Here is a 288,358-nt window from a genome sequence, read left to right on the forward strand (position 1 = left end):
GTTCTATTCTTGTTAAGGTAAAACTTGAAAGAATTCAACGATGGAGAAGAACGAACATCTTCTGCTAGAGCGTTCCAAGAATAAATCGTAGATTGCAAGAAAGAGGTAGATAAGAACTGATATTTACATGCAATATTCCGAACGTTAATATAGCTTTTAAGATTGAACGAGTTTATATTTCCAACTCGGGATGGAATAAATGTTGAAAGTTGTAAGAGGTTTAAGAGAGTCGCAAATCTTGTAGAACATTGTTAGTTTATGTTCCGCCTTCTTTCTTTTAAAGATTCAAGTCCCGTTTCAGTGTACAAGTTTAATAAGGAGACAAGTCGTGTTGCTCCGGAGATAATTCGAGCCGCTATTTGTTGTACCTTCTCTGGGTCGTCTTCGTCAGCTTAAGTAAGATTATTCTAGACATTGTCTGCATATTCTAACAAAGGTCTTATTAATGTCGTGTAAAGCATCCCGATCTAGGACGCATTTTAAGGATCGCATTTAGTAGATACGCTGCCAGGCATTCTTTTTGGCGGTTCTGGATATGGTCATGTCATGCGCATTAGTTGGAAAGTGTGAGTCTCCAAATGCTTGTGAGTTGTAACGTCAGCTATTTGAATGTTGCTCATAAAAATAGATGGATGCAACGGTATTTTCGTTTTACAAGAGAAAGGCGTGTCTCTGATTGTGCTTAGTTAAACAAAACAAGTCCCAGTCAGTAAGATGACCTGAAGTAATACTTTTCTGACTGAAAATCAGCTCGTTCGCTACGCTCACTCTGTCCATCATAATCATTAAGATTTTGCTTCATGTCATTTATCTTATACGTACAATGAAGGTAAATATGTTTCATAGTCACATAGTGTGACCGGAAGATCGCAATATCCTGTTCGTTAACTGTATTTAGACTTTCAATCATTTAACCTGGTCAAAAAGATGTAGCCTGATATAACTAAAAACCAAACTTTGACCCTGATTCAATTTAGATATTCTTTAATTAAATTGAATACCAGTTGGGTATAAAATATGCGCTTTCAGTTATTTGACCTAGTTGCCTTTTGACCGCTATTTTGACTCTACATTACCCATTATTAAAGTCGACTCACATTTGGCAAAGTTATCTACTTTTTGACTCGATTAAACTCGATATTACACCTGACGATGATTTCTGACAGACACATTCCGACATAACTAATTCATAGAAACTGTGTGTAGTCAAGTGAAATTACAGTCTAAGAGAGATAAACCTGTAATGAGATAATGCAGTGAGTAAATCAGATTTCTCTCCCTTGCCTTTGTAAAAAAGAAGCGGGAAATCTCAAGCTTGTTTGATTGCCGTGCACAGTTGAAGTCTACATACATGTTGGTTTTACTTTGTTTAAGAAAACTTGTTTTTAATTGGAATCTGGTGTTCTGATGGTTAGTATTGATTTGCAGTTGTTGTCTATTGTGTCTGTCTGGGCTTAGCATTGTATTGGAATGATTATTATCTTATTCAGCTGCATGTATTTAGTTGTGTCATGTAATTTCACGACATCACCAGATTTTGCATTTAAATCGGAATGGCAGTTCCATATCATTTTCTTAGCCTCTTTCCATATACTAATATATGTGGGTTTGGTTACAGTTGGTAACACGCATGGATAACAGAAGTCACCATGGGAGTACGAGGGAGTAGTCCTGTGTGTTTGATTCCAACCAGTTAGTTCAATGTCAATGTTTTGTATACTTAAGCCATTTAATTATATCTGCCACTGCAAACGATTAAATCATATCAGATATTAGACTGTTTTCGATGTTAAAACAGCTAAACTTATAAACATGTCATTATTCATTATCTTATGATTGTTAATATTTATATTTTCAGGACGCTCCGATATTATATTTACATTTGCTATTGTTGAATATAGAGATATTGAAGAACCCTGTGTTTGTTGTTTGAATTTTTAAACTACTAACATGGACATATAGACCCACCCTTGCTTCGGACGTATTCTCATCTTAAACCAAGAATATCCTAGAAAGCAATATGTATCATATTGATTATTGATATCACTTATTCCTTATGAACTTTGTTTAGATGCTTCCAAAATTGCAATTTTTATTAAATATAATACGCAAAACTATCCTGATATTCACAAATGAAATTTAAAGTTACTTGCTCATATTTTTGGACCAGGATTTTTATTGGGAACGCACCCTAAAGCGCTTATTTTATCATTATTGTACTCTATTGGGTTTCAACCCACGCAGGTAAGGGTTAAGAACAAACAAAGAAAACCAGAGCTTAAACCATTAGGTCCCCAGTCGATGGATATTTTGAACTTTAAATATACATTGATGACATCACGTATCAATTAACCAATAAAGCTCACCAAAATCGTTAATAACGTTATTAACACTAATAAAAAATGTGGTCTTCAAAAAGATATTTACCAAATATCAACATTTGCTGAAGGGTTCCAGCTTTTGGAATCTTAGTTTTTAACACTCCTTATGATTTGCCTCGCTTTATTTCGTCACACAAAATGTGCATTTTATAACATAAACGAGTCCCTTTAAATTAAATCAGTATATGATGTTTTACACGATAGCTATATTCCGATATATAACACTTCACTTGAACCTATTTTTTATGTACATTTAAACATCGTTTATCCGAAGTCGTCGGGACCCAGATTAAACTTCGGATACACGATATAACGGATTAAAAATTATTAATAAATTATCAGAAAATGAAAGCGTTCTTGTACTTTTGGTGTAATAGATTGAAAGTAGCTCAGTACTAAAATGTTTTGGGACAACAAAAGGAACTGCAACACTGTCAAAGATCCCAAGCACCGGCTGAGCAGTATTCTGTTTAAAATACAACAACAACCATGACATAAATAATGATCCCGAAGGACCAGCAAATAATTATGTTAATATACAATGCTGTTGTTTTTTAATTTTAATGCAACATGTGCATCTCAAGTGTGTTTTGGACTTGAAGATTTTGGGAAATGTTCAAAATAGACAACCGCAAAACATCAGACAAATATGCGTAAAAAATGTTATTTAAACGAATGTCATGAAAGTAGGTAGAAGAAGTCCTGCACCATATGCACTTAGCTACATATCAAATATTGTAGAGTATTATTTTAGGTTCTCCATCATTGATGGACTTTCCTTATGCTATGGTACCTTTAGTCCTAGTACATGACTCATTCAGCAAGCAGCACAAGTTTCATTCAACTGGATATATTATTATTCTGTAAATTTAGACAAAACGAAGTTATTCTATGTTTTAGCGCCAGATTTATATTTGTAGGATATGTGTAGGAAACGTTCCTAAATGACATTATTCAAACAACGACTCAATGAAATTTTCATATTTTGTATAACACGAAGTTTATGAGATACATACGGCCAAACGATTTGGATCTCGGCAACCAAAAGGTTAAAATCAAAGTATAAGCATGCAGGTTTGGAAAGGAAAATATTTGTACGATACCGTTTGGGTATAACGAGTCTTGGATTCAATCCCCGACGGCGTCAGACCAAAATCCGATATTATTGGGAATAATGTTCACGTTATAAAATGTCAGTCAAAATGAAATAACTGTCTGGCCTCGCGTGAGGAACAGGGGCGGTTCCCGGTATAAAGTGCTGTATCCGGACAGCTGGGATATCCTTTAAATAGAGTATAAAGCGAATAGCGGATGTTCAAACAATTGTTGAGATGCGCATACAGCGTGTACATCAAAACAACCCGCAAGATTGTGTACCTATAATCGTATTTCCGTCGTAAAATTCCTTGTTTAAGAACCATAACATACATACAAAACGTTGATAGATATCGGAAGTTTTTCATTCTTATATTAAAGGTAAAAGTCAATTAACGGACGCAGTAGTCAAAAGTTTAACGATAAAACTATCTTATCCTTCATATATTCCGCCTGAAGGTTAACGTTGATTTGTTTGTGACATATCACCCCTTTACCCTGCTGGATTCCTCCGTCACGCGACACTGCATTACGGAGCAATCTATGCCCTTATTATCCATTGGGATTTCTTGCTTCGTTCCACAAGTCGTTGCGATACTGTAATCCACTGTTACGCTGTATCCTGTAGGTGACAAAACGTAATTGAGATGTTCATTTTTGTAACAGTCATTGGTACCATGGTTCCTTAAACTATGTGGTTTGTCATAGTGTGGTTTTTCAAATTATTTCAGACAGGTCTATGATAATATTTTAGTCAAGTAAGTCTGTTGCAAACCCATCAATACTGATGCTTACCCCATAGCGGAAGGCTTACTTGTTTCGTAGTAGTCGTAGACCTGAACACGGGCGGGGAGAGGGTTCATCCGAATTTCCTGCTCAACCTCGAAGTCCACACTTTGTACTTGTAAACTAGTTAACAGAAAAGGTTTCGGGTATTTTTAATGCAATACCAAATATTCAATGTTCATCTAGACCTATATGGTGACATAGATTCATAAAATAAACTGAGTTTTTCCCTTATGATATTTTGGCAGATAGTGTCAAGATTGGTAATATTTCATTTATTCAATGTGTAGATATTTTTTTAAATACTTTTTAATCGAGGGATAACCTCATTGATCTTGGGATTTCGAAAAGTAAGTTTCTTGTTGTTGTTTTCTATTATTTTTTTATTATTTTTCATTAATTAATTTAACGAGTTTTGTTTAAAGTTTCACATGTTCTAGACAATTTCTGAAATCTTGGAGTTGATAAAACTATCAAGTGGGGAAACATTGCAACCATTTCAGGGAACATTTCTGAAAGTGTATCGTATTTAACTTATGATCATAGTGTGTGCTCATTATTCATGTGGATTAAATTCTGTAAACATTAAAAATAGGATCGGTTACAATACTTTATGAACGTTCGGACATTTTTCTTTATTCCATGTATTCCAAATTCTGCATTACATATTCCGGTGCTAGGGACAGCTTTGATAATAAACATGCATTCTTACTTCAGAGTAAGATGTATCACAATTGATACATTAAACGGAAAAGGATAAATACATATTGAAACAATGGTTTTCATGAAGGGTATCGTGTTTAATTTGAAAGAAAGGTGCAGAAAACAGAGTATTTCTACCTTATGAGACGACAGTTGATCACAGTTAATGTTTTAGGACACACCAATCATTATATATTTGTGCATTTTAAATTTAAGCTATTAAATTAACGGATACAATCTTGTTACCAGTAATAAATATTAAGCATAAATGAACTTTTAAGTAACTATTTGAGGGGTTACCACTAAACATTTATGTTATACATTTTATGTTTTGATTTTGAATAAGAGTATCACTTTATCTCAGACCTATACTATGCATTTCCATACTCTGAAAATGTTTGAGCATAAGAATAATTTCCAGAATATTGATAACATTAAAAGGAAATGAATAAGACTTTGGCCAGGCATTGTTTTAATACTATATTACACCCATATAACCTGCCATAAATGTCATTGAGAAATTATTGTACTGACTATTCATGTATGATAACAAAGAGAAGAAACAGAACTAGTTGAAGTGAAAGTCTGAAACAAATTTAAAAATGAATATCGAGTAGGCAGAAACATAACATAGCAAAAAATAAAATGAATGCCAGTTCAACACCAAGCCCTTACCTCGTCAAAGTAGAGCTCGACAAAGTTTGCATCAAGCTCGTAGTTCTGGACTCGGCCTATCCCAACGAGCTGTGAAAAGGGTGGTTAATTATGTTAACGCATTCATACTCTTAACTTTGCTGATATTTCAACAAGAACTGAGTCTTACTACAATTACGTATTAATTATCTGATCCTTTGTCAGCATTGAATTAACATAAGTGCTTATTGTAAGGAAATATTCCAGAAGCCAGTACTTTGGGACGTTGGAAGTGTTCAATTACCATTACGGTCAATGAATTATCTAATTAAATCGAGTATTCTGCATTTACAGTAAATACAATTTAAGCGTCCGAATGGCCATACTTACCAAAAGTAGTCTTTACACTGGACATTTTTTATCTTCTTTAACATAAATACTAATATTCTATATGACCTGATCTAGGGTGCTTGTAACGGGAACCCAACCAGTAGACATTTTGATCTCCGCAATAGCCAGATTTGAAACGCCACTCTTCAAGTAACTGAAGCAAAGTAAACATGACAATAGTTACCAAATGCTCCCATTTGATGGGAATCATAAAACACATATGTGGCTTTCTTGTTGTTGTTTTCTTTCTATGATTTAGACAAAAGAACGTTAAACTTTTTTGAATAATAAAATAATATCGTCAAACCAGCAATTTATATTGCATACCTTGCACATACTTCCAACGTCCGCATTGCACAGTTGTTCTTTTGCGTCCTTGATTTGTAGACAAGTGTGTCAACGCTAAACGCCGGACTTGTGTCCTTCATTCGATATACATTATATTTTAAGTTCGACTGGGCGAGAACGCAGCCCGAACCAGACATTGATATTTCGACAGGTTTTGTATTAAGAAGGTCGATGGACTGGGACACGAGATTATTGTCGGCTGTCACTCTGAAATTATATGCCTGGCGATCTTGTCTTACATCAACTTGCAAATCCTGTTCTCCCGAGAAGGATACGGCGCCGAATTTAGCCAACGCTTGCAACGCCACCACTGTGTCCTGAAGAAAATAGCCAACAGTTTACAGTTGTTGGATCGTCGTAGTTACGTATGGTGAATTTGATAAAACATTCGTACGGCACAATACATTTAAAGAATGTGAAAGTATATTCAATATTTGATGTATACAATGGTCATCTACTCAGTCTTTGTATTATAAATCACAACTATAAGCGTTATCTTTGCAGAGGAGAAACCTCCGTAATCATTTCTCTGTCTAGAAATCCACTGCACGATAGGTGCCACCTTGTCCACGCTGGCTTTAGTCTCCAGTAATGCCAGAAGAACGTAGGCAGTCATCTCTACTTCGGCGGACGGCGCGGTATAATGCCATCACGCGGCATCATCTTCATTCTCAATATCTGCCTCCGGTGTCCGTTCCCAGTGAGTCTGGCCGGATCCTAGAGATATAAATACTTTTGACCGTGCTATACTGATAAGCTTGTAATCGTATCTGTGTACGTATGTGTGTGTTTGCTTTAAATACGTATGCTACAGAGCGAAAAAGTATGTTTTGCTGTATAAGACCTTATATAGTGTATAAAATAGTACATTTTAATTTTCTATTTATAGTTCGATTTTAAAAATAGTTCGATTTAAAATGCTTTAAGAAACTCTTTTTTTTCCAGAAAATATACAAAATATTCACAAACAATTAAAAACAACATTCCAACTCTAGTTTCGATTCAAAGAAACCAAATAGTATTTATTAACAATAACATGACGTCGACATATTCATTCGTAGATTTTCCTGCAACATCTTCACTAAATTTAAGGTCTGTCTAAACTTGAATCCAATTGGTCTGGTTGTATAATAGTCCACCTCTAAACCATTTGCTCGGTTTTAGCTAAAATTCGAGTATACTGTACACATTCAGATTTAGTAAAATCGAACCTTAATAAATATGATCTATGTTATTATACTCACGTGTCAGTTTGCGTTTGTCCAACTCTGCGAGAACGGCGGTGTTGCGATCGTCGCTCGGGGGTTGTATAGGCTGTGTGCGTACGCAATGACGGACAGGGTGTACGTATCCACTGCCTGCAGATCCACGGCACCAATGCACGAGAAACCTTTGTCAATGGCACTCTTGGGGTATGCAAATGAAAATGTGTACATGAGCATCGTCCATCGGAAGGTATCAGTTTGACTGAGAATTTGTTCATAATCATTCGATATGTTTAACATCTTTACTTCTTTGAAGGCAATTTACGTACAGTTTGAAATATTATATTATTTTACGATTCCTGATAAACATTCATTTTAAAGTGACACTCTTATTCAAAATTATTACATATACATGTATAACAAACTTAATTTTTGAGTGAAAAACCTTTAACTCCTTACTAAATAATGCATTTATGAAAATAATTAATTACTGACATCAAGATTGTAAGCGTGTGTTTAATAGCTGAACATGTAAAATTATTAAAAGATTGGTGAGTGCTTCATGATTTACTGTGATCTACTATCGTCTTATAGTGAAGAAATACAGTGTTTTATGCTGATTTCCTTCAAATTAAACTCGGTATCCTTCATAAGAACCATTGCTTTCGACATTTATTCATCCTTTTTTAAAACAATTAATTTTATTAATTCTGGTAAATCGTTTTTGGGAGTAAGAATCTTTGAAGAAGGATTCATAAAACTGAACATGACTATCAGCATTTATTAATGTAGTATGTGTCACTCTTTATATCAACACTTGGAAATAATAGTTTAATTAAGCATATTGATAAGTTTTATAATATACACTAAAGTAACACTCAGTAAACAGCTTAAACCCCTTGGAATGTCCATCAATTTACTGTCCCTTATGGCATACCTGGTTGTTCCTGCTGAAGCCTCCCTCTAGCAGGGCCACTAATATAAAGGCGGTCAGGTCTGTTACCTCGTCCTCATCCAGACCACCTTTCAGGTAAGAGCTGAACGTTCTTCCAACCTTTAAAACGCGCATATCATTTTAAATACTTAGTAGCTTCTTAGAATCGAACAATCGAACGCGAATTAAACTGATGAAGTTTTCAGATTGTTTCACGTAATTAAAATAGATTTTATTTCCAAAACGTGTACATGTTTTAACAATACAATTAACTTTAAATGTGTTACCTTTGGAAAACATCCATCCTCCTGTTGGTGGGATAGGATCCACAAACCACTATTATTGACATCATCTTCGTCAATCGTTAAGAATTTTGCAAAGAATGCCATTGACTTGACCACAAAGGCGGTGAGCCATAAACTTCCGGTTTCGTTCCCATACTGGTTCTCTTCCCATATACTATACCCGTTGTCGTTGTGGCGGTACTTCAGTTGCCGCTGGTAACCTTAGTGTACATTTACGAATCATAACGTCGATTCAAAATGCAGTGGTTGGATTGAGCAGGGAAATTACAGAACCTGAGTAGTCAAAGGAAATGTTTGTAGAGACAGTCACTAATCAAATAAAACATTGCAGACTTATGCAATAGTAGAATATCAAATTGGGAAGTTTAAGCTTAAGGATTTTAAGGAACATCCGTGTCTTTCAATAAAAATGGCGTGGAGTAAATTCAATATATAGAACAACAACCAGTATATTAGACGGAAAATGCCGTACAGTATACACGGCAAGATATTGGACAAATACGAGCATATTGGCGGAACATGCCGTACACGACAAAACATAGGAAAACAACCGGTATATCTGACAGAAATTGAGGAAAGCATGGAAAGGTCAGCAACTAGCCAAAAGCTGTATGGAGCATCCGTACCATTCAATAAAAATGCCGAAGAAAACACGACAAAATATAGGATAGCAACCGTTACATCAGGCCGAGAATGCATGAACGCATGGGTAGGTCAGCAACACGCGAAAAGCTGTATGGAGCAGTAGTGATTAGTCAGGATGAACATTATTAAATTATTATTATTAGTGCAATGAACATTTGTCTTTAATATTAAGTTGAACTATCAAAATATAGGGCAGAAGTTGTCACAAGAACATCTCGTGGAACAATAAAAGGAAAAAAGTTGTCACTAAAACATATTGTGGCTGCAATATTTAAACTTACATTGGAAGAGAGTATAATGCAATGAGAGAACGTTTCAAAACTGGACAGTTGTGAAGAAGTTGTAAGAAATCTTTAAAGAATGGAATGTTACCTTGCCTTCTTAGCATGAATGTCATGCCATTTTTTCTCCTTCAATGAATGTCATGTTATTTTGCCCACTTTAATGAATGTCATATTATAATGTCTACATAAATGAATTGGATGTTATTTTGCATAATGAAATGAACGGCGTGTGATAATTTTGTCTACTTTAAAAAAATAACATGGTATTTTTCCTATTCAAACTTTAATGATTTGCATGTTATTTTTCCTCTATTCTTCCAAACATATTTTAAAGTAACGCTTTCTTATTTTTCTATGGTTCAAGGAATATTAATCTCAGGCATTTATTAACTAATCAATGAAAATCCGTAAAAAAAATAAGTTAAGTTACATTTTTGTAGAAAATGTTAACGTAAGGAAGTGCTTCTCTTTAACAAATTTTAAGTCAGTGTTAAACGATGTCCAAAATCCTAACCTATCCGCATATACCTATAGGCTTTGTCCGTGATTTCGTGAGATGAGCGTCCAGTGGCATTGAGATACTGAAGCACGAAAATGTTTGGCACCCATCTTGCCAGGTTCGGCTCACCACATCCGTATGGCATTTTCAAAATGTTCTGCAGGTTGGAAAGGGTTGGCCCCATGATGTCGCCTGAACGAATAAAAAGAAGTAAGTATCTTCCTATCGGAATTGTGATTTGAACTCACATTTCTATGACCAAATAACACCTTGATTACATGTGACTGATTTGTGATTGCCTGATCTCATGCTCATTTAGAAAGATTGAAAACTCGAGATTTGCTAGATGCCTTTTTTCATAATAAGCACTTTCACTATTCAACGTACAATGTGTTGTTTGTTTTCTATCAACAATACCACGCAGCGTTTCGCATATTTGATTCGTCATACACGCAACGGAAGCATCCCAATGCTGTAGTTATTTGGTCATAAAGAGAAGATCATTTCGCCGAATATTGCTTTAAGCAACGGAGCGGTAACACCAATGAAGGCATACAAGTATTGGTTCCGTGTGTACAAACCTACAATGGCGACAGTAGCCCTTGTGGAATCGGGAACCAATAGTTCTGGAAACTTATGTTCGAACAGTTCTACGTCACCCGCGCCATCTGATGTTTAGATAAGACAATATTTTGTTAAGTAATAAATCAAAGGAACAGTTGATATCAATTTTTGCTTAAGATGCACTCTAACTCCCGGATCAGATTTACCACATTTAATAATATTGGTTAAATATTCCAAAAAGGATGAATAAATGTCAAAAACAATGGTTCATATGAAGAATACCGAGTTTAATTTGAAAGAAACGCGCATAAAACACATTATTTTACCTTATAAGACTATATTAGACCACAGTAAATCTTTTTGCTTTTATCAATCATTTAATAGTTTTGCGCTTTCTGCTATTAAACACACGGTTACAATCTTGTTATCAGTAATTCATTGTTTGCATAAATGCATTATTTAGTAAGTAGTTAAAGTTTATCAGTCAGAATTGTTGTTTTTTATACATGGGTCTGTATTGATTCTGAATAAGAGTGTCACTCTAAAACACCGTACACTGACATCGTATATTTGAAATATTTCAAATAGAAGATTGAACTTACCAATGTGTATGTTTTTTACACTTTTGGTACAGAACCACAAAATAAAGGAATTTAGTGTGATAATAAAAAATAAATAGCACATGCCTTTAGCACACAAGTAAGCGCTGCTAGTTTCCTCTTTTGGTTGACCCCCTGCCTGCAATATAACATGTATGTTTCGCATGTTGAAGGCTCGCAATTTGAGTGCGGTTACCAAAACATGAACTGGAAAATTGAAGCTGATTGTACTGTAAACTGTGTTTCTTGTCTTATATTGTTATAGCTTTTGGTTGATATTAAATGTTTGCTTTTGGTGTTCGAGCTATTCAACAAGATCCCGTTAGCGTTTGTCTTCAGGCTGATGCATGAGATATTATTTTGTGAAAAACTAAAACAAAAAACTAGCCTGTTATTTTGAAATGCTTGTTGCTAAGACACTAGTCGCAGTGAACACCTTTGCAGCTGTTTTTCATTAACACCTAATGTACACTTAAATTAAACTTAATTGACACTTATAATATAATTTATCAGAAGTTTATGCACACTTGCTAGATACATTATTGCCCCAAATTTCACAAAATGTAAATAGTTTCGTTTAGGTACCACTCATCCAACGTTTCATGTGTGTTAAGTCTACTAATTCAGGTCAGTCCTGCGGCTGAGTCTGCGCATGCACATACCTCAATAAGGAGCTGCTTCTGGACGCCGTCAGACACACCGACGTGGTCTGTGTTCAGGTTCACGTTGGTACACAACATCTGATCAGCAACCGATACCGCCTGTGTGGGCATGTTGTTTAAAACGTATCAAAAATCAGCATCTATGATGAGTACGAAAACGAGTGATCTGGACACCTTGGATGATTTTTTTGTCTTTTTTAAAAATGCAAGCGTCCATGTAGGAGTGTAGCTAGCATTAACGCAGTTCTCAATAATCGCGCGTTGATCCGTACGAATTAACTGCGCAATCCGTAACGCTTAAGCGTTCAAAATACAATGCTACGTGTGTGCTACACAACACTATCAATATATACGTATATACGTTGAAATTTGGCAATAAACGTCATGAAAGTTTATCATGGACGTCATGTGAATTTTAAGGACAATGCTGTTGTTTTAAAAAAAAAGCGGGTTTAAGGCGATGAATGTAACAAAACTTTGTAAATTATTGAAAGTGTTCCGTAACGCATAACATCAGTTGCCTATGTAACGTGTATGTATGTACATGTCAATAATATGAATATTTTTTATTGAAATATATTAATATCATTAAATTCTGCTGATTTGTAGACTTTTACTTCAATATCATCTGTTTATCAATATAATTGATGGCAGTCCAGGAACCTTACGGATGAACCTCGTACATAAATATGAGACTACAGCTTTAACACTGAACATAAATTATTCAAATGTAATGCCAAACAAAACGTTCTTCATAAAAAGTTACAAGGTCCGAGACATACCATGGCCGTGAGGTCAATCTCGCCGATGATGGTTGGAATCATGTAGAACTTGGTCGACTCGCTATCACCCCCGCATAGACAGAAATGCCGGGAACTGCCGCTCACTCCGGTAAACTCGAAACCGTCCGCCTCCCTTAGCGATACCTCCATCTAGAATACGATGTTAGTAGAGATATAGAATGTGGGCAAAATTTGCTCAAGACGTTACTTAAACCTTCCTTGAACGTTGTCGCTTATTGTCGCTTATTGTCGTTCAACATTGACCGTTCTCATCTTAGGAATAATGACGACAATTTACGATGCACGGCGACTTTTTCCGACCTAGTATGCCGAGAAATGAAGGCTTCAATACAACATTATGATTGTATATCGCGAGCTTTTGTACGTGCATCCTTCGTTACTATTGCCTTACATCAAAGGAATACGAGTAGAAACATCGTTAAGCTTTCATTTTATGCACATGTTGTATCGAAAATATTTACCAGCCTTACAAATCAGTTTTTATCATGTCAACCACTATCGCAACATATCATATGTTTTACAATAGAATGTCACAATGACATGAAAATTGCTTTTTGGTGACGAAAACAAGCAACAACTTATGACAATAGGCGACCGTGTGTAAATATGCGTCACGAGACAGGGTTTTTTTCGGATCGTACGGCATGTACGCTATAATGCCACATCCATACGGTTTTAGTGTTAACATGAGCGATATACTATCTGTAAAATGTTATTGTCGAGTGACTTTCGTTTCATGAAACAGTGGTGACAAAATAAAAACAGTGTAGTTGGCAAGTATTTCCAGCCACATTTTTCAGTACATGCTTCAAAAACGTAAAAAATCGTACCAGAAAACCATGCCGCTTCACCAAAATAGCCGCATGTGACCATGCTCGACCACGCACTACAGTGGTAAAAAGGCCGTGTATGATTAAAGGCCGTGTATGATTTCAGACCGTGTATGATTTAAACCCGTTTATGAATGAAGACCAAGTATGGTTAAAGGCCGTTTATGATTAAAGGCGGTTTATGACTAAAGACCGTGTATGAATAAAGACCGTGTATGAATAAAGACCGTGTATAGTTAAAGGCCGTTTGTGATTTAAGGCCGTTTATGATTTAAGGCCGTTTATGATTTAAGGCCGTTTATGATTTAAGGCCGTTTATGATTAAAGGCCTTGTATGATTAAAGACCGTGTATGGTTAAAGGCCGTTTATGATTTAAGGCCGTTTATGATTAAAGGCTGTGTATGATTAAAGACCGTGTATGAATAAAGATCGTGTCTGATTAAAGGCCGTGTAGGATTAAATGCCTAGTATGATTAAAGACCGTGCATGATAAAAAAAACAACCGTGTATGATTAAGGATCGATTTCAATTTGTTGAGAAACCATCATTTCCCAGTACGGAGTGTAATGATGAATCAGAAGCTACCTTAAACGTCATTAAGCGAGAACAATATCAGGATACAAGGAAACCATTAAAGACATGTCAGATGTCATTTACAGTTTATAGGTACGAGATTCGTGCGGTAGGCCATGGACAGAGACCATTTGAACTGTCTTGAAATTATGAGGCTATTTGCCAGAAATGGCAACGTAATTGTTGTACGAAAAACAAGCACAGGATGGATCTTAGAATGTCTTTTAAACGCATAAAAACCCGATGTTATATTGTCATTTGTGAATTGTCAGGACGTTGTTTATTGCTATCGTTATCATTTTTGTGCCTGGGTGCTGGCGATGACATTATTTCACGAAATACCTTCATATTGTAAACAAATGAAACGTACCGCAACACACTCCTCGAGGTAGTTAAACACGGTGACGGTCACCGGAAGTGTTTCTCCGCGGACCGCCGAATACGGAAGCGTCATAGAAGCGAAGAACGGTTGAAATCCTGTTATTGACGTCAGCGGAGATACGCCCAAACCGGAAGACGGATGACTGCATAAAGCGTTACCCTGCCACTCGGTGATTGTATCAGGCATTACCGTTTGCTTGACCATCGTACCAGTATCTCTGATAAACAAAAATAAGGAAATAAACGCATTCAATAAACGATTATTCACAAAAGCTCTATATATTCCAGATACTCATATCTAGGACACATATTCTAAATATTTACAATTATCTTTATTTAAAACTGCAAACATGAATTTAACTTACGGCAAATTAATGGCACTAAACGAGTGGAAACCTTCTTGAGTTTTGGTAGTAAATAACAGTAATACTTTAGTAAACTAACTCAACAGAGAATAATTCCCACAGCCATGTTTCGAGAAACACACTCCTAATTCTCTCATTTTGAGTAGTACTAGATTGGTCACTGTTGACTAGACTTTTAATCCGATAATTAGGAGAGTCGTCAATGATTATAAGTATCTTCCATGGCCGTTCGTGTAAGATCCCGAACCGAAGAGTGTTTTGAGGAAACGAGGTTTACCAAGTTCATGCAGAACATCCTGCGCGAGGGTCGGGATGAACCGAGCAGCCATGGTGGATTTTTTTTCTCCCACCCCAGTTAAATAAAATAAAGTTAAAATGTGCTTTTTTCGCTGTAACTATTTTGTGCGTAGTAAAAGTTAATTTACGTAAAGATATGTGATATGCTCGCAGTGGTTCAAAATATGTCAATTGTCAACTCGTTCTTAAAATAGTTCTATGGAGAGTGCACCATTATTTCTAGAATGGTGCCATTTAGAAAGAAAAGTAGGACAGAAGAAGAAAATGACGAGCAATTCTCTTCACATGAAAGCCAATGTCGTTGTGTTCAAACCCTCGTTTAGAACCTACATTTGTATTATTATATGATTTAGGCACATTTAAAACATTCGAAAAAAATGCTCGTCATTTCTTGTTCTCGCATTTCCTTGAACCAACCCAATCTGAATCAAGTCCCATAACCAAGTTTCCGGGAAGACGCTTCGGATTCGCTCTACCTCCCCTGACCTAGAATTGTCGATATCATCACTTCCTGTTGGCAGATTTTCTGTATCGATATCTTCAGCAATACTGTCTGGGCCCGAAACGGGGACCAAACTTGGAAAACCGCTCCGCATGAAATTCCCTTAAAGACCAAAAAGGACACGCAGTAATGTTTTGTTTATATATGAGTATTATTTGATAGGTGAAAACATTCATCCTTTGAAGTCCTACTCGATTGAAATGTGACGTTTGGGATGAAAAGTGATTGATGTTCGGTGCAGTAGTACACAAACAATGACATGTTAGACAACAGTCTAACCGGCTTATGTCGTATTTAATGATTTACGATAATACATATGGCTTTCCATTTTTTAATCAAAATTCTTTAATCATGACCAGCATTCATCAATGTCCTTCACGTAGTAATGTATACGAACTATTATTATATGACTCTCTCTGACGTCGTGCACCATATCAATTTCAATTGTAAACAGAGTTTTCTCAATTAACATAATTGTATGTCACTACGATATATAGCAGTGGCATATTAAAGGCAAGGTTGCTTTTCCCTGTGCGAAACAATTTACATATTGCCGTTATCTAGAAAAATACCAATGCCTACATACAAACAACATCGTGATAATACAGCTGATTAGTTGAATAGTTGTACATATAAGCGATCACAATTGTTTTATAATAAATAACGCATGAGTCAAGCAAATAAATGTGTTTCTAACACATGTTACAGCATAATCCGAGGACAAAAGAATAAAACTAACGGTAAGTAAATTTCAAGCATTATATTGTCCTGTTATATAATTCAGTAACTGAAAATAAATGCTCACCTGCTATCCAGTCTAGGAAATGAGAGTATTAAATGCAATGACACGGACATTAGAACAGTCGTCTATAGGAAACTTAAGTGATCTCTACCAGTCCCGCGTATTTCAAAATGGTATATTTATAAAGTTGTAAGCAAGAACTAAGTAGGAAGTTACCAGCAAATAGAAACTAGGGAACGGCCACTCTATAGTTAATCATCGTAGTTTGTTCGAAAACTTTGACCTGATCTCTAATTAAATGCATACACCAGTTAAAGATAACGGTTATTGGTTAACAATGCTTTTGAAATATTTTTCTTACGCCATCTGTGCGTACGGTACCATTTGCATGGCCTCGACTTCAACACACCGTTGGTAGAAACCCACACACTGGCACCCTGTGTTGGATGGAAAATACAAAAAGTGTACATTGGCTGCGGCGTGTAAGCTTATTTATACTCTGTGAGCGCCCCGGTAAGATTGTTAATCATGTAAGGCTTCTGGAGCAAAGTGCGCACAATTGAATGTAACACTGGTTAGAGCTTCCCCTGGTTCTTTATCGTGCACCCCTACCCCCCCCCCCCCCCCCGGGGGGGGAAGACGATTAGTATTTTAGTGGTGCGGGATATTGAACCCTGGATGGACTGTCAAGTGTGTTACCACTGAAGCAAGGATCCGTGAATTAAAAGTACAACAAGAAATAATGTTTCATAGTAGCTTTACTGAACTATTACGTCGATATCAGCCTGAGTACTTAAGTAAAACAAAAGGACAACTACACCTATGAATCCTTTTAGGATTGGCGAATTGCTTTTACAAGCCAGCGGGCATTCGCAAATCGCAAAATAACCCACTTCTGTGGGAAAGTTGCTGAAACTTTGATGATCACGAAAACAGTTTTCCAATAACATATGGAAACAATCTAGGATATTTTTCAATAATTTGAAATGTCCTTTTCATTTTCAAAACATAAAAACTGAATGTCCTCTGTATACTGACTTAAAGCTGCTCTCTTACAGAATGACTGTCTTGACAACTTTGAATCGGGCCCGAGGTAAGCAAAGTGTGGTCCAGCATAACAAATATTTAATCTCTGAGATAATCATGACGTGTTGTTTTCTGATTGATATTTTGGACTGAATTCAAAATATAACAACTGTAAATAATGTGCATTACTCAGATGCGTCTTTTCCAATGGGCAATGGGGTAAACTGGCTTTCATCTGAAAATAGGTCATTTTGTTAATGCCACAAAAATAACATGATTAGCAGCGCGTCCAAAAAGTCATTCAATTGCTTTTATACCATTTTGTTTTCGTTTCATTCACTCGTGAACGGAATCGCTGAAAAGAGTACAATGAATCAGGAACTAAATCAGAACAAAACTAGAAGCGCCGCAATGCGACGAAACCAGGTTTTTGTTATGGGCAATCAGAAATTATAGCCAATTAATTTGTTGTATGAGCAAGTTCAATCTGCAGCTTCATATAAGCTATATTCAAAACATTTTTCTATTTTTAGGAACAGTGACCTTAACCCCACCTCCCAAGCTAGCTCTTCACATAAGCTACCTTCGCTCTAATTTTCATCAATATCTATCAATGCTAACTAAAGTTATTGGGCAGAAACCATTTTTCTATTTTAGTAACAATAGTGACCTTGACCCCACCCCCCTCAAAAGAAATTCCAAGCTTGCTCTTCACATAAGCTACTAGTACCTACACAAAAAGTTTCGTCAATATCTATCAATCCTAACTAAAGTTATTGGGCAGAAACCATTTTTCTATTTTTAATAACAGTGACCTTGACCATAGCTCCACCCCCCTCAAAAGCAATTCCAAGGTAGCTCTGTACATAAGCTACCTACACACCAAGTTTTATCAATATCTATCAATGCTAACTAAAGTTATTTGGCGGACACCATTTTTAAATTTTTAGTAACAATGACCTTGACCTTAGCCCCAACCCCCTCAAAAGCAATCCCAAGCTAGCTCTTTACATAAGCTACCCACACACCAAGTTTAATCAATATCTATCAATGCTATCAAAAGTTATTTGGCAAAAACATTTTTCTATTTCAAGTAACAGTGACATTGACCGTAGCCCCTCCCCACTCAAAAGCAATCCCAAGCTAGCTCTTCACATGCTACCTACACAACAAGTTTCATCAATATCTGTCAATCCTAACTTAAGTTATTGGGCGGCAACCATTTTTCTATTTTTAGTAATAGTGACCTTGACCTTAGCCCCTCCCCAATTAAAAGCAATACCAAGCTTGCTCTTCACATAAGCTACCTACACACTAAGTTTCATCAATATCTATCAATGCTAACGTATGTTATTGGGCAGAAACTAATGTTTGACGCCCGCCCGTCCGTCCGAAAACGACAACCTCATTCTAATAACCCGGTTTTCGTTGAAAACCTGGTTAAAAAAAGGAATCAGTGGGGCTGGTAGGTTCTCTTGAGGGACTTTATCATCCAGAATATAACTACACTGGTGATAGTGATTTTCATTTCAAAGCAGTAATCGTCACCGCTTTGCTACAGAAAATGTACTTTACATTGTACTGTTCCTGCGTACCTGGGCGGGATGTTGATGGTGCCTGATTCTGGAAGTATTTATCACAGTATGCTCTATTTTCATCATTGTAAAAAGTGTACGTGCTGACGCGCTTGGCCTTGTTCACTCTTTTCAATACCTGCAGAGAAAAACAAAAACATCAATGGAACTAAAATTTAATAAAGGTATGTCCTTATTTCAATGGACGATGTTCAAAGTATATTAAGGACGAACCAATAGTTGTATATTGAAGGCACTGATGATGCAGTCAGTGCTTTTTCCTATTCTCACTCCTTCTAAAATAGCGTCGAAAACATGTTCAAAACCCGTAAGTTGTAAAATAAATATATCAGATATTTTTTCATCTTTCAAACCTTTTAAACATTCCAAAAGCAACTATTTTCTTTAAAGTTCAAAAATGAAACCGGTATGTTCTTATCTTATATAAATATATGTATTTGTTCTATATACCTCGTCAGGACTGAGATGGTTGTCGCCAGCCAACAACGTGACACTCTTGTCCACCATTCCCACGGAACACAGGGATCCCGGGGCCGCCTGCAGGAGGTACTCCACCTCATCTCCAGGACGCGCTTCTGCTTTGTTGAAACCCATCTGCACCTGATGTGGCATGGGTAAAGAGTTTGTGTGTGTTTGACTCTTGTGATCTCTAAGGCGGCTTCCAAAACATTAGATTCTGTCAAGCATTTTTGTTATGTTTTATACGAACATACAGGGGAGTTTATAAACAAGTTATCAGTCCTCTTTCTCACGTATAAAGCATCCAGAGGACATCACTAGATAGTCATTTATAATAAATATAGAATGCAACAAAGGCAATAATTTTATGTTTTCGCCAGTCAGATATTAAGGTTTACTCAATTGGCCGCATATTTTGTAAATCAACCCTTTAAACCGCAGCATTGCCAACAGTTTCAGTAACATTCTATCATTTTATTTACCCATGTTTACTCCCCTAGTGTTGGGGGCGTACCGTTCAAGCACATCCATACCTTAGGCTTTACCACTAACCCGACCGACCCTTGTTTTTTCTTCCGCATCCTATACTCTTTTTTAGCTGTAGTGTGGAATTATTTTTCGATGTTAAAATTTGACCATTTTATAATTAATTTTTTCCACAAAAGTGATATACCCTATATTGGTGGAGTTAGTACAGAATCCCGGTTTTCCAAAAAAAAACACTAAAAAATAGAACAAATATAATTAAGCCTACCTTCCTTCCCCATTTTTTTACTTTTTGGTGGGGTGAATGTACGTCAAGACTGTTTTGGCATAAGATATATAAAATAAAATCCATTCACTAAAGGACTAGAAATCTACCTTATTCTTGAAGCATTTCTCGACCTTGAAAGAGGTCGTGGCGGCAACGACCTCAGAATCCGACCTCATGCAGTACAAAAGCACAGTTGCTTCCGACGTCATTTCATCCGAAACCGGAAGTCGCAGTTTGAAATGTCCTATAGCTTTCTTTTCTGTAATAATAATCAATTGGCGCATTAAAGTGTTTTTCTTTGTTTTATTGAAAAAATCCAAACATAATTACTGTGGTATACTTCTGATATAACATTATTTATTTTAAATATCGTACTATCTGCATGTACCAGGCATCGGTTGCTCTGATTCTTCGAGAGTTTGAGCAACTTACGGAACAATGGTTTCCTCGACTTCCGGAACTTCATGAACCAAGGTTATGCTTTCTATGGGAATGTTTTCGGCCCCGTCATCATCTAATGTATCTTCCGGTCCATAATGGTCTATATCCGGTAGAGGAGCCATAATGGAATAATCAGGTTGTGCTTAAACAAATGTGTGTATCTCGTTTTGAATTTATGTTTGATAGATAGATTTGGATTTAACGACAACATAACCTGTCTGCTATTTTTAAATATTGATGCATCTACGCGTTTATAACAAGAATGAGGCGTCGTGAAACAAAACCCAATACGTACTACGGCGTAATTAATCGTCGATGAACTGGGATAGCGCTCACAAGGCTCACATGTTTCTCAAACATAATTGAAAACCACACACAACCCATCCGCATCCAACCCATACACACAACCCACCATCACACAACCCACACAACCAATCCACACACAACCCACCTACACACAACCAACACACCCACAACCCATACGAACACCACCCGTCCCCACACAACCCACCCACACACAACCCATCCGCACACAACCAACCCACACACAACCCATCCGCTTACAACTCATCCGCACACAACCAACCCACACACAACCCATCCGCTTACAACTCATCCGCACACAACCAACCCACACACAACCCATCCGCTCACAACCCACCCACACACAACCCATCCGCACACAACCCACCCACACACAACCCATCCGCACACAACCCACCCACACACAACCCATCCGCACACAACCAACCCACACACTACCCATACGCACACAACAAACCCACACACAACCCATCCGCACACAATCCATCCGCACACAACCCACCCAATCACAACCCTTCCACACTTAACCCATTCACACACAACCAACCCACACTCAACCCACCCCATCACAACCCATCCACACTAAACCCATCCACACACAACCCAACCACACTAAACCCAACTACATACAACCCACCCAAACACAACCCAACTACACACAACCCATCCACACACAACCCAACCACACACAACCCATCCACACACAACCCAACCACACACAACCCATCCACACACAACCCAACCACACACAACCCATCCACACACAACCCAACCACACTAAACCCATCGACATACAACCCACCCAAACACAACCCAACTACACACAACCCACCCACACACAGCCCATCCACACACAACCAACACACCCACAACCCATACGAACACTTCCCATCCGCACACAATCCATCCGCACACAACCCACCCAATCACAACCCATCCACACTAAACCAATCCACACACAAACCACCCAAACACAACCCACCCACACACAGCCCAGCCACATGCATGTTCCTTACCATTCGTGTACCTCTTGAGGATCTCTAAAGGTTTGAGGCCCGCGATGATGGCGGAGGTCCCATCAAACGTCTGTGTGATTTCCTCTGTGCGGAGCAACATTTTGTTGGAGAGAACCTAAGGGAAGCATATGGCTAGAAGAACTGCTAACACTCAACGGCAATGTTGAAAAATATGGCTAGAAAATTACTGTTCTTCGAAAAAATATAAATTTTTCAAATTGACAATTCCTATAGATTTTGATAAAAATTGATCATTTCATGTCAGGCGTCAGACGAAGTGTAATACAGCACATTTTCTTTCATAATAAATGTACATTTGTTTTTTTTTATGTCTGTATACAAATGAATGTCCTCAGACGACGCTATATACACTGCAATTTTGACGGTATACACATTATTTCCGTCGTAAATTATAAGGCATGAGTTAATCAGATTGCAAAGTGATATAATATGAAAATCTGATCTGTCTGTTCTAGTGGCCTTTGCCATAACACGAGAACGACGTGTTAACGTGAAAGAATTTTACAACGCAACATTTAATCTTAATATCCATACTGTCACTGTAAAGCGGTAATCTTCTCCCTCCATCGCGGTATAATATACGTCAATATCTGAAGTGCCATCGCAAGGCGTTTCCGTCACTTCCGGAATGAATATAAAACTGTTGGAGGGTGAGTACCATTGAGAAAGCATCTTGGATTTGGTAGGCGTCCATGTCCGGGAGAAATACGAGCCATTCGCGTATCGCAAGTCGTTCTCATACACTACCGCTTTCGCCTAGGAATAATTGACATCGACGTTATATTTAGTCCATTAAATGTACTTATCTATATGAAGGGACACCGCAAACACGCTAAGCGAGTAAAAAATCAACAAAAGTCCACGCCGAGACAACATCTAGATGAATTGCATAAAATAAATAGTACTACAATATGTTTGACTGATATAAAAAAAACTTTAAGATATGTAGACGAAACGACAGCCGAAAAAGGCTTTGTATGAATCCGCACCTTTTTATGGTAATCTCCCGTTGAAGCGCTCAGCTCAGCTCGCAAAATGGACAATTCCGTTGACATCCGAGGTTAAGTTGGCTCGCCAGTAGTAGTCCCCTTTCCAGCCCAGGTTCTGAAGAGTGACCTCAATCAGCTCGCCAGTGGCAGGAGTACCATCAGGGTTAGTTACTACAACCTTTAACAAATGCATTAACTTACGTTTATAGATGTTAGTGTTTTCCCCTACATTATATTAATTGCTATAACTGTTCATGCGTATAATGTCACGCCTACTGTTTGCATATGCAGGGCGCCATTTCAGTGCCAACGCTGATTTAAATGACGTCCCTATAGCATGCAGTTGCTAACGGGTCGCTGCAATGCGACGACACCAGGTTTTCAATGATTGACTTAAGAATTTCAGCATTCGTTGTGAGGTTCAGTTTCTTCTTTTTTCTTATCTTTAACAGTGACCTTCAGTCTTGGGAAACCGTCAAAAGTATATATAAACTCCATAACAATATGTCAACCCTTACTAAAAGTATTTAATTTCAACCGTTTTTAGAATTTTAGTAACAGTGGCATTGACCTTGTCCCTTGGGGCCATAAATTATCTCCTTAATTTATTCCTATACATAGTGTTTGGTCGCAATATGTTAAGCCTTACTTAATGTATTCAGTTCCTTCCAATTTTCTGTTTTAGTAACAGTGACCTTGACCTTATGAGCCCAAAACGCCAACCCATGAAAGTTCTTTATAAATCTTTTCTATATACCAAGATTGGTCACAATATGTCAACCTTAACTGAAGCCATTCAGTACCAACCGTTTTGTTTTCTTTTAAGTTGTCTGGTAAGCGCAATTTTAGCGCACGCGCTTCTATCCAAGGCCACCCGGATTCGATTCTCAGCTCAGGCGAATGTGAGTTTCATTAGGGGTCCCCAAATCGGACAAGTGTGTTTTCTGCGGGTACTCCGATTTCCCCCACACCACAGGACAACTCTCTCGAGTAACATCGTACCAACGAAAGGGACTTAGTATAAGTTATCACAGCTGTCTACACAATCGTTGTAAAATATATCATGTTTAAACAAACCATTTTGTTTTTTTTTATTTATAAGTAACAGTGACCTTGACCATGATCTTAAACACAAGCCCATGACAGGTGTCCATAAACTCTTCATATATACCAAGTTTGGTCATAATGCGTCAACCCTAACCTACGCTATTCAGTTCCAGTCGGGGTTTTTTATTGTTAGTAGTAGTGACCATAGGGACCCCAAACGCAATCCCATTAAAGATCACAATAAATTCTTCCTTTATATGAAGTTTGGTCACCATATTTAAGCCCTAAATATGGTATTCCGTACCATGTAAGTTTGCGTAGAGACCCCCACCCGCCCGAAAATCGGTCGCCCTTCCGCCCGCACAACGACGTTCGTCATTCTTATGACCATGTTTCACTTTGTAAACACCTGGCCCCAATTTCTCGAAACTTCTTAAGCTTAACAGGCTTAAGTCCCTAATTTCAATTGGCCTGAATACATACTAAAAATTAATTTTGATAAATGAGAAATGCTTAAGTGTCATTATCATTTAGAATATTCCTACATAATTTGTAAAAACTCTTTAAGAAGTAAATAATACGTTTTTATAGAAACAACAAAAATAGTGAGATTAGCTTAGTCCTGTTATAAGAGACTTAAGAAGTTTCGAGAAATATGGGCCTGGTTATTAAGTAAGACCGGAGTATGTTCAAGACTCAATAATCTAGTTTACCCTGCCCCTGTAGGGGAAGCCAGGCTTGAAGAACCCATCTGAGTCGTCCTCAATAGCCAGAGTGAGAACATGTACGGACAAAGAAGGTTCGTTACTCTCACCATACAGTTCCACACCTGAAGTAACGAAAAATTAACAAATGAACGTCAGGAATACCTGATGACAAATCGCTTATCAATGAAAATAGAAAGCTAGTATAAAAGAAACTACAATGCCTATAAAACTAAGACACAGATGAAACAAACTCTTAACCGGTAAATATAAACACCTTTAACAAACTTCAACTTTTAATAAAGAGTCGATTTACACCTAAACACTATCTCCTGTTGAAGTCGGTAAAGGCCAAAACAGCCGTGTGAAGTTAGCAAAAGATACGACATCGGACATTGGACAAAATGAAAAAAATGAAAGTCGTGCTGGCTGGACATTGGACATTGGATATTGGACATTCAAAAAAGATTGCCGTGCTGGCACAACATTGGATATTGGACATTCAAAAATGAAAGTCGTGCTTGCACGACATTGGACATTGAGCTTTCAAAATGAAAGTCGTGTCAGCCTGTTTGCATGTTCAATGTCGAGTGTCTTACCAGCACTACATTCATTTTAATTGTCCAATGTCCAATGTCGTGCCAACATTTTTTATTGTTTCAATGTCCAATGTCGTGCCAGCACAACTTTCATTTTTGAATATTTACACCTCAACTTCCATTCCTTAAATGAACTGCCTTTCGGCAATTGCGTTCATCAATCGATAAACGCAACATCTTCGGATATGTTCGGATCGTAGTTCATTGCATAACAATATACATGAAAGCTATTGATCTTGTTATTGGTTGAATTGTGTCTGCAGGTCCCGTAAAATATAGATCAACATTTTTAAAAGTGTTAGTTTATCATATTTTAGATATATTGGTACCAGAAGTGTTTCAATTTTACGTTTTAAAGTGATTTCAAGTGGTTGATCATTTCCCGCGTTATTGTGACGTCATTTGAAAAAAAATGTTTCCGGTTATAGTCGGGTCGTTCTATTTACCGAATGGGTAAGAACGGGTTACTGAAAGGTTTTCTTAAATGAAATGAAGTGTTTTTTTAACAATTCTTGAATGAAATAATGAACTATTGGTGTAAATATAAGGAATGAATTGCGGGGTTGATGTCATTATCGGGGATATGAACGCAATTAGGTTGGTCAAAGTACGCGTGGAGTCCTTCGGACTCCACACACATTGACCAACCCAATTGCGTTCATACCCCGATAATGACATCAACCCCGCAATTCATTCCTTAAATGTCCAATGTCGTATATTTAGCTAACACAGGTGGTCAAATCATAACACCTATTAGTAATGAGTCGTTTAACAATTAAACAAATAACCTGTTCATAAAATGTCGGTACACGTCAAAAAACATATCACCAGTGATTGTGAACAGTACCTAGTCAGTATTAATAATCATGTGATAATTTAGATAAAACTTAATAGTGATCAATATAGAACTGCTGTTAACTTTTACTGATGTAAATACCATTCAGGCAGTAATTGTTCAGTCATCCGAATAAAACTATTGTTTAATATAGCACTGGTGGTAAGATTCAACTCTGTTCGTTTAAATTATATTTTTTTTAATAAGTAACTTATTAACTAATGTTTCATTTCCAACCAAAAAATAAAACAATATTTGGAAATTTTATTTTATTTCCTCCACCTCCTTCGAACATATTCAATCATGGTGGTTTGTTAAACAAACTATAAAAAATAAAAGTCCGTATAAAGAGTCGGTAAACGGCAAAGCATATCATCTGTTAATAAAGCGTCGGTTAAGGTTAAAACATATCACCTACTTATAAAGAATCAAAACACTTTACCTGTAAATAAAGATTCTATATATTCATAACATTACAGAACTAAGATAAGCTTGTTATGGGGAAGTCATAATTGGTAAACGCTTTTTAACCATATTGTTAGATATGACAGTCAAAGACAGTAACATTTATATGAAGATTTATTTAAAAGAAAAAAAAATATTTTCTGCGTTTGAGTGAAACGAATTAGAAGAGAATTATTTTCCCATGTAATGGAATAACCACCAGGTGGCGTTTTATGTGCACGAGTGGTTTATAGGCACGAGTATTTCGTGCGTATATGAATTTAAAAGCATTCATCGCTGGGAAGCCGATACGCTCACATCGATACAATTGATAGTAAAATTGTACAGGCAAATGTTTAAGGTGAAAGTTTTCGGTTAATATGCAATTTCATCATATGAATGATCTTTTTGTTCTCACTTGTATACATAGCGTTGTAATTGAAAATTGTATATTTTGATATAGTACATGACATGAATCATATAAATTATATGCAGTTTATACCTAATTGTTAAGGAGCTTATGGGTGATGAGGCCCGACATCTAGTGGTACGAGACAAATCCTGTAAATCTGGATGAAAAACCGGCAGAGGTTTCTGAGTTTTCCCCAGAAGGATGGTTTTATCTCAGTTTTTCCTCGGTCAGTCGACCACTACTGTAAGCTCCATTTTTGTCAGGCATGATGTTAATAAGACATACTTTACTCATGTTGCAAGTTTATGCTGTATGTGTTAATCGGTTTCCCAAATCGCTTCAGTGAGACTTCCAAAATAATACCATTGATTTGTGTTGTCTTCTATAGGATAGGAGGTTATAGAACGGTATTAAGGGAAATGACCGCTTAACGCTACGGAGTTTACTTGTTATTGAGCCATTACCTGTGTCATGCTCTGTTACTTTAGCCTGAACCCTCAGTTTGCCATAGATGAAAAAACGTGGTTCTCCAAATCGAAGCTCATCCGCATTAATGTGGATTTCATAACAGCCGTCAATCTACGTGTGAAAATTAATATAATATAGATAATCAGTCTTAAGATGAAAGTTACGACGCGGAAGCAGAAATGACAAGAAGAGCAATGATGACAGCAGAAGGGTAATAATATAAGCTCTCATGCTCACATGTCAACATAGTTATGTCCATTATCAGATCATTAGTCGTGTTTAAAGTGCATTCGTGTCATGTTTGTCGAATGTTTTTATTCAGTAAGTATTTTAGTTACACATTGAAACAAACTATTTACAGGTTTTCATCCGTTTATAGACCTAAACATGATGAAGGCATGCTGTAAACTAAGACAAAACTGATGGTACATATTGTTTGTCTTGTCTCGGACCTACCTCGGCAATGATGACTGCGCAGGGTAGTACCTCTACTATGAGGCATAGTCGAAGTCCATGACCTGAAGCACGCCTCCAGACGCAATGTGCCCTGTACGTTCTTCCCATATGTGTATCTAGAAATAATGTTAAAGTAATTGTGAGTTATATTAATTTTTACAGAGGCTAGGTCAGTAAACGAAAAATATAATGCCTACTTATAACCTTGAACCATTACTTAATATCTGGCCAGCATATATATATATATATCCAAGTTCACGTTCATTGGTTGGCAAGTGTTATCACATAACTATTAAATACCCTCGACGAGGTTAAACAGTATTCTAATTTTTAAACACACTGTACTGGAAAATATCAAAAACAACCATCTGCAATTTATGAAATTGGGCCTAAGTTAAAGCTACATTTTGGACAATACCAAATATATTCTGCGCCATCCTAGAAGGATGCCGACTTATTAAAAAGGCTGCATTACACAATTCAGTACAAATAAGAAACCTACTTGGCGCATCCTGTTCCGGAAACCATTTTGCTGGTCGGTAACAAGTAGGAGGGTGGGGTAACAGTCACCTCAAACTTTGGTAAAACTGAAATACAAGTAATTTGAGTAAGAATTGGGGCTCGAAATGGGGGAGGGGGTGAATATAGTTTTAACGATGGGTTACACCAAAAGAAAACAAACAAATGGTCTATATCATAAATACATAAGCAAATGTAACATTTATTTAAAAGCAGAGTATTCTTTTTAGATCATCTACTTTTTAAGACGTACGACTATTTCACTATAAGAGAACTGTTTCACAAAGATGCTTTATGAAACGCCCACCTATGTTTTACCCACATATGTAAATGTTAAAAAGGCGAGTTCAAAACGTTGTAAACATACCAAATCAATCGTACATGCAAATGACGTTAGAGCAAGTAGCAACGGAAATATATCACTGCACTAAACCAGTGTGTGTAAACCATGTGATAAATTACGTCATACATACTACGTCGAAAGGGAACATTTAGCTTAAAAAAAGACTTAAATCAAAGATAACTTTTCTTTTACTACCCCATTTTAAATAAAACAAAGGGCGGTCTATGCCAGTTAAAGAGCCATGCCTTTGTTTCATTACCGAAGTTTGATAAGGTGATTACACTTCGACAAACCTGTTTCCAAAATAAGACTTTGACAGTGCTCCGTCAGACGACCGTATTGTGAAAAGGTTCGCGAAGTGATGTAAGAAACTAATTTCATTATCAAACTATGGTTAAAGACCGAAAGCGAGGCTCCGTAAGCGGCGTAGACTGCACTATGTTTATTTTAAAATGGTGAATAAATCGTGAAGTTATCTTTGTTTAAAGTCTACATTCCAAGCAGAATATTGCCTTCCGACGTAGCATTAATGACGCAATTTATCACGTGGTATACACACACTGTAAACTGGTCCATAATGTATTTTGCCCAAAGAGAAAATGACCAACCACATTCGTCGACCTTGAACGTCCGTTGCGCAATGGCTTCGACCTTGATATTCCAATTCCCTAGAACGGGGTCTGTGCTCAGTGGCATCTCTAGAGTCACCAAGCCTTAAATCAAACACAAGTATGTAAGAAAGTGAAGGTCATGGTACCCAACCCTCAGCATTACAAGCATACCTCTCAGGTTCAATATTATGTAGATGAATGAAGGTCATGGTACCCAACGCCCAGGCATTACAAACATATTTTTCAGACTCAATAGTATGTAGATGAGTGAAGGTATCATGTTATCAAATCCCCAGGCGTTACAAACAAATCTCTCAGACTCAATAATATGCGTGTAAGGGAAGGTCATGCTACATAACCCCACGCATTACACGCATATCTTTCAGGCTCCATAGTACGTAGCTGATTGATGGTCATGATACCAAACACCCAGTCTAACAAACAGTTCTCTCTGGCCCTGGTAGATAAATGAAAGTTGTGTTACCCAATACCCAGCATTTAGGCATAAGACATCTATAGCTTAGAACAAATATATTTTTAGAAAATGAAAATGTTTAGAAATTTTCTCCCAGTTTTGGAACAAGCATCAGTTCTGAACATCAAAAATAAAATCAACTTGGTAATGGAACGCAATCATTTATAAAAAAAAAGACTACGAGGTTACGGCTAACTGACAAATAATAAACACATTTTACAAACTGTATGAAGGATCCCAATATATCTCAGTTATATAATTTATTGAAATGAATACCTTTTAATAAAAAGTAGAAAAATGTTGTCCAAACACTTAAATGTACCTGACTCTGTCTGGATATCGTTCCATTGCATTACCCGATAACCGTTGGGTGTTTTAATGGTGATTTTCGGGTACTGAAATCGGGAAAATATTTTAGATATGATTTTTATATTCACCCATGTGTTCGTCAAAGTAGTCGTTAATCTTTATTTTACAATCAGCTTGTCAATAATCACACAGGCAGCCTTACTTAAGTATGGTGGCCGATTCCTGACATTTCATGCTTTTGCAATTTCGCGACAAAATTAAGGAAAATACGTAAAAGCAAATCGCACATAGATTTTACATATAAACATACATAAAGATGGGCGAAAATACAAAACTGCGCCTGCTGGTCGTCCGATAGTCGCATTTTTAAAACGCATCTGTCGCCTTTTCACACCGTGTTGAGAAAATGCATCAAGTGGAGGGGCGAAAATGCATGTGATACTGAATATCAATTTACTACAGCGAACATAGAAAAACTCACGAAAAATCGGTTGGGCACAAGTTCAGTGTCCATGGTAACGACACGGACTCTGACTGTTTCGCCCGGCTTGTAGATAGGTTTGTCCGTCTGTATTAGTGTGATGGACGGGGATGGGGCGACCACTACAACGGTTTGGGACATTCCAAATAGCTTCTGTGAGTTTCCGTTGTTAAGGGTTATGTTGACAGTTGCTATGTAAGATCGCCCATCCTTGGGGGCATCAAACTTCTGACAGAGAAACATTCGATCTAGAAAAAATATAATACTAGTAAATATGTAGCAACAGACTTAGAATAAAAAAATAAGAAAACATAGGTTTGCTTTGTTATTCATGTTATACAATAAGCCCGTGCACTAACCCTGAATCTCCACCGAGTCGTCAATTGGCATTACCACCGCGATATCCGGAAAATCATCCTCCTCGCCATTCATGCCCATGTTGATGGCGACGTTCCTGACAAGACCTTCATAGGAGGAGGTAAGGTTCTCCAAACGCAGGCAAATCTGGTCAGTCCCCCTTGCCGCATCACGGCACCCATCGAGAAAACAAATTTCCTGTAGCAATACAAAGACAGAACATATTATTATGTAAAAATCGCCATAAAAACAACAAACTCTATTACCTGGACAAACATATTTACTATCCTTCCGTCCAAGAACAAATACTTCCTGCAGTGCAACAAAGCCCAGACAGTACTTGCGGTGCAAAGAGGACGGACAGGGGTTAAGTCTAGAAGCAACATATCATTCTGAATCACATGAGGCAATATTAATTACCTCAGTAGCAACTCATAGACCTACGACTGATGTTTAGTGCATTCAAGTCTTAACGTTCATGTTTTCGACAATGGGATTGCCGGATGGAGTCTGATATACGCATTTAGAAAGCTTCCAACGTAAACATTCGCCAAAGTTCCATTTTGTCATGCATACGTTCGCACTTGAGCGCTTGCTATCATCGGGACATTCACATCAATAATCGGACAGTTATTACTTATTGTTCTTTTTCTCTTTACCAAACAATTGAATCGGTAACCGTGCAACGCCATCCTTATCTTTGGTCATAACACGGCGACCACACTGCGGTCGACCTTATACAAGTGCGTTCTTGAAGCCACTTTAACCACTAAACAGTTAAAGAGACACTTAGAACTAAAAAAAATGCGGTAGCGTTTTTATAGCTTCGTTGGGTCAAACATTACTTGGGACATGTTAGTTAAGTATTAATTTATAAATAATATTTATATAAATACTACATATCAATTGATCTTTGGCCAGAGTTAAAATCGTATAAAGTTTTCTTCTATGTGTTCAAATCGTATAAAGTTATATTCTACGTGTTCAAATCGTATAAAGCTATCAACTACGTAATATCCTGCTAATCAAAATGAACTATTTTAAAACAGGCCAGTGTTTTTTATTCAATCCTTGTTCCACGGTTTCTTTGTTTAAATTTTATTATGTTGTGATGTGCAACACAATATATATACAGAAATGAAATGTTATGTTGTAATTTTAACACATATTTGTTTTGGCTAACCACCACTTATATTTCTTAATCTGTTTCATCTGTTTTCCCATCTTTTCTTCAGTTTCTTCATCTGTTTCTTGTTGATGTTCTTCCAGATATTGTTTCATGTCATCGGTGCGGTTTAGTTTTTTTTTCATGCTCTTTCAATACTTTTACTAAGATCAGTAATAGGCGAACGAGTGAGTAAACCCTCAATATAATATATTTATCCTTTCACACTAAACTTCGAATTTTCCGGTAACACATCTAATGTTTCTGTAACAGGTTTTAGTAATTTGTCATAAATACCACGACTAGCTTCTTGTTTAAATTTATAGTTATAAATTTTATCATCCAATTCTTTAATTATTGCTGCAGATTTTTGTTTCTTTTTAAGTAATTCATTTCAATTCAGTAATATCATATATTTTTTAATGTAATTTCAACATTATCTTTAGTTCCATAATTACATTACCTTTAGAGAACTACATTATCTTTAGTGTTAACTTTACTTTATCAATTACTTTTTTGTCCATATATGTTAGTTGAATATCTAAAATATTTGTAAATCTTACGCTTATGCTGCCATTCTTTTTAAACGAGTTAGAATATGTTATTCTCAACCATTTAATTTACTATTTTTACTATAATTTCGAAGTTTTTTTATTGCTTTTCATTAGTGTTGGTTCCGCTAATCCCTTGTTTTGATTTAATACCATCTACAATAATATGCAAAACTTTGCACAGTGATATTCCCATTATTCAATCCAAATCCTCGTAGTTTACCATTATCATTGATCCACTTTATGAAACCAGAGTCAGTTGATTGCCGTCTGTATGTAAGGTACACAGGTATGATTTTACTCTAGAAACCGCATCAAGTAATAAATTTTCAAACATCCCCATGTTCTATCAAATAATTCTTTATAATGTGTTCACTTTTTGATGGGTAAAACGGTTCTAGCTCTTTATAGAGTATGGCATAGTAAAAATAACACTCCTGTAATTTCCTAATAAAATATAAACAATAGAAACCACAACGTACACTCTTCTTCTTCTTGTCTTTTCTTGATAGTGAATATTGTTGTATTTTAACGGTAGCAAATACACTTCATAAGGTTGGGGTAATCCAAACGGATCCAAATAAAGCGAAGAAATTATGCATCACCAGTGTGTTCCATTGCCAGTATTTAAGATCAGACATTTATTTTTGTGTAATACTAGCAATGTTACCTTTACTTTAGACACCCTTAAAATTCTTAATTCCTAATTGCTTTACCAATAAATAAATGCCATAGTTAGAGATGGTAATACATTTAAATAAAATTTGTTTTTTATTCCCGGAAATTCGTCTAAATGGCTTTATTTGCGAATCAACTTAAAGACCTCGACCACGATCAACTTGTAATTCTTCAACAAATATACTTCCAAATAATGGTGCCGCTAATGCACCAAAAGCAGAAGGAGATCCCGCCACCTAATCTAAGTGGAATGTAACTGTTACCGCCCCCTTTCCCGCTTTCTTTTTAAAAAATGTATGTTTTTATTTGTTGTTATCAATAGAAACCATTTCTTATTTACCCATTCCGGTACTTGCCAAAGACACCCGTAGCTAATGGAGCCAATAATTTTGAAACAAACTTTGTTGCCATTGGGAGTACTGTTTTCTGCTAAAAGTCCATCTAAAGCTCCCCCCCCCCCCCCCCAAAAAAAAAAGGAAGAAAAAAACATAAGTTGAAAGCTTCCGGCCAACTGTAATTAAACTTTTTTGGTTATACGCTATTGCTCAATATTATTTTGCCCATCCGTTTAATGAATTGAATATAGTTTGTACGTCTTTATATTAATATATTATTTTAAATCTATGACATTTCGTTTCCAACTGTATTAATACTGACTTTTTCTGCACATAAAATATTGAAAATACTTTGTATTTGCTCCTGGTACACGATTTTGTCTATTTCATATCATTAATTGAAAAATTTGTTCATATAAATATATATATATATGAGTATATACGTCTCTTGTGCCAGATGTCATTAAAGCCTTATTGGTGGGAATTTTACGGTTAAAAAATATATACCAGGTTCATAGTATTAGTGTGTATGTTTGTGTCGGAAAAGCTACAGATATAAATTGTTTGGCTATGTTCAAAAGCTTGTGTATTAAAATACAGCTCCATTTGGGTAGGTTAAAAGCGTAACGTTTTAACGTTAGGGTTGTTGGCTCTTCTAATTCAAATCGACATTTCGGTGAAACAATTTCGGGAATTATGTAATTTGTGCATGTAAATACATCCAATAACGTTCGATGAAGTTAAACTTGGGGTTTCCAAGCTCATTTGACTACAATGAATTACCACGATCACGTAACTTAATAATTGTTTTGTCATATAGTTTTTATAAATTAATGCAAGGTTTCCAAACTTCCTTAATATCATAATCGTCTAGGGATTTTTGAATTTATCAAAACACATAGCGTTTGTTCACAGTTATTGTTCCTCAGGATCCCCAATAAGAACTGTTTTATCATTATGCAAATCTTTGCCAATAACGAACACTATTCTCTGAGATCAGCTTCAAAACTATTTCATGGATTCTTTTTCGTATTACAGTATGAAGGTTTGGAATACTATTCCCGATGAAATACGAAAAGGTTAAACACATTTTTAATCATAAATACAAAGTGCACCTCTTGAGATGTGCATATCATTAGTTGCAAAAAGGTATATTATCCTTTAATTACAATATATGTTAAAAATTGAAATAACTGTTGTTTTATAAATAGTTGTGTTGTATTGAGTGTCTGTCGGCGTGTACATGGTGTATATTGAAATGACTAATATTGTTATGTTAATGAAAATGATTTATATAGAATAATAATATCCAGAATATTAACAGTTTTAGTATACGAATGTATAAGTGCGATACAGTTGATTAATGATTTACCAATTGCATTTTGTTTTGGTTCTTGTGTGTTTTTTCTTCTTAGAAGGCCACATTGTTAATATAATGTTGTTATGGTTGAACCTGTAATTATGTCATAATGTGTAAATACCTTCTCTAAATAAAGATATTATTATTATTATTATTATTATTATTATAATTATTATTATTATTATTATTATTATTATTCATGTCAATATCATTATATAAAATATTTACCTGTCTGTTCCCGTGGGGAGGTAGTTCACTCTGTTTTAGTTTTTAACATTTTAATATTTTTAACATAGTTTGTGTGCATGTAATTGTCTGGTTACCTTGAGATTCGCCAACAATGCTATTAAATAAACCTATTATATTATATTGTTCCATAAAAGCTTCTTTTAACCAACTTCCTTGGTTTGTCCAAATAAGTAAAATCAAACGGTATCTTAAATGCAAAATTGTTAAGAGATTTATCAATATATTTCTCAGTTCAAACACTATGTGTCTCTGTTTGCGATGGGGATTCAAACATATGCAATGGGAACAATTAATGTCAATTAAATATTATGTGTCTTTGAGTCTTTTAATATGATTGAGAAAGATAAAAAAAAACGATACAAATGCTATGCCTACCCTGAATAAAGTAATCAATTATGCCGTTTTGATTTTTCTCGCAAACATAATCATCGAATTTAAATACATTCTGCTGATCACAATTCAGTTTTGTACCAGGTAATATTTCATCGCTTGTTGTGTGTAATATGTCTTCTAACATTATTTTATTTTTTCTTGCAATTCAGTCCATTTTATAAATTAAATGCTGATATTTTTAAATTACTCCAAATCATTTGCATACAAGAAAATATCATCATATAAATCAATGGTTTTAATAGCATATGAAGAAGCGTTTTAGTCTTCCCAGAACCACTATTTCCAAATATTAATAATCTAAAAACAGAACTGTTACATGTAGTCGTGAAGTACCATAAAGCGGTCATGTATTTGTTAAACGTCATAATTCGAAATTTCTATAAAATTAATTCTTAATTGAAAATTCGGACTTAAAACTTAGTTATGTGTTTTTATTCGATAAATATAAGGCAGCCAAACCCGCCTTTAAGTGGGTCCCAAAGGGTGAGCACAGTCAATAAACCGTAGTAGTATGTAATATGTTCGTCGTTGGGGAGGGGGTGACTCACTTGGAGTTTACCTGTGTTGAGTATTGCAAGATAGAAGATCTACAAATGCATTATATGGTTAAGAACAAAATATTTGAAAAATCAATGTACAGTGCACATTTAAAATCTACTATCTCGCAACGCCCAATTTGCCGGCAATACATAATGCAAAATGCAGTCCCAAGATGTTTCCAAATACCAAGTTTTATCATTTGGCATCATCAGCTTTTATGTTATCGATTAAAACTATATTTCTATTTTCAGTAATAACCACATTGACCTTGACCTCACCAACCCCAATATATGTTTTTAAATACAGAATTTCAACACTTAGCATCATCAACTCATTGTTTTATTGAAACCTTGTTTTCGTGTCTTCAGTTATAGACACCCTGGCCTTGACGCCACCAACCGCAAATGTAAAGCAAAGGTATGTTCATATGCGCTTGCTATGCATCAAGTCCCTTCGCCATACATCATTTATATATATAAACTCAATAACTGAAGTAATTAAACAGAATTTTTTTCTGCTATATCTTGGCCTCATCAATCCTACAGAAAATCTTAAGGTACATTTTTACTAGGGATGCAAACGAATATTCGAATATTCGAATATTCGATCGAACGTTTGGTATTCGAATGTCAAAATAGGTATTCGAATATTCGATGTTTTTGTTGAAATAATAAATTAATACACTTTTTGCCTACAACTGTCATCTTCGTCTGTCTTGTTTTTACAACGACCCCTAATGCCATAGGTGTGAACTTGATGACACTATACACGCGTCATATCGGATATATCGCCGGGAACTATAAACAGTCCCCGTAATTTTGCATAAACCGTGATGTAACGTTGAATGTAGCAAGCGCGTGTAAAAATTTTTTACACGCGCTTGCTACATTCAACGTTACATCACGGTTTTTTATTATTTTTCTGGGAGCTTGACCTTTATCGCACTAATCCAAAAGCAATCTCAATGTATGTCTTTATATAAGCTAGCTCCATGCCAAGTTTCATTACAGCACATCAATCCTAGAAAGTTATTGAGCAGAAACCAGCTGTCCTTTTTAACAGCGCTTTTGATTTTACTGATTCCTAATGCAATCCCAACATATATCCCCATAAAAGCTTGCTAAATACTAAGTGCTATCACTAAACATTACTATTAGCTTAAGTTATTGAGCGAAAACATGTTTTTATTTATATTTACAGTTACCTTGAACCCACCCACCTACGCATACGTTGACGATGACATGGTAACAGTTTACTGGTTAAATTGATTTCCAAGCCATACGAGTTATAATACACAGTACGCCATGCAATTTTGACAAATTATACAAAAAAAAGTTAACTTACACGTCACTCTCGCAGAACGTCCATCCTACCGCTAACAGCAACAGCAGAAGCCGACACGGTCCTAAATGCCGCATCTTCCCGCCTATTAAGCCTCGCTCTTCTTCTGAGACAATAAAATCTTTCCTTCCTCGACACCAAACCAAAAAGAGAGAGTGCGACTCATAAAATGCTTATGTTCTAATATTCGGGATTTGGGATTTTTTGCTATCTCAGTGGCTTTGTTTTTTGTTTTTTTTTACTAAGTGGTTTCCGAAATGCCGGTGTTCTCGTGTTTCGCAACAAATACGTGCACAAAAACATTGTAGCGTATAAACGAGTTCATTAAAAGTAACAAGTCTCATGCTGAATGTTTGATTGAGCTGAACGAAATTCATATAAATGTCTCTTAAGTTTTCGGGGATTTTGGCGCACTTGTCAAATCAAAACTGTGTGATATAAATGATGTAAAAATTGTTCACAAGTCGGTTGATGGTATTATATGTATAAATTTTTCTCACAAATCAACAGGTGCAGATTTTGTTGTATTTGCTATTATAATGCTATTTGTCGCTAGAAAATTCCACTAGAGGTCGAGATTCTCAATCGTTTAATGCTCACCTTGCTCACTTGCAAAATTATATTGTTTTAGTAATTGTAAAGGTACGTTTATTGCCGCTGACGTTAATGCTAGAATATGATTGTCTGATATTTTGTATGACTGTGATTCAATACCTGCACGTTACACTATAAATCGACATGGTCATGAATTTGTGTACCAAAATGATGCTAAATTTTGTTGTTAAAATAGATTAATCGGTGACGCATCACGGCTCCCGGACCACTCGGCTTTAATAGCGGAATTCGAAAATGACTATAGTGATCACTGACCTACGAACGAGACCCACAGCAGAGGCCGTAAAAATTTAGGAAAATTTCGGCTGAATTTATTACCAGTGACTCTTGTCGGGGAAGAGCGAAATATGAAAAATCGACTGAGAATTGCCTATATTTGTGCAAGAAAAATGCGTTAAAACGAAGTGAACGTGCGTATCGACGCGCATTTGCGTACGAAATTGAACAAAAAATCCAAAGGATTTTATTATTTTTTTTTGGGGGGGGATACAAAAATGAGGTCCACGACATGCAAGGAATATTCCGATTGAAATCATTTATAGGAGGTTATTTAAGGTTTCTGATGTAAAAATAATTTTCGAAAAGTTGAAATAGGACTATTACAACTGCGTAAAAACATCTGGATTTGATACGATAGAGCGAATCTGCATAAAGTGTTTCTTGAAAATAACATGGAAGATCCATTGTATTATCGAACCCCGAACTAAATTCAAACATATCAATAGACGAAATTACAATTGTTGTGCAGAAAGCGAAAAATGAATCCGCTGTAGGTTATGATGAAGTACCGTATGATGTGTTGAAAAATCCAGCGATCATTGGGACCCTGCAACATCTATTTCAACTTATTTTAAACACAAGCAATATATTTAGTATGTGGCGAAAAGCAAGTTTATGCCCTTACCTGAAACATCATACGGCCCTCGTATTACAATGAACTATCGCGGGATAAGCTTATTATCGTGTATAAGTAAGCTGTATACGTCGCTCGTGAACAGAAGGCTTACAACATACCTAGAAAGCAATGACATCCTTGCTGATGAACAAAATGGCTTCCGTCGTGATCGGTCCTGTGAAGATCATGTATTCACACAGAATAGCATCATTAAGTACAATACACAGGTGTTTACATGTGTTTATAATAGATATTGACCTCCGCCGTTGTTTATGTAACTTAATTAAGAATATATAATTATTCGCAATTTTAATGTCAACCATATGTATCAACGATCAATTAACAGACCGTTCGATTGTGTCACTGGCGGGAAACAGGGGTGTATTTTGTCGCCAACACTGTTCGCCGTGTTCACAAAGACCTTGTTCAGGAGGTGATGACCTTGACCTCGGAATACAAGTGGCTGATAACAAACTCTCTATGTAAATGTATGCGGACGATATAGCGCTCGTGAGTAACACGTCAGAAAAAACACTACAAACTACGATGCTGCACACTGTACATAGCTGGTATAAGCGCTGGAGGGTTTTAATAAATTACAAAAGTCAAAGTTCATGCATTTCCGTCAGAACACAAACAAGCGATTTCGTATTCAAAATTGGTGATAATAAGGGCGTTTTCTTTACGTCCATTCATTAGTTAAGTTCTAATGTTAGAACGGTAGCCAGTAGGCTCTTACAGTGCAGTAGCGTTAGGATATATTACAACAATATTCATTCATCGAGTGTTTATGACTGAACGGATTATATCCATATTCATTTTACCGTTGGCTATTGTAGTATAAACCTAGATCGGATAAGAAACAGATGAAAAACTGGCAGTAATTGTTAAAAATACTCAAAGTGGATGGTAAGGCCACTTTGCTCAATATTCGATTTTCATCGAAATTTCATAAACATGTTTGAAAAATAAGAATGCCGAACTACTAGTATATCTGTGTTCTACGTTGCAGTATTTCATCTATGTTCTAGGTCGCAGTATTGCCGAGTATATAACTATATCTATGTTCTATGTAACAGTGTTTACGAGTATATAACTAAAGCTATGTTCGAGATCAAAGTGTTGCCAAGTATATAACTATATCTATGTTCGAGGTCACAATGTTGCCGAGTATATAATAAAAGCTATGTTCGAGGTCACAGTAATTCCGAGTATATAACTACGTATATCTATGTTCTAGGTCGCAGTGTTGCCGAGAATACAACTATATGTTCTAGGTTGCAGTATTGCCGAGTATACACCTATTTGTTCTAGGTTGCAGTATTGCCGAGTATACACCTATATGTTCTAGATTGCAGTATTGCCGAGTATACACCTATATGTTCTAGATTGCAGTGTTGCCGAGAATACAACTATATGTTCTAGGTTGCAGTATTGCCGAGTATACACCTATTTGTTCTAGGTTGCAGTATTGCCGAGTATACACCTATATGTTCTAGATTGCAATATTGCCGAGTATACACCTATATGTTCTAGATTGCAGTGTTGCCGAGTATACACCTATATGTTATAGATTGCAGTATTGCCGAGTATACAACTATATGTTATAGATTGCAGTATTGCCGAGTATACACCTATATGTTATAGATTGCAGTATTGCCGAGTATACACCTATATGTTATAGACTGCAGTATTGCCGAGTATACACCTATATGTTCTAGGTTGTAGTATTGCCGAGTATACACCTATATGTTATAGATTGCAGTATTGCCGAGTATACACCTATATGTTCTAGGTTGCAGTATTGCCGAGTATACACCTATATGTTATAGATTGCAGTATTGCCGAGTATACACCTATATGTTATAGATTGCAGTATTGCCGAGTATATAACTATTATATTCTAGGTCGCAGTATTGCCGAGTATATAATAATAGCTATGTTCGAGACCACAGTGTTGCCGAGTATACACCTATATGTTCTAGGTTGCAGTATTGCCGAGTATTTAACTATATGTTCGAGGTCGCAGTGTTGCCGAGTATACACCTATATGTTCTAGGTTGCAGTATTGCCGAGTATTTAACTATATTTATGTTCGAGGTCGCAGTGTTGTCGAGTATATAACTATTATGTTCTAGGTCGCAGTATTGCCGAGTATATAACTATTATGTTTTAGGTCGCAGTATTGCCGAGTATACACCTATATGTTCTAGGTTGCAGTATTGCCGAGTATTTAACTATATCTATGTTCGAGGTCGCAGTATTGTCGAGTATATAACTATTATGTTCTAGGTCGCAGTATTGCCGAGTATACAACTATTATGTTCTAGCTCGCAGTATTGCCGAGTATAAAACTACATCTATGTTCTCAGTCACAGTATTGCCGAGATAAAAAACTATATCTATGTTCTAGGTTGCAGTATTGCGGAATATATAACTATGTGTAGGTTTTAGGTCGCAGTATTGCCAAGTATATAACTATATCTCCTTTTATTTCTCTACGCTAGTAAAATGCATATAATACACTTCGAACACCAAACAAATATGCTGAGTGTTAACAATTAATATTTAGAAAAAAACACACTTTCAATGACGTCTAAATGGCGATGTGTTATGGCTGTATGATGCTGATGAACTTGGGACCAATACATAACATCTACATTTAGTAATTACTTTCCTCAAAGCCACTTGTAATTCAGACTAGTGTACTTAGAGCGAGTTCTTGTTGGTGTGCTTGTTATTTAACACTTCTGACACTTGGCTCGAAACGGAAAAGAAAAACACCGGATTTGAGTTGTTTCCTTTATCAATTCACAAAACAAAAACAACAATACTTATTCATGGATACATTTAAACCAGTGATATATCATTATACCTCCTTATTTTTATGAAATGATGAATAAATCCTTACTAAATTAACTGAACAAAAAAGGAATACATATAAATCCATCTACTTCATTACATTACCAAATATTATGCAGTAATTTATCATATTACATTGTACATGTATGTATTTGTTTATGAATCATATAAATGTATCAGCTTGACGTGGAATATGTACATCTTTGACCTCATATATAATGTCTGAATAAAATATTCTTTGGTAAGGATAAAATAAACAAGAGTACATTGAATTGAATTACAATTCCCATCTGTTTTTTAATAAAAAATGGGCATAAATGTACAATTTATTATTATAAAGTCAGAAATATTGGGTGTATTACACATGTGCATGGTGTCAGTATAATGCATATCAGTTTCATGTGAGTAACTTCAACAATTATTTATTTTAGTTTATATAGCAAAGATTAAGTATATGCATGACTTTTTCAAACTAATAGCGAGCGTAACTAGGCAAAAACATTAACAAAGACCACGTTATAGACCTTCCTACACAAGCATAGTATCACTAGTTATCTGTGTTAAAAGTCTCACTGAATATCTTGGACAATCATTATGTTATAAGTTTTTCATGACCATAACTCTTTCAGAATTATTAAATATCTATTGTTATGAACATTGCAACGTTCACATGTACCCGGTTTAATTTGAATATCTTGATCTTATTTTGAGTTATGGCCACACTGAGTTCAAAGAATTGACAACAACTCCAAGGCTATGACAACAGCCAAATGTTTTTTTCTTGGCAGAATGTGTGATCACACATGCATAACAACATGTAAAACCATGCTTATATCACAGATGATTGTCTAAACTAGCGCTATCATACAGACATCTGACTCAAACTTGTAATATGTACCTAATATAGATGATTGCACTTCATACAAAATATTTCCTAATAACACATTCACAAATATCTCAATATAATACATGTATCTCCACCTCACCCCCCCCCCCACCCCCACCCCACTTAAACCTGTAACAAAACAGAAACATAAAAAATTGGCAGACCCCATGGGTCTAAAAGTTTAAGATGGGGTTGGTCAATTTCTCATTATTACAAATACACACTTTATAAAATTCCACAAAGATGGTCTGTTTTATCAAAAAAAGCATATAAAACAATATCACTATTGGTACTGAAGGTTGTCAAAATGGTCTGTTCAATTATAATTTTAATGAAAATTATTAATTTTATTTAAACTTTTTAATAATTGAGTGAAAAATAGGTCTTAAACTTGAAGCATATTTCAGATAAAAACTTGTAAAATCTCGAATGATCATTTTAACACATGTGTTCTATATATAGCACAAGGAACCCAGAAAAGAATAGGCAAATTCCATAACCGCTAAAATGGAGCTTCTACATCATTCATTTCAACATAGACATACTTGACTTGGGTGTAATATTCAATCGCCTCTGGTCCGTTTTCTCGCCCTATGCCTGATTTCTTGTATCCCCCAAATGGTACCCCGACTGGGTAGATATTGTAGTTGTTTAAGTACAACGACCCTGCCTTCAACTTGCTGATCACTCTGTGAGCTCTTTTTAAGTCACTGAAAAAACAATCATAATATATATGTACCTGGCTTTCTGTAATACGACATAAACCACTTATCATACAAATTGTAATAGCAATAATAATAGATACATTCGAACCATGATGGCTCGGACTTCAAGGGACCAGCTTAAATACCTCGAGCCTTGGAAAATTCGAGCTAAGCGGGTAGGTTTACGTTCAGTTCAAAGAAATCGGTCCTTAACATTCAGTTTAAGCCAACGAGGAATTCGAGCCAAGCGAGTTCCAGTCAACAGGGTTCTACTGTACATTGTATTGCTATTAGATGAAAATGAAGCTATATTTAGTATTCCAAATAAAATGTTTTATGTATATAAACAAGTATTTTTTCCCATTTATTTCTCTATAAAAGGAAATACAGCTAGAAATGGACTACGAAAATATGTCAGAAGTCTAATACTATAGATAGGATGCAGGATTTTTTTTACATTGAATGCCAGTGTAAAAAGTGCGTCCTATACACAGCAAACATTTTTATTATTTTTTTAAAGAATTTGCTCACATTTTTACACTTTAAATAAGTTTTGCCGGTTTTGCATCTATAAACACTTAGGTTATCACATATCACACTATGATATTGCTGATGAACAAAATGGCTTCCGTCGTGATCGGTCCTGTGAAGATCATGTATTCACACAGAATAGCATCATTAAGTACAATACACAGGTGTTTACATGTGTTTATAATAGATATTGACCTCCGCCGTTGTTTATGTAACTTAATTAAGAATATATAATTATTCGCAATTTTAATGTCAACCATATGTATCAACGATCAATTAACAGACCGTTCGATTGTGTCACTGGCGGGAAACAGGGGTGTATTTTGTCGCCAACACTGTTCGCCGTGTTCACAAAGACCTTGTTCAGGAGGTGATGACCTTGACCTCGGAATACAAGTGGCTGATAACAAACTCTCTATGTAAATGTATGCGGACGATATAGCGCTCGTGAGTAACACGTCAGAAAAAACACTACAAACTACGATGCTGCACACTGTACATAGCTGGTATAAGCGCTGGAGGGTTTTAATAAATTACAAAAAGTCAAAGTTCATGCATTTCCGTCAGAACACAAACAAGCGATTTCGTATTCAAAATTGGTGATAATAAGGGCGTTTTCTTTACGTCCATTCATTAGTTAAGTTCTAATGTTAGAACGGTAGCCAGTAGGCTCTTACAGTGCAGTAGCGTTAGGATATATTACAACAATATTCATTCATCGAGTGTTTATGACTGAACGGATTATATCCATATTCATTTTACCGTTGGCTATTGTAGTATAAACCTAGATCGGATAAGAAACAGATGAAAAACTGGCAGTAATTGTTAAAAATACTCAAAGTGGATGGTAAGGCCACTTTGCTCAATATTCGATTTTCATCGAAATTTCATAAACATGTTTGAAAAATAAGAATGCCGAACTACTAGTATATCTGTGTTCTACGTTGCAGTATTTCATCTATGTTCTAGGTCGCAGTATTGCCGAGTATATAACTATATCTATGTTCTATGTAACAGTGTTTACGAGTATATAACTAAAGCTATGTTCGAGATCACAGTGTTGCCAAGTATATAACTATATCTATGTTCGAGGTCACAATGTTGCCGAGTATATAATAATAGCTATGTTCGAGGTCACAGTAATTCCGAGTATATAACTACGTATATCTATGTTCTAGGTCGCAGTGTTGCCGAGAATACAACTATATGTTCTAGGTTGCAGTATTGCCGAGTATACACCTATTTGTTCTAGGTTGCAGTATTGCCGAGTATACACCTATATGTTCTAGATTGCAGTATTGCCGAGTATACACCTATATGTTCTAGATTGCAGTGTTGCCGAGAATACAACTATATGTTCTAGGTTGCAGTATTGCCGAGTATACACCTATTTGTTCTAGGTTGCAGTATTGCCGAGTATACACCTATATGTTCTAGATTGCAATATTGCCGAGTATACACCTATATGTTCTAGATTGCAGTGTTGCCGAGTATACACCTATATGTTATAGATTGCAGTATTGCCGAGTATACAACTATATGTTATAGATTGCAGTATTGCCGAGTATACACCTATATGTTATAGATTGCAGTATTGCCGAGTATACACCTATATGTTATAGACTGCAGTATTGCCGAGTATACACCTATATGTTCTAGGTTGTAGTATTGCCGAGTATACACCTATATGTTATAGATTGCAGTATTGCCGAGTATACACCTATATGTTCTAGGTTGCAGTATTGCCGAGTATACACCTATATGTTATAGATTGCAGTATTGCCGAGTATACACCTATATGTTATAGATTGCAGTATTGCCGAGTATATAACTATTATATTCTAGGTCGCAGTATTGCCGAGTATATAATAATAGCTATGTTCGAGACCACAGTGTTGCCGAGTATACACCTATATGTTCTAGGTTGCAGTATTGCCGAGTATTTAACTATATGTTCGAGGTCGCAGTGTTGCCGAGTATACACCTATATGTTCTAGGTTGCAGTATTGCCGAGTATTTAACTATATTTATGTTCTAGGTCGCAGTATTGCCGAGTATATAACTATTATGTTTTAGGTCGCAGTATTGCCGAGTATACACCTATATGTTCTAGGTTGCAGTATTGCCGAGTATTTAACTATATCTATGTTCGAGGTCGCAGTATTGTCGAGTATATAACTATTATGTTCTAGGTCGCAGTATTGCCGAGTATACAACTATTATGTTCTAGCTCGCAGTATTGCCGAGTATAAAACTACATCTATGTTCTCAGTCACAGTATTGCCGAGATAAAAAACTATATCTATGTTCTAGGTTGCAGTATTGCGGAATATATAACTATGTGTAGGTTTTAGGTCGCAGTATTGCCAAGTATATAACTATATCTCCTTTTATTTCTCTACGCTAGTAAAATGCATATAATACACTTCGAACACCAAACAAATATGCTGAGTGTTAACAATTAATATTTAGAAAAAAACACACTTTCAATGACGTCTAAATGGCGATGTGTTATGGCTGTATGATGCTGATGAACTTGGGACCAATACATAACATCTACATTTAGTAATTACTTTCCTCAAAGCCACTTGTAATTCAGACTAGTGTACTTAGAGCGAGTTCTTGTTGGTGTGCTTGTTATTTAACACTTCTGACACTTGGCTCGAAACGGAAAAGAAAAACACCGGATTTGAGTTGTTTCCTTTATCAATTCACAAAACAAAAACAACAATACTTATTCATGGATACATTTAAACCAGTGATATATCATTATACCTCCTTATTTTTATGAAATGATGAATAAATCCTTACTAAATTAACTGAACAAAAAAGGAATACATATAAATCCATCTACTTCATTACATTACCAAATATTATGCAGTAATTTATCATATTACATTGTACATGTATGTATTTGTTTATGAATCATATAAATGTATCAGCTTGACGTGGAATATGTACATCTTTGACCTCATATATAATGTCTGAATAAAATATTCTTTGGTAAGGATAAAATAAACAAGAGTACATTGAATTGAATTACAATTCCCATCTGTTTTTTAATAAAAAATGGGCATAAATGTACAATTTATTATTATAAAGTCAGAAATATTGGGTGTATTACACATGTGCATGGTGTCAGTATAATGCATATCAGTTTCATGTGAGTAACTTCAACAATTATTTATTTTAGTTTATATAGCAAAGATTAAGTATATGCATGACTTTTTCAAACTAATAGCGAGCGTAACTAGGCAAAAACATTAACAAAGACCACGTTATAGACCTTCCTACACAAGCATAGTATCACTAGTTATCTGTGTTAAAAGTCTCACTGAATATCTTGGACAATCATTATGTTATAAGTTTTTCATGACCATAACTCTTTCAGAATTATTAAATATCTATTGTTATGAACATTGCAACGTTCACATGTACCCGGTTTAATTTGAATATCTTGATCTTATTTTGAGTTATGGCCACACTGAGTTCAAAGAATTGACAACAACTCCAAGGCTATGACAACAGCCAAATGTTTTTTTCTTGGCAGAATGTGTGATCACACATGCATAACAACATGTAAAACCATGCTTATATCACAGATGATTGTCTAAACTAGCGCTATCATACAGACATCTGACTCAAACTTGTAATATGTACCTAATATAGATGATTGCACTTCATACAAAATATTTCCTAATAACACATTCACAAATATCTCAATATAATACATGTATCTCCACCTCACCCCCCCCCCCCACCCCCACCCCACTTAAACCTGTAACAAAACAGAAACATAAAAAATTGGCAGACCCCATGGGTCTAAAAGTTTAAGATGGGGTTGGTCAATTTCTCATTATTACAAATACACACTTTATAAAATTCCACAAAGATGGTCTGTTTTATCAAAAAAAGCATATAAAACAATATCACTATTGGTACTGAAGGTTGTCAAAATGGTCTGTTCAATTATAATTTTAATGAAAATTATTAATTTTATTTAAACTTTTTAATAATTTAGTGAAAAATAGGTCTTAAACTTGAAGCATATTTCAGATAAAAACTTGTAAAATCTCGAATGATCATTTTAACACATGTGTTCTATATATAGCACAAGGAACCCAGAAAAGAATAGGCAAATTCCATAACCGCTAAAATGGAGCTTCTACATCATTCATTTCAACATAGACAGACTTGACTTGGGTGTAATATTCAATCGCCTCTGGTCCGTTTTCTCGCCCTATGCCTGATTTCTTGTATCCCCCAAATGGTACCCCGACTGGGTAGATATTGTAGTTGTTTAAGTACAACGACCCTGCCTTCAACTTGCTGATCACTCTGTGAGCTCTTTTTAAGTCACTGAAAAAACAATCATAATATATATGTACCTGGCTTTCTGTAATACGACATAAACCACTTATCATACAAATTGTAATAGCAATAATAATAGATACATTCGAACCATGATGGCTCGGACTTCAAGGGACCAGCTTAAATACCTCGAGCCTTGGAAAATTCGAGCTAAGCGGGTAGGTTTACGTTCAGTTCAAAGAAATCGGTCCTTAACATTCAGTTTAAGCCAACGAGGAATTCGAGCCAAGCGAGTTCCAGTCAACAGGGTTCGACTGTACATTGTATTGCTATTAGATGAAAATGAAGCTATATTTAGTATTCCAAATAAAATGTTTTATGTATATAAACAAGTATTTTTTCCCATTTATTTCTCTATAAAAGGAAATACAGCTAGAAATGGACTACGAAAATATGTCAGAAGTCTAATACTATAGATAGGATGCAGGATTTTTTTTACATTGAATGCCAGTGTAAAAAGTGCGTCCTATACACAGCAAACATTTTTATTATTTTTTTAAAGAATTTGCTCACATTTTTACACTTTAAATAAGTTTTGCCGGTTTTGCATCTATAAACACTTAGGTTATCACATATCACACTATGATATTGCTGATGAACAAAATGGCTTCCGTCGTGATCGGTCCTGTGAAGATCATGTATTCACACAGAATAGCATCATTAAGTACAATACACAGGTGTTTACATGTGTTTATAATAGATATTGACCTCCGCCGTTGTTTATGTAACTTAATTAAGAATATATAATTATTCGCAATTTTAATGTCAACCATATGTATCAACGATCAATTAACAGACCGTTCGATTGTGTCACTGGCGGGAAACAGGGGTGTATTTTGTCGCCAACACTGTTCGCCGTGTTCACAAAGACCTTGTTCAGGAGGTGATGACCTTGACCTCGGAATACAAGTGGCTGATAACAAACTCTCTATGTAAATGTATGCGGACGATATAGCGCTCGTGAGTAACACGTCAGAAAAAACACTACAAACTACGATGCTGCACACTGTACATAGCTGGTATAAGCGCTGGAGGGTTTTAATAAATTACAAAAAGTCAAAGTTCATGCATTTCCGTCAGAACACAAACAAGCGATTTCGTATTCAAAATTGGTGATAATAAGGGCGTTTTCTTTACGTCCATTCATTAGTTAAGTTCTAATGTTAGAACGGTAGCCAGTAGGCTCTTACAGTGCAGTAGCGTTAGGATATATTACAACAATATTCATTCATCGAGTGTTTATGACTGAACGGATTATATCCATATTCATTTTACCGTTGGCTATTGTAGTATAAACCTAGATCGGATAAGAAACAGATGAAAAACTGGCAGTAATTGTTAAAAATACTCAAAGTGGATGGTAAGGCCACTTTGCTCAATATTCGATTTTCATCGAAATTTCATAAACATGTTTGAAAAATAAGAATGCCGAACTACTAGTATATCTGTGTTCTACGTTGCAGTATTTCATCTATGTTCTAGGTCGCAGTATTGCCGAGTATATAACTATATCTATGTTCTATGTAACAGTGTTTACGAGTATATAACTAAAGCTATGTTCGAGATCAAAGTGTTGCCAAGTATATAACTATATCTATGTTCGAGGTCACAATGTTGCCGAGTATATAATAATAGCTATGTTCGAGGTCACAGTAATTCCGAGTATATAACTACGTATATCTATGTTCTAGGTCGCAGTGTTGCCGAGAATACAACTATATGTTCTAGGTTGCAGTATTGCCGAGTATACACCTATTTGTTCTAGGTTGCAGTATTGCCGAGTATACACCTATATGTTCTAGATTGCAGTATTGCCGAGTATACACCTATATGTTCTAGATTGCAGTGTTGCCGAGAATACAACTATATGTTCTAGGTTGCAGTATTGCCGAGTATACACCTATTTGTTCTAGGTTGCAGTATTGCCGAGTATACACCTATATGTTCTAGATTGCAATATTGCCGAGTATACACCTATATGTTCTAGATTGCAGTGTTGCCGAGTATACACCTATATGTTATAGATTGCAGTATTGCCGAGTATACAACTATATGTTATAGATTGCAGTATTGCCGAGTATACACCTATATGTTATAGATTGCAGTATTGCCGAGTATACACCTATATGTTATAGACTGCAGTATTGCCGAGTATACACCTATATGTTCTAGGTTGTAGTATTGCCGAGTATACACCTATATGTTATAGATTGCAGTATTGCCGAGTATACACCTATATGTTCTAGGTTGCAGTATTGCCGAGTATACACCTATATGTTATAGATTGCAGTATTGCCGAGTATACACCTATATGTTATAGATTGCAGTATTGCCGAGTATATAACTATTATATTCTAGGTCGCAGTATTGCCGAGTATATAATAATAGCTATGTTCGAGACCACAGTGTTGCCGAGTATACACCTATATGTTCTAGGTTGCAGTATTGCCGAGTATTTAACTATATGTTCGAGGTCGCAGTGTTGCCGAGTATACACCTATATGTTCTAGGTTGCAGTATTGCCGAGTATTTAACTATATTTATGTTCGAGGTCGCAGTGTTGTCGAGTATATAACTATTATGTTCTAGGTCGCAGTATTGCCGAGTATATAACTATTATGTTTTAGGTCGCAGTATTGCCGAGTATACACCTATATGTTCTAGGTTGCAGTATTGCCGAGTATTTAACTATATCTATGTTCGAGGTCGCAGTATTGTCGAGTATATAACTATTATGTTCTAGGTCGCAGTATTGCCGAGTATACAACTATTATGTTCTAGCTCGCAGTATTGCCGAGTATAAAACTACATCTATGTTCTCAGTCACAGTATTGCCGAGATAAAAAACTATATCTATGTTCTAGGTTGCAGTATTGCGGAATATATAACTATGTGTAGGTTTTAGGTCGCAGTATTGCCAAGTATATAACTATATCTCCTTTTATTTCTCTACGCTAGTAAAATGCATATAATACACTTCGTACACCAAACAAATATGCTGAGTGTTAACAATTAATATTTAGAAAAAAACACACTTTCAATGACGTCTAAATGGCGATGTGTTATGGCTGTATGATGCTGATGAACTTGGGACCAATACATAACATCTACATTTAGTAATTACTTTCCTCAAAGCCACTTGTAATTCAGACTAGTGTACTTAGAGCGAGTTCTTGTTGGTGTGCTTGTTATTTAACACTTCTGACACTTGGCTCGAAACGGAAAAGAAAAACACCGGATTTGAGTTGTTTCCTTTATCAATTCACAAAACAAAAACAACAATACTTATTCATGGATACATTTAAACCAGTGATATATCATTATACCTCCTTATTTTTATGAAATGATGAATAAATCCTTACTAAATTAACTGAACAAAAAAGGAATACATATAAATCCATCTACTTCATTACATTACCAAATATTATGCAGTAATTTATCATATTACATTGTACATGTATGTATTTGTTTATGAATCATATAAATGTATCAGCTTGACGTGGAATATGTACATCTTTGACCTCATATATAATGTCTGAATAAAATATTCTTTGGTAAGGATAAAATAAACAAGAGTACATTGAATTGAATTACAATTCCCATCTGTTTTTTAATAAAAAATGGGCATAAATGTACAATTTATTATTATAAAGTCAGAAATATTGGGTGTATTACACATGTGCATGGTGTCAGTATAATGCATATCAGTTTCATGTGAGTAACTTCAACAATTATTTATTTTAGTTTATATAGCAAAGATTAAGTATATGCATGACTTTTTCAAACTAATAGCGAGCGTAACTAGGCAAAAACATTAACAAAGACCACGTTATAGACCTTCCTACACAAGCATAGTATCACTAGTTATCTGTGTTAAAAGTCTCACTGAATATCTTGGACAATCATTATGTTATAAGTTTTTCATGACCATAACTCTTTCAGAATTATTAAATATCTATTGTTATGAACATTGCAACGTTCACATGTACCCGGTTTAATTTGAATATCTTGATCTTATTTTGAGTTATGGCCACACTGAGTTCAAAGAATTGACAACAACTCCAAGGCTATGACAACAGCCAAATGTTTTTTTCTTGGCAGAATGTGTGATCACACATGCATAACAACATGTAAAACCATGCTTATATCACAGATGATTGTCTAAACTAGCGCTATCATACAGACATCTGACTCAAACTTGTAATATGTACCTAATATAGATGATTGCACTTCATACAAAATATTTCCTAATAACACATTCACAAATATCTCAATATAATACATGTATCTCCACCTCACCCCCCCCCCCCCCACCCCCACCCCACTTAAACCTGTAACAAAACAGAAACATAAAAAATTGGCAGACCCCATGGGTCTAAAAGTTTAAGATGGGGTTGGTCAATTTCTCATTATTACAAATACACACTTTATAAAATTCCACAAAGATGGTCTGTTTTATCAAAAAAAGCATATAAAACAATATCACTATTGGTACTGAAGGTTGTCAAAATGGTCTGTTCAATTATAATTTTAATGAAAATTATTAATTTTATTTAAACTTTTTAATAATTGAGTGAAAAATAGGTCTTAAACTTGAAGCATATTTCAGATAAAAACTTGTAAAATCTCGAATGATCATTTTAACACATGTGTTCTATATATAGCACAAGGAACCCAGAAAAGAATAGGCAAATTCCATAACCGCTAAAATGGAGCTTCTACATCATTCATTTCAACATAGACAGACTTGACTTGGGTGTAATATTCAATCGCCTCTGGTCCGTTTTCTCGCCCTATGCCTGATTTCTTGTATCCCCCAAACGGTACCCCGACTGGGTAGATATTGTAGTTGTTTAAGTACAACGACCCTGCCTTCAACTTGCTGATCACTCTGTGAGCTCTTTTTAAGTCACTGAAAAAACAATCATAATATATATGTACCTGGCTTTCTGTAATACGACATAAACCACTTATCATACAAATTGTAATAGCAATAATAATAGATACATTCGAACCATGATGGCTCGGACTTCAAGGGACCAGCTTAAATACCTCGAGCCTTGGAAAATTCGAGCTAAGCGGGTAGGTTTACGTTCAGTTCAAAGAAATCGGTCCTTAACATTCAGTTTAAGCCAACGAGGAATTCGAGCCAAGCGAGTTCCAGTCAACAGGGTTCGACTGTACATTGTATTGCTATTAGATGAAAATGAAGCTATATTTAGTATTCCAAATAAAATGTTTTATGTATATAAACAAGTATTTTTTCCCATTTATTTCTCTATAAAAGGAAATACAGCTAGAAATGGACTACGAAAATATGTCAGAAGTCTAATACTATAGATAGGATGCAGGATTTTTTTTACATTGAATGCCAGTGTAAAAAGTGCGTCCTATACACAGCAAACATTTTTATTATTTTTTTAAAGAATTTGCTCACATTTTTACTCTTTAAATAAGTTTTGCCGGTTTTGCATCTATAAACACTTAGGTTATCACATATCACACTATGATATTGCAGAAAAAATACAATTATAGCATAAAAATGTATTTTTATTTTAGAGGGGTGCGAACTGCCGCCAGTCAAGTCAAGAAAATAAATGCTTAAACCACTATCCCTACAGGAAATAAAAAAGAGTTTTGGATATTTTAATGATTTAATAATACATTGATAACATCAAGTGATAGTGTCAATCAACCAATCACACAACAATGAAATCGCTGAAATCCGTTAGTAAAGGTAATGAAAATTGTGGTCTTCAAAGACAATATTTGAGCAAATACCAACATTTGCTGAAGGGTTCCAGCTTTTCGTATGTTAGTTTTAATGCTCCTCATGATTTGTCACACTTTATTTTGTAATTAAAAAACAGTGCATTTTACAAACCATGAGTGAGTCCCTTTAAGAGCTGCCTTATAAAGACAAATAAAAGTGAGTTAACAATCTTACTTTGTGAACAAGCCTCCCGCCAGCCCAAACTCTGTGTCATTTGCACGAGCCAGAACCTCTTCTTCCTCATCGAACACGAGCAGAGACAATATGGAGCCAAATACTTCATCTCGTACCACTTGCATGTTGTCTTGGCAACCAGACAACACACATGGCGACAGAAACTGACCACCTATTAATCATAAGGTAATATTTTCTATATTGATGAAACATTACATGTACGAAATTGGATTTGATCAAGAAAGGTTGATTTATCCCTGACAGTGATTCTATGATCTTAAGCAAATCTGTCTACATGTTTTTGTTTCATAATATATGTAAGAAGTTGGAATCAATATAATCATCTAATTATCTTAAATAACATTACAATAACTCACATAATTTTAAACTGATTTTGCCATTGGAATGGAAAAATGTTATAAAAAATATTTGCACGTACCAGCAAACCTGGGTTCAGGGGTCACTTCCTCACCCCCACACTCCACCTTCGCCCCCTGGAATAAAGAACACATCAAAATGAGCCATTAACACTCAGAACGGTTTGATTTACATGTTTTCTAGGCATTCTCATCACTCCTAATGATCTACTACAACTTATGGCCAATAAGGTTCTTCCTTAGTCCTTGTACACATATTATAGCTTTCAATGAGCAGCCTCAATCAAACATAGACTGCTGTCATCATATAAAATCATTTTGGATATGTTTTAAAGCGTCTTTCCATTGGAATGAATTTAATACAAACATTGTTATCATATATAAATAAATAAATTACTTTCAAATGTTCCAGTCTGTTCTGGGGCCCATTTCAGTAAGAGATTTAGTCCTAACTTCACAAACCGTAATTCTGTAGCGATGTCACAGATGGCAACAAATCAATTTTGTTTCCTCAAATGTGTTTGTAACTTGGGGTAAGGCATTACAAATGTAAATCAAAATACAACAATATTGCACTAAGATCATTTCACAAGACTAAAATCCAATGAACCACTGCTCTACCCACAAATAACAACTGCTCTACCCACAAATAACCACTGCTCTACCCACAAATAACCACTGCTGTACCCACAAATAACCACTGCTGTACCCACAAATAACAACTGCTCTACCCACAAATAACCACTGCTCTACCCACAAATAAACACTGCTGTACCCACAAATAACCACTGCTGTACCCACAAATGACAACTGCTGTACCCACAAATAACCACTGCTGTACCCACAAACAACAACTGCTGTACCCACAAATAACCAACATTCTACCCACCTCGTGTCTTGCTGCCTGGACATAATGCAACACCTTGTCTGCTTGTTGACGCGAGATGGTAGCACCAACAGTCGTGTCCTCAGCAAATGGATCGCCGATCTTCATTTTCTTGGTCCGGGATACAAGTTTCTCTAGGAACTCATCATGTATGGATCTCTGAACAAACACCCTTGTACCATTGGAACAAACCTGTAGAAAAAGACACACATTTTTTTGAACTGTTTACTATCTGAAGTTGTTAAAACATAACTGATCTGCACAATTCAATGTAACAAACTGGTTTAAAACAAATATGGTAGAATTTTATACACATTGCTAAAAAATCATAGAATACTGTGTTTCTGAAATAAATTTTACTTTAAGTTTCTTACAATCTATCTCATTTGAACAATCACATTAGAACAAGTTGGCTTTAAACAAGGTTCATTTAAATACTCAGTGTCCTAATAAATTTACCAATAACCACTCTGTAGCTGTCAGTAGACACAGGTAGCGAACACCTATTATCTTATGCTTTACAATTTTAACTAGTTTCTAGCTGTCTGAAAACACAAGGAGCGATTATCTGTCAAATAATGCTCAACAATTTTAACCACTTTTTAAATGTAAGTGAACACAAGTAGGTTAGACCTATCATCTATTAATTGCTCAACGATTCAACCATTTTCTAGCTGTCTGTGAAGTAGGAAAGACCAATCATCTTACAGTGCAGCTTGCTCCTCCCCTACCCCCTCACCTTCAATGACAGTTTGCAAGCATTGGCTCTGTTATTCATACATCTCTCACATTTGACTGACTTGATTGATTACAAATCAGACACATACCCGTCCTTGAGTCATAGCTTTGGAAACAGTATTGCCCATATGGCTGTCTGCCTACACCAGGGGATTTGCCATGAAGCCCAAGCATAATATGTTCCACCCTGACTCACGAAAACAAGCACTGACATGTCTCTAAGTAAGCCACAATCCTCCCTATCCCCTTCCTCATTCCAAACCACCCCATCACCCCTTTCCCTCTACCACTAACTCACTCCAGATACTGACCTGTCCTTGGGTAAGAAAGTTGGCTAGCATGGCTCCTCCAACTGCATTGTCCATATGGCTGTCTGCGAACACGATCAGGGGAGATTTTCCACCAAGCTCCAGTGTCACATGTTTGATATCCTGGATAATATGATATTATAACAGTGACGCAGACAATAACACAAAATTCCAGTGAATTGAATTTCATGTAAAACAGTTAGTTCAATGAATGTTGCAGTTGAGGTAACATTATAATGTAGAAACATGTACCAATAAATGTAAGTTGAACAAACTGCCATATAATTTTTAATGCTCTAGGTAAAGAAACCAAAATGAAAACTCAATGAGAAACTCCAGTTTGAAAATAATTTGTTTAAGCATCTATAAGAGTATATTCTAAACAATTCATGCACATTAAGCAGTATATTTAAGTTTCTACATGTATTTCAATAACATACTCTGCTAAAATACAGGGGATATGCATGAAAAAGAGGAATTAAAACTTTATTTTAGTAAGTTTTACTGATACATATGAACTAAAAACTTGCGAACTTTCCATCAAACCTTCACAATGGTTTAATGCTATCAACTAAAAAATCCAATTCATTCGAATGAACTCAATAAAAACCAACCTTTGCACAAGCCTCCATGATTTTTGACCCCACAGGAACACTGCCAGTAAAGCTCATCTTGTCCACATCTGGATGGTTACAAAGCAACTGACCAGTTTCAGCCTCTCCCTTGAGAACATATGAGTAAAACCTATATGTAGCACTGTGTTGTTTATTTTTTATAAAAACTAAAAATTTCAAGAACTTCTCTAGAGATCATTTTATAAATTTAGCGTTGTGTTAATAAGTAAATTAATAGTTAATTGTGAATGAAAGCCACAGAAACATAGACAAATCGTTGTCGAGTCAAACCTGTATAAAACCGTAGCATCATGCAGTCCAGCTACTTGGTAATTCTCCCTAAGCACAATGGCAGGAGAACATTTCAGCAGAGAAAAGTCAGTTTTAACACAAAACTATTATTGCTTGGCTTGGACATGCTTGGAGGGAAGAATTACCTGTATAATGTTATAGCATCCATCAGGCAGTCCTGCCTCTTTATAAATCTCCCCAAGCACTACTGCCGTGAGTGGGGTAAACTGAGATGGTTTGAACACAAATGTATTGCCGCACGCCAGGGCGGGGGAAGACTTCCAAGAGGCCATCTGGAACGGGTAATTCCATGCCCCTATACCTCCTACCACACCCAGTGGTTCTCGTATCGTGTAGGAGAAGTTCCCATCTGATAGGGGTAGGAAGTCTCCTGAAATGTTAAGTCAAATGATAAATGATATGAATTCTGATAACGGAACATAAATCGAAATGGTAGAGATTGACAAATGATCAAGTATGAAGTTTGTATACATGTTACTCAAAGAAAGTTCAAAATATTTAAGACATATTCCCTTATGAAAACAGTTTGTGAGTGTTACGCTTGTTACTTGAATAATATAATATAACGTTGATGTACTTCTGTATTTTGTTAATTTAAATATTCAAATTGGAATTAACTGATTCGATGAAAATGTTTATGTTCATTGTTTGCATATTTATTTGTATATGCTGTAGGTATGTAAGTACCTGAACACATTATTAAAATAAATGGTAATTTATGTAAAATTCCACGTTCAATTGTTTGAAAAATTTCCATTGAACCACTGGTTGACTTACAAAGATACTTTTAATAAGATGACCATGGTATTTTGTTACTACATATAGTTTTATTTAAAAATTGTGTGAAGAGTAATGGCTTGAATTTGACACATATCTAAGTAAACACTAGACATAACTAGTATGAGCAACTATTTGATGCAAATTTACACTGAATAAATCTGAATTTTCAACCTCAGCATTCACCTATTAGGGAAACAAGCACACTCTTTTTTCTACATTTACACTGTACCAGTCACAGTAGAAGCGAGACCCCCATAGTATTCAATGGTGTCGGCACAGCCCTGTATGTCAAACCTCGCCTCCCAGATGGGTTTTCCGGTGTCCAGAGTTTCCAGCTGAGCTAGCTCTTCCATACGACTCTAGAAGTAAACAAGACATGTTCCCTGTTAAAGCAGGTCTCAATTCTGGCCAATATATTTGTTTATATTTACGAGTAAAGAATTAAATTGCAGCTTTAATAAGGTCTCTTGGAAGCTTCTTGTTGCCCAACTAACTGAAAGCTAAAACTGTCAACAAAAATGAAAGCTTTGTATTAAAGTTTGCTCAAACTTCCTGAAAAAAACAACAACAAACTTTCAAATATTGGCAACTTTTGAAACAATGTTTACAAATAATGCCAAGTTTTAAATTGCATTTATATGTGATATATAAAACACTTCAGAATTTATCTGTCTCTAGTAGTGATCCCTGGCTGCAGACCTAGAGCACCTGGGATTCAATCCTGTTGCTGGCAGAGATTCATGTTTATTTTCTAATAGCTGTTTTTTTTTATCATTTAACCCGTCTGATGTGTTTTTTAAAGTTTTCAGACAATGTTATAAATGACTAGATCAAACAGGGGATAATGGAACAATAAACACTGAAAAACACATATTGAATGGAGTTCTAAACTAAAAAATAGTTTAAAGCATTTGATTTGTTTTTTACTTATCTTATTCGAATTTGATGGTGAAACAAGTTAGTACATTATTAAATTTATCATTCCAATATGCACTTTGTTAACACTCAATTAAAAGTGTTGATATCAAGGATTTTTTTGTGTATCGTAATGATCTTTCAGCCAGATTTTTTTCTAGTTCAGAAGTCATTTGGTTTATTCTCACCCTGACAATATCCGCTGCTCGTTTCAAGACTTGACCTCTCTGGAATCCGGACATTCTTGCCCAGCCCGTCTGTGCCTGTCGAGCCTTGGACACTGCACGATGAACATCATCAGATCCACTGCATCCCACAGTCTTTAGGACCTCACCTGTATGAATAAAAACATATCAAATAAAATTCAAAATATTTGGTACTAACATTATTCTAGAGCACTACAATGACATAAACACGGGAAATGAAGCCATCAAGAAAAAATTATTATTCACACATACAGTCAAAACTAGTTTGCTTGATATGAATGACTCCTAATATGAGTTTCAACTGCACAAACTTGGTATAATTGTTCATGCATAGAAGTACAGGATTAATTCAAACACGGAATTAAATTCAAGAGAAATATTTGTAATGATAACTTATTTAACCAACCGGTAGCGGGATACTGCAGATTAAACTGAGCAGAAGAGTCAGAGGGTTCAACACGGGCACCAGCCAGATAGTTGAGAGGCTGTGAAATGGCCGGGAACCCAGCTACCCTGCTGCTTATAGTGCTGCAACTTCGTGCCAGCCTCCACATTACATTCATCCTTCCTTGTGGCAACATAATTTCTGTAAAATAATCTAAGATTTATAATTCAATTAAGCAGAATTCCAAACATTTTCAATGAAACTTATAATGTTCAAGTTCTTCACAGCCTGATACAATGTGCCCTTTTCTCCCTTAGCACCCTGTCTCTTTTCCGATGCACCCTGCCCTTCTGAATCTGAATGAAACATGGTAGAATACTGGCTTTAACACCACTGGGAAGGAGTGTTCTTAATCACTTTTTGTTAATGACAATTAAAAGAATTCACTGAAACTTTATTGTCCCTAAGTTTGTTCCAGTCAATAGCTCTCCACAAAGAATGAGCTTTTATAAATTTCACTTTTAGCATGAATAGCCACAAAGCACCTGATGTTGTTGTTCACAAAGTTCTTAACAATGTTTGTAATAACGTACATTTTTTAGCCCTTGTAGTTCTTTTAGGTCTTTTGAGTTTTACGAAATTGGTCAATGTCAATGGCTGGTACGTGCCCTTCCGCCACCTTGTACAGGAAGATCAACCTCAGGTGTCTGCGTCTCCCCTTATTAAAACCTGGCTAAAAGTCTAATCCCATGCATAGCACTACTTGGTGCTGTATAGTAAACTTTGTTGATGTATGAGCTAGTCTAAAACAAAAGACGTGTTATACAGGATTCTTCCAACCCCTAACGTCTAAACGGGTTTGTGCAAAAACCGGGGGGTTGAAAGAATATTGAAATTGTATTAAGTGAAGTAATTTATGTTTGAAATGGATAATAAAGGTTTATATTCATATTTTACCATGATTTTACCAAGCTATTTTGAACAAATCAAGCATTAAATGCAAAAGACAAACAGGCCACCTCTGACAAGCTTCGAGATAGACCAAGCTTCGAGATAGACCTTGTAAATACAATCATAACAACTCGGCCATGGCCAAAGTGTTCCGATTGATGTAAAACTGTGAGTTGCAGCCTTGCAGGTGCCCTTCATGTATATATTGTTATGTTTTGACAGAATGAAATGAAGAAAAACCCATCAAACTCATAATTATTCGTTGGATATTTATTTTTTGTGTACGGAATTAATATAAAATAACATTTTCTGGTAATATGTCTTGTTTTTATGAAATTGTGTAGATGCAATATGCTTTAACCCAGAATCCCGATCGGAATAACTACCTACTTTTCGTACATAACATTAACAATTTGTACGTGATGGATTTGCCATATAAAAAATCTTAAAACAAAATCTGTCACCTGTGAGCTAAATTAATTTGGGAGATATAGTAATAGCTATAAGTAATTTAGAACCATAACACTGAGACCAAGATAGTAGGTAAGATAAAATACCTTGCCTTAGCCGGTTAAATGGGAAGTTTTAAAATAAGGGCGTTAACTGCTTCCAGTATAAGGTTACATTAAACTCATACTTCTAATTCTTTAACCTCATACGCTGTGGTCTCCCCTGATACGTTCGTAGTATTCACTGTACATAATACTACAAAGAAACTTACTTAATGCGTTGTGTTGGCTCCGTTCCCAATTCTTTTATATTCAGGGATATAATCTTGAGATATCTGAGATACAATTCTGTCTATTAAAGATGTCTGGTGCCCATACGATGTGGTTTAAGTTGAAAGAGTTGTGCGTGAAGAAAGAGAATATATCACAATTATTTTACAGCAAAAAACACGTTTTACTGTGAAAAGATTGCAAAATTGGCTTATCCATGCCCTATTTTAGTTGAAATAAAGGGAAAAAATATACTAGACAACGTATACCTTACCTTAACTGCATTACCTTAATCAATAATGTTGTGTGTGTTTTAAGTCGTATATTTATGATATTACTCATATTAGTAATCAGCGAGTGATACCCTTTCAAGTTATACCAATCATGAATGTATTGAAACAAAGAATGGTTTGTTCCGATACCTTATTTTCAAAATAATCATGATACCATGTACACATTTTCAAGTCACAAACAATCATTGTTGACCTCTATTCCATAAATATAACTTACAGTTTGGGATGATTTTAAACACAATCAAATGACATGGTTTGATTATGAGATTGGAAACTAGTAATGATAAAAAAAAAACAATATGTAATATTTAAGGCAAATCCCAAAAGCACACCTATCACTCATATTTCCTAAAATATTATGAAGTTTTACTTACCAGGATGGAACTGTTTTGTCATTATGACCCTGACCTTTGGATCTTATGACCCCAAACTCAGCAGAGATCATCAAGTGGCCACACCATATATACACGGCAAGGTTGAGGACCGCCGGTGCAGGCATTGCCAAGTTACAAATTAGACAAGATCTTCGAGACAAAGCTCTAGTTATCTCTCGGACAAGCTTTTCGTGTCCAATGCCACTCTGACCTTGACCTGATGACCTCAAAATCCATATTGGTATTACTTGACACACGAATTAATAACTTTCAAGTTTGAGGATCATGTGTGCAAGCATTGTCAAGTTAGCACGCGTAAAAGAGTTTTGCATTCAATGTCACTGTGTCTTTGACCTTTGACCTGATTACATAAAATCAGTTTGGTGTTATCTAATGATCACGCCCATCATTGATATCTAAATTGAGGCCCTTGGGTGCAGGCCTTGTCAAACCAAAATAATCATAATTAGTTCCGTTTTGGTCAGGCCATGTCTCCATGTCAAGTTTGAGTACCATATGTCTAGGCATTGGCGACTGATCACTCGGACAAGCTTTTCGCGTTCAATGTCACAGTGACCTTGTCATTTGACCCAAATAAATCAAACCAATGGGGGTCATCTACTGGTCATGCACAACCTCCAAGTCAAGTTTGAGAACCATCTGTCGATGCATTGTCGAGTAAATACTCAGACAACCTTTTGCATTCATAGTGACCTTGACCTTTGAGCCGAAGACCTCAAAATTAAAAGGGGTCATCTTTTGTTCACGCCCAACACCCAAATAATGTTTAAGAATAATAGGTCTGTTGAGTTAACACTCGGACAAGCTTTGGTCTACCGACTGATCGACCGATATGTGCAAAGCAATACTCCTTATTCGTCTTCTTTGACGGGGGTGGGGGTGGGTAAAATGATGTGAATATATAGATGTACTGGACGCTCTCTCTGCAGCCCTCCAAAGAGCATGGGCAGCGTTCGTTCTAACTTGTCGGTTATTCCCAGTCGGCGCCCGGCATTTTCCACACTGAATGTCATGGAAAGTCTCTATACCCAACATCCACTGGGAAGATCCACGTCTTCTAACCGCTCTGTCCATATGTATTTTCCACGTCTTGGTATTTCCACCATCTTCAGCTCGGATTGCCTCCTCACTTCTCTCTTCCAAGGGTAGCTCCACCAATACAACCAGCCTTGGCGACATCAACCAAATAATTGTCTGGCCGAAGAGTGGTATGGGCCAATTCCTCGGAAAACTTCAACTGTTCCCCTAGGTCTCCCTCTTCATAGACGGGATGGAGGAGGGGGGGGGGGGGGGGGGGGATGAATACAAAGTGGTACCTGTAAGCATGAACATGATAAATCTCAGATTTTCATTATTCAAGCTTTCTTCTTGAAGCGTTCATTCATTTACTTCCATCAGATACTGTGGAGATTCAAATTTTTGTTCAAATGCTATGTAAAGAAACCTCCAGAACCGCTTAACTGGCTTTCAATTATTGATGTATTTATTTGTTTTAGTGGATGAATCATGTCTGTTATTAATGCTAGAAATAGACCGCACACTTTTAGGAAGAAATGAATCCAAGTGAAATGAATGTCAAAGTCTGTACCCATTTTTTCTTATATTGCACATTATACTTTTCTGTCTAAGTCATTTGTACCATCGACTTGAAATCATACAAACAATGCACGATAGGGGCAACAATCCAAGAAGAACAGCTCGGAAATAAATTATAGTTTCTGCACCCATAACACGAGTTCTTGTTATTCCTCCGCAGAATCGAAAGTCGCTAAGTCAAATCTTACGAAAATCTTTTCAACACTCTAGATACGTTATATTCGGTCCAACTTTCGCAGAAAGTATATCAACGCTTTGATTTATTTGGATTTATTTGATGCTAGGTCATGTTTGTCAAAAACTAGGTCACTAGGTCAAATTTTAGAAAAACTATCAAGATGTTATATTCATGTTTGAAACACAATAGAGACATTATATTTGGTCCTGTAGTCATGACGCGTGATCAAACTGTTTCACTTGATCAATTCTAGAATTAATTTGAAACTAGGTCATCTGTTGTCAAAACTAGGTCACTTGATCAAATCTCAATGCATTAAGAACATATAACTAATCAGAATTTTTTCTTTGCTAAAATCAACGACTAGTTAGAAACTAGGTCATTAGGTCAAATCTTTCAAAAATCGTGTCCGAAACCAACTATTAGTATTAACTGGTCAAACACTTTTCAAACTGTGGTCAGATTGATACCCTTAATGTTATCTTTGTGGACTTGAAAAGAGGGTCACATAGAGTTAAAACAAGGTCATTAGGTCAACCCTTAAAGAAAACATGTAAAAAACAGAGGCAAAATATCAACTCGATTCTTCATGAAACTTAATCAGAATTTGCCTCGATGATATCTTGACTTAGTTTGAAACTATGTCACATGAGGTCAAAAACTAGGTTCTTGGAAAAACCTTGGAACACTCTATAGGTTATATTTTTGCAATATTTCTGGTCCAATCTGGCATTAATGATTTTTTTTATTAGTTTGAGGCTTTGTAATGTTGGGTCAACACCTGGGTTACTAGGTCAAATCTAAATGCTACTATACATATGATATTCTTTTATTTCAAACAGTTGCAACCAATACTCTAGAGGCCGCTTGCAATATTACTTGTCCAATCAGGCCTGGATGAAATCTTTTATTAGTTTGAAACTGGTTAAAATCTTGATAACTTAGTCAAATCTAAATTACATACGATATTCTTTTATTTCAAACAGTTGTAAACAAATTCATGTCTCATATCCAATGTTCATAAGAGTCCAACACTGTGCAGCCATATTGCATGTTTGATTGGAATATTTCACCAACACATAATTGTCATGCCATCTGCTTTGCATAATATGTCGGGGGATACTACTTCAACAAATTTGCTTGTTATATACATGTTTTGCATCATGTTGTCAAGGATAACATTCATTATCTAGCGTGCGGTATAGATGAGTAGCATTGTTATTTATCCAAATGCTAGGTATTGAAAATATGTGAAGACTCTACTTTATGGAAAAAAATGGAATAAAAGAAGCAGGTAGTGCTGACTAGTATCGGTTATCATGATCGACTTATGATGATAAAACATCCTTTTTTGGTCAATGTGCATCTCAATACTTCAATGTCACCGATATCCCTGGTCAAGATTCTACACAATGTGCATCACAATACTTCAATGACACCGATATCCCTGGTCAAGATTCTACACAATGTGCATCTCAATACTTCAATGTCTCCGATATCCCTGGTCAAGATTCTACACAATGTGCATCTCAATACTTCAATGACACCGATATCCCTGGTCAAGATTCTACACAATGTCCATCACAATACTTCAATGACACCGATATCCCTGGTCAAGATTCTACACAATGTGCATCTCAATACTTCAATGACACCGATATCCCTGGTCAAGATTCTACACAATGTGCATCACAATACTTCAACAACACCGATATCCCTGGTCAAGATTCTACACAATGTGCATCTCAATACTTCAATGACACCGATATCCCTGGTCAAGATTCTACACAATGTCCATCACAATACTTCAATGACACCGATATCCCTGGTCAAGATTCTACACAATGTGCATCACAATACTTCAATGTCACCGATATCCCTGGTCAAGATTCTACACAATGTGCATCTAAATACTTCAATGTCACCAATATCCCTGGTCAAGATTCTACACAATGTGCATCACAATACTTCAATATCTCCAATACCCCTGGTCAAGATTCTACATAATGTGCATCACAATACTTCAATGACACCGATATCCCTGGTCAAGATTCTACACAATGTGCATCACAATACTTCAATGACACCGATATCCCTGGTCAAGATTCTACACAATGTGCATCACAATACTTCAATGACACCGATATCCCTGGTCAAGATTCTACACTATGTCCATCTCAATACTTCAATGTCCCGATATCCCTGGTCAAGATTCTACACAATGTGCATCACAATAGTTCAATGACACCGATATCCCTGGTCAAGATTCTACACAATGTGCATCACAATACTTCAATGACACCGATATCCCTGGTCAAGATTCTACACAATGTGCATCTCAATACTTCAATGACACCGATATCCCTGGTCAAGATTCTACACAATGTCCATCTAAATACTTCTATGTCACTCGGTCAAGATTCTTCACAATTATAATGTGCATCTCAATACTCAATGTCTCCAATATCCCCGGTCAAGATTCTACACTATGTCCATCACAATACCTCAATGTCTCCGATATCCCTGGTCACGATTCTACACAATGTCCATCACAATACCTCAATGTCTCCGATATCCCTGGTCAAGATTCTACACAATGTCCATCACAATACCTCAATGTCTCCGATATCCCCGGTCAAGATTCTACACTATGTGCATCACAATACTTCAATGACACCGATATCCCTGGTCAAGATTCTACACAATGTCCATCTAAATACTTCTATGTCACTCGGTCAAGATTCTTCACAATGAGCATCTCATTTTTTTTCCAGTCAAGATCCTACACAATGTGCATCACAATACTTCAATGAACAAACTGTTTTATTTACCTAACACAAAAATTGACAAATCCATTTAATGATTAAAAGACCCATTTCTTGGTGCTTTGGTTTAAATGCTGTCTATTCATGTCACGTATAGGACCAATGTGGGTTACAATGTTACCTCCTTCAATTTTGATGATTTTTTGCATTTTTGAAAACTGATACCAGAACTTCTATCAAGAATTTGTAAATGGAAGTATGAACTTCATTGTCATCTTTCCTGGCATTTTTTGGTAAATTTGGAGGATTTCCATTGTCAGCTTTATGTAAAGAAAGATATTTCAAATACTGGATGAAAGTAATTAGGAAACCTTTATTCACTAGTACACCAGACTTTTGTGGACAGGTGTCACGGTGACAGCGCATTCGATTATCTTACCACTTTAACCAGAATTTCTAAGTCAAAGATATCTGTCTTAATTAATAGTATGGTTGGGAGCCATTTTCTAAAGTTTCAATGAGATATGTCAAGTAGTTGCTGAAATATTGACTTATCGAGGCTAACATGCAAAACCTTAACCATAATTTCTAAGCCAAAAAAGGCCCATAACTTGTATTATATGCAAAATCGAGTTATCTAACTCTATTAATAAAGTGTGTTGGATGGTTGAGAACCATTGTATCAAGTCTCATTGCTATATTTCAAGTTGTTGCTGAGATATTAGCTGAGATATTATCTTAAGTGGGCTTACATACAAAACTTTCATCTGAATTTCTAAGGTGAATAAAAAGGGTCATAATTTCCTTTATATGCAAGATAGAGTTTTTCTTTTGAATAATTACGCAAGTTGGATGGTTAAGAACACTTGCCTAAAGTTCCATTGAAATACATTCTGTATTTGCCAAGATATTGACTTAAATGTATTAATATGCAATACCTTAACTAACGTGTGACTCGGACACCGAACCCAGAGTGAGTAGTACAGCCCTCATAATATTTGAATGGTCAACCTTTAATCAACTTTATCTAGAAAAACTATATCAGTTTTGCGTAAAATGAAATATACAGGAAAGAAATTACAAGAATTAGACTCAAGAAACATGTTTACAATCTTACAATATATTTATACATGGCAGTAAATCTAAGAATTGAAAAAATAACAGAATTAGCTGCTTAGCTGCCATATAAGGAGTAAACAATTCATTATTTATTTAAGTTTATTCTAACTATTATTGTTCTATTATCAATTGATAATTTATATGTGTTTGATTATATGTTAAATGTTTGTCATGAAACCTGTACATCTTGGCTGTGATATTTCACTACTGGTATGTACCAGTATTTGTTAATGACCAATGGCAAATACGTTTTTTTCCCCAAGCATGGCAGTTCAAATCTCTCAAACACCAAGAAATTCTCCATTATTCTACATCAATGTGATAGAAACAATGAACTTCAAACCTTTTTCAAGTTTTATCTAAACCATTGGAAATTCCCGTACAAGCAATCAAGTTTTAGCCCATATATTTCCAAACTTCCTCAAAGCTGTCTGATATTCAACTAAAATTGTGGGAACATTGTTTAATTCAAAAATAGTTTTAATACATGCAAAGAGCCAATAATATATTCAGGTTTTTTTTTCTTTCATGTACGTCGTGAGAAACTCTCAGCAATTACTTGCATATACAGCCTTTTGTGACCAACAGGAACTGGTGTCACTGATTGACATTTTTACATTGTTCCTGCAAAATATACTGGCATCATAAACCAATTTCCATAGAGTGTAAACTACTGGAAACAACGTCAGCTGCAAACACAAAAGGCAATGGTTTCTCAATATCAGTCTTTGCTACAACTGCAATACTTTCTTCATCCACAGTCTATTTATCAGAAAAACAAAACCTTCTTTGCTAGTCTCTACATTACCAACAAACTTTTATGCAGCAACAGTCTTCAACATACAGCAATTCTTTTTAAAAAAGGCTTCCCTCCAGACACATCATTAAAAGATGATTAAGCATAAACAGTTTAACTATCTTATGGCCTTAAGTTGTCAGCTTTTCCACTTATCCAGATATGTAGAAGCTGTAAGAGCAAACAGTTATGATACATAGTCTTTGCATCATAAATAAACAAAATTCAGTTGCCAACACAAAATGGCGTGTACCGCTAAGGGTCCGTCTGTACTCTTTACACAGCCCCAACATGCAGTTGAACAACATTAATTGCGTGCAACAGCAACAGATGTTGCATCAACAGTTCAACGTCAGTTATTGAGATTCACTGCCGACAGACATCATGATATGGATCGGACGTTCGCAGGTCCCTCCATGTTGGGGGTAGTCCGTTCAGGTAATGTTTGCCACACTTGAGGCAAGGAGCGGAGAACAAAGTACGGTAACGCCCAAACCATGTCTGTAAAGAGATGACAACTTTATAAATGATTCAAAAAATACATTTTATACAATCGCCAATATCATAAATGGCATCCCCTGAACGAAATATCATGAAAATTATATAACTAGAGTTAAATCATTTGTCTCAACCTCATAAATCAATAGTGCTAAAAATATGCATGTAATTTAGAAATGTTTTACCGGTATGTATTAAGGGCAATAAAATCATAAAAATAGCATTTATGATATTATTCGAGGATCCCATTCATAACAAATTTAATCAAAAACTTGTCATTTATGGCTCATTTTCATCAATTTTAGAAAACTTGTTTTTAATAATTATTGCTGTATAATATCCCCTTTTAAGATTACCACTAGATGAGTTCTTGTTTGATAATGTTTGTTTCTCCTGCATAAATACATGGATTTCAAATAAAACTGGCTGCAATTTATACATACATCAATTGATATATCAACAAGACGCAAATGCGGCGTAACGCCACATTACAGCCGGATTTTTTATTTGATGACGCAATTTTGCAAACCTAGGATTTGAGCTAGTGACCTAGTATTTTTAACCAAAAAGACCCATATTTATACTTATCGGAGATATCTTTCATACAAATAAACTGATCAACAGAAACTATTCCATTTGTGTGAGGAAAAATGAACATTTTATAATAACATCAGCTTTTCCAAAAAGATCTGTCCCAGAGACCTAGTTTTTGACCCTAGATGACACACTTTATCATCTAAGATTTCATTTTTTTTATGACATCGGGAAAATATTTCCTAAGATTTGACCTAGTGACCTAGTTTTTTTATCTGAGGTGACCCATATTCACAAATGTTTAAGTCAACATGTAGACAAATATTCTGACCAAGTTTCATAAAGATTTGACAATAATTAATGAATTTTTATGACAGTGGAATTCTTTCTCCTAAGATTTGACCTCTTGACCTAGATTTTGACCCAGGATGACCCATAATAAAGAACTAACAAGATATTATGCAGACAAATATTCTGACTAAGTTTCATAAAGGTTTGACAAAAATTGTTGAATTTATGACATGGAAAGATTTTCCTAAGATTTGACCTAGTGACCTAGAATTCGACACGGGATGACCAATATAAAAAATAATCAAGAAATTATGCAGACAATTATTCTGACCATGTGTCATCAAGATATGGATAAAAAAATGTTGCATTTATGACAAGGAAATATTTTTCCTAAGATTTGACCTAGTGACCTAGATTTTGACCCGGGTTGACCCATATTAAAAAATATACAAGATAAAATGCAGACAAGCATTCTGAGATTTCATCAAGATTTGATAAAAATTGTTGAATTTATTACCATGAAATATTTCTTCTAAAGATTTGACCTAGTGACCTAGTTTTTGACCCGAGATGACCCATATCCATATATATTCAAGATAACATGCCGACAAATAGCCGGATTAAGTTTAATTACTATTGGATATAAACTCTTGATTTATTACATAAAATGAAAATTTTAACGCAGAATTGTAAACGCCCGAGCCCGCCCGCCCGCCTGCCCGCTTTTCGCCATTCTATTACACGTAATTTTTCGTTGAAAACTAAAAACTAAAATAATAATCATAATTCCATTGAAACTATTGCAAAGAAATCTTAAATAACTTCAAATATATTTAACTCGGGCTACTCTATATAATACTACTGAAACATCAGAGTAACATATAATCATCCTCGGCACCACAGCATATCTATAACCTTTATGATACCCTTGGCAAATCAGCTGTAAAAATCGAGCACTCATGAATAATTAATAAGGTGAAATCCAGCCGCTTGATGGGTCGCATGCTGTGCGGAAATGGCCGAGAAGTTACGGATGTAATCTCGGTTCGAAATAATCCAATGAGATCACGGCTATAAAATTGTTTTAGGCAGGATATTCTTGAGTATGCCCGTGGCTCTCCACAAAGGAGATTCTTTCGTCTTTGTAATCGGCTATTTCATTAGTGGGAAAATGCTTATGAATATTCAAGATTCGAGTTTCCCTAGTCAATTTGCCCAGGGTATCATATAGGTTATGATAAGCTAGGGTGCTGAGGATGCATATAATATGAACAGTATGTAACACAAAAGTTACTTATTCAGGGATCACAACAGATAGAGAATGCCCATCCTGTTTTCAAGTTTGAGTATGAGGGAGTTCAGCCCCACAGCAGAGTAAACATCACAGTTGGAATTATTTTCAAAGATATTTATATTCATCTCAAATAATTTTCATTATACTTCTTACTATCTATTATGTAAATATCCAGCAAAAAACACACACTATTTCTTACAATGAATGAGTTGAGAGCCAGCTCAGCGTTATGCGGGGAGTAGAAATGTAGTGTAGCAGCAGTTGCACTTTCTGTTACCTGGGAACAAAAATAACATTTAAATGTTTAGTCATTGAGACTTTTGATAGAGATTTTAAAGCTGCACAACATCGTCATGATAAGTATCACTGCTTTGGTCAAGTTTGAAATGCAGGTTGATGTTGAGCTTTGATACATACTCTTTGAAAAATCTAAAATGTTGCCAGCAAGGATATCAAGTCTTAAATGTAATGCATTGCTGTAAACACAGTTAGTAGGGCCCAGCATATTGCTTTATACAAACTTCAATATGTGCATGTTAAAAACAATACAATGCAAAGGCAATAGCCATGGAAACAAATGATTTCCCCCACCTCAGATAAGTAGATCCAATAATTTAACCATGCTAGGTATTCTTATCTTGCCAACGGGTGAAGATAAAATGCCCGTATGGAACTCCTTTTAATGGTCACCACATTGTAATTACCTCCCTTGTTAAAGACTGTAGCATCAAGGAAATCTTGTCTTATGGTAGTATTTAGAACGCTTATTAATTATTTCTCGCTTCAAATGTCACCATAAAACAGTTTTCACGCACCATTCAAGAAATAATGCTTTATTCTCCTTAGAACTATTTAAAACAACCAATTTGACTATTAACATTAACTGGATCACTGCGCGCATATCCATGACAACCACGTGCTATCGCATATCCATACACAATTATTTTCACTAAGCACAAAAGAGTTCCAGCAAAAAATACATTTTTACTTAATTTTGTTTAACTGAAGTGGGAGAAAAAGCATCTACCATAGCCGCTTGTGTAAGATAGGTTCATCCCGACCCTCGCGCAGGGTGTTTTGCGGAAAAACCTACACTCGGGTCGGAATGAACCTATCTTACACTCTCGGCCATGGAAGATACTTATAGTCTACAAAACATTTTACCAATCTGACATTGTTGCACGCAAAATTTACCTTTTGAAACACCTCATACCGTGATTTAGCCCATAGTTCCAGCTGAAATTACGATTGACATCACTATTATATTCGATATTTATTATTATAAGCAGAAAAAGTAAGACAATGTTAACGCTAAAAAAAAATAAACTAGAGCTATCATGGAAAGAAATATGCTATGGTGGTCACTTCTGCCAAATAATTTCAAAATTGGCTGAGAAAAACTGGAGCAAGTGAGAAAAATAAAATACAATTTTTCTAATTTGTTTAAACACAGAAGCAGACATAGGCCAAACAACTTTTACTAAATGCTGAATAAAAAGAATGTTAATCCCAAAACATTTTTTTTTCTTGTATTGTGATTTGGGAGAAAAGAGATTATCCCACAAAGTATTTTATAATTTATTCAACGGAGGAATAATGATGATGGCTTGAAAAAGTTTTGTTGGCATTTCTAAATCTGACAAACAAAGTATCAATTTGGTATGGCCTCATAAAAATTGCAACAAATGTATAATCTACAATAAATAAACTTGCATGCGTATATATTTGACACACATGTAAAATAAAAAACATTATTTCTAAAACTCAGGTGAACGTACAATTGCACTGCAATATGACAGATGCTTAGTACATGTTCAGCAAACCTTTGATTCATCAGGGTTGTCTTCTGTAAATCCTCGCACATTGACCCACTCAATCATCAGCCCCCTCAGAGCCACTTGTGCCCGCAAAACTCGACCCAGCGATATCTGTTACCGGTAATAAAGAGTATGAAAAAGACAGATCATTAACTCTAACAGTAACTTGAAAGAACAATAAAGACTTTTTACATTTATTGGGCTAGCATAATTTAAACATTATAACAAAACATGTTATACCGGTACATCTTTACTCAGTCACAGATTGGTACAAAGCCAAAAGGGTTCCTGAATTTCACCCATTTCAGACAATGTGGTGGATCTTTTTTAAAACAGGTGTGTGACTAGGACACACTAAACAAAACGAATCAATCAGATGAATAGAACATAACCAAGTAAAATGAATCCAAATCAGGGCCTGCCACAAACCTGCAGCACTGCATGGCTCCCTAAAGGATGTGTCGGTGTGATGGTCATCTCGGGAATCTTCACAGTTCTTCTACTCAACAGGGTCTCAACAGCACTGAAAGAGGATGTATGTTATAAAGGTTCAACGGCACTGAAAGAGATGTTCAGGTAAGTTTTCCTGAATCGACAGCATTAACAGCATTGAATGAGATGTATGTTATTGGCCATTGACTAAGAAGTGATTAATGTTTCTGAAATAATAACCTTCTTCATAGAGTATTCCAAAAGTGTGCATGCCATTTCCCAGTGATGACAATAATGTTCTTACATAAAGCAAAATAAAACATCTTTAAATACGCCTATCTATAGCAATTTTTGAAAAGGATGTAACCCTCACCAAACCATTTTTTTCCTAACAATGATGTGATGGCAATACTCAAAATGTTTTCTTTTAAAAAAACAATTGGATTATAAAAAGGCCATGCCAAAATGAAATAAGAGCTATCACAGAGACAGCAAGCTCAACTATTTCGCCACTTTTGGGTTAAAGGATTGCAAAGTTTAAGTGAAACTGTAAAATTAAGGTTCAATGCAATACATTAAACTAGTAGTTGAGTTGTTGAGTAATTGACTGATATATGCGCTTATGTGCAAAACCTAAACCAAAATTTGTAAGTCGAATAATAAAGGGCCATAATTTGCATTACATTGAAGTAAGTGTTATCTTACTTCTTTGATTAAATAGGTTGGAAAGTTGGGAAAACTGAAAAAGTTTCAATGCAATAAATGATGTACCGGTATTTGCTATGGTACTGACCTGCAGGGGCTTACATGATAAACCTTAACCAAGGTGTGACGCAAGAGCTGATGCTTGGATGAGTAGAATAGCTCTTCTTATTCTTCTACTAGTCGAGCTAAAAATGGGAATAAGTGCTGGATGTGCAGTTATAAAAATATTTATCATACTTAAAGTCAGCTAGAAAAACCTACTTAGGTGAGTATGCATGTCCAGTTGGTGGAGTTCTCTTCAATCGTTTGGCTGGTTGCAGTGAGGTCTGGGTTCGTTTGAACTTGTTATGAGTATCCAAGATGTTTGCTGCATATCCAGCCAGCTCAGATACCTGAAACATTAAGACAGATTACATGTGAATGGGCAACATTTATATAAAATGATTTTATCATCAGATATTTCACAGTCTCTTACAAGAGTTTTCATGTGATAGATTTCGTATTTTACTGACAAACAGAATGAGTCAAATACAAAGCAGATAGCTGTCCTTTTACAATCATTGAAGTCCCCACAATATCTGAATATATTTTATAACATCAATTTATAAATATATTGACTAGATGAAATAGGCATATTTTTTTCTTATTTATGATTATTATCAGAACAGACACCTTGTTTGACCATTTGTAAGCCTGCAGCACTTGTTGGTAGACAGGCATCTTGTCAATGGCAGGGTCGATACTCAGGTAGATGCTGTTGGGAGTCACAGGAGACAGACTGGTCAACGCACTGCCTGTCTTCTCAAGCTCACTGCAAAAAAGAAAAAAAAGAAATAGCAACAAGGAAATAAATTTAAAGCAAATGAAATATTTTGGTTGTTTGGGGGCAAAACCCCTAGAAGCTCATAAACATTCTGTACTTTAAGGTCTAAGACAGAATAATCCATGTACATAGAGGATGAGTTTTTAATCAATCATACATGCCAGATTACTCTTTTCAAGTGTGTGATGAAACACAAATTACAGTTAAAAGTATACCAGTACTGTGTGTGTTGACCAGAAATCGAGAATGAGAAAGTTCCAGAACTGCTGTGATACAGTTAATAAACTTTAACCCATGAGTCTTTCAATATGCAATATGGGCCATACCAACAGCCATAGTGGTAACCTAGGTGGAAAATTGGCATAATGCAGGCCTCAAACTCATTGTAGCCAGAATACTAACATGGTACTGTAATAGTCCAAATAATTGTACGTTTACGGATTTTTTTACTTTTTTTGAAATGGCAAATCCTTCACGTACAAATTGTTTAGTATCAAAAGTGGGTAGTTATTCCGATCAGGATTCCGGTTTAAAGCATTTAACATCTAAAAAATATCATAAAAACAAGAAATATTATCAGCTTATGTTATTTTATATCAGTTCCATTCATAAAAATGTCATATCCTATGAATAATTATGAGTTTGACGTGTTTTTTTTGGCTACCAGACAAATCGGCCCCTTACCAAATCGGCCCCTAGTTGAAAAGGCTACCTTTTCGGCCCATTACCAAATCGGCCCCATCCTGTAGATGTTTCGGCCCCTTATTACGGAGACATTTCGGCCCTTATTTTCATTTTGTTTTTTTTATTTCTAAATATAAGTAAAAAACATAGAATTTCATTTTTTATCTGAAAAGAAGTTTTAATGAGATATGTTTATTCACATAAAGCTATATATGCATACAAAAGTATTGATAACAAGAGATGTTAGTGAAACATTTATGCCCCCTTGGGAGCCAAATTGTTAGTAGGATTTGGACACTTAAATAAAATATGGACAATCAGAAAACCTTTTTTCAGCTTACAGTCACACTGACCTTGACCTTTGACCCACTGACCTCAAAATCAATAGGGTTCATCTGCTGGTCATGACCAATAAGCCTATCTAGTATGAGGTCCCTGGGTCAAAGCGTTCTCAAGTTATTGATCGGAAACCGTTTTTCATGTTAAGGTCACACTGACCTTGACCTTTGACCCACTGACCTCAAAATCAATAGGGTTCATCTGCTGGTCATGACCAATACACCTACCAAGTATGAGGTTCCTGGGTCAAAGCGTTCTCAAGTTATTGATCGGAAACCGTTTTTCATGTAAAGGTCACACTGACCTTGACCTTTGACCCACTGACCTCAAAATCAATAGGGTTCATCTGCTGGTGATGACCAATACACATACCAAGTATGAGGTCCCTCGGTCAAAGCGTTCTCAAGTTATTGATCGGAAACCATTTGGTATTCCGACCGACCGACAGACAGACAGACCGACCGACCGACCGACCGACCGACCGACATGTGCAAAACAATATACCCCACTTTTTTCAAAAGGGGGCATAATAAAAATAGATTTAAACGGAAATATTTTTATACTGGAACACAAATATACATGTGAACATAGACATTTATTCATGAGATTCTTTGTTTTATAAAACTAAATCGAGTTAAAACATAAATCTATAGACTTAAAAAAAAAAAAATGAAATAATCTTTAAAATAATATACATAAGCATGTTGCTAATATTTACAAGAGGAATAATGATATGTGTTTTATATCAAGTCCACTATCTAAAACTGTTTCAAGGTCGCATGCTGTAGATGGCATCAACATTTCTCAAAAACTCCTCACACATAACCTCATGCGAGTATTATGAGTCCAACTCACCCATAATCCTCGCGTCAATGTCTACATACCGCGCTCTACGCTAACGGCCACAGGCTATCTCCGACACGAGTATTAGCTGTTATTTTTTTTCAAGACAGTCTAATGGCGAATTGTCACATTCCACACAGGTGTCAGGCGTTGGAATTTGTGACACTTTACAAGTTAATTCGTCTACACTCAAGGTCACCAAAAAATGTCAAAAAGTACACAGCAATAAAACGTTATCATTATTATGTATGCATTGAATATTGAAATAAGGGTATATTTTTATGACAATATTGAGAGCAATAGTATACCTCAAATATGTACATAATAAATTGATGGTTGAAACGTAAAGGAATATGGAAAAGCAGTTTACCATGTCTAATCATTTAAATAAACAAAATATGAATTTGTGACCATGTAGCTTTTAATTAAATCATGTATTATCTTTGATTTATTGATACTTTAATAACCTGAAAAAATAAACTTCAACTAAGCTGTACACCAGATTTTATCATTTACTGTAAGTTAAAAAAACATGCTAATATAAATCTTTCAATTTTGATAATACCATGTCACACATGTGTGTAATTTATAATGTACCGATGCAACTATGACACTAGCCAATGTGAGTCTTATACAACAGCTTCGATATAATTTTGGCATCATATGCATTTTATTCCAACATTAGTTATGGGAAATCTTGATGTCACATACAAAGCCATATTTGGAAAGTGTTATACTTTGTTATACAGTTTTGAGACGTTGTTTTGAGACGTTGTTTATATTACTCAAATCTTCTTTAATCAGCTGTAAAAACATTAACAAATTAAAGACACGTATTCATTCACATGTCTTTTCACACTCACAACACACACAAAGAACGCATTGTTCAAAGACAATTTTTCTATGAAATCTTTATTGATCAATTGATATTTATTTTAGTTATAACAAAATACGTTCTTACATATTTTTTTAACATTTTATATTAAAAATAAGGGTTTAAATTTAAATTTAGATTTGAATGATTTTTTATCAATCTTATCAATGTTTTTCATGAACATTGTCTATTTGTGAATATCCAGATCTCATTTACAATCTTTTGAAATAAAAGTTGACAAATTATTCTTTTCTTTACGTATTAAAAATAAAATTAAATTAAGGGGCCGAAATGTCTCTGTTGAAAATCAGTAAGGGGCCAGTGATTTTTATTTTAATTTTCAAAACCACCTGTGGCTTTACAATTGGGAAAATAAGCGTGTTATTTCCCAAAATTGGGAAAATACAATGAACATTAAAATGGTCATTTAAAATAACCAGTAACAAAGAAACCTATTAAAACTGTTTCAACTCTCTTTAATGACAGTTAGTATCATCAAAACATGATTTTTGTGCCAAATGATCCCTATCAATGTTGGGAAATTCTTCATAAATAATAACAAAGTATATAATTTTTATAATGAATAACATTGATATTTTCATCATAATATGCACTGACTCTGTTAACACCTTACATTGTTTAATCCCTTGTTTTAACTCTTTGAAATAATGAATTTTTTAATTAACAATTTCTTAATTCCTCTTAAATTGGATACAAAATCTGCTGTCTAATAGAAATGATGACTTTCACACTCATAAAGAGAATGGAATTAATATATCAATATTTTTATTTTTTTCCAATTTCCAAATAGTCAGACTTGTTTGCAATTGATCAAAAAACAAATGAATGCATTTTGTAAAATTTCATCAACATGTTTCCTTTGGCATTCATCAAAAAGTAAATACACCATCATTATAATAAATAAATACTTTGTCATTTCACCCAGTTGTCTTACTTTCAGTTTCACTTCTCAGTTCTGTCATTTTCCGATATTGGCAATGAAGGTCAATGTCATGTATGTAAACATGTAGGTGAGGCATGACAAAGAACAGCATTGTATATTATTTTAATCCCCTCCTGCACCGATTTTTGGCGAGGGGAAACAGCCGTTATTTGGCGGTAAATTTCAGAAAAAAAAATCACTGGGGGCCGAAACGTCTCCAGTCAATTTAATTAAGGGGACGAAATGGCAGGGCCGAAACGTCTTAGGGGCCGATTTGGTAAGAGGCCGATTTAGTAAGGTGCCGATTTGTCTCGCTCCCATTTTTTTCATTTCTTGCTGTCAAAACATAGCGATATGTCTACTGAATAAACCTAGGCTGTGTCCTAACAACACACACACATTCCTGCCATTCTTGTGGTTTGGTTTTCCAATCTGGATCATATCGTTTGATTAGAATTGTAAATGGGTCGTACTGTCCACTATTCATACCTTATGTCATTATTGACCGAAAGAAGTGATTCGTGGAACTTGTTCAACACTTCTTTTTCAGCCTTTTTCTTCTCTGTGCCCTTTTCAATAGCGCAGCCATCAGCTAAGTTTTGAAAAACTTTAGCAACACTTGAACGTAACCTTTGTGTCAATTTTATAGCTTGGAGAATTGTTTCTGTTTGGTTGTCTGACATTTTCAAACCGTCCTTTTTCGCTGAGCTGTGTCGCGAAAACAAATTATTATTTAGAGCCGCTTAAATCAATATAACTCTACTATTGGTCCATGTGTTTAGAAATGATATTTTAAACTAGTCTAATTTAATTCAATAGACAAACAAACTATATCATTACAATCATAAAACATATAAAAATATTTGACAAATATTGATTTTGAATATAATTTTTTCAATGATACAAAATTGAGTATTATACCTATACCGTATAGCAATGTATAGGCTACACACTACTAAGTTTTAGGTCGTTTTTCATAAAAGTTACATTTCATGGTAAAAAACGGAAAATATTTCGACTTTCGATGGGTTTTTTTCGATCCACCGGGATCAATAAATTGGTCCTAGTTATAAGCAAAAATAAACAAATTATAATGATATGTGACATGAGAGGAACACACAAACTGAATGTATAACAGTAAAATCAGTATACACAATGTATGATCGAATGACTCTCCATTATGTATAGGGTAGTTGGAGCAAAATATGTGCGAGATATAAGAACATTAGCTATCAAATCTTGACGTTATATGAATATATGAATGAAAAATAGTATTCATTGTATACACAGACAGGCCATTATCAAAATAGTTTGGCTGTGATACAGCCAGTCATGTACACACTCACAAATTCCAAAAATAGACGGAAGAAAAGCAATAAAACACTAAAACTGCTTTAATCTGAATTGTCAATAGAGTCGTTTCACGTGGTCAATTAGAGTCGCAAACATTTTGACACACTGTTTACCATTCAGCAAACAGATAGTTTGTTCAAATATTGACACAACAAGCCTCAATCAATATAATGAAGAAAGTAAACATTTGAGATTACTAGGCATTTCTATATACACCCTTATTTGCCTTGTATCAACAAAGATATAAATTATTTGAACGTTATCAAATATTTCCCCGGGATATAAAAGTAACGATATTGTTAAACAAACTGTGTTATACTTAAAATATTAGTTCATACCCCCAGAAGGCAACACCGCATGTTGTCATGTCTCTCTAGTTTGGGCGAACAACACATTCTTTTTACAGAATACATTTAAAACTCGAATACGCTATTTTTTGTTTGTTTTGTCACAGAAAAGTCAAAATTAGTCTTCAATGCATTGTAATGACAATGTTTGATTCATTTGAAGCGGTGCTATTAATTAATAAAACTAGTAATTTTATTATATGTTTCTGACCAAGTGTAATCGTATTCCAAAACGGAAATAAATCAAGAAAGTATGAGGTGTAATATTACTTTGTAAATACTAAATAGACAACTGACACGCAAATCTGAAGTTCCGGTAGTGCACTTAACATTAATCAATAAAATTGCATAATAGAATTTTGAAAACAAAATGTTAAAATTAAATGTAAAGTTTTATCTCAAATGGGTAAAGCGCTTTTGAAGTTAATATGTTGAGACGTCTTTTATCAGTAACATAGCTCTGTCGACAACAGCGCACAATATTTTTGACCCGAACAGTAAATATTTACTTTGACAAATATTTCAAACGTAAGTGTTTACATAAAGATATAATATGGTTAGCATTGTACGGCTAAACTGTTCAAACCCTTCTTCTAGCGGTTAAGTCGATAGGCTTCTTTATCATATAAAGAAAAGAATAAAGATAACACACGTGGGAATTTTCGTGTTAATTAATAACTGAATCCGTGCAATAAAATGCCATTTTAATATGTACCGAATCTGCATGCACAAACAGGATTACGCTTGCAAATATATGGGTCACATAACTTAACCATGTATTGAAACCGTTCATGTATAAACCATGTATAGTACACGTTTATGTCCTAACCATGTACGGCGCACGTCCATGTAGTAACCATGTATAGTGCACGTTCATGTCCTAACCATGTATGGCGCACGTCCATGTACTAACCATGTATAGTGTACGTTCATGTCCTAACCATGTATGGCGCACGTTCATGTACTATACATGTATGGCACACGTCCATGTACTAACCATGTATAGTACACGTCCATGTACTTACCATGTGTGGCGCACGTCCATGTTCTAAACATGTATATTGCACGTTCATGTCCTAACCATGTGTGGCGCACGTCCATGTACTAACCATGTATAGTGCACGTTCATGTCCTAACCATGTGTGGCGCACGTCCATGTACTAACCATGTATAGTGCACGTTCATGTCCTAACCATATGTGGCGCACGTCCATGTACTGACCATGTATACTGCACGTTCATGTCCTAACCATGTATGGCGCCCATCCATGTCCTAACCATGTATGGCGCACGTCCATGAACTAACCATGTGTGGCGCACGTCCATGTACTAACCATGTATAGTGCACGTTCATGTCCTAACCATGTATGGCGCACGTCCATGTACTAACCATGTATAGTGCACGTTCATGTACTAACCATGTATGGCGCACGTTCATGTACTAGCCATGTATGGCGCACGTTCATGTACTAACCATGTTTGGCGCACGTTCATGTACTAACCATGTATGGCGCACGTTCATGTACTAACCATGTATGGCGCACGTTCATGGACTAACCATGTATGGCGCACGTCCATGTACATGTACTAATCATGCATGGTACACGTTCATGTACTAACCATGTATGGCGCACGTCCATGTACTAACCATGTATAGTGCACGTTCATGTCCTAACCGTGAATGGCGTACGTCCATGTACTAACCATGTATAGTGCACGTTCATGTCCTAACCATGTATAGTGCACGTTCATGTACTAACCATGTATGGCGCACGTTCATGTACTAACCATGTATGGCGCACGTCCATGTACTACCCATGTTTGGCGCACGTTCATGGACTAACCATGTATGGCGCACGTCCATGTACTAACCATGTATGGCGCACGTTCATGGACTAACCATGTATGGCGCACGTCCATGTACTAACCATGTATGGCGCACGTTCATGTACTAACCATGTATGGCGCACGTCCATGTACTACCCAAGTTTGGCGCACGTTCATGTATTAACCATGTATGGCGCACGTCCATGTACTAACCATGTATGGCGCACGTTCATGGACTAACCATGTATGGCGCACGTCCATGTACATGTACTAATCATGTATGGCACACGTTCATGTACTAACCATGTATGGCGCACGTCCATGTACTAATCATGTATAGTGCACGTTCATGTCCTAACCGTGAATGGCGCACGTCCATGTACTAACCATGTATAGTGCACGTTCATGTCCTAACCGTGTATGTTCATGTACTAACCATGTATAGTGCACGTTCATGTAAAAACCATGTATCGTGCACGTTCATGTACTAATCATGTATAGTGCACGTTCACGTACTAACCATGTATGGCGCACGTTCATGTACTAACCATGTATGACGCACGTCCATGTACTTACCGTGTATAGTGCACGTCCATGTACTAACCATGTTTGGCGCACGTTCATGTACTAACCATGTATAGTGCACGTTCATGTACTAACCATGTTTGGCGCACGTCCATGTACTAACCATGTATAGTGCACGTTCATGTACTAACCATGTATGGCGCACGTCCATGTACTAACCATGTTTGGCGCACGTTCATGTACTAACCATGTATGGCGCACGTCCATGTACTAACCATGTATAGTGCACGTTCATGTACCAACCACGAATGGTACACGTTCATGTCCTAACCATGTATGGCGCACGTTCATGTACTAACCACGAATGGTACACGTTCATGTCCTAACCATGTATGGTACACGTTAACGTACTAACCACGTTTGGCGAACGTTCATGTACTAACCACGTATAGTGCACGTTTATGTACTAACCATGTATGGCGCACGTTCATGTTCTAACCATGTATGGCGCACGTCCATGTACTAACCTTGTATAGTGCACGTTCATGTACTAACCATGTATGGTACACGTCCATGTACTAACCATGTATGGTGCACTTTCATGTACGTACCATGCATGGTGCACGTTCATGTACTAACCATGTATGGTGCACGTTCATGTACTAACCATGTATGGTGCACGTCCATGTACTAACCATGTATGGCGCACGTTCATGTACTAACCATGTATGGCGCACGTTCATGTACTAACCATGTATGGCGCACGTCCATGTACTAACCATGTATAGTGCACGTTCATGTACTAACCACGTATGACGCACGTCCATGTACTAACCATGTATAGTGCACGTTTATGTACTAACCATGTATGGCGCACGTTCATGTACTAACCATGTATGGCGCACGTCCATGTACTAACCATGTATAGCGCACGTTCATGTACTAACCACGTATGGCGCACGTCCATGTACTAACCATGTATTGTGCACGTTTATGTACTAACCATGTATGGCGCACGTCCATGTACTAACCATGTATAGTGCACGCTCATGTACTAACCACGTATGGCGCACGTCCATGTACTAACCATGTATAGTGCACGCTCATGTACTAACCACGTATGGCGCACGTCCATGTACTAACCATGTATAGTGCACGTTTATGTACTAACCACGTATGGCGCACGTCCATGTACTAACCATGTATAGTGCACGTTTATGTACTAACCACGTATGGCGCACGTACATGTACTAACCATGTATAGTGCACGTTTATGTACTAACCACGTATGGCGCACTTCCATGTACTAACCATGTATAGTGCACGTTCATGTACTAACCATGTATGGGACACGTCCATGTACTGACCATGTATAGTGCACGTTTATGTACTAACCATGTATGGTACACGTCCATGTACTAACCACGTATGGTGCACGATCTGTACTAACCATGTATGGTACACTTCCATGTACTAACCATGTATGGTACACGTCCATGTACTAACCATGTATGGTACACTTCCATGTACTAACCATGTATGGTACACTTCCATGTACTAACCATGTATGGTACACGTCCATGTACTAACCATGTATGGTACACGTTCATGTACTAACCATGTATGGTACACGTCCATGTACTAACCATGTATGGTTCACGTCCATGTACTAACCATGTATGGTACACTTCCATGTACTAACCATGTATGGTACACGTCCATGTACTAACCATGTATGGTACACTTCCATGTACTAACCATGTATGGTACACGTCCATGTACTAACCATGTATGGTACACTTCCATGTACTAACCATGTATGGTACACGTCCATGTACTAACCATGTATGGTACACGTTCATGTACTAACCATGTATGGTACACGTCCATGTACTAACCATGTATGGTACACTTCCATGTACTAACCATGTATGGTACACGTCCATGTACTAACCATGTATGGTACACGTCCATGTACTAACCATGTATGGTACACGTCCATGTACTAACCATGTATGGTACACGTCCATGTACTAACCATGTATGGTACACGTTCATGTACTAACCATGTATGGTACACTTCCATGTACTAACCATGTATGGTACACTTCCATGTACTAACCATGTATGGTACACGTCCATGTACTAACCATGTATGGTACACGTCCATGTACTAACCATGTATGGTACACGTTCATGTACTAACCATGTATGGTACACGTCCATGTACTAACCATGTATGGTTCACGTCCATGTACTAACCATGTATGGTACACTTCCATGTACTAACCATGTATGGTACACGTCCATGTACTAACCATGTATGGTACACGTCCATGTACTAACCATGTATGGTACACGTCCATGTACTAACCATGTATGGTACACGTTCATGTACTAACCATGTATGGTGCACGTTCATGTACTAACCATGTATGGTACACGTCCATGTACTAACCATGTATGGTACACTTCAATGTACTAACCATGTATGGTACACGTCCATGTACTAACCATGTATGGTACACGTCAATGTACTAACCATGTATGGTACACTTCCATGTACTAACCATGTATGGTACACGTCCATGTACTAACCATGTATGGTACACGTCCATGTACTAACCATGTATGGTACACTTTCATGTACTAACCATGTATGGTACACGTCCATGTACTAACCATGTATGGTACACTTCCATGTACTAACCATGTATGGTACACGTCCATGTACTAACCATGTATGGTACACGTTCATGTACTAACCATGTATGGTACACTTCCATGTACTAACCATGTATGGTACACGTTCATGTACTAACCATGTATGGTACACGTTCATGTACTAACCATGTATGGTACACGTCCATGTACTAACCATGTATGGTACACGTCCATGTACTAACCATGTATGGTACACGTCCATGTACTAACCATGTATGGTACACTTCCATGTACTAACCATGTATGGTACACGTCCATGTACTAACCATGTATGGTGCACGTTCATGTACTAACCATGTATGGTGCACGTTCATGTACGTACCATGTATGGCGCACGTTCATGTACTAACCATGTATGGTACACGTCCATGTACTAACCATGTATGGTACACTTCCATGTACTAACCATGTATGGTACACGTCCATGTACTAACCATGTATGGTACACGTCCATGTACTAACCATGTATGGTACACGTCCATGTACTAACCATGTATGGTACACGTCCATGTACTAACCATGTATGGTACACGTCCATGTACTAACCATGTATGGTACACGTTCCTGTACTAACCATGTATGGTACCATGTATGGTACACATCCATGTACTAACCATGTATGGTACACATTCATGTACTAACCATGTATGGTACACGTTCCTGTACTAACCATGTATGGTACACGTTCCTGTACTAACCATGTATGGTACACATTCATGTACTAACCATGTATGGTACACGTTCCTGTACTAACCATGTATGGTACACGTTCCTGTACTAACCATGTATGGTACACATTCATGTACTAACCATGTATGGTACACGTTCCTGTACTAACCATGTATGGTACACTTCCATGTACTAACCATGTATGGTACACGTCCATGTACTAACCATGTATGGTACACGTCCATGTACTAACCATGTATGGTACACGTCCATGTACTAACCATGTATGGTACACGTTCCTGTACTAACCATGTATGGTACCATGTATGGAACACTTCCATGTACTAACCATGTATGGTACACTTCCATGTACTAACCATGTACGATACACGTCCATGTACTAACCATGTACGATACACGTCCATGTACTAACCAGGGTTGTAACGCGTCCATTTTCTGACCATTTATGATACACGTTCATTTGCTAACCATGTCTAGTACACGTCCATGTACTAAACGTATATGGTTCACGTCCATGTACTAACCATGTGAGGTGCACGTTCATGTACTAACCATGTATGGTGCACGTTCATGTACTAACCATGTATGGCACACTTCCATGTACTAAACAAACACACTTTAGTTTCAGGGCAAAACGAATTACCTTAAATTAATAACTGCAGTCAGGAGTTCGTATTTATTTGAATGATAATCATAAACGACCATTTACCGCATGTTCTGGGTCTTTGTGCCCTTATACATTATCTCGATCCAGATAATAGTCACACCCGTCTAAAAAATGCCCTTGTCTGCTTGGATACTCGAAAGGCTATTAAGGTTTACGGTTGATACTATTTAAAGTAAAATCTGAAAATTGATTTTTCCAGAGGTACATATTTTTTAGCGGACGAAAAAACAGTCTTCATTCGTTGACGTCAATTTTATTTAATTAATATGTGCGCCTCTGTATTTATAAATAAATGTGCATGTTTCTCTACTTTGCGGTTTAAACATAGAGGTATATATGTGCGCATCGAAATTTGATAGAAGTGCATCACTTAATTCAAAGGTTCACTGGCCTCTATTTTTTTTACAAAACAAAAAGTAGAATGCGATTTTTGATCAAAACGGTACGTGATACAAATTAGTGTTCACCTATGTTCCCAAAGCTCATAAAACATTCCCGAATATCCACAAATTGCACCGAGGTTTGGCAAATATCGATTCTAATAACAACGAGCTACTAATTAAGTGTCACTTTAACTCATTTGGCCCCAACAGTTCTTCAGATTTTGAGTCTGTCTTGGACACTTAAAAAGCGCATACTGCTTATTCACGCCAAAATGGAACTACAATGTATATTAACCATTCCATACACCAAGTCGTATCGGCTATCGCGATCCCTTCCGTATTAGAGTTCAATGCCGACCCTCTCCCTATGGGTTAGAGTTCAATGCAGTCCCCTTCCCCCTCCGCCTTCCCCCCCCCCCCCCCAGTAATGTATACTATCACACTCACCGACAATCAACTACACTTTGCCAGTCTATGTCAACTCGTTTCAGATGTACTACATACTTCGACCAGCCTACAAAATGCACCAATCGTGGCTCCGCTCCGTCACCTTTAGTTCCTCAAACTTGAGCCATTCTATGACAGTTCTGCTACTCATTGCCATGATTACTGCTCGTACATACCAGCAGAAGTCGACTGATAACCAGGTGCCAGTGATTACCGAACACAAACAAACACAGATTGGGAGCGACGTGCAATGAGTTCCTGAAACCTGGCAGCGCTCGAGAAATCGGTGTAGGAGAATGCACGAGAATGCCAATTATTGGCAATTAGCTTTTGTGATGTCGTGGAAGTATAACGAGCTACCTGGAGGTCGAAGTTGTTTTTCAAGAGTTTGCTCTGCATTCTTATCAACGCGTATTTTTTTTTTTGAATATTGAGAGTAGGCCAGATCCCCTGTTCATCGAGCATGGTCAGATCCTGTGTCCATCAAGAGTAGGACAGGTCCTGTGTTCATTGAGAGTAGGTCAGGTCCCGTGTTCATTGAGAGTAGGTCATGTCCCGTGTTCATTGAGAGTAGGGCAGGTCCTGTGTTCATTGAGAGTAGGACAGGCCCTGTGTTCATTGAGAGTAGGGCAGGTCCTGTGTTCATTGAGAGTAGGACAGGCCCTGTGTTCATTGAGAGTAGGGCAGGTCCTGTGTGCATTGAAAGAAGGTCAGGTCCATTGAAAAAAGGTCAAGTCCATTGAGAGTAGGTCAGGTCCTGTGTTCATTGAGAGTAGATCAGGTCCTGTGTTCATTGAGAGTAGGTCAGGTCCTGCGTTCATTGAGAGTAGGTCAGATCCTATGTTCATTGAGAGTAGGACAGGTCCTGTGTTCATTGAGAGTAGGTCAGGTCCCGTGTTCATTGAGAGAAGGTCAGATCCTGTGTTCGTTGAGAGTAGGTCAGATCCTGTGTTCATTGAGAGTAGGTCAGATCCTGTGTTCGTTGAGAGTAGGTCATGTCATGTGTTCATTGAGATTAGGACAGGTCCTGTGTTCATTGAGAGTAGGTCAGATCCTGTGTTCATTGAGAGTAGGTCAGATCCTGTGTTCGTTGAGAGTAGGTCAGATCCTGTGTCCATTGAGAGTAGGTCAGATCCTGTGTTCGTTGAGAGCAGGTCAGATCCTGTGTTCGTTTAAAGTAGGTCCTGTGTTCATTGAGAGAAGGTCAGGTCCTGTGTTCGTTGAGAGTAGGTCAGGTCCTGTGTTCATTGAGAGCAGGTCGGGTCCTGTGTTCATCGAAAGTAGGACAGGTCCTGTGTTCATTGAGAGAAGGTCAGGTCCCGTGTTCATTGAGAGTAGGTCATGTCATGTGTTCATTGAGAGTAGGTCAGGTCCCGTGTTCATTGAGAGTAGGTCATGTCCCGTGTTCATTGAGAGTAGGGCAGGTCCTGTGTTCATTGAGAGTAGGACAGGCCCTGTGTTCATTGAGAGTAGGGCAGGTCCTGTGTTTATTGAGAGTAGGACAGGCCCTGTGTTCATTGAGAGTAGGGCAGGTCCTGTGTGCATTGAAAGAAGGTCAGGTCCATTGAAAAAAGGTCAAGTCCATTGAGAGTAGGTCAGGTCCTGTGTTCATTGAGAGTAGATCAGGTCTTGTGTTCATTGAGAGTAGGTCAGGTCCTGCGTTCATTGAGAGTAGGTCAGATCCTATGTTCATTGAGAGTAGGACAGGTCCTGTGTTCATTGAGAGTAGGTCAGGTCCCGTGTTCATTGAGAGAAGGTCAGATCCTGTGTTCGTTGAGAGTAGGTCAGATCCTGTGTTCATTGAGAGTAGGTCAGATCCTGTGTTCGTTGAGAGTAGGTCATGTCATGTGTTCATTGAGATTAGGACAGGTCCTGTGTTCATTGAGAGTAGGTCAGATCCTGTGTTCATTGAGAGTAGGTCAGATCCTGTGTTCGTTGAGAGTAGGTCAGATCCTGTGTCCATTGAGAGTAGGTCAGATCCTGTGTTCGTTGAGAGCAGGTCAGATCCTGTGTTCGTTTAAAGTAGGTCCTGTGTTCATTGAGAGAAGGTCAGGTCCTGTGTTCGTTGAGAGTAGGTCAGGTCCTGTGTTCATTGAGAGCAGGTCGGGTCCTGTGTTCATCGAAAGTAGGACAGGTCCTGTGTTCATTGAGAGAAGGTCAGGTCCCGTGTTCATTGAGAGTAGGTCATGTCATGTGTTCATTGAGAGTAGGTCAGGTCCTGTGTTCATTGAGAGAAGGTCAGGTCCCGTGTTCATTGAGAGCAGGTCGCGTCCTGTTTTCATCGAAAGTAGGACAGGTCCTGTGTTCATTGAGAGAAGGTCAGGTCCCGTGTTCATTGAGAGTAGGTCATGTCATGTGTTCATTGAGATTAGGACAGGCCCTGTGTTCATTGAGAGTAGGCCAGATCTTGTGTTCATTGAGAGTAGGTCAGATCCTGTGTTCGTTGAGAGTATGTCAGATCCTGTGTTCATTGAGAGTAGGTCAGATCCTGTGTTCGTTGAGAGTAGGTCATGTCATGTGTTCATTGAGATTAGGACAGGTCCTGTGTTCATTGAGAGTAGGTCAGATCCTGTGTTCATTGAGAGTAGGTCAGATCCTGTGTTCGTTGAGAGTAGGTCAGATCCTGTGTCCATTGAGAGTAGGTCAGATCCTGTGTTCGTTGAGAGCAGGTCAGATCCTGTGTTCGTTTAAAGTAGGTCCTGTGTTCATTGAGAGAAGGTCAGGTCCTGTGTTCGTTGAGAGTAGGTCAGGTCCTGTGTTCATTGAGAGCAGGTCAGGTCCTGTGTTCGTTGAGAGCAGGTCAGGTCCAGTGTTCATTGAGAGAGAAGGTCAGGTCCCGTGTTCATTGAGAGTAGGACAGGTCCTGTGTTCTTTAAGAGAAGGTCGGGTCCCGTGTTCATTGAGAGTAGGTCAGGTCCTGTGTTCATTGAGAGTAGGAGAGCAGGTCAGGTCCTGTGTCCATTGAAAGCAGGTTATGTCCTATGTTCATTCAGAGCAGGTCAGATCCTGATTTCAATGAGGGAAGGACAGGTCCTGTGTTCAATGAGAGCAGGTCAGATCATGTGTTCGTTGAGAGTAGGTCAGGTCCTGTGTTCATTGAGAGCAGGTCAGATCCTGTGTTCGTTGAGAGTAGGTCAGGTCCTGTGTTCAATGAGAGAAGGACAGGTCCTGTGTTCAATGAGAGCAGGTCAGATCATGTGTTCGTTGAGAGTTAGTCAGATCCTGTGTTCGTTGAGAGTAGGTCAGGTCCTGTGTTCGTTGAGAGTAGGTCATATCCTGTGTTCAATGAGAGCAGGTCAGATCCTGTGTTCGTTGAGAGTAGGTCAGATCCTGTGTTCGTTGTGAGTAGGTCAGATCCTGTGTTCGTTGAGAGTAGGTCAGATCCTGTGTTCGTTGTGAGTAGGTCAGATCCTGTGTTCGTTGAGAGTAGGTCAGATCCTGTGTTCGTTGAGAGTAGGTCAGATCCTGTGTTCAATGAGAGTAGGTCAGGTCCTGTGTTCAATGAGAGAGAGACAGGTCCTGTGTTCAAGGAGAGCAGGTCAGATCATGTGTTCACTGAGAGCAGGTCAGATCCTGTGTTCGTTGAGAGTAGGTCAGGTCCTGTGTTCGTTGAGAGTAGGTCAGGTCTTGTGTTCGCTAGGAGTAGGTAAGATCCTGAGTTCATTGAGAGTAGGTCAGATCCTGTGTTTGTTGAGAGTAGGTCAGGTCCTGTGTTCGTTGAGAATAGGTCAGGTCTTGTGTTCGTTAGGAGTAGGTAAGATCCTGAGTTCATTGAGAGTAGGTCAGATCCTGTGTTCGTTGAGAGTAGGTCAGGTCTTGTGTTCGTTAGGAGTAGGTAAGATCCTGAGTTCATTGAGAGTAGGTCAGATCCTGTGTTCGTTGAGAGTAGGTCAGGTCCTGTGTTCATTGAGAGCAGGTCAGGTCCCGTGTTCATTGAGAGCAGGTCAGATCCTGTGTTCATTGAGAATAGGTCAGATCCTGTGTTCGTTGAGAGCAGGTCAGGTCCTGCGCTCATTGAGAGTAGGTCAGGTCCTGTGTTCATTGAAAGTAGGTCAAGTCCTGCGTTCATTGAAAGTTGGTCAGATCCTGTGTTCAATGAGAGTAGGGCAGGTCCTGTGATAATTGAAAGAAGGTCAGATCCTGTGTTCCTTGAGAATAGGGCAGGTCCTGTGTTCATTGAGATCAGGTCAGATCCTGTGTTCGGTGAGGTCATGTCAGGTCCTGTGTTCGTTGAGAGCATGTCAGATCCTGTGTTCGGTGAGGTCATGTCCCGTGTTCGTTGAAAGCAGGTCAGGTCCTGGGTTCATTAAGAGCAGGTCAGGTCCTATGTTCATTGAGAGTAGGTCAGGTCCTATATTCGTTGAGAGAAGGCCAGGTTATGTGTTCTTTGAAAGAATGTCAGATCCTGTGTTCATTGAGAGAATGTCAGATCCTGTGTTCACTGAGAGTAGGTCAGATCCTGCGTTCATTGATAGCAGGTCAGGTCCTGTGTTCGTTGAGAGCAGGTCAGATCCTGTGTTCGGTGAGGTCATGTCCCGTGTTCGTTGAAAGCAGGTCAGGTCCTGGGTTCATTAAGAGCAGGTCAGGTCCTATGTTCATTGAGTGTAGGTCAGGTCCTATGTTCGTTGAGAGTAGGCCAGGTTATGTGTTCTTTGAGAGAATGTCAGATCCTGTGTTCATTGAGAGAATGTCAGATCCTGTGTTCACTGAGAGTAGGTCAGATCCTGTGTTCATTGAGAGTATTTCACTTCCTGCGTTCATTGAAAGTTGGTCTGATCCTGTGTTCATTGAGAGCAGGTCAGATCCTGTGTTCGTTGAGAGTAGGCCAGGTCCTGTGTTCATCGAGAGTAAATCAGATCCTGTGTTCATTGAGAGTAGGCCAGGTCCTGTGTTCATTGAGATTAGGACAGGTCCTGTGTTCATTGAGAGTAGGTCAGATCCTGTGTTCATCGAGAGTAGGACAGGTCCTGTGTTCATCGAGAGTAGGTCAGATCCTGTGTTCATTGAGAGTAGGACAGGTCCTGTGTTCATTGAGAGTAGGCCAGATCCTGTGTTCATCGAGAGTAGGTCAGATCTTGTATTCATTGAGAGTAGGCCAGATCCTGTGTTCATCGAGAGTAGGACAGGTCCTGTGTCCATTGAGAGTAGGTCAGATCCTGTGTTCATTGAGAGTAGGCCAGGTCCTGTGTTCATCGAGAGTAGGACAGGTCCTGCGTTCATTGAAAGTAGGTCAAGTCATGTGTCAGTCATTTAGAGAAGGTCAGGTCCTGTGTCAGGGAGACCTGACCAGTGTTAATTTGCGTTTTCTGTCGTGCAGACATCAAAATTTTACTGAGGTAATTCTACGAAAAACATTCAAGTTTTCAGTGTCGGAACGCCCGTTCAAGCTTTATTCAAATGTATATAATGAGCCCCACATGTACATCGCGACAGGTAGTATACAGTGAAGGGTACAGGATTTGTCGTAAGAGGGGGCTCGTGTGGGCGGGGTCGTAGAGGCTGGGGTGATTTATAACTAATGGTGAGTTACAAAAATGCTAAGCTTGTTCAGTATTTCTACATGCATATTACATTACCAAAATAAATCTGATTCCGCTGGGGATTGTACCCGGGACCTGCTGCTTGTTCAGCAGATGTGATAACCACAACACGGAATCACTACATTTTATGATGGCACAATTACTTTTGTTGGAATATAGAAATAAAATAGTTATGCTATTTTTTAAATGGTTTATGCATGCTAGTTTTCGTTGAAATAGAATATATTGTTAATATATACATCTGCAATGAACAAAAATATGGTGAAAAAAAACATAAGAAAAAAACTGATTCCGCTGGGGATTGAACCCAGGACCTTCCGCGTGTTAAGCGGATGTGATAACCACTACACCACGGAATCACATGCTTAACATGTTGATAATTTGTATTATAAAGCTATCTAGCGAAAAGCGAGACAACCGAGATCTAAAAATAGCCGGTATATTTTTATAAATAACTCGACACAGGCGATAAAAAGAGGCGTATATTCACGTGCTCAATCGTCATTGGTTTATATTGACAACCAATAGAGGCAGTTTATGTGCCACGGACTTTGATTTGTCAACAGTAAAGAGCTTTTGCTGTCAATATTTCGAATTGTACAGCCCACAATCAGGGAAAATAAATCTAAATACACTCTCACTGTCGAAGAGTATAATGTTTACTTGTAATTATGCTGCTACCAGGTAACAAGAAAAACTGTTATTTAAGCGATGGTTCCGATAACATTAATTAAACCTAGATAACTTGCCATGTACAAGAAATAATTGTTGTACTGATACGCACACAAATTATTGATAACATCTGCTTGAATACATAAGTGAAGTTAGATATTATGTTTGGTCATGCATATACTACATTTACTGAATAAACAAACAAAAAAATGTTCGAACAAAAATATCGGCTAAAGATGCCAGATTTTGATACCAAAAGAATCTCTGGAGCAATCGAATTACTAATAAATTTTATTTTCAGGGAATATTTAGAACCAGGCACGTGCATTTAGAATACATTCATGTGTGAAACTCATCCACTGCACGTGTATATTTATAACGAATGTTTCTACATTTGCTCCAAGATTCTCATTTACAATGTAACCACCATTTTTATCGAGTATTGGTCACGTGACAGATTAAGAAGCCACGTGTCATTGAATTACAGAAGGCGGTTGACACGTGGCAGGGGGCTCAATAGTTCCAGAAGCCAGCGTTAAGGCGATTCCAAATAAAGCCTGTGTTTAGTACAAGGTTCCATTTCAACCATACTAAACTTTAAGCACTTTAAAGAATGAAACATTGTTTATGTTTAATCATAATTATATATAGGTACTAGTATAAACTTGCAAGTGTGCGAAGGGATTAAACACATTTATTTGGGGGTGGGGGGGATCTGATCGTCATCGGCAATAACATGGAGCCCTTTTCAGTTTTCACTGAAAAAAAATGGATGAAAAAATCGCTTATGTTTTTAAAGTTCGACAATCTGATCATCAAATAGGTGACGTTAAACAATTTTATGTTCACAACATCGAAATGGCCTGAGCGTCTTGAAAAGCGGAAGTGGTCGCGGACAGATGGGCACGCGGGCGGGAAACTTGGAAGGGAAATACCATGAAACAAAGACGGTCGGGCCAGGCTTGCAAATCACGTGGGGGTTTATACGCGTGTGTGCTTGTGTGAAGCCCCTCGTTGCCTTTTACGCCTTTGTCTGGATTGCTGGAATTACCACTGAAGATGATTAGAATCCTTAAAAATAAGCGAGGAAATATTCAGAGTAAAGATTCTCTATTGTATTACACTTCATTATGATTTGTTGATCAAGTAACATTTAAAAAGTATGATAATAAAGGTGAAAAATAAAGAATATCCGTGCCTCTGTACACCAGACTTCCAGTAGATCATTTTTCATAACCAGAAATATAAGATAGAAATATAAGATAAAAGTTATCTTATATAAGAGATATGTTATAAAATGCTATCTGTTGTGTTTCAACGATATGAGAACATGTACATTTGTATTTGACATTAAACTGGTTCCTGCTTGTCTTCATTTCCCTCATGAAATGTATGGAAGCTGTTAGAATTGCATAAATGGTGGTTTTAGTATTCTAAAATATGTAATAAATTACGAAATATTCCTTCATTGATGTAATAATTTTGATCGACATTCCTGGCTAATACGAAAATCATAAGATTCGCCAAATTCATTGTGAATGCAAACTGTATTTGCTCTTACAAATCTGTCAAGCATTTCTCATCCCTTTGCCTTGATCATGGCAACCGTTCTGGAACATGCGTCTAGTGATAGGGATCAGACCTGATAGAAAACCAGTCATTCGATCAATGATGGCGGCCGTCCCAGAATCCACTGGGCTGTTGCAAATTGCCCATAAAACGATACTAAATTCTGGCTTACTGAAAATAACAGTAGCTGTCACTGACTGACTGCTTGCCGACTCATTTGCATGTCTGCCACTGGGCTAAACTCGTTCCACCTGCATGATTTTCAATCGAACTAATTGCACAAGGGCGGTTACTCCGTTGCGTGAAATAAAGAGTTACCACGTATCTGTTACAATTGGGTATCGTTAGAGAATAATAAATTGTTCTTTAAGATGAAACTTGGGTTGGGGTGAAATCATTATTTTAGTTGGCAACGGGCTTTGTTGGAATTTACAGGTCAGTTGAGGGCGGCGGAGCAGTAGTCACTAATAATGTAGTATGTTATGTGTGTAGACGAATACAATCGACTTAAACATAATTATGTATTCAATTTAACGAATTGCATAAATAAATGCATTGTGTACAGAACAAATGATAAAGAATATTTCGAATGTTTCAGAAAACTAACACTGTAAATGCTTATATGTTCCGCTCTTTGTTCTGGCTTGCAAGAAACAGATTTGGTAAGATATGGACTAGGTTTCTTTTAGTTTTTACCAGAAAATAACTCAAAATGTGTGTAAGAAAGCTAAAACAGTATTACTTTGATGCTTTTGAATACGTGAAGAGTTGATTTAAAAAAATATAATGAACTGAATGGTCAACTATGAAGTAGTGACGTCATGACTAAAGTACACGGTCATATTTATTACGGCACTATAGTATACCATAATATATATGTAAATCATTTGTGATATAGGGTGAAAGGTACAGGTACATAAGTAAGATTTATTTTATGTCCACACAATCTTTTTATTGCCACGAATGTATTACCATTAGTACTAACAACAGCGCCATCCTGGTAGGTATTCGAACATGGACGTTCACATAAACATTGCTTGTAACCATACGTAACTTTAAACATTGATGTTTTCATAAAGACAGTGATACGGTATTAACATGACCACACTCCTCCCTCCTCGGACAGTAAGTACATGACCGATGGCGTACACGGGTCAAGGTTATAATGGACCATGTTGACATAAAACTATTGCTCCTAGCTTCCTAACTAGTTATTATGATGTTGATTGATAAATTCAGCGACATTTACCACCGCGCAGAAGATAATTGTGGTTTGTGTGAAATTAATAGCCTGTGAAGACAGAATGATGATTAATAACGATGACTTGGTTTATTAATGTCATTAATTCCTCCCGACTCCTCATGTCTTATAAAACCGCAACAACTTATCTCGTCTTCTGTAGACGGACAATAATTTCTGTCACACTGTTCAGCGTTCTCATAATTCGCCACCACCATCATCATCGTCATCATTATCATCATCGTCGTCGTCGTTGTCGTCATCATAATCATCATCAGCAGCAGCAGCAGCAGCATCGTCGTCGTCGTTGTCGTCGTCACCATCAAAACCACTACCACCACCATCATCATCATCATCATCATCATCACCACCACCACCACCACCACCACCACCACAACCACAACCATCATCATCACCACCATCACCACCACCGTTGCAGTTAGATAGAATAATGAAGGAAGGTACAATAACAGAAAACCTACGACTATATATAATGACATAATCTGAATCATAAATACTTGTTTTATTGTTCGTCTTCACGACCTCTTTCTTTTTTTTTCTTCAGGGGAATATTTAAAACAGTAATTAACGCCTGTTATACAAAGAGTAAATGGTCTTGAATATATAAGTGTTTAATACGCCCCATACACTTCTAAGAAAATATGTTCCAAATATTCATTATCAATTACTTAGACATGCGTTTTTAATTGAATACACCAATTAAGCCAAACGTGAATAATTCTTCGTTATTATATTAAGCTTGAATTGTACCCATAGTGCATGCTTAGGCAGATGGTTTTGATAGTAGCACCAGGTTTTTGGTGAAATTGCTAGTTATACGGTTTTCATAAAGACGAGTTATCTAGGAACCGTCGTCTGGCTCAGGCTGAGGGAAAATGGTTAGCCGTCGTCGATTATCGACCGGCAAGCGTCTCGGGTGACGGCCGTTGGCAGACGGCGTCGGCGGCAGAGTTTCCGGATGTTGGCACGCTACCAAACATGTGCAGCGCACGTCAAGGCGGGTGTGATGGGATATTGTAGAGTATCTGAAAATAGACGGGGAAAATTAGTTCAAATGATATTAGTTTTTACAAATGTTGAACACAATCAATGTTTTCTACTTCGCCAAAAGCCAAGAAATTGAGATATGTTGTTTTATTGCAGAGGTAAACAAATTCACATCGCACAAAATTATAAGGATTCCATTCATTCTTAAACTTAATGAATATTAACCCCGCCCCGAGCACGTGCTTATCTGTGAGTGGAAGAGAAAGGTGTGAAATGTTGACCAATCAAAAACGCCGTACTGTAGCGGTAAAGAAAATTCATTATCAATAGCGGGAGAAATCTAACACTACCACGTGAACACCATTATAAAATTAGACCCGTAATTGCCTCTTAAAAACCTCTCATGCAAAGCCAAAGATGATTGGATGATGTTGGCATTGTGAAAATGTGTTTTCTTTGATTTTCGGAAAGGTGATACGAAAATGAACGGAACGGCTCTCAACGGTTTGATAAATACTCATTTCAAATTTAGTCTGCTAAATATTTTGCATTGAAAAAAAAGTTAAATGTCTATCGCGATATGACTTATTTTCAAGTGCCTCAAGATCATAAGGAAATTTGAAGCCAGAGAAGTGATCGAATAGGCATCGATCAATAATTCATGACGGCGCTAATACCGCGTGTACACTTGCCGCGTGTGTGTTGTTGACGACGTGTACCGCCCAATATTCTCTTTAGGCTAGAAAAGAACAAATACACTTACAGTTATAACTAAATCAAAATATTTTTTTAGAAACCGCGTGTTGTCAGGATTTTGATAATGCAGTTCATTTTACACCTTACAGCTGCCCATTGCGTATTTAAATAGTTGCCTCAGCTGGGTATAGTCGACCTTGACTTTGAATAAAAAAAACACCTTTTATGGGCTGTCTATAACCACTAGTGGATTAAAAGGGGGCGCACCGGCGCGCCCCTCCCCCCTCTAAAAACTTCTTAGTTCACTTTTTAATTCAATATGGAATGAGAAAAAGTGACTGAATACACTCATAATTCAACATTTCTGACTACAAAATTGTTAAAAGTTTCTTGAGAGGGTAATCAAAAATCCCCATGCAAACAGTTTATGCCATATACTTTCGGTTCTGAGGGAGGGGCGCATTTCAAAAGGTTGCACCACTAAAACACGCCCCCTCTAACGTCAATTCCTGGGACCGCCCCTGATAACGTAATGTGACATAATACGACATCCTTCCATGATTCCACAACCATATTTCCACATAATAATAAAGCTAAATATCCTCTTGGTTATAAGATTTAGCTTTGATAGTATGTGATTGTGGTCAAAATAACCCTCATTCAGCAAGCAAGAATCTAAACTTAATTGTAAATGACCAATGTTAGTCCGCGCCAGTTATACAACAGTTGATATAACACATGACTTGCAAGCAGGGGGTCCCTGGTATAATCCCCAGACTTGCACACTTTTTCTGAGCTTGTTTCAGATAGTTTAGTACTTGACGTCCAATATATACGTTTGTTGAACCACAAAATTCACAAAATGAAATCATTATTCCCAGAAAATAATGTACGGGGGCGTAATAATTTTAGACCTCGTTATCAATTTAAGTAAACGCTTATTAAACACACCACCCATCAGATGCGTTTGGGCAACGTGGAAAATATTAACAGCGTCTAATCCTTCTGCAATTTATACACTTGTCTGGTATTCATAAAGCATCTTCAGTCATTTCCTGACTGACGTCACTTTCCTGACTGACGTCACTTTCATAAATGGTCATATGTTATAGAAGCTTAATTTTTCAAATACATTGTTTTCAGTGACTATTGAACAATCATACTTTAATGTTGAAAACACTTGAAGGGACTTTTAATTCAACTTTTAAAACGTTAACAATTGGAAACTACTTAATATTCTTTATGAACACGGACGCTAATCGATCCATAGGAAGTCTTTTGTAGCCCTGATGAATCAGTTAGGGCCACCGTTCAAACCTGTCGTAGTGCTGCTTCGATTGACTACGATTATATATCTTCAAAATGCAGAGCAATTTTAGGATTGTCTCAACTCCTCTCCGAATTGATACGCCGGATACCGGGCCATTTTTAGCGGTATTCTGGATGCCGAAGTTAGGTAAGCCGGTATATAACGGCTATGACTCCATCCAGATCGATTTAAGCTGTGTAAAAGAGAATCGTGGTAAATCGTAATTAGACGTGGGCCATGGGCCCCGATTTCACCTTCAGACAAATAGCGATGGCTGCGGGGATACGAATCCTACCGCATGTATCGTGGTAGAATCCGATTGTATCACGATACGTTCTGTAAGGTTGCACGGCTTGCCACGATTGTTTTTAAGCTGCACTCTCATAGATTGATTGTTTTGACATTTATTTCCTGAAATGAGCCAATGTTTGCGTAAATGTCTGGACACCAGTGATATAAGGCTGCTGACAAAAAAGCAGATCGCATTTTTCATATATACGTTCGGAAATTGATGTATGTGGCTAAAAGCGTTACTAACGCTTTTGAAAAATGAAATTTTCTTAAACATCTTCAATAATTGACGTACCAAACAATTGAGATATGTTAAATAGTGAGTGATCTTATATGACTGAATTGAGGGCTCTGATGCCAAATTTAGCTGATTCAGAGACAAAAAAAGTCAAAACTGTCAAATTGTGAGAGTAGAGCTTAAAGACACTGCCATGATAAAAGACGATTATGTACAGGCACTGCAAGACTGTCTACGTTTCAAGACGATTATGTACAGGCACTGCAAGACTGTCTACGTTGCAAGACGATTATGTACAGGCACTGCAAGCCTGTCTACGTTTCAAGACGATTATGTACAGGCACTGCAAGACTGTCTACGTTTCAAGACGATTATGTACAGGCACTGCAAGACTGTCTACGTTTCAAGACGATTGGATATTCCCTTAACCATATTTAAGTGCGTCTTACAACTTATCTACATCAGTCTGTTTACGGCTTTGAGCATTTATAATCTGATACATATTATTCTCCTGGCACCTGTTCAAAGGCTACAATTAGCCTACAACCTGGCAGAACTGCTACGATAAATGCCTGAAAATGGTACTCCAGTTGCCTAGCTGCTAGCACTTCGAAGAAATAGAAGACGAATTCAGGATGCTTTCTGTTATATCTAAACGATTAGCACGTGCTCGATGAATTGTTCCAAGCATCGTAGGCAATTGTGGTGCATTCGAAGTACGTGTACTATCGTCAAAATTCCGTACTGGCTTCGCCTTCAATCGTCGTATAGTCGTGACCAATCGTAGATGACCCCTATGTTTCGTACAGAAGTCGTTTCGTAGGGAGTGCGTAGACAAACGGACCATATCCAAGTTTATATATAAATATATACGTGGCATGTCGTACTAGAACGTAGGTCACTATTGAGAAATCGTACTGAATCTTCATAGAAATCCGCGAATTGCCACGACCGCCTACACGATGCCCATTGAGTGACGCAGTACTAGGAATACTCTACGGCCAAGATACATGATGCTGCTACATAATTTCAAATGTTTTACAATTTTTTCGTGAAACCACGACTGAGATTTTCTAAATCGTGGACAGTCGTAGCTAACCTCGCGACATTGAAAGCAGGCTTTAACATAGCGCCTTGGAAGTCAACAGCCAATCTCTTAAATTTTTGTAAGTAATTACATCCAAGGTTTTATCTATTTTAGTGCAATGGTTTTAATGCTGACCTTTCCCTTTATTTATTGTGACCTTACCAAATGCAAAGTGTCCATAGCTCGAATATTTTATGAGGTTGCCTTAGATTTCTACTAAATTGTATTAAATTCGCTTATGGCAGGTACCTTTACCTCGACATACTTACAAGATTTAACTATAGTTTCACTTGAGCCTTCATAAGTCAACGTAGTGCATAAACTTTATACTTTACGTTGACCTCGACCTTGATATTGATCGTGACCATCGCCGAGACAAGGTGCCAATACCTCGACCTACTTTAGTTTGAACGAGACCTTCACTGTGACCTTCACCTATATTCCTAGACCTCGGCCCTATTAATGTTGAACTCGATATGTAGCTACTTTCACAACCGTCAATGTCATCTGCCTATATCCCGACCTATTTAAGGTTTATCTAGATCTTTACAGTGACCATAGCCAATTCCAAATTGCCTATAAATCAACCCACTGAATGTTGAAATAGATATTTACTGAGACCTTCACGTACTTCCAAGTGCCTTTACCTCGACATACATACGGTTAACCTATATAATTGCGGTGACCTTCGCCATTACCAGGAGCAAGTGTGACCTCTGCCAACACAAAATTGCCTTTACCTCGACCAACTTAATATTTGACTAGATCTTTACTGAGAATTTAGCCAATACAAAATTGTATTGTCCTCGACTGACTTAATGTTTGTGCAGACCTTTACTGTGACCTAAGCCAGTACAGGATTAGCTTGTATGTAACCTCGACCCACTTACTACGATCTTGGCCATACAAAATTGCCTATACCTCGACCGACTTACTGTTGGTCGAAATGTTCACTGTGACTCAAGCCAGTACAAAATTACCTATTGTGACCTCGACCCACTTAATGTTGGTCAAGGTATTTTAAGGTGATATTACCCAGTAGAAAATTGCATTTGCCTCAGCCAGCTTAATGTTGATCTAGATTTTTACAATGACCTTGGCCAATAATGACCTTTACCTCGACCCAATAATGTTGATCTATATATCTACTGTGACCTTAGCCAGTACAAAATTGCCTATAGTTCGACCCACTTAATGTTGGTTTAGACCTTTACTGTGACCTTATACTGTAGCCTTTATACCTTTACATTGATTTAATATGATAAACTATTTCTTTACGGTGACCTTATACTGTAGCCTTTATACCTTTACATTGATTTAATATGATAAACTATTTCTTTACTGTGACCTTATACTGTAGCCTTTATACCTTTACATTGATTTAATATGATAAACTATTTCTTTACTGTGTCATCCGCCATTACCAAGTGTCTATTCCTGGACACACAGGTTGAACTAGATAGTTTCTGTGACCTTTATCAATCCCAAGTGCCTAGATACGTATACCTCGACCTGGGAGTAGGATTTGTTAGTGGGCCCAGCCTCGACCTACTGAACGTTAAGGTATTTGTAACGCTAGTTCATGCATTACAAATTACGATATTACATTACGAGGACAATCTTATAACTAAGTTCGTTTTTAGCTCACAGCTTCAGAAGCAACCAACCAGAATCTATCATTTTGGGCACGGTTTTCGTTTTTAGTTATGCGCAACTGAATCGATTTCATGCATTGTGCCGTGACGTCACACTTCATGCTCCACTTACCTGAGCCGCTCCCTTAATTTAAAGATGCACTATTTCTACCAAATAAGATTTTACACATTTTATACAACTGTTTTATTACCAAAAATGATGAACGAATGTCGAAAAACATGAAGATCATGAAGGATACCGAGTATAATTTGAAAGAAATGTGCAGAAAATACAGCATTGCTATGAGACGATAGTAGATCGCAGTAAATCTTTTAGCATGCACAAATCATTTAATATTTTTGGCGTGTTCAGCTATTAAATATACGGTTACAATATTGTTTTCAGTAATGATGCACCAGTCAATTGTAACCACGACCCCCCCCACCCCGCAGGTAAGAGGAATAGAGGGGACTTTGACTTTCGGTTCAGCCAACCCCGGCTAACTAGTAAAATCCCCGCCAAATGCCCCCGCACCCAAGGGATCCTAGGTAAGGCCCATTCCCCGCTATATTTAAAGCGAAAACAAAACCACCGCATTCACCCGGCACTGCGGGGCCACCTGAAAGGTAAAAACACGACCCATTTTCCCGGAATACCCCCGGACCTGGTGTGTGTGTGTGTGGGGGGGGGGGGGGGGTGCGTGGTTACAATTAACTGTTGCATTAATATTTCCATCAATGCATTATTTAGTAAGGTGTTTAAGGTATATCATTCAAAATTTATGTTTGTTATACATGTGTATGTATTGATTTTGAAAAAGAGTGTCACTTTAAATTCGTTTAATTTGTAATACATGATTTATAAACTATACTTGATGTGTAATACATTATTAACCAATTTATAGTTTACCGGTGAAACTCAGGTAAGTAGATAATTAAGTATGACGTCGCGGCCCAATATATGAAATAATTGTATTGACGAAATGAAGTAAAATATAAATGATTAAGAATTGGATGAGTAGCTTTCCTTACTCGTTTGAGTGTATATATCGGTTTAGAGGCCGATATACCTTACAACACCGGCGAAAGTTGAAATTATTAATGATTAAGTCTAGAACTTAGGCTGAAAATGTAGGTTGTATTCTAAGGCTTGTTTTATTGAGTGACTTAGCCTTATAAACGAAATACAGTGCACGAACAACGTACCTGTGCTAAGCTCGTTATAAGCGATGCGCTACTATGGCAGTTTACGGGCACGTAAGGACCAAGCCTCGGAGCACTGGCATGTCGTGCGAAACCACATACTTGGACCCGTTTGGCTGTAGTCCATGGTTGACAGTTGCGGATGCACAACTTCCATCTATATACATTATATGGATTCGTCTCGAGACATCCATTCGGGACCGGTGAGGATGCAATATGCGTGTATTATTCGGCAATTCCATAAAGTGTGTCATTTTTTTTTTAATAAATACGACAGCCGACAGTTCAGAAATTTGTTAACGACATCCTTGACAACCTTCAAATTTGCATTGTTCTGGATTTTTCAGGGTCACATTTGTGATCTACAATATTTCTATATTTCAATAGTTCGACTGCACATGTTTTATTTAAATACGATCATATCATATCATTATTTTAACAAAGTTCTGAACAATCGGCCCGAGAAGTTTTGTTTTTGTTCGCTGTTCAAATAATCAGTTATGATTAAAATATTTATAAATCAAACAAATACCACTCATTTATCGTGAACTATAATTTTATTGACACAGCTACAAGAACTTCCCACACCACTGCCCGCCAAATTGCCCGCCACCGTTAAAAACATGGTTGTTAGTAAAGCGTTATTTTTTGCGTTTTGATGACAATTTTCCATTTATCGAGTATTTATTTAATTAATCGTTCTATAATATGATAAGTTTTTACTTACGTTTGCTTACACGTCGTTTATTGACAGAAAAAAGCACATATAAAGTAATTTGTATTAAAACTCCCAAAACCACTACGGCCAATGTTTGCAAAATAAATATACAAACTTGAGCTTTGGTATATATTTTGAAATATGATACTATACACATTTTTTTTATTCTTAGAAACTAAAAAAGGCTCTCACACATACAATACACATGTATTCGGTAAGATACTCTTGGGTACCGAGAGGGTTTCCGTGTTATTTAATTAATAATATTATTTTAGTATTTATAAATGTTCAAAAGAACGCTTACTGACACATGACAGATCCTCGTGACAGATCATATCTTTCTCTCCCCTCCTCTCTTTCTCTCTACATATACATAATTATATGTGTATGTGATCTCTATATTTATGCGTGTATGTTCATCATTTTTCCGTCTTCTTTGATATTTCAAAGCGGCTTGCACGTGGAAATGATTGACAGTCAATTGAAACCGTTAATTATTCATGTTTTTACGCCTGAGAAAAATGTACACTTTCCTATTCGACGGAGAATCAATTAGTAGGCGTGGTCTGAAACCGCATAACATACTAATTGAACAGGTGCGTTGCTGATTGGAGAACGTCGTTCGACCAATGGAAACGTTCGTTACAAACGAGGATTATGTCGTTTCGGCGTGTATCTGGAAGCGGTGTGTGGCATATCGAGGTGCTGTTTTCACACAGAATATACACGATAAAACAGTGAAATTTACCAATAATTGCGTTAACAAGTGATTTTGGATGTATATGTATGAGTCACAACAATGTATTTTGGATTACCTATCGGATAGAATGGATATCCTGTGTTAAATTCACGAAAGTGTACCGGTTACCGCTCAATATTTAGTTCGAAGGTCATAACTCGCCGGTTTATGGGTAGCAGCATATAAAATACACACATTTACCCTGTTTAGTTACTCGGATTATGAATTTATAGTGATTTTTTTTTGTCAGTGTTTATGAACGACAGGATGTATCCTAACAGACACCCGGTAAGTTTGTCTGTGATTAAAGAAGCGATCAATTAACCATGATTCTTTGTTCTCGCCGCCTACTACCACTATGTTTAATCGTGTACTGCGGCATTCTACGCTGGTCGTGTCAGATTACACGATTCAAGGCGCGTACCGCATTCAAGTAACAACTGTTCATCTTTTGATATTTACCAGCTGTATGAAACGTTCTCTCTCACTGGCCAAACGTTGTTTAATCATGTTTATTTACATTGGGTAATATTGAATGCTATGTATATATACATGTATATGACCCAGATTTTTTGAGCTGTATCTTTTTCAGTCGCAACACCAGCCAGGTCAGCCTTTTAAGTTTACAGTGGCCGAGTCATGTGACAGGATCAAAGAAGAATTCAGCTTTCTACAAGCTCAGTACCACAGGTAATGGGTGTATGGCTGTCAGTGCTAATACCACTCTGTACACTGATGTGTAAATGACTTCCATGTGTACATTCAGTATTTAATATGATAGAAATGCTACTAGATCAATATATATAACTCATTTTATATTTATTGCATGGTTGAATCAACGAGAGATGATGTATGAGAAGGTGACATGTCCTAGCTCAGAGCACAGCAAAGGTATCCATGATAGACCGATGTTGACACATTTCAGCCACTAATGATTGGTTCTATGTTATGCATTAACTGGGTACATAATGAAAAAAATGGGAATATTTTATAATATTACATACATAGTTCTCACTGAATGGGTCTTACCTGATTTATAGAATAGACAAGCTTGTCACCCATATCTGCCTGAGCCTCCCAATATTACATACTCATGTATTAATTATCTTAGATGTGTTGTGTATAAGTTTGCTTTGTCATGTTTTCCACTCTGTAAAGTTGTACCCCACTGAGTTGATTTGCATTGTCAAACAATGCAAGGAAGATAATGATTCATCATCTTCTAATATTGCCATATCCTTGTTCTCAATTGCTACTGATTTGACCAGAGTGCAGTTTGAACCAATAGAGGGTGTTAGCCAGGTTTTAAACAGGACAGTGTGCTGGAGATAAAAAAGAGTACAATGTGAATTTCACAGAAAACGTTAGAAATTGTTCTAAATTAAAGTTATATTAGGAATCAACTGGTAAATATGAAAAGCTTGTATTGACATTTACAATCATATTTTTTAAAGGTTTAACCAAATCCATTTTTTTTATCTTGAGCATTTAAATCTATGAAGGCAGGAGAGTGCATAATTATGCTTGTCTCCATGAGGGAAGAAGGGTGCTCCCAAGAAAGGAAAGTGTGCAGCACCCTCCAAGAACTTACTCTACCTGGTAAAACCCTACAACTTTTTCAAGTTGGCCATTTTTCCATTTTAACCTATACAATGACCATAGCTATTAGCAATATTTTTCAGTGTAGGCCTGTCCAGAGGCATGTCAGGTTTCCTTAATGATTTACATGCTAGCTCCCCACCTAAGCCATTGGGGTTCGATTCCCATGTGGGCGTTTGTGAATGGTCAAACTGATTATCTTGACTGGTAAAGTGTTTTCTTTTTCATCACCACTGACAGCAAGATTATTTCATACTATGCACTGGAATGCCTTTGATCAATTGAGCTTTAATATTTGGTTCACAGGTTCATACATTATGATTAAACAAACCTATTTTGAAGTTATTCCGAGTTACACTGTCTATAGCCTTGGGATGAGACTGTGCAAGACAATGAATATGGATGATGTTAATTTTGCATACAGTAACCACACAATGGATAAACATTCTCATTGTTTACATTCAAATCTTTCCTACTCTGGATTTTTCATGGACATACTTCTTACAAATTAAGACTGTTTTAAGTGGGCTTGTTTTATTTAAATATATGAGCACATCATAAAATATTTCAAAGTATGCTGTTAACAGAGTTGTTAACAATATTCTGATGATTCAGCCCAATGGGTTTATCAAGGAATCATTTAGAAGAATAAATGCAGGTGTCACTTGTAGCATTCACCTGTCAATATTTGCTCAATATTTTATTCTCATCTTGTTATCATTCAGTAACTTGATATAATCTTTCCTCTTGGCCTTTGAGAGATTGTCCATTTAGTTATATCACAGTTGGGACTTGAAAGTGGTCTTTGAACATAAATATTTATCATCTAAGTGTGAGCCCTCCATATTTTTGAGAGGAGTGCCGCATGATAAAGGGCAAGGATACTAGATTTGTTGTACAATGTAATTGTAATTTATATGTTAATGCAGTGGTTGAAACTAAAACACAATCCCTGCACTGGTAGAACTGTCCGGGCTTGCACAAACTCAGACTTCTATACAGCAGGGCTGGTTGACCGGTAGCAATAAGTTTGAATTCAGGCTTGTTCATCCAAAAGTCTTATTTCGATTACTGAAAATGTACCATTCCCTAATTTTTCTGCATAGTTTTACATCCCAATGATAAGATAATTTGACTGTGTTGATGGTTTAGTTGTATAGGTGGCTGCCTCTCAACTAATGTTTCGGGTTCGAGTCTCACCATGAGAAGAGAATATTCTCTTGCCTTAAAGCTATTTTCAGCCTGAAGCTGATTGAAATTGAATTGATATAAATACTTTTGCAAGTTATATAGTTTATAGTCCATAAACAGACTGTCATAAAAAATAATTAATATAATGCCGTTCAATGAGAAAGGTTAACATTTTACTTTTACCATTCTCATGCATTTGAAAGTGAATTCGTTTGGTACTTATTCAAGCTTTTGTTTGTGGTTAGCCAGTGTAAAGAGGAAAGAGACGCCGCCAAAAACAAGAGAGTAAAACACTCTCAGAAGTGCACCAGTGGTTTGTGGTTTGGACATATGACAAAGTACTGGTAACTGCAGGCATAACAATGTCTGAAACGAACAATGTTTTGTATTCTGAGTTTACCAAGCAAACAGAAATAATATTCTTCTGAGCAGGATATACCTGATCTGGCCAACATCTGTGGATGTGGGCATCCCTTGATGTTCAACCTATTGAATATTTATATAAAATCATGTACAAGTAAATTTACTATTTGAAAAACGTGGCACCCAATACCAAAATTCTGACATAAAAACACAAGAATTTGTACACCAATGATGTAAAAGGCACGAATGGATCATTCAGAAAGGTATCACATCTTCTGGAGCAGTCTTCATTCCTTCTTCATCAAGACCAAACGACTTAATCGGTGATGATGTCTGATTGGTTAGCGACGGCTGATTAGTAAGCGTATCAGACTCTGGATCAGAGGGTCCTATGTTTGATCTCCACTTGGGAGTTTTGTGGATTTTATATGTGCTGGTAATCACCCTGGAATGGTAAATGGTTCTTAAAACATATCACTGAGGTTTATTTTTTTTTACATTAATTGAGTAATCGTTAAGGTGACCACAACCAGAGTTATTGAGGTAGTACACAGGTGCTTTAGGGATTGCTGGTGACATAACTTATATTACTTAAAATTGTCAACATTCAAGAATTATGGTCAGTGTTAGTGAATATTGTTGTAACTTATATGCACAGTACTGTAGTTATAGAATGGTAAGCTAATTCTACTATTCTACTTGATACTTTGATGTGGGAGTTGAAGCGTCGAGGAAAATATAGACACGCTCTCAAACATTGTACATTCGCAAACAAAGCACTTCAGAGTCAGTGTTGCTTGTTCATCATTGCACTGTGAGAATAATCTTACTGTTAATACATAAATGTTTTCTCTGCACCTATCTGGGCAGTTAAGATCACACATCAATAGCATTTCTGAGCATATAATTTCAAATATTAATTATGATTTATACATACATGCATACATGAACAACTTTTTTGTAAAACATATCTTGGAAGGAACATACTCTCTAATTCCTAATGTCCAATGTCACATTTTTATAGTGAAGTAATTACCATTTCTCATGTGGTATTTATTGATTGTAATTGGCGGTTTTTGCTATTGACTGCCAGCTACTTGCCAGGCCTATTAGGTAGCAGAGTCTTGAGCTGTTTTGAATTCTTTCCATTATAATAATTGTAGATAAAGATCAGACATTATTTGGTATTTTTCTCAGTTTTTTGACAGGTTCTTTTTTTGTAAATGTTATTGGCAATTAAACAATTTTTAGTGTATATTTCGGTCATTTTCAAAACTCTTGGTGTGTTTATACTGGTTAAGCTTTGATTCTGTTTGGTTATGTTATACAGTCTTATATGGTGTGTGAATTTTAGAAGGAGTTTATCTGTAATGAGTACCAAGTAATGTCAACATCATTTTGTACTGGAATGAATGATGCAATGTGACAGTCCAACAGTAACAATTGTTGCGTATCACAGCGAGTATTGCAGCATTCAGTCGTGTGTTGACCGAGTTTGATTTTAGAGCATGGAAAACATGTGCTTGATGTCAACTACTGAGTTACGCATCACGTTTTATTTACAAGTCTCAAAATACCAGACAGTAGGTTAGATTTCCATTTTGGGCACGGCTGATTGTGGTTTGTAAATAGATAGGTATTGTAACAATAGCTAATTAGAAACCTTCGTCACCCAGTTATGGGTGATTAATACATGGATTGATAGTTCATTATGTGGTTAATTAATGCATGTTTACACACTGTTCTTGGTTGCATTTGAATCACTTAAGACATTGACAATTTTTGAGGGTGTTGACAATGATATATATATATATTGGCGCTAATGTCTTGTGTTTTATTTTTTTGGGCAAGTTTTTCTGTACATTGATGGGGAGGTTATACATGGGTGGCGACGGAAAATCATATTAAGGCTGATCTTTTAAATTGGTGTGCAACTGTCATCTTTGCAGGACCAACTTGTGACCTATATTCAAGAAAAAAAATGATATTCAGATATGGACAAATGATATGGTACAGAAGTACAAAATTATGTTTGACTTAAAATTCCTGCAGAGAAATTTGTCATCTGAGATGCTTTGTTGTTCTCTGAGCAGAATTTAAAATCATTACAACATTGAATCATTGCCTCAGCCTGCATGGACCTTTTGAAGAATTCTCTAAAAATCTGCATATTAGATGCAGAACAGAATAATAAGTATGTGATTAGGCCACACTAAAAAATAACTTTGCTTGGCCTTAATCCCACCTCACATTTTAAGGAGTAGGAAGGTATTTATATATATATATGTACATGTTTCATAGCCCCTTAATTCTGTAATAAAAAAATAGTCTGCTGGGGATGGGGGCTGTTTAGTGAGATGGTTGAGTCAGGCCAAACAAACTGTTTAGTGGTTGTGGCCTTGTGTATCTTTGTTACAAAGCCCTCTGTCTCTTTCAGTCTCAAGATGGAGTGTGAGAAACTTGCTCAGGAGAAAACAGAAATGCAGAGACACTATGTCATGGTAAGTGCTAATAAGCCACACTATTTTTTTTACCTTTTTTCCACCCGCAGCAAAAGAGTTCTTTTCAATGTTCTATAAAAATTATATTTGTTGTATATATATGAGAACTGCTTAACTCGGTGAAATCCTTCATTGGCTCCCTGTGAGTGTATTTTAGTACAGTTGTCAATGTAATATGCCCTTTTTCTAGAATTTTTACTTTTATGTAATAATCGTTCTTTTATATATGATTTACAATCTAGTGTATCAAGTTGATATCTTTGCAAATTAAAGGGCCCTGGCCCCATTCACAAAATAAGTATTGTATTTTAAAGTGTATCATCCATTACGTTTTCTCCGTCTCATATAGTTTTAAACAAGTCCTGGAGTTGAGCTAAGGCAGTCTGTCTGCGATCAATTCCCAATATTCGGAGATCTGAGTATGGGCCATATCGGCCTGGAAACATTACAGCATGTGAACTGTCTGAGATTTAATGACACTTTTGGAGACAGCCACTCTCGTCATTCATTGGCTGAAAATGAAGGTCATAGAGGTCACATGACTTGTATTGGAAAGACGGGAACTGGATCTATTTGGAAAGAATCGTGACACTTCATTTGATTATTTGAGATGAGCGGTGCTTGTATAATGCTGCTGTAGCTTTTTTGAGTGAATTCTACTGCTTCCCTGGAAACTAATTGTATTCAACAATCTGTTTAATCATTCAGTCTTTGTTTGAAAAAGCATGCAACATTATTTTCATAAATAGTTTTATTTTTGGTCAGTTCAATGGAAGAAGATGAAATTTGCTTTAAAATGGGGACAGACATATTTTTCACCTAGAATTAAAAAAAATGCTACTATGAGAAAAATCTGGTGGTTTTTGGCATGTAATAGAATTAAAGGGGGAAAGTTACGAAAAGACAGGAAGCCTTGTTAAAGTTTATTGCTCGAGTTCACTGCATTGAAAAGACATTCAATGGTTCCTTTACATCAAATAAGGTAACTACTCAACTGTTAACACATGAGTCAGCCGACTTGCTAAATATTTATTTAAATGTTTTAACCTATTTGAGACTTGCCAGATCGGGTATCAGAACGCTATCTTTGTTACTTGTATGTATTTTTTGGGGGCATGGTGAATGACAGGTATTCTTTTCTAATCTGATAGTGTCATTATCAGCTACATCAAAATTGAGGTCTAGTGACTCCAGGAGTATACCTGAGTAAAACTAATGTGAAATAGTTGTTTGTGCAGTAATTTGTTAAACCATCAGTGAGAGAATGTTTACGTGGAGCAATTGACTGCATACGGTCTGCATTACTGTCAATACTTAGAGGCTTAGGTTTGGTTTATTAATTGTATGGTAAAAAACAAAACAGACATTTGATCGAACGGATCGTGTTTTCACTGATATTCAAAATGTACTTATTGAGGGTCAAACTGCATCAGTCAAGGATCGAACTGCATCAAAGTGCTTTAACCTAAAACATTATATATATCATATGTAGAAACGGCGCAATTTTGCATTGTCCCTTATTGGTATTCACAAAATGTCCCCTTCAAGTAGAAGTCCTTAGAAGCAATCTATGCTTTTTTGCCTATGAAATATGGATCAACCAGCCTATGGTGTTTTATGCCATAGATAATGGTACATCAATCAACAATGAAAACATCTGATCTGGGAATAATAATAATGCAAGCGTTGGCAGCGAAAATGGCCCAATTGCATGATAACAGCATATCCCATAACACAGATATCTGCCACGATTCTTATTTCCTTAAAAATCCTGTCAATTTTCCAAGTCTTTAGACAACACACACGAATGTTTTTCAATGAAGAATTAGTCATCAACATTTTATAACAAATAAATTCAACACTTGTTTATACGTGTGAACTAGGGGCTTTGTAGTAAACATTTGATTTATTTTATCTTGTATTTCTCTTTTGCAGTATTACGAGATGTCATATGGACTCAATGTGGAAATGCATAAACAGGTATGTCTTAATTTCTTGTAACAAACAATGTCAGACCATCTCTTATTAGACTAGAGAAAAAGATCTAGATTCAGAAGAATTCTTGGTTAATTAAATAACTGTTTATTGTTCATTATTTGTATTTAAAACTGTGACCGCTGTCTGGGGTTTAAAAGGGTAAAAGTCTGACTGTTCGACAAGTTCATGTACAAGGACACTACTTTCCTTGTGAAGTGGAGTGAAGCATGTTTAGTACGATGTAACCGCTGCTGTTTTAGTTGTTAAACAGGATGATGTATGGGAGTGTAGGTTACCTGACAAGAAGCCATGTTTCGCTGTTGTTTGCATGCTGTCTACATGTTGATTGTTGTTAGAGACAATGTCAACATGCAGCCCATCTTGTTCTTGAGAGCAAGCAATAAAAGCATTCCTAAAATAATACTTTCATACTCTTGTAACGAGACAAAACATGAATCGCACCTTCAATGAGCTTTACAACAGTTGTATGAAATCAGATTCTTTATTGTCTGTGAGTTTAAATGCTCAATCCTACATTTGCATAATGGTGTTTGAATTGGCTGGTATTTATAAAACATCATCTTTTTTAAATCATCCTAACTCGATTTCTTACGACTTCTTAGGTCTATTTCCTTAAAGTTAAATTTTCATAGTCAATTTAATAGATAAGGAAATGTGACTTTTTACAGAAACGGATGGATTTTACTTTTAGTCAATAAAGTTAAAGTATGACTTGATGTTTTATGGATACTGGCCCAGGGCTTTATTGAGTTTTGGTTGTTCCAGTTAACAACACCTTTATAAAATCTCACAAAAAAACCGCAGATGTGCCAGTGTGTACATACCATTGAAGTGTAGAGGTTATTAGATATTGTGGTCAGTTTTTGACCACAGTAAAATAGCCAATGATCAGCGGAGCGAACATTCTTTAATGGTCAAGTTGGCCAAGATGTACCTTCCTTGGTGAGAATGCCTGAGGTGTACTTGCTGATAATTGACATTATTTATCTGATGGTAACAAAGCTATTGTGAGGTTGTACATGATAATTTTGAAGCAATTAGGCAGTACTTTCTGCAGGCGATTTTAAATCAAGTGTCTTTTTTCAATGTTGCTTGTTGACAATCTGCCTTAAGGTTATTACCATGAAAGTTGTGAAAGTCACCCTACCTTGACGTTTGTTTGGCGAAGGATTTAATTGTATATCAGAGAGATATTCGGAAGATAACACCATTACATTACACAACATAAATAGTTTTAAAATGTTACAAGTGGATTAATTTTCATGTTTATTTTTACAGAGTCAATATTTGAAACGGTCCAATGTTGATTTTACATATCCAGATAGACATTAACTTTTGAAACTGTTGAATTATTAGTACCAAGGAAAGCAGTATTTATTAAATAATTTATTGTAAATTATTGTGTCACTTTTTATAATGTTGTTTAAAACATATTAACAATAGGGTTTTGGTCTTGATGTTAAATGTGGTTTGTGGTAAGGTCCAAAGTTGAACTGCAAAGATTTGTGGTGGGTGAGTCATAAAATACATTTTTGTTGGATTGCTTGTGGTATTTTGCATCAATCAAACACAGTTTTCCTTCGCAATTATGCAAAAAGCATGTCTTAGCATAACTAACTCTTTGTTGAATCAAGTACAAGTCAAGTTTATCATGTATACATTAGGTAAAATGTAAGGGTGATGCATTTTGTGGAAGAAAAAATACAGCAATTAATTTCAGTGTCATTCGGCATATCGGAAATCAAAGCCCACAATTTTCCAGTGTTTTGTGCATTTAATGTCGTCATTAATTGATAAATGAAGTAACTGATGTTTTAACATATAAAATGATACAACAATAACAAACATACACAGATTTCAAGTAATTCAACTCCTTGTAAACAATTTAAACTCTAGCAATTTTTGTAAGTATGTAGTTCCTACCACATCGGTACGCTACAACATAATTTGTTTTATAGGAAACACTTAGATATCAATTAGAATTTATCATGTTTTCTCTTCTGTTTGTATTGTTGTAAACATTATCCCCAAGTTGTATAAGAGTCGTAAAACAACATTTTTAACATAACTTTGAAATTGATAGAACATTTTAAAACCCTTCTTAATTTTTGGCAGTAACTTGGAAATCCTGCTGAGATATCTCGGAAACCTTTGAACGCCTGGAATTATAATGGTGCCTGGAACAGATGTGGGGATAATCATCTGAATATACATTACAAGCCTAGGAAAACCACAAAGTTGTAATATTTTCTTCTGTGGTTAAAATGACTTTCATAATTATGTTACCATGGCAATTAGGTTTAAAAAGTAAGGATAACATTTACGGTTTTAAATTGAAACTTAAATGATTTCTATTTCTAGATTTTTATCACCAGTAGCAGCTGAATGGACTATGAACTATTTATGTTTCCCCCATTCATGGGGAGATGTATTGTTTTTGCTCTGTCTGTCAGTCCATCAGTCAGTACGCCACATTTCATTTGCACTCAATAACTATAGACGCTTGGACCTGGGAACTTCATACTTGGTATGCAGGTTGATCATGACTATTAGATGACCCATAGTGATTTTGAGATTAGTAGGTCAAAGGTCAAGGTCGCAGTAACCTTGAGGTGAAAAAACTGTTTCCCCTCAAAAACTAATGAACAGTGGGGCCCTTCTTCATACTTGATATGCAAGTTGGTCATGTTTAGTAGATGACTCCTTGTGATTTTGAGGTCACTAGGTCAAGGTCACAGTGACTTTCAAGTGTAAAACTTATTTTGGATCACTGATCCTATGCAGTAGATTGTTCACTACTGAATACAGCTGAATAGGCCAAACATCAAGGTCACTGTTGTCTCCAGTCGAAAAGTACAAATTTCATGTTCATTGTTGATTATTTTTCACTATGACCACACAATGGTGGAGACAAGCGCCTTTTAAAAAAACCCATCTCTAGTTTGACTCTACTTTTATTTGAAACTTGGATATTCTTTTAAATACAATAAACCAAAAACCCATGAATTATGGAAACAAGTTTTCTGTAAGAGGGAAGGATTTTCATACTGTTGTTCATCCTTGTTGTATTCTCCATTCAATGTACTTTGCTGCTTAAAAACAATTATGAAAATTGTCAAGCCCTTTGTTTTAAGACGTTCGTTGCATTGTCATTGTTAGCGAAATTATAAGGATGTATGCTAAATGTTATTAGAATATAAAAGTGTGTAGGCTTTTAGATATAAATAAGCCTGCGGTAAAACAATTTAGATGTACTTAATAGCCAAGTGCTTTTCAAGTGTTCAAATATGTTTTGAGAAGTTTATAAGAGAAATATCCGCATTAATGGATTGAGGTGTTTTGTTCAATATCGCTGCGTAACAGTTTCCTGATAACTTTATCTATCCTGATTGTCTTTTTTACAAGGGCATTTGTTTTAATTTGACTGTTTCCATTGTTTATAAAAAAACTAAAAGGGTTGTTTGTTTTCTATTACATTATTAAAAAGATCTTGAACAGTTTAAAAATCTATCACACAGAGTCCATAATAATAGTAATACACTAAAACCACTTTTTTTAAACTGCTGAGCAGGTTGCTCCACAGCATTTACAATAGACTGCCCATCCAAACGCCAGACCGACCAACTGACCAACGGCTGTGGATCCGACTCCAATACACCCCCATTTGCTGGTTGAAATAAGTAACTTTTTCAAGACATTCTTCCCATTGAAATGAACCAATGGGTTGTAGTTGCCATAAATATCCAAACAAATTCTGTCTTGTACAAGGCATGTACTCATAAACACTGTTGGTAGCTCTGGAGCCAGTAAATTTGATTCTACATTGAATGAATGGTTACAGCTGAGAAAAAAGTCTTGGAAAAGGCAAGCATTCTATTTTTAGCAGCCAATAACACTTGTGTGACTTCTTCTGTTGGAACTGTTGGAATCAAAGATGAGAGCTGCTTCTGAAATGTTATCTTTATCATTTGATCACAGCTCTGGAAATGTATCTTGGTAGAAATGATAACGGCCCTCTTTTCAAGAAAATTAATCAGCAACAAAATAAAACTTCTTGATGAATAGATCGTTAGACATGCCTTCTGTATTTTGTATTTCAAATGTATTAGAAGTTGTGCGTTTTCGTTGAGCACATGATACAAGGAATATGTAGGCTGCTCTGTGGCATAGCACTGTTATTTTTTAAGATATCGAAATGTTTCAGTAATTCAAATATTTCACTCACTGAACTTGTGTTTATCAAATAACCTTAAAAACATGGCAATTGATATTACTACAAAATCGTATACAATTAAGTGTACTCTCTATAACCTGTATAAGCTGTAACCAGCCTGTTTAATGGCATCAAGTAGGTTTCTTGATAATTAGGTATAAACAGTGGTGAACCTGTGATAAATTAGCTCCAGATAAATCAATAAAATGCGTGTACAGTGGAGCAATTACTTGCTGAATGTCCAATTAATCAACAGATGCATACACCCCCTTTGACTGCAAACTAGTTCCCTCCAAAAACCTGCAAATCCAATGTCAAGCGAGTGTGAAATTTCATTGAATTATTGATATCTGGCAGGCGCCCCCTATCGGCTCCCAAATCACAGGAAATCCCTATTTAATGTGATCGGAAGGTAATCCAATCATCTAAGGCCCTACCAGGAGGGCCCTAGGGGCCTCTCATCATGTTGAAGGGCTGCCTCTCAATGTTTTCTCTCAATAGTCACATTCTTGCTGAACCTGTTTGTTGTAATGAAAAGGGACATTTAGTGGCCAGAGCTGAAATGTGTGAATAGGTTACAAGTTTACAACAGGCTAGGACTACTGGATATTGTTTGGTACAACTGAGATGCAGACAAGTGTATCTAGATGCGTTGTAGTGAATAGGTACACTGTTATTGCGTCTGCTTGTGAGAGAGTACAGGAAGATGGTTATGAAATGCTAAACTAAATTCCAAGGTTACTATAATCATTGAAAGGCCTATAATTTATTGCTAAATTTATTTTTTAGACATGTTGCAATTGATATTAGTTCAAGATATTTAGTAACTGCTTTTATACTTCAAGAAACATGTCTATACAGTTTAGATTTGAACTGTGTTTCTCTCTTTTTTTAGAGCCATTTTTTTTAGATGAAGATGGTTCTACTTTGATAAAAATATTCAAGGTTTGACATGTTTAACAAGACTGAAGGTTCGAGATCCACAACATTAGATTTCAATACTTTGTCTTCTGATGGTTCTTTTCTGCATATCTAAGCTTTAAGGTTTAAAAGATGAAGTAATATTACTGGAAGTTTTCTACTGGAGGGAGGTAAAAAGCCATCCTGGGAAGATGAGCTTCAATTACCTGATTACTTTCCTCAGTCTTCAGGCTATCAAAGGCAGTTCTGCATTTTTGTCATGTTTTCCCCTCAACATGCAATGGAAATAAATGGATTATGATGGAAAATGTTTCGCTATCTCCAACTTGGCATCCACTATGGTTAATTACGCTTATGAAATCAATTTGTCGGTGATGAATTCTCAAGGGTTGTGCATTTTCAAGTATGTGCACATGGTGAGATGTCTTGCCTTTGATCATAGAGTGTATGTGACCTATGATTGTATAGATTGTAATTGAATAAGGGAAAAGTATTATTTTATGAAGCAACATTAATGGCAGATTAAATAGCAAACAAAAGATGTTACGCGGATAACTTTTGTTGTTCATTTGAGAAATTATTAATATAAATCATAAGTTATTAAAGTATTTAATGTCACAGTCTTTTTTGCTACAGCATCAATAATAATTGTTACATGTTCCTGGCTGTAAAATCTGCATTATAATTATTATGATCAGTTTCCAATAATTTGTCTGCCCCAAGCCTACAAAATGGCCACGTGACTTTTACAAGTTGCTGGTGGAATACTTAATGGTGGCGAGTGCTGGCGGCTTGCTATTTTGACATGTTTCGGGGGAATCATACTGACATTATTGATCGAACTTGTCCAAGATCACAGCTCCGTGGTGATAAACTGCTCAAGTGTTTTATTTCTATGTTTAGTGCGCATACTTGTGCAAATAAGCTTTGGAACACAATGAGAGATTTCAAGATCAATTGGCTAAAGAAAATATTGCCTCCTAGAAGCAGGCAAATGAAAAACAATTTGATCTTTATTTGTTCAGTAAATATTTACTCTGGAATAAGAATACCAACCCTGTTTGAATAAGGTGTTTAATCAACATAGCAGGAAAATAGGGTCAGCCATAGATTATTTTAGAAATTTAATGCCTTTGGAAATATTAAATTTCAAGCCATTGTTTGCAAAGACGAATTCTTATCAATGAAAGAATGTACCGAAGATTTTTCTTGCAAATGTCATGAACAGTTCATTGGTTTTAGAGGCAGTTATTAATTTTGGCAAAAAGATAGAATTGCAGACAAACAAGGTTAAGTCCCAATTAAGTCTCAACAAATTTAACTACTCCTGTTTCAGCAATGTTGGCCTGAAAATGAAAATTTAGTGGGGAAAATATAACCCTCTGCACCTTGGTGTCAAATAATCAAATAATATGTCAGAGTTGACAGTTTTAACCAATCAGAAATCAGTATTTTATAACCTCTGAACTGTCATAAATCTCATTAATATTCATTAGGTTCAAAACATGTTTTCTAATTTCCCTATGGGCCCATTGACATTTTCATTTGTAGGCAATCAGATCATCAGGGAATAGAGAGCGAATTGCATCTTATCTATTTTCTGCTAAGATTTCTCTTAACATTCACATTATCTTATCCCCTTTTCTCCAAAAATGGAAGTTCTTCAATGGACAGATGTTATATAGAATTTTTTTGTGGTATTTCAGTGACAATCAATGTTTTGATGGTTACCACACAGGCAAGATTTTTTCAGCCTATTTGGACGTAATCTTGTCTAATTAATTTCGTATAAACTTTGGCAGTGTTTCCAGTTAATTACACTTATAGCAAATAAGTGAAATATTGTAATCATGTTCTTGTTATGCATAACATTAAAAATGTTTATAAAAAATTGTTTGGCTCAGGTGCAATCTTTTCCATTACGAAAAAGTGCAGAAACTGTTGCCATGTCAAGCATATAACTAGTTCATCAGATATTGCAATTTCCAATATTCCCGATTGATTTTGCACTGAAATTCAACCAGAAATTGTGCAGACGGTCTGTCTGATTAACCCAAAGCTCATGGCTATAAGGACACAAGATGGCAAGAATTAATTGTGTCAATTTAAGATGACGACTATGACAAAGACTAAGGTCCGCGCGTGCTCTGCCATGGAGAACAAAGGGTTGACGCATGTCCCTGACTTCGCCTGCTAATGTTTATTGCAACAATAGACGTCTTGAGTCTTGAGATATTGAAATTTGATGCGAGTGTCCAAATGAGGGGAAGTAATTATTTTGGGTAAAAAGCTTGGACAGTGGTCACAATGATAAAATGTGTGTTATTTTAGAGGTGGTTTTGTATAGTATTGTTAATGAGGATGAAGAAACTGACTTTATTCTTTCATACAATTAATTTGTGAATCTTAAATGGTTGAATGCCTTAACTTCTTTCATCAACTGTTTTATGCATTTCAAAGTAAATCAATGGAAGAATTTATTGCAGCTTCAATCTTGGATCAGTGTAAATTTATTATGTTTGTTATATTTATCATATGGCAATATCAGTTCCAATTAGTGATGTAATACCTTTATTTTTGCAGACAGAGATTGCCAAGCGGTTGAATGCAATATGTGCTCAAGTGATTCCGTTCCTCTCACAAGAAGTATGTATAGAGTCTAGCTGTGATTATTAGTTTGTATAGAGTCTAGCTGCGATAATTAGTTTATATAATAGTCTTGCTGTGATTATAAGTTTGTATAGAGTCTAGCTTTGAAAATTTGTTTGCAATAATTTTCTAATCAACTAATGTTCTTTCATAAAAGCTCTTTAGAAAAATTTATAAAATTGATATTTATAATCGAGGAAGATTGAGAAAATGACACATTAAATCTTAATGTCTCTAATTTTTTAGCCGTTTTTAAGATTCAGCATTTTGAGCTTTGATATATGCCTTAGTATGAACATGGCATCTTGATCTCAGATTAAATGTTTAATGAATGAATTCTATTATCGAAAAAAATATGTTTTGAATACGGTATGAAAAGAGCTATTTAGGAAAACAGTTTAACATTTTTCAATGAATAACATGAGAAAATGGCAAAAGTTATGAACAGTATGCTATTTAGGTTGACCATTATTAGTGAATGCGCTGCCTAAATTTACAAGATAGTCTGATTGGCTTTTAATATTGTTAGAAGTAGAAAAAAATAGCCATGAGTTTAGTAGATAAGATTTGTGGTACAAAATGTATAGGTGTTCGCCTCTCACACAAGAGATCTTGGGTTCGAACCCCACCAGTAGAAAGTATTTTGGACTCTAGTATTGGTTTCTACCCAGTAAAGAGACCTGAGAGTGATTCATGGCAGGTTACAGCTGTCTTTCAAATGAATTTAAAATAAATTAGTATAAACTTGAATGCATAAGAGCCTTCTATTTTTGCCACTGCAGTCTGATATATTCTTGTGTTATAATTTCAGCACCAACAGCAGGTAGCTGCGGCGGTGGAACGAGCGAAACAGGTGACCATGACAGAACTCAATGCCATAATAGGGGTATGGCCCTCGTTCTCTTTTTAGCTTGTTTGAAAATAGCAGTCAAGCAGGAATAAATCAATGATCCAGTATGGTCAATTAGTCATTTACGATTGTGGTACATGCAGCTGAAAAACGATTGCAAATTCTTGGAATCCTTCAATTTTATGTGGCTGTATTTTAACTATGATCCATTTAGTATTAAGCTATCATTGAAAACGTACTTGAAAATAATTATAATACAGCATAATTTGCTGTCATTTCATTCATTTTTGAGTAAACTTATAAATATTGGAATGCAGCTTGTTATTTTTTACACAACTTCATTGAAACACTTATGATCTTTTGAATTTGATTTCATAGTCAACTATTGATTTAAATGGCTTGAAGTACTATTTTCCATTCATCAATTTTGAAGCACTATGAAAGCCTTGGTGTCATAGTCTGGCCAGAGAATGCTTTCTCCTTTGCTGTAAAATCTTCCCCAATTACTACCAGACTGGTGTGTTCTGCGTAAAATGTAACAATCTGGTTCTTCCTGTTTCCTGTAAAGCAATGCCATTTGACCATAGTTTCTTATGACTTGAAGAAGAAATTTTTAAATGTGAATAAATTTGCCCTTGAGCGTTTTGAGAGTACAAGATAGCTCTCCAAAGGAGTATTTTCATAGTAAGAAATATCCTGCATAGAGAATATTGTAGTTCTATTATGTACAATAAACCAACGGCTTCTTACTTTATGTTCCTTCTCAACTGTCTGGGGTAAAACCAGGCTATGAATTTTCGACTGATTTACCACTTGTTTCCTAAATGCTGTCTTAGGGGATGTTTTCCAACTTTCTGGTGTATGCTTTGTTCTATCATCTATTTTTTTCATTTCAATAGCATAGTTTGAACCCACAATCCAGGAAATGATAAAGAAAGCCTTTCGTTTTAATTTGATTGACAAAGCTAAACCAGTTACTGCATGCGACTAAGATTTATTTGGTTGCTGCAGCTTGCATTCCATTGTTTTCTGAAGAACTGTCGTAGCCTTGGTATGGGCTTGCCATCTGACACACGGTCATGCCAATATTCAATCTTTGCCATAGCTCTAAATACATTTAAGAATACACACATGCATAAGAAGGTCAATAACTTTGCTTTGATATACATTGATCCATTGAAAGAGAGCATTTCACCTGTTATTGGTGCTCCTTTTAGGATATTATTTATAAATTGTACCGTAACTGCCTGAAGGCATACCAGGCAACATTAAAATATTGATTTTTCGGTAGCTTTTGACCTTAACCCTATGATTAATTAAACTTATCCAAAAAAAGTATATGAAAAAGCTGTTAAAAAAACCTTACTTAAATCTTCCTCTTCCCAGCAACAGATGCAGGCCCAGCATCTTCCCCATGCCCATGCCCCACCCATCCCAATGGGACCCCACCCTGCCGGGTTACAGCCACCAGGTCTCCCTGTCTCCAGCGCTGGAATGGGACTCCTTGCTCTAGGGCCCGGGTATGCTGCACAGCACGTCAGTTCACTGAAGGAAGACAAAGGTTTGTATGATTGTGTGCATTTTGTTTGTTTTCGTTTAATTGACGGATGCTGTAGAATTGTGCACCTTTCAAATTTTGTCCCACTTGGGAAGCAGTGAGCTGTCACACTAGGGAATAAAACATTTTGTTTCTAAAGCTAACTCATCATTGTCAACAAGCAGGACATTTTGTCAAAATCCTAACCATCTGTTATGGACAAGGTAATTTCTTTGGTGGTGTTGGTTTTTCGGAGGTCAGCCCCAAAACGTTGAAAGGTGCATTAATAACATGATTTGTATAGCCTTTCTGATATACTGTGTGATTTTACTTCAATAAATTATTAACCATTGATTTTATTTTATTAGTAAACAAGAGCGTACAGTTGATATAATTATGTGCATCTTCATTCTTCGTCACACACGTAATATCTTTTCAAGGTGTACCTTTGCATCATTAATATTGACACAAGACATTTAAACTGAATGCTCTGTTAACTTTTTTGCTAAACTCTTTTATAATATTATTGCATGTACGTATTGTGAAATATAGAATTTCCGAGGATGCAGACTGTCTTAGCAAAGGGAAAAAGGTTTAAATGTCATTCCGTGGCCTGTCTGACTAGATCTAATATAACATGAAATAAAAAAAACACTTTCTTGAATTAAACTTATGATATTATGCCGTGCATGCTAGAAAACCTATAAATTTGATTGTCAGAAATTATCTTTTATTTTACCATACTTACAGTATTAATGTGGTTAGATATTTTTGTGGTTAACCCTTTCATATTTGTTTTTCTGAAGCGCAGATGAATTTTCTAAGCCATTCAACCGATTAATGATATTGAGCATGTCTAAAACCAGAATCAGTGAACAGAAAATTGGTTAACCGCAAGTTTTAGATAGAACATATATTATTACATTCCTCTGATCAAACACGTTGGAATATTTAACTTGAAAAATGAACTGTAATTTTTAAACTTAAAGATAAATGTTGAATGTTATATATAGAACCAAGTTTGAAGGGTGTGTATCAAACTAATTTTTCATTGGTTTAAACTGTTTTTTGTCTTGCACCGTTTTTATTTTACAAAGCCAGAATATACTTTTTATTTTCTTCAGTTCATTTTGTTTTGTTGCACCTCAATAAACTGAGCATACACATGGAAGAAGCAATGGCTTTACCAGTCTTGTACATCATATGGCTTCAAGTAAATTATTTAAGGGCCATAAAGAGCTACAGGCCTACTGAAAACTTATTTTTTTGAAATTGCAAGTTCTGATGCATTTCAGGTCTGGGAATTTCTCAACAGTATTACATTTAAAAGGGGAAGGAATAGATGGGTCTTAGCATTTTTCTCAGGGTTAAAATTTTCAAGGGGAAAAAATTGATGAGTTTTGGTGATTCTCACAGTATAACATTTTCAAGGGGAAGGAATAGATGGGTCTTGGTGTGTCTCACAGTATAACATCTACAAGATGAAAGAATAGATGGGTCTTGGCATTTCTCACAGTATAACATTTTCAATGGGAAGGAATAGATGGGTCTTGGCGTGTCTCGCAGTATAACATCTACAAGATGAAAGAATAGATGGGTCTTGGCATTTCTCACAGTATAACATTTTCAATGGGAAGGAATAGATGGGTCTTGGCATTTCTCACAGTTGAACATTTTCAAGGGGAAGGAATAGATGGGTCTTGGCGTGTCTCACAGTAAAACATTTACAAGGGGAAGGAATAGATGGGTCTTGGTGTTTCTCCCAGTATCACATTTACAAGGGGAAGGTATAGCCGGGTGTTAGTATTTCCCACAATCTTGCAATTACAAGGGAATGTAGAGTGAGGTGTTTGTATTTCTCGTAGTATTAGGTTTACAAGGGGAAGGTATAGGGAGGTGTTTGTATTTCTCGCAGTCTTGCTATTACAAGGGGAAGGTGTAGCCAGGTGTTGGTGATTCTCACTGTATCGTCTGTTTGCTCCTGTAGGTTCCCCCACTGCTGGCCTTCGTCGACCCATGTACCCCTGGCACGAAGTTAAGTATTCTCCGCTCTCCCTAACACACAACCTAACACACCCTAACATTGAAGTGTAGATGCTAACACCTTTGGGCTCATAATATTGTGGTCTTGTTGCTCACACTTGGGATGCTAATGCTGAAGTGTAGATGCTTACACCTTGTGGCTCATCACGTTGCAGTGCAGTTGCTAACACTTTTGATGCTAACATTTAAGTGTAGATGCTAACACCTTGGGGGTTCATAATGTTACTGCCTAGTTGCTCTCACTTCAGATGCTAACATTTCAGTGTGTAGATGCTTACACCTTGGGGATCATAATGTTACTGCATAGTTTCGCACACAATGGATGCTATTGTTACTCATAGATGTACTTTGTTCACCATCATCACCACCATCATCACCACCACCACCACCACCACCACCACCATCACCACCACCACCACCACCACCACCACCACCACCACCACCATTATCCAGCAACAGCATCAGACTGACCATATTCATTAGCAGTTACTTCATCAATGATCCCAAATGCTTTTTATTAAGCAAATATCTGATTAACAGTGTGAACATTTATTGTTGTATTTCTGATGTCTATCAGTGTACATTTGATCCCCCCATTATATGACATTTAAATGATTGACTATGTATCTGCAATGCCAATCTTTAATTACAGTAGTGGGACACATGTAGAAAACATCCATTATTTTGCTAGCATCATGATATTCTGATAACATTGATTTTACTGCCTGAAAAATCTCTATCATTCTATGGTGAATACACTTCCCTTGTTTGACAGTATGATTATATTTTATTGGTCGGGGAATCCATTCCTTCACTTAGAGGCCGCTGGCTCCATAGTTTATTATGCATCTGATTATTGAGGGATCGTTATTTGTTTTACAGGGCATGCATTTTGATTTTTGCCTGCCACGCACACCATTGTTTCTGTAATATTACTTTCATCATCGAACCCAAAATACGTATTTCGTTAACATTATAATAATCAAGTTTGGCATAATAGTGAGGTGTCTTGTGATGTTGTCCTTCTTGATGTGGTGATTTTCTTTGTACAGTACCTTTCATAATTATAATTATTCAGTTTACTCCCCTTATTTTACTATCTAAGATTTTATATATATAATACTTTTCAGAGTATTTTATGCTGTTGCTACATTGAAAATCGTTAATAGTGATTAAAAAGTGATTATTATTTATTTGCGTGGTCGCTCATTTTGAATTTTCTTTTCTATTTACAGGTGACGACAAACATGTAAGTACAGACTGACGACAGTCACTTTCCTCTCTTTTTTCTGGTAACGATGGTAAGTTACATGTATGTAGGTCTCTCTCTCTCTCAGCCGTGGAATTAATGTAATATAATTCCCAGTTGTGCATTCAGTTTGTATAGATGCTATTATAAAGGTCCTACTTTTATGCAACCCAAACTATTTTGCATATATAGAAATTTTGTTCAAGAAGATTCCTATTGAAGATGTTTCTATTTAATTTTAACTAAAATCATTGTAGATAGTGCCCTATTTTTAATGGGGATCAGAACTGTAATTTAAATATTGAATACACAAGTTGTTCAATTAAGTGGTGTTATCTAGACAGAAGTTGGGGAAAAACGAACAGACACTATTGTAATTGAAGTGAAAACTTAGTTAGTTGAAGCGAGAATTGTGTTAAAACCAAACTCTGTGATAATTTCAAATCACCAGAGACTACTTCTATGAACAAAGGAAGGCAGTGAAGTTCGTGACTCTCTCAAGAAAAAGCATCGAAAGTGCTCGGAATCTTGTTTATGTCTTGTTGCTCATCAGGACGCGCGATGTGCCTGGAATGCCGACTACATCGGAGATTTCTGTCATACAAGCTCCATGTGACAAGCTGCTTGCAGGCAATTATAGAACCAATAAAGATTGGATTTGGATTGTAATCTTGGAAGCTTTTTATGGGAAAGAAGATGATCTGGCCATTTTATTGGAAGAGATTTGATGTGACGTCACTACTAAAAAAGACTTAGCATACCTACTGTTTAATGGTGATTTTTAAGACAATTGTAGGGAGTGGATGCCCTTTTGCAATGGTAGTCTAACTGTGAAATCTGGATCTAGTGTCGAAAACAAGGTATAAGCTGAAATGTGTTTCCAATTGGTGCATGCAATAATTTGAAAGGCAATTTTAGAAAGCCGCTGTCCTTATATATTGATAATATACCCTCACTGAGAAAAGCATTGATCTAGTGAAGAAAAATAGCTATAACCAGTAATATGTTGCAGTTAGTGAAGTAATATTGCTATATGATGGCCATATAGTAGCAGCTGCCAGTCCTGATAATTTTGTACTCTCCAGCTAATCAAGGAACATCATTGTGTGAGAAAAGATTGTATGAATATATGTGACTTTTAGCAAGCCAATATGAGAAACATTGTTACATGTGGAAAAATTGTACATGTTTTTGTGACTCTTCGTGAAAACTATTTGCTGTTACAAGTGTCGGGTATAGGAAAAATGTGAAGGCATGAACAGAGAGATCACTTGATGACTTGTGTCCTTGCCAGCGATTATCTGTCCTCCACCATTATCACTGTCTATCTCTCTGGCTTGGGTATTGGCAGAGGCAATCAATAAATATTGCTAATTGATAAAAGGATCAAGTTCTAATAGGATTAGTCCTTTGTTACACTCTTGTTGAAATGTTACACCTCCTACTGTTGGTCGAAGCCTAGACAGATGGCCCCTTGAAGTAAGCCAGCTTTCGATTGGTTCTTATGAAGATTGATATTTTGTTTCAAGTGTTTTGATTGGCATTTGTTGACTTAGCTGTTTTCAAGATGATGGCACATAATTTATTGATGGGAGGAAAAGAGTCTATTGTGTATCAAGTTCATTTAAGGTGGTATTAAAATTCTTAATTGCTTTAAGAAGTACCAGTAGATAAAGAATTTTAAGAGGTTTGAAAAAAGTTTCATTAGCGACAGCAGCAAAAAAAAAAGTTAGATACATATTGCTACAGTTTCACATACGACAGTCATATTGAATTATGTTTTAAAGCTGTTTAAGTCTCGCGATTTTGATATACAGTGGTCCAGCTTAGAGTTAAATCAGGCATAACCTCCAGCTGACATACCTTTAAAATTAGAATGGTCACGGTTAACTTACTGTATCATATACATCATATCATATATCATAACTTCTAATATCTAAGCGTAGCAATATTTATTGTATTAACGTAAGAGGCTTAGCTTAATTCAGAAAAATGAGTGATTAACGCACTGGAGACATGCAGTGTTTTAAGCCGCGTTCTAATGCGAGGTTTTAATCCTTGCTTTGGGGAAAGGATCCATCCCTTTGTGGCCTGAACTTCATCTGTTTTAAGGATTATATCCAGTAAAAGATTTAATTATGGGGCTTATATTATGGCTTAGTTTGAAGGATCGTAAGGTATGCCAATGGTCATGGTGGGTAGGTGTGTTTATCCTTCGAGGAACATTAAGAGATCTCCATTCATCTACTGTAATAATATTTATGTATGTTGTTGATTTGCTTCATTTGTTATTCCATAAGACTTTGGCAGTTATCAGAGCACTTAAAACTCTTCCAAATGGCCTGTTTGATTTTGAAATTTTAATGTATTTTGACATTAAATACATGACACAGTGGCCAGGTCAGTGTGAATTTGAGGTCATCTTCACAGAGTTGAAAACCCTGTAATCAGCTTTGCGATTTAAAAACGTCCATTAAGGGGAGATAATAAACTCAAGACTCTCCTGGCTTTACAAAGCATGTTTGCTAGGCAACCTGATTTGAGTGTAAAGTATCTGTTCAATGGACTATTACTTGCCGTATTGTAATGCAAATAAGGTTCTTCTGAAGCCCCCATTTTTTGCTGTGCTAATAATGTAAATCATCGTCATAAGGAGGCTTTAGTGTCGCCCCTTCAGTGGCAATACAGGGTTGCTTTGCGCTCTGACAATCGATCAGAATCGAAGCAAAAATAAAACTTTTAAATGACATGTTTAGACATTGGGGAAAAGTCTGTTTACACCTCGATGGGTTCACGAATGTGCGAATTTTTGCCAGGTGCCTCGATTGTGGTTTGATGTTTTAAACATCAGTGCAAGATCAAATTTAAGGATAAAAGCTATGCTTGCTATTTTGCCAATGTTTGCTCTCGAGTTTGAAAAGCGATCAATTTTTTGGACTGAATGAGAGTTTGGGATAATGAGATGACATTTTGCAGCGAATGTAACAGTATATCAGTCAGCGAGTCAACCATGTCGCTTGTATAGTGAATGGAGTTTAAAATTACTAATAAAATAACAGTTTGTCTCAGGCCTGTCATTTGCATAAAATGTTTTTCTCTGTTAATGGCCTCTGAATGGTGAGAGTAGATAACAGAATCGATGAATGATTCAACGCACAGTAATGTTATTGTTGACAAATCAATGCATTCAATTAATTGATTTACATATTTTCTTCTTAATGTAATCTATATGTAGCTTTTATATGGTTTGAAGAACGCTTGCTCGAACATGACATGGAATACATTACATTTCACTACCTTTCTCAAAGAAGAAAATCTTTAAGCTTAACGTGATCTTGTCAGATGAATATTCTGTACATCTGCAACACTTTATTGGAACAATATTACAATTTGATACAATGTTATATTTCTTCGATAAAATGCAGTCGTACAACTAAGGGGCTTTAAAATATTTTATTTTATGCAAGTAGGATCTTTTATATTTGTTTTTATGCATGTTTAAAACAGATCTGTCTGCTAGTATTGATTTTTCTTCTTTGTTGAAAATGGCAATTCCCCATTTCTGTGGTCACCTTACAAGTTTGTTTTTTGTGCAAAAGCTATCCACATTCACATGGGAGAAGGGCTGAGTTTTGTTATGAGGAAAGTTGGTCATCAATTATTCCTACTGATGTGGTTAACGGCTGGATTAAACATTGTCTTTGTCTTCCCTCATCATTCTTTTCAGCTCGGGTAATTGTGTTGCGGGTTGATCATTTGTAATGATGGATATATCTCTACCCATGTATAGGGTTTGGTGTGGAAAAAAAGAAACTTGATGTATTTCTGTTTTCTTTATCTTTTATCTTTCATTGCAGTATATTTTCTTTTTGGTGACCATTATCTTTGGTTGGGTTTAATACACAGTAAGATATTTAATTTATCCTCTTTCCTATTTTCCTGCTCAATTGTATAGGTGGTGCCAAATGTAAATACACATAGTTGGAGTTGTTGATAATGAGTATCAACATGTTTAATCAGGCTTGTGTAAATATTGACTGTCCGGAGTTCTTTGCCTTATTTGTACACGGTCGCCTGTGTCTCCTTTTGTGATGACATTCCTCCTATATAGTTGGTGGAGAAATACCTGGCTTGGGAGAATGTCTGATGTTTCTGAAAGGTTGCGTGAGTGTGGGTAGGATGGAGGATTGAAAGACAGAAAGTTTAGAGGGGTCATTATTTTTTTATATTAAGTTGCACTATATTTTTGTAACATGTTGTCTGTGAAAAAGTGACTGAACAAGAATTTTCAGTTTATTACTGTTCTTCTCAGAAATATTTCTTGGTGCATTCAAACAGATTGCTTAGATATGACTCTAGTTAAATATGGAAATTAAACATTTAAGGTCCAAGTACTCTTATTTAAAAACAATATGATTGGACCTATAAAGAGATCAAACAAATGTATGCAAACACGCAGAAAGCTGTACCAAAAATGTGCAAATAGACAGAAAACCGTACCCAAATATTCACAAATGCAGATACACAAGAGGCTGTATGAACAGTGGCAGAAAAATCGAATAGGCTTTCACAAAACAAAGATGAATTTGGAATGATTTCAGTGAAGGAGGAAATACAATATGCAATATCTGTTATGAGTAGAATAAATAAGGGATGTTTAAACAAGGGGAAAGCAAATAATACTCAGTAAACTTGACATTAGTCTGTGTTTGCCTTTAACAAACACATAAAAGATTACATTCTGTCCATATTTAATTGCGCTGAAGTTCTTTGTCATTAGCAAGGTCTGGTGAGAATTGGATGCTAAAAGACTGTATATGGCTTATATTGCGTATTAAGATGCCATTCTGTTGTGTTTTACATTGTTTTGAGGGCCATATTATAGATGATGGTGTTATATGGACTGTGAGGCAGTGAAAAAACTTCCAACAACTGTTGTTTTGTATAAAACATTGTTAGCTTGTTGGAATTGTTACTATTTTATCGCTATGTTGTTCTCTGTAAATCTTATGATTGATATTTTCTAAAGACACATCCATTATTCAGAATATGCAAGACATAGCCAAGAAATTGGACATGATTTGCATCTCTTTGGAGAGGAGATTTCTTTATTCTACAGATGAAGACAATATTTCGGTAACTCTAGACTGCCACATTAATGTAAGGCATTATTTTCACCCTTGGAAACGAGATTATGAATTTGATAACCACTGAGAACCAAGTTGTTGGTTCGAGCCCTACTAAAGTCATTGAATTTAGGCTTGTTGATGAACAAGCCAGACTTCTTACTTGAGTGCTTGACATAAAAAATTGCACCTAGCCCTGCCAAATAAAATCCAGAATTTGAGCAAGGCCGGCTTTCATTCCATTGAAGCTAAAACGGAATGTGTTTAACCTGACTAACTATCATCTACTGGTGGAAGGCACAAAGCTAGCAGACAAATTTCCAAAATAGATTGGATTAGGGACAGTTAGGTATTGCGTAAACATCTATCTCTACAAACATGGCTTAACGTCAATGCTCGGAAACACACTTATTTTTATGCTTGACATGAAATATTTAATGAGGTTTGGTGACGAAAGGCCATGGCTTACTCCTATTTTGATGAAAATGAAGTCTCAAGGAAATTGATTAGTTTATCAAGCTGATGGCTCTTTCCCGACTTGTGTTATGTACATAAAATAACTGAATTGTTCGCTGATAAAAACGAACATGTTTGCACAGTAAAGATTCATACAAATAATCAGGAATTATACAAGACACGAATGTTTGAACACTGGCCTGGAAGGCGAAAGATCAATATTGGGAGTTTATATGAAATTTATTTGCATTTCTGAAAGCTATATAATTATCTGTTTTTGACTGTGTTGAAGATAAAGCATTGTAATGAATGGTTGTTTAAATATTAGCCTGATCAATCGCTTTATTTGCAATTCATTTTTTATCTTGTGATTTGCAAACTGTTTCATTTTTGTTTGCTTAACATGAAAAATGGAGCGCCGAATGTTTAGAGTTAGAGAGAGTTATGTTTTATGGTAATTTTGCAATTTTTTTATTACTTGATATAGACAAAATATAGTCTACTTTTTTATAAAGGACATTGTTAATTAAATGCAGTCTAAGTAAATGCAAATTTGACATTTTGGATGTATCAAAAGCAAAGAAAAAAGAATTGTTGATTAATTATCATTATCAGTATATTAAAGCGTTCCTAATAAAAATACTGATGTAAAAATTCAGAATGGGTGTCAAAAAACTCAGAATAATAAATATTCAACTTGTTCATGTTAAACAGACGACCTATAAGCGATAATTACTGAATTAATTTTACATTTGCATATCTTAGCCAGTCATCCATGCTAAACCAAACATTGTGACGGGTCCTTTAGCGTTGGATGTTTTCCTTCATTCAATCTCAGGAAAAGCAAGCCAAGTTGCCGATATGGTCGTATATCAAACGGAATATTAATTGAGAGAAGTATTTAACGGAAGAATGGGTATACGATCAGATTAAATGATAATGTTATGATAGAAACGGACTGGTGCATTTTTGGGACATTACTGTGTGATAGTGATACGGGTTTCCATCACTAGATAGAGTCTTGTGTCACGTACTAGGTTATTTGAATGTTTTTATCAAGTTTGGTTACTATTTGTTTGTCAAGGAGAATTTCTTTCCATAAACAGATGTCTATTTATTGCATGGATCATTTCGTTCTATTTATGAAAACGTTTTTGGGTGAAAACTAGATTGTTGCTGTCAACATATCAAAAACAATAATAGTTATGTGTTAAATGTTTCGATTATAAGGTATTTCCCTTCTATATTTTGTCCAGATTTTCTATAACAAAACATTTTAAAAAGCTGAGATAAAAACAGAGGAGAGAAAAAATTAGCAAGCCTTTTGTTTCTCACATTTCTGCGCAAGTGATGATCGAAAGATGCAAGGCGTTTTACTGAAATGTGCGGCTTGTTTACACACAAGTGTTGACAACTCATTCATAGTTTGCATCTCATGTAGACGGGCCACAATGCTGGCCCACTGTAAATATTTACTGTACACAAACACTGCTTGCTCCTTCATGCCAATAAATAGGGAATGGTTTGGTCCTGTGCAATTTGGCCTTGTACATATTTGTCTACACTATCGAGATGTCTGAAGTGTTTGAGTTCTGAATGGGATGAAGATAGTGTCTTTTATGACGTTCATGAAGTACATTGAGTAATGTTTAACTTGATGTTCTCTGTCCTTGAAGAATTTGAGCGCTTATGGTTTTAATCCATTAATTATTAAAGCAAGTGATTTGTATTGCTGACTTTTTTACGCATCTACTCATAGTTTATGAAAGAAGGCATGGAAAACAAAGTTAAAAAGGTATGCCAGACCTGGTTTTGAAGCATGCTGAACAGGGTTGGTGAGCATGCTGAATGGGTTATGAAGGCTTGACAAACAGTATCTGAAAGCATGCTCAACAGGATTGGTTTAAACAGACTTTATTTTCTAACACAAAATATATATATAAAACATACATATACAAGTCAAGAATTGGGAAGAAAGCTAAAGGCTATTATATGGAACCCCTTTCTTTAACATGATTATGAAGGTATTCTGAAGTTATGATGGCATGCCGAAACACAGTTATGTAAACTTTCTTATGTACACAGACGTTGTACCTGCAATTTTCGAAATTTTTGTGTATTTTTTTACTGCATGTGGTTTTCTCATTATTGTTCAGAAGTTCTCCGTCAATAAAACCCTGATTAATTAAGAAAACAGATCCGCAAACAGATGAAATGTGTTTGCCTGTCTATCTGTTCCTACTCAAATATAAACACAACCCAATACCAGCAGAACTGGAGAAAGCCCCTGTTTGCCACTGTGGGTAGCACTGATAGGCAACTGGCTGTTAGTGGGGGTGTCTGGTAGCAGTGGTTACAGTTGTATGCCTGGTAGGTTTTGTAGGTCTTTGTTGTTCATTCTTGTCTGGGTGAAAGGTCACTCTGACTTCTGGGGTGCTTTTCATAGAAGTGATGATAAATGTCAAGAGATTGGTCTAGAGAGGGGTGGGGGAGAAAAGGGGGAGGGGGTGGGGGCAGAACTTGTAATTGTTTATTGTCTATACGGCTGAAACAATGTCTGGCTTTGTTAGATCTGATTGCTCTTGTAGCTAGTTCCATGTCATACAGCTATAAATAAATGCTTTATGTTTCATGAATGAGGGAACACTACAGAATAATGAAAACAGATGAACCTAGTCTGCAAACCTTGTCTTGGAATTTAAACAAACTTATCTAGGAGTGGATGGTGCCAGCATAGTTTCTTTGTATTGTCCAAGATTTTACAGTCAGAGATGCATAGTATATTCTCTCCATGTACGGTATTAGCATGTCCAGCAAGTCTTGTGAGTGTTGTGATCAAGCTAATTCCTGCCTTCCCTGGTCACCTCAAGAGACGGCACACACCATCGAGGGATTACCTCTCTCTGCAGAAAAATCGATATCACATTAGTCGCGATTTATGCTGAAGGCTGAATGACTGTCTGCCAGCCGACTGTAATTACTTCCCAATGATGCCTAGGGTGCGTTCGGTCTTGTGTAAGGGAAGCAACTGTCGCAAAGTGTCTCAATAGTTGCGAGGTTATTCGGTTTGAGTGACATTAAGTTAATGTCTTTTTGGAGTATCATTTAGCTTTGTTACAAGAGGTTTACTATTTAAACTTGTTTTTGTATAATCATGAAAAAAAAGTAAATGTGAAAAGTGAAAAAATAATTTCATATTAGAATTGTCACTTGAGAAATGAATACCTCTTTTGTATAACATTTTGCTATCATTATGCATATATTACTTCTGCAAGGTTAAATTGGGTTGAATGGAAGAAGAATTACATCAAGGAGCACTATATTATAGATTGAAGAAATGGAAATAATGACTTTCTACCATGTTTTTAGCAATTGCGCTTCTATTATTTCTCTCTTGGAATTAATTAAGGCAGATAATTGTTTTATAATGCTCTTGCATGAGAGAGACCTACTTGCTTGTAACTTAATTTTCATTGTAAGACTGTGATCATGAGCTTGTGTAAACAAAAATCAAGCTGTTCTCTTCTTGTGATTAGTACTATGTATAGCTGTTTTGAATGACCTTTTCATACCTCAGTCTTGCTCTTAATGAATTAGTTTTTGCTCATTTCTCTAATTTGCAGGATGTCGTAAAATTGCAATATATTTTTTTTTTACTTAAATAACACAGTATTGTACCTCATCAGAACAGAATCATGGATATGAGTTTGAACTCAAATAAGGAGATAGGATGTTAAAAATATTTTTCAGTTAAATATGATTTGCTTTTTGTCTCTTCTATCTATGGTGTGATTAACATGATTAATATATATGACAAAGAATGAAGTTTGATCTAATTTCTAATTTCTTGTATTAAGTTTTAATTTTATGTTTACAGCGTTCATCAGCATCTCCAGCGGAGCGTGACAAGTACCGACCCCGTTCTCACACTCCGCCCGATATTTCTGGCGAACCATCAAAGAAACGACGGGCAGACGATAAAGGAGCAGTAAGTATCGATGAGGTCAGTTGACCATTTACAATTATCAATCACCAATTAAGTTGTGCCATAAGAGGACATGATTTTAGGTTGTCTGTTTTTGAAATAGAAAAGTAAAATGTATTGTTGTAACCTCGGTGTTGTCATCATTTGCATTGTCCTTGTCACTGACAAGAATGGTTTGATAATTATTATACCCCGGACAAACGAAGTTCAAGGGAGTATTTTGGAGTCACCTTGTTGTCTGTCCGTTTGTCTGTCCGTTGCAATTTTTTTTGTCTGGAGCCTAACTTGAAAACTACTGGATGGAATTTAATTAAATTTCATACGATGATAAATCATAATGAAAGGAAATATAGTGCACACAAACCATAACTCTATTTCAGCTTATCTCAGTTATTGCCTTTTATCACTTTTCCTTGATTGGAGCATAACTTAAAAACTAACACACATTGGTTTAACATGATAAGTGAAAATGAAGTGTACAATAACCTCCAGAGTTATGGCCTCTTTTCTTAGAAATAGTTTGCCATTCCTGTGTGCAGTAAACATTCAGGGGTATGCATAACTCCTGTGACAGCTCTAGTTATAATTCCTTGGCATTTATATCTTTGATCAGTAATAACCTTAGGCAAATAAGAACTGGTATGAATCTACTTTTGATATTTTTTAAAACAAGTCAAAACAAAGATCAATTTGTTTGATTTTACTACCAACCTGTCTAGGGCAAATGTTTTTCCTAGAAAAAAATAGACCCCAAAAATGTAAAGGTATATTCAATTGGGAATTGCTCTAAAACAGCTTCAGACACTTAATGCTGATGATTGTTTTGTTGAAATATGGGAAAGTCAACCCACACTTTTAACAGTCAGTATTGATTGTCTATGGATCAGTATTATTTAAGGTCGTGTTAGTTTGCGTAATGTGAGATACTAAATCAGTCTGCCCTTTCCTCAGAATTAAACTTGTAGTTGACATAATCATTATCATCAAATGCTTGCATTATAATTAACTTCCTGCAGCCTCAGTTAACAATAATGATAGGCGAAAAAAAAATGTGCTTCTCTATAGATTTTTAATCAACGTTTAACAGACCGTTCCATTTCAGTATGAACGATTCTTTTTTTCGAGACTCAGGGAATCAATATCTTGTGATTCGTTATTTAGATGCAAAACTAGCAGACAAAAAAAAGTCCATTACGAAAAGCTTAAACTGTACATTAATGAAAAGCAAAATTGTTTTGTGGTATAAAATGATAATTTTGACATTTAAACTAGGAGTTATTTTATTGTAGACAATTCAAGATTACCGTAGTTCTTGTGAACTTTTAACATGAATGATTATGTAATGAAGGTTTGATTAGATCTGTAAGTACTGCTTTAGATGGTACAAAGGAAACCACAGACAAGATTCATGAAAGCATATACCAAATAATTTGATGTGATGTTCATTACAGCAGGATTAAGATACAAAACAGCTATCTAATAGCTGTCACTAGTCTGTATGTCGTAATGAGAATGGTGCTCTTGTTGTTTGTAATTAATTAGACAGAAATGGAGTATTATTGTAGGAATTTATAATAATTTGTATCAAGAATATTTATGGTATTATTTATTTTTTAAATTCTTTTTCAACAATGCTATGAAATATTAGATTTTCTTGAATAAAACAACACATTAATACAGAAAGTTTCATAAGGCAAAAAATACATGAACACAGAAAATATCTAGCTGATGTCAATTTACTGTATTAAATGATACTGTTGCTATGGAGCATGAAATTAATTGAAATCCTGAATGAATCCAGAAAATATACATTTATCAATTATATTATAATTTCATGGCAGGATTTTTTCATTGTTTCATGTTAAAGTTAAAACAGTGTGAGTACAGATCTACTCTTGACCATGTTCAAAAATTAACATATAAATCTGATTGCAAGTCCAGATTGCCCATTATAACTGGGAAGCAAATTGTATTTGAATACAGCATTGAGCATTGAAGAATAATTACTTGGCACACATCAGAATTCAATTTTTTCCAGGCTTGTCATTGATTATCCTCTTCTGTCCAGTCAGAATTTATGCAAAATATGATCGAGGAGGCAGGTAGACTGTGAAATAGTTGCTGCACCAACCACCCAAAGCTCTAGTTAAATTTCACTTGCAAGGATTGTTGGTGCAGTAACTGTTCCCTTACATATCGTCATGGACCGCTTTCAATAAGTAGCATGGTTATAAGGAGTATGGTTGTTATTTCACCGTATACTGTTAATTGCATGATGAGAGCTCTGCCTACTGGTTACTCTTCTGTTATGAGAATTGACAAATGATCGTAAACATAAAAAAACTTTCCAAATATGGTACAAGCTTAAAACTAGACTTGTCAAATCTTTAGATGATAAATGAATGTTTTATCTTATTATAATAAATAAGTAATTCTTTACTAAAATCATGTATGCTATTTCTCCAGGACAGTGATGCAGAGAAGAGTGACTCGGAACTGGTTGTGGACGTGGGAAAGGAAGGGGTGAGTAACTCTTGATGTACTTTGGAAATGAGAGAGTTATTATAGATATTCTGAAACCGTATTTGAATATGAATGTATTTACTTCTTTTTTGTGTGCTACATCATCCAGGTATGTGTACATTGTACTGCGTTGAAATGACATGAACGAAAGTATAAGGAGAGTAATAGAACCATAAAGAAAGATATAACAAATTACTTTTAAATGAAGATTTAATGTTAACGTGTATGTGAACTAACACTCACAAGTACACATATTAATGGTTCTTCGGAACTTCTCTAATATCTCCCCATTTTGGGAGAGAAATTAAACAACTCCCTTTTTGAGAGAGGTGTGTATGAGAGATGGTTGGCAGAGTTGTACAACTTCTATTTGCTATTTGTTTGGATTATGAAGGTTGGAGAAAAAAGTAATCAATTTGAGCCAATCTCATATTTTTCATTTCGACAAAAAAAGTTATCTTTAAGGTATTGTTATAGCCTTTAGTGGCTGCAGTGTCATCTTGGTCAACTTTGAGAAAAAAAAAAAACGTTGGCAATACATTGAAGGCAGACCAAGATCTTCAAATTTTTATTTTTGATGATTGTTTTTTTAAATGAAAACAAGTCCATTACATTACAATGAACTAAAACTTCAGGAGCCAACATCACTAAATGGCGACCTGTCTCCAAAGTTAAAGCCGATGGAGAATCACAAGAAAGAAGATCGGGACCGAGATCGAGCATCGCCACGTAGTGACACATCATCTACATCCACCAAACATAACAAAGAGGTTTGTGTTCTTGCCTCATCTCATATATTAATAGAAAATCTTTACATATAAAATTTATTTAAACCATAAGGAAATGATATGTGGACTTGGATGGAAGGTCAGTTGCTGCATTGTGTCACGTCTTTGACATCCACCAAACATTACAATGAGGTACTTTTTAATGCTCAAGTCCATAAAACCCCCCAACCATTCCATCAAACATAACAAGCATTTCAGACTACCTGCTATACATTACCAGCTTGAAAATAGCTCTATAGTGATAATCTGCATGATTATTAGAATCCAGAAAAGGAAGACTGGCAGCCACACGTTTAAAAATCCACTTTATATTACCAGCTTGAAAATAGCTGTATAGTGATAACACGAAGGATTATAAGAATCCAGAAAAGGATGATAGGGTGTCACCGCAGTGTGCACCTACCTAACATCAGACATAACAACAAATGTCTTTGTCATTCTACTACATTTATAGAAAGTTATAACAACTCTTTATAAGAACCATATTTAAACCATGGACTGAGTGAGCTCTGTTGTTGCCATCTTACAACGCCAGGTGTGTCCATTTCTGAAAGTGTTAACAGAGACTTGAAAATATTTCACCTGAAGTCATATGCTAGTTTGTCCATCACTTTCTGATAATAAATGCGGACAAAGTGGAAACCCCAATACCCGAATATAAGTCAATTATGTTTAAGAATTTGTTTGTCATTCACTTTTAGTACTAATATTTTGCCTTTTTTTTCAGAGTGAAAAGGCGGCCACCCCTGTACCCAAATCGTCAACACCTACCAGCTCGGGTAGTACAACCCCTGGGCCCTCAACTGGCCCAGTGAAGCCAGGAGCCCTCATTAAACCCCCACAAATTGGTGAGGCCCTATTGGATTTTTAACTTGTCTGGTTGTTTGCACATTTTGTATTTCAATTTTAGTTTGTTACTTGATTTGTTGCAGTTAGAATTGAAAATGCATTTAATATGGAGACCATAAATAATGGCATAAATTGAATGGTGATATCATTTATTTGAGCATCTGTGATTCTGGACATTTCAACATTTTTTTACCAAGAGAAGCATTCCACAGTGGTGCTCATATTTTGGTGATCATCTACATTATTTTGGATCATGATTATATCTGTTTTGGTCTTTGATAATTATTTATTCGTTCACCGATGTTTTGTCTTCAGCATTGTTATACACAATCTGAAAACTCAACAAGACCTTAAATCTCACCAATACAAATCTGAAATCTCACCAATTCATTTCTGAAATCTCTCGAAAGTAACTTTGACTACGTTACGTTCTCACATGTTTTATTACATTGTGTTCAGACTTTGCTGTTCTTGCAAATGTTGACCAATATGTTTAGAAAACAAGCGGAAAAGTATTATGCCGCCTGACTTGCTGACGGGCAGCTTTTTTGAAAGCGCCTCATTTCATTATTGTGCTCCATAGATTGTGTTAAATATAGCAGCAAATTGTGAGTGATTCATATGTAGATACTTTTTTTCATTCATGTTACCATAGAGATGTGTTTTGAAAAAGAAAACCAGCATTTTAATAGTGATGACAGAATATATATAGATAACAATTAGAAGGAACTATTTAGAAGAAAATTACTTGTGGGAATTAGAAAAATAAACTTAAGTATCTGTGGATTTCAGATTTCTGAGATCGTCTTTCCTTTCCTTGGTGGAAACACACGTTTGTCAGACTATATCGTAATATTGAAGAAGATGTTTCTTTATCTTGTCCATTTTTCTACGTTTTTCTTTTGGAAAGACAGACAGAGTATTTTCATAAGCCTTGACGTTATTTTGGTTCAACATTTTACGAAAGCAGTTAAGATGTACACATAAATCTTACTACATATTATGAACCATGTGCATTTCTGGCAAATGATAAAAATAATACTCTACAAAACTATCATTGTAATTTACTTCTGTCGCAAGCTATTCATTTATTCCATCATGTGTCCACATGATAGTGCTCGCTGACCTGATATAATCTCTATGAAATAATAGTGTACTTCTCTATATCACAAATGTTAACACAATGCTTTATTTTTCGCAGCAGGCTATCCATTCATGCCTTCATCCGGTCACGGCATGACGGCCGCTGACCTGAGCCCTGCCGCCTACTCCGGGGCTGCCTCCATTAACAACATTTCGCCCGGCCTCAATAGTTACCCCCGGGGACCCATGGTAGGCGAATCACATGTTAGTGTTGAATATGTTTTGTACAATATTAACATTATGTTGCTTTAAGTCCATGAGGTCCTTTTTTCATGATTTCTCTGGTTGGACCAATATGACGGGAGGTATTTTCATAGCCTTGGTGTTGGTTCTGATAGTTAAAAAAACTTGCTCAAGATATTCCAATGAAAACTTAGTGCACATGCTAACTAGAGGCAATAGGCACATTAAGAGCAAGGCCCATAAATCGGGCTTTAGTAGTTGTTGAGTTTTGCTCCTTGTTTGACTGAGAGAAAGTTAACAGATGGGCGTTTGCATTTCCTCCGCAGTGCTCTTGTTATAGTTATCAATTAAAGATTTTGAATTCTCAATGGGATGGAATTGTAAATGTAAGTGAAAATCAAACCCTCGTGGATTTGAAGCAGTCTATAAAGTGGATTTGTCTGCATTTGTGTGCAAACAGTTACAAATATGTATTTTATGGTCAAACATTGATGCACATCTAAACCACAAGGTGAATGCAAATTAACTGCACATTAGCTAATATGACTATACTAGGGGCATCAGGTAACTGTAAATGCAAAGATATACCCCTGTTTAAAAGTACTTTCTAGCAACTTGTACTGAAAATAGCCACATCTCTTGTGGTGGACCATTTGTACAGCAGATAATTACAGTATTCATCATTTCATCATGGGACGTGTCTGGATCATGTTTGGACAAAATTGTTATCGTGTACAGTTATTTTTTCTGCTAGTGTACTATTTCAATATAAGGCTTTTACTACTTTTTTGCTATAGATTAGCTAGCTGTCCTGTGGTTACTCAGATATGTGTTGTCACTTGAGTGTTGTGGTTTACCATGAATGCTCTTTTAATTAGTAGATACACTTTGAATTCACATTTGGTATGAATATTGTAAGACTGTCAGATGATTAAAAGATTTCCAAGCCAGAATATTCAGTAATCTAGATACATTGTGTTGAAAACCTGATACTATGGCAAATCTATTTGATCATGCTATCACATGTTCTCAAAATACAAATTTGCATGATTTTGTGATGAATTATTGTGTTAAATACTTATTTTTTTATTATACCTTATATATATTTTGTACTTTAGTTTAGATGTATCATATTATAAAACATTCCAAAAATATAAGGAAGACTAGGATATGTTAGAAGTTATATATATAACAAATGCATGATTTGCAGCAGTCAAATAGCATAAAAGAATACTATGTACAATACACAGTTTTAATATGAAACTTTAAAGCACTTAAAAGTTTGTATTCATATTTAGGGAGCTGGTAATCACATAAAAACAGATGTATTCATTGTGGTATGGAGCATCAACTTAGGACTGACCTGATGCTGAAACACACTGACATCAACATAAATAAATGTTCTACCAATGGAGCGATTTACTAGTCACTAGTTACCCTGGACAACTAAATGCACATGGACTTTAATTCAATATAATCTTTCGTTGAACAAAGTAGGTAATTATCAAGGATGCTCGTAATCTGATTGAGATTCATGTCAATTGTGTGATGTTTCATACGGTGATGTTTTGTTTCAGGATTTCCCCCATAGTGCTCGTCCTGCTATAAATGGAAACATTCCAGGGGGAAAACCGTAAGTTATAAATAGATCTGGTGCAAATTTAGAATAGTTACATACGAATAGTTTAAAAATAACGTGTGAGTGATTTATAATTAAGTCTAGTGAAGTCGCCCAACAGAATGGAGGATTAAATAAATTGATGTTGCAACTATAACCGAAGAGGTTATAGGTTTGATCCCCATAATGGGTGCTTTCTCATTGCTTATTGAAATGGACACCGGAACTGGTTTCAACCCAAGATTGTGTTACCTTCAAGTTATGTATACTACTTGAATGAATACTAAAGGAAAATCGGCAGGACAGTCTACAATTTGTTGAATAAATGCCTATAGTGGCACAGTATATTTTGTTTCCTTAAATTGATACTTCACAGGTTATTAGGAATTCTGCAGTACTTGATTCTTCCTATTGCAGAGCATACTCATTCCACGTCAGCGCTGATGGACAGATGCAGCCTGTTCCTTTCCCGCCAGACGCGCTTATAGGTCCAGGAATTCCTCGCCATGCGCGACAGATCAACACGCTAAACCATGGGGAGGTCGTATGCGCCGTCACTATTAGCAACCCAACCCGGCATGTTTACACAGGAGGAAAGGTGAGATTAAATCCATGGTCTTTGGAAGGGAATGTTCACTTTTCTCTGTTTAACTAAAGGAAAGGCAAGACTTTCTTTAGCTCATTTTCTGTTCAAAGAATAGGCTAGGTTTTTAGCTAGACTATTCGAAGAATAAGGAGAGCTATACTACTCACCCTGGCGTCGGCATCACACCTTGGTTAAGGTTTTGCACCTTTAAGTCATTATCTCAGTAAATACATCAGTTATTGCATTGAAACTTTGGATATGTATTCCCAACTATCTTACATACTAAATTCATGAAGTTAGATAACAATTATTTGAATATAATGCAAATAATAGGCCTTTATTATTCGACTTAGAAATTCTGGTTAAGGTTTTATATGTCAGCACACATAGGTTAATATCTCAGCAACTACTTGAGGTATTGCATTGATACTTGATACAATGGTTCTCAACCATCCAACCTACCAAATTAACCAAGTTAGATAACTCTAGTTTGCATTTAATGCAAATAATTGTCCTTTATAATTCGACTTAGAAATTCTGGTTAAGGTTTTGCGTGTAAGCACACATAGGTTAATATCTCAGCAACTACTTGAGGTATTGCATTGAGACTTTATACAATGGTAGTCAACCATCCAATCTACTTAATTAACCAAGTAAGATAACTCTAGTTTGCATTTAATGCAAAATAATTGCCCTTTAATATTCGACTTAAAAAATCTGGTTTAGGTTTTGCATGTAATCACATTTAAGTCAATATCTCAGCTAATATATCATGTATTGCATTGAAACATTAGATATGTATTCCCAGATAACACTTTTTTGAATATAATGCAAATTATGGGCCTTTATTATTTGACTTAGAAATTCTAGTTAAGGTTTTGCATGTAAGCACACATAGGTTAATATCTCAGCAATTACTTGATGGATTGCATTGAGACTTTATACAATGGTACTCAACCATCCAATCTACTTAAATAACTAAGAAAGATAACTCCAGTTTGCATTAAATTAAAATAATGGCCCCTTTTTTATTCGACATAGAAATTCTGGTTAAGGTTTTGCATGTAAGCACACATAGGTTAATATCTCAGCAATTACTTGATGGATTGCATTGAGACTTTATACAATGGTACTCAACCATCCAATCTACTTAAATAACTAAGAAAGATAACTCCAGTTTGCATTAAATTAAAATAATGGCCCCTTTTTTATTCGACATAGAAATTCTGGTTAAGGTTTTGCATGTAACCACTTTTAAGTCAATACCTCAGCGAATACATCATGTATTGCATTGAAACTTTACACACAGGCTCCCATCTATTTAACCTTCTAATTAATCAAGTAAGATTATTAGTATCTTCCATGGCCAAGAGTGTAAGATAGGTTCATTCCGACCCAAGCGTAGTGTGTTTTGCGGAAACGAGGTTTACCGCAAAACACCCTGCGCGAGGGTTGGGATGAACCTATCTTACACTCTCGGCCATGGAAGATGCTTTTTCTCCCACCTCAGTTGAACAAAATTAAGTAAAAATGTATTTTTTTGCCGGAACTCTTTTGTGCTTAGTGAAAATAATTGCGTACCGATATGCAATAATTCGTGGTTGTCATGGATATTCGCGCAGTGATTCAGACTATGTAAATGGTCTGATCGGTCTTTAAATAGTTCTAAGAAGAGTGAAGCATTATTTCTTGAAAGGTGCGTGAAAACTGTTTTCTGGTGACATTTGAAGCGAGAAATAATTAACTCTCCTTTTAAATATTGCCACAAGACAAGGTTTCCATGGTGCGCTACAGACGACAGTCTTCAACAAGGGAGGTAATTACAATGTGGTAACCATTAAAAGAAGTTCCATACGGGCATTTTATCTTCGCCCGTGGGCAAGATAAGAATTTCTAGCATGGTTAAATTAATGGATCTACTTATCTGAGGTGGGAGAAAACTCTATCTTTTTTATAATATATAATTTTTGCCCCTTTATTATGCAACTTAGAAATTCTGGTTAAGGTCTTGCATGTTAGCACACATAGGATAATATCTCAGCAACTATTTGATGTTTTGCATTGAGACTTATACAATGGTATTCAACTGTATTTTGCAAATAATGGCCCTTTATTATTAGGCTTAAAATTCTCCTTAAAATTTTGCATGGAACCACATTTATGTTAATATCTCAACACACCATGTATTGCATTGAAATCTAATCTAACAGTGATCCATGCATGTAATTGTTTCGCCAAAACTTTTCAATCCTTACATTGAAAAGCGGCGGAATAGTCGAGCGCACTGTCTCCGTGACAGCTCTTGTTTAATTTCGGATGATTTTCAGTATCGTCATAAGGGTAAGATGAGCATAATTTAATTTCTTAATTTTCATCCCGCCCACCCACTCTTTTTTCTGCCAATCCTAAAATTTTATTGACTAATAAAAGTGTTGAACTAGGGACTGTTGTTGTGGCCTTGTACTGTCTTGGAACAGCGTTTATTCATAACTACTGTGTCAATGTAAAACCTTCACATATAAAAAGGGAGATTTGTTATGATCATGTTCTTGGTTTCATCTTTAAAAAGTTTTGTCATCCATTTGTATTAACCAGAGAAAAGAACACAAAGAAACAATTGTGTCCTTTATATAAGTAGAAAAAAACTTCTTCTAGACATTAGAATGTAATAATTAACTCATGTGGCTTTTGATCAGGGTGTGGTTTGAAGGTTTACTGCTAGACTATACCCTACATAATACATAATGTCAATGGGATGTTTCAATGTCTATGAAAGTAAGTTTTTTGAATGACCTTGCAAACATTTTCTTGACTCCGATCTCTAATTTATGCCTTTCAAAAAAAAACTTAGTAACATGTTGTTTTCTGATCCTTCAATTTTGATTGTATGATTGTTATGAATGACTATGTATGTATTGCAGGGCTGTGTAAAAGTTTGGGACATTAGCCAACCAGGAAACAAGAATCCTATCTCACAACTAGACTGTCTGGTAAGTACCACTAAATGAATGTCAACATTAGCACTCAACAGAGTGTGTAATAGTTTAATATTATTATACTCTCGTTCACATTTACAAATAAAACAACATCATAATGTTATAAGACTGCTTACATGTGTGGTCATTGTTTAAAGAATTATAATAGACTGTAACTATAAGATACCAACACCTGATCTAAATTCCTCAAACAGAAACAGTTTACATAATTATGTTTCTGAAGTTTTAGGCTCATGAGAGAATGTTACCACTAAATATACTTATATGAAACATACTGGTTTCTTTGCTAGATTTCAAATGTCAGCATAACACAGGTAAAGAAACTATTCAGTAAAAAAGGATGAAGAAAGAGTTGATACAGATTTTTGTTGTTTGACAATGAACGAGGATGTTCAGAATGTTTGTTACACAAGTTCTCATACATGTATACTTTAAAATATGCTTTGTTATGCCCCCTTTTGAAAAAAGTGGGGTATATTGTTTTGCACATGTCGGTCGGTCGGTCGGTCGGTCGGTCGGTCTGTCTGTCTGTCGGTCGGTCGGTCGGAATACCAAATGGTTTCCGATCAATAACTTGAGAACGCTTTGACCGAGGGACCTCATACTTGGTATGTGTATTGGTCATCACCAGCAGATGAACCCTATTGATTTTGAGGTCAGTGGGTCAAAGGTCAAGGTCAGTGTGACCTTTACATGAAAAACGGTTTCCGATCAATAACTTGAGAACGCTTTGACCCAGGAACCTCATACTTGGTAGGTGTATTGGTCATGACCAGCAGATGAACCCTATTGATTTTGAGGTCAGTGGGTCAAAGGTCAAGGTCAGTGTGACCTTAACATGAAAAACGGTTTCCGATCAATAACTTGAGAACGCTTTGACCCAGGGACCTCATACTAGGTAGGCTTATTGGTCATGACCAGCAGATGAACCCTATTGATTTTGAGGTCGGTGGGTCAAAGGTCAAGGTCAGTGTGACCTTTACATGAAAAACGGTTTCCGATCAATAACTTGAGAACGCTTTGACCCAGGAACCTCATACTTGGTAGGTGTATTGGTCATGACCAGCAGATGAACCCTATTGATTTTGAGGTCAAAGGTCAAGGTCAGTGTGACCTTAACATGAAAAACGGTTTCCGATCAATAACTTGAGAACGCTTTGACCCAGGGACCTCATACTAGGTAGGCTTATTGGTCATGACCAGCAGATGAACCCTATTGATTTTGAGGTCAGTGGGTCAAAGGTCAAGGTCAGTGTGACTGTAAGCTGAAAAAAGGTTTTCTGATTGTCCATATTTTATTTTCTTATATAGTAGACAGTAGAAATTTATATGTCACTAAATGCATGAGTTGAAGTATCAGTTTTCAGTGAACATCTAGTTTAATTATGCCCCCCTTCGAAGCAGAGGGGTTATATAATTGCTTTGCACATGTCGGTCGGTCTGTTGGAAGACCAAAGCTTGTCCGAGTGATAACTCAACAATTCCCGGACCTATGGTCATCAAACTTGACATGAAGATTAGGTATGACCAGTAGATGACCTGCCTCATATGCATCCAATGACAAATCAGCTGTCATTTCAGTCCATGCATATTTCATTCAATTGTCCAAATATTTCTGGCAACTTGGCGCTCAGGGGGCATAATGTTTGACAAACATCTCTTGTTTATTATGAATTGTACCATGTTTGTTTATGCATTAATTCTCATATTAGAATGGTGACCAGTAAGCAGAGCTCTAACCATGCATTAAATACTGTGAAGATAGATAACAACTTTATTCCAATATACAAACGCTAAATATTGCACAGTAAGCTTGAACATATGATAAAAAACAGTAACCAAACCCAACCCTTGTGATTCAAAGAAAGCATAACTGTCCCGCTTTGCTTTCATGTACAGTTTCAATAACTCAGTTGGTGGGTTAAGTTACTATTGGATAAACATAATTTTAAATTGCGTTTTTTCAGCAACGTGACAACTATATCCGGTCAATCAAGCTTCTCCAGGATGGGCGAACACTTGTGGTGGGAGGGGAGGCCAGCACACTGTCAATATGGGACCTTGCAGCGGTGAGTGTTTTACAGATAGAACTCTTATCAGAATATGATAGATTCAAGAAACATAGTGTCAACAGTGGGTGACTTAGTGTCGATAGTGGGTGACAAAGTGTCGACGCTGAGTGTCATAATGTTGATGGTGGGTGATGTAGTGTTGACAGTTAGTGAAGTAGTGATCACAGTGGGAGACATAGTGTCGACGGTGGTGGACTAAGTGTCGATAGTGGGTGACATACTGTTGACAGTGGATGACATAATGTTGGTGGTGGGTGACATAGTATCTACGGTGTGTGACATAATGTAGATGGTGGGTGACATAGTGTCAACGGTGGGTGACATTATGTGGGTGACTTGGTATCTATTGTGCGTGACAGTGTCGACAGAGTGTGACATAATGTATATGGTGGGTGACATGATGTTGACAGTGGATGACATAGTGTCGACGCTTGGTGACATAGTCGCGATGGTGGGTGTATACATAGGGTGACATTATGTTGATGGTGGGTGACATAGTATTGACGGTGGATGACGTAGTGCCAACATTGTGTGAGATGGTGGGGATGGTAGGTGACATAGTGTCAACGTTGGTTGGTTCTGGTCAATTTCTTTCACTGCATGATAATGCACAGGATTAAGACTGAAATAAGAATTATGTCTCCCCCTCTCTGGGGGAGACATATTGTTTTTGCCCTGTCCGTCAGTCCGGTAGTCCGGTAGTCCGTCAGTCCGTCAGTCCGTCCGTACGTCACACTTCGTTTCCGATCGATAACTGGAAAACCGCATGACCTAGGATCACCAAACTTGGTAGGGAGGTTGGTCATGAGGTGTAGAAGATCCCTATTGTTTTTGGGGTCACTAGGTCAAAGGTCAAGGTCGCGGCGACCCCCAATGTAAAAAACATTTCCGCTCAATATCTTGACAATGGTTTGACCTAGGTTCACCAAACTTGGTAGGGAGGTTGGTCATGAGGTGTAGAAGATCCCTATTGTTTTTGGGGTCACTAGGTCAAAGGTCAAGGTCGCGGCGACCCCCAATGTAAAAAACATTTCCGCTCAATATCTTGACAATGGTTTGACCTAGGTTCACCAAACTTGGTAGGGAGGTTGGTCATGAGGTGTAGAAGATCCCTATTGTTTTTGGGGTCACTAGGTCAAAGGTCAAGGTCGCGGCGACCCCCAATGTAAAAAACATTTCCGCTCAATATCTTGAGAATGGTTTGACCTAGGTTCACCAAACTTGGTAGGGAGGTTGGTCGTGAGGTGTAGAGGATCCCTATTGTTTTTGGGGTCACTAGGTCAAAGGTCAAGGTCGCGGCGACCCCCAATGTAAAAAACATTTCCGCTCAATATCTTGAGAATGGTTTGACCTAGGTTCACCAAACTTGGTAGGGAGGTTGGTCGTGAGGTGTAGAAGATCCCTATTGTTTTTGGGGTCACTAGGTCAAAGGTCAAGGTCGCGGCGACCCCCAATGTAAAAAACATTTCCGCTCAATATCTTGAGAATGGTTTGACCTAGGTTCACCAAACTTGGTAGGGAGGTTGGTCGTGAGGTGTAGAGGATCCCTATTGTTTTTGGGGTCACTAGGTCAAAGGTCAAGGTCGCGGCAACCCCCAATGTAAAAAACATTTCCGCTCAATATCTTGAGAATGGTTTGACCTAGGTTCACCAAACTTGGTAGGGAGGTTGGTCATGAGGTGTAGAAGATCCCTATTGTTTTTGGGGTCACTAGGTCAAAGGTCAAGGTCGCGGCGACCCCCAATATAAAAAACATTTCTGCTCAAAATCTTGAGAATGGTTTGACCTAGGTTCACCAAACTTGGTAGGGAGGTTGGTCATGAGGTGTAGAAGATCCCTATTGTTTTTGGGGTCACTAGGTCAAAGGTCAAGGTCGCGGCGACCCCCAATGTAAAAAACATTTCCGCTCAATATCTTGAGAATGGTTTGACCTAGGTTCACCAAACTTGGTAGGGAGGTTGATCATGAGGTTTAGAAAACTCCTATATTTTGGGGGGTCACAAGGTCAAAGGTCAACGTCGCTGTGACCTCTAATGTAAAAAAATATTTCCGTGCAATATCAGGAGAATGCTTTGATCTAGGTTCACCAAACTTTGAAGTGAGGTTGGTCATGATGTCTAGTTGATTTTGCAATCAGTTGGTCAAAGGTCAAGGTCACTGACCTTGAGGTGAAGAACCGGTTTCTGCTCAATAACTCAAGAACGTTTACACCCAGGAACTTCATACTTGGTATGCCAAATAGTCATGACTAGTTGATGGCCCCTATTGATTTTGGGATCCATCATTGATTATTTCTCACCTACGACCACACAATGGGGGAGACATGCGCTTTTTCAAAAAAGCAATCTCTAGTTGGGACTTTTAATTTCAGACTATTGTACATGTGGTTACTTTGATTAATGCTGAACATTTGTGTTTAAAACATTATTAAGTACCTTGAAATGGATATGACAGATTTGGAAACAATTTCAAAAGTTGCCCAAGCTGTTAACCCTGCTTTGGGATCAATCCCTCGGTACTCTCAAACTGAATCTTTTCAGTTTTCAGTACTAGTGTATTTGATCTGTTGTCATCACTGACCATACTTTACCTGTTTTGTTATATATCTTTTGAAAAATAATATATGTCAAAATTTCATATAAATTAGTACACAGCCAGTGGTAATGTTTTATAGCTTTTAGTTGAATTAATGGCCTGTTCCTTGCTTAAAAGCAGTACTTACTTTTCTTATGGATATCAGTGACTGGAATATACATTATATACAGGTGAAACTTGTTCTCTGTCAGCATCATTTATCTTACATTGAGATGGTAATTGTACACGTTTTGAACATGGAACTGTTTGTTAAGGGGAACAATTTGATGTTTAATGTATACCCATCTTATTGTATAGATGTATCTCAATATTGCTCATCTCCTATACAGCCAACTCCAAGAATCAAGGCAGAGCTGACGTCGAGCGCCCCTGCATGCTACGCCCTTGCAATCAGCCCAGATTCCAAGGTGTGTTTTAGTTGCTGTAGTGACGGGAACATTGCTGTGTGGGACCTGCACAACCAAACACTAGTCAGGCAGTTCCAAGGCCACACAGACGGTGCCAGCTGTATTGATATATCACCAGATGGGACAAAGTTGTGGACGGGCGGCTTGGACAACACTGTACGCTCGTGGGATCTCAGAGAGGTAGGGGCTTTGGTGAATGAATATTCATACAAGTATTTGAAGATTTTTCAGATTTATTTAAAAACAGAATGATTGAGACACAATATTAAATGCAGCTAGAGCCCTACATGAAAAAAAGTTTAATTTTCTCTAATGAGTCTGAGTAATTGTGATTATACATTGATTATCTTCAAAAGAGTGAATTAATGTTTTGATTTAAAACCCCAGTGTCTGAATAATGATTGCTGATAAGTTGAAAAATGATTTGTTAGTGCATTAATATGCTTAGGAATACTGTGAATAATTATATAAAATATATTTTGTTATGCAGGGTAGACAACTGCAGCAGCATGACTTCAGTTCCCAGATATTCTCCCTTGGTTACTGTCCCACAGGGGAGTGGCTCGCTGTAGGGTAAGTTGGTAGAGCTTTGATTATGTTGCTTGTTTGAAAATTGTTGACCTATACAAGACCTGATCTAATAAAGTGTAAAGACAAAACATGATTATTTGTTATATCCGCTCTTTTGGAATGATTTTGTTCTTCCTCAAAGTGAGAAAAAATCCCAATTTGGAAGGTACAGGCAGTTGATTTTTAAAAAAACAACAACACAGGATGATTATTAACATACAAATTTTATAATATTGAAAACCACAACATACATATAAAAAGTTTTCTTTTGATGACTTGTTCAAGTTATTTACACACCCAGTTTGCTAGCCCTTGTGTGCAAATTATCTGGAATTTCGTTTTTATAATAAATTTAAATAACAATGTACACAACATATCCTTCCATTTGACATGAATCAGTTTTGATTATGAAATCGATGATAAATAAAAATGGCCACTATGATTATTTCGCTAATCGCTTATGGTGTTTGTCTGATCTGTTTGTCAGTCCCTAGCTTTACAACTGTGTATACAGAGTGGTGATTATTAGTTTGGTGCTGCTAACAGATTGTTGTATGAAACCTTGTATCTGATACAAGCACTTATAGATGTATTCACAGTTTACAGGCAGTTGATAATTGTGCTAAAATGGAAAAAAGTCAATGCCAACAAGAAATCCTTAGCCAGTATTCGTAAAACATCTTAGTCATTTACTAACTTAAGTCCTTTTCTTAAGAAAAGTATCTTGCTTCCAAAACGATTAAAATCATAATCTCTTAAATTCTTTATTTTCATTTATTTGGTTCAAAATACATACTAACTTGTATGTGAAAAAAACTTGATTTCAAATATTTGGTTTACTTCACTGTGCTCCCAAATTGGTCTGGTTAAGTGACCACACCAGATTGATGAGCATCATTTTTTGTCAAACTTTTACTGAATAACGTTGTCACTTCAATGATTATCTTCCCTCTTTGTAGTATGGAGAGCAGTAATGTTGAGGTGTTACACCATACAAAGCCAGACAAGTACCAACTACACCTGCACGAGAGCTGCGTTTTGTCCCTCAAGTTTGCCTACTGCGGCAAGTGGTTCGTCAGTACGGGTAAAGACAACTTGCTGAACGCCTGGAGAACTCCATATGGCGCCAGCATTTTCCAGGTATGTTTAAAGGGCATTTCCTTCATTGATCACCAAAAATACATGTACAGATGAAACTGGTTGGCTCGATATTGATTAGCTCGATGTCATTGTTAGCTTAAACTTGATGTAAAGGACCAAACTGTTGTTTTTTTACTCTATATAAGCTTTCCCACTTGGCTCGATATTCAAAAGGCTCAAAGTTCTTAAGCCGGTCCCTTGGATATCGAACCAACGGGTGTCAACTGTATGTTGAGGGTTGATCATGTTTATTTTTTTATATGGTTGTAAATAACTTTTTAAAAAAGGAAAATTACATTTAAAGACAGTTTTAATGACTATACCTACAAACTTTTAGGTCACCCGTCATAAATGAAATTTGAAGACCATCAAAGTAATTTTTGTGAAAAATAATAACTACAATATTGTTCAAATTCCAATAAAAACTGAAAGATATTAAACTTTATATAAAAAAATATTAAGGTTTATAAGAAATACCAAAGTATAAAAGCACACAGCTGCCATTTCTTTTCTACTGATAAATATCAGCAAATCTATAAACCAGTTTATAGTTATTTTCTCTTATTTTGACATAAATTTTGTTTAATGATCATTACACAAGCTTATGTTACTTAATTTAACAATTCTTCTCGATATTTTATTGGACATCTGTTAACATTCTTGAACTATTCTGTTTCAGTCAAAGGAGTCGTCCTCAGTTCTGAGTTGTGACATTTCTACGGATGATAAATACATAGTAACAGGATCGGGGGACAAAAAGGCAACCCTGTATGAAGTTATATTTTGATGGCAGTGTTGACAAGAACTTTTGTCAAAAGACATTTTGGTAAACTTAGTGCTACGTCTGTACATAAAGTAATATCAGATACAGTGGTGTCATTGCCTACGGAAGATTAATCCATATAAGAAGCTGTAACTTTTCCGAGTTCGCTGTATTTGGTTCCTATTTGTGTGTACATAAGTGTTGAAGTATTTGACCAATCGCGCCAGAGATCAAGGTAGCCAGTCACCTGTGTTGATATTTCTTCGAAACATCACTTGGTGTGTCATTGTTGTTAGATGACAGCATATCCATTGAAGGCAAGGAACATTCTAGAAATTCCAGGATTTACCAGTGTTCGTTGCATTTAGAAAATACATCATTGTACTGTAAACAGTGTTTTGAGCAGCTACTGAAGTCCTCTGAACATTTATACCTGGAGTATGGGCATTCTATCGCAGACATTTTATCAGAATCATGTTGGTGAAATAGGCTTCTACTTGTCTTGACAATAAATTTCAACATAAAGTGAATTCTACTGAAACTAGTAGCAACAGTTGCATAATTTTTGTTTGGATCAATCCATGGTATAATACTTATTTGCCTGAAATTTTTTGTTAATAATAAAATAAACTGCTAGAAAAACATGAAAAATAGACAAAAAATAGGTTTGCAATAAACTAATAGTTAAAATAATCTATGTTAGATTATGATAAAGGGGGATTTAATAATACAAGGAAGATTCATTGTATGACATTTTGACTTTTAAAGTTTTTATTCAGTGTTGTATCAACTGTGACTGTGTTAATATTGTAAACCAAGTCAGATTGATTTATACGCTTCAATGGTTACTGGAGATTGAAAATATGATAATGAATAGACAGTTTACATCCAATGGGGCTGAATAAAAGGAACAATTGCTGGTGTTGAATAAGATTTACTTGACATATAGGTAGTAAATTGCGTGTACAGATAATCTGACTGTTGTTGCCAAACCAGACCGGTACGGTATTCTTGTGCTGATTGTATAAATTAGAATAGAACGCTGTTGAGTTTTCATGTACTTGTTTGTTATTGAACAAACCTTTATTTGTTTCATCGCTGCCACGTTTATAGACGTAATACAGGTTCACCTTGTCATACTCTTATACTGACGTTATTCTGCATTTAATTAGTACGCCAATGAATGCATGTTTATGTCAGAACACCATCCTTCTACAAGTTGTGTGATGCATAATCTTGTTCATATCATCTTACAAAATCTTCTTCCATTCATTTACCTGTTCATGTTAAACATGTCATTTTAAATATAGGTTCATGAGAATAATTAGTACGCCATAACCCACACTGTACCTCATTTACGTGATGGTCACATGATGGGCATGTGTGTACCTATGGTCACATGATGGTCACATGATGGGCATGAGATGTGATCATGTGATCAACATGCCTCTCAAAGCCCTTTGTAGTGTTCCAAGTTGTTGTATACAATACAAGAAGCTTATTTTTCATTGATAAATTTCTTTATGTCGTTTCACTGGGTATTTTCGTTCTTTTTTTTTTTATACATTCTTGTGTGTCTGTATGTGTGTTCAAATGAATGTTTATGTGTTGTTACTTATTATGTCAGATATTGGTAATGATATGAAATGAATAGCTTACTTTTCAAACTTGTCGAAATATGAAACATAAGATTTCTATTTACGAGTTTCATATATCATAATAGAGTTGAATGTATAGTATTAAGTTTTGTGCTTTTGAGAAATGACAAATTGAAATCCAAATGAGAGCTTGTGAATGTTGAATTGAATTTGAATATGTCACTAGATCCAATTCACGCAAGTGCAAGCATTTTCATTCAGATTTGGGCAATAAATTAAAGCCCCAGTTTTATCAAATTTTGTTTCTGACATAGCTGTTATTTTTTTAAATATTCACCATTTAACTCCTCAATGAAAATATCGGATTTCAAAAAAACGCTTTCATGATTGTTGAAATGAACAAAAAAGCCATTTCATGATACAAGTTGTGCAATGTTTCACTCATTATAAAAACAAGTCTTTAACATTTAAGTTGTATGTTAGGATTATAACTTAAAACATCAAGTATTTTCATAAACTGAATGTACATACTATCATTGGCATAACTTTACCCCAGGTGCAATTTTTCAAGCATTTACTGAATGTTTTCCTATTGTATAATGTGGCACATTATTATTTTGTTGAGTCTGTTAGTAGTCAAGTAACTAAATCCATGTTTGCATGTGATGTTATGTTTTGGGGACTGAAAGCGAAAAGATTGTAATTGCAGCTTTATTTAATGTCACTTAATACCTTCTCGGTTTCAGGTCTCGGTGTGTTTATTTGCCCACAAAAAGTGTAACTTTGTTTTTAAGATCATTCTCAATGAGGGTGTGATTAGTTTTGACCTATAACAAAAAAGAGCGAAAAAACGTTATATTGAATTTATAATATAAAGAAAGAACTGAAGTAGGTAAATGGTCCATCTTATCAAAGAGCGTACATTATAATATAATGTCAATTCAGATGACTACAAAGTCAGTATCAGAAATCAAATTAGGATTTTAACTTGAATACTTCAAATGCATCAGGTTTAACTATTTGTTTCAAAGTCTCCTTGCGACCAATAACAAACAGGTGTAAAACATGAATGTGTAATACTTTCGCTGATAAGATGCCCCCAAAGATTTTTAAAGACGATAAGATTGTTAATGAGGTTTACCTACCTTCCACACAAAATCAGTCATTCCTCCATTGATTGGATTATTTTGATTAACATACTAAAGATTAAATTTTGTATTTGTTACTTTTTTCAATTCTAGTAATAAATGATTGAATGGAATTCTTTTTCAAGTATTTCCTGTTAATCACACTTTTAATTAAGTTAATTTATCTTTTTCATCATCACAGAGAGTGGTGGAAATTGAACACAGGTGAGAACTGTATTGTTATCAACTAGGTCCCCCACATTACAATTGTTAGATTTGTGTACAAGATTGTAGTTTATTTGGATAAAATGCCAATAAAATGTATGTTTTAAATATGCAGTGTTTGTCTTACATAAATCACCCTGGATATGTGTACATGTGAATGTATAATAACTGTCATCTGTTTGGTAACAGATGAGATGGTATCTTGGAACGCTTCACAACTATCGCATATCATCTATTCACTTATTGAATTAAATCTTTTTCATTTGCACCTATCTATTCTAAAAGAAAAGATTTACACAAGTATAAGCTCATCTGTTATCTGAAGAAAAAAGTTGAGGTATTATTATAGCCTGGTTTTGTCTTAGTTGTTGGCATCTGGCTATTGTTGCTGTTACTTGGATAGTGATGTGGAGCATTGTCTTCCTTTCATTGTTCTGGTCACACAAAGAGATATTTAGGGTCCACAAACAAGTAGTTTTCATGATCAAGTTTAACCCCATACTGAAAAATAGTCAATGAAAAGCTGGGTCCAATATTGCTTGCTATGTTTTTTCACTGGCATAACAAAATACTCTGTAAATTAGCCTTTTATCAATGGAACAAACAAGTTCTGCTTTAGTTTGCTTCATAGACTTGTACCCTGCATTTGCAAGTGTAAGGAGTGAAGTATGATCTATGTGAAGCCAAAGTCACTCAAATATTAGAAGATGGCCAAGACAATTGCACTTCAGTAGAAGATCTTCATGCGTAGCTTTTGCGAGAATAAATCTGGGATTGATGGTGAAGAGGTAAAAAACTACCTAAGACCAGGTAACAACACAAAACTGAAAAATAATATAAAAAAGGTCATTCATATGGATCTTTCAAGTAATGCTTTTCACACAGTGCCTGGTGCAAATCTGGTTTATTGTACATATATGTTTTGGAGTAACAAAATGTAACAAAACTAAACCAACAGTTCAACCTGTTGTTCACAGAATTTAAATGTACCTATACAAATATCCATGCCTAAGCAGATTTGTTCTATGAATGTCTTCTTAAACATGCCAAACCTACACTTTACTGCTATAAACGTAGACTAACCCGTCAAAACATCTACCAAATTTATATTTAACAGTCAAAACCATGTACAAAACAACTGAACACCACTGTATCCCCCATAACCCAATTATGATATGTAAATTAATGAACACCAAACATACACATGCATTTAAACTCAAAAAAAGTACTGAAACCTGCATTACACAACCCTTAATGCACTACTTCAAACATCCACCAAACCATCCAAACAAACACCACACAACACACCACCTGATTCCTATATCACACAACTCAACATAACACTTCATCAACCAAACCTATACCACAAGAACAAAACATGCACAACACCAACAAAACCTACAACACATCAACCAAACACATACATGCCATATTTCTGAGAGGCTTCCCAGGGGATTTTGGTCTGAATTCCAGGGGATTTTGATATTACACCAGTGGATTTTTACACGACGAAAATTTGCGCAATATCTGCATTATAATGTAAGAATAAATACAGAAATACATTCAAATTACAATAATTTTTGGACTTAGTCATCATGGTCAACCTTAAGCATTTTTTTTTATTTTTTTTTTAATTCCAGGGGATGGGTAGAAATTCCGCCGGGGGATATGGCATGTATGCAAACATACAGACTACCAAACAAACTTGTACAACAGCAACCAAACATACACCACAAATGTGAAACCTGCATCACATCACCCAAGCATTCACCACACCAACCAGGTATACACAGCACCAATCAAGCCTTCACCACAGCAACCAAGCATACACCACACCTACCAAACCAAAACAACTTCAACTAAACATACACCTCACCACACCAACCAAACATACACCACATCAACCAAACATACACCACATCAACCAAACATATACCACATCAACTAAACCAAAACAACTTCAACTAAACACACACCTCACCACACCTACCAAACATACACCACATCAACCAAACATACACCACATCAACTAAACCAAAACAACTTCAACTAAACACACACCTCACCACACCTACCAAACCTGCACCACATCAACCAGATATACACAACAACAAAACACTGAAACAACATCAACCAACCAAACCTACACAGCATCAACTAAATGTACACCACAATAACCAAACACTGAAACAACATCAACCAAACATACAACTCACCAACCAAACCTACATTCACCAACCAAATTTACACAACACCAGCCAAATCTGCACAACATCAATCAAACCTATTCAACATTTACAACACCTGTACATCATCAACCACACAAACACAACATCAACCAAACCTACACATTATAAACCAAACTTACCATACACTTATTTTACCTTCACTTCGACATCCAAACTTGCACTACACCGTTTCAAACATACTCAAAAAAGACAACCTTCAAAATTAATAACCCAAACCTACACCACACCATCTAAATGGAACACTGCACCATTCCAAACCTACATCAGATGCACCAGCCAAAAATACAAACACTCTTCAACAAAAGTTAACTATTTAACCCTAAACATTCATTACATCACCAACAAACCTTCACCATACTACTTCAAACCTAAACTACATATCAACACCAAAACAACAACACACTATCTGAAACCAACATCACATCATCAAAACCTAAACTACCCAAAATATACCCGAACCTACACCACACCAACCCAAACCTACATCACACCATCCAAAATATACTCCACTCCAGCAAGTCAAACATAACATCAACCAGAAACAAACACCATACCACCCAAACCTAAAATACACCAACCCAAACCTACACCACACCAGACTTACAGTGCATTCATTAATGCCTACAACCCACATCCACACCTAAACTACATAACACATACCTACACCACACCAACCCAAACCTACATCACCCAACCCAAACCTACACCACACCAGACTTACAGTGCATTCACCAATGCCTACACCCCTAATCCACACCTAAACTACATTACACAAACTTACACCACACCAACCGGAGCCTACACCACACCAACCTGAACCTACATCAGACCAACCCAAACTTACACAACACAAACCCGAACCTACACAACACAAACCCGAACCTACACCACACTAACACAAACCTACATCACACCAACCCAAACCTACAGCACACCAACCCGACCTTACACCACACCAGACTTACAGTGCATTCATCTATGCCTATACCCCACATCCACACCTAAACTATATCACACAAACCTACACAACCCCAGCTAAATTTACGTGTACATGTACACTACACTATCCAAGCACACACTACACAGCTCAAAAGTATATGACACCTACTAACCCTTTCACGACACCACCAAAAACCTACACCACATCATCCCAAATCACACTTACCATAACCAAACCTGTATTACACCACCGGTTTGTCTCAGACCTATAACACACCACCCAAACCTACACCACACCACCGAAATACAACTTCAGCACAATGTTCTGCACGAGCCTATCAAAACGTACACAGCACCAAGATCCTCCTGTTCACATACCAACATAAAATCAAGGAAAACTATTACAAAACCATTCGAACCTAGGCACAACAATAGGCGGTCATTACTTTTTTTAACCATACTCAGTATAGACATTTTATGCTCCCTATTACCCCACAAATGTTAAGTACGTGCCCAAAATATTACGTATTACTTAAGCTTAAATTACACTTAAGATTCACCAATAGTAATTTATTATTTTCAAATACATATTATAACATATAAAAAGTCAGTCTGTATGTAATACAGAGTACAAAAAACAACAACTGGCGTCATGGCGTCTATTTAAATGGACTACATTCAAACCTTAACAGAACACAACCCAGATGCACATATTTACAACAATAAAAATTTACCCAAACTGTTTCCCAAACACATACACTTGTCCTTTACCAACCGTTAATCTCAATATTGCAATTTTGATGTAACCAACGAACGACAAGTCTGCTCAGGATTATCAATAAGGTTAACAAAAATATGGTTGTACATTACCATTTTTTTTGCGATTCTTACAACTTGTAAATGTTTCATTTTAAAAATGGCGAAACAAGGAAATGAAAATTATCCGCTTGTACTTCAATTTCGAGCTGAAATTAAAAGTGGAAAGATTGTCAAGCGTTTTCAAGATGAATTTTATGCTCTTGACCTACTAAGGGTTTGTATTATAACGATTTTGTTGCTGTTGAGTTGTTATAAGTACGTTTTCTGAATTGAATACAAAAAATGGATAATTTTTCGGATAGTAACCAAGTTCGGTTAAATAAAACTAATTAAAAGAATCGAGCTTTAATTATCAAGGTTCTCTATGCACTAAAATTCTCCAATTACTTGTATTGAATGGTTTTATCTGTGTTAGAATTACGATCATAACATTTCATTAAAAGACTGTAATAAGTTGTACACTATAAGCTGAGTGTACAGTAATGTTAAGACTAAACTTTACACTCTTGTGCACTAGGAGTGCACTCGTAGTGAGCAATTTGTACATGTCATATGCCACAATTATGTGCTTTTTACCATTTGGACATTCATTGTGTTCCCCTAATACCAGAGGTACACTGATTCATATCAATATTAAATATATTCTTCAACTGTAACTCCAAATTAAGACTGAATTGGTCAATAAGGAAACAAAAGTAACTCATAAACAATTTAATAGCCAACACCTTTTGCTAATTGCACTATTTTTTCATGAAAAACTGATGCAGATATGCTTCGGTCAACTATTCATTGACACATGAATTCTCCCAATATTTTTTTGTGATGTGACAATTCATAATCCATGTCTTAAAAGCTTAAAGCTGCACTCTCACAGATGAACCGTTTTTACAACTTTATTTTTTGTCTTGGAAAGAGCAAATTTTTGCATAAATATCTGCAACCCAATGATAAAAGATTGCTGACAAAAGATCAGATCGCAGATTTTCATATTTCTGTTCGAAAATTAATGTTTTATGGCTTAAAACTAACGGTTTAAGAAAAATGCATAAAACATCAATTTTTGAACTTAAATATAAACATATGCGATCTTATTTGTGTCAGCAGTCTTATATAACTGGATTCCATGCATTTTCGCAAAAATTGGCTCATTCCAAGACAAAAATTAAAAATGTTGTCACAACTATCAATCTGTGAGAGTGCAGCTTTAAAGGAAAGGCCTAAAGAATTAAACCTATAGAATGCTTCTATGTTATATAATTTATAAGTAAAATGTGTAAACTGTATGTCAGACAATGCGAATGTCCGTCGGACAGTCGGACATGTCCGGTATATTTCCATTTTGACCGACGAAACTTTTGTTTTGGTCGGTCACAATGTCCGGTGAAAAATTACAGTCAGCACCGTTTAATTTTCGGAAAATTGACTTTCAGTTTCTAAATAAATGTTCAGAGTTATTTTTAACTATTATATCATGATTATTCAGCGTGTTAATCTGTGTATCACTATTTGTAAACCCCGTTTCGACATGTTTCCGTAAAAGCCGATAAAACGCGTAAGGTTCCGATCTCAGCTCGTACTATCATACTTCTATTTTACTGAAATGTTCGGAAATTACAAAGATCCATATGTATTTATTTTCGGCGAAGTAGTTCCCGGCAATCGTGTTAATTTAAATATGATGATTAATATACCAAGCTGACTTTCTTTCCGCTCTGTTTAACATTGCCAATAACAAGAAATCTACTTTCGTTTTTGCATAAATGTTGTGCCTGAGTTTGACTTGTAGTACAATTCGTTACATTTTATAACTGTACTGTATCTTTGATTTAAAGATGAATTAAAAGAGTAAGATCTAGCTGTTCCATGGGTAGGCGAACAGATATGAGTTTTTTTGGGGGGAGGCAAGGGAAGAAAAAAATTATGACATAAGATTCGAATATTCATTTTTTTTTACATGATGTTTAGCTTTTTTGTAATTTATTATAGTACTTTAGGACAAATCTAACCAAAAAGATCTAAACCTGTTATAATGGGGAATTACAAAACTTATTTAAAAAGAGGCTTAAAATCAAGGTTTAGGCTGATGTAACCGAATACTGTTTGTAACATTGCTACAGGTAAAAATTTGTTGCGACAGGTAAACTTTAAGTGTTTACCTGTCGCAATGTCCTGTGAAGGAGAAAAAGTTTTCGCGTTGTCTGGTATGTATTTTGTAAAAGCACAGAAATCTGATGACATTCCAAGCAATATGAACAAGTATTGGTCTTAAACTTTTTAACTTTTAAACATTTGATTAGTGAAAAATTTGCCTTTTCTCTTGAGCTCAACACTTAAAATATATAAGAAGCATGGTTTACATAACATTTAAATATTTTTTAATCTTTATGGCCTACCACAGTGCAGAAGTTATTTGAAGCACCAAAACACAAGATCTAATCAAATGTTCTTTCGTGAAATAAATTCTATTCCTTATTTACACAAAATATGTCTCAAAGGATGTTGGTTTTACTCTTGAAAAAAGATTGTTCATCTAAACTGAATAAAACATGAACTTTTGAAACATTTTTATTCTTGGCCTTATCTACCAACTTTTGCACAGTGGAAGGCCCTTAAAAATTCCCAAAACTTGATGTCGAGTGATTTTTTTTTCCTAAATTGGTAATTTTCATTTTCCCAAAATGGCCAGAAAAAGACAGGTCTGTGTTTATTTATTACAGATTCTGTACGAAGATACAGTCAAAAACTCTGACAAGGTAGAAATTCTAATTGCCCTGGAAGAGTATGGCCACCTTGGACTAACCAGTGAAAGGTTTGTGCATTGAGAAAGCTAAATATTATAGTAGGGTAGTGATAGATTAAATGGTTAGTGTATCAGACTATGGATCAGAGCAGTGATCAATATTAAAACATGCCAAGAACAGGCCCAAATTAAGCAGAGGTTTGTAAAACATAAACCAGGTTTTGTTTTATGTTTGTATATTGAGGCATAAAGAGTTCAGAAATACAAAAAATGTAGCACAAAACCAAGCACATTGGGGTCTGAATTCTGTTGTCCAATATACAACAGCCATTAAACTGGTCTTGTTTTATGTTTTTGTTATGAAAATAGACAACTTATTATTGAAAAACTTTAATTTCTTTGTGTCAATTTTATTAAAATTCACATTTATTGATAACTCTAAAAGAAACTTAAAATACATAATACTTTGATATAGTGATTAATTGAGATAGTAATATGAACATTATTGTTTGTTTGTGTGTTGTTTGTTTCAGTGTTGACCAGGTGGTTGTTTCTATGCTGGGTGTGTATCAGCAGACAGGGGACAAGGGAGGGAACTCTTCTCTGGCCTGTCAGATCCTCACAACTGCATCCAGCCTCGTGATTCAGCTGGATATGCTAGTAAGATAAGCTTATTGTGAACATATACTCTTACCCAGCTAAGGGTGATTTTAAATAAAATGAAGACTTGGACATCTGTTGTATGAAAAAAATTATAGTTATTTGAGTGTAAGTACTAGATAGTGTCCGCAATGGTCGGCATATTGAGTCAAAGTTTCATTGCTATAGCTTTGATAATGAAATATTGGTGGTGAAAGTATGAACGAAGCTGTAGGAAGTGTAATGCAAAAACTCAGACATGTTTACTGAAACCTGGTCTTTATTATCAATTTTTATTAAACTGTTGAATGTAACACACCATCTGGAACAACTAACTATTTTGAAGTTACACACAGAAACATTTTAAATGTTAAAAAGAATGGCCTGTAACTACTGTTACACTATCATGATATGCATTTGAAGAGAAGTGATACATATATAATGGTATGTGTTGCAAGAGTAACACTAACACGTTTATTAGTTAAATATATGATAAGAAAGACACAATATCAATGGCAGAAAATATTATTTTTATTTCACACTCCTATCACAGATTTGCATCAGTGAAAAGTGGAATATTTTTCCGGAACACATTTTTCCGTAAGTTTTGCAGGAAAGATAGTTTATTTCATAATCAGGTGGCTGATATTTGTTGTTAAGTTATTTGTTACTGTTTTTGCTAGAAAACAGAGCTGTGTGACAATGTTGTGAAGGAGCTGGTTGCCATAGTAACCACACGAGTGAACCAGCCCGGCAGCGAGAATCTGCGGGCATGCGCTTGTCAGTCACTCATCCACATGGAAGAGTTTGCACCAGTGAGTTAAAGTTGATCACTAAAACTTAAACAGCGATATACAACAAACTTAAAATAGTTGGCAAAGTTCATATTATAATTGTGTAGAGAATAATTGTTTGTTTCAATGTTAGATAGCAATATATATGACTTAGTGAGCACTAAAAGCAATAATTCACTAAGTAAATATTTACTTATGGTGTTCATGAGGTGAAATATTTTGCGATCTTACGCTGAAGCAAACAAATGTTCTTTCTATTATATACCTTATTAGTAAAAAGGATATATGACAGTTAATTGTAGTTTCAGAAAAAACGCTTCAAATTGTATGCAAACAATACATCATTTCTGAAATGATGTCATTGTTATCGTTTGGAAATGAGAGGGGGTTAAAGTTTCAGAGCAGTAAAAACGATCAGATTGATATTTTAACCATATAAATCTCTATAAATCATTAAAATGCATATAATGAAATGATATCGTGACATTTTATAATGATATTGATAATGGGAAAGTTTATGATTTTAATGTGACACTTTAAAATTATGAGGGCTGTTTGTGGACTGACTTTTGTATTTTTTTAATATCAATATCATTATCTAATGTTTCAAGGAGACACCTAAGTTAGATCATGTAAGAAACAGTTTGTGTGTGACCATATGGCATTCTAGTTAACGCAGCTGATGAAACTAAGGGTATGGAACAGGGAGCACTTTGAAAATGTTTTGGGTCATGAAATACTTTAAACAAAGTTTGTATGATACATAATTCATAAGAAACATTTATAACTCAACCTGAAAATTAATACTTAGTAGCCCAAATGCTCCTTGAAACATTGAACAAAATTTGAATGTGATCATAAACGTTATAAGAATTTTATTAAGAAACTCATGAGCAAATATAGAAAAATCTTTTCATGAAATGTTTTGCCTTTTATTCTTAACACCTACCCTTTACATCTGATGTTTTCTATATGTGGTAGGAATCTGTGTATGTTTTCTCCAAATAAGGTATATATCATCCAATTTATTTGTCTTAAAACAAAAGGTTTCTGACGTTGAAACTGTTTTAATATGTGTCTTAGAGGGTTTTTGTGCACATTATGCAACCACAATATATCTTACATGATAAGACATGAGAAGAAAAGAGAACACAAATTAAAAAGCAGGTCAGTTTTACAATGAACTGGTCTTTTTTGTTTCATAATATAAATTGATGGAGAAAACACACTATAAGTTAAAGCATAGCAAAACTTTGGGCAGACTTCAGTTTTTAAAATAATTTGCATTATTTAAATTTCTGACGCCATGATGTGTCAAAGTGCTCTATGATGAAAGGGATGGTTTTTTAAAAACTTAAGGCTTTCAGTCAACATTTTTAATGAAATTTTCAATACTTCTTCACAATATATTGAATGAAATGTTGTATATGTTATATTGCTTACATTAGTGATTATTGGTGGACTGATTTTGCTCCAGTCCACAAACTTTATGAACAGCCCTTGTATTATTATCATTATGTGACAGTTAACAATTATAATGGTAATTGGCAACATTATCACAACAATAACAGACTGAAGAAAGTATCAATATATTGTAAACCAGGTAGAGTATAATTTCACTTAAGACAATACCTCAAATGAAATATAGCTGTTGTAAATCTGATCTTTCAGTATTTACCTGTAACATTTTATCCAGTGTCTATATTCATGTTTTAGGGCATGTTATGTCAGTACTTTGATGAGGTGGTCCGCTGTTGTCGGCAGGAGAGGTCACATGTATTCCAGGACTATTCCCTCCTGGCTGCAACACTCATGGAGAATATTGCCATGTAAGAGTGGTGGTATTCACTCTAAACTAAGCCATATATATGATAAAAAAATACTATAAATCTTTAGTTAAAGACTAAATATGCTATTTACTTAAACAGTTTTTAGCTTGACTATTCGAATAATAAGGAGAGCTATACTATTTCTAGCATCTGTATCGGCGTCAACATCGGTGTCACACCTTGGTTAAGTTTTTTTTACATATACATGTATGGCATTGAAACTTAAGATATTTGTTCCCAACTATCCAATCTACTTAATTAAGCAAGTCAGATAACACTTATTTGAAAATAATGCAAATAATGGGCCTTTATAATTTTACTTAGAAATTCTGATTAAGGTTTTGCATGTAAGCACACATAGGTTAATATCTCAACAACTACCTGATGTTTTGCATTGAGACTTTATACAATGGTACTCAACCATCTTACCTACTTGAATAATCAAGTTAGATTACTCTTTTTTGCATTAAATGCAAATTGTAGTCCTTGATTGTTCGACTTTGATTCAGTTGAAGGTTTTGTATGTTACCACATTTTAGTCAATATCTCAATAGAATTTATCATGTATCGCATTGAAACTAGACATGTATCCCAACCATCCAACCTACTTGGTTAACTCTGTTGAAAAACTCTTGCATATAATGCAAATAACTGCCCTTTAATATTGGACTTAGTATTGAGACTTTATACATCGTTACTCAACCATCCGACCTACTTGATAAACTAAGTTAGATAACTCTATTTTGCAAACAATGCAAATTTTGCCCCTTTAATATTTGGATTAGAAATTCTGGTGAAGGTTTTTGCATGTTACCACATATAAGTCAATACCTCTGACAGCAAATATATCATGTATTGCATTGAAACATTATACAATCAAGTATGATAACTCTATCTAGCATATAATGCATATTTTGCCTCTTTATTTTTTTACTGGTTAAGTTTTTGCATGCAATCTAATTCTACAGTGATCCATGCACATTTCACCAAAGTTTCCAATCCTTAAGCTTAAAAGCAGCAGAAAAGTTGAGCGCTCTGTCTCTGTGACAGCTCTTGTTGAACTTCATAGAGATATACATTTGATACAGAGATTTTTATCATGTTTTATATTATGCATTATGATAAATGAATGTTTCAGCTGAAAAATGTTTAATATATTTTTCTAGGAACAATTATGGCTCCAAGACACCTGTGAAGAATCCAGCTTTGGTATGGATTTCTCTCTAAATGCCAAATATTATTTAAGTATACCAGCTGATCTGATGAGTTAGGTTAAAATAAACAATGAGATTCAGAAATTTGAGTTTTTATGGGTTCATGTGTTTCAGTGTTTTACGAAGGCCATAAAAGTACTTCTGTTTCAGTTTACCCTACTCTACCTACAAAATAGGCACCGATCTACCGCTTTTATTGTCATTCGATTAATTTTTTTTTATATATATAAAGAAATTGTGTGTGGAATTTAATAAGCTTATACTAAAGATAACTTTCATGCCATTCCCTAATGATGACAATAGTGTTGTAACATAATGCCTATTACCTAATAAAAGAAATAAAAAAAATCATATCTACCCTGCCTGTTTTGGATGTAACCCCCACCAGACAAATATTTTTTAGCCCATTTTTTTCATATTCTTTGAGTTGGTCAGGAGCAATCATTTAACAGAAGTGTTAGCTTACTTTTCATGCTCAAAAGTTGCATTGAAAAGGTTCTTTGTGTTGTTTTTTCACCTAATTTCAGGATATTTTTTTACAGTCTAGCAATAACTCATCTTTGTATTTTCCTTCTTAACAAAATTCACCATTCCAGTCCAATCTGAAGTGGTCGATGTCCATGGAGTCACATGATTTCAAACAAACAGTGGCCTACCTGGTGGAACAAATGCCCATGTTTACTCGGTCAGGATCTCTACGAATGACGTTGTCTCTTGCCAACCTGGTGCTGCACAGCCCTGACATATCACCTATGGTAAGTATGCATTCTCAAACGATATAACATGATATGAATTGTGATACAATTATGATATATTGTGATACGTATTGTGATATGCTGATGAAATATTCGATATATTGTGATACGTATTGTGATAAGCTGATGAAATGTTACGATATATTGCAACATGTTTTTTGCCAATACCACCCATCTCAAGTAAATGTAGAGAATGTTTGACAAACAGTGGCTTATGAGGTGCCAACTTATACACTCAGTAAAAGAAATTCTGTCCCTTACAGCCAGGTAGTGAGATTGATCTTAGAATCAAGAGTAGTCATTTGGTGTCCACCTCTCACACCAGAGATCATGGGTTCAAGCCCCACCAGGGATACTTTCTATTGGATTCTCAATGAAGACGCCAGTACTGGTTTCTGACAAGAAAGCAAGCTCGAGCATGATTGTATATTAATAAATAAATACAACATATTATGTTCTTAGTATGAGCCTCTGTACAATTAAACTAATTGAGATAAGTATGAACAAGAATTTCACATTTCATGTAGCCTGAAGTACATGCTTTAATGAAATGTACTTTTACCATTTTTTCAGGCTTTCAAGCCACTGATGCTACACCAGATGGCCACCATGAGCTGCGTTATTTTCCAGGCTGTTCTCTGTATACAGGTAGGGGGATGAAAGGGGTCTACTAATGGTCAATAATTTGGACTAAATTAGCTAAGTGCACTGTTGAGTTCAAGGATTTAATATAGATCCATGCCAGCAGGCTTTGACCATAACCAAGAATGAACTGAAAATTGGACGAAAGCCTTATTGTTTATCAGAAATATTGAGAGTTCATCTATTTCATAATCAAAACTGATCCAAGATGATATGTAAGGAGATATTGTACAATTATAGCTTATTAATGTTCTATTCAAATGACATTACTAATCAACTGGCACAGCAGGACTATAATCACTGCCTGGATATTTAAAAAAGTTGAACAATTCTTTCAGGGTAGGTTCACTAAATATTAACATTGATGGAGGAGTTCAACCTAGAGAATTATTGTTGTGCCACGACCAGCCATCTCTGTTTGAACAAGCCACATGTAAATTTATTAATTATTTCAGCGCAAGTTTGGCAGTGCGATATTAACAGCAAAAGAGGAATGTGACCTAGTTCACCGTCTGTGTGTGATGACAAGCCAGCCATGTCTAAATGAGCTCCACAGACTGCTGGCCTTTCACTGGGTCAGGCAGTATAAATATGTGAGTGGTCATCTTGGTTTTCTCAGGAATGATGGCCTCTGTTTAGTGATGTTTAAGAAATGATTGATACCCATGTTACCATTTGTAGTAACATTTTTACTTTGTAAATTTTGTCAACTTCTGGTGCTATTTAGTCTGAACATATCACCCATGGCAAGTATAGAAAATTTTAGCTCAACTTGGCTCACGAGATGCTAATTTTTGTAACTCTGTGGATCTTTCAATGTCAACATGGTGGGTTTCTTAGAACCAAGATAAGATGGGTTGTTTGGAATGTTTTGAGACAGCATTCATGAACAATTGTTCCTTTCAAATCTCATTATTAAACTGCAGCATATACAAGAAAAATATATTGCTAAAGTATCTGTGCAGAGTATTTTGTTGTTAGGTTTGCCTTTTTCCTTTATATATATTCATGGCATCATAAGGTACCAGTTTAACCCATAATTTCTACCCAAAACAGCTTTATATTAAACACGTACACACAAGTGGCACAAACCGCTGTAGGATGTATGTGAAATCACACTTGAAAAATAACAGCATTTTCTAAAAGGATTTGTTATGCAAGCGCGAACATAAGAGGATTTTCATAAAATATTTCTGCAACAAAGAACATATACACAGGATGAAAAAAGTATTGCTCATCCGTCTGATCAATGAAGAGGTTATGACTGTCAAGAATGCTTATAACACAGTTTGGTGAATGAAAGTTAAAGTTATTGCTGATATAAAACATTGTTATTGTTTGGAAGTTGACATGACGCCCAGGACCCTTATAGAATTCTTTTTCTATGAGGTGTTATTCATGGATATATTATATTATCTATAAGAAACTTGAACATTTTGTAGATAATGAATTTAGAATGCAATTTTTTTTTTTTTTTTGTACACATAGAAATATAAACAAAGTCAGTCTCAAAACTTTCCAAACATCCCTTGTACATGTATCTCTTCATGGTTAAGTTGAATGATAAAGCATGATAGGTGATGTGATATCATGTATTTAAAAATCCCAATGCTTACATACAAACCAACAATTAAATCAAAAATTGAACAAAAGCTTGAATGATGAAGCTTTACAGGAATTGTAAGCAGTGTGTGAAGATGTGCAATTGAGGTTTTGTGTGTGGCTGCACCTACCTTATTTAGTGCAGAGCTATTGCCCTTGACTTTGTGAAAATATATTAAGAGTTAGAATCATATACTTTCACAAAAATGTTAGTCTGCATGTGAAGTTTTGGACCTGGCGTCTACTCAAGGTCACTGTTACTTTAAATAGAAAAAAGGTTGTGATAGTTATTAAATTTCCGTGCTTTTTGCATAAAGAGAGTGTGGTAGGTTTTCCCTAGAAAATAATCTCTAGCTCATATTTAAATTGTTTGTTTTCAATGAAAAAAATCCAGGTCATTGTGATACCCTTAGTGTGTTGTCTGAGTGTGTTGTCAGCATGCAAAAATCTTTTACCTCAATGAAACTCAAAAACTTTCAAGACAAGCAGGTCACACAAATAGGAAAGCCCATAACTGGCTTTTATAATTTTTTGCCTCTTTTTCAACTTAAAAAACCCCAACTCACACTGTGGTAGTGACCTTTTTTCACTGACAGCCGGAGACGGGAATACATGAGAGTATCATACGTCTTCATCGACTGTTGTTCTACCCGAGCGTGTTTAACTCTGTGGACATCCAGCTGGCCAATCTCTACATGACCGCGTTGTGTGGGGACACATCAAATGATACTGAAGGTAACTAAATATCGATTCACAAAGTCACAAAGAGTAACTTAAATGGAAAGACTTTCTTTTAACCTGAGAAATTGTTTGTAAATATTAGTCTAAAATGATTTTTTTTGGTGTAATACAGACATTTTTGTTTGGAGGGAGGATTTGATTTGGATGTATACTAGGTCCTCCCCACCCAAATCATTGCCTTTATCCTTACTAAATGTAGTATACCTTAAACCTGAAGAAATTTTAAGTAAAGCATGAAGTGTGATATCTAAAAATTCCATTTCATTTATATAAACACATTCCAGGTTCGGAGACATCTATACTTCTTGGGAGCCTGGGCTGCCTTCACAAGCTTGTTTGGCACACTGGCAGTGGGCAGGCAGCCAAGGCCTTGTTCCGGGCTCTATACTTCATTTATACACGCCATAACAATATCTCCTTCTCCAGGGATATACAGAGGTGAGTAGACAAGGAGAGTAAGTCTGTGCTCTTCCTAAAAAAATTAATATTTTCCCTAAATGAAGATCATTCAAGTCTCAAGGCACTATTCTGGGATCTGGTCCTCATCTTCAATTGCCATCATGAATCTAACTTCTACAAGATGAGCTGAAGTAAGTGGCCAAGGGAGGTATCAGTGTAGGACTGTACAGCATTTTTGTGAGTTATTTGCCTTGATAACTATCAATTGGTAGGCATGGCTTATTTTTAGCTCTATACTTTATAAATTTGTAGCAAAGGCTTCTTTCAATCTCTCTACTTGTTCCAGGCTTTATACTTCATCAGGAAATTAAGAAAGTAATTGTTGTAATTGAAATGAAATAGGGTTGACTTGCTTCAAGTTTTGTATCAAACCTGCGACCTTTGGTGAACTGTCAAGTGTCTAACAACTATACCACCAAGCTATGGATCTGCCACTACTTAATTAAGAGCAGCATTTTGGGGAGTTATTCAAATTTTGCCTTGGTAACCATGGTTTCAAGCTTTTAACTTCTTCTCTGCTCGCCATATTATTCTGGCCTTCTAACGAACAATCAGGTTAACTCTAGTTAGTGGAGGTAATAGTTGGTAGATGTAGTGTGAACAGTACATGTGATAGTTGTTGAGCATAGTCAGCAACCAAGCCATTGTGTGTTTTTGCAAAAACAATAATAAGATACTTACAGCAAACTTCTCATCAAGGGAAGTAAATGTGATAAGGCATTTTATAAGGTTTGTAAGAGTTGGTTGTTTATATTGGTCTGTTTAGAGACAATTGTCATATAAAATTTCAAAAATAATTCAAACTTTTTAAGAATTATACATGAAATTGTGTGTCTGACTGTGGTCACATGACTTTTATTTAACATATGCGGGTATTTGCAGGTTTGTTCGAGGTCTGATCTCGGAGTTTGCCCATTTCATTCCTCACTCCATGGACTTCGTAGACAGCATACACAGTCTCAATGTTAACAGGTAGTAGTTTACTGTAGAGTGTTTTATTATGGTAGGCCCTTTTTGATCTTGTCTTTTGACATACATGTGATAATTTCTTTTGTCGATTCCGGGACACTCGTCGTAATGTCAATGCACACTAGAGGGGTCCGGGGGCAAGCCCCCCCCTGAATTTTTTAGTCATTTTTAACGTCGGGAAAATGTACCTATTTTGACTGCCAAGACGTATTTTTTTCTTGACATGGTTTGTTTTTTTCTGCATTTTCATGGAAAAATAAAACCACCACTTTCAGTTTTATCAAAACAGGAAATAAACAGCTATACGGGCACCTGTTTTCCCGCGCTTTTGAGAACATGCGTAACATATATTTATTTTTTCATCACATTTAAAACGTTTGCAATTTATGACACACAATATTTTCCAGACGATCAAGAAGATTTTCCAGTTGATGAGCTTTTTTCCGTTTGGAGATGCATATAATTTTGATAGAGACTTATTTTAAGCCAGGTCTGCATGAGCGAATTCTATTTTTAATCCAAGTTTACATGTACATGTAAATTCAAGTCTAGTATTAAGGGAGACAATTTGCTTTTTGGTTCTGTGAATTTGTATACAAGAACCCTCCCCGACTCGTTAAGCACAACAATAGGCCAATAGATCAATTATCGGGTGATTGGCGATGACCTCGACCACACACGTACCAATTAATGGATTAGTGTCAACATGTCCTGTGTTTTACGACCAGTGTCCTGGACAGGCAAAATAGCTGACTTACATTTGTAAAATTAAGATAATCGATTCCGATATTATTTTTTTTATGACTTTCCGGGACAAACATGCACCCTCTGTGACATTGTGACAGAGATACGATTTCCGGGATAGTCCCGGACGTCCGGGACGTTATCACATGTATGGTTTTGAAGCAAAAAAAGTTGAGATAATATCATGTCCTTGGTGTTCACGTCGCTGTCATGCAAAAGCATTAACAGTGGTCATAACCAAAAACACAATTAAGACATTCAAAATTAATAAAACTTGGCACACATGTTGCCAGTGACGATACACACATATGTGAATCATGGCCCATTACTTGGGATTAAATAATAAAAGAAAATCATTTTTGTTTGCTGTGTCGCAATCTTGTTAAAATTATTATTGGTTTTCCCTAACTTCTTGAGGTTTAAAACTATAGCTTCATGGGTTAAGATTGGTAATTAATTAATTTACTTGGATTTGAAATTACCATTCTGATCATTCCATGATGGCTATCTCATACATTTTAGTCATTATAATTTGTTCTACATATCTGTTTAAATTAGGGATGGTAACGAGTACTCGAGTACTCGATCGAACGTCCGAGTACTTGAGTACCAAATCTCTACTTGAGTACTTTTTTTTTTTTTTTTTTTTAATAAAAATCACCAAATACACGATTTACAGACGAAGTATCAGATCTGGTTAGTTGCCAAGAGGACAATTTACGGTCCCTCTAAACCCCACTGTGTACACAATTGACCCTAATACAATAGTTGAGAGTTGCAAACTGTCAACAAAGGGCCCCGATTTCCAATTAGCACTAATGTCAATTAGCGAAGTTTTGATAGTGGAACTTTCACCTACACAATTCTATTGTTTACCAATTAGAGACCTTTCACCGAACGAAGGACACTAACGAGCGAACGACTAGCGATAGTTACGTGCATTGATTTCTTTATGGGCATATTTTAAATATTTTTGCAATGATTATCACAATTGATTGGTTGATATCTTAAACCAAGAATTATGAATATTAATGAGGTTAACAACAATAATACAGTACAAAGTATTTCTAACATTACTTTTTATGTAAGACTTAGTTATTAATGTTCGTTCAATGTAATTCTGATTGTTGTTTATTATAAATCTCGATTATCTAGACGCTCGAATAAAAACCGGGTTTAACATTCCAGCTATATTGTAGCTTATTTGCAGTGCATACTTATAAATAAAATCATTTAAATGAAATGAAAAAGACAAAATTAAAAGCCTGAAACAACATTAATTTTGTTTTCCTTTTATTTAATTTTCTGTTTAAGTACATAATGCAAGTCTAATTTAAACATAAAAATGACCAATAATACGACCAACGCAAAATATACGTCATGAACGATACACGTATACACGATCTTGTTTCCCGAAAACAAATTCATTTTTTCCGAGTACCTGAGTACTCGATCGAAAGATTGTCCGAGTACTCGAGTACCAATTTTACTACTGGTTGCCATCCCTAGTTTAAATTAATCTATGATTCTTAAAAGGAATAATTAAATTTAGATACACATGGTCTTAGTTTTACTGATCCATCGTATTTAGAACTTCAAGAACATTTTGTGGGACATATGACCTGAGACATGCCAATTATATAAGTATATATAGGATCTTACATGAGTTGCCGTTCAATATAAAAAAATATGAACTATTCTAGTTTTCCTTGACAAATTTTGTATAAAAAGGTAGGTTCATTTACGAATTTTTTCATCTCATGAAAAATTTGTCACCAAAAACAAAGATTTTATGCTTTTACGTATGTAGTTGTTGTAAAACACTTAAAACAAACAACGTCATGTGATAGAATTTTGTACTAGAATTTGACTTTCGTGTCAGTCAATAGAATTAGGTAAGAACTATCTGTACAAAATGAAAAGTAATGACAGCACTGAATTATGAGTTATGAATAAGGTATGCAGCAAAGTGTGAAGATAAATGAGTGCTATTACTTCATGCTGAGGCTTGTGAGGTAAAAGGCATCTTTTACAGTCAAATGACTGTTTAAAAGGTTGTTAACTCTTTTTAACCCTATTGAAATGTGTTTTCCTGTTTATGCATGTGTCCGTATACTGAACTCAGTATGTGGCTTGGAGAATATGTAAGGTTTTGTTTTAGTGCTAGGGAGTGAACCTTGTCTGATACCCAGATATTCAGAAAATAAGTGTTAAATATTTCAGTTAAAGGATGGAAATGAAAGTAATATGCTGTGATGATGATGACGCAGTCACTGCCAGACATCATCACTTTATGTCTACAATGCTACGCAGGTGACACAAATATTTAACACTTATTTTCTATACCTTGGGTATCAGACAAGGTTCACTCCCTAGCACAAAACAAAATCTTCAAGATTGCACAACAAAAGCTGAATTTATTTTGTTGTGCAATCTTGACCAAACTTGGTTTCAATGTTATATCTTAACTAACAGCTAGAAATCACTATTTACTCAAGAGATGTGGTTCTCGAACTGTCAAAATTTGACAAAATCCACTCTGTGTGCTGTCTTACTGGGACATTTATCACCCAATCTTTATCAAACTTGGTTGCATTGTTTATGGGCATAATACCTCAACTGCATTTGATGAACAGCCGGATCACACTATTTATGCAAATGTTATGACCCTTGATTTGTCAAAATTTTACCTAATTCACTTTTTCTTCCTCTCATAAGAATTTCTTGTCCAATCCTTACCAAATATGGCTATAATGTCTCAACTGATTACAATAAACATTTTCATTACATGTTCATTTAGGTGACAAACATTGACAAATTTACCTTGTTTGCTCAATTCAATTCACCTTACTCAAGCACACTTAATTAATACTAACCAAACATGATAGTAATGTTTATAGGCATAACATATTGCGCAAATTTGATAGTGCTGGATTGAAACATTCACATTGGAGTTATTTCCCTTGCCTATCTCTACATATATTACATTATATGCTCGAATTAAGTTTATCAAGTTTAATAGTGAAACATAATTCTCTAGTTTCACAAGTTCTACTCATAATTATCATCATTTTTCATTCAAAAAAAGGGCAACATAGAAAATTTGCAGTTCTGTAGTTCAAATTTCCCCATACTTAATTTTATTATATTAGCAGTCTGACAGTTTAATTTGTCATTTATTTAAATCTGATATATCAGTTAATTTAAAGAGTCTGGTCTGGTTTGACAAGCCCTAATATCTTACATAAAACCGAGCTTACTAAATTCAAAATGGAAAAATGTATATAAACAAACACTAAGGTATATTTTTTTTTTAAATTATAAAAAGGATTTGTTTTATTGCAGTGAGATATTTGTCGAGACACTAAGTTTACTTCACCAGCAAGTTGTCATGGCAACGGAAGAACAGATTTATGCAAGCTACCCGTTTTATCTTCTCATAATGAAGAAAGTGGCGTCCCAGCTAGAAATCGATCAATCGGTAGGTTATTTAACATTTTGCATTAATTCTCTTCAGTGGTGTTCTGAGTGTTTCAATGGCCCAAATACTTGAAAGGAGTTTGACAAAATTTTGCTTGTCTGTTTTTGATTCAGGGCAGTATTGCCCAGTTATTTTGCCTGTAAGTTATGAGTCTTATATATGTTATATATGTTCAAAGCAATGATATGGATATAAAAAGCAGGTACTGACATCATGGCTAAAGTATTTGAGTTTAGCTTCTTGATCAACTGAGAAAAAATTGACATGCTTTGACAGATAATCCTTGTATTGAAAATATGGAATATTTCTGATTTCCTTGGGCAGCTTTAAATTACTTCTGTTTGATAGCTATTATGTAGGCCGAAAAAACAAGTTTACTTCTATTTGCAGCAGAATTTGTACAGGATCACCAACTTGCACAAACCACTCTTTGTTTTAGCCTGAATTGTGTTCCCTCTGAAGCAATGAATGTATAAAACATTCAACTCAACACAATCATTATTATATATGTGTGACTTGTTTCAAAGCCAGAATATTTCTTGACTGTTGGAAAATAGGTTTTCATAAATTGTCTGAAAAAGCAGTCCACACATGCACTAAGAAGTAGGTCACATATACTCTTTAAGCAACAGGAAACCATAGTAACATTGATTGATGTTTTAATTAAAATGGTATTCAGTAGTTCTATAATGATTGGATTTTAACTTCTCTGTTTGAACTAATTTTTATATATTTACTGACATTGAATGAAACTTTTAAATATAATTGCGCTTCATGAGAAATAAAAAAACACAACGTCTTAGCATTTACAGGAAGTGTCAATTGCATGAATTTCCTAGAATTTTAAGATATTTTTGTTTTCATTTCAGGAGCAAACACATTCCTTGAACTATTTTACTACATGACTTAGTACTTACGACAAAATCAATCACCAGTCAATAGTTTTTGCTAGGTGACAGTACTTATGACTTAAATAACATTCACCAGTCAATAGTTTTTGCTAGGTGACTGGTCAAGAGTTTGAAATGCGTTCAAAAAGTTTAGTAGCCTTTGTCCAATTATCACAAAATTTGGTCAGAATATGTGTTGGCATAATATCTCGGACAATTTGGGTAATCAGCCATATTGCTCTTCTCACCGGAGAATTATCTCACTTAAATTATAGAAAAAACCTTAAATCTGTCTTGCAATAACTTTTGAAACCTTTCAGGAGTTATTGCCCTTTCAATATAGAAATAACCTGAAATTGGTTTAGTCCGCTCAAAAACTAAAGAAGCTTTTGTCCAGTCATCACCAAATATGTTAAGAATGTATATTGGCATAATATCACAGAAATTACCTAATATTGGTCTCCTCTGATCAATAATTCCAGAATTATTTGTCAAATTCTCACCATATTTGATTTGAATGTGTATGGGCATAATATCTTGGATAATTTTGATAACCAATGATATCACTCTAGTCACTTAAGATTTATTGCCCTTTAACTTGTATATTATAAATAATTTTCCTAAAATTGTTCTTTTTCGATCAATAATATAAAAGCCTTTGTAAGCTTCTGTAAATTTCCTAAGTTTGTTACTTACAAATTGTAAGCATAATCCAATATGTGAAATGCACTTTATCAAGGGACATAAGTCTGTCAAATCTAGAAAGTTAAATGCTTTCTGGTGGTTTATAGAGATTTATCACTGAAATAAAAATGATATTTTACTGTTTTAACTATTGGAAATATCAATTTATTAATTGTTTTTTTATTGTTTTAAAATTTTAGCCTGCAAAATCTGGTATGATTTAAGTACAGTTGAAAACCTTTGGCTCGATAACCTCATTGGCTCTAACTTAATGTAAAGGACCAATTTCCTTTACTCTATTTGTAAGCATACTTGTTTGGTTCAATATTCGCAAGGTTTCTTAATCACTTATGTTGAAGTATACAAATATCTCTTTTAATTATGAAAACACATTGTAGCTGATGGGTGAAAAAGTAAATAATTAAAAATAATGGTGTTGTTTCTCTGAATTTTTATAATTCACAAATAAGAAATTGAAGCGATGGGTCTAGGACAGAAAGGTACCAATCATGATTTCTTGTTTGTTTTCAGAGCACAATTAAATTCCTGCAGTATTTGGCGGAAAATGCAGCAGACATTAACGACAGCGGTTGGAGACTAGGACAGAACATTCTTGACATTTGCCGTAATATCGTCATCTGTCATGGAACTCAAGCGTACTATCAAGGTGGGTACTGAAAATCATCATCTGCCATGAACTAGGTCAGTTCTGAAACATGGTCACCTGTCATGGAACTCTGTGTATTATCAAGGTGGGTAGGGAAATATTGTCATCAGTCATCTATCAGGCGTGATATCAAGGCCGGAAATAAAACATCGTCATCTGTCATGGACTCAGGCATACCATCAAGATGTATACCGGATCATCTGTGATAACCAGCCTGCTCGTTTCAGTAACTGCTGAGTTATGGTCCCTTAATTGTAAAATTGAGACAAAACGGAATGCTTCCTTGAAATTAATCGTCTGTGTAATGATAGCGCCTTTGACCGGTATATAGTGATCCTCCTTGCTTGATCCTGGATTAAGGATTAATGTATGATTTTGTTGAACATGTAATGTTGACATTTTTGTGCCCATTTTTTTAGGTGGGCATATAAGGATCGGACTGTCTGTCCTCACAGTTTCCCCAATGTTTCCGATGAATAACTTGTGAATGCAAAGGCCTGGGGACCTCAAACCTAGTTTGCATGTTGCTCATGACCCTATTGATTTTTAGGTCAGTGGGTCAAAGGTCAAGTTTAAAAATCTGTGTCTGATTAATAGGGCCCAGGAACCTCAAACTTGGTATGTTGGTCTTAACCAGTAGATGAACCGTTTTGATTTTGAGGTCAGTGAGTGAAAGGCCATGTCGTGGTAATCTTGAAACTCTGTTTCGGAACAAATATTGACGAATGCTGTGGTAAAGGGACCTCAAACTTGGTAGCAGGTTGGTCATGACTCGTTGATGAACATTTGGAGGTCATTGGGTCAAAGGTCAAGGTGTTGATCTGGGGCTAAAAATCCATTTCTGATCAATAAGTGAAGAAGATTGGTAGGCAGTTAAGTCATTACCAGAAGAGGAACCCTATTGATTTTTAGGTCAGTGGTCAAAGGTCAAAGTCATGACAACCTTGAGCTGGAAATCAATTGCCAATCAATATCTGAATAGACTCAGTCCCAGAGATCTCAAACTTGGTAGGCAGGTTTGTCCAAACAAAAATACAAGCCCATATTGATTTTGACAAGATGGACAACACATTCCAGATCATTTTGACAAGGTGGACAAAACATTCCAGATCAATTTGATGTGGTGTTCAAAACATTCCAGATCATTTTGACATGGTGGACGACACATTCCAGATCAATTTGACATGGTGGACAACACATTCCAGATCATTTTGACATGGTGGACAACACATTCCAGATCATTTTGACATGGTGGACAAAACATTCCAGATCATTTTGACATGGTGGACGACACATTCCAGATCATTTTGACATGGTGGACGAAACATTCCAGATCATTTTGACATGGTGGACAACACATTCCAGATAATTTTGACATGGTGGACGAAACATTCCAGATCATTTTGACATGGTGGACGAAACATTCCAGATCATTTTGACATGGTGGGCAACACATTCCAGATCATTTTGACAAGGTGGACAAAACATTCCAGATCATTTTGACATGGTGGACGAAACATTCCAGATCATTTTGACATGGTGGACAACACATTCCAGATCATTTTGACAAGGTGGACAAAAACATTCCAGATCATTTTGACATGGTGGACGAAACATTCCAGATCATTTTGATGTGGTGTTCAAAACATTCCAGGTCATTTTGACATGGTGGACAAAAACATTCCAGATCATTTTGACATGGTGGACGAAACATTCCAGATCATTTTGATGTGGTGTTCAAAACATTCCAGGTCATTTTGACATGGTGGACAAAAACATTCCAGATCATTTTGACATGGTGGACAACACATCCCAGATCATTTTGACAAGGTGGACAAAACATTCCAGATCATTTTGACATGGTGGACGAAACATTCCAGATCATTTTGACATGGTGGACAACACATTCCAGATCATTTTGACAAGGTGGACAAAACATTCAAGATCATTTTGACATGGTGGACAAAACATTCAAGATCATGTTGACATGGTGGACAAAACATTCAAGATCATTTTGACATGGTGGACAAAACATTCCAGATCATTTTGACATGGTGGACATGATAAAACAATCAAAATCATTCCAGATCATGAAAAAATGATAAAACAATCAAAATCATTCCAGATCATTTTGACATGGTGGACGAAACATTCCAGATCATTTGGACTTGGTGGACAAAACATTTCAGATCATTCGGACATGGTGGGCAAAACATTCCAGATCATTTGGACATTGTGGACAAAACATCCTGTCATGGACAGTAGATCCCATAAATGTTTGTTACCTTACTGTTAATGGGCTTTGAGTGACAAAGTGATCTGGAATGTTTTGTCCTCCATTAAAAAATGATGTTAGATATTTTGTCCATAGTAAAACATGAGGTTTTGTCCATAGGATGTTTTGCCCTACTTTCATTGTTGGGTGATATTGGCATGACTTTCTATTCAGCAGCTGCGGTGTTTGTTGTTTATACAGTGAGCAAGAGTATGTGGATAATTGGTAGTTGGTTTTAGCTTCTGTGTGTTTTTGAAGTGGGGGTGGGGGTGGTGGTGCTGTTTTGACTGTTATGCCTTGGCTTGTAAACAAACTGCCAAGCTCTTTCCTCTGACTCATGCCATGTCCCCCAATCTTTCACTCACTTTTCAGTTATTTGGATTAGGACACCTTTGTTTTGATTTACTACTTAGTTTTTGGTGACAATTCTTTTTCAATAAATTACTTATATAACTAAGTTTCCTGGATTGTTGAAAAAATGATAAAACAATCAAAAGTGCCACAAAGAATTCTTATGCTATACATTACCTGCAAGCCAGCACTGAAACCTTCAAAGGAAGGCGAACACCAAACATGTGAATCTTTGGCAATGACAGAGAGGTAGATTTTGGTCTCAAAAGTGGTAGATTGGTTTTAAAAGCGGTAGAATTTCTAATTCCTTTAATTTTCAATCAAAAATAGTGATGGAAACAATGTAAACAAAAACTTTACATTTGTAACTATTTTTAGATTTTCCAAAAATACGCACAAAATACGTCATGGTTAATAGTCTTGTCAAATGTCAGTGTTTTTGATTGAGAAACAGAAGGAATATTACCTCTGACTTTTTAAAAAACTAATAAATATTAAGAAGAGCTGCTAATATATCAAATGAGACTGCCAAAGCAGGTCGGAGTGTCAGTGCAGATGACTCCGAATTGTGAATGTCAATTTTCCCGCCAAAATGTTGTAAAATTTTATTCACTCCTAGTAGATACTTACTAACACCTTGGAAATGGTGTTTTCTTTAATGTTTTGTCAGTTTTATTATGTCTTTGATATTTACAGAAATGCTGATTACTAGGATGCCAATTAACTTAGTATGCTGATTAATGATCTATTGTACCGTACTGGTAACTTAGCAACGATCTCGGCTGTAGTGTGAAGTGATTTGACAAGTTGTTTATTGCATGATGTTCTTCAAAGTGACAGATTAATGAGGTATTTTTTGGATTTTGATAATGTATTGTGGTCATTAAAAGAAACTTTAGGGCCAAATTGATATGATTTTGAGGTTTTTTAAAGAGCTTTCAAAAACGGTAGTTTTCGACGAGAAAGCGGTATGGCGGTAGAGGGGTCTGAAAAGCGGTATAATTTACCTACCGCCAGTAGAATTCACAGGTATGGCAGACACTAGTCTTACATTATTTTGCACATACATGTACTCTCTTGTCTGCAAATAATATGCAAGTAATGTTGACAGTAATATGATCAACATTTCAACATTGCTTGGACAGGTGGCATACATTTAACAAGTCATATGATAAACATTAAAATAATAATAATGAAACTATTCTCCGCAATGAACAAGCAATGTGACACGTATAGGAAGCCATGTGACACCTATATGAAACCATTGTCATATTTACTTCCATGCCTGACCATAAAATAAGAAATCTGAGATCAATATCTAGATTCTTAAAACACAAAAGCCTAAAGTAACCATGGCAATGAAAACAACTGCTATTGGAACTCAGGTGGACTGTATACCTTGTGAGGAGGTTTTATGTAATATTAATCTGAAGTCTTGATATAAAAGATAATTACAAAATATCATTTCCTGTTGGTACTATCAACTTTAGTCATAGGGGTTATTCATTTAAGGAATGAATTGCGGGGTTGATGTCATTATCGGGGATATGAACGCAATTGGGTTGGTCAAAGTACGCGTGGAGTCCTTCGGACTCCACACACATTGACCAACCCAATTGCGTTCATACCCCGATAATGACATCAACCCCGCAATTCATTCCTTATATTTACACCAATAGTTCATTATTTCATTCAAGAATTGTTAAAAAAAAAAACTTCATTTCATTTAAGAAAACCTTTCAGTAATCCGTTTTTACCCATTCTGTAAATAGAACGACCCGACTATAACCGGAAACATTTTTTTCAAATGACGTCACAATAACGCGGGAAAAGATCAACCACTTGAAATCACTTTAAAACGTAAGATTAAAACACTTCTGGTACCAATATATTTAAAATATAATAAACTAACACTTTCAAAAATGTTGATTTATATTTTACGGGACCTGCAGACACAATACAACCAATCACAAGATCAATAGCTTTCATGTATATTGTTATGCTATGAATTACGATCCGAACATATCCGAAGATGTTGCGTTCATCGATTGATGAACGCAATTGCCGAAAGGCAGTTCATTTAAGGAATGGAAGTTGAGGTGTAAATATTTATAGATGTCAGTAGGTTATTCTTTATTTGCCTATGTGTCTTGTGATTGGCCAGTTGTGGTTTTTCATATGCACAGACATATTACTTAAAAATGTTTGCCTTGGAATCATAAGCTTTAAGAAATGTAGGTTATTTTAAGATTGTAGGTTCGCTCAAATTTTTGATTTACATGTAAATGTAGGGATAACTAAAAGAAACCAAAGGCCATGAAATGTGGTATGCACATAACTATATGCATTGAACAGCAGGTGACCTCCAATGTCAGAACATAACAGACCAAGGTCACACTCATTATTCTAAGAAAATGCTATGTGAAAAAGAACTGCTCAAATATGATGTGAGCAAATTTATTATCAAGGCAAGACCATATTAACCAGTTATTTACAATAAAATTAAAAGTTAAAAGTCACAGATTTCATAATTGCAAAAAAATGAGCAACAGACTGCATACACTGCTATGTGTATCAGGGTCAAACCCAAAGCCCTGGCACTGCAGGTGGACTCTAGAGCCCTTGCACTGTAGGTGGTCACCTGAGCCCTTGCACTGTAGGTGGTCACCTGAGCCCTTGCCCTGTAGATGGACCCACCAGCCTTTGCACTGTAGGTGGTCACACGAGCCCTTGCACTGTAGGTGGTCACCCGAGCCCTTGCACTATAGGTGTCACCTGAGCCCTTCCACTGTAGGTGGACCCACCAGCCTTTGCACTGTAGGTGGTCACACGAGCCCTTCCACTGTAGGTGGTCACACGAGCCCTTCCACTGTAGGTGGACATCCGAGTCCTTGCACTGTAGGTGGTCACCTGAGCCCTTGCACTGTAGTTGGACACTCGAGCCCTTCCACTGTAGGTGGACATCCAAGCCCTTGCACTGTAGGTGGACACACGAGCCCTTGCACTGTAGGTGGACACCCAAGCCCTTACACTGTAGGTGGTCACACGAGCCCTTCCACTGTAGGTGGACACCCGAGCCCTTCCACTGTAGGTGGACATCCAAGCCCTTACACTGTAGGTGGACACACGAGCCCTTACACTGTAGGTGGACACCCAAGCCCTTACACTGGAGGTGGACATACACTGTAGGTGGACATCCAAGCCCTTACACTGTAGGTGGACACACGAGCCCTTACACTGTAGGTGGACATCCAAGCCCTTACACTGTAGGTGGACACCCAAGCCCTTACACTGTAGGTGGACACACGAGCCCTTGCACTGTAGGTGGACACATGAGCCCTTACACTGTAGGTGGACATCCAAGCCCTTACACTGTAGGTGGACACTCGAGCCCTTGCACTGTAGGTGGACACACGAGCCCTTACACTGAAGATGGTCACACGAGCCCTTCCATTGTAGGTGGACATCCAAGCCCTTACACTGTGGGTGTACACTCGAGCCCTTGCACTGTAGATGGACACACGAGCCCTTACACTGAAGGTGGTCACACGAGCCCTTACACTGTAGGTGGACATCCAAGCCCTTACACTGTAGGTGGATACACGAGCCCTTGCACTGTAGGTGGACACCCAAGCCCTTACACTGAAGGTGATCACCCGAGCCCTTCCACTGTAGGTGGACATCCAAGCCCTTGCACTGTAGGTGGTCACACGAGCCCTTCCACTGTAGGTTGTCGCCCGAGCCCTTGCACTGTAGTTGTCGCCCGAGCCCTTGCACTGTAGATGGACCCACCAGCCTTTGCACTGTAGGTGGTCACACGAGCCCTTCCACTGTAGGTGGTCACACGAGCCCTTCCACTGTAGGTGGACATCTGAGTCCTTGCACTGTAGGTGGTCACCTGAGCCCTTGCACTGTAGTTGGACACTCGAGCCCTTCCACTGTAGGTGGACATCCAAGCCCTTGCACTGTAGGTGGTCACACGAGCCCTTCCACTGTAGGTGGACACCCGAGCCCTTCCACTGTAGGTGGACACCCGAGCCCTTACACTGTAGGTGGTCACCCAAGCCCTTACACTGTAGGTGGTCACCCAAGCCCTTACACTGTAGGTGGTCACCCAAGCCCTTCCACTGTAGGTGGTCACCCAAGCCCTTACACAGTAGGTGGTCACCCAAGCCCTTACACTGTAGGTGGTCACCTGAGCCCTTGCACTGTAGGTGGTCACCTGAGCCCTTGCCCTGTAGATGGACCCACCAGCCTTTGCACTGTAGGTGGTCACACGAGCCCTTGCACTGTAGGTGGTCACCCGAGCCCTTGCACTATAGGTGTCACCTGAGCCCTTCCACTGTAGGTGGACCCACCAGCCTTTGCACTGTAGGTGGTCACACGAGCCCTTCCACTGTAGGTGGTCACACGAGCCCTTCCACTGTAGGTGGACATCCGAGTCCTTGCACTGTAGGTGGTCACCTGAGCCCTTGCACTGTAGGTGGTCACCTGAGCCCTTGCACTGTAGTTGGACACTCGAGCCCTTCCACTGTAGGTGGACATCCAAGCCCTTGCACTGTAGGTGGTCACACGAGCCCTTCCACTGTAGGTGGACACCCGAGCCCTTCCACTGTAGGTGGACACCCGAGCCCTTACACTGTAGGTGGTCACCCAAGCCCTTACACTGTAGGTGGTCACCCAAGCCCTTACACTGTAGGTGGTCACCCAAGCCCTTCCACTGTAGGTGGTCACCCAAGCCCTTACACAGTAGGTGGTCACCCAAGCCCTTACACTGTAGGTGGTCACCCAAGCCCTTCCACTGTAGGTGGTCACCCAAGCCCTTACACTGTAGGTGGACACCCAAGCCCTTACACTGTAGGTGGTCACAAGAGCCCTTCCACCATAGGTGGACACCTGAGCCCTTCCACTTTAGGTGGACATCCAAGCCCTTACACTGTAGGTGGTCATCTGAGCCCTTTGACTGAAGGTGGTCAACCGAGCCCTTGCACTGTAGGTGGACACTTGAGCCCTTCCACTGTAGATGGACACTCGAGCCCTTCCATCTTAGGTGGACACACAAGCCCTTGCACTGTAGGTGGACACCTGAGCCCTTACACCTAAGGTGGACACACAATCCCTTGCACTGTAGGTGGACTCTTGATCCCTTCCCCCTTAGGTGGAAACCTTAGCCCTTGCACTGTAGGTGGACACCCGAGCCCTTTTGCTCTAGGTGGACACCCGAGCCCTTGCACTGTAGCTGCTCACTTGACCACCTTGCAGGCATAAGAGAGAGAGAGATAGTAGAAATGCATCTATTCATATTATAACTGTATGTCAGGGGACACCTAGTTTCAATTGAAGGCCGAAATGATGAATTATAAAAACATTTTTAAGGTCTCAATGTACCGGTATTGAAGAAATTGATAAACATTTCCAACTTATGAAAGCTTTATTAGAAAAGGGTATGATACAACTATTGTCAGACATGGTAGTGTATAATTACATATCACACATCGTGTGCATGGTGACCACCTATTGGAAATATATAGCTACATTTTCCAGATACAATTCATTTGATAAAGCCTCCCTGACTATTTCTCAGAAAGAATTTGCTGATTATAACTAATGTACCAGTGGTGTACAAGCAAATATGGAAGAACAATTTGTTTGCCTTCCAGAATTAAAAAAAACGTTAAGCATTGTGCTTTAAAATGGGAATGAATTTTCAATAGTACTTGGTAGAGAAGACATTTTTGATGTGTGACTTGTGGCAAGATTAACAGGCATTATGTCGGTGAATGACTCGGATTTAGAGCAGTTTATCCCACGGTACTACAACGACATTTCTACAACACCACTATCAGAAGATATCTTTGATGTTTATCATATTAATGGTAAATTACCTTGTTTTATGAACTTTTTATATATTGTTTATAATGCATGACTTTTCACTTGTTCTTAAAAGTCATTCAAATGTAATGGTATGAATGATTAATATACATTGTATCATCCAAACTACTGTATATAAAGCTCATTAAATATATTTTATTCATTTCAGCATGTCTGTAATTTAATGTTTGTCACTAAATATAATGATTGTTTATAAGATGAATAATTTTATTTCATTTCTTGATTATTTTTCAGTCGATGATGAAAGTTCTTCTCATACACTCTCAAGCAGCAATGACTACGCAATCCTGTCGTTCATTATGTCGGCAGCCCTCATTTTACCTGCACTTACTGTCATATCAAAGTCCCTTAACATGCTTTGTAACAACAAGATCAAGTGTGTGGACCACCATTCTGTGTATTTCATGTGGATAGTTGTTTCATGCCTGTTTGCTTGTATTCTGAATCTTTTGAATTTGTTTGATAACATATTAAACAAAGGGTCGCTTATGAAGTCTGGACGATCTTGTTACTATATTTATGTTTTTGAAAGCTCGCTTATGTGTGCCGTCGGATTTATCCTTTGTTGCCTAGCAGTGGACATTCTTATGAATATAATGAGCATTGGAAACTTATGTTGTTACCATGATGAAAGGAAAGTACGCATCCATTTCATATGTATCGGAATAATTGCATTCAGTTTTGCTATGAACAATTTACCTGATATACTCGGCCTTGTCATGCATACGCTTGTTGCAAGCTGCTGGAAAGGCAACGCTTTTGGTGTTCAGTCAATTTTTGTGGGTAAAGTTGATCTCGGAATACAGTCGATTCTGATGGCGATAATGGTGGCTCTCTGTCTGACCATACGAATGGCTGTGAAAAAACAGTTGCAAGTGAATTGTAAAGTGGCTACTCCGGATTTCTTGTACGTGCAAGATGAAGTTGAACCAACTGTCATTCCCCCTTGCTCAGACCGAACAACTTCAGATGTGACAAGCAAAATCGAAGATCATGAAAATAATATGTATAAGACAAACAAGGTTGACATAAAGACTGGTGAACGAAAGAGCCTCAAACACGGACCTTCTGCTTTGAGGTCTAGTCGGAGAAAAAGCCGAAAGAAAATTGATGAGAAAGTTTCCAGTGAGAGTTCGGGTCACGAGAATTCTGGATACCTGTCAGACACAGGGCAAATCTGTGTCCCAGATGACGACTGTTTCTTGGAAGAAGTGATTGAGGCAACCAACAATATTCGTAAGTAGTATTTGACAACACTTACCATTTTTTTCATTGACAAAATACTTATCAAATTTATAATCGGTCATTTTTGTTAAATAAATGGTAAGGTAGTATTATAAGACTTGGTCAAACATGGTGTCTTTCATTGTATTGTGAAATTGTATTGCCCATGGCTTGAAACTGTTAAAGATATTACCATGAAACTTTGTATATACATGTGTATGTTTTAAGAAAAAAGCTTCCTCTCTCTGAGAAAGCTTTTATTAATTAATGTAAATAAAACAATTAATCTTGTATGTTTTGACAGCTATTTGTTGCAAGTAAAACTTAAGCAAATATTATTAGTGCAATAATTGTTTAATTAACAATCATTAAAATTATTTACTTCTTTTTTGAATTTACAACTCTGCTGCATTTACTTATTCAAAATGTTGTTAAATTCTGTAAAGGGCTTTTAATTTACATGTGTTTCTTCACAGATTGTAGGAAGAGGTTTAAGAGCGATTCTGACATACAAAAGAGCTACAAGTCTGGGTCCAAGAAAAGCCTGGAGGACCATGTATTATACGCACTGGAGAACTTCTTTAGTATGGACCCCACTAAGCTCATTCCCACAGTGTACAGGAAAGGGGGAGAATTGACCGAGAGCCTTATACCAAATTCTGCAGAGGAATTCGAGGAAACTTCGTTCATGAGTAATTCAATTTATTCTGATATTCAGAACAAATCTGATATTGAAGCGGGTAAAATTTCGCCACAGACGGGAGTTGGTTCTAGGACTGGTGAGAAAAGGGAAATAGACCAACATTCTGATAGTCTTTACAAGCTAAAGAAAACAATGATGGCTCTCAAAGGTAGACCCATTGTGAAAAATGATGCTCAACTTGAAAAAGTGTTCAATGAGAGCAGTCACAAGAGGTCTTTTTCAGAGAAAAGGATTTCGAATGGTCGCAGATTAGCGTATCAGAAATCAGGGCGAAGACTTGATGCACTGTCAAATGTGAATATGTCAGTTTCAACTGGAGACATATCAGAAACAAGTAAGAATATGATGCAAACTTTGGTCGACAAAATTGAGAACAAAAATCATAGGGTATGTAATAATAAAGTTGCCGTGTCCGCAATTGTGCATACATTGTCAGAACAGAATCTCAGTACAACAGAAGATCGACCCTCTGTTGAGGTTCAGAACAGTTTATCTGTCAGTATTCACAATGATTCAAATCTTTCGGTCTATGTAGACAGTAGAAGTCAGGTTTCTGATAATGAAATGGAGAAACCTGAAAATGTAAAGCAAGTTTCTTGGGATGACGAAACTGATATTGAAATAAATGTCACTCAGAGTAAAGAACGAAGAAGCATTGTTGCAGGCTCATCCTCTTATGATATCACATTTGGTGATGTAGCTTCTGTACAAGCTAGTAATGCTGATTTTGTCATTCAGGTTGACATAGAAGCCCTAGACAATATTACAAAGGCTACTGGTGTCGGCACTTACCACAATGTGAAACTCTCAGAAAAATCAGAAAACTGCTCAGAAGGGACTGGAAATAACAATGTTGCAACAGAAGAGAATGTCATTATACAAATACCTGAAATAAGTGTCACCTCTGGGGCAGACAAGGTTGATAATCAAGATGGGAGGGAAGATGAATTGCAAACAGAGAGTGAACAAGAGGTGCTGACTTTCAAAGAATACCACAGGAAGTATTTAGTGAAACCGTTCAATGATGTTTCCAGTCTTATGCTGTGTTATATTATCTGCGTTGTGCCTCAACTGTTTCTAGATGTGTACAGAATCACCACACAGAGGAACAGGGTAGCGAACATGATGGACGGTATCATGTCAGTTGTTTCCGATGTTTCTGCAGCATTGTTATTGCTGGTTGTTTCTGTTGTGTTTCTATGGCGATTTCAGAATCGAAGAGACATGGCTCGACATAAAATTAAAAAATAGTCAAGATGAATGAAGCACTATCCTTATCAGCTGCAGTTCTTGTGATTGAGTTCTGGTTGTGCTCCTGATGACTCCAATATTTTTTTTACATATCAATCTTTAATCGCTGTTGTCTAGAAAAATCTTAATAAAGACATTACATGTACCAGAATGTCATATTTTATCATTCTTTTACTTTATTCTTCAAGTAACTAACACTTGGCCTCATTATCAATTATTTTCTTCATGTTAGATATTTGTTAAATCTTATGTTTATGAAAGCATTTTTATTTCTGTTCTTTGACAACAGCCACATCAACATTAGCAGTTATATCAGTAAAAAATGCAAAATTAGCATCAACATATTTGGATACTTTATTTAATGTTACTATTTATTAAGAAGAATAACTATGTACATTATACATGTAGGGTAGTGTATACATGCATTTTCTTTTGTAATGAAAATGAAGATATGTTTTTGTTGAGTAATTTGATGTTTTATTGTGTTTTTAAATGTTTCTTTTCTGATATTATGTTGTAAACTATATTTTGAAGAACAAATTTTTACTTTGTACTGTTGTTTGAAAAAAAAGTGTAAAATGGCGTGATGTTTTAATGCTTGAGATATTAATTGTACCCCCCTTTGAAGAAGCACAGGTATATTGCTTTTAACACGTCACTTTGTCTCCCCGTTGGGCAGGTGATCGGTAGACCAGACCTTGTCTGATTCATATCTAGAATACACTTGAGCCTTAGGTCCTCAACTTGGAAGGGAGGTTGGTCATGACCAGCAGGTGATCTCTATTAATTCAGTACGTCAACAGTCATGGCTGCGATGACCTTGAACACTTAAACCTTGTGCGATCGATAACTAGAGTAAGCTTGAAACTACGGTCCTCAAACTTGGTAAGGAGGTTTGTCTTGACCTGCAAATGACCAGGATTGATTTTTAGATGTTCAGGTCAAAATTCAGAGCCACAGTGACCTTTAACACTAAAACCTTGTTTAATCAATTTAAAGAGATTGCTTCGACCTATGATCATGAAACTTTTTGGAGAGGTTGGTCATGACCTTTGAAAAACCAACAAACATTCTATGTGAAATTACTAATTGGCTGCCATTAGGGGCATAGATGTTTTACAAACTTCTCTTGTGCTCTCATAATGGCTATCCGTCCAATTGGGCTCAATAGGCCCAATAGGAGGTATTTGTCATGGACTATGACAGCTCTTGATTCTATCAAAATATCTACTGCTGCACTTATAGAGGTTAAGAAAAATGTGGTCCTAAAGTCATGAAACTAGTTACAGAGTGTGACAACTACCTATAGAAATCCAATATATTGTTTGATATGTTATTGTGATTGACAAATACAATTTTTTTAATAAAAAAGATAAAGGTATTGTCATTGTGATCCTGTCGTTTTCATTGGTGTTGTAATTGTTGATGTGCAAAACCTTTAATGTTGCTAATACATATATCACCATAATTTTAGCTGAATAAATGAGTAATGAGTAAGTATGTGGCTGAGTGGATGAGTGAGTCTCGAAGGAATTTGGGGGGGGGGGGGAAACAGAGGAAATTAGTTTAAGAGGGAGGGAGTGAACAAAGGACAAATGAATAAATGAACACATGTATTGTTTATTTTTTAAACAAAGCAGAAAGAAATTGGAAAGAAAACAACAACAATACACCTGCTTTTCAGAAGTACTATTGACAAGTCAACCTAACAGCTGTGTTTGTACGCAAGATTGTCCAATACCTAATGTTTTTTGTTTGTAAATAAAACTTATACATGTACATATGTTGCCAATAACAACCTATATGTGTGCGGCATGATTAATCACTTGGTTTAAATGATTATTCAGTTTTACCATGGACAGAATGGCAACCCGTTTTGCACAACTTTTGTTATTGATGACACGATGAAAACTATCATGTTACGGGTTTTAAAAGTAATATCCGGAATACACGGTGTCACACACTGTCTTAGACGACTATGATGCAATGTTGATATAACTATAATTTGACCAACGCCTACTTCGAAAAACTCCAAGTAAAACAGTATACATGTTTTAAGTGTTTTATTTGATTGTGATAATAACCAATAACAGTGATATTAATTCCTTTTTACTAGTTTAAAATGTATATCTTTTGGTCAGTATCTACCACGTGACTGTAATAAGGCTATAAATTAGTTGATATTACATAACATATATCCATGCTGGACAGCCACACTTAAAAATAAGACGTATTAACATCAAAATGTGCTTAGGGTGATAGGCATAAAAGATAATTATCTTGAGCATGTACTGTAAAGTGGTAGATATGTTACGAACAAAAGAACATTGTAAAATTAATATGCAATTGACGATAAAACATTGCGAAGTATATATTTTTTCTAATAAAATAAAATTCAGAGATAAAAATGCTACAAGTAAATTATTGCAAATAATTGGCTTGTAGCTTTATTGGTTTCCAAGGGATTTCCAATATCTAGAGGATGTAATATGAGACTTGCTAGAGGATGGTGACGCTTGTTACTTGTGCTGCTGATGACCAGTCGATGACCCTTAGATGTGACATGTGAGAGACTAACAAAATACAATCTTGACAAATTCCTTCCAAACTGTTTTTACATAGGCAGACAAACACCCCTAACCCCCCATCCCCTCCCCATTTGCCATTTACAAAGGCAAAGGTTATTCAGCATATTTATTGTTTAAGATCACAAAACACCGTTTCATTACATTTTACAACATGTCTACTCACAAATAATGTAACAGATGGATTAAGGGATTTTGTTAATCTTAGTCCATCATCCAGAAGTTGTCCATCAACATTTGCTTCAAATGACATCTCCTTCTAAACCACCTGGCCAATTTAGATGAAACATTACTGGGATGTGCCTTTGATAATGCCCTTTCAAACTTCAGAGAAATTTATTCCATGCAGAACTCTGGCTGCAGTGACAACTAAAAGGACCATGTGTATAGCTTTGAAAGAAATACCACAATGTGTATACCACGTGATAATTTGCGTCATAAATGCTACGTTGGAAGGCAATATTTTGCTTTGAATGATGACTTAAAACAAAGATAACTTTTCATTTTCTTCATCATTTTAAATAAAACAAAGGGCAGTCTATGTCCCTCAAAGAGCCCCGCCGGAGTTTGATTAGGTGATTAGTTTCCTTAAACACTTCCCCAAACCTGTTTCCAAAATAATGTTTTGATAGTGCTTCATCATTTATGACCTAATTTATCACGTGGTATACACTCACTGTACCAATGTTGTCCTCGGATGAGCTATACTGGGACCTTTTGACTTACCTTCTTAATTTTTATTTATGAAGCTAGAGTAATGAAATTTGGACCATATTAATTTTATAGTTTTAAAAACACATATCAATTCTGTGCTTTGGTGACTGTAACTACTTCAACATTTGACAATATTTCTTGATCTTTGTTTAATATATAATAGCATTATCATAAACCAATTGACTAATTCATCCTCATAAATACAGGTTTAAAACTTAACTCAGGTGTGTGATTTAGGCCCATCATTGCCCTCTTGTTTACTAGTTTGTATCCAACGGAATGGCTTTTCATACAGTGACAAGTGAATTGTTAGCTTCAGCTTCAATGGTACTGGATGTGTTTGTACAAATATTTCATTTTTGAAAACAAAGCCAGGCCATCTTAGTACTTTTGAGCAGTGGTATATATACTATCACCTGTAATTTGTCAGTTGGTTTAGTCTCTGTTCCTGGAACAATCCTAATATTGTTAAAATGGAGCCATAAAAATCCTTATTTTAGCCCTAAAATTATTTCAGAATTGCCCTTAATGTCTGCAAGAAGATATCCAACATTTTTCCTAACCTCTTTTTACAATTTCACCACCATGTTTCAGGTCTATGTGGTTTGCTGTTCACCATGCTGTCCAACTATAACCACACAGATGTCCAGGACAAGGCTAAACTCTACTACAGTCTAGTAACCAGGGCAGCACATAGCAAGGTAGGTCTTCTAGAAATATCTTCTTCAATAAATGAATTTTAGAAAACTTATAACAGCAGCTGATGTTTAGGATCTGTCACAAGTCATCATATGATACACACTTTTATTCAACGAGTTCAGGAACTTTGTAATGTAATTAAGCACGCCTTTTGTGAGCTGAATAACATATTTTCTTGACCATTTGAATCAATTTATTATCCCCCGCCTATGAAATAGGGAGGGGGATATTGAAATGGCGTTGTCCGTCTTTTCTTCCGTCCGTCGTTCCTTCCGTCCGTCACCTGCGTTTTTTCAGTAACTAGCCGGTATAATTTCATGAAACTTAAAATAAATATGAACCACTATACAGGAATGATGCCTGTCCAAAAAAAAAATTGATTGGTCAATTGTCCTTGGAGTTATTGCCCTTGATTTTTTGAAAAATGCACATTCACAGCCATTTCTCAGTCACTAGCTGGCAGAATTTCATGAAACTTAAAATAAATATGAATTACTATACTGGGATGATGCCTGTTCATTTTTTTTTGGATTGGTCAATTGTACTTGGAGTTATTGCCCTTGATTTTTTGAAAAACTCTCATTTACAGCCATTTCTCAGTAACTAGTTGGTAGAATTTCTTGAAACTTGAAATAAATATGAACCAACATACTGCGATGATGCCTGTTTATTTATATTTTGGATTGTGTAATTTCTATATGAGTTATTTGCCCTTGATTTATTAAAAGATCCATGTTTGCAGCCTTTTCTATGCAACTAGCTGGTAGAATTTCATGACACTTGGAATAAATAAGAACCAACATACTGTGATGATGCCTGTCTATTTTTCTTTTGGACTGGTCAATTTTCCTTAGAGTTATTGCCCTTCATTTATTAAAAAATCATTGTTTGCAGCCGTTTCTCAGTAAAACCAATGTGCTTATCTTATTCTTTTTGAGATTTTTTTTAACCTTCAAGCACAAACAAGCCATCAAGCACAAACAAGCCATCGTTGGCGGGGGATATCTTTTCACTGAAAATGCTTGTTGTATTATAAGATAACTGGTGAAGCCTTTAAGATTTTTTTTTTGAAATCAAGAGCAAATATCATATCTATTTTCCTCTGATGACTTATATGGAAAAGTAACTATTTTACTCAAATATATCTTTATCATAAAAACAAAATGAGAAATAAACATATTACTTGCTGGAATATTACCAACTCAGCAATTGTTGTTTCCAATTAAACTGTTCACAAATATGTGGAGTGGTTTTGTTATATTACACATGTGAAATACAGAAAAATATGTGATGATTATATTAAACTGATAACAAGATATAGAATGTGATAAAGTTTCCTTCTGGCCTCAATTTCTGGAAACATCTCAAGTCCCCTTTAACATGATTAAGCTAAGCTCACTTTTTTGTTTGGCTGTAATTTGTGTTATATTTACATTCTTTCTAGTTTTGGACTTTAATTGAGTAGAGACAACTTTAACTATTTTGACTGTTTTTACTAAGTTGCTTTCTAATTGTCTTTACTAAGTTGTTTTGTAAATGTGGGCCCTGAATAATAATAGCTTTAGCATACAATTATTTTTATTATCTAAGAAAAAAATGGTCATGGTATAAGCCTGCTGTCAGCATCATTGGCTATGGCAGTGTCACAGAAAACTGAAATGTCAGCCATATGTCAAAAACTGACCAAAGATTATCACTTTATTATCTTAATTTTAGACATGTATGTAACGTTGATTGTATAAATTAATCATGTTCATCATTCAGGCTAAAATCTTTGTTGAGTTTTGCCCCATGTAGAACTTGTTTTGAGCAAAAGAAAAATGTCAAGTATTGAATCAGCTGATGGTACTCTAGCTATGTTAGAGTCACAACAGCTGAAACACGCAATTTACTCTAAAACACAAAAGATGCAGCCCTTTTCTTAAATTGCATGGAGTAATTTTAAATGCATAAACTGGTTATGTGGAGCAACATCTGCCTTTGTTGCCATGTTGTTGTTGTTGTTGTATATCTTGTCCCTCCTTCTTAGGAGAACCGCACGGTGTGCGTATTAAAAATTCACCTTCGCCCGTAAAATGTCAATTATATATACGAATCACAGTTTATGTACGCACATATTATGTTAAAAGTTCACAGGATTTAAAATGTTATCGCGTAGGTTTATGTATGTACGCACTATATAATAGATATTGTCACACTGGCATAAAAATAGTTCATAGTTCATAGTCAGCCAAATTCTCGTAACATACATGCTTTTGTAAAAGATGAAAAGAATACTCCATAATGGGCCTGTTCCCATGGCCTCTCACAATGGACACCAAGTCTTGTACTGTCATTAGCAACATAAAACCATAATTATTATGTAGATGACACTCTTTGCCATTGAATGCAGGGTTTAAAGGCATCAGAATTAGTATGATATGTGTTGTTAATTAGTATGATATGTGTTGTTAATATTGGATAAATTCTATACAAGGTGCGGACAGTGCTACAGTCATCACTAAGTGACGCAGAATCCATGAGTCAGGCGTTATCTGCAATACTACCAGGTATACAGTTACATTGTACTTGAACTGGTGGGGGAGGGGGAGGGTAACCATACTGTCAAACTTATTTAGTACTATAAAAAACAAAAAAACAAATACAGTAATGTTATATTAATTGAGCAAAATTTTATATGCCTCTGAAAGAGGAGAGCTGGCAGATAAGAGTATGAAGACAATTTAAATTAAATGTCTAAAACAATTGTTGAAGAAAAAACAACACTTAAAATGTGTCAGTGATCTTTCTTTCTGGTAAAATATGTCATTGATCTCTCCTATTTGTAAAAGGTGTCAGTAATCACTCCTGCTGGTAAAAGATGTTAGTGATCTCTTCTGCTGGTAAAATATGTCAGTGGTCTACCCAAATGGTTAAAGGTGTCAGTGGTCTCTCCTTTTGGTAAGAGGTGTCAGTGATCTCTCTTACTGGTGAAATGTGTCAATGATCTCTTCTACTTGTAAAAGATGTCAGTGATCTCTCCTATCGAAAAGAGGTGTCAGTGATCTCTCTTACTGGTAAAAGGTATCATTGATCTCTCCTACTGTTTAAAGGTGTCAGTGATCTCTTTTACTGGTAAAAGGTGTCAGTGATCTCTCCTATTGGTAAGAGATGACAGAATGATCTCTTCGATTGTTAAAAGGTGTCAGTGATCTCTCCTGCTGCTGGTAAAGGTGCCAGAGATCTCTCCTACTGGTAAAATTTGTCAGTGATCCCTCCTATTGGTAAGAGGTGTCGATGATCTCTCTTACTGGTAAAAGGTTTCAGTGATCTTTCCAATTGTGTAAAGGTGTCAGTGATCTCTCCAATTGTCTTAAAGTGTCAGTGATCTCTCCTGCTGGTTAAAGGTTTCAGTGATCTCTCCTACTTGTAAAAGGTGTCAGTGATCTCTCCAATGGTTAAAAGGTGTCAGTGATCTCTCCTGCTGGTTAAAAATGTCAGTGATCTATTCAGTTAGTAAAAGATGTCAGTAATTTCTCCCATTGGTTAAAGGTGCCAGTGATCCCACCTATTGGTTATAGGTGTCAGTGTTCTCTCCTGCTGGTAAAATGTCTCAGTTATCTCTCCTGCTGGTAAAATGTCTCAGTTATCTCTCCTGCTGGTAATGGTGACAGTGATCACTTTTATTGGTAAAAAGTATCAGTAATCTTTCCTATTGGTAAAAGGTGTAATGATCCCTCCTGCTAGTTATAGATGTCAGTGATCTCTTCTATTGGTAAAATGTGTCAGTGATCTTTTCTGCTGGTAAAAGGTGTCATTGATATTTCCTGCTGTTAAAATGAGTAATTGATCTCGTGTCAATGATCTCTCCTACTGGTAAAAGGTCAGTGATCTCACCTGCTGGTAAAAGATGCCATTGATAATTCCTGCTGGTAAAATGGGTAAGTGATCTCCTGTTAATGATCTCTCCTGCTGGTAAAAGGTGTTAGTGATATTTCCTGCTGGTAAAATATGTCAGTGATCTCTCTTACTGGTAAACCGTGGGCAGTTGCCTAATTCCGGATTTGCCTAAATATTCGGAAATCGTTTAAAAAGCGTTTCGGCGACCGTGATCGATATAGAATGATCACAGTCTACGCAACTGACCTCCATAGCAACAGAAACAACACAAAAGTGCAGCTATTCGAGTATAACCCCAAAATAAATACCTCTAAACTTTAGCTTTCCTAAATGTCAATATTAAGTCACGTGAGGGATGACGTCACACAGCGCGAGCTTTTATATTGAAGTTCTACAAACACTAGACCTATTATACGATGTTTATGACTTATCGTCAATCACGAAATACAATGCCAATTACATATAAAGTAAATAAATTGACGATGTCATTGTTTTGTGTGTGCAGCATTTGATATGAAAATGAAGCAAAAATGAAGCAGATTCGTACTGTCAAAATTATTCAAATTCAGACAAATTAGTATTTCGGATACGCCGAAAATACACATACAAATACTTCAGAGAAGTATAAAATTTATATACAGGTTAAACATTTAATACATGATGTTCATTTAAGTAGCATTTAAATATTCTTATTGACTTGATAATATTTACTTTGTTCTTTGAAAAAATCTGATTATTTAGGCACTGAATGCAGGTTTTTGGACGTCGTTTATGCCCTTATTTCGTACTGAATATTATATTATAATTATTTTTTTTTCTTTTATTCTTTTTCCATTTTGGTTGATATAGTACCCAACATTTTTCTATTAAAATTTCATGCACTTATGTTCAGTAATTATGACAATATTTTAAGAAAACTTCAAAATTGATCCGGAAATAGGCAACTGCCCAGTAAGTGATATCTCCTGCTGCTTTTGTTATAAGGATGGTTATCCTTGCAAAAGTGTTCATTACACAAAACTGTGTTAAAAATGTGCTTTTTTATTAAAATATACACACAATATGTATTAATAATTGTTGAGATATTTTTTGAACTGTAGAATAGCAGACGAGTGCTTTGGCATTCACTCAGCAGCACTATTGTTAAAAGTTGTATTGTTTACCTGGTCAACTATGAGAGAAGAAAGTAAAAAAAAAAAAATTTGTTCTGGTATTGTGCCAGGTAGATGACCTTTTTGTTTGTGATGTTAAAGTTTCATGAACTTTCTATCAATATACTATCAGTTAGAAAAGTTTTGTGCAAAATCTCGATCATTTGGCCATTGCTCAAAACAATCCTAGAAAATCACTTGAAAGTTTGTATGTAATCAATAACAATATGCATATGTGCTACAAGGCTTAACACTCTGGCTTAAAATATTTTGGAGTTATTCCCCTTGACAAACTGCGAAAAAGAATAATTGGCATGGTGGTGCTCTTGTTTATAACAAAATGTTTTAAATTTTAATTTCAATAATATTTCAGTAGTTTATATAAATAGGCAGAATGTACAAAAATGTGCATAACTCTTATTTTAATTATTGCCCATAACTCTGACCTAAATCAATGTGGATTTATGGCCTTTTATTGATTAAAAAGGGTTGGCATTTAATCCACAGCACTCCTGTCTTCCAATAATGTTGCAAAAATGTATTTTCAGAGACAAGCGAAAAGAAGTCATTGGCAACAATTATTCACCTTGACACCTCTGTGTTTACCTGGGACAGGTGAGAAATTTAAAACACAACTAGAAATGAAAAAAAAAATTGTGTTAGTACAATTATATCACTAGAATTTAATCATATTAATTGCATTGCAAGTCTTTCACAACAGTGGTAAAGGAATGTGATTCTTCATTTGGTTATGTAAGTTTAAGAAATATATGAAGCCTGATTATCAGAATCATATTTTCTTGCTTCTGATGAGATAAATGATGAAACAGAAAGTTTGTCTGTAAATATTACATAAATTTTATTTGAATTTGCAATAAATATTTTTTAAAAATAATGATTCCTTACAGTCGAAGAGTATTCAAATAAATTTCTAGATCTTTAAAAAGTTTGCCCCAATAATAGTAAACTGACTTGTTACAGTAGTGTATTCAATTAAATTCAATTGAAATTGAATTGAATTGAATTGTTACAGTAGTGTAAGTGTCAATGTGTAACTTTCTAATCATTTCTTTTCAGACTTTCTGTTGATGCAAAGTATATATTTGCCAACAAACACAGTCAAACCAGAGACAGCAATGGTATGAAAAACAGATGCTACTTGGCCAATTAGGGCATTTGAAATCAGACACTATTAATAGCTTTTCTGTGGCATTTCTATTTGATGATATACCAACATTAAAGGGAAATGCCTCTAATTCAAAATGATTGTTGTAAATAAATGTTTTATTTAGAAGGAATGTTAATAATATAACCTTTTACAGATGTTATTAATGTTATAAAAGACTCAAAGCCATTTACTTGGCAATAATAAACTTTGGATGATGGCTGATGATATTTATGTTGTCATGTTTCAAATGTCGATTGAAACTGAAGAGTCTGAGCCCCTATAAAAAGCCCCACATGTTCTTCATGTGTTCCAGAGTCCGAGTGTAGCCTGAGCCAGTATGTGGACAGATTGAAGCAAGTGGATGCCTGTGTCAGGCTGACATGTAGACTGCAAATGGTTAGTAGATTATCGTTACTGGATTTGACCATTTCAAGTAATTTGCCACTTGCCAGGGGTGAAGCTAGACCAAGATTAAGATCAGCCATAGAAGGGGGTCAAAAGGCATTATTTCTTTGATAGTTTGTTTTTAGCTCGACTATTCGAAGAATAAGGAGGGCTATACTACTCGCCCCAGCGTCTGCGTCCGGTTAAAGTTTTAGGGCAAGTTGGGATTTTCACTTATAAGTCCAATACTCTTCATTTTATTGACTTAATACTTCACACAGTTGTTCAGGGCCATCACAAAATGAGGTTAGATAACTCCATATTATCCTTTATACAAATTATGGCCCCTGATTGGCTATGGAACTTGGGTTAAAGTTTTAGGGCATGTTGGGATATTTATTAATAACTTCTATACCCTTCGTTCAATTGACTTAATACTTCACACAGTTGTTCAGGACCATCACACAATGAGGTTACATAACTCCATATTATCCTTAATACAAGTTATGGCTATGAATGACGTAGGTTAAAGTTTTAGGGCAGGTTAAAGTTTTAGGGCAAGTTGAGATTTTCACTTATAATTCCAATACCCTTCATTCAATTGACTTAATACTTCACACAGTTGTTCAGGGCCATCACATAATGAGGTTAGATAATTCCATATTATCTTTTATTAAAATTATGGCCCCTGATTGTCTATGAAACTAAGGTTAAAGTTTTAGGGCAGGTTGGGATATTTATTGATAACTTTTATACCCTTCATTCAATTGACTTAATACTTCACACAATTATTCAGGACCATCACACAATGAGGTTTCATAACTCCATATTATCCTAAAATTTTAGGGCAGGTTAAAGTTTTAGGGCAAGTTTTAAGATTTTAATAAAAAAAACTTCTATACCCTTCATTCAATGAACTTAATACTTTGCAGAATTATTGACGACCATATTACAACAAGGAACATAACTCCATTTTAACCCTAAATACAAATTATGGCCCTTGAATGATTTTTTTTTTTTTAATTTTCCTTTTAATATCTTTTGAAAAGCACATTTTTATATTCTTAACCACATTTTCATAAAGGAAAAACAAGTTATTTAAATGACTTGCGTCATTGTTCGGGCAGGTTGGTGGGAAGGCAGCGTCAAAGTCACCTTATGTATTGAATAATTTTAGCTAGGTTTGACATAAACAGACCAAACTTGGTATATATGAAGAGTTTATGGAGACCTTTTATGGGAATGCGTTTGAGGCCCCTAGGATCAAAGTCAAGGTTACCTTTGATAGAAAAACGGTTGGTATTAAATAACTTAAGTGACCAGACTTGGTATATAGGAAGAGTTTATAGAGACCTTTCCTGAGATTGTGTTTTGGGCCCGAGAGTTATGGTCTAGGTCAAGGTCACTGTTGCTATAAATAGAAATATGGTAAGTACTGAATAACTTAAGTTAGGGTTGACATAGTGTGACCAAACTTGGTATATAGAACAAGTTTATGCAGAGCTTTCATGGATTGCCTTTTGGCTCCCTTGGGTCAAGGTCACTGTTACTTAAAATAGATTACTGTTTCAATTATGGTTGACATACTGTGACCAAACTTGATATGTAGGAAGATTTTATGGAGGACTTCCATGGGATTGTGTTTGGGGCTGTTAGAATCAAGGTCACTTTAATTTTTGTCTTAAAATCAGTCATTTTTTGTGTAAATGTCTGGAAACCTGTGAAATAAGACTGCTTACAAAAGATCAGATTGCAGGTTTTCATATTTACTGATTTTTTAGCAACACATTTAGCCATAAAACATTAATTTTCGAAAGTAAAATGAAAACTGCAATCTGATCTTTTGTCAGCAGTCTCATATCAATGATTTCCAGACATATTCGCAAAATTGGCTGATTTCAAGATTATTTTTTTTAATAACAGTATCTGCGAGAGTGCAGCTTTAACCCTGGCCATAACTCGATAGCTGTTTAAGATATGTCAGGTATGCCTGGTCAACATTGCTTCCTACATGTGTGTGTCAGGTATGCCCAGGTCAACATTGCTTCCTACATGTATGTGCCAGGTAAGCCCAGGTCAACATTGCTTCCTACTTGTGAGTGTCAGGTAAGCCCAGGTCAATATTGCTTCCTACATATGTGTGTCAGGTAAGTCCAGGTCAACATTGTTTCCTACATGGTTGTGTCAGGTATGCCCAGGTCAACATTGCCTCCTACATGTGTGTGTCAGGTAAGCCCAGGTCAACATTGCTTCCTACATGTATGTGTCAGGTAAGCCCAGGTCAACATTGCTTTCTACATGTGAGTGTCAGGTAAGCCCTGGTCAACATTGCTTCCTACATATGTGTGTCAGGTAAGCCCAGGTCAACATTGTTTCCTACATGTGTGTGTCAGGTAAGCCCTGGTCAACATTGCTTCCTGCATGTGAGTGTCAGGTAGGTCCAGGTCAACATTGCTTCCTGCATGCGAGTTTCAGGTAAGTCCAGGTCAACATTGTTTCCTACATGTATGTGTTAGGTAAGCCAAGGTCAACATTGCTTCCTGCATGTGAGTGTCAGGTAAGCCCAGGTCAACATTGTTTCCTACATGTATGTGTCAGGTAAGCGGGGGTCAACATTGCTTCCTGCATGTACGTGTCAGGTAAGCCGGGGTCAACATTGCTTCCTACATTTTTGTGTCAAGTATGCCCAGGTCAAAATTGCTTCCTGCATGTATGTGTCAGGTAAGCCAGGGTCAACATTGCTTCCTGCATGTGTGTGTCAGGTGTGCTCAGGTCAAAATTGCTTCCTACATGTATGTGTCAGGTCTACAATCCCTCTTGCATGTATGTGTCACGTATGCCTTGGTCATCATTGCTCTCTACATGTATGTGTCCGGTTTACATTGCTGTCACATGTATGTATAGCTATGCAAATGCTAGTTCTAAGGTTTGCACCAACACATGAAATGTAGAGAAAGCGCTGCCATGGTGAAGGGATGTACTATGCATATGAATTCACCAGAAGTTAACTAGATTTTTCCAAGTAAAGGGTAGAAGCATCTTTTTTGAGTCAAAATAATTTATGTTTTAAAATCAAAAAAAAATGTTTATTGAAAACAGTTATTGACCTTACTTTTCAGGTGGCCAGTTCTCCATATCAGCTGGTCCATGCAGTGTCTGTTTCCATAGAAAATTCCACAAACTTTAAGGTCATTCCAAGTAAGTATTTGTTTGAAAATTCAGTTTTCATGAAACAGTTTTTTTTCCTTTGTTAAGTTAATTCCAACCTGGCACAATTCTTTGCTGTGTACGTGTAGGGATAGAATGTAATGATCACATTTTTCACAACAGTTTTTCTGTTTTAAAACTTGCTGCCAATTTTCAAGAAACTTGTCATCTTGTAGCTTAACCATTTGAATATTTAAACTTGCGATTGATTTAAAATAATCTTATTCTTTACCTTCAGAGGTACATGTGGCTTGTCTGCCAAAAGATGGTGAGTATTGGTTGAGGATTTATGTCATATTTGATGTTTGAAGCAGAATAAAAAGCTACTTTCATTTCTTTCAACGATTAGTTTAACTTTACTGTTAAGGGCATAATGAACAAAAAGATTGTCGCCCAAAAAATAAAATCTGTGAATTAAGTCAAACATAAACATACAGTATGTATTATGTATTTCATTAGTTGAAACAACAACCCGTAAATACAATGAATGTATTGCACAATGCTCTTGTATTATATTGCATGTTACAGGGGTCAAGGACATTGCAGTACAGCTGACACCAAACCTTCCCTTGCCACAGACTTTCCAATGCAGGTCTGTACTGTAATAAAGCAATTATTCCTCTTCAAGGTCTGTTTCTTTTTTTGTGCTTTTTGTAATAGACAAATTAAACCCTGATGATCCAAAGACTTGTTTATAATATTAGTTCTGTGTAGCCTATCATAGTTGTTAAAGGGTTACGGCAGTAGGTAAGCTGGGCAATTAAATGTGAAAGAAGGTGTGAATTCTCAGTATAAATGAAATCTTAAGTTTTTCTTTTTTTCTTAAAGCTGCACTCTCACAGATATACCATTTTTACAACTTTTTTATTTTTTGTCTTGGAAAGAGCAAATTTTTGCGTAAATATCTGCAAACCAATGATAAAAGATTGCTGACAAAAGATCAGATCTCAGATTTTCATATTTCCGTTAAGAAAATTAATGTTTTATGGCTAAATGGTTTAAGAAAAATGCATAAATTATCAAATTTTGAACTTAAATATAAAATGCGATGTATGAATGCGATCTATGTTTTTGTTAGGACTCTTATATAACTGATTTCCATGGATTTTCACAAAAATTGGCTCGTTTCAAGACAAAAAAAAAGAAAAGCTGTTCAATCTGTGAGAGTGCAGCTTTAAGGCTTTTAAAATACTAATAGTTCATTGTTGGCTGTTAGGGGCATATACCGTAAATGACTGGGTATTAGACGCACTTTTTTCCCTCAGATTTTGATGCAAAAAAATGCCTGCGTATAATACCCAGTAACAATTTTTTGAACTTTTTTTTCTGATGTCTAGCCGAGAGTTTGAGATTTATATAGAAAGGGATGTTACTCGCGTCATATTGATCGAGTATATACGGGTTAAAACGGCACTTGAAGATCGGGATACGGTATATCGTAAGACGTTTATAATTTCAACAAAAATATTTTTCGATTAAAGTTACGATAATTCACCTAAGAGTTCGTACACTCTAAATATTTGGACACTCATAATTATTTCCCAAATACATCAATCATAACTTTCATAGTTACCAAGTTTCACAGACGAAGATTATTGATTTTTATCTTTACAATGCCTGGCTAGATTACCTAACCATATACACCACTGTGACAATTTAATTAGTTACTACCCATCCTAAACGATTTATTGCCTGTTGAAAAGGAAGTGTGATATATTTATTTGAGGATTAAACAAACAACAAGGCCAATCAAGGGATTAAGAAAACATCGACATGGCATGTTTGTAAAACGATCTGCCAATAAGCTTTCAAACTTGTACCACACTTAAAGACTATATGAAGCAATAATCGTACATTAATCCTGCATAGCAATGTCCATGCTCTCCACGAGATCCTCGTGGGTATAACTGTAAGTTATGTGACGTCACACAGTGTGACTCTTTGATCTGAAGCCGATAGAATGTGTTTATTCAGTTCAGTGCATGTATAAAATGGTGTTTTAATTAACTTCATGAAGGATTTACACTTATAGGCGTAATAAATAAGTTTATGACCATTGATTACTACGGATAAATTAATAAGTGGTAAAAACCAAACATGAAGAAAAAAGGCACGTTAAACAAACATGTAAATAAAATGTAAAAATGATAATTTTCTATGTATTTGGAGAGCGAAAAAAATAATTAATTTATGGTGTCCGAACTCTTGTGAATTACGGTATTCAATATTATTTTGAATAATAAATTGAATTAAACAATAATCAAACTTACATATAAAAAACAAAGTTAGGCACTGTCAAAATATTTTCTGCATAACATAACTTTTCATTCTCGACAGTATGGTTGTATGGTTTTAAAGATAACCATCGCCATTTTCACGAAAAAAAAAATTTGTCACTGTCAACAAACATGGTGGCTGAAAATGCCGGACGATTTTGACATTTTTTCTATGCGTCTTTTAACCCAAAACATAGATTAAAAGTTTTTTTCTCGGATTTTTCACAGATTTTTTTCCCTGCGTCTAATACCCCCTATCGTCTTATACCCAGTCATTTACGGTATAGGGCCAACTTCCAAGTGCTCCAAACAAGGATTTTTAAAGAAAAACTGTCAGATATCTGCAACATGAGGTTGGTGTGGGTGATGGGAGGTGTGTGTCCTCCCAATGTTGAAATTTGCAAATAGCTGTTATAAAATGGTGCAACTTCAAGGTTATCTGAACACATTAAGTGAATAAATAAGGTGTGAATTTGGTAAAAAAGGGAAACAACTAGTACTTTTTTATGATTTTACATCTTGAAGATATATCAGATTACTGTACCTTGTCTTATTGTATTTGGATCAGATAATTTTGCAGGTTTACAGTTCTGCACTGTCTGAGAACGTTATGTCATGACACCTTTTTCTTTTTTTCATACTTGGCCTGTACCCCCCTTAGCCTTCTAGTTTAACATAATTTTTAGGCCATTCCAAAAATGTCATTTTTTCCAAATGTATGTGTATGGTAATACATTTTACTACGTCACTGGCCTATAGCATGATGTTGTGCTGTATGTATGTGTATGGTAATACATTTTACTACATCACTGGCCAAAAACATGATGTTGTGCTGTATGTAGGTGTATGGTAATGAAATTTTACTACGTCACTGGCCTATAGCATGATGTTGTGCTGTATGTAGGTGTATGGTAATACATTTTACTACATCACTGGCCAAAAACATGATGTTGTGCTGTATGTATGTGTATGGTAATAACATTTTACTACGTCACTGGCCTATAGCATGATGTTGTGCTGTATGTTTTTATACCCCCACAAACAAAGTTTGAGGGGGTATATAGTAGTGAGCTTGTCGGTCGGTCGGTCGGTCGGTCGGTCGGTCGGTCTGTCTGTCCGTCCGTCCGTCCGTCCGTCCGTCCGTCCGTCCGTCGGTCGGTCGGTCGGTCGGTCGGTCGGTCGGTCTGTCGGTTTTCATGGTTTCCAGACGATAACAAATTTTTGGTACACAGGTGTAACATCAGAAGATACAGGTCAAGTTCGATATTGGGGCTAGTGGGGCCAAGGTCAAGGTCATTGTTACTAAAAATAGATAAACGGTTTCCGGACGATAACTCATGAAAGGCTTGACAGATTTGAATAATTTTTGGTACACAGGTGTAACATCAGAAGATACAGGTCAAGTTCGATATTGGGGCTGGTGGGGCCAAGGTCAAGGTCACTGTTACTAAAAATAGAAATACCGTTTCCGGACGATAACTCATGAAAGGCTAGACAGATTTGAACAATTTTTGGTACACAGGTGTAACATCAGAAGATACAGGTCAAGTTCGATATTGGGGCTGGTGGGGCCAAGGTCAAGGTCACTGTTACTAAAAATAGAAAAACGGTTTCCGGACGATAACTCATGAAAGGCTAGTTTTTCTTGTCAGCAGTGTAACTTCTAAATTACTCAACAGATTTAAATAAAACAATACATGCATGATAAAAGAAGATGCATTGTGCAGAAACCTTGGAGTTATGGCCTCTTTTCAAAGGAATGGTTTGCCATTCCTGTGTCCAGGCGGCATTTGGGGGTATTTGTCACTCCTGTGACAGCTCTAGTTTGTATGGTTATAACATTTTACTACGTCACTGGCTTATGGCATAATGTTGTGCTGTATGTATGTGTATGGTAATAACATTTTACTACGTCACTGGCCTATAGCATGATGTTGTGCTGTATGTTTTTTGTATGGTTATAACATTTTACTACGTCACTGGCCTATAGCATGATGTTGTGCTGTATGTATGTGTATGGTAATGAAATTTTACTACATCACTGGCCTATAGCATGATGTTGTGCTGTATGTATGTGTATGGTAATGAAATTTTACTACATCACTGGCCTATAACATAATGTTGTGCTGTGTGTATGTGTATGTGTAATAAAATTTTACTATGTTACTGGCCTATAACATAATGTTGAGCTGTATATATGTATGTGTATGGTTATTAAATTTTACTATGTTTCTGGCCTAAAGCATAATGTTGAGCTGTATGTATGTGTATGGTGATAACATTTTACTACGTCACTGGCCTATAGCATGATGTTGTGCTGTATGTATGTGTATGGTAATGAAATTTTACTATATCACTGGCCTATAGCATGATGTTGTGCTGTATGTATGTGTAAGGTAATATATTTTACTACGTCACTGGCCTATAGCATGATGTTGTGCTGTATGTATGTGTATGGTAATAACATTTTACTAGGTCACTGGCCTATAGCATGATGTTGTGCTGTATGTATGTGTAAGGTAATTTATTTTACTACGTCACTGGCCTATAGCATGATGTTGTGCTGTATGTATGTGTAAGGTAATTATGCCCCCACAAAGTGGCGGCATATAGGGTTGCCCTTGTCCGTACGTACGTCTGTCTGTCTGTCTGTCTGTACGTACGTACGTCCCGAAGATTGTTTCCGATCTAATTCTTGAAAACCGTTTGTCCAATCCTCACCAAACTTTAAACACATGTTTGTGACCATAATATCTTGATCAAGTTCGATAGTCATGGAAATCGCTTTAGTCATTTAGGAGTTACGGCCCTTTTTTGCCAAAAATACTTCAAAAATATATTCCGATCTAATTCTTGAAAACCGTTTGTCCAATCCTCACCAAACTTTAAACACATGTTTGTGACCATAATATCTTGATCAAGTTCGATAGTCATGGAAATCGCTTTAGTCATTTAGGAGTTACGGCCCTTTTTTGCCAAAAATACTTCAAAAATATATGTTTCCAATCTAATTCTTGAAAACTGTTTGTCCAATCCTCACCAAACTTTAAACACATGTTTGTGACCATAATATCTTGATCAAGTTCGATAGTCATGGAAATCGCTTTAGTCATTTAGGAGTTACGGCCCTTTTTTGCCAAAAATACTTCAAAAATATATGTTTCCAATCTAATTCTTGAAAAGTATGTGTCCAATGTGGATCCAACAAGTTTTTTCCTGCCTGAATGGCGCCATATAACCTATACAGTCTTGCGATGCCGTAAAACCCAACTCAACTCAACTTATCCTATATGTGCAGATTATCCTGAATAATCATTATGGCTTATTTTCTGTGACAAAAAATCGAAGTGGGGGCATCCGTGTCCTATGGACACATTTCTAGTTTATTTTACTACGTCACTGGCCTATAGCATGATGTTGTGCTGTATGTATGTGTATGGTAATGAAATTTTAGTACCTCACTGGCCTATAGCATGATGTTGTGCTGTATGTATGTGTAAGGTAATTTATTTTACTACGTCACTGGCCTATAGCATGATGTTGTGCTGTATGTATGTGTATGGTAATAACATTTTACTATGTCACTGGCCATATAGCATGATGTTGTGCTGTATGTATGTGTATGGTAATAACATTTTACTACGTCACTGGCCTATAGCATGATGTTGTGCTGTATGTATGTGTATGGTAATAACATTTTACTAGGTCACTGGCCTATAGCATGATGTTGTGCTGTATGTATGTGTATGGTAATAACATTTTACTAGGTCACTGGCCTATAGCATGATGTTGTGCTGTATGTATGTGTAAGGTAATTTATTTTACTACGTCACTGGCCTATAGCATGATGTTGTGCTGTATGTATGTGTAAGGTTATTTATTTTACTACGTCACTGGCCTATAGCATGATGTTGTGCTGTATGTATGTGTATGGTAATGAAATTTTACTACATCACTGGCCTATAGCATGATGTTGTGCTGTATGTATGTGTAAGGTAATTTATTTTACTACGTCACTGGCCTATAGCATGAGGTTGTGCTGTATGTATGTGTATGGTAATAACATTTTACTACGTCACTGGCCTATAGCATGATGTTGTGCTGTATGTATGTGTATGGTAATAACATTTTACTAGGTCACTGGCCTATAGCATGATGTTGTGCTGTATGTATGTGTAAGGTAATTTATTTTACTACGTCACTGGCCTATAGCATGATGTTGTGCTGTATGTATGTGTATGGTGATAACATTTTACTACGTCACTGGCCTATAGCATGATGTTGTGCTGTATGTATGTGTATGGTAATAACATTTTACTAGGTCACTGGCCTATAGCATGATGTTGTGCTGTATGTATGTGTAAGGTAATTTATTTTACTACATCACTGGCCTATAGCATGATGTTGTGCTGTATGTATGTGTAAGGTAATTTATTTTATTACGTCACTGGCCTATAGCATGATGTTGTGCTGTATGTATGTGTATGGTAATGAAATTTTACTACATCACTGGCCTATAGCATGATGTTGTGCTGTATGTATGCGTATGGTAATAACATTTTACTACATCACTGGCCTATAGCATGATGTTGTGCTGTATGTATGTGTATGGTAATAACATTTTACTACGTCACTGGCCTATAGCATGATGTTTTGCTGTATGTATGTGTATGGTGATAACATTTTACTACGTCACTGGCCTATAGCATGATGTTGTGCTGTATGTATGTGTATGGTGATAACATTTTACTACGTCACTGGCCTATAGCATGATGTTGTGCTGTATGTATGTGTATGGTAATAACATTTTACTACGTCACTGGCCTATAGCATGATGTTGTGCTGTATGTATGTGTAAGGTAATTTATTTTACTACGTCACTGGCCTATAGCATGATGTTGTGCTGTATGTATGTGTAAGGTAATTTATTTTACTACGTCACTGGCCTATAGCATGATGTTGTGCTGTATGTATGTGTATGGTAATGAAATTTTACTACATCACTGGCCTATAGCATGATGTTGTGCTGTATGTATGTGTAAGGTAATTTATTTTACTACGTCACTGGCCTATAGCATGAGGTTGTGCTGTATGTATGTGTATGGTAATAACATTTTACTACGTCACTGGCCTATAGCATGATGTTGTGCTGTATGTATGTGTATGGTAATAACATTTTACTAGGTCACTGGCCTATAGCATGATGTTGTGCTGTATGTATGTGTAAGGTAATTTATTTTACTACGTCACTGGCCTATAGCATGATGTTGTGCTGTATGTATGTGTATGGTGATAACATTTTACTACGTCACTGGCCTATAGCATGATGTTGTGCTGTATGTATGTGTATGGTAATAACATTTTACTAGGTCACTGGCCTATAGCATGATGTTGTGCTGTATGTATGTGTAAGGTAATTTATTTTACTACATCACTGGCCTATAGCATGATGTTGTGCTGTATGTATGTGTAAGGTAATTTATTTTATTACGTCACTGGCCTATAGCATGATGTTGTGCTGTATGTATGTGTATGGTAATGAAATTTTACTACATCACTGGCCTGTAGCATGATGTTGTGCTGTATGTATGCGTATGGTAATAACATTTTACTACATCACTGGCCTATAGCATGATGTTGTGCTGTATGTATGTGTATGGTAATAACATTTTACTACGTCACTGGCCTATAGCATGATGTTTTGCTGTATGTATGTGTATGGTGATAACATTTTACTACGTCACTGGCCTATAGCATGATGTTGTGCTGTATGTATGTGTATGGTGATAACATTTTACTACGTCACTGGCCTATAGCATGATGTTGTGCTGTATGTATGTGTATGGTAATAACATTTTACTACGTCACTGGCCTATAGCATGATGTTGTGCTGTATGTATGTGTATGGTATTAACATTTTACTAGGTCACTGGCCTATAGCATGATGTTGTGCTGTATGTATGTGTAAGGTCATTTATTTTACTACGTCACTGGCCTATAGCATGATGTTGTGCTGTATGTATGTGTATGGTAATGAAATTTTACTACATCACTGGCCTATAGCATGATGTTGTGCTGTATGTATGTGTAAGGTAATATATTTTACTACGTCACTGGCCTATAGCATGATGTTGTGCTGTATGTATGTGTATGGTAATAACATTTTACTACGTCACTGGCCTATAGCATGATGTTGTGCTGTATGTATGTTTATGGTAATAACATTTTACTACATCACTGGCCTATAGCATGATGTTGTGCTGTATGTATGTGTATGGTAATAACATTTTACTATGTCACTGGCCTATAGCATGATGTTGTGCTGTATGTATGTGTAAGGTAATTTATTTTACTACGTCACTGGCCTATAGCATGATGTTGTGCTGTATGTATGTGTAAGGTAATTTATTTTACTACGTCACTGGCCTATAGCATGATGTTGTGCTGTATGTATGTGTATGGTAATGAAATTTTACTACATCACTGGCCTATAGCATGATGTTGTGCTGTATGTATGTGTATGGTAATGAAATTTTACTACATCACTGGCCTATAACATAATGTTGTGCTGTGTGTATGTGTATGTGTAATAAAATTTTACTATGTTACTGGCCTATAACATAATGTTGAGCTGTATATATGTATGTGTATGGTTATTAAATTTTACTATGTTTCTGGCCTAAAGCATAATGTTGAGCTGTATGTATGTGTATGGTTATTAAATTTTACTATGTTACTGGCCTATAGCATAATGTTGTGCTGTATGTATGTGTATGGTTATTAAATTTTACTATGTTACTGGCCTATAGCATAATGTTGAGCTGTATGTATGTGTATGGTTATTAAATTTTACTACATCACTGGCCTATAGCATAATGTTGTGCTGTATGTATGTGTATGGTTATTAAATTTTACTATGTTACTGGCCTATAGCATAATGTTGTGCTGTATGCATGTGTATGGTATATTTTACTACCTAACTGGCCTTAGTCACTGGCCTATCCACGGGCAACGGCTTCAATGACAGTATCAGTGTTGTTAGGTTGTGGGGCATAGTGCACAGACAGAATGTTACCTTGGTAAGAGCTACTCTGGCTCTTAAATAGATGCCATTGTATATCAAGACACACAGGACACTTGTTTAATGTGTATCCAAAAAGATGCTCAGTATTTTTATTGGTGAAGAGGGGGACTGAACCCGCAACCCCTGGGTTGACGGTCAAATGTCTTCTAGTGTTCCAATCCCCCACTTTTGTTCTGTTATGTGCAACAAGTGCTGCAGTATTTTGTATATTGTTATGAAGAATTCCATCCTTTTCAGTGTGGATTTCTTTGATGACTCGAAGCAGACCTTTACCTGTAGCCTTCCACCGGTTGGCTTGGAGTTCAGTCACATGATGATGCCGTTACCTTGGCAACCAACAAACTCCGATAACATGGATACTTTCTTCTCTCTGCTGTGGGACTGGGTACTTCAGAAAGAAGGAAAAGAACGGTTTGTATTGTTTGTGTGTAGAAATAGGTTTAGATAGAAAAAGCTTTAACTATTGAACATACAAAATCAGCTTAGTTGGCATTCAATTTGATATGTACCGGTATTTTGGCTGAATCATTCGAAAAGTATTCTTATGTTCAGGGTTATATTATGTGCTTGTTTTGAATAACAATGAAGAAGGCTGTGTATATTGCTTTGCACATTTCGCTCAGTCGGTCAGTATACCAAACCATGTCTGATTGATAACTAGAGAATGCAGGACTAAGGTAAAACATGGTATGGAGGTTTGTCATAGGCGGCAGATGACTGCAATTGATTTTGTAGTCAGTAGGTCAAATGACATGGTCACGGTGACCTTGAACACCAAAATCTTGTCTGAAGATAATTTAAGTATGTTCTGGACGAAGGTCCACATTTTTGGTAAGAATGTTGGTTATGGCCTGCAGATGACCCTCATTGATTTTGGGGTCAGCAATTCAGTCAGAGTGACCTTGAACACGAAGCCTTGTATGATCAATATAAGGAAACAATTAGACCAATAGTCATGACCTGTAGATCCTATTGTAGAATCTTTTTAGATCAGCAGATCAAAGGTCAAGGTCACTAGATTGACCACATTCATGGCCATCTTTTAAAACAGTTTTTAAGAATGAATAAAAACAGAATAAAATGAGTAATAACTAAAATAACTAAAATGTTTTGCTTGAAAGTTGCAAGAAGCCCACCATTGTCATATGATTACAATTTTTCGGTTACCACTTCATTATCCATTTAACTGTTTCGCTGCTGTCAGGAGGAAGCATACATGTTTTACTTGAAACAACAACTCATCACCTCCTATGAAACATTTAGAACTTGTAAATAACTTTACCAACTATCCTCAAACTTAGAAAGGATGTTGGTCTTAACTGGAATGACTTGTTCACTGTCATCTTCTGTATTTATACAAGTCATGTATGTCATGTCTGCCATTCTTTCTTAAAATAGCAAGCCATTCTTTATTCCATTTCTTGATCAAGATAGGCCTTAGGGAGTATGGTTAATGAATGAGTATTCTTTCACGGATGTATTCCCTACTGAGGAATAGGATACATGTTTTATGCCTCATTGTTCACATCTTATGCTGCAGGAAGGGCATTCAGTCAGTAAAACTGTTTGATGTCAGTGCTGAAGATTTCCAGCATATCAACAACAGCCACCTCAAAAGATTTGCCATAGGATCAAATCAGGGTAAACATCTGTTTTGTCTCCATTTTCAGCATACTTAGTTTTAGTGACTTTTTTACATTGGCTTTAATTAAGAAATATTACACACCACTGAGGGTCATATGACATTATAAAAACTGGCCAGTCAGCCCCCAAAGGTGTTTATGGACCGAGGCGTAAGCAGAGGTCCATTTACCTTTGGGGGCTAACTGCCCGGTCCTTATAATGCCATATGGCCTGAAGTGATGTGTTATATTCTGATATTATTAGTTATTATAGTTATATAATAATTTTAAAGCGCCTTTGATGTGTTTTATTGAACACATGTAATAATGTTTACTTGCGAAAAAAATTGTCGTTGTGAAAATTGCAAGCAGCACTCACCAGTTTTATGACGTCAGCGGTCCATATTACATGACGTCAGCGGTCCATGTTATGTTTTTGGTGAGTTTCGGACCGGCCAAAAACAAGATACCGCTGACATCATAAAAATTGGATTTTTACGGACCAATAAACTTTATATACACAAAGAAGGGACACATTTTTGTATAATATTAATTGTTATACTTACTCTCTACTAATAAAAATAAGTTCTGATTTTAAGAAAAAGAAAGTTATAAATGATGAAATTATGTCAATTGAGTTACTAGGCTACAGCATATTTATGCATACATGTATATGGATAAACTCTGTCTGTTTACTGACAAGAGTGTATTTATTTCCTAATTCAATGCATTGATTTTTGTCAGTCTTGTGTTGTTGTTTTTAACAGTTGCATGGAAACTTTATTATGTTAAGAGTTACCAATCTCACAATGTTCTTTTGCAGAAAAGTCTTGCAACAGGTATGCCATCTTTTTGCCTCCAAGTCACCATGTGTTACTGAAATGTCAAGGTCAGAGAGATGACGGTCGCTCTAGTCATACAGTAGTGGTCACCATGGTGATGGACATTACAGTGTTATTACCTCATGTGGATAAGTTCTTGCAAGCAGTGTTTAACACAGTTAATAACGGCAGTGGACTTTGACAGAAAAATGTGTCAGTTATAAACAGGTGTTGATTTCCAATTTGTTGCCAAATTCTTTAAGAAAAGACAAGGATATCATAACTTAATTTCATCTTTCAGAAAATTAATTTTCTTTTTATTGTTCTATTATAAGACATTTTTTAGGTGAACATGTGTATATAACTGTGATATTCATACTATCTCCATAGTGCAATAAACTTTTTTATATATTTATCAGTATTTATGTTTGTCATTTTTGTTATCGGGAGGAAAACACTTTCATCAAGCGTTGTTTATTTCTTGTCATAAGCACCTTAAAGTTATCATAGTAAACAAAACATCATAGTGTTGTCCTTATAGCCACAATTTCCCTGTACCAGGTTATATGAAAACTCTTCGTCACTGAAAAGGCTCTTGTTTAATGAGTTTGTAATTATCTGCCCGTGCCAAGTGGCTGCATAATGACTTGACCCAGCTCAGTACCATCATTATATTAGTGACACAATTCAGGTGACCGCAATTTCTGGTTACAACTAGATATCAGCAGAGATCTTGGATGACCTTGCCATTATCTTCTGACCTGTTTACTATATGTACAATTTTGTAACTGTCTTTCCTATATGACTTTGACCTTTTTACTGTGTTTTTAAGCAACGGCATTTAAATTTTAAGCATGTCAACTGGGATTCCCTAAGTACATTATGTTTCTTTGAAATGGTTACAGTTGTTTCCAAGGGTCAAGATTTTGCCCAAACTGCTGCTTTCGGCAATGACAATATCTCAACTAATTTTTGATGAAATACAGGAAAGCTACATGAAGCTACATATCACTCATGGTTTAACAGATATGGGGAAGAATTGAATAAGTAACAGATGAAGTGACAGACAATCAGACATCAATGGGGTGAGAAGTAATTCGTTAATTGTGTTTGTTTTACACTTGAAATGGCATTGTTTGTAGGGTATTGCAGAAGAACATGTGTACATTTCTTTCAAATGACACCGTCACCAGTATGTACTGAATTTGTCAATTTTTGCTGTATTTCTGATCCATTCCCACCTTACCTTCACCATGACCACATTCTTATGTTCATTGTCTTTAAAGTAAGGATTGATTTCATTGGCTAATGCAAAGGTACATCTGTAGTGGCCCGGTATGGCTTCGATGACCATAGCTTAAAGTCGTGAACTTGACTTGAAGTGATAACTGGCAATCTGATCTTAATAAGATTGGTAGATACATAATATTTAATTTTGTAGCATAACATTTCTGTTACACATAAAATCAAAACAAAGTTGTTCTCTGGTGTGTTTTTTTGCAAACATGATGATGCAATAAATGTATTTACAAAGATTCTTAACAAAAGCATTTTATAATTTCAAGCAAAGTTTGACTTATCCATAATACATAATAACACATGGAGGAATATCTTTAAATTTCATTTGGAATTAGAGTACAATTTTCTAAACAACATTTATGTTCAAATAATGTAAATGAAATATTGTCAACCAGAGGCATACCAAGGCACACTCCAGTATGTCCGGGCATACAAAATAAAATCGGCTCCCCCAAAATGGAAAATGCTTACATCTCAAGATCCAGAATAAACAAGACTTTGTACTTGTTGATGTTTCTCCTACTTACAGTGAAAGTTTGGGTTTGGAATGCTTGAAAAGGGTTCTTTGTCATGTCTGTTTTATTAAAAAAAATCGAAGGGAATGGACATCCCTCCATCTCCATCATGGTATTACATATTGGGACTTAATTAGACCCTCAAATAATGTGTACAAGCGTACAATTCAAAATGCTACAGGAACTCTCCTGTTAACTGTAATACAATATTTCAGTTATAAGAGGAGACACACAAAAAATGCATAGCTTAAAACATAACATGTAGCACAACCTCAAAATAAATGAACCAATTTTTACAATTTACCTTTAAATAAATGATAATTAATGTTGAACAAAAAACTAAGGCTTAATGCGTTTTGGGTTTATTTAATGTTCAAACATACCTGTAAATGACATGTTAAAGGGATTCTCACATAGCCTGGCACCAATATCTATTCTATTATACTCATTCTGACTAAATTTGGTCATAAATGGACAAATGCTTCCGATTTAATTGATCGGACAAGACTGATTTTATGTAATTTCTATAATTAAAAAAAGATTACTCTCAAGAATCTAGAGCAATATGGCTGGTTATTGATCTTGTCCAGAGATCATGCTCAAACAAATTCAGACCGAATTTAGATATGCTTCTAAAGTTATTGACCCAACATACTGGACGCCCCCTTCCCAAAGTTTGTGATACTATAATATGTGTATTCTACGAGCAGGCGTTTAAAAAGTTATTTGCCAGTCTATGAGAGAGTCTCTTTAACTGATGAAATTTGTAAGGATCATAAGCAAAGCAATAAAGGAAATATGGAAACAATTTTGAATTCAAACAAAAAATGGCGGTGATGACCCTTGCTGGAAAAATGTTGAATCATTAATTCAGCAGTAGTAGGTACAAGAAATGAATTAAATATTGGTGTACATCGGTGTATGATAACATTAGGTGAATCATAGTTAATGAAGCCTATAACACCACCATAATCAGTGCACTGGCCAAATGTTTTCATTAACCGATAAACTGCAATTCTTAAATATTCACTGTTTATATTTACACTCATCATTCACATGTGTCCTCTAGGATACTCCAACTACAATGATGAAAATAATGCTTCCAAGACAGTTGAAGCAAGGATAAATTTGGCTGTTTGAACAGCAGAGGAAGTATTGAAGTCAATTTCTTCATCAACATCACATACATCTTTATGTCTTTTGACCAACCACTAGAGTTGTTTTTGTAATATCAGAGGTATTCTGAAGATGTTGCTTTCAATGAAAAATAAATACAATGGAAAGGATAAACATTTATCTATGGAAGAGCTATATATAAGTAAGAGTGTAAATATTCTTGTTTGATTGTGGTGGATAATAGGGAAAGACCAATAAAGAATATAGGCCTAATTGAACTAAAAAAGGCTGAAAAAATGTAACAGAAGAAAACTTTGTTGATAAAAACAAATGTACACACTTCTTAACATGTAAAGGTATATGGAAATATCAAGCTTTTGACAAACTTTATGAAAATGAAGTGATCTACATAACAGCAACTCATACCGTCCAAATAGACCATTATTCAAAATAAGAACATAAAATATAACAAATAAATAACAAAAGCACACAAAAACAACTGTTAATAAATAAACTAAGCGAAATGTGCTCGACAATCAGTTAAACAAAGCACTATCACATTTCCATTTTGCACCAAAGACGGTCAGTTTGTACTGTCCCAACAGCGGCTTCTTACACACAAAGGATTCCTGTTGCAAGTAAAAATCATTCTCATGCATCAGAGGTTTGATAATGATATATCTATCATGATTACATGGTACGCAGAGCATCATCACTCTGGTGAACAAGAATGGTACAAATTAAAACAAAAAAAATTAAATTGGTCAACGAAACCAATGCAAACTGTGCATGTATGGATGCTACGCCTTAGTACAAGCCCACCTCCTTGGTATTAATTTTCATGTGACACATTAAAGAATATGCTAGGGACAATTGGTTTACCGGGTATTTGACCTGCGAAGTCAATTCACATGCACTTAAAATTTACTTGATAGATTGGGGCAAAGTTTATGCAATAACCATTCGTTGTCTCAAATACTTGAAACACTTAATTTGCCAACAGTAATTGGTAAAATGGATTTTTTCATGCTGATGCAAGTAAATTATCGGGTACAGATAAAGCATTTGGCTGATGATAGCAGTGTAAATTAGTCAAGTAGAATTTCAAATACAAAATCTGGATCTCACTTAGAATATGATGCCTTTGTGTGGTAAATCAAAAATAAACATGGAAAACAGTTTGAAAGATATACACTGTATAACGATTGAAGCATTTCTTTCAAAAGCTAAAACCATTTTTTTTATTTGAACAGTTGAGAAAGAAGCAATGATAGATGTTGCACAGTTAATGTGATATCAATATACATTTTATTTCAATAATGTGGTTTATTTTCCTAAGGATATTATATAGGCAATGGAGAACAGCTACAATTCTATACACATCATCACATTAGAAAGTCTTCATCCATCATAGCACATCATAAAAGCACTTCAGTTGCAATAAAAACACAAGTTATAATGAAAACTCGAGTTCATAACAATACATAACATAAATATATACATTTTGGTGAACATTTATGATGATGAATTCATGTTTATACACAATGTTTTTTCCGTATAATTTATTGCTCGGAAAATTTTGCAAAAATATAAACTGCACACCAGGCAAAGGTAACCTGTACTTAATTTAACATCACCAACAATTTATGCCATTTGTGACTTTTCCAAAATAATACACAATTCAATAACAGACTTGGGGTTCCCCCAAAAAAGCCCTATCTTAAAGAAAACATTTCATATGTTCAAGCAAACTCATTTAGTAAAACCACTTCCAAGACACCGACTTTCAAATTTGGGGCTTTACTCAAGCCCAGCTTATTGTAAGACTTATTATCAATGTGCCAAAATGTCTTGTGATAATACGGTATCAACTAAAGATATTCTTAAACATCAAGCAAGTCAAACTTGCTGATTTGAATTCATGTGTGCCATACGTTTGTATATAAATACTAACATTCAATGTATCTTGACTAAGCATTGAAGCCGTGATCTGGCGAACACAAGCACTGTACCCAATCTGAGTACATCTTCCACCATTGAAGGGTTACACTCCATTGTCAGGTTCATGTTGTCGTATTCCAGTATAAGGCACAGCTTGGTTAAGGTTTCTGACCTAGTTTATGGCAAAGAAGCATTCTAGACATCTTGCGTAACAAAACACAAGCTTTCTTTAGTTAATGCCTCAACAGTTGATTAAAGTCTCTGAGCAAAACACTGTGGTATAACTCATATCCTGCTCTCATCTGGGATAGAGGCACATACATCATCATGTACATGCATTACTAGGCTGTTACGCCGTGCTTCACATCACAATAAGAACTGAAGGAACTTTCTCTTACAAAACCTTATCTGTCATCATCTCTAACACAATGTAATAATTGATCACAGAATATCTTTCCCCCCCCCGTCACCATCATCATTAATTTACAAACTGATTTCACGACATTTTTAAAACTAAATCATCAGTCGGCAACTCTTTTTTCTCATCAAGGGTGAACATTTCGCAAAAAATTTAACAAATGAGTAACTCTATTACTCATATTAAGAGTTGTTTCAAAAACCTCCCTATCTCAAAATATTTCATTAAGAGATCAGACATTCCTTATCTCTTACACTACCATTACTTTTACGCGAACTCTTCGAACTGCCCAACGAGGATGATTTCCGTAACCCTTCCTCGAGCTCCGTCCCTTCAAAACTGTCTGAATCAAGCATGTCATATTCCAGGTCGTTTTGACTTCCCTCGGGATTATTGTCGAGATTTGGATGGAATGATGCAGTTCCTGGTGAAAATCCATTGGATTCTGTAACAGCCAAAAACAATTGATAAAAAAATGTATATAGCAATATATATATATGTATATATATGCATTAATATGATTGTACATACAATGTCTGTTTGTTAAAAGAACTTAAGTGAAATTTATTATAATTAAGCTTATTCTTTGTGAAGGTGTATCATTAGTGTAATTTTATTAGTCACAAAAACAGTAACAATTATTTACAAAAGGTCAAGCTACAGTAAGTCACTATTAATAGTACTTGTATATTTTTCTCAACATTTTTTTAAATTTTTTTATGTATTTGGAGTTGTGCTTTCATGCATTGTGGCAATATACATAAGAATCTGAGTTCCTTATCCTGCACAATTTTCACACTGAGGATAATACCAAGGAATATGAATGCAATGACAGAACTTCAACAAAGACAAGCTAAATTCAATACCTTGCATGGCTCTGTCAGCCAGAGGGTCAACCCCTACTTCCACCTGTTCATTGTTCGCAGAAGTTACAGATCTGGTAGAGCTGTCAAGCTCATTTACCATATTGCCTGTGCTTGCTGGCGGAAACTGGTTGCGGTAAAATGGAGCCTGCTTAGTATATTGGGAAAAGTGGAACCCGGCTGGGTCCCTTGCTTCTTCTGGTTTTCTGGCATCAGTGAGCAATTGCGGCTGAGCAGAAAGGCTTTGTTTATTCTCAGCTCCGATTGGCTGATTTCTCACAAACGGTTTGACCAAAGTGTTGTCAGTGTGAGTTGTCGAATATGTGTAAACCCTCTTAGGGTCGGTGTTATCTGAGCTGAAAACCATCTTCTGATCTGTACTGTCATCATTATCACTGTCAGAACCATTCTCTTTAGGTGAAACCCCCTGAACAAAAGGTCTCACAGTGGCAATTTTAGCCCTAGGCTTCTCCATTTGTGGGCTCTTTTGTCCTGAGCGGACCATTGGAGCAACTGGGACCAGGGTCTTTTGTTTTTCACTGGATTTAAAGGACGCAGCAGAAATATTCCTGTTAACACCGTCTTCTCTTTGGCTCTTCTCCATGTATGACTTACTAAACACTTCAAAACTTTCATCATTTTCAACTGTTTTCTTTGCAGTAGTCTGTAACAGAAAACCAAAACCGATATCTTAATATGTCCATTGGCCAAACAATAAGAAAAAAATAAAGGTTTTTCTATCTAACTACAGACAAATTTCTTTTTAAACATTTCCAAAACTCACAAACAACCCTTTTTCTAAAGAAATGATGACCAACTGTCTTCTTGTAAAACTCTTTTTTGAAATCATTTTAAGAACCAGAAAGGATAACACAATTCACTGTTGTTACAATTTACACAAAGAAAAATAAACTAACTACCTGAACTATTTCCGTTTCCTGTATTATTCCCCCTGGAATAGGCTTATGGCTCATCTTTCCTAGTCCCACAGCTGTAGATCCTAAATCCTCTTCCCTCGGCAGGATGGTAGACGGTGCGGCATCCACATTACACGAACTTGCGGTGTTTGGGGATCCACTACGAATTGTCCCAATCTCTCCCCGCGACGGGGAGTTTTCGTCCTGGTCGAAGCCAGCTTTGGAGCTTGTTTCATCATCATTTAACTCACTATGGAAAATATCATGTACATTTCAGTTTTCAAGAAAAGGTTACCTATGAAAAGGTATGATAAGGGCTCCAACTGATAGCATATTTGACAGAGGGAGAATTTGAAGGTATGTAAAAGTCATGTAGGGTAACTATGCAAATCAAGCAGAAAAAATGTTGTTTAGAAATCATGAACTTTTCTCTGAATTTTAAATTTGAATTGAAACAAACCAACAAATAATCATAAACAAACATGCATTTTTAAAAGTTATGTTTCAAAGAGTTCTAGAACTGTTAACAATAACATTTGGTTCAAGCAAAATCCAAAATGTCAATCAAGTTATTAAAAACTAAGTTTATGTATCTCAAAACAAAATAAATAATAAGATATATATATACTTGAAAATTGTATGCATATAATTCAAAAGTGAGAAAGAGAAATCATTCAGCAATGACTGAAGTTAGAATGTAAGGTTCTTGTGGTTCTTGTGCAGCTGTCTATATTTCCAATTCATTGTAATCCCACCAAATGTTTTTAAGTTATTCTCTAGACTGACGAATGAACAAAGCAGGAACTATATGGTCTTCTTTCCGGAAGCATTTAAGCTTGTCAATTTCACCAGTAATTGTAACTGCACCAACAACTGAGTTGTAGACAATATACATATAAGTGCTTAAGCTACACTGTATAATCTTAATCACAAGGATTGTGGGTGAAGTGACTGTTCGGTACCTTCGGAGAGTGTATATTTTAAAAAGTGAACAGAATTGTAATTTGTAATCCAATACCTTTCTTTTCCAAGTTTCAGCTCCAAATCCTCACATGCACCTGTTGTCTGCTCCTGATTACTCTTAATATCTTCCTCCTCCTTTTTCACAAATTCCTCCTCCTCCTCACCATCTGATTCTTCACCGCTGTCATCATCATCCTCAGTCTTGTTTGGTATTTGGGTTCCAGTTTGGGCAACATTATGATCACCGATCTGTACATTAGTGGCACCAACAACATTTATGGTCTGAAAAATAGGCTTGACCATTGAAGTTATTATTAGAACAAAGAATGCAATAAATAAATTATTGTAAAAGTCACCAGGACAAATAACTTTATGACAAAAGAATATTTTCACATAAATGTACAACAGCTTCACCAGCTTCACACAGTATGCTCGACTTACATTTCCTCCTTTGGTCAAATTCACAGTAAATCATGAATAATACCATCAATTTCACATTCTGTGCAATACAATTGATCAATTTGTTTATGGGAATACTCTGTCAGAATATTAAAAGGAATAAAATACAGCTCCAATATCACTTACGTCAAATCTCAATCTCAGTCACAACACCATTTACCACATAAAATAAAAAAGTTTTAAAAACAATACATGTTTCACACGTTTTAAAACCACATTCAATCATTGTATATGTTGAATAAAACCTTGGGTTTAGATTCCAAGGGAAAAATATTCTACAGGCAAAATTGTACTTGAATCAATTCAGTTTTTTTTACAATTACTAAGTGTTTTTTTTGCTCTTGAATTAGTTTTCATTGAAATATTGACAAAATCTTTTTATCAACACATTCTAAGTAAAAGTATAAAAATGCAAGATCTTTAATCATACTCTGCTTTCATGTGGTAAAATGATTTGACTTGAGTATTTTTGTGATATTGGGGCCTGGTGAGGGACAACTTTCACAGTATTTTGTGATATTGGGGCCTGGTGAGGGACAACTTTCACAGTATTTTGTGATATTGGGGCCTGGTGAGGGACAACTTTCACAGTATTTTGTGATATTGGGGCCTGGTGAGGGACAACTTTCACAGTATTTTGTGATATTGGGGCCTGGTGAGGGACAACTTTCACAGTATTTTGTGATATTGGGGCCTGGTGAGGGACAACTTTCACAGTATTTTGTGATATTGGGGCCTGGTGAGGGACAACTTTCACAGTATTTTGTGATATTGGGGCCTGGTGAGGGACAACTTTCACAGTATTTTGTGATATTGGGGCCTGGTGAGGGACAACTTTCACAGTATTTTGTGATATTGGGGCCTGGTGAGGGACAACTTTCACAGTATTTTGTGATATTGGGGCCTGGTGAGGGACAACTTTTACAGTAAAGCACAATGAGCAACTCTTTATTAAAAGCCACTGAAGTGAACATGGCCAACATTCCAAGCAAGTTTCATGATATTGGTTTATGACAAAGTAACATGTATATATTTGGGCAATAAACTACACAATACAGTAACAGACTTGGGATTTCCCCCCAGAAAGCCCTATCTTAAGAAGACATTTCATATGTTCAAGCAAATTTATTTAGTAAAACCGCTTCCAGGTCATCGATTTTCAAATTTGGGACTTTATACAAGCCCAGCTTATTGTTTAACTTATTGTTAAAATGCCTTGTGATTATATCATATTAACTAAAGATTTTGTTAAAAATCAAACAAGTCAAATTTTCTAATCCATGTGTGGCATACATTTGTACATAAATAGTTTTTTAAATATCAATATTCATTGTATCTTGATTGTGCATTTAAGCCACGATCTGGCAAACACAGGCACTTGATGAAATTGGGTTATAACAACGTTACATAGATACATTCAGGCAATAAATTCATCAAATAATTTAACACTTGAAATAAAGGTGATTACTCAATGCACAATCTGCCTGGGATCCCTGAATCAATACTCATTAAGTACATCAACTTGTGGTCTGTAATCAAAGGGAAATTATATGGGAAGTCCAACATGTTTACCTTCTAAAAGGAAGTAAAAACAAAGAAAAACAGTCTTGGTTCAAATAGATTACCAGTGTATAAAACCACAACAGTTTAAAATGTTAGAAGCATACAATGTATTTGGGGCATTGTTCAAATATAATATAATGCAATAAATACATTTAAGCCAATCACATGCTTTAGCCAAAATGTGACCTCTAGGTATACTGTATGTAAATATAACTAAATTATGTGGGTGTTGTGGAGAAAATTATGGAAAACTTTCATTCTATTGGTGGCTGTAGACATGTGGGTGGGGAAGGAATAATTGCAAACAATGACATTAGAACAATGTGACAGGAGTTGATTATAATCAAGGTATATGTGGGTGGGGAATATATAGTCAAACATTTCCTTTACAGGTGAAGTAAAGGAGTTTCACTAAATGGAATGAAATGGACACCTGTGAATTCCTAATTCATTCAAAACTTCTTAAAACACAAGCCCCATAACACTTCTTTTTACGATTTGAACTGTTGGTTTCCGAAAGTATTTTATAACATGAGCAAACGAGAGTTGATTTCAAATTCCACAACCACTAAACATGATTTCAAAATGCTTGGCAAAGGCTTGACAGGTACTCTTAAATAAACATAGAAACAGATTTAATCCACTTGTTTCTGTCAGTAAGTAATACACATAACTGAATATACTCACGTAGTGGACATGTTTCTGAATGACTTTATGTAGTCCTTCTTTGCCAATGGCCAATTTCTCTGAATGCACCTCCTTCCTCTGTCCGACAGGGGATACACCCCCCTCAGGGATTTGCTGCGTTTTACTCCGCCCCTTATAGCCATCATGAGGCCTGTTCTGACTCTCAGAGGGGTTGACATTACTTTGAAGACCATCTGTTTCCGCCATGAATAAGCTTAGATTTGGAACTTGTCCTGGAAAAGGTACACATGTTGAGGTTTTGTTCATGTTATGGTATTAATGTTTTCAAGAGGTCAGAAGCCAATTGTATTAAAATGGTTATTTCTTTGGTTTGATTAATTTTTGCCAAAATGTTTGATGATTGGTTAACTGGAGCTATATAATGGCCTCAATTCTAAATCTTTTTTTACCAAGGAAACAGACTTGAGAATTGTAAGATCAGCCAATGGCTGTCTCTGTCATCAAGCTTATTCAAAAGTTAATTACCAATTTTACTATATTCAGAAGCAGATACGAGAGTATTTCAGAAAATAATTTTTGAGTACATCTAAGTAATTCATTACGTTTTTGTAATGGAAATAAATTGCAGAATTGACAGTCATTGGTCAGGCATTCATTTTGTATGTATGTTTTCAGACAAAAGCATGTTTCAATAAAAAAAGGAATTACCAGGGGCACTGACAAACAAAATTAGTGACAAACTTTCTTGAATGCTTAAAATCATTGCTACTCACCAGCACATTCATTGTTGGTGCAAGATCCACTGTTATAAGAGTCGTAGGAGCTTTGGAAACTGCCTTCTTGCCCCTCACTAACTCTTTCTTCCATCTGCATCATTGATAAATTGGGTCTGTTGCCCTCCCCATATGACTGTTCTTGTTGTTTTCCAGCAAGCTCTTCCTTGACAGTTTCATAATAAAAATCAATAGCACTTTGCTGTTCGTCTAGGGCAAGACTTTTAATCCTTTCCATTATTGGTTCAGGAACAGACATAGACATTGCATTGTAATGAGAAGGCCAATCATGGATATCTGGCTGGCTGACTGATTTATGAAAAGTTTGAGAATATCGTGTCTGGGTTTGTTCAAAGTAAAGTCGGATTTTTTCATTTCTCTCTTTCTCTGGCAGATATTTTATTTTTTCCCATACACTCAGAGGAACATCAACTGCGAAGGTTCCATGCTGTGTGTGTACCTGATGAACTTGTACATCTGAAGGATTGCCCATATCGCCAGACACTGTACTTTGGTTTGAAACTCCCCGTTTGAGACCAGCCTGATACTGGTTCATTACTTCAGAACCACCAACAATATTCCTGTTCTGAGAATGTGCTGCCGATGACCCACTATTTATCTGACGTGAAAGTTCCTTAAATTCTCTCTGAACGGCAGGATTCTGTGGTTTAACAGATTGCATGCAATTTTCACTCTGTGAGTGTGCAATGTTTCTGCTGGTCGATTGCATTGACGGTGGAACAACCATTGGTCCTAAATGCATCTGCTCAGTTTCGTACTGTATGGCATTCACGTAACTTTCTGTATAATGTTCTTCTATTATTTGTGTTCTCCTTTGGTTTTCAGCAACTTGTGCCGTGTATCTTTTGAAAGTCTCTATCCAGTGCTTCTGTTTAGTCTTTAATTCCTCATTAAGTCGTTTACGAACCTTCACTTTATCGCCAATTAGGCGAGCAAGTCCGTTTCGATAGAATTTGTCATTGTTGTAGTAGCTGATACCTTTCAAGGTATTCAACCCCATTGGCACTCTGAATGTCTGGTTTCTTCTCTCAGTGTAAACAGGCACAACACACCATTGTTTGTCTGGATTGGTAATCGCCTCCATCAAACATGACTCACTTGAAAACTCCATCCATGTATCTTTTGTGAAAGCCTTGGTCAGATACATGAAAATATATGTGCTTCTCTCAACAGCCTTTGTCAAATGACCAATCTGCATTGTTGATAAAGCCTGCAGCCCAGCTTCATCATAGAGCATAGCTTTAACTGGCCCTTCTTGGCCTATGTCTATATCATTGATGAGATGGTCTCTAAACTCTATAGCTTTATCCCGATCCCCTTCGTGGTATAGAATAAGCACATCAATATAGCCAATCCGAAGATAGGGAGGCAGTTCATCATGGTATTTTTTCAGGTCCTCCTCCCAGTCAGCTGAAGGCATGCTAAACGATGATACTGAGCTCTTCAAACTGTCAGGAAATTCCATTGACAAATTTCTCAAGTCTTCTCTTGCACGCTCAAACTGTTCATCAATTTCAATTGACTTCATGGGAGGATCTTTAAATATAAAAAAGACAGGAATATATTTGTTCAGTTTTGGTATTTTTTCAGATACACTTTTGGGGGAAAAGTAACACATAGCAACTAGCCCATGTGCTATCATAATGCATAAACTTATAAAATATATGCTCATCACATCACTCCAGTTCTTTCAAAACTTGACATATTAAGCTGATTGTTCAGAGCTTTGTTAACAACTTTGTTAACATCATTCTTGTTAACTTTCAAATCTCTATTGGTCTTGAAGTTTAACAGATACACTTGTGATCTGTAACATTTCTTACAGTATCAAGACATCAGTTTCAGCTCTACTTGTTTTGTTTAAATATGTGAGCACATCATCACATAGTTCATGTTAAAAAGTTAACAACAATTTTGTGAATCACATTGCTAACTTTAACAAAGATCTGAACAATCAGCCCGATATTAGATATCTTTCAATGAAGTACATTTAAATGATATATACCCTAAGGAATACTAACAAGGTGTGCAATCAGAAAAATGTGCAACCAAACATGTTTTTACACACAAAATGTTACACTGATTTATTCACACTTACCTGGCACCGGTAGTGGCCATGGGCTTTGAGGGTTAAGTGGTTGCTGGTAAGCTTTTTGTTGAACATACTGTCCTCCATTTGAGGTCCTTCTCTGTGAGCCCACTGGTGGCTGGTAGTTCCCATATTGCTGCTGTTGGCTTTGGTTGGCATAGATGTTCAATCTAATTAAGATAATGCATTGTACAAGAATTAATCTTCTTTACATTTTGTGGTAGTCATTTAAGAAACGTTCTCTAAATTCCCTACAAACCCTTCTTCCAACTTGAATCCAACTGAAGGATCATAGGTAATCAACTAACCGGATATCAAAATGCATATTGAAATGATTTCATTGAATAATAGTTAGTCTTGAAAAGATTTTTACCAATCAATTAACCTTTCTAATAACTTCAAATCAAACAAATAATCAATTGTACACAACTTGCAGCAGGTGCCTATTTGAGGCCATTTCTTTCAATAAATCAGTACAATGTGCATGAACATTAACAGCATATAAAATTCGAATCATAGTTTTTCTCTCAAACTACATGTACCTTTGTTCCTCGTATTCGCTACTTCCACCATCACGGTTTGTTTGTGCTGAACCCTGGTTTCTGTTTGACCCTTGACCTTGCATCTGACCCCCTTGACCACTTCCTGTCCAACCCTGGGCACCGCTTTTAGACCCCTGCCCTGGGGGGTGACTGGGGGCTCTGTTTCCCCCTCTAGACCGGTAACCAGTCTCAAAGGAAGATGTGTTCCGGAGTGATTCGCCAAGTTCACTTGTCGTTCTTAGGCTGGTACCTAGATTGATATAGAAATAGAATGATTCAAAACTAGGAGTCTGTTTATAGTTTCCATTGCAGTATTTATCTGATCAATTGCCAGAAAGTGCAAACACATGTACCATCAAGATACTACCATAAACATTGAGCATCACCAAGTTTTACTTAGAACTGATATTGAGCATCGAGCATTTTGTGGCGCAGTCTAGCTGTACCTTAAATATACACAAATGCATCTAATCCTATTTACCTTGAGGGCCAGCCATGGCATCCATTGTGACCGTTGACTCATAAGTAATTGATGGTGATGAACTAAGATCAGCATCCATGGACAGGTCTCTTCTGGAGGATAAGTGATGCATAACTTTTGTTCCTGTTGCCATATTTCTAGTGAGTTCTAGAGACTTCTACTGTATACTTCTTATGCCTTCGTGAAGGATACCTGCCATTTAAGTCATACGATTCATACATGGACTTTTTTACAAGGGGTAACAGCAACAAGAAAATCAGTGCAATTCATAAAGTGATATCAAAAACACACTGTAACATATACTGTAAAAGAGTTTAAGAATTTAAATTATATATATGAAAAGACACATCACTTTGTAAAGTTTGTAAACACATGTTTATAACTTTATATTTACACCTCAACTTCCATTCCTTAAATGAACTGCCTTTCCCCAATTGCGTTCATCAATCAATAAACACAACATCTTCGGATATGTTCGGTTCGCAATTCATCGCATAACAATATACATGAAAACTATTGATCTTGATAGTGTTTGTATTGTGTCAGCAGGTCCCGTAAAATATAAATCAACAATTTAGAGAGTGCTAAGTTATTATATTTTAAACGTTTTGTTGCCAAAAGTTTTAAAAAAATCCTCTAACACATGAACAAAATACAGCCCAGACAAGAATTATTTCAACCTTTAATCTCTAACCTTGAGCTTCGATGTACAGACCTGGGTCTGGTGCATATTTTTTAAAATCCTTTAATGCAGGTCAATATTCAGCGGGACAAGGATCATTTCAACCTTTGACCTTTAACCTTGACCATTTAGGTTCTGTGTCTTGTGCGTGACATACAGCCTCATTATTGTGAACCTTCATGGCAAGTTCCTTGAATACATGGTCAAGATACAGCCCATACTAATTCAGTCCAGAAGGACGCATTTTCACACGTATGCATATACATAGAACCGCCATTGTTACAAAAAGTCTAGCAGTTTGACCTAAACATTCTTTAAGTCATTTGGTATGCTCTCATTATAATAATAGAACTACATATTGATTAACAATGTGACATGCATTTTAATACAAGGAGCTGCATTCTAAAAAAATTATAGCAGGAGTATTATCAAGCCCAGCGCTTTTTGAACAGTTTTACCCCTTCTTTAATTTAGAGAACTTCACCAAAAGATATATCCCGAATGACTTTCTTCACAGCCCTTTAAAGTTTATTTCTAGATGAATAGAACAGCTTATAGAAACCAATTTTTTCCTGTTCTCCTAAAATAATACATTAAAAAATCCAAATTCTTGAAATCAAATATATCAGAATCAATCCAAGGCTCACTTCTTTGTTTTAAGCGTACTTCTTTAATAGGAGCAATGTTGTTTAAAACTAGGGTACAAACACAAAAAATATATTCAAATATTCGTTACTTTTTTATCATTTTTTTTTTATCAAGTATTAAATTACCAAAATGAATCTTAGAAGTTGTAGTTAACTTTTACTATTTGCTTTAATAGCCAGGGCCTTTTTCGCTTCTTATTCATAGCCAGTACCTATATTATGCCCCACATTTTTGCTACATAAATTAAATATAAATTTATGTAAAAATGATAATTGAAATTACAAATATTTATTTTTATGTGGATAATATCTGTATGTTGTTAAATAACTCAGAATAACTTATTTAGATATAGTTTAGGAATAACTATTATGACTAAAAACTCCTTTTCGAACTTTGCATGTCTATAAATCATGTAAACATATCAATGCCTGCAGCCTGTATAATATTTTTGGCAGTTAACAAATATCTTTTTAGATTCTTAACTTGTTTTCTAAGTTTAATAATTTGGCCAGCTTAGGCTAAGTGGTTTCCTTTAATTACATTAATTGGTGTCAAGATGAAAAATTATATAAATGCTCATTATTTCTACAGTATAAACTGCAGATCTTTTATTCAAACATTAAAATCACCAAAAAAATACACTGCTCACTACTGGTTGAGAAGCAGTTTCTGACAGTTTTTACAATTTTTTATTGAATTATTCATACATGTACCTGTTAAAATCTCTACTAATAAACTTCACCTTTGACGTAACTACAGCTCAAGCTGCTATTGTCAATAATAATATTGTCTCTGTAATAACTTCAACTTTTGATAGCTTAGTAACTATATAATTGAATTGCATGACCTTTTAATTATAGAAATCTTAAGAAAGTATGTGAAAAAGCGACTTGTCGGAAACTGCTTTCTGTCAGAAACTGCTTCTCAACAAGTACAGTACTGGCTAAGGTCACAAATCCGAACACTTTTTGAGGTTTTTCACAATTATCTTGGAGAGTTATTGTTGTAGCAAGTTAAAATTGCGTATGAAACATCTTTGGTGAATGTGACAACATATGTCAAAGTATAGATACACGATCTCATCAATTTTATGTCGAAAATCGTTCATTTTATAGGCAGTAAATCACCTTTAAATTTATGCTATGAAGGGCACAAATACCGAACACTTGAAAAGCGAAAACACATGGTCATACAATTTATTATAATTAATAAGTATGCTATATTAAATAAACACGCAGCTGCAAAGTTATTTATTGTTTCCTATGTTTTTAAAAACATGAAATTCAAATGTAAAGCGTGATTTCTATTTATAAATATCATAAATGTAGGTCAACATAACTGCAAAACCTAAAGATGCCCTGTGCTACATTTTGATCTTTAAGGTATAAACATTGAATGGCATTTTTTTAGAAAAATACTCAACAAAACAAGATGAAACTTCGCAAATGTGACCAAGGCAAGCCTTTGTATTGATATAGATCATCAATCACGGTAAACAAACGCGTGTTTTAGCTGGTGTTCGGGATTTGTACCCTGTTCGGAAATGTACCGTCAACCAGTACAGTACTGGTTGAGATGCAGTTTCCGACGGAAAGTAGTTTCCGACAAATCGCTTTTTCGCGTACCTTCCTTAGATCTTCATAAAGAAGGTACTGCAATTCAACTATATGGTAACTAGACAATCAAAAGTTGAAATTCTTACTGAGACACGTAAGAAACTTTTATTATTATTTAATGTTTAATGTTTATTTTTCATTTTGTACACAAACTTGCACGTGGGGGATCTGCACGTGCAGCGTATTGCTCATGCGTGTGAACCTAATTTGCATATCTATGAATAGCTACAAGGTTTTACTTAATTGACTTATACAAACGATGGTCATTGTGTACATATTTGTGAACACTGGTGTCATGCTTGTTTCGCATCCACATTCACTTAAATGTATACAAACACAAGTTTCCATCAGAAATGAATAAAAACAATCATTGATATTCAGTCTCTGTCTGATTTCGAGTATGAATTGCATGTCGTAAATTTTAAAGTTTAAATTTTTCGTAAATGCTGAAAAATTAAATAACATTTCTCTAATTACAGTCTTATATTTAGTTTATTAAATAAACGGATAATAAAAACACACAACAGGCACCTTACATATGCCCCACATTCAAATTGTCGGAAACTGCTTCTCATAACAAGCTAATCAGAACAATGTAAGTACCCTCTTTGCGCCCCTATTAGATACACTATATGTGACGTCACACATGTAAGAAATATATCGACAAATTAGCAGCTTGAGCTGTAGTTTTATAAAATGTGAACAATTTTAGTAGATATTTATACACGTATAAATAATTCAATAAAAACGTTTAAAAACTGTCGGAAACTGCTTCTCAACCAGTATCAAAATGAATAGATCTATAACACAATGATACTTAGACAGTTTTAGTTTTATACATCATATTGTTCAGTGTATGTCATAAACAGCTAAATATTCATGTACAGTTTGAGTTATCAGTCTTCAAGTTCTTTTATGTTTTTCAATGTTATATGGTGTCTTTTTTGCTTGTGAATTAAACTTACAAGATTTTTGAGAATGAACCCAAGGTTACGTGATTTCAATTACTGTCACTTCAAAACAGAAATCCATGACCTTTGAATCAGCTCAACCATAACTCTCAGGATTTTTCAATACGAAAAGAACCCCAATAAAACAGAGAAAGTAATACTGTATATACTGTATGTTGTTAAGTTGTTTTCTTACATACATGTACTCTTAGAAAGAAATACATCTTATATTTTAAGAGAAAAACATAAAATACTGTACAACGACAGTCTGTTAAAAAAGTATAAAGCCATTATATGAAATAGTAAATAAATATACCTGTATCTGCACTAAGAAACAAATAAAATGTCAAATTGGCAACATTTTCCAGCTCTAGTAATTCGTCATAAAATTTCCTGGTTTCGATTTCGATTTTCATCTACACTACAGTACTTGTAAAACACTTGTTTTTAGATTTATTCTGGTATATGGGGTCTAAAGGCCGTAATTTATTTAGAAAAGTGAAATAAAACTCACCATATCACACACACATATTTTACAAATCAGATGAAATTAACAAGTCTCATTGTGTTTTTCTTCCTCAAAATTGGATTTTCCTATTACGCATCGACTCATTTTGGATTGTTATATTTGCCGGGTCCCGGGACTCGAAATCCGGGACGCAGATTTAAATTTTGGATTTATCTATGCGTTTGTAATAAATGAGCTAGTACAAACGATCGAAAATTGTGAATGCCATAAAATAAATGTATTTAAAGCTTAGAAATTATTTCACTGCATAAAAATATAGTATAAAACAATTACGAAAAAGATGCATTTTCGAGCGTTTCTGAATGCGCTTGTAACTAAGTGTATGTTTGATTTTAAATTTGCATGCATTTCCTTTTATTAAGCCTATAAGAATTCTTGAAAATATTAAAATATTTAAAGACATCGAGTATATTTGGAGTGATAGTTCAGATTCTGTCTGGTAACTTCCTAATAATATATGGGTATCTTCTGGTATTTTTAGATAATAACAATGTATTTATATTCGGACTGAAAATGTGACACTGTCCGCATTAAATTAAATGTCTCGGGACTGCTATAAATTAGCCGGGACTTCTAAAAATAACTGCTTGGATCGCATTCGGAACTCCTCGGCCATTTTTTTCAAAAACAACCTCGGATGTATTGGGACAGTTTACATACTCAAAAAGTGGTACGTTTAAGTCCGCTGCAAGTAGATCGCGTAGTAATTTTATTTAGCAGTTAAACTTTGTGACTTAACTCTTGGGATTCTTAATTATGTTTGCAATAATAAAATTCAATGGCAATCAATTTAAACTTATAGATCAATAAATACAACTCTATTTCACTACATTTAATTAATGATATAATTCAAAATTTTACGAACTACTTCAACTGATGAACCGGCATACATCCGAGGTTGTTTTTGAAAAAAAAAATGGCCGAGGAGCTCCGAATGCTTGGATCGCTTATTGGAATAAGCCGGGCCCGCGCTGCCCCGGACCGTAGATAGTAACTGCCTGGATCAATCGGAACATATCGGCCAGTATCCAACAGAATTGACCTCGGAAATAATACATTTTATTAGAAAATAGTCCATCATGCCCGACCAGGGAGATGTTTAAAAATCAAAGCGATATGTTATACCAAAAACAGAATGAGAGGCTAACAATAACCACTTATTTGTGTGTTAGTGTTATTTTTATACTTGAAACATTTTATTAAAATATAAAAACGGTATAAAAAGGGCTGTAATGAGGACCTAAATGGAATGTCATTTATTTTTAGTAGGTGGAGTAAGTCTGCTTCCATTTGACAGATTTTGAGATAGCACAAACTAGTTTTGGAGCTCCAGTGTTCAGTGGAAAATATTAAGAACACACGTACGGTTTTACTTTCTTTTCAATACAAATAAGTCAGAATCTGACTGTAAATTGATTGATAATATGTTGGACTTTCTCAACTCAGTATATTTATAAACTTCATTATTTATATTTAGATGTTTTGAACCACGGACAAATGGTTTATATGTATGTCAGTGCTTAAACATACGTTTGACTGTCAGTGTAGTTAGTTAAACATATTTGTTCATCAATATTGTAGTGTTAGTGTTGGTAATGACTCAGTCACATAGCCCGGCCGATGAGGTTCCGATGAGCCAGCGATGCGATTTTCACCGAACACCGGCCGGACACCGGCCGGACATCCGTGGCGTTTGTTGCTTAAAACCGCATCGGTGGCAGCTCGGTGAAATTTTAACTTCGGAGCTAAATTTCACCGGGCTCTCACCGAGCTCCCTCATCGCAGCCGCATCGTAACCACATCGGAAAACACGTCGGCCGGTGCACGGCCGAGTATCGGCCGGTGTCCCGTGCATCTGAGACAACCAGAGGACGAGGTTTTTTTAACGGACACCGGCCGAGCTCCGACCGAGCTCCAGCCGATGTGGGACAGAGCCTTAGAAAGTATAGTACCGGTGGCTGACCGATGTAAGGGACACCGGCCGATGCTCGGCCGGAACTCGACCGGAACTCGGCCGTAACCCGGCCGGATATCTCTGCTAGTATATATATGTGGTCCGTTCCCTGCTGCTTGCACATCTTCGAGCACGGCTTGGTCTCGCCATGCACCCGCGATGAACTGGCCCTGCTCATCTTCCCGGTCGAGATCGGCATTCTGGATGTTGGGGTAACGAGTCCTCATGAGGTTGTGTAGGGTCATGCAGGCCATGACGGTCTTAGTAACTGTCGACGGTCTCATTTCCAGGGTTGTTAGAAGACATCTGAAGCGATTGGCAAGTATACCAAACGCATTTTCAACCACATGGCGTGCCCTGGAACACCGGTAATTGAAGAACCGCTCGTCCCGTGCCAGGTGACGATGAGGGTAGGGCTTTAACATGTATTGCCGAAGGGGGAAGGCGTCGTCTCCGACCATGTAGTAGGGTGTGTCCCGGTCGTCATTAGGCAGCGAATCCGGTTGGGGGAGTCCGATCGTTCCCTCACGAAGACCTGGCTCTAGCCGCGACCGGTTAAAGATGCCGGCATCGGAACACGACCCTGGTGACCCCACATCCACCCAGATGAACTTGTAGTTCGAGTCTACCACCGCAAGCATGACGATAGAAAAGAAGCCTTTATAGTTGTAGTAGAGTGAGCCACTCTTGGGGGGCTTCTTGATTGCGACGTGCTTCCCATCGATCGCGCCACAACAGTGGGGGAAGTTCCACCTGTCTCCGAATCCCTCGGCCACCGGGCGCCATTCATCTTCTGTCTGGGGAGTGGCCCACATCTCATCCTCGTATACGTCGTAGATGGCCTGACACACCTCGGGAATGAAAAGGGCGATGGTGTTGTGTGGGACACGAAACGCAAACGCAAGATCGTGGTACCTGCTTCCGGTCGCCAAAAACCTCAAGGTGATTGCCAGCTTCAGCCCAGGGTCCAAGGGGGTACGGATTAACTTACGTTGTACTCTTGGTAATGCGGGGGCCAACTCGGTTAAGCAACTCATAGTACATCTGTGGCTCCATGCGGAGGAAGGCTTTGAAGTCGGCAGCGTGCTCGGCCTCGAGTTCCTTCATGAGAGTCTCGTACTGGCCGAAAAGGGGTCTGCGTAGGATCCACTCTCGCACCCACCAGCGTCTTTCTCTTCTGCGGGCCCTCTGTCGCTCCCTCTGGGCGGCTTCTAGTATTGCCGCCAGGACCAGGTTGTACTGGAACCTTACTTGAGCCAGTTCGTGTTCGAGCAGTGCCATTCGAAGTCTCCTCGGTGCAGCCATAGTGATGAACTGACAATGTCAGGTAGGAAGAATGGAATAGCTCGGCACCCAAGTCCGTGTTACATCGGACGAGCATCGGCCGGTCATTGTTCAAAGCCCGTTTACAACCCGGCCGGCGATCGCACGGTGTCCTGTTACCTGCTCGGGTACCGGCCGTATTCCTTCCGATGTCCGGCCGACCTCCGGCCGACCTCCGGCCGGTAGTTGCTGCCACATCGGCAGAAAAAACTCGCATTTTGAGACAGACCCGTACGGTCACCGGCCGGTGTTCGGTCGGTCGCCTGAAGATGTCCGGACGGAGTCCGTTCACGTCACCGAGCTCTGCTTCCGATGAGGAGAGCTCGGTGGCACCAAAAAAATCCACCGAGCTCTACCGATGCCGGACATCGGCCGGGCTATGTGACTGGGCCATAACAATCATCCCAATGTTGGCGCAATCGGATGCCGGTTTACTAATATAGCTCTCTTAATAATAGATCATCATGCTAGTCACATGAATGTCTGGCGAAATGAGTTTAAACACGTTAACAAGCTCATATTTCTTTCAATGTTAAATTATATACACTATCAACTGGTGGTGCAGAAACAGACCAATGCTGGAATTTTTTGCTGTGCCCATGAATGGCAGACATTTAAATTTTAATCTTGTTGTTATTTTCATATATCCTTACTACTAGGTCTAGGTCTATCTCGAAGCTTGCCGGAGATGGCCGAGTTGTTACGATTGGGACTGCTGTGGCCGGAACCTTAGATAGTAACTGCCAGTATCGCTAATGAGAAAAGCCGGAACCGCTGGGGCCCTTAGCTAGTACCTGCCGGTATCGCTTATTGAGAAAAGCCGAGGCTGCTGTGGCCGGGACCTGATTAAGTCTAATTTGGTTTCATTCGGTACTCCATTTTATTGGTTTTGTAACAGGTTCTATAATTGCTAAATAGTTATAAACAAACGATACATATATAAATGACAAAGAAGTACATTAAAAAGCTTGAAATAGAGCAGGACAGATATCCACAAAACAATTCATTTTAAATTCAGTTCATCACAATTCATATGATACAAAAAACATAATATTATCTGATTATATCCTTTTTTTATTTATAGGAGCAAATATTTAGTTATTACCTAACTAAAGTCACTATTTTCTTTTATTTTTTCATCCGTCATACGCTATAATAACTTTTCGTTGACGCCATTGAAAAGCAGAAACCAAAACTAATACATTTTACTTTGAATGTTTTAAAGATATCGACTTAATTTACAAAACATAATGAATTATACATAAACTACCAATAGTTTTGAGCATAGATTAAAGCAAGTATGCAATGTGTCACACCAAGGCCAACAAACGGTGTGGGGTTGGACAATGCGCCAACAAGTGTCATGCAACAAATGGGCGCGAGCAGATTTCTATCTCCTGTTAATGTCTAAAATGCTTTTCAGTCAACATAACACATACGTTATTGCAACGAAGTTTCTTTTATGCTACTCTTTTATTTATTAAATGCATATTTACAATGCGAAAAAATAACTTTAGCTTATTTGTTAGAGACATCGACATATATTTGATATGCAATCCAATTCATATTCCCATTTTATAAAATCAGATGGGAAATAAAATAATATTAACACAAGCAAATACTAAATCGATTGATCTAAGTGTCGTATTTTCTGCCTATTAATTATGGACAACATAATGCTTTGCAAGTTAAGTTAGTTAAACGTCCAAAGATCTATATACATAATACAAGTTTTAACTATAATAAGGTGACTTAACTAGAAAAACGGGATGCTTTCAAACACCCCATCTACTTTCAAGAAATACGCAACAGAAAATCAAAGGAAAGAAGGAGTACGAATTCTAGAACAGTTAGCATAATCATTAGAGTACTTCTTTTGACTATACCATTGTAAATTATAAGAATACAATGTACAAATTAAGAAATAAATATAAATCACAAAAACACACGTATAAGTATTATGCGGATCTAAATTACGAAACAGGCGCTTAATGCACTATCACCAAACATATTTTAAGGAAGTATGTAATTATATAATGATAAAGCGCATACAATTAGTGATATAATATAAAAAAATGATACTCATAATCAATCCAAATCATCCGTGGTTGTCCGGTTAGCGCAGTGGTTAGCGCAATCGCTTCTCACCAAGGCGACCTAGATTCGATTCCCGGCCTGGGCGCATGTGAGTTTGGTACGTGGTCACCAAGCCGGACATGTGGGTTTTCTCCGGGCACTCCGGTTTCCCCCACAACACAAGACCACACTCTCGCGCAACATCGTGCCAACGAGAGTGATTTATATAGTTGCAATAGCTTGTTTCACAATCGTTGTAAAATTAAATAAGTTTAAAATAATCCAAATCATTTACGCAAGATAATGTAAATTCTAAAGAGTAATTGCGACATTTTTGTAAATGCTTGCAAAACGAAATTTGGCTTCAAAACGTTTCGAAATAGACTGATAGCAAAACTACCCAGGGATGGTTTGGTCCTATAGGCAATTAGGCGAGAAATATTTTCCATAAAGCATGATATCTTTATAATATCAGCCAAACCGAAACAAATAAGATTAAGTTAAACGAAAAAAGTAAAATGTGTAAAAATACAAAGAGAACTTTTCACAATAAACATAAAAATAAAAATATAATGTCTGAGACTCCAACATGTTTACAAAATGCACTCGATGCATACGCACAATACTGCGATTCGTGGAAACTAACAGTAAATATATCTATAAGTCTTAACTACTAGTATTCGGAAAAGGAGGACATTTAATTTCTCCTTTTAGACAAGCCAAGTCGATGAAGTAAATTAATATTAATACTTTGGTATATACTTTAGTAGAACCGGTTCTTTTAAAGAAAGCAAAGTACATATATTGCAAACCAGGCTTCTAGAGCAATGTGCAGTTCACTATGTAACGCTAATAGCCTCTTCTTGCCAAAAGACTTACAAATTGAAATCTTTGATAAAACTGTGAAACAAATACTGCTTTTTGGGGTAAAAATTTAAGGGTATAACAACAATGATGTTTTAGAAAGAGTTCAACTTCAATTCCGTAAGTATATTTTAAAGCTAAAGCGATATACTCCAAGGTTTATATGGTTTATGGTGAAACCGGGGTAATGCCGCTTTCTGTTGATATAGAAGTTAAAATGACTGCCACCTGGACACAATTGTTAAAAAATACTGATAACATTATTAGGAAACTCTCGTTATATTATATACTAGTATGTATAATTATTCAGCTAACTATAGTGGGCAAGTATTAAAAAGAAAATATCCATGGGTCCACCATCTAAAATGTATTTTAAGTAAATGTGGGCTAAACAATGTATAGGAAAGCCAAAACTTTGTGAATCAGATATGGCTGAAGGAAACGGAAAAGCATATGTTAAAAGATACTTCTATAAATGAATGGTTAAGTATAAATGAAACATCAAATAAAGCAACGTTTTATATAATATTTAAAACAAAAATCGGCGTTTAGCCATACATTTTTAATTAACCACTAAGCTAACATTTTATAATTAAATTCAGAACTCCCATTTGAAACTGGTATGTGGAAAAGAACGCCTATAAATGAAAGAGTTTGAAAAAATTGCGATGAATTAGGCGATGAATTCCATTATCTTTTCACACACACACACATTCACTTTCTATTTTGTCACGGTAACATATCGTTACAGCAGACATGTAATAACATATACAGGCAATTGGGTAAACAACATGACGGAAAATAACAAATGAGGCAATTTTACCACCGGGTACAGTGACAAATCGCTAACAGGCATGATTAAGGAAATCAATGTAATACAAAGTTGTACAGCTTAAGAGTTTGGCATGTATACTGCTCATTGATCTGCTAACAGATCTGTAGTAAAAACAAGTCCCTTAAACTCGGGATATTTTATGAATGGAAATTCGCCTCGTTTCGTTGGCTAACAAAAAGCACGTGCAGAAATTTATGAATGGTGTAAGTGGTTGCTACAAATTTAATATGAGATTATTTAGATTTAACAAGTTATGGATAATGGACTTTGTAGAGGTAATGATCGCTGCGTGATTTGGAATATAAGCCTGGATGTAAGAAGAAGTAGAGTAATTAATAATTGTTAAAATTTCACGTGATTCATCAAATATCTGGCGAACTTTGACAGATTAACGAGAGTTTTTTATTACTTGTATTTAGGAGCTCGCTATACTTTATCATATTTGGATGCTGCCAATAATATCATGAAATGAAGATTTTTCTTTGATCCTCGAAAATTGTGCACGCTAATATGTAATGGTAGCTGTCGCCAATGTCTGACTGACAGAGCGGACACCGCCTGTGCGCGTATTCTATTCCTTGCCATGCTAAAGTTTCAAATGGAAATTTAAAATTACCTGATCTAAGTTTGTATAAATTTAAAGCATGATGAAGTGGAATGATAGTTAAATACTTCTCTTGTGTAATCGTTTTCTTAAAGCTATTATAAAATATTCCTTTATTGGACGGTCTCATTTTTTCGTGCCAAAATTGTCTGGTCTTTTAATATTTTCGTTATACTATAACTTGTGAACTTAACATGTACGTTTATTTGATTTTCGAACAAATTTTAATTACCAGTGGAGTCAAAAATTAACTTTAAATAATTAAGCCATTTAAAATTTAGGTTACTTTGTCGCATCGAGCGGTAAACAATTGATGCATATAAGTCCTCAAATAGTACTAGTTTGCTCCAATAAACAATCATTCTATTTTGAATTGTAATTTTAAGCGGTTCTCTGCCAAGCTCGCCATATAACATATATGCAGGTGTACGTTTCCTTGAATTTGTTATTTTCCTTAAAAAATCTAGATGATTTTTTTTCATAATTTTCGGTATTCTCAAATCCTAGGATTTCACAAGAGTAAGTTAATATAGGAACAGTGTAATTTCGAGTGTAATATTTTTTATGAAGAACGGAAGAAATATTGAAACCCTACTTTTACAGATTTGCTACTATTTTCAAACTAGAGAAACTGATGAATACCCGGAATAAAATAAAGATGTTTAACTTAATTCTGTTTGTTAAAGCAATTGTATTCGAAAGAATATAGTTGTATTACATGCATGTATATACATATTTATATGCATTTCACTCGTTCGCCTTTGTGATATTTATCATATGATATTACAGTCAAACCTGGTTGAACGGTCACCTGCTTAAAGGGTCACCTGCCTTATCGGGCCAATTCAAATTCCCCCATACGTTTTTACTCTATAAAGTACGTGCATTAAGTGGCCAACTGTCTAACGCGGCCGTGGCCACTTGTATTTGTCCCCATGAAGTCTTAAAAAACACTAATTAACGCCCAATTATTCCTTGTCACTGACACTTCCGCAAGTAATGTTTGCCAATACACAGCTTTAATTGATACTGAAGTTGACAGAAAAGAACGACAGCCTCGGATAGTTCCGTCGTCCAATGAAAATGACTATAACATCACACGATTACTATGCGTGTTTACTTATCGAGAGATCATGTTTATAACACGTCGGCAAATGTTTCGATCAGAATTGACACACTTAATGAAGATACTTAAATAATAACGAAGAGAATTGTCAAATACCGACAAAGAACGCCGGTTTGCACTGTTACTTGATGGTGTGCAACGAGTTACGATGTGTATTCATTTCCGTATTAATTTTCAAAGTGCTCGGCTTTATACTTCTACGAACGGATACTTACATTGCATTGTTCGTGATATTCTTTTTAATTTTGGTTATGGCTGACAATAAATAAATCAGAAGTGTTTGACTCTAAAAGAACGTGTCGAGTGTATTAAATTATTAGAAAACGGCCGTAGTGCAAGAAGAACTGTGGACGGACTCAAATCAGTTTCTTGCTTATGCTAACAATTGAAATCCAAACACTAAAATACAGAGAAAATTATAGTAAACGAGGACTCAATGAACTTGTGTATTCATGGTTTTTGACTCACAGAGGGACACGCTTGACATTATAATGTCGGCTCTATATAAATGCACTTTAAATTAGAGACAGAAGTTAAGCAAATGAAAATGAATGATTGCTTTAAAAATTGAACTTAAAAATGTACATGTAGTTGTGTGTACTAGTTTTTTGTTTGTTTATGCTATGTTTTAGCTTTTATATATTGCATTATATTTGTAATTTTGCAATAAATTTGTTTTTTTCTACATTTGTATTCAACCTTCTTTAATGGTACTGATGATACTGATTGTGGGGTGAGGTTGTAGTTAAGATACATAATCGACCTCTGTTTGAACAAAGCCAAAGTGTCAGAAAATCCACCTGTAGTAAGCAGGCACTTTTACCTTTTCCCAAAGTTGGCCACATAATACAGATTTGACTGTACCTCATTTATCCATGTTTGTATTGGAATTAGTGAAATAAGTGAAACTTGACTCGTAATTCTTATTTTTAACACCTGCTTTATTTGTTTTATCAAAAACAACAGATAGATAGATACTTTTTTATTCCTCCATGAAATGAAGAGCAAAAAAAGCTTTAAAGCATGTATTTAAAAAAGCGAATAATCCATAATTGCATTATATTATAATTACGGCCAGTTAATGCACTCGTTTGATTTCTATACTAGAAAACTATACTATACTGTTTAACTTTAAAGCACATAGTACTTAAGTCGTATTAATTACAGCCTTATTAAAATACGTTTTAACACGCCCCCCTCATCCCATTACTTTCTTCTTTCTCAATTTTGCTTTACATCAAATAGTGCCAAGCATCAACAATATACTCACGTTCATTATTTAAAGGTCCTTTATTGGACATATTAGTATTCTTTAATTAACTTCTCTTTCATATACCACACTAGCTATTGGTCCCGACTTGGGATCGATATTGACAGTCACTGATACCGAGGTACCGGCAAATAGCACCCAGGATCAGTATTAATAGTACCGGCTTTTCCGAAAAAGTCCCGGGTCCCGGCATATATAACTGTCCGCAGTAGCGCTCGTTCCATCACCAGTTTTCTACGCAGTGATCTCCCATGTGTATTTTGTTGTATACATATAGTTAATTAAGTTGATGGTATAGTAAGTTATACATACAACATTTATAACAAATGCATCATTATTTATGATACACGTATAAGGCTTATAAATAAATACAATTCAAAAAATGTCAAAATCGAGGATTTGAAAGCAAACAAACAATTACTCTTCTTGTTAACATTATTCTCAATAATATTTAACAATATGCCTCAGTAAGATCCCTAGTAGTGCTAGTTTTCTTTCACTCGGCCACGCGGAACCGCCGCTCTTTTCTTTTTGAAGATGGCCGCCCCATAGATAAACATTTGGCGTCACTAGTCGTGTGAAAATATTGACACTAAAGACATGGAATACCTTAATAATTCAAGAGTTGTATGGCAGTGCCGCATACGTGACAGTGTGAATATTGACAGTTTTACTTCCAACAGCTACGAATTAAACACTTTACAATTTTTTGCCACTGCCCAGAAATATCCTAACGAGTAGAGTTGGGAAATCGGGGGGGGGGGGGGGTCGTAAATGATATATTAAATACACCGTTCACTGAAAAAGAAGATCTTCGAGCTATCAATGCCATAACCGTAGATAGAGCTCCAGGGCCCGATGGTTCACTTGCCTTACACTTGCCTTGTTTATCAAAACTACTAAGGATTTGACACTTGATATGTTCGGGGATTAGATATTCTTAGAAACAACAGATGACCGTTCACTAGCTTTATTCATGATAGTATATCTTCCGGAAGTCCCGGTATCATATTACATGCACATACATATAGAGTGGCTACTGAGGACACAACATCCCTCCTCAATTCAGATTGAATGTTATTTGAAAAATATAAATATAAAAACAACAATCATTAATTAAAAGTAATACATGTATGTTATAATTACAATACGAATATATCAAAACTTAATATTGCAAACCACATCGATAACTTTGCAATTGATAATTAGATTATTAACATACTCTGGTGGAATTGATTCTGTGAACTTAACTATAGTGTTTACGGGTTTAAGAAATTCCAAGGTAATCAGTAACTCATTGAAACTTGATACTGGCGAGGTCAGTTCGAAGGTTATATTTACTACTACTAGATAAAACGTTTCTACTACATGAGCAATACCAAACATTTACACATACGTACACAATCTTATTCATATTTTTTTGTTAAAGAATAATGTTATATAAGAAAATCGTCTGTCATCTAAATTGTCCATAATTTGTCCACATTCTTTTCTTTACTTTAAAGTATGTCTTTGGCAGATATTCACTGTGAGAAATTTAAATATACTGAATGTTTCAGAATTTATCAAATGTTCATATGTCAAAACTCATTTAAAACGCCTTATCAATATTAACAATAATAAAACAATATAAGATAATTTTGTACTCATTTATGTTTACAACTCACACGAAAGATCAAATATCATCGATCTTCAGGTTTCACTGGGTTTATTATGCCCATATCACTATGAAACCTTATTATCAACACTCCGCACATAGTCGCTCAAATAAGTCGGAGGTCGTCGTTCCCTAGTTGGTCGGGTGTGAACCTCCGTCGTATTTTGACCACCATCATTATCGATCAGCTCATCCCCAAGATCATCGTCATTATTATTCATATCCATGTTGGAGGCGTCCAATGATGGTTCAACCTTTTTCATAAAAGACGAATTACGTGTAACTCGATGTCCTGAATCACATTTTACACTGATCATAGGTCCTTTTGTTTCTGTAACCGTATATGGCATTGGTTTGAACTGCGTAGAGCACTTAGACGGTGTCTCATTTCGCAGTAGCACTTTGTCACCAATGTTGATGTGACGTTCCCTTGCCCTAATCCTTCTGTCCTCATACTCTTTCGAGTGGGATTTTGATTTCTCGTCATTACGCCTTGCGAGTTCGTCTAATCTAACATCTTGTTCTGGTTTTGCGATATCTGGTAATCGCGTTGATGGTTCCCGCTGAAACAATAAACGGAACGGCGTAAAACCAGTTGACGTATGTGGCGTCACTCTGTATTGGCGTAAGAAACGGAATAACTCCTGTTTCCAGTTCTTTCCTTCTACATGTGAAGATTTGATGCATTTCATTAGGGGCTTATTAAAAGACTCTGCTTGAGCATTTGCCCGCGGCCACCTAGGTGTGATTTTTCGGTGAATAAATCCACAGTATTTTGCATAATCTGAAAATGCATTACTGTTAAATGGACTGCCATTATCCGTTTTGATCACTGTTGGTACCCCGAACATTGCTATTATTTTGTCCAGCACTGGTATGACAGTGTTCGCCGATACTGATTTGACTATCTCCACAATTGGATAACGTGAATATTCATCAACGATAACTAATAAATAGTCCCCAGTTTGTAACGGTCCACAAAAGTCCGCGCTTAAATTCATCCATGGGCCTGATGGCATTTCCGACATTCTCAGTGGTTCTCTTGATCTCGGTTCCTTTGTATTTGCTTGACAAGCCAAACAACCTTTTATTGCTGTTTCGATATCAGCGTTCAAATTAGGAAACCAGACTTTTGAACGTATGTAGCTCTTGGTTCGCACGACCCCTTGATGCCCTTCGTGGCCCAGTTTGATGGCTCAAGACCACAGTTATCTGCCCCCCGTTGACCAAGATCCGGATGTGAATACAGAAACAAAGAGTGCTTGTGTTCAAGTATCAATATTTTATTAAAATTGAATGAAAAAGAAGCAAAAAATGTTCTTTTTGCAGAGAACTTGACTGAATTTGACACTCTATTGCAGAAATTGATAGTTTTCAATGTAAATATTGGAAAAATCATAGCTTGTGGAAGTCTGAAAATTAGTTGTTTGTAGCCGATTGACTCCCTGGCGGAAGGGTTATGTATTTGAACTCAATTTTGACAGTCGGGTCAATGGTCAACATGGTGTTTTCTTGTGATTATATTTTGTGTCTTGAATTGTTCTAGAGATGCCATGTCCTTGTTTTTCAATTGGGGTGTGTATAAAGTCAAAAGCCAGGTTAGTGTCTATATGAAACATATAGTAAAAATAACTGTGGTCTCACGCCTGATAGCCTGCGCTCTTAACGATTTAGGCATAACGATCTTGTCATTTCTCAATAGTACAGTTCCACAGTGTACACTCAGTTCATCCTTCACACTTCTAAGTGCAGATAATTCTTCTTTGTTTATTTTTAGATCACTTAGTGTCTTTATTTCGTACCATTTTCCATTTTCTGTAAGCTCAATAGCCTTTCTTATTGTACTGTCACTTATCGATGCTGATTTTACCTCATCTAATGTCATAGCATTTGGAACAGCTCTTTCAGCGATAAAATTCACATATTCCTCTGCTAGGTTTCTATCGTTACCAACATCTTTCAATGGATGTCTTGACAGGTAGTCAGATGGATTGTCTTTTCCAGGCTTGTAGACAATGTTCATTTTGTATGGCTGAAGTCGTAAACCCCACCGTTCAATTCTTAGAGGCGGTTGTTTTTTCTTCCATATGCATTCTAGCGGCTTATGGTCGGTTATGACAGTGAAGCATGGAGCACCACGAAGATACATGTTATAGTGTTCGCATGCCCATACAACACCTACCGCCTCTCTTTCCGTCTGACTGTACCTAGACTCTGTTGGTGACAATGCCCGACTTGCATATGCCACGACTTTGCCCTGTTGGGTAAGAATTGCTGAAAGTCCCACCGGTGAAGCGTCGGTCACTACTTCTATTTCCTTCCCTGGGTCGAAATACACCATCACTGTGTCACTTGAGAGATCCTGTTTGAGCTTCTCGAACGCGTTTTCTTGCTCACGTTCCCATGACCATGGTGTTTCGTTTCTTGTCAGTCTTCGGAGAGGTTCTGTTATTGTCGCATATTCCTTTATAAAACGGGAGCAATATGCTGTCATTCCAAGAAAACTTCTTATTTCTGACACATTGGTTGGTTGTTCCATTTTCCGGATAGCTTCCACTTTTAACGGATCTGCTGAGATCCCTGACCCATTGAAAACAACACCAAAGAACGTAATCTCTGACTTGTTGAATTCGCATTTTTGTTTATTAAGTGTCAACCCGTTGCGATGAAGTGCATTGAACACTTTGTCTAATGCAATGTCATGCTCTGTTTGGTTTTTTCCCATATACAATTATGTCGTCTGAAATGTTCTTTGCTCCTGGAATTCCTGCTATTATTGAACTTATTGTCTTTTGAAATACTTCGCTTGCGGAGTTTGTCCCAAAGTTCAATCGTTTGTATCTGAATAGACCTATGTGCGTCGAAAAGGTTGTAATTGGGCGTGACTCTTCTTTGAGAACTAGTTGATTGTATCCAGATTTCAAATCCATTTTACTAAACACCTTTGATCCATTTAAATCATGTATAAGCTCATCGATGGTTGGCATTGGGTGTCGTTCCCTTTCAATCGCTTTGTTTGCTAATCGCATATCAACGCAAATTCTGACGTCACCATTTTTCTTCGGTGGTGTCACGATTGGAGACACCCATGGCGTTGATTCATTCCTTATTTTCTCTATTATGTCGTTTTTTAACATTGTTTCAATTTCCTTTTCGACCTTTTTTCGCAAATGAAAAGGAGTTCTTCTGCCTTTTTGTGCCACTGGATGCACGTCCTTGTTTACGTGAAGTTTCACGGTTTGCTGCTTCAATTTCCCAATACCTTCATATATTCCTGGGTATTTCCTTTCGATCGTTTCCTGTGAAATGTTGACATTTTGGATTATTTTAACAACACCTAAGTCTGAAGCCGTTTGAAATCCCAAAAGTGTCCCGTAATTATCTTTGACTAGGTAAAATTTGTCTACAACTATTTTGTCATTTTTCTCAGCTGTCATTTCACAACAACCTTTCACTTTCAAGTTTGAACCCCCTCCGTATGGTAATAATTTAGGTAAATGTTTCGTTTTAAGTGTTGGTTTTCCGAGGAATGCGTATGTGTTTTCATCGATAATGTTTACACTCGAACCGGTATCTATTGTTACTTTTATTGCTATATTGTTAATTGAGATGAGTGTTTTCGGAGTCTTGTTGTTTTTGCTAACACTTTTTACACTGACTTGGTAGTTGTATTCATCTTCTGAATCGGACTGTAGCTTAACTTCCCTAATACCCCTCTGTCGGCAGCACCTACTAAAGTGATTAGGCTTTTTGCAAAGATTGCAAGTTTTGCCCTTCGCTGGACAGGTCTGCTTGTGTGGATATTCATAACCACATGCTCGGCAGGTATTTTCATTCAGTGGAGCGCGATCACGTGGTCTCGCCGATAAGCCAGGGTGATCACGTGGTTTCGCCGATAAACCTCTTCGCATGCCAGAATTTGCATAATGCTGACCACCGCGCTCTCGTTTATGTCCACGCCTGTTCACACTGCCACGTGGTCGTTGTGAAACCCTTTGCACAGTGTCCGAATTCTCCATAACAGCAGCCTGTCGGTCGGATTGCTCCAGCATTCGACCCATTGTTAATATGTCGCATAATGCCTTATCCGGTTCTCGCAGGGCACGACGTCTTAATTGGTTCGATCTGCAGTTCTGAATTACTTGTTGTAGAATTTTCTTGTCTACGTTTGTGAACTCACAATTTTTTGCAAGTGTCCTGAGTTCTGTCACGAACTCATCTAATGACTGCGTGTCATGTTGCTTGCATGACCGAAAATTGTATATTTCTATTTAAACATTCTTTTTAGGGGCGAAATAATCATTAAGCACTTTCCTCGTTGCCTCGAAGGTCGCATCCGTGTCCCTTTTTTCTACATCGTATATGTCATACACTTTCTCACCAGCGTAATGAAGCAACAACGCCCGTTTTTGGTCATCATCTGTCACTTTTAATCCTACAAATAAATTTTCTAACCGCCCTAGCCATTTCTCCCAACGCGTGCCAGCGTTTGATTTGTCTGTGTCCACATCAAAGGATGGAAAATTCGGAAGATTATTCATTTTATGTTCACTGTTTAACGTCTTTATCCATTAGTTAAACAAAATGATCATTAATCCAAATATTACACTATTAATTCACAGTATCCTCGTCGCCAGATGATATGTTCGGGGATTAGATATTCTTAGAAACAACAGATGACCGTTCACTAGCTTTATTCATGATAGTATATCTTCCGGAAGTCCCGGTATCATATTACATGCACATACATATAGAGTGGCTACTGAGGACACAACAACACTACCGTTTATAACTCGATTATATAACCGTGTCTTCGAGTCGGATCAATTTCCTGATAAATACTCTGAGAGTATAATTAATTTTGTTCTATTCGTAAGTCTGGCTCGAAGTATAAGCCTAATAAATACCGATGTATTTCATTGATAAATTATCTCTGCAAAATAGTTTCTTCCTTACTTAACAATATGTTATACAGTTGGACAGAAAACAATGATTAACTTTATAAGGCCAAGGCAGGCTTCCGATTTGTTTATTCAACGTTTGATTATACTTTTACTCTTAATGCAATAATACAAAAATATCTTTCAAAATGTAAGGGTATGGTATATGTCTTATACGTTGACTCCACCAAAGCCTTTGATAATATCCATAATCCAGATATATTATCATGTTTAGCTCGCAAAGGTATTATAGGCAACTTTTTGTTAACATTGAAACCTTGCGGCGTGTCATGGCCTCACACAAAGTTTTCGCTGTTTAAAAGGAACGTGCCAAGGTGGCATTTGTAGTCCTCTGATTTTTGTCATGTATATAAATGACCCCTGCACATATTTAAGAGACCACTGCAACTCAGGTATCAAACAAAATACCTAACATACTAACTTTAATGGTCGCTGATGACATTGCAAACCCAGCTAAAACGGTAGTACAACTTCAGCGGCAAGTGATTGCAAATAGATCATTCTGTGAAGACACCGGGATGACAGTCAATATAAACAAAACTCATATTATAGTATACCCTAACGGTGGACGTATCCGAGGCACAGAAAAGGGTCATTCGGTGTCACGCCAATTAATGTTGCTTCATCCTATAATATTATGTACTTGCTATATACGCCCAAGTTGTCATGGTTCAAAGCCTTAAATAAGTTAGATATGCAAGCTACGAAATCGATTTATTGTATCCAAGGTTTCAGCGTAGATTTGGATATCTTAACGTGTTGATTCTATGGTGAAACCAGTATTGCTTTATGGATCCGAAATATGGTTGATTAAATATTCTCCTTTAGTAGAACGCGTTCAAATTCAACATTGTAAAAGGTTTTTTTGGCGTGAATAATGATGTTGCTCTTGGGGAATGTGGTAGTTTACCTCACGCAGATTTATAAAGTATTAGTGCAAATTACTTAACATGCCGAATTATCGATATCCAGATAATCGTTATCGTATGCTAAAACGGCTATATGATATAGGGAGGCAAACATGGGCTTCCGAAGTTAGAGAAACCTTGTTTAAATTCGGGCTTGGCTTCGTATGGGTTATCCAGGAAGTTGGCGATGTGAAGATATTCATTGATTTCAGCAATCTTTCAAATGCCAATTTTAAAAGGGGAGCTGCCAAAAGTCCATGTATTCGGCTCTCAAAAAATAACATGTCCATATAAGACCATCAAATAGAGTAAGTCCCAAGTATGAATTTTCTGTGACCTGCCTAAGAATATGGTGACAAAGATTGTAGAATGTTGATTCTTGTTGTTAATGCTCATGACGTAACATTTCTTTGCACTAAAGCGCTAACCTCATTTTACAGCCCAGAGTTTAAGTTCTTTCAAGCACACAGGAATAATAAAGATCCAAGGACCGTGCTCTGGTGGACCCCAGAGTCTGCAGTGGCTGTCGGAGATGATTCCTCATCGACGACGACCTTCGCATGCTGCTTCGTCAAAAATGTACATAGCCGTGAGTATAATGGACTCGTCACGCCATCGCTAAAGAGTTTTTGGCAGAGTTCAGCGTGGGGGAAAAATTAACTAACATTACACACTCCCACTACAACTACTCATTACCACTACCACTACACATTTCCACTGCACACTACCATAACACTACCACTACCACTTCCACTACCACTCCCACAACCAATTCCACTACACACTACACACTACTAACACTCCGTACTATCATTACACACTATAACTTCCATTACACATTATCAATACACACTTCACACTATCACTTCACACTATCACTACATACTGTCACTACACGCTATCACTACGCACTATCACTACATACTATCACTACACACTATCACTACACAAAATCACTACATACTATCACTACACACTATCACTACACACTATCACTACATACTACCACGACACACTATCACTACACACTATCACTACATACTATCACTACACACTATCACTACACACTATCAATACATACTATCACTACACACTATCACTACACACTATCACTACACAGAATCACTACACACTATCACTACACATTATCACGACATACTATCACTACACACTATCACTACATACTATCACTACACACTATCACTTCACACTATCTCTTCACACTATCACTACACACTATCACTACACACTATCACTACACACTATCGCTACACACTACACACTATCACTACATACTATCGCTACACACTATCTCTTTACACTTTCACTACACACTATCATTACACGGTATCACTTCACACTACCACTACACAATATCATTTCACGTTATCACTACACACTATAACTACACACTACCACTTTACACTATCACTACAAATTATCACTACATACTATCACTACACACTGTCACTTCACATTACCACTACACACTACCACTACACAATATCACTTCAAAGCTGTCAATTATTCACTGCTTGCCGGTTGTTTTATTCTTGAATGTATTCTTATTCATAAACGTAATACTAATGTCCAAGCGTATTTCATACTTTATATTATCCACGTCTGTGGGCATTGGCCATATTTTTCGTCTGGATGCTTTATTCCTCGCCCATTCATTTCACTGTAATTATGACTCCGAATCAGTATTCTATTTGTAAAGGGCTTTTGGGGTCAATGTCCCCCTGTGATTATTCCATTTCGGCCATTCTTTTTTATAACACCTGTAGCCGGAATCTGATTTATGGAATGATGAGTTGCATGGTTACATCGAGTTACTAAGTGTTTCAAAGCGGGAGGAGTTTACTCGACTTCCTAAACTTATTTTAGCATTGCCTTTGGACAACAGGTTTGTGTTTGTTTGTAGATAAACCTTCTTGGAAGCAACGGACGACCAAATATTACTCATTGATGACATCGTTTGAACAAAGCTAATTTAAGTAATGCGCATACGTTTCGAAACATTCATCATCGGCCTCCTGATTTTGTTTCAAGTATCCTTTCGTTAAGATAAAGTGCAGTAACTTTAATACTTCCATGCCACTAATGTGTGTATATGGTCAGTGATTCATGCTCATGGATTCACACAAAAGATGGCACTATCACTCAAAAGATGCCACTATCACCCAAAAGATGCCACTTTCACCCAAAATATGCCACAATCATACAAAATTTGCGACTATCACACACAATATGCGACTACCTACAAAATGTGATACCATTACACAAACTATGCTACTATCACACAAATATGCCACTTTCACACAAAATATGCCACTTTCATACAAAATATGCCACTTTCTCTTAAAATATGCCACTTTAACACAAAAGTGCCACTTTCAAACAAACCATGCCACTTTCTTACAAAAGATTCCACTTTAACACAAAAGTGCCAGTTTAATACAAAAATGCCACTTTCATACAAAATTATGTCACTTTCTCACCAAAAATGCCACTTTAACACAGAACATGACACTATCACACATAAGATGCCCTATTGTTTTAATGCAATTTTACCTTAAGACGTTAAAATTGATATCGTATAACAAATTTCTAAAGGCAATTTAACAGTTGCTAGCGGAATTAAGAGATGCACAAGTATTGCGGACCATGAATGTCAAAAGATACAGCGTGACATGTCTTTGACGGTAATACTGAAAGTTAGAATCATTTTGATGTAATGTCCATGTTCAAAATCGTTTATAAATTATAAACCTAACGATGCGAATTCGTTCCAACGTTAAAACTCGACAGAGAATGGTGTATATATATATTTCAAATATTGCTCATATATTCATTTTTTACCCTCTGAGAAAGATGCGATCAAAATTATTAAAAATCACTAAGCCTCGCCAAAAGCTATGCACGGTAAGGAAACTGTTTATTTTTGTTCCATAAAGCAGCATTATAATTCGATTTTGCATACTTTCTTGTTAATATCAAGTATATGGAATTAAAACAAATCGTGCTAAAAGATAGAAAATATTGATAATAAAAGTTGCGACATACACTACAATATATACCACTTGTATGAGTTACATTTTTAAAGCGATCCATACGTGTTTTTTTTGTATATTCAAAATTAGCCGATAAAACATGAAAATAAAATAAGATATCGGGTCAATGCTAACGATGTTTTCGCTATCCGTCTACATGGCATGCTTTACTTTGTTTTCACTGTGTTCACGATGATTCTGGTCCAGATTGAGCGTTTTTGCATCTTTTTTCTGCTGCGCTTGTCCCCTAGTTTCCTTTGTACTAATACGTATCTCAACCGTACATCAAATTAAAGTACAATTTTGACACTAGCTAACACCAGGTACTTTTAACCTTAAAATATGTCGTGTAAATTGAAGCTTAGGGTACTGAAATATTGCATTCATATTTACCACCGTTTAATTCTGCGTATTGCCAAACATCAAAATATTACTAGACGCACAGTTTACAACAAGAAAAGCACACTTATACAAAATACACATGGAATGTTTATGATACATATAAAATGCATGGGATACAATACATAACAAGCAACTATAGTACACTGTGACATTTCACAATAAAACTTAATCTACTCAGATATGCTCGAAGCTTCTTGTACTTATTCGACTTGTCGGATCACCAACAGCGGTCGGCTGCATAGTCATAGCCGCATATTCTGCCGCTGACTGTGCATTGATTTCTTCAAGCCTCAAATTTTGCGAGTTTCTTTCTTCTTCCGTGACGAATGTGGCTTCGTTTCCGTCGTCGGTGGGGTAATTCATCTGATCAATTCGTCGGTTTTTGAATCTCATCCAAACATATACTATGACTAAAACTGCAATGAAGGCAACAAGTACGCCAGCAACTGATCCAATTATTACGACAGTGTTACTGCCCGTTTGCTTTTTTGTGTCTCCTGTATTTCCAAGGTTTTCCGTTGTTACAGGAGCATCAGTTGGTTGTGTAACTTTCCCCGAAACGAATTCAGTTGTTTGTAATTGAATTGTTGTTGGTCCGTTTCCATGATTTGTGGACTGTTCCTCCGTTGAGTGAGAACTGGACGGTTGGGAATGTCTATTTGAGCTGGATACGGTATTGCTATCAGTAGAATTTTGTGTTTGCAACGTTGAATATGTATGGTCATTGGTTATTTCACTGACAGTTACAGGGGTGTGTTCACTAGCTGAAGAAGTTGAGGATATCATTGTTTGACTAGTAGATGAAATTATCGTAGTAGATGTTGTACCTGAGCTTGGCAAAGCAGACTTCGTTGAGGACGCAGTGCTTGGAAGACCGCTAGTTGATTGCGATACATATGTTGATGTCGAATTGGGTTGTTCTGATATCATTGTCGAAGTGAACTGTCCTGGTGTCAGTAAAGTGGTTAGTTGTGTTTTCACAGTGGTTGATTTTGTAGTTGATTGTGCTACAGGTGTCGTAGTTGTATGAGTTGCCACATGTGATACGTTCATTGTGTAGCTAGAGCTTTTCTCAGACGTTGGTTGTGTTGTTTTGTCAGTAGCTTTTGTTGAAATGTGACTTGTCGACTGATTATTTATTGCTGATGTTGTGGACCGATGTTTCGAAACTACCGTTGTGGCTGTCGTTACTGGTAACGTTGAAGAAAGGACTGTAGATGTAGCAGTTGGTATTTCAGTTGATGATGGTGTAGTTGCTATAACAAAATGAAAAAGGCATTCCATATTTTGTTATATAATACCTTACATAAGTGTACCCCTTCTGTTGTGTATATAAAGTTGATCGGCCCGTATATCATTGTCTTTTAATAACAATCCAGTTTCAATGACGTCAGCGGTCCATATCATTTTTTGACCGGTCCGGACATTGCCAAAAATGTAATATGGACCGCTGACGTCATATAAATATGGACCACTGACGTCATTCAACTGGTGAGTGCTGTTTGCAATTTTCACAACGACATTTTTCCCAAGTTGTCATTATTAGATTTGTTCAATAGAACACACCATTGTGCTTTACAATGTATTAAATGGTAAAAACGTGTTCGGTATAATATAAGAATAATATAACACACCAGTTCGGTCCAAATGGCATTATAAGAACCGGCCAGTCAGCCCCCGAAGGTGAATGGACCTCGGCTAACGCCTCGGTCTATATACACCTTCGGGAGCTGACTGGTCAGTTCTTACAATAGCATATGACCCTCAGTGGTGAATAATACTTCTTAAGTGTATTGCAAATAGCAATACATAAAGTTGGCAGTGAAATATTTTATTTAAATCGCGTTGCTTTGTTACAATAGACGCTCTCGAATTACCAACATTTTATCTGTAACGACGGTCACGACAGATAAAGCTGGGCATTGAATTCCTTATATTTATCAAATGTTATAAATGTTACATCAGTATGGTAATTTTCTAATCGACCGGTGCAATACTAAAGACCACACCCGGTAGTCTGACATTGGATGGTATTGTTTCTATCAGGAGTATATCCCGAATTACCCGTGAAAGTGGCGACAAACAGGTATGTCGTTTTTAAACACGTTTCCATCGTTGATAGATATTGGAGCTTTGCAATCTATTAAGATAATTGTTTAATGGTTTATATTTGTTAGGAAGGAAAACCTATTTTTGCAGCATTTTATAAAGGCACATTCGGGCTTAAAACATATATAGATGATATTTATGGTCGTTCCATAATTAAATGATTTTGAATAATTTGGCTAGTTCTCACGATAAATGTGTATTTCGACTGGTGGACAATTCATTTGAATATTAGACTACGCAAGATATTGCAGTCGACAGTTTCCAGACAAGCTTTTACCCGCATTGCCTTTAATTCTGGCAATTGAAGGGTCATTTGTCGACGTTGTTCCATTACCATTTGTGTCAACATAACACCATACACAATATTATTATCTTCATAGGCTGTTAATATAACACTAACTCTCACAAATGCTAGGTCCTTAGAAGGCAGAACAATATTTGGTTCTCTGGGTTCCCAGTACCGTTTAAAAAGACACCGGCACAAGCCTCCCTTCTGCACGACGTCTGCCCTGTCGACCATTTACCACTAAACAAACAACTTATTGTGCTGTGCCCACTTATTCTATACCCAAAATTGCACTTATATGTATCATCAGATTAAAAGCCTGTTGCATTTGAGACGACCTGCCCGTTTGCCACATTATGCGCTGTTTTACAATCCGGAAAAGATGTAACGTTTCAATTACAGCCGTTCATAAGACAGATGTTTTTTGTTATCTTACCGACCGGGCTGCAAGTTGCCATCACTGAAGACCAGTTCCCGTTACTCATACAATGTATGATGTTGTTCCCACGGATGTTATATCCAGTCTCACACGTGTATGTGGCCACAAATAAATAGGTTGTTTCAACAGAAGACACGTTACCATGGTCAATGTCAGGGGCTGCTCCGCAATCTGTGTACGAGATCACAAATACCTTATACGAGTTTAATAAATCTGATGGAAGAAGACGAGTATTTGTTAGTAATTTGTATTTAAAAATAAACATTAATTATACGATTAAATGGTTTGGACGTCAATACCATGTAATTTCAAATCTTTAAAACAATGAAAGTAGCTATAAACTCATACACTGGCTGCTTAATATACCATGTTTCTCCAAATGTTATCGGCGTACGCTCCTGTTTGCGGTGTGTTAAAATGTGTTGAGATCCATAAAACCAAAGCTCTTACCAACTTAAAGGGTTGGTTCGATAATATCAAATCTCGATCAATAGTGAAACATTTTCAATGTGTATCCACGACATGCGGACCAAGTTGTGTTATCACGAATGCTTTCAAGTGTTGTCAATGAGCGGAAACATCAACAAGTTCGTCAAAACCTTTTCGTGCTATTGTACATTCATATGGTATTTTTGTTCATTGTAAGGAGATCAACACGTTACAATGAACAAACGCAAGATAAAAACAAGTGTGTTCAAAATATTAAAACAGAAAAAAGTACACAATATGGACAACCGTTTGTTTAGTGTGCCACAGTCGTTCCATTCCGACGCCAAAGAAATATTTGAAAATATACAATTCACCGTAAAGTGTAGCTAAAACCAATGATTTGTATTAAACTTGAATTATACATTCGTTTTGACATACCGACAGGCTTGCATGTTGCCTGTGTGTGTGACCAGTTTCCGTTACTCATACACTGTATGGTCCTGCTCCCTATGATGTCATATCCGGGGTCACAAGTGTAGGAGGCGACAGAATGATAGGTTGTTGTCTGCGCGGTAACGTTCCCGTTCTCAATTGTCGACGGAGCGTTGCAATCTGTTCAAAATAAATAAATGCTGCGCATCAGTATGGCAATTTTCTAACCCCCGTGGCACAAGAAGCCGCAATTACAGACCACTTCCCAGTAATCTGACATTGTATGGTATTGTTTCCATCGGGATTATACCCCGAATTACACGTGAAGGTAGCGACAGACGGGTAAGTCGTTCTTAGAAACAACACGTTTCCATCGTTTACAGACATTGGAGCTTTACAATCTATTAAGGTAAGTGTTTAATGGTTTATATTTGTTAGGCAGGAATCAAAACCTATTTTGCAGGATTTCATAAAGGCACATTCGGGCTTTAAACACCTATGGATGAATGGATGATATTTATAGTAATTCCCTGATTAAATCATTTTAGAATATTTTTGCTACTTTTCACGTTAACTGTGTTTGTCAACTGGTTGACAATTCATTAGACCATTAGATCTCGATCCCTCTGGGTGATATTGCAGTCGACAGTTTCCAGACAAGCTTTTACCCGCATTGCCTTTAATTCTGGCAATTGAAGGGTCATTTGTCGACGTTGTTCCATTACCATTTGTGTCAACATAACACCATACACAATATTATTATCTTCATAGGCTGTTAATATAACACTAACTCTCACAAATGCTAGGTCCTTAGAAGGCAGAACAATATTTGGTTCTCTGGGTTCCCAGTACCGTTTAAAAAGACACCGGCACAAGCCTCCCTTCTGCACGACGTCTGCCCTGTCGACCATTTACCACTAAACAAACAACTTATTGGGCCGTGCCCACTTATTCTATACCCAAAATTGCACTTATATGTATCATCAGATTAAAAGCCTGTTGCATTTGAGACGACCTGCCCGTTTGCCACATTATGCGCTGTTTTACAATCCGGAAAAGATGTAACGTTTCAATTACAGCCGTTCATAAGACAGATGGTTTTTTTTATCTTACCGACCGGGCTGCAGGTTGCCATCACTGAAGACCAGTTCCCGTTACTCATACAATGTATGATGTTGTCCCCACGGATGTTATATCCAGTCTCACACGTGTATGTGGCCACAAATAAATAGGTTGTTTCAACAGAAGACACGTTACCATGGTCAATGTCAGGGGCTGCTCCGCAATCTGTGTACGAGATCACAAATACCTTATACGAGTTTAATAAATCTGATGGAAGAAGACGAGTATTTGTTAGTAATTTTTATTTAAAAATAAACATTAATTATACGATTAAATGGTTTGGACGTCAATACCATGTAATTTCAAATCTTTAAAACAATGAAAGTAGCTATAAACTCATACACTGGCTGCTTAATATACCATGTTTCTCCAAATGTTATCGGCATACGCTCCTGTTTGCGGTGTGTTAAAATGTGTTGAGATTCATAAAACCAAAGCTCTTACCAACTTAAAGGGTTGGTTCGATAATATCAAATCTCGATCGATAGTGAAACATTTTCAATGTGTATCCACGACATGCGGACCAAGTTGTGTTATCACGAATGCTTTTAAGTGTTGTCAATGAGCGGAAACATCAACAAGTTCGTCAAAACCTTTTCGTGCTATTGCACATTCATATGGTATTTTTGTTCATTGTAAGGAGATCAACACGTTACAATGAACAAACGCAAGATAAAAACAAGTGTGTTCAAAATATTAAAACAGAAAAAAGTACACAATATGGACAACCGTTTGTTTAGTGTGCCACAGTCGTTCCAATCCGACGCCCAAGAAATATTTGAAAATATACAATTCACCGTAAAGTGTAGCTAAAACCAATGATTTGTATTAAACTTGAATTATACATTCGTTTTGACATACCGACAGGCTTGCATGTTGCCTGTGTGTGTGACCAGTTTCCGTTACTCATACACTGTATGGTCCTGCTCCCTATGATGTCATATCCGGGGTCACAAGTGTAGGAGGCGACAGAATTATAGGTTGTTGTCTGCGCGGTAACGTTCCCGTTCTCAATTGTCGACGGAGCGTTGCAATCTGTTCAAAATAAATAAATGCTGCGCATCAGTATGGCAATTTTCTAACCCCCGTGGCACAAGAAGCCGCAATTACAGACCACTTCCCAGTAATCTGACATTGTATGGTATTGTTTCCATCGGGATTATACCCCGAATTACACGTGAAGGTAGCGACAGACGGGTAAGTCGTTCTTAGAAACAACACGTTTCCATCGTTTACAGACATTGGAGCTTTACAATCTATTAAGGTAAGTGTTTAATGGTTTATATTTGTTAGGCAGGAATCAAAACCTATTTTGCAGGATTTCATAAAGGCACATTCGGGCTTTAAACACCTATGGATGAATGGATGATATTTATAGTAATTCCCTGATTAAATCATTTTAGAATATTTTTGCTACTTTTCACGTTAACTGTGTTTGTCAACTGGTTGACAATTCATTAGACCATTAGATCTCGATCCCTCTGGGTGATATTGCAGTCGACAGTTTCCAGACAAGCTTTTACCCGCATTGCCTTTAATTCTGGCAATTGAAGGGTCATTTGTCGACGTTGTTCCATTACCATTTGTGTCAACATAACACCATACACAATATTATTATCTTCATAGGCTGTTAATATAACACTAACTCTCACAAATGCTAGGTCCTTAGAAGGCAGAACAATATTTGGTTCTCTGGGTTCCCAGTACCGTTTAAAAAGACACCGGCACAAGCCTCCCTTCTGCACGACGTCTGCCCTGTCGACCATTTACCACTAAACAAACAACTTATTGGGCCGTGCCCACTTATTCTATACCCAAAATTGCACTTATATGTATCATCAGATTAAAAGCCTGTTGCATTTGAGACGACCTGCCCGTTTGCCACATTATGCGCTGTTTTACAATCCGGAAAAGATGTAACGTTTCAATTACAGCCGTTCATAAGACAGATGGTTTTTTTTATCTTACCGACCGGGCTGCAGGTTGCCATCACTGAAGACCAGTTCCCGTTACTCATACAATGTATGATGTTGTCCCCACGGATGTTATATCCAGTCTCACACGTGTATGTGGCCACAAATAAATAGGTTGTTTCAACAGAAGACACGTTACCATGGTCAATGTCAGGGGCTGCTCCGCAATCTGTGTACGAGATCACAAATACCTTATACGAGTTTAATAAATCTGATGGAAGAAGACGAGTATTTGTTAGTAATTTTTATTTAAAAATAAACATTAATTATACGATTAAATGGTTTGGACGTCAATACCATGTAATTTCAAATCTTTAAAACAATGAAAGTAGCTATAAACTCATACACTGGCTGCTTAATATACCATGTTTCTCCAAATGTTATCGGCATACGCTCCTGTTTGCGGTGTGTTAAAATGTGTTGAGATTCATAAAACCAAAGCTCTTACCAACTTAAAGGGTTGGTTCGATAATATCAAATCTCGATCGATAGTGAAACATTTTCAATGTGTATCCACGACATGCGGACCAAGTTGTGTTATCACGAATGCTTTCAAGTGTTGTCAATGAGCGGAAACATCAACAAGTTCGTCAAAACCTTTTCGTGCTATTGCACATTCATATGGTATTTTTGTTCATTGTAAGGAGATCAACACGTTACAATGAACAAACGCAAGATAAAAACAAGTGTGTTCAAAATATTAAAACAGAAAAAAGTACACAATATGGACAACCGTTTGTTTAGTGTGCCACAGTCGTTCCAATCCGACGCCCAAGAAATATTTGAAAATATACAATTCACCGTAAAGTGTAGCTAAAACCAATGATTTGTATTAAACTTGAATTATACATTCGTTTTGACATACCGACAGGCTTGCATGTTGCCTGTGTGTGTGACCAGTTTCCGTTACTCATACACTGTATGGTCCTGCTCCCTATGATGTCATATCCGGGGTCACAAGTGTAGGAGGCGACAGAATGATAGGTTGTTGTCTGCGCGGTAACGTTCCCGTTCTCAATTGTCGACGGAGCGTTGCAATCTGTTCAAAATAAATAAATGCTGCGCATCAGTATGGCAATTTTCTAACCCCCGTGGCACAAGAAGCCGCAATTACAGACCACTTCCCAGTAATCTGACATTGTATGGTATTGTTTCCATCGGGATTATACCCCGAATTACACGTGAAGGTAGCGACAGACGGGTAAGTCGTTCTTAGAAACAACACGTTTCCATCGTTTACAGACATTGGAGCTTTACAATCTATTAAGGTAAGTGTTTAATGGTTTATATTTGTTAGGCAGGAATCAAAACCTATTTTGCAGGATTTCATAAAGGCACATTCGGGCTTTAAACACCTATGGATGAATGGATGATATTTATAGTAATTCCCTGATTAAATCATTTTAGAATATTTTTGCTACTTTTCACGTTAACTGTGTTTGTCAACTGGTTGACAATTCATTAGACCATTAGACCTCGATCCCTCTGGGTGATATTGCAGTCGACAGTTTCCAGACAAGCTTTTACCGTTACCATTTGTGTCAACATAACACCATACACAATATTATTATCTTCATAGGCTGTTAATATAACACTAACTCTCACAAATGCTAGGTCCTTAGAAGGCAGAACAATATTTGGTTCTCTGGGTTCCCAGTACCGTTTAAAAAGACACCGGCACAAGCCTCCCTTCTGCACGACGTCTGCCCTGTCGACCATTTACCACTAAACAAACAACTTATTGGGCCGTGCCCACTTATTCTATACCCAAAATTGCACTTATATGTATCATCAGATTAAAAGCCTGTTGCATTTGAGACGACCTGCCCGTTTGCCACATTATGCGCTGTTTTACAATCCGGAAAAGATGTAACGTTTCAATTACAGCCGTTCATAAGACAGATGGTTTTTTTTATCTTACCGACCGGGCTGCAGGTTGCCATCACTGAAGACCAGTTCCCGTTACTCATACAATGTATGATGTTGTCCCCACGGATGTTATATCCAGTCTCACACGTGTATGTGGCCACAAATAAATAGGTTGTTTCAACAGAAGACACGTTACCATGGTCAATGTCAGGGGCTGCTCCGCAATCTGTGTACGAGATCACAAATACCTTATACGAGTTTAATAAATCTGATGGAAGAAGACGAGTATTTGTTAGTAATTTTTATTTAAAAATAAACATTAATTATACGATTAAATGGTTTGGACGTCAATACCATGTAATTTCAGTCGACACTTTCCAGACAAGCCATAACCCACATTGCCATTAATTGTGGCAATTGAAGGGTCATTTGTCGACGTTGTATTTGTTCTTCCATTACCATTTGTGTCAACATAACACCATACACAATATTATTATCTTCAAAGACTGTTAATATAACACGAACTCTGACTAATGCTAGGTCCTTAGAAGGCAGAACAATATTTGGCTCTTTCGGTTCCCAGTACCGTTTAAAAAGACACCGGCACAAACATTTCCCACTACTCAAACACCTTATTGTGCTGTGCCCACTAATGCTATCCACGGGATTGCACTTGTATGTAGCAACAGATTTAAAGCTTGTCGCGATTGAGATGACTTGCCCGTTTGCCACATTAGTCGCTGTTTTACAATCCGGAAAAGAAGTGACGTTTCAATTACAGCCGTTCATAAGATAGATGATGCACGAAAAATGTTTATTCTTTAATAAAATAAATGAGGACTTAATGATATTCTTACCGACCGGGCTGCAGGTTGCCATCACTGAAGACCAGTTCCCGTTTCTCATACACTGTATGGTGTTGTTCCCACTAATGTTATATCCAGTCTCACACGTGTATATGGCCACAGATAAATAGGTGGTTTTCACTGAAGACACGTTACCATTGTCAATACCAGGGGCTGCTCCGCAATCTGTGTACGAGATCACAAATACCTGCGAGTTTTATCAATCTGATGGAAGTAGACGAATATTTGTTAGTATGCTTTTTAATTAAACATTAAACATACGAATAAATGGTTTGGACGTCAATACTATGTAATTTCAAATCTTTAAATTAATGAAAGTAGCTATAAACTCATACACTGGTTGCTCAATATACCCTGTTTCTCCAACTGTTATCAGCGCACGCTCCTGTTTGCGGTGTGTTAAAATGTATTGAAATCCATAAAACCAAAGCTGTTACCAACTTAAAGGGTTGGTTTGATCAAATCAAATCTCGATATCTATTGAAACATTTTCAATGTGTATCCTTGACATGCGGACCAAGTTGTGTACTCATGAATGCTTTTCTCAATTAGCGGAAAAACAAGTTCGTCAAAACCTTTTCGTGCTATTGCATATTCAATGAATGATAAACATAGCAACTGTTGTAGTCATTCCAAAAGCGTTTAATTTTTATATTACTTCAAGCGCAAAACATACTCGATAGCGCCACCACTAGGGCAACAGCGCCACCACTTTTATAAATATGTGCATTTTTCCTTTTTAAAAGGTGCTTATCAGTTTTGTTGTGTTCCGGCATAGGTACTATACATAACAGTTATGTTTGCATGCGTGAGAAAGTTCTTACGGGGCGTGTAAGCACCAAAATGTACTTGCTATGAAAGACATGTTTTCTGTAGAGCATTCATTTATGCTATAATATAATACAACGTTATATTTTTATCGGAAATGAAAATGTGTATTACCGACTGGTTTACAAGATGCTCGTAATGGAGACCAATGTCCGCTACTCAAGCACTGTATTGTGCTATTTCCACTGAGGATATTCCCTGGCTCACAAGTGTAAGTTGTTGAAGATGGAAACGTTGTCGCATTTGATGACACGTGACCTTGATTGAGAGTCGGCGCTGCATGGCAATCTGTAAATGAAGAAATGATTAAATTAACAATCAGCATATTGAACGATTACACGAAGCAAAAAACGTGGATTTTAAATTGATAGAAACACGTCTGTGTGAGAATATAAAAAATTAAGTAAACGTTTATGATGAATTTCAAATTCAATTACATCGAATGTAACATTCTATTTTGTTAATCACTACTAACGAGATTTCATAGCAGTAATTTTATAATACTTCCGCGGTCAAAGTAATACAATTTACTGGACTACTCCTTTATAACGTTACACAAAGATGGTATTACAGCATTTATATAATGAATTATATAAACACTTTAGAATGACTTTATTATTTTTTTTACTATGAAGAGCAATCATTATTCTATATTAATACATACAACGTGGTAATTGTAATGCCAATTAAAAATGTTTACTACCGACTGGTTTACACGATGCTCGCATTGAAGACCATTGTCCGCTACTCAAGCACTGTATTGTGCTATTTCCACTGAGGATATACCCTGGCTCACAAGTGTACGTTGTTGAAGACGGAAACGTTGTCGCATTTGATGTCACGTGACCTTGATTGAGAGTCGGCGCTGCATGGCAATCTGTAAATAAAGAAATGATTAAATTAACAATCAGCATATTGAACGATTACACGAAGCAAAACACGTGGATTTTAAATTGATAAAAACATGTCTGTGTGAGAATACAAAAAATTAAGTAAACGTATATGATGAATTTCAAATTCAATTACATCAAATATAACATTCTATTTTGATAATCACTACTAATGAGATTTTATAGTAGTAATTTTATAATACTTCCGCGGTCAAAGTAATACAATTCACGGGACTAGTCCTTTATAACGTTACACACAGATGGTATAACAGCATTTATATAATGAATTATATAAACACTTTAGAATGACTTTATTATTTTTTTACTATGAAGAGCAATCATTATTCTATATTAATACATACAACGTGGTAATTGTAATGCCAATTAAAAATGTTTACTACCGACTGGTTTACACGATGCTCGCTTTGAAGACCATTGTCCGCTACTCAAGCACTGTATTGTGCTATTTCCACTGAGGATATACCCTGGCTCACAAGTGTACGTTGTTGAAGACGGAAACGTTGTCGCATTTGATGTCACGTGACCATGATTGAGAGTCGGTGGTGCATGGCAATCTGTAAATAAAGAAATGATTAAATTAATAATCAGCATATTAAACGATTACACGAAGCAAAACACGTGGATTTTAAATTGATAAAAACATGTCTGTGTGAGAATACAAAAAAATAATAAGTTAACGTATATGATGAATTTCAAATTCAATTACATCGAATGTAACATTCTGTTTTGATAATCACTACTAATGAGATTTTATAGTAGTAATTTTATAATACTTCCGCGGTCAAAGTAATACAATTTACGGGACTACTCCTTTATAACGTTACACACAGATGGTATAACAGCATTTATATAATGAATTATATAAACACTTTAGATTGACTTTATTTATTTTTTTAATATAAAGAGCAATCATTATTCTATATTAAGGCCACAACAAATTGATCATTTGTTCTACGGATTTTGCCCAAAAAAGTAGGAGCGAGCGAGAGAAAAAAAATTAAAATACTTTTTTTTAAAATTTAAGGCAATTCAGAGGCGAGCGCAAGGCGAAAAATAAAATAAAAATTAAAAAGTTTATTTCTTACTAAATTTATCATGCAATATGTCAAGAAATGCTTTTTAATTGCAAACATAGGTTCTTAGTTTAAATATAAATGAAACGGTTTTGATTGTATCACATGAAAATCTGTCTCAATATATAACAAATGGCAATAAGATCCAGTGCTTTACTATTACTTAAGACACTGCCGATTAAATTGCGGGACAACACAATTGAAGCAGTATTAAACAAATCTGCAAATGTGGCACTGGTCATTATATTAGAGCAGGTGGTGGAATAAAGATGTTTCCCTTTCAAGACCTCGCCTTTACCACGAACCAATGGTTTATTGGTCCGTGCCTTGAAAAAAAAATCATGACACCCTCCATAGCTTCAATGCCCGTAAGAAACAGGCCACTTTACTACAAATCGATCAAAGAAAACAAATGGATAAGAACAAAGAATTGAGAAAATTAAAACAGTCATTTTACTTATAAAAGGTTTTATTTTCTGATTTTACTGATGTTATTTTTATACTGTACATGTACATGTATGTGTAATGCACTAGTCAATTGTAACCACGACCCACATGGTCCGGGGAATAGCGGGGACTTTGACTTTCGGTCCAGCCAACCCCGGGTAAAAACAACGGCACTGCGGGGCCACCTGGAAGGTGAAAACACGGCCCATTTCACCGGCTATCTCCGGTATACCCCCGGTCCGCGGGGGGGGGGGGAGGGGGAGGGTGGGGGGCATGGTTACAATTGAATGGTGCATAAATACAGACTGTTTCTGAAACATTTACAAGTCCTTCTATTTTTATCAATTACGAGTATAAAACTGAGAAATGCATTTTAGAATTTAAAAAATAACTCACGAAAACATGTTCATTTGTTGTAAGTCGAGTGTCCGTGTATTTTAATATAAGTTTTGCACTCAAAATCTGATTTAGTTATTATTTAACACTAAATTTTGAGTACAAAACAATGAATTACTTAAAACACACATAAATAATTATTGCCTTCGACGCTGTGAAACTGTTGTTGTTTACTGAAGACTATAATCCATTGACTATGACACTGATTTTCAATTAAAAATGTGTATTTTACATTAACGAAAACTGAAAGTATCCTGCAAATTAATACCGGAAATAGATAACAACTGTGCGTCCTGCAAACTATTCCCGACAAAAAAAGACTGTCAACAAATATCGGCTGTTTTGCGGTTACCCAGACCTGATTTTGTCCTGACACGAGGAAAGTTTGCTCGCGGAGAATATAAAGCATGGAAATACCTTCAAAAAAAGGCGAAGTCGAAGTTGCAGGTTCAAATTTTAATTAAAAAAACTTCAGAAAATAGAGGAAATTCAGAAGTAAAAAAATAAAATAATATGCGCGGCCAAATAGTAAGTGCGGGCGCAATTTTTTTTTTTTTTTTTTTTTCGTTTTTCGAATTTTAGGTGCGGCAAATCCGACGAACAAATGATCAATTTGTTGTGGCCTAATACATACAACGTGGTAATTGTAATGCCAATTAAAAATGTTTACTACCGACTGGTTTACAAGATGCTCGCATTGAAGACCATTGTCCGCTACTCAAGCACTGTATTGTGCTATTTCCACTGAGGATATACCCTGGCTCACAAGTGTACGTTGTTGAAGACGGAAACGTTGTCGCATTTGATGTCACGTGACCTTGATTGAGAGTCGGCGCTGCATGGCAATCTGTAAATAAAGAAATGATTAAATTAACAATCAGCATATTGAACGATTACACGAAGCAAAACACGTGGATTTTAAATTGATAAAAACATGTCTGTGTGAGAATACAAAAAATTAAGTAAACGTATATGATGAATTTCAAATTCAATTACATCGAATGTAACATTCTATTTTGATAATCACTACTAATGAGATTTTAAAGTAGTAATTTTATAATACTTCCGCGGTCAAAGTAATACAATTCACGGGACTACTCCTTTATAACGTTACACACAGATGGTATAACAGCATTTATATAATGAATTATATAAACACTTTAGAATGACTTTATTATTTTTTGTACTATGAAGAGCAATCATTATTCTATATTAATACATAGAACGTGGTAATTGTAATGCCAATTAAAAATGTTTACTACCGACTGGTTTACAAGATGCTCGCATTGAAGACCAATGTCCGCTACTCAAGCACTGTATTGTGCTATTTCCACTGAGGATATACCCTGGCTCACAAGTGTACGTTGTTGAAGACGGAAACGTTGTCGCATTTGATGTCACGTGACCTTGATTGAGAGTCGGCGCTGCATGGCAATCTGTAAATAAAGAAATGATTAAATTAACAATCAGCATATTGAACGATTACACGAAGCAAAATACGTGGATTTTAAATTGATAAAAACATGTCTGTGTGAGAATACAAAAAATTAAGTAAACGTATATGATGAATTTCAAATTCAATTACATCGAATATAACATTCTATTTTGATAATCACTACTAATGAGATTTTATAGTAGTAATTTTATAATACTTCCGCGGTCAAAGTAATACAATTCACGGGACTACTCCTTTATAACGTTACACACAGATGGTATAACAGCATTTATATAATGAATTATATAAACACTTTAGAATGACTTTATTATTTTTTGTACTATGAAGAGCAATCATTATTCTATATTAATACATACAACGTGGTAATTGTAATGCCAATTAAAAATGTTTACTACCGACTGGTTTACACGATGCTCGCTTTGAAGACCATTGTCCGCTACTCAAGCACTGTATTGTGCTATTTCCACTGAGGATATACCCTGGCTCACAAGTGTACGTTGTTGAAGACGGAAACGTTGTCGCATTTGATGTCACGTGACCTTGATTGAGAGTCGGCGCTGCATGGCAATCTGTAAATAAAGAAATGATTAAATTAACAATCAGCATATTGATCGATTACACGAAGCAAAATACGTGGATTTTAAATTGATAAAAAACATGTCTGTGTGAGAATACAAAAAAAAAATAAGTAAACGTATATGATGAATTTCAAATTCAATTACATCGAATGTAAAATTCTATTTTGATAATCACTACTAATGAGATTTTATAGCAGTAATTTTATAATACTTCCGCGGTCAAAGTAATACAATTCACGGGACTACTCCTTTATAACGTTACACACAAATGGTATAACAGCATTTATATAATGAATTATATAAACACTTTAGAATGACTTTATTATTTTTTGTACTATGAAGAGCAATCATTATTCTATATTAATACATAGAACGTGGTAATTGTAATGCCAATTAAAAATGTTTACTACCGACTGGTTTACAAGATGCTCGCTTTGAAGACCATTGTCCGCTACTCAAGCACTGTATTGTGCTATTTCCACTGAGGATATACCCTGGATCACAAGTGTACGTTGTTGAAGACGGAAACGTTGTCGCATTTGATGTCACGTGACCTTGATTGAGAGTCGGCGCTGCATGGCAATCTGTAAATAAAGAAATGATTAAATTAACAATCAGCATATTGAACGATTACACGAAGCAAAATACGTGGATTTTAAATTGATAAAAACATGTCTGTGTGAGAATACAAAAAATTAAGTAAACGTATATGATGAATTTCAAATTCAATTACATCGAATATAACATTCTATTTTGATAATCACTACTAATGAGATTTTATAGTAGTAATTTTATAATACTTCCGCGGTCAAAGTAATACAATTCACGGGACTACTCCTTTATAACGTTACACAAAAAGGTATAACAGCATTTATATAATGAATTATATAAACACTTTAGAATGACTTTATTATTTTTTTACTATGAAGAGCAATCATTATTCTATATTAATACATACAACGTGGTAATTGTAATGCCAATTAAAAATGTTTACTACCGACTGGTTTACACGATGCTCGCTTTGAAGACCATTGTCCGCTACTCAAGCACTGTATTGTGCTATTTCCACTGAGGATATACCCTGGCTCACAAGTGTACGTTGTTGAAGACGGAAACGTTGTCGCATTTGATGTCACGTGACCTTGATTGAGAGTCGGCGCTGCATGGCAATCTGTAAATAAAGAAATGATTAAATTAACAATCAGCATATTGAACGATTACACGAAGCAAAATACGTGGATTTTAAATTGATAAAAACATGTCTGTGTGAGAATACAAAAAAATATTAAGTTAACGTTTATGATGAATTTCAAATTCAATTACATCGAATGTAACATTCTATTTTGATAATCACTACTAATGAGATTTTATAGTAGTAATTTTATAATACTTCCGCGATCAAAGTAATACAATTCACGGGACTACTCCTTTATAACGTTACACACAGATGGTATAACAGCATTTATATAATGAATTATATAAACACTTTAGAATGACTTTATTATTTTTTGTACTATGAAGAGCAATCATTATTCTATATTAATACATACAACGTGGTAATTGTAATGCCAATTAAAAATGTTTATTACCGACTGGTTTACACGATGCTCGCTTTGAAGACCATTGTCCGCTACTCAAGCACTGTATTGTGCTATTTCCACTGAGGATATACCCTGGCTCACAAGTGTACGTTGTTGAAGACGGAAACGTTGTCGCATTTGATGTCACGTGACCATGATTGAGAGTCGGCGCTGCATGGCAATCTGTAAATAAAGAAATGATTAAATTAACAATCAGCATATTGAACGATTACACGAAGCAAAATACGTGGATTTTAAATTGATAAAAAAACATGTCTGTGTGAGAATACAAAAATAAATAAATAAGTAAACGTATATGATGAATTTCAAATTCAATTACATCGAATGTAACATTCTATTTTGATAATCACTACCAATGAGATTTTATAGTAGTAATTTTATAATACTTCCGCGGTCAAAGTAATACAATTTACGGGACTACTCCTTTATTACGTTACACACAGATGGCATAACAGCATTTATATAATGAATTATATAAACGTGACTGTTACCTGCCTATTGCCAGCCTTTGGTAAAATACTAAGGCAATTAACTAAAATCCACATGTATCTTTGTATAACATTTATGAGTCCATACTCCACGTAATATCGTTCTATATTGAAGGACAGTGCAATGACAGAGATTGACTGAGTATAAGTTAATGTTACTTTCATCACCATCGTTGTAAAAGAAGTTTAGGCTTGTGTATTAAAGAGTGGTCTTTGTTGGATTAAGGATACTGGGCTTGTCTATTAGTTTCCTTCGCATTATTTAAAATTCAATCATGCCTTTGTTTAAATATAATTTTGTATGTAAAGTGTGTTTACACATTCTGGTATTGGAGGGTATACTTTTTAGTTTCAAGCAGAAACGTATAGATATAGTAAATTTAAACATAATAGGGTGGAACTCAGATATCTACAATTACGCAGTCCTTTAAAACAAACTGTTCATACTTTATAATGTTACTGCACGATATATTTATTTTGTATACCAGCCCCAGCTACTCAAACACTATCTTGTGCTAAATCATTTCAATTGATAACCAGAATCAACGTGACTGATATGTTGTTATATTAAAGTTCGCTCGTCTATGATAGCTGATCAAATGTCTGCTACAATCAGAATAGATGTGAAGCATGTACACCTTAAAAATAAACTTCTATTTATTTTGCCAAAACATGTCAATGAACTGTAAGGTATGTACATACCGACTGGGTGTTTCAGTTAATTGCACACTGTACGGTATGTAAGCGTGTCAGTGTTTATAAAGGCTATGCGTGGATGTATCTATAATTATGAATGTGCCTTCGTTGTTGCATTCATGTGTTAATGGGGTAATGCAGGAGCTGTCCCATAATTTGTTGAAATAGAAGTTAAGCAGCCTTTTTAATCATATTCTGTACATAGTATAAACAAACATGTAAATCGTTTATTACAAAAATGTTTATTTACCGACTGGATGACACGTTGCATATACTTGAGACCACTGTCCGTTACTCCTACAACGTATTGTATTGTTTCCTCTCAGATTATATCCAGAAATACACGTATATGTTGCCGTAGATTGGTATGTGTTTGAATGTGAGGTCACGTTTCCATGATCAACAGCAGTCGCGGTCCCGCAATCTGAAGTAGTAGATGTTAGACATACCCCTTGTTAAACGGTATATGCTATTAACAAGTTTTTGTAAAGTTTGAATAACGCAAAACTATAATAAAGTAATACAGAATATAATTAACACATCTATATTAATTTGTTTCCTCATATTTATTTCACAAAGCATGTAACGCGGACCAATGCCCGGTACTCAGACACTGAATGGAATTGTTCCCACTGATGGTGTACCCAGTGTCACACGTGTATGTTATCGAAAAAGGAAATGTCGTTGACGAATGGGACACACGTCCATGAGGAGTAGACGGTGCTGTTCTGCGATCTTCAAAACACAATCGTGTTAATGGTATATCAATGTTTATACTAGGTATGTTTTTTTGATGTTGAACGGAATGAATTTCTTACAAATCTACCTCAATAAGTTATGATGTACATCTATTTATGTAAAAGTTCAATCATGTTTTAACGGACACAAATCTGTTTTGTATAACAGGTAAAAAAGTCCCCGAAGTTCCAATTGCATAAGTATAACTTTTAGGTTTTTATATTGACTCCTCAGCTTCTATTCCGTAAATGAACGGTCTTTCGACAATTGCGAGTATTTTGCGACGAATGTAACATCTTCGGATAAGTTCGAATCGCGGCGTAATACTAAAAAATAGAATACAACCTACATTGACCGCCACTGAAATTGCAGAAAGGCAATCATAATGTACTAGGCTTAATCATTGCGAAATACAATTTTCGCGGGTGATTAAAGGTCCGCCCACTGCCACTCATTCGATACACACTACCTGCGTCAGATTTTGCGTTGACAATGTCTTAGCCAATGAGGTTGTATTCTAAACAGTTAGATGACTTGAATGAAATTCTTAATGATTAAGAATGGCTCGTTCGCTACGCTCGCTCCACCCATTCTTAATCATTAAGATTTTAATTCATGTCAGCTAGCTTTTCCTTAAAAAGTCTTTAGCTTGTAATTATTTGTATAATGTCAGCAGTCCTCGAACAAACTTTTAATCAACATTTTGAAAATTGTTAACTTATGATTTGTTAAATGAAGTCTTGTCATGAGCGTATCAATTTTACGTTTCAACCCATTACAATATCATTTTTAGACAAAACATATTAAATGACAATCACACAATATTCAAACGAGGGTATACACAAATTTAACAAACAATCAAAGTTCGTCTAGGTTGTCGCCCTTATTTATATTTTGATTAAGTTAGCTTGTTCTTGTTTTCAGCCGTTTGCCACTTAGTTGCTCAAAAGCATGAATGGCGCACACTGAGCTGGAACGATACCGTTCCAGCAGTAAAAACTTTCTATGGTTTTCAAATACGGCAAATTCTTCAATATTTGGTAAACTAAATTCGGTATGATTCTCGTTAGATTTATTGTTTCAGTGAAATATCGCGCCAAGTAAATGGGCATTTGATAATTAATAACCATACAGACAAAATAACTCTATTAGGAGGTCAGTTGATGAAGTTCCTGAAAAGTCTTATTCATTTAAATACAAGTAAGCCGCATTTTGACAATATTAAAATTGCACAAACAAAAATGTATATAGTTGGCATATTTAAAAGAAACCAGAAGACAATGTACTGACATACATTCGAAACCCGTTGGCTCGAAATTGTTTGGCTCGATATCCTCGTTTGCTCGAAGTAGATGTACAGGACCAATTTCTTTAAACTGAAGGTACACGTTTCCGCTTGACTCGAATATTTCGAGGCTCGAGGTATTTTCGCTGGTCCCTGTGAGTTCGACCGAACGGGATTCGGCTGTATGTTTTGTTTAGCGAATGTCCCAAACAGAATGTAAAATGGCTTCAATGTCAAAAGATTTTCCATAACTCATTGTTATTGATAACGCCAATATATGAATGAGTTAATTTTCTTTTGGTGTTTACGAGGTGAAATTCATTGCGATCTTACACTGAATCAATCAGTTGTATTTCTGTTTATTATAAGCATAAGAAGTAAATAAAATGAAAATTAAAAACTGCTTAACTCAAATTTCAACTCATTTTACCACATCAAAGCATATGCTAGGGATTCTAGTATGTTTTAACCATTTTAAAAAGCGCATTTCTTAATAATGTGTTGACAAAAACCATTCTTCAATATTTTAAAGAAATTTTACGCTAGAGCTGAAAATAATTGAGAGTAATTGTTAAAAAAAACAATGAAATTGTAAAACATAAATGATTTTCATGTACTTTTGATGCTATGTTGTAAAATGAGATGAGACTGTGATTCAGATTCGACTGAAACATTTTGTAGTATGAGGACATTTCTCTTCTTTCAACCATTTTCTTGAGATAATTCAATGCTTTTGATTTCAAAACATATGTTCGGATCCTATAGTCATATAGGATTCTATAGTCATATGGTCAAGATTCACGGACAAGAGTTCAAAAATATTATGATTTTATTAAAAAGTAATTTGCTCTTACGTTTAACACACATAATGTATTTACAGATAACAGTATCAGTTGAACGTCACTTTTACATCGTAAGTAGTGAAGCTGTTGACGTACTAAACATGAAACTAATTCGTGTGGTGTGCAACATAGATTTGCTGACGTAATGTACTTATTCAGACACCTCAATATCAAATGCAAGAAACACTTACCAACGGGTTCACATAAAGGTAAATTTGACCAGGTTCCATGTGTGCATACAGACGATCCGTGACCTTTCGCTTTGTAGCCAACGTCACAGGTAAACTGGGCAGCGGTTTGATTCAGTAAAGACACGTTTCCATGTTGTAACGTCAAATTATCGCAAGCTTTAAATGAAAATGAAAGTAGTGCGATTTACATAGAAATTACTATTATACAACAAATAATAATGAAATAATAATGAAATAACAATGCAAAAACGTGAGTCTATAACAGTCCCCATTTTTTCGACATATCTTAAGCGTAACAAGTTTAGGTATCATATATTTTATTTATCAAATTTTCTTGCATTTTCACGATATCTTTCATAATTGTTGGATCAAAATGATCAAAAACGTTGCTTAACTCTTAAGTATTTTGATTGATTGCAACATAAACCATATGTATTTTTAACCTAATCATATTCTATTTTTCTACGTTTTCTCTCCGATCATTTAAGGCTTCAGTAATTGCACTTTCCATTTTATTTTAGTTCTTGATACATGATAAATTGATACAACTACGTACATGTATACATTGTAGTTGATTATTATTTAATGTATTACTACTAATGATCTCTGCATAATGTTTTAGATTACAGTACACGATTACCAAAAATAACATGAGTTTCATATATATATATATATATATTTATATTATTGCATATCTATGTATTCTGAGTATTTTAGTAATTAAACAGTTTTTTTTTGCGTTGAGTTGAGTAATATTTCTTGTCTCGGTGATGGTCCTTTACCAACAGGGCCACGACTTCGCAATTTACGCAAGCAACAACAGTTATATAGAAAGTTTAAACCTGAAATGTTTAAGACGTAAGTCGTACACGTTTAATATAAATACTTTTTACCAAAGTGTTGAGTATGATTTTTCCAATTATACTATGCTTAATAATGCATCAATTTACGTCCATAATATTGACAGTCTGTGTTTGTACTCAGTCGTTTTACATTGAAATAGAACAACAAAGTTACCTTTTGCAATTTGGATATTGTCGATTCCAACATGGTTTACTCTAACAAAATGTACAACGAACGCCACCTGTAAATTAGTACAAATTAATTTAAGACAGCAAAAACACAGGGGCCTGTAACAATAAAGACCTTAGTCGAATGTAGTCGTACATTATCTTTGTGCATTTTTTTTTTATTTTGCTACATATTCATTTCATTGTTATTTGAACAAGTACTAAAAATAAACACAAAGCTAATTACATACAAAATAAGTTTGTTAACATTTGTGATGTAGAATATTGTAGTAACGATTAATATGCTGTGCTTAGACGGGCCTCGTGACAATATAGAGCACAATCAAATCGCCATCTTAACAATATTCGCTATAAAATAGTAAAACGTATTAAAAATGGGTATGTTTTCATCTTATAGAATACCGTTGTATGTGTTCAGAGAATAACCGCGTTTTAAATAAACAATTTTTCAACCAAATGTATGTTTTTCACTATTTACACGACATATGTTTAAAGCACGAAGACACTTACTTGAAAGGTTTCATTACTGCTCACTGGAACGGAAACATTTTTCCAATCCGGCATTGCTCGCTCATTGACAGTCCAGAGAGTTTTATTTGTAGACTGTGGTGAAATGGTTTTTAGATCTATAACGGTGCTTGCAGTTGCTTCCCGATACGCAAACGAGACACAGTATTTCCCTGGAGGTAGCTGCTGGGATATCATACTTGGGGTTTGTTTAATACTAATGTTTGCTATATCCGTGTTTGCAAATGCGTAGTAGCCATCATCTGAAAAAAGAAGTTGTACAAATCTGATGCCACGTTCAGTGAGAACGCAATCATCAATTGCGTAAGCGAGAGGAAAAGGTCGGTTGAGGGGTAAATTTCCATGAACTTGATACTGGTACTTTAAAATGATCTAAGCTCCAGAGCTAGCGCATTTGGAAAATCGATATGCGATATATTTTGTAAAGGACATTCCTAAAATAGAGCACTATGCTTTCTTGGCTCGGAGAGAAAAAGTTTTTCCTCTATAAAATCACTGAGCCATAGTGATACGATTTGAACAAAATTGCCATATGCTACATAACGCATATGTAATGTGTATCATTACCATCCTGTAATTATTACCGTGCATACTTTGATATAATAATGTCCTAAAATAATGTAAAAAAAGAGAAAAATATATTGTAAGTTAACGTTTTCCTAGACCGCGTGGAATCGTTTCAGCAGTTACGCGTGACATGCGTTCCTATTATTGTATATGTCCTGCTTAAGTGTCTTGTGTGTTAAGCAGATAAATAAGAAGCTATATACTATAGGGTAAATTACTCCGAAATGGAAACTCTAAATTGACACGCTATACCTATAAGTAAATCTTACATTGAACTTGTCCAAAAGGTCACAGGTCACGGGTCAAATTAGGAGTAAATCTATTTAGGTCAGACACCACTAACTAAATTTGCTATATTTTCTAAGACAATTCACTAGTTTGCATGCAAGATAATACCATATATGGGGAAAAAGCTCCACTCGTGTAATTAACATTAAAAACACGTTAAGAAAAAGTTACAGTAACCACTATGTATTCGTTAAAATTACCATATCATTTATACGAGGAAAACAATGCGGTGAAAATGTAAAAAAATAAGAAGGAGATCGAGTAGATCGAGCATGTTCAGTCTGTGTTTCGAAATCACAAAGCATTTAGCTGCAAAATCTATACATATAGAAGGTAACCAGTGGTCTGATATTGTAAAAACATGCTTTGATTCACTGTCATGTTGACTAGGCAATGAGGAGGGCACTTCATTCGACATGCCCTCAATTGTTCAGCTCAGACCACAAATACAATACTTATGGAAATATGTATTTCATGAATCACTTATTCTAAGTATCGATCATTAAAATACCCAATGCTATTTGCTTCACAGTCGAATACAGCAACCAGCGAAAAAAAAAAGTGCAGATATGCAGATTCTCACTAAAATTCGACCAATTTATCTTATGGTATACTAAACAATACTGTTTTTAAAATGTGACGAAAAAAAATCTTTAGATTATAAATCACAGCTGTTAGTTAGCTAAACATACGGCATTGGGCATTGGACATTCAAAATCGAATGTTGGGCCAGCACGACATTGGACATTGGACATTCAAAATCGAATGTTGGCTGGCACGACATTGGACATTCAAAATCAAATGTTGTGCTGGCACGACATTGGACATTGGGCATCCAAAATCGAAGTTGTGCTGGCACGACATTGGACATTCAAAATTGAAAGTCGTGCTGGCACGACATTGGTCATTGGACAGTCAAAAATGAATGTCGTGCCAGCACGACATTGGACATTGGGATTTCAAAAATGAATATCGTGCTAGCACGACATTGGACATTGGACATTTAAAATCGAATGTTGTGCTGGCACGACATTCGACATTCGACATTCAAAAGTGAGAGTCGTGCCAGCACGACATTGGACATTGGACATTCAAAAATATGTCGTGCCAGCACGACATTGGACATTGGACATTCCAAATCGAATGTTGTGCTGGCACGACATTGGGCATTGGACATTCAAAATCGAATGTTGTGCTGGCACATTCAAATTAATGTATGAAATGTTTTATGAATGATTGTTTTTTACCGACTTAAAATTAATTTGGATGGCATGCAATTTTCGGAATTATTTTGTTTAGATATTGTCTTAAATTTTTTTGAAAAGGGTTAGAGATCACAAAAGCAATGAACCATTATAAAATTTATTAACACCAAGAGAGCATTGTCATTACGATTCAGTCGCAATATTTGAAACTTAAGCATGGTTCAGATAGATATGATGTCACATATGCAGAGAAAGATTCAAATGAATATACTTATGAATGGTCGTGGATTATATGTAGACAAACAGTGATAATGCTTTCAAAATGGCATATTTTTAATAAGCTTAATTGTTTACACACCACTGCTACACATCCAGAACCATTTATAAACGGGGTGAAGATAATTATATTCACAGTATATAATTACATATGGAAAATATACACATGCATTGATTATTCCAACAAGTATAAATGTTATTGTTCCTACATCTATTTTATCTGGTTTTACGTATATAACACGAACTATTGTCAATGAGTCGATTAAGTAACCTATTACTGACTGTCGACCTATTTTTTATCGATTCAATTAGTCGAACATGCTGCGTCGTCTTCATTTGGTCAAGTTTATATGAAATAATGTGTTTGATAAACCTTTTTGATATTCATAAGTCGACAGTATTACACAAAGCGTTTTATAATCAATCGCATCGACATTAAACAATTCCATATGACGTCTTCATCACAAACGACATAAATTCTTATACGTTTTACAGAATATACATTTTATACATGTAAAATGTGACACCAAAGCCATTGGAAATGGCATCTCAGACAGGACTGACAATTTGGATAACAAATACAAACTGGTTAAAGGAAACATAGCGCAAATAATTATATAAACCCAACAAATGCCAAACAACTTTTTTGTAAAATATAAATAACCAAAAAATGCAATTAAAACTAAAAGCTACCTAAACATTTTGAGCAAAAGTTTGTTCTATTTTAACCCTGGCAAATTTGGTGTTTATTCAAACTACGTGCAGAGTGTATTACTTGCAGGGGGTCCAACGTGTTTTGTGTTTGCCGAATTTTAAATGAGGGGAATTGTGTGAAGACGAATCAAATGGCGGCGTTGGAAAGAATTTCGGTGTTTCAGGAAGGTATTTTCACCTTGAAAGTTTTATCACCTTTCTCGCAATATAAATACGCCTACCCGGAGACCACACGTGTAAGTCTTTCGGGTTAACATATACACTGTACGTTTCAAGTTTGCTTTTGTTATAAATATTAACATGTGTTACAGCTCGTGTCTAAATAACACTTTTATTAATGCATGCATATTCTGATTCTGCTTCACACAAAACTGCATAAAACTTCGTCGCCCAACATAAAAGGTGTTTAATCATAAAAAAATCGGTCGTATAGTGCCCAAGTAAGTTCACTAGCCGTCAAAAAGATAAAAAATGCAAAATTTGCAATAACAAAATATAGCTAAAATAGGTACAAGAATGGTAAACTTGAACTGAAACCACAGTTTCAAGTCACGCAATTTTCTATTTTCACTTAGTAAACTATCAATCGCTAAGCTTATACATTCAATAACGTTTTTGTTAAGGCCTCTAGATACAAAAGTTAAAAAACCGAGCGATGCTTACACATGTGGTCTCCGGGTAGGCGTATTTTTATTGCGAAAACGGTGATTTAACGCACTTTCCAGGTGAAAATACCTTCCTGAAACACCGAAATTCTTTCCAACGCCGCCATTTGATTCGACTTCACACAATTCCCCTCACTTAAAATTCGGCAAACACAAAACATGTTGGACCCCCTGTACTTGGTTTATTGTGATCATTGTAACTATAATTGAGTGTGTGTAATGTGCATTTAAAAGTCCCAAAACTCACATAGAATCATCGGGCCTACAAGTTCATTAGGTCCTAGCTACGCCCCTGCCAAAAAAGGAAGCACGACTTCCACTTTTGAATGTCCAATGTCGTGCTGGTACGACATTCATGTTGGAAATCCCAACGTCCAATATCCAATGTCGTGCTGGCACGACATTCATTTTTGAACGTCCAATGTCGTTCCAGCACGACTTTCAATTTTGAATGTCCAATGTCCAATGTCGTGCCAGCACAACATCGATTTTGAATGTCCAATGTTCAATGTCGTGCCAGGACAACATTTGATTTTGAATGTCCAATGTCCAATGTCGTGCCATAACAAAAATTCGATTTTGAATGTCCAATGTCCAATGTCGTGCCAGCACGACTTTCAATTTTGAATGTCCAATGTCGTGCCAGCACAACATTAGATTTTGAATGTCCAATGTCCAATGTCGTGCCAGCACAACATTCGATTTGAATGTCCAATGTCCAATGTCGTGCCAGGACAACATTCGATTTTGAATGTCCAATGTCGTGCCAGGACAACTTTCGATTTTCAATGTCCAATGTCGTATGTTAAGCTAACTTCACGCAGCTTAAATATACAAAGCTGTGATGAAACTGGGTCACCCTTTCACGAAATTAGAAAAATAGCATACTCTTGTTTTTGTTTATAATGTTGAGCAAGCTTTGCCTCGAAAAAGAGAGGCATTTTGTCAGTCGTCGGAAGAAACTTACTTAATAAAAATGCCCTCTTATCGTTGACTTTAATCAACCTTTACAAGGTTGCCTAGCCTTTATTCGTACACCTTGTTAATTACAATGATGACAAATAATTTTTGGGCTACGGTATTCACTGTCTTGAAATAAAATAGTTTTATTTGACGTTTTTGTGTCAGTAAAATGAATTCATTTTAACCGAAAAAGTGGTTCCTATTCTTCACAGTTTCAAACTGTGACATATATGATTGACCAAAATGGTGGTAAGCAAGAGAATGATATTCTTCAAAGATTTTGTCGATGACATTGCTGTTTGATAAATTTGATTAAAAATGTAATAATATAAAGAAATTAAAAATAATAATAATAATAATAATAATAATAATAATAATAATAATAATAATAATAATAATAATTATAATAATAATAATAATAATAATAATAATAATAATAATAATAATAATAATATTATTATTATTATTATTATTATTATTATTATTATTATTATTATTATTATAATAATAAAAATAAAAATAATAATAAGAAGAAGAAGAACAACAACAACATCAAAATCAACAACAACAACAATACCCCAGACCCAAGCATTCACTAGTTATCATCATACAAACTGATACTGTATACGGTCGGTGTGACATTAACCTTCGACCTGGGGCTATATTCAATAAACAACTTAGATCAATCTTAAATTTAAGAGTGAAATCTAAGCTTTTTGATTGGACTGTAAAATAAATTGACCAATCAACTGAATGGAATCACTGAGGCATGTCTAAGGATAAAGATAAGAACTTTATTGAATACCACCCCTGGTGACCCAAAACCATGCCAAGTTTGAGCATCATAAGCCCAAGCGTTCTTTAGTTATCAATCGGACAAGCTTTGGTATACCGACTGACCGACCGACGGAATAACCTACCGACCGACTGATATGTACAATACAATATAAAACTATATATACTTTTTTGAAAGGGGCATACTTAGTGTAATGAGTTATTTGGCTTAACGAAAGGCTTAGATATGTTATACGTTATATTTTTGGCAAGCTCCGAAGTTTATATAATATGTCCCCCAACGCCGAACACCTACAATAACCACTTCTACGCCATTGAAACAAACAACAACAACAACAACAACAACAACAACAACACATATTCTTAAAACTACACCTTATACAAGAACAATAAAACATATTCTTACAACAACACCACCACCAATTCTTAAAACTATTTTTTCTCTATATTTATCTTTGTTGTGTCCGCGAGGGTGAATTGTTACACTATCGTAAATTCTTGACCCTATCAGGCAAGCTCGGAACAGAACTATCTTTAAACCAAAGCTCTTCTCACTGCTTGCCCGAAATTTAGCCGTTGAAAGCCTCGGAAATACTTTTTCCAGTACATCTGTCTATGCCAACACAACAAACACAATGCCATCTACGTTTACTAGGCATACACCAACTATTACGGTGCCAACAAGAACCAATATTATTCCTACTTATACCACTAATACTCGTACAGCAACAATATAAAAAATAAAACAACTATCTCTACAATAACCGCCACTGCGCCTACAAGTGCAGCCAATAACAGCAACAACAACAACAACAACAACAACAACAGAAACGACAACAGCACAATCAACGATTTTTTATGACTAGAATATATACTCATACATGTATATCAACAAAATATATCTGCAATACTGGAAATAGCAATCTGTGACAAATGTGACTCAGTTGTAAAATTTACTTTTTTTGTTTAAAAAAAAATGATGCAAATTTTGACCTGTGATGAATGTGATTTCATGGTACATAAAAAACCGGCTTCGATTACAAATTTCCCAGGAGCTGTGACATATATGTTCGAAATGTGTGACAAATGAGATCTCATTTTTCCCAGCTGTGAAGAATAGGATCCTATTTTTCCCAGGTGGGACTCTCACAGATATACGATTTTTACAACTTCTTTATTTTTTATCTTGGAAAGAGCAAATTTTTGCGTAAATATCTGCAAACCAATGATATAAGATTGCTGACAAAAAATCAGATCGTAGATTTTCATATTTTCGTTCGAAAATTAATGTTTTATGGCTTAAACCTTTACTTACGGTTTAAGAAAAATGCATAAAACATCATTTTTTTAACTTAAATATAAAAACCTGCAATCTATTTTTGTCTGCAGTCTAATATAACTGGTTTCTATGGATTTTCGCAAAAAATGGCTTGTTCCAAGACAAAAAAATAAAAAAAGTTGTCAAAACATTCAATCTGTGAGAGTGCAGCTTTAAACTATCTCTACGTTTATTTCTCCAGTAGTTGACTCCGTTGAACGATTGGTAAATGTTGAGATAAGTTAAGTTAAGCGCTCTATGGTTTTCTTTTCTTTTAAAATTTATATCTATGTCGTTATTGCTTAAATTCAACTTGGGCATAGTGACGAACTACCACTTTTTTGAAAGCTGTTTACCTGATCCATTTGATATTTTTTTTTGTCCATGATATACAAAAGGCCCCATGCGTGTCTCCCAGCCTAGCTCCAATGTGTATCCGCATGTGTCATTGTTGTGAAACGTGCACGTGCCAATAGAGTACGGCTGGAATACGGCGTCGGAACAGCAAAGTGAACCTGAAATACGTGAATGTGTGGGTTTTATATAGTTCATGTTTGATTTTTTCCAAATAAATTAGGCCTTGGTCACAGTTTTGAGTAATGCATTACATTGTAAAAATCGTTCATTTTCAATTATTTCTCATACCCGTAAAGTCACAGAAACCATATCACAGAAACCATTTCGCAATTTGAACGTTCACACAGTGGTATTACGATATATTTTGCAGAGGTCTCAGTTAATCCGATATTAGCCACGGCAAACATTAGTATTTTTTTCTGTGAAAATCTTTGAAAGAGAACCCATTTTTTTTATCAATATCCTTTTACAGCAATACTATTTCGTTATTTAAGCGAGTATGTCTGTCTATAAAGTGGAACTGAAGTGATAAGGGCTATAATGGATAACTTTTAGCAACCTGTTTAATTGATG

General features: G+C 36.1%; 8 protein-coding genes and 1 non-coding gene across 20 annotated transcripts; 2 read left to right on the forward strand and 7 right to left on the reverse strand.

Annotated features, from left to right (window-relative positions):
- Positions 1-3,961: 3,961 nt before the first annotated feature.
- LOC128228907 (alpha-2-macroglobulin-like) lies at positions 3,962-31,084 on the reverse strand. The gene is given in 29 exon segments (XM_052940451.1): positions 3,962-4,098; positions 4,291-4,370; positions 5,629-5,708; positions 6,054-6,141; positions 6,315-6,652; positions 6,820-6,978; positions 7,586-7,741; positions 8,478-8,594; positions 8,762-8,979; positions 10,223-10,399; positions 10,789-10,875; positions 11,458-11,509; positions 12,033-12,131; positions 12,815-12,964; positions 14,610-14,838; positions 15,700-15,886; positions 19,148-19,265; positions 19,598-19,747; positions 20,468-20,619; positions 22,142-22,256; positions 22,697-22,918; positions 23,152-23,191; positions 23,193-23,329; positions 24,912-25,027; positions 28,117-28,232; positions 28,619-28,703; positions 29,587-29,691; positions 30,387-30,459; positions 30,855-31,084. Coding segments are annotated over 29 exon segments (3,924 nt in total). The 5' UTR covers positions 30,996-31,084.
- Positions 31,085-53,017: 21,933 nt separating this feature from the next.
- LOC128228880 (4-trimethylaminobutyraldehyde dehydrogenase-like) lies at positions 53,018-61,713 on the reverse strand. 3 transcript variants are annotated; one of them, XM_052940421.1, is made up of 11 exons: positions 61,664-61,713; positions 60,177-60,356; positions 59,753-59,898; positions 58,879-59,008; positions 57,995-58,239; positions 57,558-57,665; positions 56,947-57,066; positions 55,901-56,089; positions 55,074-55,128; positions 54,635-54,806; positions 53,018-53,599 (listed from the first exon to the last, which is right to left on the reverse strand). In XM_052940421.1, exons 2-11 carry the CDS (start codon positions 60,349-60,351, stop codon positions 53,392-53,394), a joined length of 1,548 nt encoding a protein of 515 aa, XP_052796381.1. In that variant the 5' UTR covers positions 60,352-60,356; positions 61,664-61,713; the 3' UTR covers positions 53,018-53,391. The 3 variants fall into 3 exon arrangements, with proteins under 3 accessions (XP_052796381.1, XP_052796380.1, XP_052796379.1); XM_052940420.1 differs by having other exon boundaries at positions 61,571-61,691; XM_052940419.1 differs by lacking the exon at positions 61,664-61,713 and adding an exon at positions 60,749-60,965.
- A 6,798-nt stretch (positions 61,714-68,511) lies between these two features.
- Positions 68,512-79,917, reverse strand: LOC128226698 (mediator of RNA polymerase II transcription subunit 27-B-like). Its single transcript, XM_052936678.1, has 8 exons — positions 79,534-79,917; positions 75,211-75,349; positions 74,800-74,930; positions 73,831-73,924; positions 73,408-73,512; positions 72,779-72,820; positions 71,784-71,861; positions 68,512-69,468 (listed from the first exon to the last, which is right to left on the reverse strand). Exons 1-8 carry the CDS (start codon positions 79,725-79,727, stop codon positions 69,334-69,336), a joined length of 918 nt encoding a protein of 305 aa, XP_052792638.1. The 5' UTR covers positions 79,728-79,917; the 3' UTR covers positions 68,512-69,333.
- Positions 79,918-91,550: 11,633 nt separating this feature from the next.
- LOC128228926 (protein rtoA-like) lies at positions 91,551-92,273 on the reverse strand. Its single transcript, XM_052940484.1, has one exon. It carries the CDS (start codon positions 92,271-92,273, stop codon positions 91,551-91,553), a length of 723 nt encoding a protein of 240 aa, XP_052796444.1.
- A 1,559-nt stretch (positions 92,274-93,832) lies between these two features.
- Positions 93,833-93,905, reverse strand: Trnav-aac (transfer RNA valine (anticodon AAC)). The gene has a single exon. It is a non-coding gene; the product is annotated as a tRNA-Val (tRNA).
- An 11,971-nt stretch (positions 93,906-105,876) lies between these two features.
- On the forward strand, positions 105,877-157,922 carry LOC128227378 (transducin-like enhancer protein 4). Of its 8 annotated transcripts, none has more exons than XM_052937840.1 (22): positions 105,877-106,238; positions 106,543-106,640; positions 111,541-111,604; positions 113,540-113,584; positions 121,320-121,382; positions 122,197-122,271; positions 123,622-123,796; positions 125,760-125,805; positions 127,049-127,064; positions 136,524-136,649; positions 139,098-139,154; positions 139,790-139,924; positions 140,670-140,790; positions 141,993-142,138; positions 143,695-143,750; positions 144,153-144,333; positions 147,243-147,311; positions 149,285-149,386; positions 152,314-152,571; positions 152,882-152,964; positions 153,921-154,101; positions 154,781-157,922. In XM_052937840.1, the coding sequence occupies exons 1-22, from the start codon at positions 106,206-106,208 to the stop codon at positions 154,886-154,888; spliced, it is 2,238 nt and encodes a 745-aa protein (XP_052793800.1). In that variant the 5' UTR covers positions 105,877-106,205; the 3' UTR covers positions 154,889-157,922. The 8 variants fall into 8 exon arrangements, with proteins under 8 accessions (XP_052793800.1, XP_052793803.1, XP_052793801.1 ...); XM_052937843.1 differs by having other exon boundaries at positions 141,993-142,123; XM_052937841.1 differs by having other exon boundaries at positions 141,996-142,138.
- Positions 157,923-161,917: 3,995 nt separating this feature from the next.
- Positions 161,918-218,369, forward strand: LOC128229398 (AP-5 complex subunit beta-1-like). Of its 2 annotated transcripts, none has more exons than XM_052941301.1 (25): positions 161,918-162,035; positions 164,539-164,630; positions 165,095-165,221; positions 165,884-166,015; positions 167,711-167,823; positions 168,990-169,032; positions 169,634-169,792; positions 170,366-170,440; positions 170,890-171,027; positions 172,633-172,771; positions 173,062-173,215; positions 174,119-174,211; positions 178,295-178,430; positions 180,536-180,671; positions 196,261-196,367; positions 198,842-198,914; positions 201,944-202,010; positions 202,473-202,534; positions 202,877-202,959; positions 206,067-206,145; positions 206,393-206,422; positions 206,683-206,746; positions 215,752-215,925; positions 217,055-217,155; positions 217,960-218,369. In XM_052941301.1, the coding sequence occupies exons 1-25, from the start codon at positions 161,919-161,921 to the stop codon at positions 218,157-218,159; spliced, it is 2,694 nt and encodes an 897-aa protein (XP_052797261.1). In that variant the 5' UTR covers position 161,918; the 3' UTR covers positions 218,160-218,369. The 2 variants fall into 2 exon arrangements, with proteins under 2 accessions (XP_052797261.1, XP_052797262.1); XM_052941302.1 differs by having other exon boundaries at positions 174,119-174,208.
- Positions 218,370-219,565: 1,196 nt separating this feature from the next.
- Positions 219,566-237,070, reverse strand: LOC128229397 (uncharacterized). 2 transcript variants are annotated; one of them, XM_052941298.1, is made up of 10 exons: positions 236,976-237,070; positions 232,566-232,757; positions 232,085-232,334; positions 231,552-231,712; positions 229,433-230,989; positions 228,699-228,931; positions 226,045-226,271; positions 225,030-225,276; positions 224,113-224,773; positions 219,566-223,691 (listed from the first exon to the last, which is right to left on the reverse strand). In XM_052941298.1, exons 2-10 carry the CDS (start codon positions 232,696-232,698, stop codon positions 223,471-223,473), a joined length of 3,690 nt encoding a protein of 1,229 aa, XP_052797258.1. In that variant the 5' UTR covers positions 232,699-232,757; positions 236,976-237,070; the 3' UTR covers positions 219,566-223,470. The 2 variants fall into 2 exon arrangements, with proteins under 2 accessions (XP_052797258.1, XP_052797260.1); XM_052941300.1 differs by lacking the exon at positions 236,976-237,070 and adding an exon at positions 236,778-236,866.
- A 27,694-nt stretch (positions 237,071-264,764) lies between these two features.
- Positions 264,765-280,814, reverse strand: LOC128228942 (sushi, von Willebrand factor type A, EGF and pentraxin domain-containing protein 1-like). The gene is made up of 17 exons (XM_052940504.1): positions 280,620-280,814; positions 280,096-280,162; positions 279,079-279,234; positions 276,273-276,446; positions 274,827-275,000; positions 274,235-274,408; positions 273,648-273,821; positions 273,055-273,228; positions 272,466-272,639; positions 271,877-272,050; positions 269,668-269,841; positions 269,080-269,253; positions 268,491-268,664; positions 267,540-267,713; positions 266,735-266,908; positions 265,679-265,852; positions 264,765-265,024 (listed from the first exon to the last, which is right to left on the reverse strand). The coding sequence occupies exons 1-17, from the start codon at positions 280,812-280,814 to the stop codon at positions 264,765-264,767; spliced, it is 2,940 nt and encodes a 979-aa protein (XP_052796464.1).
- Positions 280,815-288,358: the final 7,544 nt, after the last annotated feature.

The sequence above is a fragment of the Mya arenaria genome, chromosome 3 (genome assembly GCF_026914265.1).
Source record: "Mya arenaria isolate MELC-2E11 chromosome 3, ASM2691426v1".
NCBI classification, from domain to species: domain Eukaryota; kingdom Metazoa; phylum Mollusca; class Bivalvia; order Myida; family Myidae; genus Mya; species Mya arenaria.

Coding starts and splice junctions, on each gene's coding strand:
- LOC128228926 (XM_052940484.1), bottom strand. CDS start 92,273: ATGACCTCACCGAACACAGGATCTGACATGCTCTCAACGAACACAGGA.
- LOC128229397 (XM_052941298.1), bottom strand. CDS start 232,698: ATGGCAACAGGAACAAAAGTTATGCATCACTTATCCTCCAGAAGAGAC. Junction 231,713..232,084: donor AGCGAATACGAGGAACAAAG/GTACATGTAGTT, acceptor TATCTTAATTAG/ATTGAACATCTATGCCAACC. Junction 226,272..228,698: donor TTCAGAAACATGTCCACTAC/GTGAGTATATTC, acceptor CCTATTTTTCAG/ACCATAAATGTTGTTGGTGC.
- LOC128228942 (XM_052940504.1), bottom strand. CDS start 280,814: ATGATATCCCAGCAGCTACCTCCAGGGAAATACTGTGTCTCGTTTGCG. Junction 273,822..274,234: donor AGCATCGTGTAAACCAGTCG/GTAGTAAACATT, acceptor CTTTATTTACAG/ATTGCCATGCAGCGCCGACT. Junction 266,909..267,539: donor GGCAACCTGCAGCCCGGTCG/GTAAGAATATCA, acceptor TCTCGTACACAG/ATTGCGGAGCAGCCCCTGAC.
- LOC128226698 (XM_052936678.1), bottom strand. CDS start 79,727: ATGTCAGACAACCAAACAGAAACAATTCTCCAAGCTATAAAATTGACA. Junction 75,350..79,533: donor TCGGTCAATAATGACATAAG/GTATGAATAGTG, acceptor TCTTTTTTGCAG/TGAGCTTGAGAAGACAGGCA. Junction 72,821..73,407: donor ACAACCCTGATGAATCAAAG/GTTTGCTGAACA, acceptor TCGTAATTTCAG/CTGGAACTATGGGCTAAATC.
- LOC128228880 (XM_052940421.1), bottom strand. CDS start 60,351: ATGTTGCCACAAGGAAGGATGAATGTAATGTGGAGGCTGGCACGAAGT. Junction 59,009..59,752: donor GAGCAGCGGATATTGTCAGG/GTGAGAATAAAC, acceptor GTTTACTTCTAG/AGTCGTATGGAAGAGCTAGC. Junction 53,600..54,634: donor GCGGGAGGCTTGTTCACAAA/GTAAGATTGTTA, acceptor TTGTTTTTTCAG/TGACTTAAAAAGAGCTCACA.
- LOC128229398 (XM_052941301.1), top strand. CDS start 161,919: ATGGCGAAACAAGGAAATGAAAATTATCCGCTTGTACTTCAATTTCGA. Junction 172,772..173,061: donor CACATCAAATGATACTGAAG/GTAACTAAATAT, acceptor AACACATTCCAG/GTTCGGAGACATCTATACTT. Junction 206,146..206,392: donor AAACTTTAAGGTCATTCCAA/GTAAGTATTTGT, acceptor CTTTACCTTCAG/AGGTACATGTGGCTTGTCTG.
- LOC128227378 (XM_052937840.1), top strand. CDS start 106,206: ATGAACGACAGGATGTATCCTAACAGACACCCG. Junction 113,585..121,319: donor ATGTGGAAATGCATAAACAG/GTATGTCTTAAT, acceptor TTATTTTTGCAG/ACAGAGATTGCCAAGCGGTT. Junction 149,387..152,313: donor CAATATGGGACCTTGCAGCG/GTGAGTGTTTTA, acceptor TCTCCTATACAG/CCAACTCCAAGAATCAAGGC.